Below are 219,756 nucleotides of genomic sequence, written 5' to 3' on the forward strand. Positions count from 1 at the left end.
ATATTCTGTTTACATAGCAGATTACGTTGGCCAAAAGCACGGGCGTCACTGCCTTCCGCGGTTGAACATTACAGCAATAATATTAAAGCATGCCCACTAGCAACATTTCCCTTATTTATTGTTTCCATAATCCTTGGCTCTTGGCACAGAAAGCTGACTGCGATAACAAGGGAGCTGCAGCTTTTACACATGATGCTGCAACCTGACTCGGATGAACCGTGCCAGTCCTCCCGTTTGAGGTCTGGCAGTGACGGGGCGGCCCTGGCTCTTTAAGGCCAGCAGCTGCCTGACTATATTAGTGAATCCTATGGCTGGATGAGTGGAGCCGCACGCCATGTTTTTTATGGTAACGTTGATGAACATCGGGCCACTGGTCATTTGGCCAACGTGCCAGATGGCCAGTCCAGGTCTGAACAAAGTATATGTTGCAAGCCTGATGTCCTAATGACCTGAGGACAAACAACAACGCCTCCGATGGCATCGATCAGTAACGTTAAATGCCAGAGGAGGAAAAGGAAATCTCCTTATCATTGGAGCACAGATCTCTCTGTTCCATGCACGAGACCATCATCTAGAGCTCCCAAACCCATCACCTCTATGCCACCAGGAAAGGTGGGACCATATTCACAGCCCAGCATGTGCTGACTCTGCATCTAAACCACTGTAAGATCAAAGCAAAAGATCCATTATTGCCGCAGCAGAAGCTCATTACATCCAAGTGGTAATGCCAGTAGTGCTGATGCTTGTTTTGTTGTCTGTTAGCACCTGCAATAAAAATATTTATGTATTGCCGCTTATATATATTAACCAATGTTGCTAAGTTTTAAACAAATATAATAATTAAAATTATGTGTCAGATATTGGTATTAGAAGTGAGAGAGCTCCTAAAGAATGCATCCTCAGTGCTGTTTCTTTCTTCCTCACTGTGAAAAGCGAAAAGACCCTTTAACGATGGCCTCCTTACTCTGCTTTGAGGTGAAGCGTAGTTTAATAAAAACTAATATTATGGTAACATGGTGAAATAGCTGATATTTGGTGCACTTAGAGTCAAAACATCTGTATCTGAGACACTTGGTCTGATAAATTATATGAGTAACAATATAAAACATTCTAAGTTTTAATGGCTGTTCCAGGTACACCCATGGCTTGACCACTTGTGTAAACATCTACGTATAGGATCAATACCCATCTTGTTCTCAGATATGTTTAACTCAAACTCTACACTATCAGTACCGCTAATAGATTTAAGGTCTTAGAGCCTATTAGGTATTTTGTGACTTAAGAATATCAGATACTCCCTTATCTTCTTATCTCACACAATGATTCACTTTGTACACGCTGATGTGGTTGCAAATGGGGAAATGTATGTGAGGGCTCTGATCTGTTGGTCTTCTGGTCATGTACCCTATCCTTTTACCGATTTTATCTTATTGAAGCAGAAGGAGTTCATTATCCTGACTTCCCCCTTCTATTGATTCTGCCATGAATACGGGAGAGTACTTTATCCTACTTGGGTGTCTTCAAAGGGACTCTGTCTTGAAGCTCACTTCTGAATCACATTCGATTCGACTTAAGAGCGGACCGGTCTTAGGACTTCCAGAAAGTCATTGAGTCACCACTCTTTGCATGGCTCGAGTTCTTTAATTGACCCCAATGGGTTTTATGGAGAGTAAGGCCACGTTGGACACACATTTTCTGTAATAAATGGCCCATGTTATCAAGTATATATTGTTTAGATTAATAGATCTCCAGGGCCGCCCTGTTTTTGCCTAGGCTCCCACCATTTTCCAGTCCATTATATTAACTCTTCAAGGTGTCACTCCTGTAAAAAAATAAATGCCTACCCGTCTTCCCCCAGGCCCCTGTTCCCTTTCCCCCCCCTGGGTCCTTCGTGTTTAAAACCACTTACCTTCTCCCCCCCTAGGAAAAGAACCCTCCATGTCCTGCCTGAGAAGGAAGAGACACTTTATTTCAAACTATTTCTTACCAAAATGCTGATGAAACCTCAAGGGCAATAATAAAAAGCGAGATTTATTGGGCTTGTTTTTCCATAAAAATGGCTTTTCTCCTTCATAAATAAATAGTCTCCTTAGAGCACAATGGAATTGGAGCGGTTTATCTCATTGTAGTGAAAGCCGCCTGTCTTTCTGCTCTGCCTAGAATATATCACTCAATGTCTCCTGGGTCCCGTCTGTTACCTCTCCTTCCACCCTCCCTTATTCACTATATTCCTTCATCTATCTCTCTGATCCTTTGTCTTCCACCTTTTAAATTCTATCCCATTTTACAGCTTTCCTCCTTATCGCTTTGTTATATTTCACACTGTATCGATTTCCCCTAGAAATTATCCAGAACCCCCCCCTCCCCACCCCTCCAACCACCTTGTTCAGGGTCTTACCAAATTTATAGCTCTCCCTGAGCATTGGGATCCATTACCCTCATAGATAAATCATGGATATAATACCCGTGTCTTAACGGCTGCAATAAAAATGCCTTCCGGCTTCTAACAAAGTCATTTACAGGTGAAATTTCTGGACGGCAAAAGCGAAACGTAAAAGGAGATTTAAATATTTCTTTTCGTACCGTTGCTCCTACAGCATCGACTATGGCGGCAACGAGTAAGAAAGCATTTAATGCTCAGATTATATTTTTATACTGATTAGTATAAATTAAAATTAAAGTGTTATGGTACCCTCAAGCTCCACAAACATTCTGATCTCCTAGAAAAAAAAAAGGAACATCAGGGGAGGAATAAGGGACACAAAGGGTTTGGGTCCCAAAGAGGGACTGTTGGCACGTGTGGTTTTATACAGGACCTGTATAATTTCGAAAGTCTGCTGGAAATAATGTCCAGCCTCTGAAATTAACGGAGGAGGAAGAGATACAAAATTCAGGTTCTGGTTGTCTTCTTCTGCAAATTTCCAAAGCAAATATTTTATTTGGACTTTTTTTCGGGAAAAGCCCCATTACTGCTAAATGTTTTAATTTGCAATTTTTGGTCCGGTGCTCAATATTCTGGTATTTAGAATGGATTTTCTCTGATTATGTTGAGATAGCGTTAATGGGATTACAAGAAGACAAGTCCCTCAGTTGGACAAAGCTTGACATTGAAGTGTTGCGAGCTGAATTTGTCCTCGGGGCAAAGTGCTCCATAAAAAAGGCATCAGCTCTCTGGAATCCTATAAGTGGTCCAAACAAGGACTGGTTTTGTTTTCTAAAGGCTTCTGGTTTTATTAGAGCGATGTCGGAATAAAAAAAGAGAGCGCAATAATAATGACAGAGTCGACTCCTCGGGCGGTGACAAGAACCAGCCGGGAACGAGGAGATGAGGGAATTCATACATCCATAGAACTTTGGTGGCTATACATCTCAACAATGAAAAGGAGTACCAGGTGTGATGGATTAATAACTCTAAGAAACTATAAGTAAGAATAAAGTCATGGAATTATAGTTTTTATATTATTCAGTATGTGTTATTATCATGGACTCTGTTACAATGGCGCCAGCTGATCATTCAGGACAGTTCTTTGGCTGATTAGACCGAGGGTTTCTATCATGCCGTGCGTAGTATGATGAACATCCCTCCAGATATTCCATAGTCACGTTTTTAAAGCAGGCTCCTTGTCGCAAAAGGTCCTGTTTATGCCTCACCAACGTTGGCCAGTCCAACCTACCTACCCACCGCCTTCCAAACCTTCCCAATGTCTTCAGCCCCGAAGACTTCTACCTTTCCCGATACTCAACAGGAAGAAGAACGAGGTAGGACTTGAGGAAAGTCCCCAGGTAGTTAGATGATAAGATGCGTGTGAAATAACTTACCGAGGTCTGAAGCAAGACTCGTCTTTTTAATGCAAACAAGACCCAAGGAAATACAGTTTTACGAAACCCGATCTTTTATTGATATGAAGCCCAGTCCAACGCAATTAGGGTTTTGATTAAAGTTGTATTGGACAATAAAAACATTTCACGATAACGTCCTTGTGATGTGAGGTCAGGCTGGAATAATCCTAATGTTCCATGTTGAACATATTTCTGAAACGGAAGAAACCTGCTTCGTATTAAGGGGCGCTTTGTTGTTTGCCTTCGCTTGTTTAGAAAATGAAAATTATAAACTCCCAACTTTGTTTAAAGCAAGGAAATGATTAACTGCCTTAAATCCTCGGGCGCTTTTATAGGCATTTGGTACAAATTCCAGAAAAACTGTATAAGAAACATTGACGTGTGGATAATAGGAAATATCTGATGCAGGTATTCAAGCCAATATATGAAGATTACCCGTGGGGTCTTAATCCCTCTGCTATATGTTACACACGAGACAAAACAAAGAATCTAAGTGATCAGTAACATATTTAATTATACATTATACAGGGCCAATTGGACCACCAGTTGGAGAACAACGATGAAATAACAATAGACCCTATGGTGGTCCACACAACAAGTCTTTAGGGCCACCATATGGACAAACTGTGAAGAAGATTGAAAAAGAGTGAAGAAGAAAGCATTGATCCATACACTTTCTAGCATCTCCAATAATATTATGTACAGAGCCCTTGACGGTGCGTTTTGGCAGTTGAAGCAAGCCGTAGACTAAAAAGATTAATTTGCCGGCTTTCTGGACATTATTAAAAATGTCCATTGGATATATCGAGTCAGCTGAGATCCATAGAAATGCCTTCTTTGCGCTACATCCGGCTTATATGCTCCGCCATGATATCTCCGAACCCCACACCTGTTCCCAACACCATCTGCTTGACATGTTCACTGTAATGAATGATGTAATTAAGTTGTACATTGCATTTTTTTTATGAGATGCATTTTTCATCCAAGAAAATATAAATGCCTTCGGAGCTGCCAAGAATATAAAGTATTTTAAAAGCAGTTGTCTAAAATTTGGTTATAATCCTATGTTTATCTTTCCTACCGTCGCTGGTGTGGTCAGAGTACTAGATTGCGGTGGGTCGATTTGAATGCCCCACGTGTGCCAAAAATTTTATATCAGATAACATTTCCATATATGGAGAGATGAGGTCATCTGGCAGCTCTTCTCCGTATCGGTAGTTTGCATCTCACATCTTTGTTAAACAATGCCTGTGTTTTATATTATAGCTATTTCTCGATTAATGATTAAGTGTCTTCAAAAACTATAAACCAGAGCAATAAATAAGAAATAAGCCCAAACCTGCTAAATACCATAAATGTCGCAGAATTCTAGAAAGATTTATAAGGGGTTACTTTAAATCAAAAACAAAATCACATACTGCAAATAAAGAAAGGCTTAACGATCCACAAGTATAACAAAGTATGATGACAACAAGACAGACGTCGTATGCAATAGGAGGAATGGACGTGGATAGTTTGGTACTCAACAGAGGCTTAACAAAGCTCCTTGAAGCCCCTGTGGTTAAGAAGGGTGCAGATCTCGTGGGGCCCTCAAGGTTCCTTTGTGCAAAAGCCTACCTATGACATTGGCACCAATGATATCTGTTCTCAATGACGAAAGAGCAATATAAGATCAAAAAAGGCTGGGAACCCCTTACATTGGTACTGGTTGTACCCTCCTGATGGTGATGCTGGATTGGCCCTCACCATTGAACTTTGTGAAATGCCACTGGACCCCACCAATGGTTTGATGACACTAACCTGGAGTGTGCCCACTTTACAGTCAGCTACATGAGTTCCAGCTGCCTTCTTCAACTCAGTAACTCGTGGTTTGGGGAATGGAACCCTTGTGTACCCTCTATGTGTCTAGAAATGATTTGAAGAGCAGTCCTTTCGCTTAAAAGTGCAGAGCTGGATAAGGATAAAAGAAAGCCATGATTTCAGAAAAATCCATTATGCAGAATCCCCAGTAGAAATTGCAATCAGACGTTAATTCACAAAAAAAGACATCTGCAATTAGCCCACTTAGATTAGTTGAGGGAATTGGAAACATGTAAGACTTCTTGGAATTGTGACAATGTTTTCGTGATTCAAGTTGACTGAGTGCTGAAACCCAATGGATCAGCAAATTGTATTGTAACTTAATTTCCTGCCCCCACTGTACCCTCATCGTCAATGTAACTCTATTGTCATCGGGTCACTCTACCATGACATCATAGATGCATCACCGATCTCCCCTTGTCTGCCTGGGCTGAGATAAATGGCGCTATTGTCTCAGTCCGCGGGCATATTTTAGCTACAAGTTCATAGTCGGGGCGGTGGCGTGTGACACTAACTTTTGTTATTTTGTGACATTTCCGCGGTGACACGGGTAAAATTGTTAGTTGTATTAGTATCCAGCGCCCGAAATCAGGCTCTTTTACCAAAAGTATGAGTTTATATATCTAAAACTACACTCACAAGTGAAAAATTATAAAACTATAACTAATACCACGCACATAACCCCGGCAGTTTTCTCTTCTAGCCATAAGTACCGAATATTCACCTCCGTGGGTGGAAGTTATTCTTCGCGCACAGGAGAATAACTTTTTTCAGCTTGGATTAATTTACTATGTTTTGGCAGCGATGAAATATTCATTTTGTACTTCACCTAAATGTAACCCTACCATTTTGAGCTTTTAATAATACTCCAGCGTTCCCCAAAAGCACAACTGTCAAAAACATTTCTAGGCATTAAGTAATAATCTAATAGGTGCAGGAGATATGGATGATTAATTCAGTGTGCGTGTTTCCAATTAAGATGCAAAAGTAGCGAGAGAGAGAGAGAGAGGTTGTAGGAGTCATTTTGACCGTTTAGAATGGAATAGGAACACGCGGAAACTTCAGTATCCCATGTATCCCCCAGTGTGTTAACCTGGATCATTAACATCTGTGCGGTATGTGTCAGAACACATTGTAGACACATTTAGCTGAAGAAAAACAAAATGAAGTCGGTTCACAGACATTAACGGGATAGAGGAACCACATCTCAAGTCACCTTATGGAATCCGAGTCTAGTAGACAAGTCTTTGATCTTCATAAACGTTGAACATTTGCACAAATTCCTCTTGGATTTCCTTTGGAAATTAAACTATTATGAATATTCTGTTGGATTCCAGCTTGTCGTTATTTGATACCATCTTAGTACAAAAATTACAAAAACCTGCAACTATGAGAAATAAACGCAGCGCAATTCCATAACCAACTATCACTACATACCTGAAAGCTCTTGTCTTGCACCATGTGCCACCAAAAGATCTTGGTCTAAACTTCTGATATCCGACCGAACTTCTCTCTTTGGAACAAAATTCAGTTTGAGACACAAATGATGGCCAATGTTCCAGCTCGTATTGAAACAGCGAGGCTCAGTCCTACGTGACACATGGTGTCACACACTGGGTAAGCAGGTTAGCGAGGGGCCTCGGTGCAGGGATAGCGTTGTCTGTTTGTACACCGCGATTCATGGTGCAAAGTAGACAGGCACAGCAGACAGAAGTGCGGGACTGGAACTGGCAAGGTTGATGCTGAAATAGAAGCCCACCGGCAGGGCACACGACTGGAAGCTCACTGGCAGAGCACAGGACTGGACATGCTGCTAGAAGCCCTCAGGCTGGGCACACGACAAGAAGCCCACTTGCAGGGCACACGACAAGAAGCCCACTTGCAGGGCACACGACAAGAAGCCCACTTGCAGGGCACACGACAAGAAGCCCACTCGCAGGGCTGAAGGCAGGAGCAATACAGAATCAGGAACAAAAAGGAAGCCAGGAATAATTCAGGAACAGGACCAGGGCAAAACAGTCCTATTACTACAATGCCAAGGCCCAGTTTGCAGGAAGCTACAGCCCTTTATACTGCAGGGCAGCAGGTAACGAGGCCAGGTGACACCAAAAGGAGGAGAGCAGAAACATAGGCAGAGCGGCCACTAGAGGCTGAACTAGGAACAGTCCAAAAACCTGAATGCACAATACAGGAGCCAGGAAACCAGGGCAGAATGTCACACATGGTTGCCCCAAATGGAGTGTGATGTCAGGGGGGAGAACACAGGTTGCCGATTGGAACTGACAAAATAGTTGGATGGAAATAGCTGAAGCTGGTCCTTGGAAATTGCATTTAAAACAAACAGATTACATTCTAGGAACCATAATGACCGTGGTGGCCTATGTTGACCTTGGGCTCCTGGCAAAGTCCCAGGTTGCCCGTTAGAAACAGCATCTCTCTTTGTAAACATTAACTCTAAACGAGGGCTCTCACCAGGCTGCCCGCTTAAACCCACAGCTAGCTACTGTCCACTTGTATGGGAATTCCATCTCCCGCACATCTACTTATCGTGTACAGTTTCACAGTATCCACTATTAAACCAGCTGACCTCGTAAACTTCTGTATGACCTCAACTTTTACAAACCGCAGCTGTCCTCACAGACTTTTATTGGAGGCCCTCTCACAGATATCATCTAAACGCATACATTAAATGCGAAGAGAAGCCTCCCTCGTGATCGGGAGAACCTAGCTAAACCTCTGCTGATGGTGAATTTATTGAGAGAAAGCCATCAAAGGTGAGGAACACAAGTTATTGCTTTATTTAAAAAGAGCTGTATGGGTCACTGCTCTACAGTATTGGTATTTTGACTGATTATGACCCGAGAGTTGGTGCCCAGAGCAGTAGAGAACCCTACCGTAACACGCGTCCCTCACACTACACATACTGGTGTAGAACATATCAGGTGGTCATTGCATTTTACTGTATGCCAGCCACAGCACTATCTCGCTTTGGCTCGTTTTATTTGATTATATTTAATGGAAGAGGACAATCTTCCAGGATGAGTTTGAAAGCATAGTTTGGGATGTGGCCTTCTACATTAAAACCTAATTCTTCTATCAGGAATTGGTCATCTAGACCAGGCCATTAACATTTATCCTTTTTTACAATTTTTATCTATCATTAAGCATTGGATTTTCATACAAATAATGTTTGGTTTATCATTTTTAGAAAAGTAGAACCCAAAGTTTACAAGGTTCCTCCAACTCAATTAGGACAAATATCCTAAAATGAAATTAAGATCGAATTGGACTTGAAATCGACTTCCAATAAACTATTAAATCGATGCGCCATCCACTTTTTAAACAAACCAATTTTGTCTCTTCTTTTCTTTTTGTAATTGTTTTATTTTTAGCTGAAAACCTTAATGGCTTTCTGTAGTTTCCTTTCTGAAAAGAGACTCTTTGTGTGTCAAGCCGTGTCCGATGTATGGTGCAGATCCTACACTGGGCACGCAGTACAAAAGGACTCCTTGAAAGCCCTCAAGACAAAGATCCTGAACCAAAGAAATATTTATGGGGAGGAATTCGCAAATTTGTATGTCTGTTGCCAAATGACCTTTGAGCAGAGACATAGAAAGATGCATTGATCTCTCATTTCCTATACAGAGCCGCGGCCCCCGTAATAAGCCCGGTTATTCTGTGTACCTTACGCCGCCCGAGTGCAATGCCCGATGCATCTGTGACCTTTGCCCTGGACAGTCATTCTTCATTTCCTCCAAAATTCTATTTATTCCATAAGCCCTGCACTCAACATTCCGCATTTGGAGTTCTTTTTTTTGGGGGGGGGTTTAATTAAAGGGGTTTAATGTTTGATTTGGTGCGTAAAATTTAGTTATATGGAGAGGTTATATGGAGTAATTGGGGGATTATGAGGAAGTGTTATATGGAGCAATAAGACGGGTAATAGGAAGGGGTTTTATGGAGCAATAGAGGGAGTTATAAGGAATGGTTATTTGGAGTAATATGATAAGTTATAGAGAGGGGTTATATGGAGTAATAGGAGGGGTTATAAGGAGGGGTTATATGGGGAAAAAGAGGGGTTATATGGAGTAATAGGAGGAGTTATATGGAGTAATAGGAGGGATTATATGGAGTAATAGGAGGAGTTATAGGGAGGAGTTATATGGAGTAATATGATGAGTTATAGGGAGGGGTTATATGGAGTAATAGGAGGGGTTATAGGGAGGAGTTATATGGAGTAATGGGAGGAGTTATAGGGAGGAGTTATATGGAGTAATAGGAGGAGTTATAGAGAGGGGTTATATGAGTAATAGGAGGGGTTATAGGGAGGGGTTATATGAAGTAAAAGGAGGAGTTATATGGTATAATAGGAGGGGTTATGGGGAGGGGTTATGGGGAGGGGTTATGGGGAGGGGTTATATGGAGTAATAGAAGGGATTATATGGAGTAATGGGAGGGGTTATATGGCGTAATAGGAGGAGTTGTAGGGAGGGGTTATATGGAGTCATAGGTGGTGTTATAGGAAAATATAGTTATATTTGATGGCACTATAGAAGTGACCAATGAAAATATTAAAGAAAAAAAGAGTGGAAAAGAGAATAATTTTAAAAATTAAAATATAAGTCTTTGACCGCAGAGAACCAAAAAAAAGAATAAAAAAAAAAGAATTGAGGACACAAAACAATCTTGGAGAATCACTCTCCGCGTTACGAAAGTTGTTGCTTTGATAACGTGGGGTAAAACTCCTTGGACTCTGATCCAATGCCAAAAGAAAGACTGTTGGTTTGATGGGGTTGGGGCAGAAAAGAAGCTGCACCGGGGCAGTAACGCCATACGACGCTGCGACGCAACACTGGAGGCGATATATGGTGCAGCTGAGCTTTGAACGGAGCATCGATGTGAGAAAGGAGGGTGGGGAACGTCGGAGCTCTGCTTGTATTCAGGAGGAAAGCAATTTAATGCTGACTTCAGAGCAAACACTTAAGATCCTGTGCGGGGAATAAATCTTTTGTCCTTTTATAAAGAGACATCTGGGTTTCCAGAGCAACAAAAACGTCAGAGACCAATCCATGCTATCCGGGACACAAACCCGCGCAAGCAGTTTGTACACTGCATGCATGTTAATGCGTAGAATTGGCCTCGTAAGCATGCAATCAGTGTATATACAGTTTGTTTATTAGTAGTACAGTTTTCTATATGTCTCAAATGAGATGTATATCAGGTTTCTCTTCCTCACTGATACGAGTTATTTGCGCAGGTCAGGCTGTCTCCCTGCTTGCATAGAAATTTAGTGATAGCTTTTCTTCAAAGAGATGCTAAGAATATAAAAAGTAAGACTTTTCATCTATGACATGAGATAAAACTCTTTATTCCCTTGTTTTTTCGTCTTGTACGCCCTCTGTGAAGTCTATAGACTGGTGATAATAATATATTCCCCTATAACATAATTGTACGTTAAGTGAGAGATGGACTGCTGGGTAGAGCACCAGGTGCAGTTCTTCTCCTGACCACAGGGGGAGACTCTTACGGAATGGATCTCTTTCTAAGGTGTCTTCCGGCATAGGCTTTGTAGGTAGTCTGTCTATTGTAATAAATGTTAGTGTACCCCGGGCAGGACTGTTGTGTGTGGGTCAAGTCTTGTTCTATATTATTGCGTTATTTTGCAACAAAAGTGTCTAACTTGACCCCAGACTATTCAATACTATACTTTAGATAGATAGAGATTATTTATTGTTTATTTTTTTATTATTATTATTATTATTTATTTATTTATATTATTTATTTTATAATTTGGGAAAAAAAATGATCCACTTAAAATTTTCATTCAACAAAATATTTGTAGGCAAAATATTTCATTTGAATCCCAAACTGCGCTTGTCACAGAAAATCAATCGCATCGTTTTATAGCCAGAATTGCTTTTGTCGATTTAGCGAAACAATTTATTTCAAAACTAATTTTGCAGAGAAAACCTGAATTCGAAAAAAAAAAACAGCCGGCCATGAATCTATATTGTTGTAATTTTTCATATTTTTTTTTTGCTTCTGTATATCCTTGGGTTTTTCATTTTCTCCTTCCGTATATCCCATCGTTATAAAGCCAGAATCCCCAGACGCTTAACAGTCAGAAGGCTGTGTGTTCGGTAAGAAGAGAGATTAGCGAGTCTGAAACTAAAATACATAATCAGATCTGTATCGTATCAAATCCTCATTTTACAGTTTCCAGCTAAAATAACAAGCCCAGTGGAGACCGAACGTGGCAGTTACTGACAATTTAACCCATTAAGCATGTCACCATGGTTTGATCACTTTCTCCCTAACCCTTTAACCAATTAAGCATGTCACTTTTAGCGGGACATTATTCTTCTAGATAGAAATTAACCAATTGTTGCCATTCAAATACAGAAACATAAAATTTGACGGAAGATAAGACCCATTTAGCTCACCTAGTCTGCCCGTTTCTCCTGATTGGATAACAACACTTCTTGTAATGACATCATTGTCTATGTCAGGCTTGAACTATACATTAACGACAAGCTCCAAAAAAGAAACCCATCTACTAAATTATAATCCAATAATATTAAATTTTTTACCTTGATAAGCAAAAAATGAGATAGACGCGCAGTAAATACAATACTAAACTTGCTCCAAAAAGAGAAGAAGGCTCCGTCCCACGCTTGGTAGCGAGGTTTATCTCCATTGCCAAATGTGCATCTAATATAAAACTACGTTATTTAAAACAGCAGCCAAAACGGCTTCGCTTGCCAGGGAATTCAGAGAATAAACCTTTTGTTGTGGCTGAAACCTCATTAATTATCTCGCAGGATGACCATGTGTCATCTCCAAAACACGTGAGATAGAACGTTCTCCTTAATGGGGTGTTTGTGTTGACCTGAAGATATTTAATCCATTGAAGACTCATCATCTATAATAGGCATAAAACAGTACTATTAGCACAACAGATGGCAAGGACAGGTCTAGCTTAACAATTTATGAGCTCGGTCATGATGTAAAGGCATTGTTTTACAACTTTTTTATATGAAGCTCTGTATATGAGCAAAAAAACATGATCTGGGATAGAGGACACTCCTTAATGATGAAGCAGCATAAAACTATGGGTTTTTTGGTTGGTCTCAGGTCGTTCAACCTCCAGCCTTCATTTGGGGAATGGTGATCTAAAGGTTCCTTGACATGTAGAACAGATCACCAGATGGAACAGTGGCAAAGTTTCTACATGGAGAAATAATATTCCACCAGACGGGATGACGGGATCCACTGCATGAGGACTTCATGTCCCCAGTTTGACCAGGAAATATTAACCCATTGCTTTCGAAGGCCTGAACTCAACATCTCCACAAGACAACACAAACCTATTTCTATAAAGTTAATAAAAAGCCACCGAGACATGTTTGCCCCCCACTGGTACATGGAACTACTTCGGAACTACTATTTTATCTTTCTGACTATGGTTTCAATGGTGGGGTCTAAATACTAGAATAAGAAAAAAAAAACTTTTAGACCTCCGTTTGTTTTATTTAATGTTGTGAGGTTTTCTTTTTAGGGATTTAATGTTTCTTTCGCCATGTGGTCTTTAAATATATCGTGCAGAAACACCTGTGCTAAGAAAGGATACGGCTTCAACTAACCAGGGCTATACTAAAAAAAACTAACATGTCAAATAGGTCAGCTTCCTTAAGTCATTAAATATGTGCCATAGTAATTAAGATATTTTTGGTCCCCACGGGACTAACTCTTTATCCCAATAAATGTGTAATTGTCATTAGGTCACTTCACTCGCCCGTCGGGCTGTACTTAGTGAGAGTGCAAGCTTTAGGACGTGGGGTTATACTTAAATTGTAATCGTTTAAAGGTGCGATCCGCATTCTAAATTTATAGCCTGGTTCACGAGTGTAAAGTTTATAATCTCGAAGGGGTTCCCAGACTGAGACCCACCTGTTTTATCTATTCAGTACAAGCTGCAGTTTTCATCGCAGAACATAAGCACTTAACAGTTCATGCTCACATCATAAATAAACAGAGCTGATCCCTAAATACCATTTGCCCCATGATACGTTCCCGCTGCTATTAGGTTCGTAAACTGCCATCTCTTATCATTTGTTTCAATGTAACTTTTTTTTTTTGTAGATGGAAACCCCCTATATAGAACGAGGCCGTGACGTCCGTGGGGCAACAGGGGCAGGTGCTTGAAGGTGAAGGGTGCACTTAAGCCCCCTGGGAGCAATGCCTTCCCTGCGCTTCTAGAAGAATGGCTGTGACCCCTGACCTTGCGGAGGCATCAAGATCCCTAACGGCTCCGCTATAGAGAATGGCTGTGAAATATGATGTCATCGAAGAACGTGCGTATAGACTGCTACGGCCATACATAATGCACATCGAGGGACCACTTCAGGGCTGATTTCCAACCTGCCGGAGCACAGGCCTCTTTGTTCTGTTTCTAAGCTGCGCCTGTCCATTAAGCCACGCATTACATTATATATGTAGATACGAAGCCATTAGGCATATAATTGTCATTAAGTCACTTTGTTCTGTGCGTAAGCTTTTAACTTGCCAAACATGAAAGTGGCATTAGCTACAGTAGCTACACAAAGACTTGTTCGCTGGCGTCTACGCACAGACCCTTTGCCTCTCTGGCCATTAGGCTGCTCTACTCCTACGCAGTCCGTGCCACCGGCCAGTAGAACATATTGTTGCCATTAGTTTAAATTGCGTTAACCCCGTTACTGCCTTCCATCTGGGCAGCGGCGGGGTTAAGCTCCCATGCCTCGTCCTGCTAATCTGAACATCTGCAAGTAGGAAGATTGTCCGTATTAAAGCCCTACGTTCCCAACGGCCTGTCTACAAAGTCTGCCACGAACATACGAGAAGCAGGCAGAGACGCACCTTGAATTGGTTACAGAGGTGCAGGTCATAGCCGTGTGCTGTGTCTTGAGAAGTGATCAAGGAGCACGGAAAACATCACCTTGTCTCCATTAGTCTCCCTAAAGACTCTGTTAGTCTCTCTTTTATCCATTTGCACAAGCAATTTTCTGCCTCCCTCCTGTCTCAGCATCTCAGAGCACACTATTCCTCCCTCCCCCCTCTCGTGCTGCGACTTTATCTCCTTCTCCTTTATTCTCTCTCCTTTCACTATCTGCTCCCTCCCGTCATTCCCTAAACCACAGTCCTTAGGACAAAGTGCTGTTGATAGCATCGTTCAGCTGAGCCCGTCGGATACATCCCATCCATCACTTATAAAGATCCTCTCTCTTAACACCCTCTTTCTAATCCACCTCCTCCGCTCACAGCCTCTCAACTGCCCAGGGCTCATCACCCTCCATCTCTTTCACTGTTCTTCTACTCCATTACTTGTTCACTCTAAAAACCTTTCCAAATTTAAGATTAAAATTAAAAAATTTATTCAAATGAATATAAAAATTCCACTAAGAATCTGCTCCCAGTCCTGGTAGAAACTCTAACCAACGGGATCTTTGCATGGCTTCCATGTAATATTTCGTCTATTACTCAATGGAGGACATCATGAAGTCCACTGCCTAGTGTCTGGTTTTGGGCTCTCCAGTCCTGTATTTCCTGTATATATCTTATGTATAGCTTAACTATTGTTCACTAAAGTCATCGGATAACCCAATAGTATCCCGAGAGGTCCAGACTGGCCACATGGAAAATACCTGGCTGGCTGCCGGCCAAAAGTGTCCCATATTTACGCAATCTGCCAGCACTTACATTATTTAGCCGGCCTTAAATCCCCAGTCCGGCCCTGCATTTTGGTATTTCGGCCGACCAAACACCATTTAGTCATAGGTGCCTAAAACGGAGATCTCATGCCAGTTGCTTTTATTACCACCCTCAAAAAAAGGCACAATCTGTCTTAAATCAAGGCTAGCCAACCGGTGTCCTGTGACCCCCAAATTCATCCTTGTTTTCACTGTCATCCCCGATGTTACCGTCACTTAACACCAGATCAGAATATCCAAAGCTCCCCACCACTTAAACATTTCCATATCAATTGTAGTTCGGCACGTTGTTTTTTTTTTCACTTCTCCACAAAATTAACCTTAAGTGTGTTTATAGAGAATTTTCATCTTTGTTTTTCTTTGGATAATTAGACTAATCGTATTAAAACAAACCACAGACACATTTTGGAGGACAGGAAATAAAATTTTCAATGGAATGCACTTAAACCGTGACCTTGAGGTATTTTGTTGCTTGATGTGGAGTCTTTTTACTGGTTTTTCCGTGGAAATTAATAAATCCCCCATTATTTGCCCAAAGGAACAGAAAGAATTACCTTAATTTGTAAGAAGAACACTTAATAGACCGGCTGAGAGTGATCGTGGCTTGTAATGCCGCGTAACTCTCCTTGTTGGCTTTTTAAGTAATTTGTCTAAAATTAGATGCATCTTCTGGTGTAAGAAGGGATCACGACCCCCGGTGACCCATCAGGAATTAACGTACATGTCACGATGTTAGGACACGAACTTTAAACTGGAAGTAGCCAGTGTTTGTTCTCAAGCTGATACCTTGTGTAGCGCTGGGGAATATGATAAATAATAATAATAATAATTCAGAAAACACCAAATGCCAAACGTCCTAAAAACAAATGAACGTTGGGACTAACACTCAACCCTCAAGTCAAGAGAACTCGCCTTTAACACTCTACTTGAGGACTCTATTCTGTCCCATTGGGGCTTAGCATTAGCCCAAATGGACAAAAAAATTGAATTGGTATTATTATAGCCATTTGCTCAGGAGCACCATGAGAGGTGCTTCAACATTGATGCCACCATCAGTCCATCACGAGAGGACAACCTTCAGCCAGCCTCTACTGGACTCCAAAAATGAATGGACCAAGTACGAAACCTCCACAATTATGTTTCAAGCACGTAGAAACCTGTTCATAAACTTATGGTGTGTCCTGCTCTACAGGCGAGAAGAAGCAAGAACATCTAGTCTATACCAGAACACATTCAGCTTTAGCTAAATATTGAAAAAAATATTCAATTCAAAGAAAATATTTAAAAAATTCTGCGTAATCGTAGCTATACTGAGCCTTCCTCTAAGACAAGGTGGGTCATAATAATGATGGCAACACGTTAGGAAGAACACTTCATGCCTATTCTATTAGCCGTGCAGCTAAATGAGTCCTTTTCTTCAAGATTCTACTAGAAGAAGCAGATCATCCCAAGCTGAAGGCACGCAGTAATGGTGTCATATTACTCAAAAAGACACTGAATGGCCTAAAGGCTTAAAAGATTAATGAATCCCAAAACATATAATAACACAGGGATATCAGGGAAGCCCCCTTTACATAAAGCGTATGTTGGGGAAGGTCGATTTAATGGTATATTTAAAATGAAGTGAGGCAAATCTTACTGATTACAGGATTGCTTTGGGCAAGATAAACAAAAGTTACGGTAACAATGAATAGACCATAGTTAATCAGAACAGACCAGTTTCTGCCTTCAGTGACTAGTGCGTTCCAATTATTCTTGGTCATCACCATGAGAGGAACACATTGAGCTGGGAGATCTTTATCAGCTTTACAAATCAAAGGAGCTCCTAGTGTTACCAGAAACCTTCTTTTGAGGGAGTCTGTCCTGGCTTCCAAGTGAAGGAACATAAGAGGTTTGAATATATGAGTCTCCAACAAGTAGAAGCTCATGGCATCAAGTGTTTTTTGTAGCCTCCAATGTTGACTCGAGCTAACATCTCTCTGGCGTTACATTGAGAAGTCCTGAAGGTGTTGGCCAAGACCTTCTCTGGCCTGCAGGTAGTTATGAGTTCATGGTGTCATAAAAGAAAGCCTCTGTCTAGACCACATGTGAAAGTAGTTTAAAGCATTCAGAACTCTCTCTTATCAGCAGCAGAATCATAAGATATAAATCTGAGTAGCCTCAATATGAGAGAGAAACATCTGATCATTTTGAGATATTCTTTGGTGTAGCGATCAGAGAAATATTCCACTAAATGGTTTCCTAAACTTTTAACGTCCTCATTAATTGTAATTCAGAACACAGCTCTTTTTCTCTTTCATTATGGATATAATTTATGACATTTCCATGAATATAATATCTGCCTTGTAGCTACAACCTGAAATGCCATTATTTTAGGTTCTCAGAGCTCGCCCGGTGTAAATTACGATCCTCAAATCACTTTGTTCTAGGCAGGCTGTCTTCTGCAGCGTGTTTCATTTGTGGTTTAATGATGGCAACATCATGGGTCTAGAATCCAGAAATTATCTTTATGCGAGACATAATTAAGCAAAGATCAATTCTATTTCTCCAAGGAGGACTAAAATGATCATAAACGAAGATTCGGAATTTTCCGTTGATTCTACGCACTTGCCGACGACCTCTTCGATGTACTTTCGTGGAGGGACAGTCCTGGGAGAAGACGTCTGGATAATTTCTAAATATGATTATTTAACGCAATGACAGGAGCCAGACCATATTATTACACATTCATTCATTCATTACTGCATGGAGAACCTTGTGATGGACTCTCAGGACGATATAAAGAAATACACGTACTTTGTAAATACAAAATAAAATACTTAGAGGTAGGAGACTCTCTTGTTGACCCATCATTGTGGTCTTTGTATCTACAAACCTTTTTATTGACTGTTTATTAAGGATGGATCCAAGAGGTCAAAAATCTGTTAAGTTGACAAAGAGACGCCTGTATTCTAAAATATTCATGTGATGGTTTGTGTTTTAAAAAGTTCTGACCGTGGAAGCAAATGGTTAAGAAAGTGACAGATGGCCATTGTCACATTGTGACCATATTGTCTCCCTGCGGAAAGATTAGACACAACAAACTTCCAAATCATAAATAGGACTTTTTTTTTTAAATAGTGTTAGCAGATGCCCGGATTGTTCCTCCAAAGATAAAGGAGGTTGGGGGTTTTATGTTGCATCCACAAGGATGGGAAGGGCGCAGTAATAAGACTGGGCTTTCAGACCTTACAAATAGAAGACGGATCTCCTGTGAAAGCCAGAAGCGGCTGTTCAGAAACCGAAGCCTTAAATATCAGTGCCTGTCACTGGATATCCTTAATGTGATAGCCTACAGAGCCGCTCATTCTGTCCGTCTCTCTCTCCGCACAATCTCTTTAATCTCTGTATAGGAAACCTGAGAGTTTCTGTAGAGAACAGAACAAACACGCATTACCTATTCTATGTATCAAGATTTGACAAATGGATATTTATGGATTTTTATCACTAAATTGGAACAGGAAAATATTCCCCGAGCGCTCCTCTGTATTAACATGGATTACTGCAATCTCAGTCGACGATGTCGAGACAAATGCTGAGACTGGCTTTAGCCATTTTTGTGTCTGATGTGGGCTAAGAACAGAGATGACACAGACTTTGTGGAGGAGCCACCCCAAGAGTCAACTCCAAGAAAAGCTGAAACAATCTGTGGTTCTATTAACTATTATGAGTCCACAATGGTGTCTAAACTTCAGTATGGGGTCAGGAATGGTTCCACGTTCAGTAAATTCGGCAGTGGTTGCAATGCAACTTGCTTTGTCTTTGGTTGTCTGGGGGAGATCTTTTAGTCTTGAGCTCCAGTGTTGGGGCATAAAAGCACAAAGGGGGCTGCTGGGGGGCACAAATACACATGGGTCAATACACAAGGGTGTGGGGGGAATACATTAAAATCAAAGGGGGAGGGCCTGGCTGGGGCATCAATACCCAAGGGGTGAAACACACAGAAAAAAAAACAGTGTGGAAAGCATTTTTATGCTTTGTGTAGATTAACCCATACTGATGCGGGTGTCAGTGTGGCAGAGCCCGTCCTGGTGTTTGTGTTGGTTGTCAATGTGACAGAGCCTGTCCCGGTGTGTGTGTGTGTGTGTGTGTGTGTGTTAGAGTGTCAGTGTGGTAGAGCCTGTCCTGGTGTGTGTGTGTGTGTGTGTGTGTTAGAGTGTCAGTGTGGCAGAGCCTGTCCTGGTGTGTGTTTGGGTGTCAGTGTGGCAGAGCCTGTCCTGGTGTGTGTTTGGGTGTCGCTGTAGCAGAGCCTGTCCTGGTGTGTGTGTGTGTTAGCGTGTCAGTGTGGCTGAGCCTGTCCTGGTGTGTGTGTTGGGGTGTCTTCATGTTGCAGAATGAATCCTGTTAGAGTGTATGTCCCTTCCACATAAATAGGACTAGATGAACCGAATGGATCTTATGGTTATTTGGTGGCTCTCCACATTAAAATGACAGTAGCACCGTAATGTATACCCCCCCACACACCACTTTCTTCGATTGCATAATGCAGGATGCTGATTCACAGGTTTCTGGCTTAAAAATGAAAATAATTAACTTTAAATGTATGTACATTCCATAAACATAAAACGACAAGAAAAAACATGTTGAACAACCAAAACTATGAATAATTGTTTGCTGCGGCTAAGAGATAATAATCAGCATTACATTCAAAACCTGCGTGGGGACAAAAATGATGGAGTTGGAAGAAAAATAAATATTTCTGTTAACTGTATTCCCATATTCAGATACAAACATATGGGCTGAAATGCCAGGTTTACAACATTTTTGATTTGGAAGTATTTTTTTCTTCTTCTCACAATCCACGAAACTTGCAACAGCTGCTTCCGAAACCAGACAAAAGAACATATTTGTCTATTTACTGCTTTAGTATCGGATGGTAAGGAGAGGGCACCCAATTAGGCCGTATTACTACAGAGTTCACAGGGCTGGCTCCTTCCTGCAGCCACATTCTGAAACTATTTGTCACGGTGTTTATACTCAGACGGTGGAAAATCCGCATATAGACTTAGGACAAGCCCAGATTTAATATGGGATACTGAATAACCAAATATCTATATCTGCCCGCCACCTGAACACAGAATGCACATTGATGTCATTTGTATGTTCTTTAGTATGCATTATTTAGCCTGCAAAAATAATAATAACTTAGGAGAAGCTGCAGCCCTAGAACTGCAGCATAATGCCTGCTCCATGGTGGATGGTGAACGGGTCCTCTGGCGGATCAGGCAAACGCCAGAGGCTGGATGTGCCCGGTTGCACACTATGTGATGATAAAAATAAAAGTTCCATGGCCACCCCACTATCCTCAGGCCGGCCCTGACAGCGAACACACGTTAACAAGTTGCCAGCTATAAATGGTTAATCCCACGGGCTGTGCATCACACAACAGTCATTAACGGTAAGTGTCCAGCACGGCGATCACCAGAGGATGGCGGCTTCTAGCCCAGGAGGCAGGTAAGGCTTTATCAGCTCCTTCTGGTAGTGTACATATGCACTGGCACACATGTTTACACTCTAACTCACATTATAATACACACTCACTCTAACATACATTATAATACACACTTACGTACTCATGCTAACACACACACTCATGCTGACACACACACTCATGCTAACACACTCATGCTAACACACACACTCATGCTAACACACTCATGCTAACACACTCCCTTTAACACACACACTCATGCTAACACACTAATGCTAACATACGTAGCTTCTCGCTCCCTACCTAATTCACTTACCCTCTCCCTCATACTTTTCTTCCCCTCACCCCTCTCTTCACCCCCTTACCTCCCCGGTAAACGTACCTACCCCTGCTGTGGCAGTATAAGAGAGAAACGTGTATCACCCGCCATACGCTCCTCGCCCGTGGAATTTGAGCTCACGCTGTGATTCCTGGTTAATGATTCCGTGGCGGGGGTCTAACAGGGGCGATACGTCTCATACCGGAAAATGATATGTGATATTTTTTCCGCTGTTAGTTCTCAATCCCTTGATTGATACGTTTTAATGTCAGCCTCTCCTGCCTTTACTATACTAATTACAGTGACATGTCTAAGGGGTCAATCATTCCACTAACCAGGCTGCGCTTGCGAGAGTGATTTGTTTATGGGATCAGTCCTCCCTGTGCCCAAACTATACTTAAAAAGTGTGACATATTTAAGGCTTCAGTCCCTGGGTAATCCAAACATCGCTAATGAAAGTGACATGTTTAAAGGGTCACTCCTTCCCCTAACCTAACTATACTAACGAGAGCGACATGTTTAGAGGGTCAGTCCCCATAAGCAACCTGATAGTTTCAAAATGCAATCAAGCAAAAAAAAAAAAAAAGACCAGCTTAACTCTTTCCATGCCAGACGTGAGCAGCACATAGCAAAACCAAACATGTCGACCACAGCAGGCACTTGAAGGGTTATTGAGTCATATGATGCTAAACACAGTATTATTGTGCAACTAATTTGCCGGGGGGTAAAAAATTGGGGCCAAAAAGTCAAAAATTTTCCCTCGTCCTGGTACGATCTGTGTTTGAATCCACTCGTTGCCAGGGGGAAAGGCAACCCCACAGCGCCGAAAGGGTTAATGAGGGCATCTGCGCCTCCAATCGGCAGCACGCAATACGTACGTAAGGTAGTTACCGCGGTAAAGCAAATCGCCTTCCTCTATCACCAAACCATATTTTCCTTGGCCGGTTCTCAGCCTCCGCTTTGAGTTAGCAGTTTAGGCAATTCACCCCTAATGGGTTAATAACGCACTCCTGCATTTCTTTTGTTCACACGTCTGCAGTTATAAAACCATATAATAAAATATTCAGGAGCAAGGGCCGCTGCGCGCACAGCGTTGTCAATAAAACCTGCAGAATCCTGTCTCTAAAGTGCATTAAGAGAGAATTATACTTATAGTTCCAACTTGTCCAACGCGAAAACTCTTACACCGGAGTCCCAGGCTTCTCCATTTGGCACGGGCCCTGTTTATAGCATTATGTTATTAATGCTGCTGTAGTGTTAAAACTCTGCTGATCGAGCAGCCCTGATCGCAGACGGGATATCGCTCCACGCACGGAGTCTCTCATCCCAGAGACGGAGCGCAAGGGACGCGACAGGTCCATTTCATAGCTGCCAAAAGTCTTGAGTGTGCGAGGACAGTGCAGGGGCCCTGCCAGCAACAAATAGAGTCGTTCTTAACTCTTGTAGAGGGGAGACAGGCCAAGTTCCCCGTCAGGCGTTAAAGGGACGTGCAAGCGACTCTATTGGTCTCCAGAGCAGGCGACCAATAGACTCACTCGCACGGCCCTTTAACTCCTGACGGTGCAACTTGGCCTGGGGAGACCATGGTCTCGCCATTCCAAGAGTTAAAGGTCCGTACAAGCGACTCTATTGGTCGTTCGTACAGACCTTTAACTCTTGGAGCGGGGAGACCAGTGGTCTCTCCCAGCCAAGTTGCGGCACCAGGATTTGCGGCACCAGTCTGTACGAGCGACTCTATTGGTCGCCAGCAGGGGGCTCGTATGCCATCAACCAATGAAGTACAGGTGTACTTCATTGGTTGATGGCAGAGGAGGCCCCTGCAGGCAACCAATAGAGTTGCTTGTACGGACATTTAAAATCATGGTGCCAAAGCTGCTGCATAGTGCGTACCGCGTTAACCCCGTATAAATAAGAAAAAAACGAACACGAAGAATGTACACGAATATTCGCCCGAACCGAACACAGGAACAGGCAAACATTCGTGGAATTCGAAGATTCTTTGGCGGGGAACAGCGGCTAAAAATCATGGCTGTCATGCAAAATCTGGGACTGTTGGGAAGTATAATATCTCACGTGTGCCAGATCCAGCCCTAGCGCCCAGCTTCCCCCCGTAAAAAAATATCTAAATCTCTCCAAAATAATTACACTGATTGGGCTTCTCTGCAAACCGGCTTGGATAACAAGTTTGCGCTGAATTCTCGGCGGTGTCCGACAGGCAAACTTCTCAGTGTTTCCCTAGTTAACACCTCATTAATTAAGAGCTCAAATTGCAGCCGGCAGATCTTATTTAAGTATGCGGTTACTCTTGAGGCCCGAAGTATGAGACCCCCGTCCCCGCTCCGTCTCACTACCTCTACACGCTCGTCCAACCTCTCCCCCCCCTCCAACAGAAAAAGGGTTAAGGATTTATGGCCAAACATCAGGTGTTTTGTGTAAGGAGATGCGAGGTCTTAGAAGTTTATTGGTAATTTAACTTTCAGGATTTTTGCTTTGCAGGCTGCCCTCTACGTCTCGTAAAGACCCCCTATTCACAGCCTGGATCTAATAAACATGAAAGCCTTTTTTCCCAGGACCCTGTAGTCTTCTACTCTTCTAGTCATTAATCCTAATTGTACCGCATTCTCCTAACGAACGACATAAAAGGACCATTTAATGCAAATTGAAAAAAGAGACTTTATTTTTTTTTTTGCGCGTGTTTTTAGTTTTCTTTACCCCAAAAAATCAGGTTTATCTAGAAATTAAAAAAAAAAAGTCTTAAAGTCCGAAGAATATCTTCAAGGGAAGAAAGTTCAAAAATGTTCTAAAAGGTAGATTTTTAATCTTGTTCTAGAAATTTAAAACTCTGTATTTAAATATGTAAGCATGGTGTAATAAGAGGGGGTATATGGAGTAATAGGAGGAGTTATAGGGAGTAATAGGAGGAGTTATAGGGAGGGGTTATATGGAGTAATAGGAGGAGTTATAGGGAGGGGTTATATGGAGTAATAGGAGGAGTTATAGGGAGGGGTTATTTGGAGTAATAGGAGGAGTTATAGGGAGGGGTTATATGGAGTAATAGGAGGAGTTAAAGGGAGGGGTTATATGGAGTAATAGGAGGGGTTATAGGGTGGGTTATATGCAGTAATAGGAGGAGGTAAAGGGAGGGGTTATATGGAGTAATAGGAGGAGTTATAGGGAGGGGTTATATGCAGTAATAGGAGGGGTTATATGGAGTAATAAGAGGGGGTAGATGGAGTAATAGGAGGAGTTATAGAGAAAGTTTATATGGAGTAATAGGAGGGATTATATGGAGTAATGGGAGGAGTTATAGGGAGGGGTTATATGGAGTAATAGGAGGAGTTATAGGGGTGGGTTATATGGAGTAATAGGAGGAGTTATAGGGAGGGTTATATGAGTAATGGGAGGAGTTATAGGGAGGGGTTATATGGAGTAATAGGAGGAGTTATAGGGGGGTTATATGGAGTAATAGGAGGAGTTATAGGGAGGGTTTATATGGAGTAATAGAAGGAGTTATAGGGAGGGGTTATATGGAAATTATGGAACGAATTATATGAGTAAAAAAATAATGTTTCATGTAATTTAAATAAATAACGAAATTTGGGGTCCATCTGTATATATATATATTTATTTATTTATATATATATACATACAACCATTAAGTGTCATTCTAAAAACATAAGTGTCCTTAGTTCACTCATCGGTTTATTAAGAAACTACAAGTGTTGGATTAAGTCAGTATCTCTGAATGTAATCCCATAATCCCTAAAATACTTGCCAGGATCTAGTGTAATTACCTTATTTGTTTTATTGGACATGTTTCAGAGAAAGACGGGATTCATTTCCAGAGCTGTAACTGACACCATAATGTATCATGGAGCACCTAGGCTGGGGTTGGTTGGTTGAATTCGGTGGGGATGTTTAGTCAACGTTTAGAAATCTTTTAATGTTCCATATGAAAAACCATGAGTTTGAAACACTGATAATGAAGAGTTTTTTTCGTAGCTACAGTCATTGCAGAATGGACAACCTGAACCCCTAAAATTAATGATGAATTTAGCATTAATCCAAGTCTGAAGGGATGACCCAACACTCATGGCAGACAGTAGGTTTCTCATTTATGTTGAGAACACCTTAAAGATTGTATAGGTGCCCATCTGGGCTTTGTTAACTAACCTGTAGGTTATTTTTGACCATCAAACCTCAAACATGAGGAATTTCTCATACTAGGATGGCTGAAAAACAAGTAGGCAAAAGACAACATGTTAGCATCTTCTTCAGTCCCACGTTGGACTCCACTATTAACTCTCAGGTCCACCATGAAACTAATCTTTTCATTGTCTAACAAAGACACAATGGATGGAATCCACCGTGCCGCTAATCATCATCCAAAGTTCTAGTATTGACCCTGTTCTTCGTTCTTCTTAACCTTTTGGGGCTAAACCCACGGATGATCCTACGATACGAACGGGTAACAATCAGGAATCTTTTGATCTGGCAAAGCACAGTTAAATGTATAACTTCCCTTTTCTTCTAGAAGAAAGTAAAACGGTCCAATTAAAAATACATCGAAAGCAAACCATTTAGGCGTATATACCGCTACATAAACATTTACAGAATGCTTGAACATAGAAAATATAAATATCTCCTAATCCTGGCAAATGGTCAATGTCTAACCTGCCAACGACAGCAGCAGATGGGGTAATCTAATCAACGTCCGATTTACTGCCTTAACATACCTTCAATTGCATTTCATTCTCATTATTTGTTCATGTTGCATTTCTTGTCCCTTCTTGTCTCGCATTATATTAGTCAAGCGATAATTAACCCCTTGAGGACAATGGGCGGTCCCTAAACCCATTGAAAACAATGCATTTTGAGCCCGTACATGTACGGGCCTTGTCATTAAGGGGTTAAAGTAGTCGGTCTCTAGCTGTAAGCTCCCGTTGTGCACGCAAAGAGACGCGAGGTCTCTCATTGAGTGAGGAAAATGAAAAAAAAAAAAAAATGAAATGATTTCATGAATAAAAAATTCTTGGTGCTAGGATTACCCCCAGCTTCGGTCCTGACATTCCGACTGGGACCTGCTATATCTCGGATAAAGATGGACTTTGAGATAAATGGACGTTAATTTCCTGAATGCGGCACGAGACGGGGATTATCATGGCTAAACCTAGATTTTAGTGATGGTTCCAGGATGTTGGGGAATTGTACGGTTATAAGCCCCTGACGCTGAATGCATTTTACCAAGAAGGACCAGGAAAGGTAAGCAGGTAGAGTAGGGGGGTTCACTGTTTCTCTGCTGTAGTGATGTCAAGATATTGGTCTACTACAAGCCTTTACTTTTGTAGTTTTACTTGCAGTACCTTACCAAGCCACTAGGGCGCCTCACGTAACAAAGACTCCAGGGCACATTCACACCTTGGCTGGGTCCTTCATGTACTCCATTTAGGAGATTTCTGCACATTCACTTTTAGGGGGATTTGTGGTGGGCATGACTGGCCTCTGAAGGCTGATATTTTACTTTGGGGTTGGCACCTAATACCAATTGGCAGAGCAGAGTGCTGCTGGCATGGGTTGAAAGGATGCTTCTGGGTTGACCTCAGCCACCCCATGCCATGCACAGTTACCCGGCTATTACCAGGCAGTTGGCTGTTACCATAACCATGTCAGCAACCTGGGGCCACTAAAATAGTCAGGGCCACGGGGTTTCCTATTTAAGTTATTGCGATAAAAGGAGAATCTCTAAAAAGAAAGACCGACTGGGTCCATAAAATATCTGGGCTCCAGGCACCCAATTTAAGAACAGCTGACCCAACCCCAAAAACGACCGAATTCTGTGTTTTTTACTACTTCTTCCAACCTTGGCAATAGCAGCATTCTGTCCGAACCAAGAAAAAAAAATTATATTTTCATAATTAACAGATTTAAGGCTTACTTGAGTGTTCTATGATAAATAGCCACCTCAACAAGAATTAGGCAGAAAATGAGACTTTATTTCACGTTTAGGTTTCATTGGTGATTTTATATCGGCCAAGCATTGGGACCGAGAGATATTTATGTAGCGAGTGTGTTTAATCATTATAGAATTATTTATGTAGCAATATTTAAGGCTAAGTGGTTTGCTTGTATCAGTTTATCGTTTTAATTGTCTTTAATGCACACATTTGCACACGGTGTATTTATTTTATATGTGATGCTAAAAGTCACGTTTGATATTTATTTATCGGTTCGTTGGCCTCGGGCGGAAAGCGCTCTGTCGGATCCCGGGGCTCTTCTAGGTTCTGTCTCTTGCCCCCTCCTCTCCTACCTCCCAGCACTCACTTAAAGGAGGCAGTATCTCAAGCAGCTGCCACCCTCCCGTGGGACACTCATCGAGTCCCCGCGCGCGGTGTAATTAGTGTCATTAGAGCAGGACACCGCGGGGAGAGGTGGCGTCAGTGAGCGAGACTCGGCTCGTACGCTCTGATAATCGAACACCGGGTTTGATGAATGAGAAGCCTGATAGGGAAGGGGAGGTTTATTCATTTGAATTAAAAAGGAACGCATGAAAGGCTGAAATTCTAATGCTGATACTTAGTCTTTTCTCTCCGCTTAATTAGGTAGCATTAACCCTTTTTCAGCAACACGCCAAAGGAGGATTAACCACAAGGCAACCGAAAATACTTCATGGTGGGGAGGGGAGGTCTGTAGTGGGAATCTTGAATACAATGAGGTGCGTTTTTGGGGAGAAGAAATTTATTTGGGAAGTTCCAGCAGGTTTCTCCTTCTCCTGGTACAAAAAAATATCAATTCTCCTTACGGCACCCTTTTCTCCATTCCCCTTGTCTCTCTGCTGATACATGGTACATAGTTACATAGTTACATAGGCTGAAAACAGACATGCATCTATCAAGTTCATCAAGAAGACCTAGTTTGTGGCTTTTTCCAATTTTGCAATGAACTAGGGGGAAAAAATCCTTCTTTACCCCAGAATGGCAGTCAGATCTCTCCTTGGACCAAGAAGCTGTTTCACCATAATTTAACTCACCCCACCTGCCACTGATTCAGAATCCATGAAAACGATATGTTGCATCCATCACTTTGCTCCTAGGGGAACCCACCCATATGCTATGCGTATGCATATAAGAACGCCTTCACTGCAGCATGAACACAGGATGATTTGCCTACCGAGGAGCATCAGCCGGAGATAGAGAACCAAAGAATCCAAAATGTTTGGGACCTCCTGGTGCTTTTTTGGTGTTCTACGTCCCTCAACTGTATTTACTTTTAAGGAAGGCGTGGTGTCCTATGCAATTCCTGGTGGCCTAGTAAGACATCTGCGACATCTGTGCCACAATCTCCAAGATCCTTCTCCCCGCAGGTCGACATGCCGAGTCCCTGTCCTACTGTCTGACCACCAGGGACAGGAGCCACAGGAGCTATGGTGTGTCCAGGTCACTCCAGTATCCCCTATAGTTAATACATATGGTTACCACCATTAAACAATGATGACATTTCTCTAAGTGCAGCTCCAGAACCTTAGAGATGAAACCAACCAACTTCCCAAAACTCATTAAAAAACAGTGACCGTTCCAAACCCATCTAAAGGAGCCATCCTATGACACGTATATGGATCCATACTGCGAGACCATCTTAATTATACCTATTCCTTATTTATAAACCTTTGACGGAGTCCTCAGAGCCGTGCCCTTTGCTGGCTCCCCGGCCCTCCTGGATAACTAAGTGCATCTGATCGTGGTGATCAGTGCCAGCTACAGGTAAAGTGTTAGGATCAGCTAGTTCAGCAGTCACTAAAAGGCTCATTAATTCCCACATTCAGCCATTGCAATCTCAGAGGTTCCGTTAAATATAGAATCCATTATCCCTGCATTAATGGACTTTTATACAAATGTACTCTGGCAGTAAAACGGCCATAATTGACCCTTTGGCTCCCTGACACAGATTAGGCATTGGACTCTTCCAAAGTAATATTCGTGAACCCTGTATGTATATATATATATATATATATATATATATATATATATATATATATATATATATATATATATATATATATATATATATATACTAAAATCCTGGGAATTTAAGGAAATTTCTTTTTTTCCTAAATTTATTTACACATTTAGGTATTTTATCAGCTTCTGGTCTTACAGTTTGGGACTATATGGAAGAAGACTTTTTTTTATATGGCATTAGTGTTAATTTTGATCAATATTTCCATGAAAGTGTATATTTTTCCACTCTGAACTCCTGTCTCTTACTGATTGTGGTCCTTGGAGGTTTAATATGTGAACTCGCACTTTCCACAATGTCTGATTTGCGGCTAATATTTCACATTCCGCGCCCACCCCCTTCTCTCCATCTCTCAATTCTACATCCTCATTCTAAAGCAAGAGTGTTTGGTTTCTATCTGAACAGATCGATCAATACGCTGACAGTTTCCTAACTCTATTGAAGGAAAAATTAAACTGATTGTGAGCAAAACCATATATATATATATATATATATATATATATATATATATGTATAGATATATATTTATATATATATATATATATATATATATATATATATATACATATATATATATATATATTTTTTATATATATATATATATTTTTTTTATATATATATATATATATATATATATATTTTTTTATATATATATATTTTTTTTTATATATATATATATACCCGAGGGTTAAAGCATTATCGGCAGGTCCCAATGGGGGCAAGATGGTCTAATTAAAAATGACATGTTTTAAATAATAAGTCAAATATACATAGACCAAAACTAATGTATTGATTGGACATTACAAGCTAATACTGAGAATAAAAATTAACTCTATTCCTTCTTGTAGTTTTTTGAAAAAATATGAAATATCTTACAGGAGCAGCTGCACAGACAGAGCCATTTCCAATATTGTCTATTTTGTTACAATATTTTGTTACAATTTTGTTACAGTGATACTTTCAGATTATATTGGGTCTGTATTTGTGGTACAGTGTTGATTTTAAACTTGTGTACACTGTTATGACAATATATATATATATATATATATATTTATATATATATATTATATTTATATATATATTTTGTGAGACATTATTTGGTATAATTTTCACAGTTTTTTTCGGGCGGTTAATTATCCTTTGTGTATAAATTATCATACCTAAAACTTCCGAGTTCATCATGAACACAGTACATAGCAGCATGTCCATGGAGAAAAAGAAGGTGGGTAGGTTGATGGAAATAATTAAGAACAATTCTAGCTATCTATTATAGTCTTATAAGATGATCTTTAATGGCCAAAAAGTAGGATACTGTAGAAAAAAAGCACCAAATAATTACAAGGTCACATCAGGCTTTTGTGGTTCTGTGGCCTCCTAAGAAGGTGATCGCTGTCTCCCGCATACATACGATCCACCAGAAACTTTATCATGCTTGGAAACATTCCGCATGGTCTGTGTGATGAAAGAAATCATCCCATTCATATCCACGGCCGCGCAGAGAATATCCTCTACTGGAGACCAGACAGGATTTTCCAGAACAGACGTGGTCTTCTGATCTGAGATCATTCCAAGATCGAACGGGAGATATTGCTTCCTAATTCCAATAATGCCTTCTCAGGTTCCCCTTTATGAGATCAGATGGATTTGCAGAAATTTGTTTCATGTGGCTTCAATCGGGGGGGAAATACCGCACTTCTCGAATATCTTTGAGTTGAAAAGGAGGTCCTTGACCCAAAACGTCTTGTTATATTATAACGTTTATTGCCTTATTAGCGTATTTGGAACCTTTTGATGTATAGGATGCATATGACTTTGGCGTTTGCATTATATTGCCAATTATAGACTCTTAACGGTGAATGCAACAATGTCTAGGAACAATGTGCCGGATCGTCACCTTGCAATGCTTCACTAGATGTCTTTCATGCAGCTTAAAATGATCCGGCGTAAAAACCTTCCAGAACTGATATTTAGAGTTTTGCAGCATATACGTTTTCTTTAAATCCCATTAGGGCAAAACCCACGTTCACTAAACCACGAATAATGAAACACAACTTTCCATCTAGCTGGACCTCGCCGGTGGCTAGCAATGTTCTCGATTTAGCTCTAGACTAAATCTGGCTCAAGTGGTTTATCTTTCACACCGCAGGACCTTTGGGCTAGCTGTGCTTGGTAAGACTTGATGAGCCGATGTGGACCCATTGCCTATATCAGCAATTTGGAAGAACCACACGTATTCTAAAGCTAAGTAGGACCCTCCATCAACATTGATGGTCCTCCTATACTTTGGGAAGCTTCTGTGCTGGATCCATGAGCTGATGTAGGGGTCAGCTCAATCCCTGCTTTCTCCAGCTTGCCCACCTTTGCTATTTCACAAGTGACAGTTGGCCATAATGTGTTTGAAGCAGCTATTCAAAGCATGGTGCTAACCCCAGATTGGGAAGATACTTCTATCTGCAACCGCTAACCTCAGCACAGCCACTGCACATCTGAGACAAAAACACTTATTTTAGCTCGAATTTTTGACTTAATAAAAATATATAATATATAAGGTTCAGCATTATAAAGAGAAGCCAGATACATAATTATATATATACAGATATAATTATATATATATATAGATATACAATATTCATCTATATATAAATGCTCTTATAACACTTATACAGTACAGCCACACAGGAAAACCATTGTGACATCATCATATACTTATACAAACACATATATATAGATATACATATATATACAAATATATACTGTACATATATATATTGTGTATATATATATATATATACTATATATACTATATGTATATATACTGTGTATATAGATAAATATAAAGGCTGTTACAACACTTATACAGTACAGCCATGCAGGGACAACCATTGTGACATCATCAGTGACATTTTCAGTGTGCAGCTGTCTACTGTGACATCATAGAACCTTCAGCATCACACTCCAAGAACAATCAGTGTCCACGCACAGTTACTCTGCTGTAGCACCGGAGTGCACATCACCTGTGTTTCCCCGCTGCTGTTAGGAGATTTTTCTTGGATTGAGAATTCTATTGCGTTGCTTATATAGCAAACAAAAAGACACAGACATTGTGTGGACTTTAACTGGAAGCTACTGCTGCGTCCCAGTACTTTCCTAGGATAATGGCGCATGCCTCGCTGTGGACTTCTTCACCTTTATGGGTGGTGGCCATTTTCTGCATCTTGTCTCCAGCGCAGAACTTTGAAATTACAGAAAAGGAGGACATCTACAGCGTTGTTCCCTGCCCTGCTTTTCTACTTTTTGATTCTGTTGCGTACCTGGCTGACATGACCTTTGAACTACCCTGCAATTGCAAACCGGATAACGTACACTCCGTGGTGTGGTACTACCAAAGGAACTTAGGTGCAAAGGACACGCGCATTCTTACGAGAATTTCGGCTACCGCCGTGGACGGCAAACGAGGACAGATTCAGTCCGTTGCCCATCTCTCGTACGATATAAAGATGTTCAACCTCATCGTCTTCCAGGCTCAGCCGGAAGAATCTGGACATTATATCTGCGGCACTCTGGATGGACAGTTCTTCTACGGCTACAACGTGGACATCCAGCCATCCAGGGACGCTCACATCACCTTTGCAGACAAGCATGAAAATCCACAGCCGGAGCTGAAGATGAAGGACTTCACGGCTTTCACGGCTTTGTGGGAATGGTCCAAGTGCGACCGCTGTGATGTGAGAGGAGAACAGAGGAGATTGGGAATGTGCTACCTTCAAAGCCCGTACATTTTCCCAAGGTACCGGGTGAGTAAGGCTGATGTGGCCCCCTGTGGCTCCGGAGCTGTACCAGCAAGATTCAAGCCCTACCTGGCCGACAGGAAAACTGAGATATTGATTAGGAGCTGTGAGACTCCTTGCTTCAAAGCAAAAAAGGGTTTCTTCGGGAAGCTGCAAAGCCTGATGCACAGCCTCTACAAACTGAAAAAGCACATTCCCTTTATCCCTAAGGCACCCACGCAGGTACATACACACGCTCTGGGGCAAAACCTAGTCCTTGCTTGTCCAGATGCCAAACCACATCATTCGGTAGCCTGGGACAAGGATAAAGAGCGTCTGTACCTTGCAGATTACCTAATTGGGCAAAAAGCGTCCATGCGGGTCTTTATTGACCATGGGAACCACCTGAACATTCATTCCGTCGAACGCGGTGACAAAGGCATCTACTACTGCTGGCTGGACGGTAAACTGAAGGCTGGATTCCGCCTTAATGTGGTGAGAGACCCGCTGAAGCAGCGCAAAATCACCGACCCGGACTCAATTTACGCCATGAAAACGATTGGCCTTACTGCCCTTGGCTGCTTTGGGCTCTTTGTGATTGTTCACTGCCTGAAGTGCATTTCCTACAACTTCAGATGCATCCCTTTCATGAACGATTAATTGTCTGGGGATGAAGAAGAAGACGCTGCCTTTCAGGGCCCTTCTACAAAATTGGGCCCTACCTACATTTCTACTAATCATAATGTACATAGTTTAGACATTAGATAAGTTTAGTAGATAAGTTAGCCTACAATAAAATATTTCGTTCTGTAATATTCAGCATCTGGTGCATTATATTCACATCATTGGGTGAGGCCAGGAGGATTGGAAATAGAGCTTAAGAGGTGATGAATTGAAAAATATGGGGGGGGGGGGAAATAAATGCTCACACTGAAAATGGGAGTTTATTGTTTAATATTTTACAAGATAACAAAAATGCTCTTCCCTGAACTTATTTTATATTTGAAAACATCTACCTTGCCTCCATCATGACCTCAGAACTGCGTATCCTATAGAAGATACATCGATGATACATTGTTGAGAATCTCACTCTTTTTCTTTACAGTAACAGCTGGGGCATCCAGGTGACCTCAGAGTTCGGTAATAATGATTTACTTGGATACGGTCATCCATGTAGAAGACTTAATTATTAGAACAAAACCCGTTTTTTAAAAGGTAGAGGTGAATAATTTCATTCTATATAATAGCGGCCGTTATAATTCATGGCTTGATTACAATCCTGAGCAACAACTTATGGAAATAAAAAGAAATTGTACGGATAATATTATTTTTGAAGAACAGGCGAAGAAAATGAGCAGTGAATTCCTTTTTTTAAGGTTATCGTCCGGCACCGGTTTCCCGGGCGTTCGAGGAGACAGCTAAACTTAAAAAAGGAGATCTCTTAAACCCAACTGCAGAGATAATTAATTTAAGGAGATAGCGCCATTAATGCTCAAATATGATAAATGCCGCAGTGATCTAAAAAAAAACAATAATGAGGCCACATTGGCCAAAATTATCGAAAGATAATGATTTCAAAACTAATTTCCGCACGAACCCCCCGGGGATAACTTTTGGAGGGTCGCCTAGTTTGGGTATAAATCTAGATTTGAGAAAAAAAACCATGATAGAGAGACATTCCTAAATTCTAACAAAGGCTTCCATCGATGTGGCAAATGTACATCTCGCCAAATAAGAGGAAGAAACGTTACTGACACCAGTTTGTTTACATCAAATATCGCTAAGAAAGAGAGTAAGATGAAGACATTTGATACATTGTCATATAAAAAATGGGGGAATACAGGGAAGGAGTGACAGAGCTAAAAAAGCTTAATCCCTGTGTTTCCTAAAGTGTAAATTAGTATAAAATACCTGCATTCTTAAAGGGTTAAACCTACATTATATACATATATATATATATATTGTGTGTATATATATATATATATATATATATATATAAATAGATACTGTGTATATAGATATATGTAAATGCTCTTATAACACTTAAACAGGACAGCCACACATGGAAAACCATTGTGACATCATCATATGCTTATGCAAATATATATATACTGTACATATATATATTGTGTATATATTTATATATAGATATATATACTATATATCTATCTATATATATATATGTATATATATATATATTGTGTGTATATATATACTGTGTATATAGATAAATATAAATGCTGTTACAACACTTATACAGTACAGCCATGCAGGGACTTCCATTGTGACATCATCAGTGACATTTTCAGTGTGCAGCTGTCTATTGTGACATCATAGAACCTTCAGCATCACACTCCAAGAACAATCCGTGTCCACGCACAGTTACTCTGCTGTAGCACCGGAGTGCACATCACCTGTGTTTCCCCGCTGCTGTTAGGAGATTTTTCTTGGATTGAGAATTCTATTGCGTTGCTTATATAGCAAACAAAAAGACACAGACATTGTGTGGACTTTTACTGGAAGCTACTGCTGCGTCCTACTACTTTCCTAGGATAATGGCGCATGCCTCGCTGTGGACTTCTTCACCTTTATGGTTGGTGGCCATTTTCTGCATCTTGTCTCCAGCGCAGAACTTTGAAATTACAGAAAAGGAGGACATCTACAGCGTTGTTCCCTGCCCTGCTTTTCTACTTTTTGATTCCGTTGCGTACCTGGCTGACATGACCTTTGAACTACCCTGCAATTGCAAACCGGATAACGTACACTCCGTGGTGTGGTACTACCAAAGGAACTTAGGTGCAAAGGACACCCGCATTCTTACGAGAATTTCGGCTACCGCCGTGGACGGCAAACGAGGACAGATTCAGTCCGTTGCCCATCTCTCGTACGATATAAAGATGTTCAACCTCATCGTCTTCCAGGCTCAGCCGGAAGAATCTGGACATTATATCTGCGGCACTCTGGATGGACAGTTCTTCTACGGCTACAACGTGGACATCCAGCCATCCAGGGACGCTCACATCACCTTTGCAGACAAGCATGCAAATCCACAGCCGGAGCTGAAGATGAAGGACTTCACGGCTTTCACGGCTTTGTGGGAATGGTCCAAGTGCGACCGCTGTGATGTGAGAGGAGAACAGAGGAGATTGGGAATGTGCTACCTTCAAAGCCCGTACATTTTCCCAAGGTACCGGGTGAGTAAGGCTGATGTGGCCCCCTGCGGCTCCGGAGCTGTACCAGCAAGATTCAAGCCCTACCTGGCCGACAGGAAAACCGAAATATTGATTAGGAGCTGTGAGACTCCTTGCTTCAAAGCAAAAAAGGGTTTCTTCGGGAAGCTGCAAAGCCTGATGCACAGCCTCTACAAACTGAAGAAGCACATTCCCTTTATCCCTAAGGCACCCACTCAGGTACATACACACGCTCTGGGGCAAAACCTAGTCCTTGCTTGTCCAGATGCCAAACCACATCATTCGGTAGCCTGGGACAAGGATAAAGAGCGCCTGTACCTTGCAGATTACCTGATTGGGCAAAAAGCGTCCATGCGGGTCTTTATTGACCATGGGAACCACCTGAACATTCATTCCGTCGAACGCGGTGACAAAGGCATCTACTACTGCTGGCTGGACGGTAAACTGAAGGCTGGATTCCGCCTTAATGTGGTGAGAGACCCGCTGAAACAGCGCAAAATCACCGACCCGGACTCAATTTACGCCATGAAAACGATTGGCCTTACTGCCCTTGGCTGTTTTGGGCTCTTTGTGATTGTTCACTGCCTGAAGTGCATTTCCTACAACTTCAGATGCATCCCTTTCATGAACGATTAATTGTCTGGGGATGAAGAAGAAGACGTTGCCTTTCAGGGCCCTTCTACAAAATTGGGCCCTACCTACATTTCTACTAATCATAATGTACATAGTTTAGACATTAGATAAGTTTAGTAGATAAGTTAGCCTACAATAAAATATTTCGTTCTGTAATATTCAGCATCTGGTGCATTATATTCACATCATTGGGTGAGGCCAGGAGGATTGGAAATAGAGCTTAAGAGGTGATGAATTGAAAAATATGGGGGGGGGGGAAATAAATGCTCACACTGAAAATGGGAGTTTATTGTTTAATATTTTACAAGATAACAAAAATGCTCTTCCCTGAACTTATTTTATATTTGAAAACATCTACCTTGCCTCCATCATGACCTCAGAACTGCGTATCCTATAGAAGATACATCGATGATACATTGTTGAGAATCTCACTCTTTTTCTTTACAGTAACAGCTGGGGCATCCAGGTGACCTCAGAGTTCGGTAATAATGATTCACTTGGATACGGTCATCCATGTAGAAGACTTAAGTATTAGAACAAAACCCGTTTTTAAAAAGGTAGAGGTGAATAATTTTATTCTATACAAACGCTTCCATCGATGTGGCAAATGTACATCTCGCCAAATAAGAGGAAGAAACGTTACTGACACCAGTTTGTTTACATCAAATATCGCTAAGAAAGAGAGAGAGCATAGAGAGACGTACAAGGAGAAACATGATCCACTGCTGACTTCCAGCACAGTTGCTTCTACATTACTGTAAGAATCCCCAGTGCCAAAATAATTCGCCCTACACAAGCAGCTCTTGAGTATTGGACCAAAATTAACACCAGAGCTTCCGGAATGGGGGTCTCGAAGGCTGTAGTGATTCGGTAGGTATCTTCTTTCTCCCAAGTAAAAGAACGTTTTGTGCTCTTCAAGGTTAGAGTCTCTTGGAGCAGGAGATGAAGACCATTTCAGCTTGGGCGCCAAGACATTGTGTGCCTGATATGAAACACGTTTGGTAATAAGTCAAACGTTTTCAGACAGCTTTATATCCTAAATCATGCAAGACAGTCAACTCTGTGCTATGTCCTCTGGATATATAATCCAATCTGTGAATGAGGGCCTTCTTCCATTTGCGAAATGTCCAGGAGATCCATCTAACGAACACAACTGCCTCGCAGAAACAGACAGGAGGTGGATACAGAGAAGGCTTTAATTATAATTATGCAGACCAAGCAAGTTAAAAAGGCTATTAAGTAATGCTTCTGGAACGAAACCTTAATGAGCCCACTCGCACAAAGATGAATTACCCTGTTGGGAAATCAGCCTCCATGGCACAGCATTAAAGTGATTTGAAGTTAGTTCCGTAACACGAGAAGATGGAACATTCACCTTAATGTATCCAGCGAGAGAAGTTGTGGACGTCCCAACACAGCGTAACCCTGCCTGATCCTGGTTTTAAGATTTATCCACATCTCTTCAACATCTGAATGAGGTCAACTCATCCCAACATATCTTCAGACACAAATAATTTACCCTAGGTTGTCCAGCCAGAGGCTGTAGGGGTCCTTCAAATAAGTTCTCACTCTGTTTGAGGAACAGACATTCATATAGTCTACTGGAAAAGCACGTCTTCGATCATCTTCCATCTTTCACGTGCCACTCCTGGTGTGTCTTCTCTCCTAAACTCTACGTGACGGATTCCACCAGCAGAATCCAAGATACAAAACTACGTATCTCAATGAATTATCTACAGGTTGTCGTGCCATTAGCTCTTCATAGGTCCTAGGAAGCTAGTTTGCTGGGTTAAGTACCATTTTACCTTATACCCCGTTTATCTAGGCATCATGTATGTCTTGGCCATGATTGCCGATGAAAAAACACTTTGGTTAGACATTCACGAGCCATAAAGAATTCGGGGAAAATGTTTTAGGTCACCAGCAAACGTCCAGTGAAGAAACACATGAAACTCAACCCAAGAGTTTCTTACTCCGTGACCATAGATTGTCTCATTTAACCAGACCTACCCTGCATTCTCTATGATATCAGACGGCTCCTTGTCCCTCGAAGATGCGTTCCCCCGGTATAATTGGCTTTAGATTGTCTGCTGTACCTTTGAACTCTTGTAAATATGCCAGAACCTTTCACTGGAAATTTCCCGACTCACTCACGCAATGCCAAGACTTGAAAGATTACATTAAAAATAAATGGTAGGATTTTGAACAATTTAGCAAAGTACATTTTATAGATAAGCAAACACCGCTGTTCTGGGAAGCATCTAAAATTGTTTTGAAAGGAAACATTCTATCTTTTGTCTCTTATAAAGGAAAGAAAATGTCTAGCGAGGATGTGGAAATCTGAATAACAAAACTCACAGAGTGAACTTTAGAACAAAAGGAGGACCTCAGACTCACCTTTATACCAACTCTCGGTGCTAAAAGCAAATATTTTTTCATTGTGTCAAACGGTACAAAATATTTAGAAAACCTCCCTAGGATGAGAAATGGGCTGGAATAAAACATGTTTCACAACCAAAACTGGATTTTTTTTTTTTAAAAAAGAGAAACAATGCAAACTAAAAAAATAACGAAATAAAGGAACAAGCCCTTATTTTATTTAATAATTATTTTTTTATGTAGTTTTTTATGTACAGTCGGACTGCCCACTCCATATTTTGGGACTCAAATCCCTGCCCCCCCTTTGACCCCCTTTCCTGCTCTTATGCCCCTCTTTCCTCTCCTGCCCCTCTTTTCTTGTAGCTTAGTCTGTTTGCTGGGTAGGAGGGTATCACAGGGTTCTACATTCCCAAAAGTCACAATAATGTATAGAAACAGCATGTTTTATAAAGTGTATAAATAAAATACATTCTTCGTCTTCCAAATGCCTGTATTTAGCCTTTTCCCCTGGCTATTTCTTCCACCGCACTCTCTTTAGCCATTTTAAATATTGTGGATATCCTTCATCCACATACATTCACCCATAGATGGGGACATGTTCTATGAGACATCCAGGGCTGGACTGGGGGCGACTGTGGCACTTTAAGGCCAGTGGCCTCCAAATGACATATCTCCATCTGCCGGGTTGGACACACACAGCGCACAGCATGCCGTCTAACATATCCAGCTAGTGGCCGCACGTTGCGTATCCCGATGTGCTATGAGAGAGGCAGATCAGGTAAGTATGGTGGTGCTACTGGCCAATGGCCCACTGGGCAAAGTCCAGTGTGACAGATGGCCAATCCAGCACTGCAGACAGCCATGTTGGCTTTGGGGAGCATGGGCTTCCCTCAAAAAGTCAATGAAGAGGTTGTCTCAACATTTGATATTGATTGGCCATGAATGAGGCATGCTAGAGATGATCACCAACCCAAATATAACTATATAATATAATATAATGAAAAATTACAAACTAATTTTAAGAACTTCGCATAAAGATGTTGTAAATCGGAGTAAGCTTCTTAAACAAGTGTGTTTTCCATCCACAGAGTACGTTTTATGTAACAGGCATCCTGCTGGTGGCCGAGCTTAGTAATCAGAAGACCATCTAAAGGATGAATGGAATGTGTGCAGAAGGTCTCTGCTGACGCTCTCCGGAGCCGAATATAATATTATATTTTGGTTGGATTAGATAATATATACATCACCCATGTGGAGTGTCTCTAGAACGCGGAGCCAAATATAATATGTGCAAGTCAACAGCGGGATTAACACAAACCCCTTCCCAATTCTAACCATATTAGAAAGCAGCACCTGTAAGGGGGACGAGGTTACGAAAACACATTTCCAAAAAAATAAAATAAAATATTGAAAGTAATGGACCAAGAAGGCATATTTATAGGAGAAACGCATTACAATCATAGTCCAAGGTTAAGTAATCAACACCAAACGATGGGAAAGCTAGATCGGGGGCCTTATACTATGTAGCCATGTATAAGTTCCATGAATTAAAAATATACACACAGCATGCGAAACGCAGAAGCAGACAAGTACATGAAACGCAAAGGGGTTGCATATATTTTTATTCCACCCCCCCCACGCCATGATTTAGCCTATATATTTATTTTTAGTACATAGTTCGGTTTAGTTATTTTTCTGCGGCTGAGGCTTCTTAAGGCTTTATCATCACATCATCAATCAAAAAGGTTGGAACGGTCACAATATTTAGAATAATAAGCAAAATGATCTATTAAAAATACTTATAAAATGTGCCTTTTCTTCAATAAGTGGAATTATTTGGTAGTATTTGATGAACTGGTTTGACGTTGATTGGTTGGTGTTCTGATCGTAGGCACTGTTATTGATCCTTCGTTTTAGTAAATGAATTGAGGAATTATGAAGATTGAGACAAAGTTTGACGTACGTAATACAAGAGAATGTAACTATGTCACTCAACTTCCTAAACACGTTTTAAAGAGTTAAATCATTATCTAAGTTAGACTTGTGCATTTGGATTTGTATATATTGCAAATTTACAGAATTTTGGAAAATTTGCATGAAGCCATGAAAACGAAGCACTCACACTCACACTCTCACTCACTCTCCTACACTAAATTTTTCCCTACGTTCTCTGCCGCATCTTTTTGTTCTTCATCATCTGTCTCCTGTATGTCAGCTTCTCTCTTTTATCTTCTATCATGGTCTGCATCTCCACGGACATAACCTGGCACAAACTTCTGCCAAAATAGCGCTGCTTCTGGTGACGTCCTCTCCCTCCATCCTCTAATTAGGGGAGAAGACATCAGAGAAAGCGCTCCAATTTTGGCAGAAGTTCGCCTTAGGGCAAAATGGTGGCGCTTTCGGTGATGTCCTCTCCCCGATTGGGATTGGTCAAGAAGATGTGGACGTGGTTGGCAGAAGCAGATGTGGTCCGCAGAGAATGTAGGGAAACATTTAGAGACCATGACAGAGTGAGTGAATGAGAGTGAATGAGGGCACAAAGCAACTAATTTCATTCCCAGTGACAGATTGGTGTAGAAACCCAGAGACTGAGGGTCAAACCTTGAGGGTTCCCAGGTATGCCGATGGGTTCTCTAGGCCTACACTGTGGGGGTGCATTTTGCTTGGCAGACACATCCCAATATTTGAAAGATACTGCAATTTGTAAGCTGTTTATATGTTTTATGTAGTATCAGTTTTAGAGCCAAAGAAACCGATGTGGACTCCAAAACTTGACCAAGTCCACCCCTTATTATTTTCCAAGAGTAAACCCTCACTAGCCAACTAGCCAAACGAACAGCTGGACATTCCTTTTCTAGACAATGGCAACAACATAATTTGATTTACTGGAAAGAATTTAATATAGTTAACCGGGCCATTTAGTACATTCATTTGTTATTTTATTATATATTTGTTCTTTCTCTGTTATTTCTTTTTCTTTTCTTCCTTGTTACTGGCTCAAACCCTGAGACTCTGACAATGAAACTGCAAAGATTTTGCAGTATTGTTTTTATTTAAAAGTAAAAAAAAAAAATTGGCAATAACCATTAAAGTGAAATGTCTGGCCCGGAGATGACACAATCTTGTTTTATTTAAATTACATTATCCGTGAGAAAAATCACTCCGACGTTATCAAAATATCTCAGCAATCCCTCTGCTTGGTGAATAATCTCCACGGGATAACAGGATTCGGAATGTTTTCTCACTCCGAGACAATATTGTAGAAGGTTCACTGGGAAAAAAAATATTTTTTATATTATAATTATAAGATATAATTATAATATATTATCAAGATTGTATTGTCTTAGTCCGTCAATTCTTGTCTTGTCAGACCCCTTGAATATATGTATTGTATTAAGCGCTGCGTAGATTGTTGGCGCTATATAAATAAAAGATAATAATAATAATAATAATAATTATACATGTCCTTTACTTTTTTATATATATTAATATTAATATTTATATATATTAATATTAATTATATTATATATATTATTTTTGTTAATGTGCTATGATAAATAAGCTGCTTCAGAAAATCAAATGCATGAAACTAATATTTTAATTTTGAAACTGGTGCAAAATACACAAAAAAAACCACCTTTTTCCCAAAAAACACTTTTATTTCTAAAAAAAACTCAGTTATATCCACAGGGACTTGAAATTCTGCAACCGACGCTGTGAAATGTACAACACTTTCTGCGCTAATTAATCTTAACGAGTAACATTTGGTAACAAAGTCACAGATTTAGTCCCGCGGGGCAATTCAAACCACCTACAAGGCAAACTTACTGCAAAGGTAATTATTTGCAAGCGGCGTAAAGGTTACAGGAGAGAGAGTTTGTAATTTAACCTCCATGGAGGAACAGGAACTACCAAATGAAATAAGATTCTCCCTTTGTGCTGCGATTTCCAAAGTTATAAGACACGGGGACCTGCGGGATGTTGAACACGAGCATCAGGTGGGACATTATATCACAGACTGACACGAGGAAACGCAAAGTCTCTCCTCTAGTGTATTAACCGCAATTAGTTCAAGCTGGGCTGTCTAATGAGATCTCATTTGCCTCCGTTACGGGGGTCCCAATCAATCATGTGGGGGGCAGAATCCATAGGAGGCACTTCCAGGAGAAATGTCATGCTGTAGTCCCACTGTATGTACATGTAAGGCCATAGTAAAGCTAGCTGGGTTGAAGGGAACGACGTTGATGTTCTTCAAGTAGGACCCTTGCCAACACGAATGGCCATAATAAGAACCAGGTTCTCGACCAGGTATGGTCCTACAGAAAATCGACCTTGTCCCAAATCCAAGGGGCAGCCATGTTTCTTATTTTTAATGTCTTTTCTAAATGCATTCAACCTTTTAAACCTTAACCCAAGGATTTGAAAGTAAATGAGTTGGTCAGAGAAACATAGAACTCAACAGCAGATAAGACCCATTCAGCCCCATCTAGTCCTTCTGTAAAGACTTAAACCATAATCAGTCGTTGGTCTCGTCTTAGATTCAAGAGCCGTACGCCCATCCCATGCATGTTTAAATCCTTCACTTTATCAACCTCTACCACTTCTGATGGGAGGCTGTTCTATGTATCTACCACTCCTTCTGTATAATAACACTCGTTTCTTTAACTTTACAGTTTGCTGCTATAATTCTTTTTCTACCTTAACATATGGGCGATGAATGAGGGGATACCAATTTCATTCTCTGCGACACAGTTGATGATACCAGAAAGCGAATGAATGCGTGATAGAGGTGGAAAGGTGAGCGCATATCCTAGAATTTCAGAATTGTTGAAGAAGAATAAATTGATGATTATTAAACCTTAGTTTAGTAGATCAGCGAAATACAAACGCGTAAGGCAGACATGCTTTTTGTTCAGTGGATCTTGAGGAAAATACAAAGGATTTCTGTTTCCAGGCGCATGAAAAGGGCACGACCTTTACCGGACTTTTCCCAGGTGGTAAATGTAAAATCAACCATTATACAGAAAAATTGTGCTAAATAGCAAATAAGGTCAAATAGCTATTCCCGCGAAGCCTCTTACATGAATTATTTATTATTTTTCCAATACATGGTAACAATAAAATATATAACACAACATACAGTAACTTGTTATATAAATATATATATATGTAACGCTTTGAAATCAACTACAGTGTTATTAAAGAACTGTCTGGGACCAATGTCCCCATCTACTAGACAAAATAAAAACGACTCGTTATTATGCTGCCTGTGATATACAATAGACTGGCTCAGTCTTAATCACCGTGTCAGACACTCTAATGAAAGTCTATGGATGAACTGACTTCATTAGCATTGCCATAATAAGCTGGCGGTTACTGTATACAGCACTGGGGAGTTATTACTGTATACAGCGCTGGGAGTTATTACTGTATACAGCGCTGGCGGTTATTGTATACAGCACTGGGGAGTTATTACTGTATACAGCGCTGGGAGTTATTACTGTATACAGCGCTGGTGGTTATTGTATACAGCACTGGGGAGTTATTACTGTATACAGCGCTGGGGAGTTATTACTGTATACAGCACTGGGGAGTTATTACTGTATACAGCGCTGGGGAGTTATTACTGTATACAGCACTGGGGAGTTATTACTGTATACAGCGCTGGGGAGTTATTACTGTATACAGCGCTGGGAGATATTACTGTATACAGCGCTGGCGGTTATTGTATACAGCACTGGGGAGTTATTACTGTATACAGCGCTGGGAGTTATTACTGTATACAGTGCTGGGGGTTATATTACTGTATACAGCTCTGGGGAGTTATTACTGTATACAGCTCTGGGGAGTTATCACTGTATACAGTGCTGGGAGATATTACTGTATACAGCGCTGGCGGTTATTGTATACAGCACTGGGGAGTTATTACTGTATACAGCACTGGGAGTTATCACTGTATACAGCGCTGGGGGTTATTACTGTATACAGTGCTGGGGTTATATTACTGTATACAGCTCTGGGGAGTTATTACTGTATACAGCTCTGGGGAGTTATCACTGTATACAGTGCTGGGAGATATTACTGTATACAGCTCTGGGGGGTTATTACTGTGTACAGCACTGGGAGTTATTACTGTATACAGCTCTGGGGGTTATTACTGTATACAGCTCTGGGGGTTATATTACTGTATACAGCACTGGGGGTTATTACTGTATACAGCACTGGGAGTTATCACTGTATACAGCGCTGGGGGTTATTACTGTTTACAGCACTGGGAGTTATCACTGTATACAGCGCTGGGGGTTATTACTGTTTACAGCACTGGGAGTTATTACTGTATACAGCGCTGGGGGTTATATTACTGTTTACAGCACTGGGAGTTATTACTGTATACAGCACTGGGGTTTTGTGCTCTTGAAGAAATATTCTTTACGTTTGCTTTTAATTGTGATAATAACTGAAGAACCAAAAACAAGTAAAATATGTTTTAGTATCTACAACAAATCTGTATCTCATGTCCAGAGAGCTGTCTGTGCCATCTGTAATAGTGAAGGTGGCAGCAGTAAGTCGCAGTAATATAGACAGCCCGAGGGATCATCACCGCTACATTTTATACCAATTGGGTTTTCTTTTTACTAAACCCTTAACTAGAGTTTATAAAATATTTCTAGTAGTTTATATGCAGTAATTAGTTACCAGTTTACTTAAAACATCTTTTTTCATGTTTGAAGTTGGCCCATCTCTGGGGCTGACTGTACAACGCACGCTCTGGCAGCCGTGAACAATAACTCTTTTATTGGAATTATGTTACAAAAAACAGTGGGATGTTCTGAAAAATGACTAATTAACTGTTAATGTTGAGAATGCATTATTCTATTGATCTCTGTGTCATACTTTGACCTATGTAGTCAACTGAACAGACACCGTCATCAGATGGGAAGCAAGGGAAATTCCATATTGTCCCGATTATATGCTGCACTTTCCCCCTAATTTAAATCTATAAGTTAGGGATGCGGCCTACAATCAGGGTTTAGATATTTTCAATGTCCCCCCTACTGTATCCGCAGACCGCTTATGTGCCCCTGTCTCCCTTCACGCGGCTCCACTTCTTCGCTTATATCTTCTTTCTTCTGTCTTCTTTCTTCCGTCTTCTGTCTTCCGCTTGTCCCCGTGTGGTAAGTCAGTGGAGTCAAGAGACTCAACAACACGGGTACAAGCAGAATACAATGGATAGGGAGACATTAATAGAGCATGAGTGAGTAAATTAGATAGAAAATACTGTTTTAGCTTTCTAGTAATGAATTTTTTTTCACTTTTTCTTCAAATTTACATCATACTTTACGGGGGCGACCTATAATCAGGACAATATGGTATTTACTAAGTGGTGATGAAACGGAGAACGTACAGAATGTCAGATGCCCCAGTAAGTAGTGGACCCTCCTTCAGGAGACGACTAACATATAATGTAACCGCTTTTGACTTATAAGGCTGTTCTAGTATTCTGTCTAAAATAGAACTGAAAGTCTTCCTTCCACCCGAACACCTGAACTGCTCTGTAACTAACCTGACTGTTTCACCAACCAACCATGCATGATGCCTCTGAGCAATAATCCTCAATGCACTCTTTCACCCCACGCATTCAGTCCCCAAGCTGTCCTGCCTACTCCACATAAATGAAATTACTCAAATTCCATCCGTTTCTCATCTCAACCACCCCAACCTTATTCTCATTGACGTACCTTTCACCAAATTGTCTTGCTGAATCCAAAAATGTTGCCACCAGCATTTTTTTCTTCGCCCATCCTTTCATACGTACTCCTCACCTTTGCTCAACCCTCAGCTAGTTTCCCATCTAATGACCTCAGGTGCAGCATTGAAATTCTTGTATGCCGCTCACAACGCTCCCAATGCTCTCTGTTCCAGGTAATCTATCTTCATATATTAATATAAACGGGTGACCATTTACTAGCAGTCACGTTAAACATGACCATGTCCTCCTGGCGCAAGAACCTAAGTGGATAGAGATATCCTTAGAATGCTCCGGTAGCAGGACGTCCACCGGGACTTCGCGCACCATTGTGGTCAGAAGAGAGTCCTAACAAGAACCATTACACAATTGTTTATTTGCCGAGGCCTCTTTTGTTGTGTGACCTTCTCTCCTTGTGGTAAACTTTATCATTTATTGTATTTCTACGTCATGGTGTCGATCACACGGCTGTAGGATGTCATACACGCACATTCTAATAGTTGGCCCGGACAGTACTTTTCACCTTCTGATTCTCCAAAAATATTAAAAACCCAATGTTTTAGTCTTAACGGGTTAAAAAACATCACTATCTACCCATAAAACACCAGTGACTGATTCAATTACGTCAATCCAATATACAGAAAATATGTCCAAATATGGTCATGTTAAACCCAATTTCGTAACATATTAAGATGGTTTATTGTCCATTCTGCTTGTCTGCTGCCGGAGTTATCAGGTAAAAGATGACTATGCTACGGCCTTTGGAAACATGCATTAAAAATAATTCCTACAAGACAAGTAGGATTTGCAGACAACCCACCAGGGTTTGGCCTTCAAATGAAATACAATTCTAAGAAGATAAGCGTAAGGTCAACCGCCTGTTTTATGAAGTAGCAAGTCAATGCCTCTCGATAATACTAAGGAGTAAGACAATCCTTTTGATGAAATACCCCAGCAGACAACCTGAGACAGACCTTCTTCCCAAAGGACTCTGGGAGAGAAATGTCTAAGCGGCTACATTTTAAATACAATCAGAGGGTTGAGTCGGAGACTTCTGTGTTTTTGTTTGCCTGCCTGTCAACTCAGCACAATCGTCTTCTTGTACGAGAGACATGAAAGGCTGGAAAAGATGAGGATAACTGGAGGGAGAGAAAGGGAGAGGCAGTTAGTATGTCGAGGGTGGGAAGAAACAGGAGAAGGCAGGAAATAACAGACTGGACGAGAGAAGCAAGACAAGGAGAAATAGTTAAATATAGAAAGAGAAACCTGATATTTGGTACTTAGCAGGAATACAAAGAACGAGGGAGATGTTCATACTGAAACAGGAAGAGAAGGATAGATCGGTGGGTGGATGGATGGATAGATACGCTATATGGACAAAAGTATTGGGACACCTGACCATTACACCATTAATATGTAGTTGGTCCCCTTTGCAGATATAACAGATTCCACCTTTCTGGGAAGGCTTTCTACAAGATTTTGGGAATTTTTGCCCGTTCATCCAGTAGAGCATTTGTGAGGACAGCCACTAATGTTGGACAAAAAGGCCCGGCTTGTAATCTCTGTTCCAGTTCATCCCAAAGGTGTTCGATGGGGTTGAGGTCAGGGCTCTCAGGTCAAGTTCTTCCACCCCAAACTCATCCAACCATGTCTTTATGGACCTTGCTGGGGCGCAGTCATGCTGGAATAGAAAAGGTCCTTCCCCAAACTGTTCCCACAAAGATAGAAGCATCGCATTGTCCAAAATGTCTTGGTATCCTGAAGAGGACATATAGTGTCATGCTACTGCTTCACGTCTATGTGAAAATGACCCTTAAACCTATTATACATATTAAGGTCATTAACAATGAGCAGAGACGTTCCTATCCCTTTTTATTAGTTCACTCCGGCTCATTGATTGTCCTCTATCTCGTTAAAAAGCTCTAGCTAATTTCCCTTCCATTCCTGTAAGTTCAAATAACGTCAAAGTAATTATTCAAGGAACCAAACATCCCCTTTAATATCCAAATCTTGTAAACCTCCCGTAGGATAACAATAGCTTCTGTCCTCATTCCCCGACTCGTTCCTCCCCATCCATGAACTTCTCATATCTTTGATAAAATACATCCTTAAACGGTTTTGTTTATTTTAAGAAATTCCGGGAGAATATTCTGCCGGTCCATCCCAGACAGGACAAATCCTACAAATGCAGATGTGCCATCGTCCCGGCTCCATAGTCTGACAGACACGGAGTGGTATTAACAAGATACGGTCTCGCTGAAAAGGTTTCTGTCTCGCTGACAACAAAATTAATAGGGAAACGCAAAGAAAAAATAAGCTAAAGCTGGTGTTCCCAACAAAGCATTGAGAAGAGACCCCAGAAGGTTACCAACGATGACTACCTGGGGGTCTCTGCCCTCTGCTATGGCTGCCTTTAGTCCTAATGAGTCCTACAGTAATTGTCAGGACTAAGCTATGATGTTGGACCCTTCTGAGGTCCTTCTGGTCATCATTGCTGGTTCTCTCCTCTCCCATCTGTCTCTTATCACCGATGTTCTGGACGCAACCAGCAGACAAACGGTTAAAGAAATACACTGACTTTATTGCACATTTTTTATGTATAGCAAATAAAATAACATTATTTGGATAGGAAATTCAATTATGTTCCTTCACGACCTGATGGCACGCACGCTACACGCAACCATCTTTACAGACGTCTCTAACGAGACCCCTAAAACCAAAAAAGGGTCTCTCTTTGGGCATTTGACATGCCGGGGTGGTATGTTACCAAGTTATGACGGCGTATAAAGGCTTTATGTGCATTATTAGAAGAAATAAATCATAGATACAGTTGGTTCCTTCCCCTCCTAATAAGATGAAAAGGGAGGACGGGGAGTTTTTACAGCAATAACAGAGCTCTGGGGTTAATTGTGAAAATCAATTCAGTGTCTGAACGTTGCAGAGAAGGAGGAGGGTATTGGGATGAGAAGATATATCATAGCTTGTGAAGAGGTCAGATGCACAGACAGAACTAAACACGATAAGAGCCATATATAATGCAGACAGGGCTGGAAATAGCCACGAGACCCTATTAAAGAAGATGCCATTACAGTTTGGGATATTATTTTAAGCTCATGGTCTTATTATTAATGGCTTATTTTATTATTTTCCAAGCAGCTATATATCTGCTTGGCACCCAATAAGACCCTGCGCTGGAATATCGAGGTACCACGAGTATTTACACCCCCCCCAAAAAAACAGGGAAATCAGCCATACCCCAACTAGGGTCCTTGGCACTGGGTCTGGACTGGCAGTTTGGAATGCCGGGCAAATGCCACCTGGATGGATACACACGGTCACACATGCAGGTTCGTCGTTTGGCAGCCGCTGGCCTTAAAGTGCCACCTTGGTCATCCCAGGTCCGGCCCCGCGTGGTGCTGTGAAGGCTCCTGTCTTCAGCCTGGAAAGCAATGATGCAGAACAGGGCAAATGTGCTCCCCTGGGACCCTGATTTGGTGAAAATTCTGCATAAAACGACCCATATGGTTAGACCTCTTTAAAATCTGAATCCAGATCAACTTTACTTTAACCCTTAAAGAGAGATTGAACCTGCTGCGATGCTCTGCAGACTCACCGGGAGCGACCCTGCTCCACACGGCGAGACCTGTGAAACCATCACAGCCTTTTAATTCCCGTAATTGCTTATCCGTCTCACAGCACAATATTACGGAGCGGTCTTTATAAATAATAATTACCTATTATAACCGTTCCCTTTTTTCTCGCCTGTTCATAAGAACGCTGAAATCATCACAGATTTCCCCATATTTAAAAAAAATCATTTTGTGAATGCCCTCGGGACAGTTTCCTTCTGCTTCGTGTCTTTCAACTTTAAATATCAATTTGTCGCTTTTAAGCCTTTTTGTAACGTCTAAGTCTCATTCCTCGGATACACCTACACGTATCGGCGGCAGGTTCGCTTCCCGGAACTTCACACCCACACCCAAAAAACGTTCTACTCAAAATGAATGCTACACAAAAACCCCGTGGCAGATGTGACGTTTCATTTGATTTTCTGGTTTATGCTCCGTAATACAAGGGTTTTTTATTCGGGTAACCACAGGGCCCAAAGACTTTCTGCCAAAGATGAAGCTGTGAATCAATACAATAATCCGGTGTTCCGGAAAGAAAGGAGAGCCACCGATGATGACCGGGAGTCAACACTACTAGAGTATGTACCTTGGGGGCTGCCCTAGGACCGACCCAGAGCAGCGTCCCTGGCCGCCTCCTCCGCGGTCGCCATCTTGAATGGATTACAAGTTGCTGTGTGGCTTTAAGACACGGTGGGCTATGATGTCATATCCCGGCGCAGCGTGTCTTCAAAGAGCCGCATGCCTTTTGATGCAGTCTATGGAGGCTGTGCTGAGCCGGCACGGCCTCCATAACATAAGTAGGCCGGTTGTGGAGATTTAAGAGCTCCTGGTTATCCGGCCCATTGTAGAGCGGGACACCAGGGGGACCTGGTTTAGTAGCAGGGAGCCTGCCACCCCCCAAACCTGTAGCCCAAGTCCTAGATACGTCACTGCTTGGTGTGTGTCTAGATCCGTCCTTTTTATACCTACATACAGGGTCAACTCTGGACCAAATCCATAATGCACATAAGGGACTTGTGGCAACCTGGAACCAACTAGCTGCTAACGATCGGTTCTCAAGGAGTGGAACCATCAGTTAAAACTCTATTTCTCACCCCAAAGCTGTTCCCACAGACCTAACAATTAACTTTCCACAAACCACAAGTACCTTAAAAGTGCTGAAGGAGAACGAGAAGAAGAAGAAGTCTATAAATAACAGGAGGAATATTTTCTTAATAATCCTTTTATCTAATTGAGGGTGCTGGGTGGGTAAGTGGCTTCCTTTATGTCTCTTACTCTTATAAATTAGCCTCTTTCCCCCCTTAATGATCTCATTCCCTCTTACGATGACTTCACGCTCCCCATAGTAAGTGCTGATGATATATCCAGAATTCTGGTTTCTAATTATTCTATGGGCTAAATGGATGAAACCCCCCAGTTATATCTTTCACGGTCGCTCACCCTCCATTCATCCCATTACACGGAGCATTTTCATTTCTTTTTTTTTGTTGAAAGAGAGTGCGTGGAGTTTTGCCAACGAACTGAGTATGAATCATTGTCATTTTTCTGGTTTCCAATCCGGAATGCTTTCTCAGCGTAATCATTATCTCTGTAAGGATGGAAGAAAAAAACCTAAAATCTTATTTTTCCTGCTTTGTAAAGACCACGGATGAAGTAAAACGTTCTCTACTGGTAGGTATGGCCAGCCCATGCTGTCCAGTATAAACTGGTTCTGAAATGGCCCCATAATGCACTGGTGCAGAACTCACGGTCCAGAAAGCAACGATACAGATGATGCTTATAAAATCCTTTGTAGTTACGAAGATCCGTTGCAAAGTTTACATTTTGGCTTAGCTGCCACGATCTGCCACGGTTGTGCCCCCCCCCGCCCTGTGCTGGGGTAATTTCCCAGCGAATGGTTAATGTAATCTCTTATGATATCTGTAGATCAGGCAGAAGCTGATTGGGTGAAAGGAGCTCTGCCATGCCAGGTCTGTGGCTATAGCACCGCTGTACCTGGAGCTCTTCGGGGGCGTTACTTTGTGGTGGGCAGGGCTTGCTTCACGCATGGCTAAACAGCTCTGTGGGTGGGGTTAATGATGAGAAGGAGGGGAAGTGGGTGTGGTTAAACTAACTCCCTGGGGGGGAAAAAGAGCTAAGTGACCCGGAGACCCAGAGAAGCAAACATAGATTGTAACAATATTGCAATAAAGTGAAAATTAGCAGAAAAAACAGAAATTATAAAAAAAATGACATTAATATTAGCAAACCAGACATTCAGGTACAGAAGGAGAAGAGGTCCCTCGTCTTGCGAGCTTACACTCCTACAGTACTCTCGATGGCTTTGGATGAACCCCTGAATACAGAAAAATCGTTACCGTGAGCAGGGAAGGTCACAGGGTCACCTTAAAACTTAACCACCATATTACTAAGATGCACAGAGCATAATGTTATTAATAATTAAGCAGCTTAATGTAAAGTGATCACATCGCAGACGTCCACGCGCTGACTTACAGCCGCGATAGAAAAAGCAGGCGGCTGTAACCGTACCCTGAGATGCAAAGCTGCAGGCAAATCATTCAAACGCAGTCAATTACAGAAATCAGGGGTAAAAAGAGAATTCTGGCGACTCGTCTGCCGTTCTTTTCATCAAAAGGCCTCAGACAGCTGAATCAAATAAGAGACGGAGCAGCCCTCAAAGAAAGAAGGAGAGAGGCAAAAAGAGAGCGCTGGAGATCAGCGATTCCCCCGAAGACGTTTTCTTGCGTTCCTGGGAGTTTGGTGCACATCTTGTATGCATCGGTGGGAAAAGACTGGAGAATCCGTAAATAAAGAGAGGAATCATCCAAATCAGTCAAATACATAAATATTTAATATTATAACAACAATCAAGCAGGGGCAGACTATGGTAGAAAAGCAGCTGAATGCAAGCCCTGGTGCTAACACAGCATGCAGCTGCGGGAATACAGCCATATACAGCGCTGGGGGTTATTACTGTATACAGCGCTGGGGGGTTATATTACTGTATACAGCACTGGGGGTTATATTACTGTATACAGCGCTGGGGGTTATATTACTGTATACAGCGCTGGGGGTTATATTACTGTATACAGCGCTGGGGGTTATATTACTGTATACAGCACTGGGGGTTATTACTGTATACAGCGCTGGGGGTTATATTACTGTATACAGCGCTGGGGTTATTACTGTATACAGCGCTGGGGGTTATTACTGTATACAGCGCTGGGGGTTATTACTGTATACAGCACTGGGGGTTATATTACTGTATACAGCGCTGGGGGTTATTACTGTATACAGCGCTGGGGGTTATATTACTGTATACAGCGCTGGGGTTATTACTGTATACAGCGCTGGGGGTTATTACTGTATACAGCGCTGGGGGTTATTACTGTATACAGCACTGGGGGTTATATTACTGTATACAGCGCTGGGGGCTATTACTGTATACAGCGCTGGGGGCTATTACTGTATACAGCGCTGGGGGTTATTACTGTATACAGCGCTGGGGGTTATATTACTGTATACAGCGCTGGGGGTTATATTACTGTATACAGCGCTGGGGTTATATTACTGTATACAGCGCTGGGGTTATTACTGTATACAGCGCTGGGGGCTATTACTGTATACAGCGCTGGGGGTATATTACTGTATACAGCGCTGGAGGTTATTATTGTATACAGCGCTGGGGGTTATATTACTATACAGCGCTGGGAGTATATTACTGTATACAGCGCTGGGGGTATATTTCTGTATACAACGCTGGGGGCTATTACTGTATACAGCGCTGGGGGTTATATTACTGTATACAGCGCTGGGGGCTATTACTGTATACAGCGCTGGGGGTTATATTACTGTATACAGCGCTGGGGGCTATTACTGTATACAGCGCTGGGGGTTATATTACTGTATACAGGGCTGGGGGTTATATTACTGTATACAGCGCTGGGGGTATATTATTGTATACAGCGCTGGGGGCTATTACTGTATACAGCGCTGGGGGTATATTACTGTATACAGCGCTGGGGGTTATATTACTGTATACAGCGCTGGGGGCTATTACTGTATACAGCGCTGGGGTTATATTACTGTATACAGCGCTGGGGGTATATTACTGTATACAGCGCTAGGGTTACATTACTGTATACAGCGCTGGGGGCTATTACTGTATACAGCGCTGGGGTTTATATTACTGTATACAGCGCTGGGGGTTATTATTGTATACAGGGCTGAGGGTATATTACTGTATACAGCGCTGGGGGTGGTAGGAACCCGTTTCTTCTCCCAAGTCAGAAAATTCTAATTAGCTCTAAAGAAAACTTACAGTCCTTCCCATTAGAAGCCGACTCCAAATCCCACGAAGCTTTGCCCCGAGGCTCAAAACCCTGCAAAGCTGGCACTCTACACCTGCAGTCAATCAACTATGAACCAAATCCCTTTAATCCAATAACAACTCTGGGTTTAATATCAAATAACCGAGAACGCATACGAAGCGACGAACACAAGAGTAGAACACGCACTTATGTACATATAGAATATATGTATGTATGTATTTTTATATGCATATGAAGGAGGGACTTCAGTGGTCTTCAGAAGGATCACATGTGAGATGTATGTAACATGTCATGGTTAGTATACATTGTTGCGCTGCCATGGATATTTGTCTGGATCCATGTATTGGAGATATTTGAAATAGTTGTGGGTTGTACCCCATGTGCGTCTGCCCGTGGACATATGTGTGATTTTATACACACGTGTGGCCTGTTACAAACAGCAGCTCTTGCGTGTCATCAAGAGGCAGGCAGGGAAATGATTGGGAATCTTATTATTGAGCGAGCTATAAACAGAAAGGCATAAATAAACAAAGGGGGGGTCGGAGGGGTAAATGGATGGAAGTAATTGGGAGGGGGAGGAGAGAAAGTGAAAAAAGAAAAAAAAAAGATTGTGAATTAACCCTTCATAGATGCGCTGGAAAATCTCCAGCAATCGAAGGGTTACAGCTGAGGCATCCGCATGCCCTCTTCAACAATTCAGAAATGATTTAAATGCACGCATTTGTTTCATTATCCTGGGACGTTAAAACGAAGGTGACTAAATATGTACAGCCTGGAGAGGAGAAAGGAGAGGGGATGCGATTTAGGGGGTTTATTTCAGAGGAGAAATGTTAGAAGAAGAGGTCATAATCTAAAACTGGAGAAAGAGAGGATTGGGTGGAATGTAAGGAAATTTTACTTTTCTGAAAAGGTGGTAGATAAGTAGAACAGCCTCCCAGCAGAAGTGGTAGAGGCTAATACAGTGAGGGTATTAAACATGCATGGGATAGACATACGGCTCCTGAATCTAAGACGAGACCAACGACTGATTAAGGTTTGAGTGTATATATATATCTTCATCATTCACTCCCCAGTTAGTAGTAAAGTAGACTCACTATTTAAACAAACTGTGCAAATCCCGTCCTTAAGGGCCGGATACAGAGTTTTCAGGCTAATCCGGAGCATATTCCGTAATTGTTCGCAATTTTAATTGAGCAGCTGGGTAGAAATCCTAATAATACCGCCGTAAATCCCAATCAAAAGAAAAATATCTAATCATTTTCTGCAAATTGTTCTCGAGAATAAAAAAAATACCTCCCAAGTACCTCTTTTTCCTCCCCGATGCCCCTTTTTCCCAGTAGGTCAGAATGTTTGCTGGGGATGAGGGTATCGCAGGGTTCTACAGCCCTAAATGTCACAATAATGTGTATAGAAACAACAGAATATTTGTTTATAAACTAAGTTGTGTAAATAAAATACAATGATGGGTATAAATAAATAAATAGTAAATCTCGTTAAATTGTTTTAAAAGGTGTCATATCACCATAGCAACCAACAGACTGGTGAAGCAGATGGGACCATTCCATTGGCTGTTATTGTGAAAACAAACTGGCGCATTCCGTGCAAATATATGCCACTAACTGTCAACTGCAACTCCCATCAAGCGCAGTTGTATACTGTTTATTTTTTTCTGTTTTTTTTCACTGCAGACGGCGAAACGTATTATTCCAGTGAAATGATCCTGCGCCGGCGTTGGTCATCAAGGTCCGCGAGATCGCACGTCCCGCACATGGAAGGAATTTATACCCGAGGAGGGCCGCTAGGTCTGTTTTTTTTCTATAATGGTTTGGTGACAGCTGAACAAGTAGTTCAGCCAAACAACCTTTCTAACATTATTTATATCCTGCAAATTTATGGACTTCAAGTCTCTTCAGAAAAAGAGAACAAAATATTACCGGTAGATAGCTACATATATTTGATTATTAATATTATTATTATTTGTATGTTTTTATTATTATTATTATTTGTATTTTATTACTATTTTTATAATAAGCATTAATGATAATTATAATAATAATTAGGTTGTAAGGTTTGAGAGCAGATGCATTCATATTGCTCCTTCTTTTATGCCTGTATATTTATCACTGTAATTCATCCCCAACAATCTAATGTAGGAACGTGGCCATCAAGACCAGACTGAAGCAGGATCCCCTACTGGTTATCAAGACCAGAATGAAGCAGGATCCCCTACAGGGTCATCAAGACCAGACTGAAGCAGGATCCCCTACTGGCCATCAAGACCAGACTGAAGCAGGATCCCCTACTGGCCATCAAGACCAGACTGAAGCAGGATCCCCTACTGACCATCAAGACCAGACTGAAGCAGGATCCCCTACTGGCCATCAAGACCAGACTGAAGCAGGATCCCCTACTGACCATCAAGACCAGACTGAAGCAGGATGCCCTACTGGCCATCAAGACCAGACTGAAGCAGGATCCCCTACTGGCCATCAAGACCAGACTGAAGCAGGATCTCCTACTGGTCATCAAGACCAGACTGAAGCAGGATCTCCTACTGGCCATCAAGACCAGACTGAAGCAGGATCCCCTACTGGCCATCAAGACCAGACTGAAGCAGGATCCCCTACTGACCATCAAGACCAGACTGAAGCAGGATGCCCTACTGGCCATCAAGACCAGACTGAAGCAGGATCCCCTGCTGACCATCAAGACCAGACTGAAGCAGGGTCCCCTACTGGCCATCAAGACCAGACTGAAGCAGGATCTCCTACTGGCCATCAAGACCAGACTGAAGCAGGATCCCCTACTGGCCATCAAGACCACACTGAAGAAGAATTCCCTACTGGGCATCAAGACCGGTCCCGAATCACGGTGGGACAGCGGGATAGGGTGGCGAAACAGGACTGTCCCACGCAAAGCCAGACAGTTGGGAGGCGTGGATGGGAGGATATGGATGAAGCGAGACTAATACAATGGCTCAGAGGACAATGAGAATGCGAGGTGGGAATGGAAAGATATGCGAGGCATAAGGAAAACCTCCGTGAGAACAGAACAATGGTTTGGAGAGCAGGGAGAACAGAGAGGGTGTGGGACGGGGAGAGAGGGTCGGTAAAATGAAGACAGATGTGGAGGGAGAGAGGGGATTAAAAGGCCCAATTAATGTGTCAGCGCCAGGGAGCTGCAGAGCGTTACATGCCGCAGCCCACGATATGCGGAACGCTCTGCGGATTAACCCTTCCAGCATGCCCAGTGCCCCCTTCCCAATCCCCGTCTTTAGGATAGGAAAAATTGTACCTTGACTGCCAGGATATATTATGTATTGTTCTCATTAAACACCAATTCCAGAATAAAAATCCGGCTCTCTGGGACCGAATGCCACAAGAATATTAAATTAGTCTTTTAATGAGGGAATTTTTAATGGGGGGGAACAATTACAACCCAATTAAAGATGGAGGGCAAAAGTTCAAGGCGACTCTAGTGAGTGCACCTCATTACAGCTTTAATGCCCCCGTCTTATTGTATCATCAGTACCCACAACTGCCCCCCGTCGAACTAATGGACCCCACATTCCCACCCTCCTGGCAGGCAGCTTCTATGAAACCAGCTGGGGTATTAGAGCTCCAAACTTTTAGCTTGTGTGCCAGATGATGGCTGTCTACATACACTTACATCGGAACGCTTTAAATGAGCGGACCCTTCGAAAATTAACCCTTCAATATCCCATAGCAAACCAAAATATTCTAATGATGGTCTTTTTGGGGACTATGACTTGTCAGGAGGTAAACGTGTTCTGAATTAAGCCACCTTTATTCAAGCAGGGATTGAAAAAGCACTGAGACCATACCCCAAACAGTCTCTTTTATTGTAATCCACCGGTTTCTATGACCTCCTTCTGCCTGGTCCTCCTTGATTCCACCGCTCTCTGTCCTCACTCCCTGTTGTCTCATCCCCCGAATCTCAGGGGCTGTCTCTACTAAACCTTATTGGGAAACACACGTGTTTGTAAAAAGCCCGTCTCTTTTACATACATAAGGAGTAAGCACATGCTTTTCCTTAAAGTTTCTTATCGGTGTCATGAGTTATGCTGTGTGACTGTCAAGAGATACACAAGAACAAGGGAGAACGAGAAGTGTGAAATAATGAAGGCGATATTGGGGGAAAATGTCTAAAATTGAAAACTAGATCAATATTATATATTATTATATATATAATTATATTATATATAAATTAAAATTATATATATATATATATATAATTTTAATTTATATATATATATATTTATATATAATTTATTTTATTTGTGTGTATATATATATATATATAATTTTATTTATAGATTTGATATATATATATATATATATCTATATATATGATTTTAATTATAGATTATATATATATCAGTACGTATATGTGAAAATATTTAACATTTTACACTGGAATAATGGTAATATTTTCCCTTGCTTCATTTATCAAACACTGACCATTTTCATCCTTTATTTATTGTAATGCCATTCAAATCTATTACACACCTTATTAAAATATATTTTAAAATAATATGAATAGGATACAGGAATTGTCAGTTTAATTGCCGTCCTCTACGATTTCACAGCTAAAAAGCTTTTTATGGCGATCCTTAGGGATTTATGGAGAATAAATGGGCCTGATTGTGGGCTTTAATAATGGATGTCATTTAGGAAACTGCGTCCAATCTCTAAAAGGGTCTCTTATATGGAACGAACCCTTTCACTGCCAAGAGATGGGTTATATTGGATGTGTGGAAAAAGAGGATTCGGTTACACAGAGCAATTATAGGAGGCAACAAGAGTATGGATGTGTTTGTAGAGTAATAGGAGAGGTTATAGGGGTAATAGGTGTTATGGGGGTAATAGGAGGGGTTAAAATGAGATGTTATATGGGGGTAATAGGCATTACTGGGCAATGTGTTGTATAGCGTGTAAGCGTGTGTTATAAAAACTCCCCAGAGAGAGTGTCACCCACCCATGTAGCCTATTGTTTTGGTGGGTTGCGAATGAGGAGACAAGCATGAGTGAGTGAATAAGGAATGAATGTGGAAGTAAAACCAATCTCCAAAATTACAGATTTCAGAGTATGGTGAGTTCCCAAAGGTAACATTATCGAAACAAGGAAAATGCGGAGTGACCCTCGTGAGCATTAAAAAGATAATAAAGAAACAAGGGAGGAGAGGAGTTTGTGCCGAATCAGCACCGGATCATTCTCCTCCGCTCTCGAGGCTGCACAAGGTGCTGGACCGTCGGCTCACCCAGCCATACCATTTACCATCTATACCATTAGTGGGCTCGGCATCGACGAGCGAGCCCTCGTGCTATTGGATTTTTACGCAGTGCTCCTGCTTTATAGCAGTGGATAGCAGGCAGCGAGTGAGCGAGTGATCGGTTTAATATAGTAAGGATTGGAAGTCCCCTGCGCGGTGAGGCTCAGTTAGTTACTAGTAGGGTTACAGCCGTTACATTTTTATAGGGGCCGTTTCCAGATGTGGCCAGCTGCACGGGTACGCAAGCTATGGGAATCCCATAAGGAATAAATAGAATTTAAGGGTGTGAGATATTTGGGGTGTGTGGTGTACAACTTCAAGTAGCACGGTTTTATTAAAATTTAATTAACTCCTCGCTTGCTAGCAGGGCTGGGCATGTGGCCGATCACAGTAATTTTTTCCTGTCAATGTTTCCGTATAACTGCCCTCTGTTTCTGGATAATATCTACTTGTCACATAACAAGCAGCTTCCAATTACTCCATATAACCCCTCCCTATAACTCCATATAACCCCTCCTATTACTCCATATAACCCCTCCCTATAACTCCATATAACCCCTCCTATTACTCCATATAACCCCACCCTATAACTCCATATAACCCCTCCTATTACTCCATATAACCCCTCCCTATAACTCCTCCAATTACTCCATATAATCCCTCTCTATTACTCCATAAACCCCTCTCTATAACTCCTCCAATTACTCCATATAACCCCTCCCTATAACCCCTCCTATTACTCTATATAACCCCTCCCTATTACTCTATATAACTCCTCCTATTAATCCATAGAACCCCTCCCTATAACTCCTCCATTTACTCCATATAACCCCTCCCTATAACCCCTCCCTATAACGCTTTATAACCCCTCCTATTACTCAATATAACCCCTCCTATTATGCCATATAACCCCTCCCTATAACTCCTCCTATTACCCCATATAACCCCTCCCTATAACTCCTCCTATTACTCCATATAACCCCTCCCCATAACCTCTCCTATTATCCAATTGAACCAGTGGCATAGATAGCTGAGTCGGCACAGCCTCCATAATTTACGCCTGTCCTACTTTTTGTATCCTTAAAAGGTAGAGCACCAGGAAGTGATGTCATATCCTGCCACTCAGCACTGGGGAGCACGGCAGGGGGGGGGTCCAGTTAGTGGCTCTGCTCCCTTTAATTCCTTGCACTGCTCCATATACGGTACTTTCCCTCTATAACCCCATTCCAATAATATAGTGCAATGATAATAATCATAATTTAGTTACAGATTTAAAAGATGTTCTATCAAGTGTAATATCTATTATCTAATAATTGTATATTGACATATACAGTACTATTAGTACATCCTGTACATTGACAGCCCCAGTAGTTACTCTATAAGTCCTTTTAAATAAATAAAACATCTTTATAAATAAATTATATATATATATATAGGGAAAAGGTGTACTGCAATATAGAATAATACCTATTTATTGGACTATATATAGTGTATATGTGTATGTGTGCTATTTACTCATTCCAATATACATCCCTTTAACCAACCTTACCCTTTTCCCATGTAATGCTGCCTATAAGCTCTATATTTAACCCCTTCCTTATTCTAAGTCAGTGTAAGGTGGGCTTTGGCACACAATAAGCTATTGATATCCCAGTCTGATGGAAGCCTGCGTTTCCTCTTCCCAGAACCCTCGTTCCCGAGCAGTCATACTCAGGATGCTTCACGATGATGGAAGGCAGAGTATAATACTGGTCCTCCTGCTCCTCGAGGGTCCCAAAATAATAAATGTGGAGGAAAAGAGGGACACGGGTCATTGGGATTCGTCTTCCTTCGGGTGAAGAGGCTTCAGGTTTCGTTATGACCACTGTTCCCTGAAAAATACCCCAAAGCCCTAGGCTACAAATTCCACGCAGCTATCCTTTCCATCCTACAAGACTGATTCCTCTCCAGAGACACCATCCTTTCCTTTCAGCGCTTTAACTCGTTCTGTGCCAAAGCAATCATTACATGCAAACATGAGAGAGACACAGCAAGCCCGATCGGGATTCCAGGGTCTTCACTCCACCCGTCCCACCTATAGAATTCTTACATTTCCATAGCATGCTTAATGTAATTCTCCTGCGTCCTTCTAGATCGTAATGGCAGATAAGACCTCCTAGAACAATGAAATGATCCACTCTTGGGAACTTTTGAATTCCTTAAGCGTGTTTGCCCCGAGCGCTTCACTTGGGAGGCTGCTCCGTGCGTCTCCCACTCTTCGGTAAAACTCTCTATTCAAAGTCCCATTGAGTCATCCGGTCTTCAACAATAAAGACTGAAGGATGGTTTCCACCATAACGTTATGAGATCATTTAGGCTTTAACGCCTTCTTACCCAGCGGGCATCATCTATCCCTCTCCACCCTTTTTATTGCCTCTCTCCTTGGGGTTTATTCACTAAATGGTAGGTTGTGGAGTAGCTTCAGAATTGTCTACATTCACTAGAAAGGGAAAAGCATAAGTTTCACGTGCGGACGCAGCAGACTTAACGTCATCGCAGATCATTGTTCAGTAAACCAGCCCTAGTCTATTGCATTCTTTCCAGCGGTCCCAGTTCTTACGAGACAGTCCTGATTTTCCCAGCTCTTCTGGTAAGGCGGGTGGCCACACATCAAGCCATATCGACTTCTAGCACCGGTCCCACCTAACTCTCTCGACCCTAATTGCCTTTTGCCTCCCCCCAACACATTACTTTTTAGTACCCATACCATTTTTTTATATTTGTAACAAATTCCAGTAAATATTTTTGCAGCTTTTCGATGGGTATAGAGGAGAAAAACTGGGGCTTCTGCCGATCACTTCAACTCTCCTCCATCCGACCAGAGAGCACCTCCACCCGGGAACCTCGCCAATGCCGGGATATTGACCAGGTTCCCTTTAATGCTCTCCTTCTCTTCAGTCCAGCTAGGAATGTAAGTATACTCCTCAGACGTGAGTGCGCTTGGGACGTCGGTGGGCAAGTGGCCTGCGCAGCACTGGGTGATGACCCCAAAATTGGTGACCTGCTATCTTTTTCAGCCTGTCTAATCTGGCTGGTTCTCCTGCTCTAAAGACTTAAGCCTTAATCAGTCGTTGGTCTCGTCTTAGATTCAGGAGCCATATGCCTATCCCATGCATGTTCTGGATTAGCCACTACCACCTCTGCTGGGAGACTGTTCCACTTATCTACCACCCTATCAGTAAAATCAAACTTCCTTAAATTCCATCTAAACCTCCGACCCCCTAGCCAGCAGTATGTGTTCCCAATTCTAAGAAACTGATGCTATCTCAGGGGGTACTTATTAGCTGCTAAAGTTCAAATGTTAATAAAAAAAACAATAAATGCAGATGTTTTTGGTGGCATTTGGTTGGTGAAAGGTTGAATCCGATGTAAGTGTGAGGTCTCGCCAGTGAAACATAAAGCGCATCGGAGCTGCTGATACTTCTTACAAATGCAAAATGCTTGGTTCTTCATCTAAACTTTTTCTTAGAACTTTCTCCTTTGTGTCATATAATTGCTCCTATAAAGCGTCTCCTTACAGGTTTTACAGAGTGTCTCCACACACCTTGTAGTCAGACGTTCACATATGTTATACACATGAGACCCCCTCTAACAACACGTGAAAAGTTCAAACGCCACACCATAGGATTCCCATTTCCTACATGTCAGCTACTATCTTGCATGTCTATAGCAGGGGTGGCCAAACGTGCCTAACTTAAGAGCCCCCAACGGTAGACTTCAGATATTAGAGAGCCGCACTCTCTCACTCTTATTCATGCTCTCTCACACTCTTACTCTCACACTCTTACTCATGCTCTCTCACCTATTCATGCTCTCTCACACTTTCACTCACTCTCTCACACTATATTTCACTTACTCTCACTCACTCTCTCACAGTCTCATTCACTTACTCATGCTCTCTCACACTGCCGTTCACTCTCTCACTCTTATTCATGCTCTCTCACACTCTTACTCCTGCTCTCTCACTTAAATATGCTCTCTCACACATTTACTCTCTCTCACGGATGCACTATCACACTCACTCATTCTCTCACACTCTTACTCACTCTTCCTCATGCCCCCGCTCATTCTCTTACTCTTTCTCATTCTCTCAAAAACTCTTACTCACACTTTCTCACTTACTCACGTACGCTCTCACTTTCTCACACTGATGCTCGTATTCTGACGCAGGAAAAACTACAAATCAGTGACCAATTTTGACATACCTGTCACGTCATGTAACGTACATCACCTGACCCCTATACAAATATGAATTCATCATCATCATATACACAAAACCTTAACGCTGACCGACGCTGCCTGTGGAGAAACTCTTTAACTCACTAATATACCTTCAGATTACAACGCATTTCAACAACCTTTTATTTTTTTCACGTGAAAGCCCACAGGGGGGGTAAAATTAAAAAAAAACAAGCCGGAGAACAAAGAACAAGAATTGATGGGGAGGAAAAAAAGCGCAACATCTTTCTTTTTTTTATATTAATAATGTGCAGTTAAGTGTTTTTAGGGCCGGGATCCAAACATTATTCCCTAAATCCAATCTTGACAACCAGTCTTTGCTTGTTGGAAGTGTTCTGTCTGTGGGAGGGAGGCGAGTTTGTGTCAGTGGGAAGGGGATATGGGAGGCGTTGCTGACGACTGTTTCTTTAGCTGTAGAGAGGACAGCTAAAGGGGACGGATTTCATTATAGAGAAGGGGATGGCTTCTTACTGCTCTAGGGGCAGGTGTTGCTGAATGCTACAGAGCTGCATTCTGTCTCAGGCTATCCGTCCTAAGCCATCAACTTCACAAGACCAGCCATGGAAGCCCCGCTGATTATCATCTTCAGCTGCCTGGTAAGCGCTTGCATTCCGAACCCGGGGGGTCTTGCTACATTGTAACTGTTCTAGAGTATGGTCCTCATTGGAGATGGAAAATCTAATGGCTACATTTTTTTTTTGGAGATTATTCTAAGGCAGAGGGATATTATAATAACCCCTATAATTACTGTCGTGCCATTCTAAACGATCCAAGTCGGGAGGGTCTTTGGAGCAATTTGACGAAATGTTTACGGATACTCTGATTTTAATGAGTTTTGTAGGTTGATCACATTTCATTGCTATTGTAAGCTCTCCCTGATGCATAAATCGCTTTCCTGCCCCGTTGACCCCCTATGGTTGCAACCTCTAGATTTCCTCATCTTGAAGCATTTTTCAGATGATGCTTTCCTTAGGCGGTTGATGAATGGAATGACTTGGCCAGATTGTAGGATTGTGCGTGTTTAGGGGAGAGAGGGGAGAGCTGACATTGTGGATGTTGCAGCACATCCAGGATCTGCAGTGTACTAGGGTTTGGTTTGTGTATCATGCAGTGGCGATAATTATCTTCCTATTACTGCGCATACAAAACCCAACATGCTCAGATTTCAGCAGGAGCTGCACAATGCGTGCCCTTCAATCTGAAATCTGCTCCCAAACCTTTCAAGGGCTCCCTCCTACCTCCCCGCCGTGGAAAAAAAAAAACCCATTAGTGGAAGACATCAATCGGACAATTGGTGCATGGGAACTGTCACTCTCTTCCTCTCTGTCTTTCCTAAGCTTCATCTCTTCAATTCTAGAGATGCGGTCAGTAATTGTCCCTTATCCTAAGTCCTAATAGGCGTCACTTGGGCTCCTTGGGTTCATTTTATTCCACATTAAATAATCAATGATATTTCTGCTGGTTCTGGACGACAAGTCCCATCATCCTTACTGATGATGGAAGCTATGTTCCACCAACAGCTGTGTAGGACTTAAATCCACTCCATCTCCATAAATGAGTTTATCTTCTTGTGACTTGAGTTCTTCCATCGGTTACTGGTATTGCAAACTCTTTTGGGACATAGATTACGAAACTATGGTTTATTCTAGTACACAAAGCCTTTTATGGGTACTTTTTTCAAGTAAGGCTTGTAAATTCTAGATTCCGTGTCCAAAAGTTTCATTGTGGAGCAGAATATGACTGTCTCCATCAGTGATGTTCTGTGGAGTTTGAAGGCGGCGAAGAATGTATTTTGCACATTATCGGACCTATTCTAGGTGGGCTTGTAACGTGATACAGAAAGTTCTGAATGGACTTGTAATTTGGGAGGGGATTTCTGGATGAGCTAGTACAAGGGTGTTTATCTAGAGGGGCTGGAATAGATAATGTGTTCTGAATAGATTTATTCCAAATGAAACTGTAACCTTGAATAGTCTGTCTGGATCCTCTGGCAAATGAGACCGTTACCTAGTGGGCTGGTAAGATTAAAAGGGTTCTAGATTGAGTTGGAACGTTGGACGGACGCTGCAGTTGTTTATACCTCATCATTTTCCTAGATGTTTTGCCCGAGAAATTTAAATGGATTGTGGGGTAATGAATGTTCCAAGTCTGTCGGTAAAATAGAAGTGTCGGTGTCCGGATGGCCAAGACATTGATTTGGTCTGAAGAGACTGAGTATGTTCTAGGCTACGGTTAGGTTTGGAGTAGAGTCCATGTGGGTGTTTTTTTTCTAATGAATATTAAAGTCAGTGGACTGTTATTCTAGATATTTGAAAATGGTAACGATTATTTTGGAAGTCGCTTAGGAGATTGAGTTAAATCATTTTATAATAATGTGAACAATCCAGAAAGTCCTGGAAAGGTCTAATCAAGGATAGATCATCTAGATCTTCCAAGTGGCTGCTCTGGGAAGATCTAGATGTTCTTAGCTGTCTAAAAATGTTCATAGGTATCTTGGCTGGATGGAAAGACAGACGTTCTGCGTTTATGTCTACAATATGAGATGATAGGGCATGGCCTTGATGATAGTGGGCACTTGTATGACTGTGGGTGCTTGCATGGTCTTATATGATGGCATAGGTTGATGTGGCTAATGAGGGTGGTCCAATTCTGTCTAAATGGGGTGGGAATGTAGTGTTTTGAGTCTATACATTATGGTGGTGCCTGATGGTCGGCAGTGATGGTCTATGGTCTGATGAACGATGCTGGAGTCTTGCTAGGTTTTCTTTTGGTGGGGTATCATTCTTTAAAGTCTCAGTAGGACACAGGAACCGGCATGGACCGTATGCTTTGCCATAAAGGGATTATATATTCATATTAACAAGATATAATTCTGTCCCTGGTTCTTTCTAGCGTTTCATAATTTTGTTAAGAAGCAGATCTTAAGATACATTATAATAATCGGTGTAAATTCTTAATGAAAATGAATACGCGCTTATAACATTTGGCAAGAACTACTGAAGACTGGTAACTTGTCACATTTTAACATGCCGACTAAATGCTCTTCATCCCGGTTTTGAGTTTCTCATCTTCGTATAGGAAGATAAATCCGTTCCCTAGACTTTCTGACATATGTACCCACTGATATCATTTTAAAGGTGCTGTTCCACTTAAAACATTACTTGCATGCTCTAGAATGCCAAACAAATCTGTCAGTTCATTCTTTCCTCTGAAGGTTAAATCCTGTAAAAAAAAAAAACTATGCAAACTTTTAAGAAGCTCTTTTGGTTTCTATGGCAACAACCCATAAGTGCCTGCTTTTGTTAGACATGGCAATTAACGGTCTTGCCAGAAATTATGAATGAGACAGGATTGTGCTTGATTAAAGCGTTATTCTTTGGAAGGGTTTGTGCGTTCATCAGGACTAGGAAGGATGTTCCTAATGATTTAGAAGATGGAACAGCACCTTTAATAGCATCTCGGAAAGATATTTTAGATATTCTAGATAAGCGGTTTCCGATCTTTCTATAAGGAACCCTTCATGATGTCATCCCCCCCCCCGGCATTTATGTTCTATACTGGGGCAACAAATAAAAAGGAAATTGGCCACGGAGTCCACCTAGACTTAGCCCACAGATCTCAACCCACAAACCTGGAACCACTGATTTGTTTAAGACTTTTTGAGTTATGGAAAATAGGGGATTGAAACTTTTTCTACGTTATTTTGAAGCAATTCTGTGATTGGGTCAGGGATGTTTCTGCGTATTTTTTTAAAAATTTACTTAAAAAGTGCACATTTTAAATAATATTTTGGGATTTACTGTTTAGAATAGCAATGTGTTGCCATTAGCGACGGATTTTCCTAGGAGAGTCTTAAGAGTGGTCCTGAGTCGGTGGGGTGGTCCGTCAGGAAAGGTTTATTTTGGGAACGCTTTGTGCTTTTTGGTCGATCTCCTTGCGCTGCTGATCACTCAGGTGAAAGACCAAATAACATAAAACCGCATTCCTAGCAGCTTCTAATTACTCCACCCAAGCCTCTCACAAACGTCAGTCCTGTCAAACGCGATGACGGGAAATTTAAAACACAAAACGGATTAAGCCGCACAGACACCTGCAGCGTGCCAAAGGCTGTGAGACGTTACGCAAATAAGCATGCAGGCCAATCGCGGCGACACAAGCAACACACAATGCGGACGCACCATTCTCGGGCGCACACCAACACACTCTTATCGGTATGGGCAAAGCTATCTATTTGCTTAACAACTTCGTATCACGTTTCCCATGATGCACTGGGTCTCACCAAGCTGCGGCTTGGTCGATGACCTACAGCCCGTGTGATACTTGGTCGGTCAGAGTCAAATGATCAGGAAAGACTAAGAACTTGGAGGAAAGAAGAAACAAGAGGTCGTAATCTAAAACTAGAGGTTCTGAGGCTTAGATTTAACGTAAAGATGTTTTACTACGAAGGTGGTAGATAAGTGGAACAGCCGCCCAGCAGAAGTGTCAGAGGCTAAAAAGAGCGAGAGAATTTGGCGAGGCACGGCTGAAATGTTCACTTGCAGCTAAAACAGACAAACATGTATTGACACACAGTACACACGTATGTATGAGAATGGGGTTGATCATCAGATCCAAAGTAAACATGCAGGCACAGGTGACCGGATCCTCTCCCCGAGGGGGGGGCGAGGGAGTCCGTGATTCATACACATACCATAGCATTCGGTGTGTGTCCATGTACCGTACGTACCCGTTTGTGTGTGTGCGTGTGTGTGTGCATTCATGTGTTTACATGCCTGCTTCTATTTCTCTCTATGTTTTTCCATATGCCTGCTCCTAGCAGGATTTATTCTGTATCCCGTGCTTGCGCATGCCCATGGGATCTGTGTCTGTGTATAGATGTTGTGTTTGGTGTGTATGTATACTTGCACGTGTGATTGGTATGTTTATCTTTGGAAGTATGTATATAGGAACATGGAATTTGACAGCAGATAAGTAAGAACCATAGTCGCCCGTTTCTCCTGCTGTAAAGACTCAGACCTTACTCAGCCGTTGGTCTTAGATTCAGGAGTCATATGCCGATCCCATGCGTGTTTAATCCCCCTCATGAATGTTACTAGATAGTAGGAAGAGCACGGAAAGGTTATACTTTGCCATGAGTCACTTTGTATATGTATCTTTGTGTGGATCTGGGTGTAGGTTGAGAGGGTAATACCCCTGCAGGGTGTGTGACGAGGAGGTCGTATGTACAGCACCCCAGGGCAGATACTGTTCAGCGGTCAGACCCGCTATCTGCATCTGCGGGGGTCTCACCACCACTTAGTGATGTCGCCCGGTGCGGACTGGAGAACAGCTGCTGGACATACGCAGTCCTTGGAGGAATGCAAACATTCCCTGGGAGGACCTGAAAAGGGATGGTCTACAAGAGAAAGCCCTGGAATATCATTAGATGTCTGAGAGTGCTGTGTGTGCCAAGGTAGCGAGACATTCTTAGAGCGTGAGCGCTGTCCTGAGCCTGTCCTGATAATCTGCAGTCATGGGGTCACTGTACATGAGATCCAAACCCACCTCTGTCTGGATCATCCAGGACCTTCCACTACATGAGAAGCAGACCCAACTGTGTCTGGATCATCCAGGCGATCTACAGCCAGGACTTTCCACTACATGAGATGCAGACCCAACGGTGTCCTGATGTATGATGTAATGCAACAGAACCTATTGACCTAAAACCCATACTTGGGTTTGACCCAGAGTCTCAAGTTGAAGCCTTGCTTCACCAGGTCTCCTGGTCGCTCTCCCCTTTTCTGGGGTAGGTCCCATAACTAACCATGCCCCACCGTCATGAAGATGGAGAGCTCCGGGAAACCCACCCAAGGTTCTTCTTCCCAGGTCGCCGGCAGTGCTGTGCCGCCAGTACCCAGCTGCAAAGTGTCTCAGGACATTTCTTAATCTTTGGCAACATAAGGATTAAAAATCGCTTTTACCGTAGTCTCTCCGACCCCTGATTTATTTAACTTTAGCTCTTTTTTTTACAGAGCTGTATATTTTTTTTAAATAGTTTTTCCACATAAATTCTAAGTCGCCTGTTCTAAAAATATCTTATCATAATAAATTCTCATTTTAATGAGTATTTTTTCAGTCGAGTACATCGTTTCAAAGTGAAAATTCTTAAACTTAGGACAAAACTTCGAATGTCCTCCACAAAATAAAGAAGCTCTTGGGGGGGGGGGCTCTCTGTAATGCGTATCTATAATGCTCCATACGATCTCCATATGATACCTTTTTATACCTCACACCATTAATCTATATGACCCCCACCCCTATAACCCTCTTATATCTCCATATAACCCTGTTTTATAGCTCCTGCTTCATATGACCTCTCCCTATAAACCGAACACGTGTCCCCTACATATAATTCAAGTGCTGGCGGCGTATTACACACAGATGGGATCACGCTCATGGATGGAGCTCCAACGGGAACACATTATATACTGAACATATATATATATACGCTGCTTGTTCACAAATTCAAGACCCTGTGATCTTCTGCGACGACTGGTCTTTGATCATGCCTATGGGGTTGGTTCACGTGGAAACATGTGCTTTTCATATCGGGCATCGGGAGCGGCGTGACCCCATGAAGCCTGGCTTGGAATCAAGACCTTCTTATATCTTAGGTTTTATTTATTTTCAAGGATCTCTCCTATAAAAAGCATATTTAAGGGAAAAATCTGCACCAAAACTAGATGAGGATGATGGATGTTTGGAGCGCAGCAGAAAGTTGGGGTACAGGAGGAAAGAACGTGGTGGGGACAACCATCAGAACCCCTTCAATTCATTCCAACCAAGCTCCTTCATTTTTTTTTGAGTTTCTAATTAAAGGTGCAGTTCTACTCCAGAAATATAAATTTTTCTCTCCGGTGTAAGCAAATAACTTTTTTTTTTCTCCAAAACGTATCTTTTAAAAAGCCTGTCCAAAAAAAAAGAAACTTTGAAATCCTAATCTCTCTGACATTCCAAAATGAAATGAATAAAGTAACAGACCGAATATCACCTGTGTTCAAACAGGTACTGAAAATATGATCCATCAGTAAGGAAAGCAGGGATCGTGTTAAGACCATCAAGATGCGTTGAGAATAGAAGGTCTCGTGAGTTTGGGGCAATAAAGGTTCGGACATTCACGCTAGGTCATTGTCAATGGTCCTTCAGGACTTGAGACTCAGGGTCATATGGTAAGGTTTTCTGAGTTTGTTTCTGTGGAATGCCCATTAGACTGCTATGTATACAATGAACGATGCTACTAATTATACGTCATCTTGGGATGAGGTTTGTGACGGCTGAAGTGATTTATGTAGTCTTGTGTTTATCAACACACTGGCCGATCTGTAACATGTGGTGACCTCAAAGACTAGCAAAGCTGGATTTACCTGCAACGCAGCCCCGGGCATGGAACAATAAACGGGTAAAAATACCTGCGTTTTGTACCAAACTTCTAAGAATTTAACTGAATTGACCTGGGAATTCAGTGATATATAATGTTCCAAGCATAAAAGTGCCTATGAGCTACAATGCATCTCACATAAAGTGAAGCCTGGTCTAATATTATTATAAAAGATGTCCTTTAGTGCAAAACATCCTCAAAAATGATAGTGGCTTATTTTTTTTCTGGAATTGTTACAAATTAGTGGGTTATTCTATGTAATATCTTCTCCAGATCAGTTAGGTTGAGATAATTCAATATTTTTCTTAAGCACATATGGAACACTTACAATACTATTGGGTTTGTTGTGGTTGAGGAACCCTGTCCTGGAAACCCAAGAGAGGGTACACATGTGGCGCGACAACCCATACCACTGAACTTCAAACATGGCCGACCTGGAACCCAACTCTTCTGGTTCCATAGGAGAACCTGGGCTAGACAAGCGCAGAGGTTGTGGTTAATCCCAGAAAATAAATTCTTGTCCCCGTTGGAAGCCCAGAAATTGAATATTCCTAATAATCCTAACTCGTGCACACGAAGCTATTTGAGGCAAACATTTTATTTATCTATTTTTTTTTTCTCATGGTAAAGAATGAATTCCAACGTAGAATATATCTGGTCAAGGATGATGAGAATTATGTCTAGTGTCTCACAGACGCTACGATCCATCCTACAATCTGGCTTCTTTCATTCCTCACCGTAATGTCAGTAGGGATTGGAGACAGACACGTCTGCTGCTCTTCTTACCCAGATGTTTATAGAATGGATCAACTTAATAGAAAAATGTTTTATACAAGAGTGGTTAGTATAACATTAGAATAGCTCCTTTTCAAGTTGCGAAAAAAAGGCCACTCCATACATCAAATAATTTACATTCTTACCATGGGAAGCCGTGTTCCTCACAAACGAGGTTCTTACCAACACAGCACCTCTGGAGAGATTTTCCAGAAGGGGATGACACACTAACAGATTTGGGTGATGTGGAGTGCGGTTGATTCATGGGAAAACATTACCCCAGGAAAAAATTCAGGACCTCTCCCAGCGATTCGGATTTCATTATCTGTTGGGGATAAAGATATTTGTAAAGCCTAGTTGAGATCCCAGAAGGTCCAGTGTTTTGACGCCAGGAATATGGGGAGGAAATGTGGATAGTCCTGTAGGGCGGCAGTATAAAGGCCAACACAACAACATCCACCATCTTGGCCCATTTTTTCTTTTATCTAGTATTTCCTTGAGGTGATGAAACCTCTTGTTCTTGCTCACCGTATTATTCCTCCTAAATGCCCCAGTTAGGAGAAACAGTCCATAGTTTGGATCCAAATCCCCCTGTCCCTCTTTCCTCCCTTGATGCCCCTCTTTTCTAGGAACTTGTTTGTTCAGTGTGAGGGCATCACAAGGTTCTACAGCCCTAAAGTTACAATAATGTGCATATAGACCTTCAGAAAATGTGGTACAAATACAGATATTGCTGCTCACTTGTGTTCCCGTTGGCATTGCAATGGGGATGTGTTGAAGGCTAATTGCATACATATTGTGGTTATCTTGGTTCTTTGTAGGCAGACAGAAATATACTATTGTTGATTGGTGGAACAGAATAAGAGAACACGGATAAAGGGTTAAACAAGGAAAAATGGGAGGTCAGGCTCAAGATAAATAAAAGCATATATTCAGGAGGATGAAACGCTTCGAAGAGAATTATAGAGAGGTTAAGGTAACAAAGATGATGGGTAGAGCGGTAAAGGAAGAGAAGGGGTCCATGAGATGAGGATAAGACGAAAGAAGAAAAAAGAGGGGAGTCCTGAAGAAGGATGCCATGGAATGGACATGGTGTTACAATACAGTGATGATAGACCACTCTTCCCACCAACAGTCCGTCATAATTATTTCCACAATCCAAACATATGGCCACTTCCACCAATGTCACCCAACTCCCATTTTTCTGCCTAAATTCAATATTTAAAGCATTCTAGTTTTTGCGGTGCTTGTAGATAGTAACCTATAGACACGGTCTTTTAGTCAATAGTAGGATTCCTTAACAAGCACCCTGTTGGGTAACTCTGTGAGTAATTTGGTGGCCCAGTTTGCCAGCATGGACTCACTCAGCAGAGTTAATGTACCATGTCTCTCCAACACTCACCAGCAGTGAAAGACTAACAGCTCAAGTCTTCATTGACTTAATTGCAGCACCTGGCTGGCTAAATGACCATTTGGGTTTGATGATATACTAACTGATTGTCATGAATGCATATGGTCTATGCCAACCATAATATGGCAGCCTAGTGTGTGTGTTCTGCATCCATTCACAGCCCCTTGTGGAAGTAAAAGGGGATGGAATAAGCCTCAGTAGTAAAAGAATAATTTCCATAGTTCAGGTTTTGCTATTTTTGGAGTTGGGACCACACTCTGTATTCTGGGGATTCTGCCAGGGTTCCATGTTTTCCTTTTGATAAATGCATATTTTTTTTTAGACTACGCAGGCATTTTGTTCCCTTTAAGTAAATCTGCTGCTTTATGCGTTTTTCCTCATATTCTATCTAGACTTACTATTTTCTACCGAGCACAGCTGCTTCTTCTCTTCTAATTGAGACAGCCATTGCTCGCTCTGTCCTTAATCTCATAACTTGACCTGTCTCCCACTGCTTTGCCAATTTCTCCCATGGGTTCCAGTGTTACCCTCCTGTCTCATCATCTCCCTCTCACTGTCTCACGGCCCGAGACTTTAGTCTCGTTCTATGAGATTCATCATAAGGTTTCTGTCAGTCTGTAGTGTCTTGGAACATAAGGTCCTGTTTATAATAAGCCATCTTGGGACAGAGCGCAAAAGGAACATTTTGTTGGTTCCCATGGTGATTACTCAAGCTTTTGCACTTTTCCCCAGGATTGCTTTTATTTTTGAGACATTATTTGTGTTCTTCCAACTCATGCAACACTGCATGCTTTTCATGATATCCCCAGATATCCGTTCACTGTAATTCAGACGTGCTAAATAAAAGAGCCATTTCTGGAGGAGACACGATGACTAGAATAAAGGAACTTTGTCTTAGATCCTTCCATTAATCCCTGACAGTCCCCATGTCTTTGGTGTTTCTATGTTTTGATGTCATTGTCTCCTCCATTTCATCCTTTATTTCATGTTGACATTTTAGAAATGTATCCCCTCGTCTTCACCTCATCTTTCCCAGTTTTTGGCATTGACCCCCTTACTGAAATAAGTTCTCTGCCACATGCCCCTATCAGAGCCACCTCCCAGTCTATCTCCTGCCCTTTTCGTCCAATACCTCTCCGTAATGTTAGTTTTTTTAACATTTTAACATTCAAAAACCTTTACTTTGCTCATTTTCATGTCTGATTGGGAACTTGTCTGTTTTAGAATGACTTGAACCCTTTGAGCACTAGAGTACTTTGCCATTAACCTCACTTCTCCAAACAAAGTCTGAAGCAACCTTTTGTTAACCTCGTATCATCTCGGAATTCTGCATCTCATCGTAGAATCTGGATTTGGACACACTGTGTTTTTCCCGTTTGTCTGCCTAACTCTTGACTTGTTGTTTCCCGTTCTAGGTCCTGCTTCACGCAGAGGACAAGGCCTGCCCGACCAATCAATACACAGACAGCGGGGAGTGCTGCCGAGCCTGTGGAGTGGGAGAGGGAGTGATACAACCATGTGGGGCAAACCAGACTGTTTGCGAGACCTGTCTTGACAGTATGTATAGATCTCACCATCCACTGGACTTCATATGCGCTAATTCCCGCATATAGTGATTTTCCTCATTATTGGCTGGTAATTTGAGAGTAGTAGGAGCAGAGGGGGGCGCGTGATGATAAGGAACCCGTGACTCACTCTGCTCCCTATGATGTGTCAGCATTTCTTAAGAAGAGTTACAATCAATATTTATTTAGGGTTATGCTGTTAATCCTGCACGGGGTTAATTAGGAGAAATGAAACCAGTGTGTAAAGCATTCTCCAAGGCATTCTGATCCATACCTTTTATAAATCAACAAGGTCAGGCTGGGAAAGGTGACCTTGAGTGTCCCCAAATCTCACTGCTTAGTGCTGAATTGCTTTTTACTCCATATAAGTCCTGACCATTACTCCTCCTATTACACCATATATCCCCTTCCTATAACTCCTCCTATTACACCATATATCCCCTTCCTATAACTCCTCCTATTACACCATATATCCCCTTCCTATAACTCCTCCTATTACACCATATATCCCCTTCCTATAACTCCTCCTATTACACCATATAACCCCTTCCTATAACGCCTCCTATTACACCATATATCCCCTTCCTATAACTCCTCCTATTACACCATATATCCCCTTCCTATAACTCCTCCTATTACACCATATATCCCCTTCCTATAACTCCTCCTATTACACCATATATCCCCTTCCTATAACTCCTCCTATTACACCATATAACCCCTTCCTATAACTCCTCCTATTACACCATATATCCCCTTCCTATAACTCTTGCTTTTACTCCATATTAACCCTTCCTATAATTCCACTTATTACTCTATATAAGCCCTCCCTTTAATTTCTCCCATTACTCCATATAACCAATCCCTATAACGCCTTGTATTACATATATCTCTTTTCTTTAATCCCTCCTAATACTCCATATAACCCCTCCTATTACTCCCTATAACCCCTCTTATTACTCCATATGGCTTTAAGTTCTCCTTATGCAGCCTTTATCCCCAAATGTTACCATTACTCCATATAGTAAATTCGGTCTCTATGATATCTCTCCTAACATCCTTTTGCTATAACTCCTTCTTTTGTTCCCTCAAGGAACTAAATGGGTTAACTCAGCAGCTGCTCCCCAGAATTGGGTCTGATTCTGCCCCCTCAGGGGGCCTCTCTTTATGTCCTTCACATCAAAATCTGGATTCCATCTGCCATAATGTAAACCTCGTTACTGCAAAATCAATGACACCCTCCCTCTGCCTGCTATGCCCTTGACTGTGACCTTGGGAGCAGAGATAATGTTCACTGTCATGAACCGGATTGTAGAATCATCTCTCATCTTCACATAATGTAACAAGTGAAAAGGAAGTGTCACTCGGTGGAAACAAGCCTTACACAATGTGGGGGCTTTGATGGAGAGAAAGTTCATCACTCAATAAAACATCTCAACTCATTGAGGACAGTCTCACTCATCGAGATTCCTTCCCGCTCACTGAAATCTATTCTTCGCTTCGAGTACTGAGAGGCTGTTCCATTTATCTACCACCTTCTCAGTAAAGTAAAGCTTCCTTACGTTACCTCTAAGCCTCTGACCCTCTGGTTTTAGATTACGACTTTTTTTTTACCACTTTGTGATGAAAAAAAGCCCAAAGTTCCCTTTTCTCCCTGCCACCTAGAGGACAGCGGAAAACATGTTCCAAAATGGAATTATGTAAAAACTAATCTCATTAAATCATTATGACTAAAGACAAATTTAATGCAATCAGAATGAAAGTACATTCATTTTAGCTGTAATTATCCTGTCAAGGGAAATTATAATAAAAGACGTAATGATGGAGAGACATGTAGGCTGTGCAGACCCACAGCCTTCAATATGAAAGATAAATTATATTTTGTGTACACATACTGATAAATATGGGGTATTTCTCCATAAAGATGGAGAGTGATGGAATTTAAATTTGCCTTGGATATACCCGAAATAGATGCAGCTCTGGTTGGGTCCCGTAACAGTCACGGTCCCTTCTGCTTAGTTGGAAATGTCCCAATGACTTTGGGCCTCCATGTCTCGACGTTCCGTTGAGCCGGTACGATGCTTTTGATTAGTGAATTATGTCACTTGGCATTTGTATTTTTCAAGAAAGCTGTTGCGTCCGAGCTGTAGCAACCCTTGGATATGTGAGGTCAAAGATCTACAAGGGATCTTGTTCTCTAGAGCTTAAGTAGTTGACTCCAATATCCTGCCTTCAGCTACTATTTCCTATGTATGTTGAGAGAAAGAGATCAAAAAAGCCATAAATGTGTAGCCAATAAGGCACCTTGGGGTCATAAAATAACAACAAACCTCCTTTTACCACCATCATTACAAGCCAACATTAAAAAAACAAAAAGAAGATGATAACCAGGCGTTCTGGCATGTCCATGTACCGGGTCCAGAACATGCTTAGTAATCACGTTTGGGCAGTCAATGTTAACAGGTTTCTGGGCTTCGTGTCTCAGAATTGGCACTGTGCAAATAGGTTAAATAATGCAACTTTGTCCCATGGTTGGAACTGTATGTTTCCTTCTCTTATAAACCCGATTGACGTAAAGTGAGGATATTTTTTTTTACCTATACAATTATAATTGTTACACTGTTTATGAGCTTGAACACAAATAAGTTAAATCATTCCCATTTTTCAAACCTATAATCTTCCCCAGCCAGTTGATCTTAAAAAGTGAATATGCAACCCATTCTGGTTCCATAAAGAAGCTGGATAACCAGATGGACATTTTTATACAACTAATCTCTCCACTATAGCATTCTGATATCAACTTCCCAACATTAACCCCTTAATGACAAAGCCCGTACATGTACAAGCTCAAAATGCATTGTTTTCAATGGGTTTAGGGACCGCCCATTGTCCTTAAGGGGTTAAAATTCATCGGCAAACTATTTCCAGTTCATTTTTTTTGGAACTTTTGCAAGTTTTTCTCATTGACATTGCACCCCAAACGCATAACCTGAAACTAATGTCTTTAGCTCCGCCATGTGTCATAAGTAACAAAATAACATTCCAACGCGAAAACGTAGGAGACAACCAGTTCTGGAGAGATCCGAGGAGTCATTGAAACACCTCCAGCTTTTTGCCAAGTCTTATGCACAGAATTGGCGTAAATTATGGTTATTTACAGGAATATATGAGGCCGAGTTCCGATTATAAAGAACAGAACAATTTAGAACCCAACTCAATCCAAGGTGTCACAAGTATAAAAAACCAATAAAGTAAGAGGAGGTCCATATCTCACCCCTATAGTGGCCCAGAGACCTTAAACTGTTGGAACATCCTTAGAGGATAGACAATGGCTATGGAATCATTTGTGCTACATGACTATCTTCGGAGTTTACAATCAAAACACTAATTCGCATTATTGAGTCCAAATCTATTCCCAAAACAAACTGTAGATCAAAGCTGGACCGAGTTGCAGATTATTTCTTTATGTTTTCTTCCAAAAGATTAACAAGCCAAACATTAGAACATCTTTAACTTCTAGTTCTGTTCCAGATGGAAGTAACAGCAGGGACAAAGAACACATTCACATAAAAAACAGCCAAAGTCTAAAACATTATGCTTTGAACACAGATGTAAGATATAATATGTAAGACATGTCGAGGGTCCGCCTTACAAGTTCCTTCTAAAAAGGAGCCTGTTTTATTTGTTATCCTACTGCCTGGCTGAGACTGGTCTACCAGTCCATCAGGGTCTACCATAAGGCATAGTTCTATCACTATGGTATGGGATCGATGAACCATAGTAGAACTTGTCCATCTTACTCCATGCTGGATTGATGGAGCGATCCAATTGTACCATCAGTGTAGAATGTGCCCACGAGCCCTCTAGAAATCTATATAGACCTCTTCATTTATGGCTCATCCCCAGGATCACTGAAAGTCCATCGTTAAAATTTATAGTGCCGCTGGACTGTAACATTAAAGTTTATGTTCTCTTTAAGAAGCCATGGTAATATTCTAAGACACTTGAGAAAGAAGGTTGTAGTTTTCAGGTTCCGGGGTTGCTCTGTCCAACATTTCACCACCAACTTCACTTACTGATCCTTCCTTTCACCTCAAATCCCTAAAATGTTCTTAATTAGACTTTCCATACTATCCTGGTATAGAGACACATATATATCTCTTTTGTAGGAACACCTCTATATACATTGTAAATTCTGAATATATATGATTGTCTAAATACTGCTGCGTGCGTCCAAGCGTCATGGTACTGGTGGTCTTGACGTTGATGAGATACCTTCCTAAATGAACAGGAATATTTTGACATTCATACCCTCCAGGCAAGGTTCCAACAGCCGTCTGCAGCTTTAGGTAATCTGGAGTGTGTAAAAGGCAAACTCGTACCCATCGCAGCCAGAATAAGGACTCGTGCTACTGACACGTTTATTACTCTGGATAAACCTGTTAAAGATCTGGATTCTTGACTGACATCTCAAACGTACTGCTTAAATGACAGGTAGTTTGAGTTCCACCGTTGGCTTAACTCCATTTCTTAATTATTTTTCCACTTCATATTAGCTGCGCGGTCGATAGTTACACAACCTACGGTGAAAAACTGTCAGGAATTGAATTATGTGTATAATTGAGACAAGTACAGTATTTCTGTGACTTCTAAAGTTATGTATGCAGTTAGCGTGTTATTTATAATAAGCGTTAAATTCCCGTCTGTTATTTCACCTATAGATTATTCAAGCCACTTTGCTAGCGGACATATACATTAAAATCTATTTTACCAGAAATATTGTAAAATATGACTTCCTAGCTCGCGTTGTTAAAATCTTTTACCCTGTGACTTCAAGTGCAACCTAACATTCTGTGACCAAACATTCCTGATGGCCATATTTCCAGTTTCACCAACAGCACCTATGTATAACGTCATACTACGGAATATATCCACAAATTTTTATCTAAAAAAACACCTTTTTGAGTTGAACAAAGCCAAAGGTCTAGGATATCCCTATATGCAGCTTTAATTCAGAAAGGAACACCACTAAATTAATTAGAGAAGGGGATGTTCTGATCCTCTATATGAGGAACATGAGACCACTCAAAACTGGGGAGCATACTTAAGCATGATTTCTGAGCTTGTTCTCTCCGTGTCTCTCTCTTCTCTCTCCTTCCCGTGGTATCATTAATGGGTGGTGGCGGGTCCGATGGGGGCACTAATGTCTGAAAATGGGTCGGGCATAAATGGGACTTGGCAACGAGATGCCATTTACCATTCCCAGGACTTCTCCATAAATGCGGCAATCCATTACCATACCCAGAATATTTATATATAAGGGTATTTACATAGGAATCACCCTTATGAGGTTAATTCGTAACCTTCTGTCTGCCTCTGCAGGTGTCACCTACTCGGACGTGAACAGTCACATTGAACCATGCAAGACCTGCACTGAGTGCTCGCCAAACAAGCGTATGCAAGCGCCATGCGTGGAGACAGACGACGCAGTTTGTGTTTGTGCATATGGATACTTTCTGAGCGAGGAGACGGGAGACTGTGAGCCTTGCCAGAGCTGCAAAAAAGGCAGGGGAATGATATTATCCTGCTCAACGTCCCAGGACACTGTGTGCGAGGAGTGCCCCGAATGGACTTACTCCGACGTAGACAATAACATGGATCCTTGCCTGCCATGTACCATCTGCGAAGATGGTGAGATAACACTGGAAGAGTGTACATTCACCTCTGACACTGTGTGCTACGGTGAGTATGGGAATCCCATTAATGGTCAAGATTTGGAAGGCACGGGAAATTTTTATTTCAAAGATGTTTCATTATACAGGGTTAACCCGGCCTTTCTTACAGGTGAAGCTCACCAGGGTTGGTGATCATAATATAAAGTGAAGATGGTGAGATTGGGTTGGTCCCACTTCAACTCAGTGACAGCGCACCAATTAATGAATAAAGCGCATCACTTTATTCAATAAATCCCCTAAAGCCACTGCACATTAGCAAACAGATATTACGTTTAAATAATTCACATGCCTTGGACATCCTCTTTGGTGGTGGGCTTTGGTTTAATGCCATGTAACAGCATAGCCTTCCTTGAAGCCAGACAAAGACCCACCTGTCCAGCTTTGATCAGAAGACAATCTGACCTTATGGTGATTCCATGGAACCATAATCATTTTTAATGGTATGAAGGCAGCTGGGATATGTAAGACAGGAACCTATACATTTCTATAGATAAAATGGCTGGCCATAGTACTTAACCTATATGACGTATATTAGTATAGGATTCACAGAAGCTCTAGCGCATATTAAAAAAAAACTTGTTCCCAAGTTGCGGAAAATGCATTATCGTTCCAGAAATGTTGGCTTGATTTTTATAGTTCTTGGTCTAAACCCCATTTCTAAATTGCCAAGACACAATCAACGAATAACACTTAGGATTGTGCAATTCTTCTTTTAAGCTTATGTTATGGGTCCCAGAAGAACGTTCATGGATGTATTTATGGCAAACCAAGAGTAGTGTTCCAGTGGGAGTTCCATAGAGGGGTATTTGGCATAATAGGGGGAGTTATGATGTGTAGTAAGAAGAGTTATGGAGAGGGACAATATGGCATAATGGGCGGAGTTATATGGACTAACAGGAGAGTTTATTGGGAGAAATTCTATGGAATAGGGAGGAGTTGTATGGCATAGTAACAGTGATAGGTCATACGGAGTAATAGGATGCGTTATGGGGATTATGTGGATTCACAGGATTAGGTATAGGCAGTACCTGTCATAAAGGATAACATGTATGAAGCAACAGAGAGATTATACTTTATGTGGTCAGATATAATAATATTTAAAGGGTGCACATCGACATGTATAGGGTATAAATACAGATTAATGTGCACACAAACATTTACAGACATTCTTCTCAAACCAACTCACGATCCTCCTGAGTGCCATCCAGCCGGTCCGTCAGTCCCTGTATCTCTGGGTGACTCAATGTGCCGACTGATCACAGTGACCTCATTGTGTGACACAGGGCTCAGGCAGGAAACAGCCCCCGGGCATTTTATAACACAATACGGGCATCTCTGTTCTGTTTAATTCCCCCCGCCAGAAGATATAAAAGGGATTTTTGGTAATAAATGAAATAGTCTGCATGAATCCAGAAAAGGATTTGGGGGACTAGCCTACCAGAAAAGGATGGATTTAGTTCTTTCCTGTGTCTGCCTCATAGACAAAATTATCTACATCTTACTGTGGACAACTGGAACGCAGACATGATGCTAAAGTCGCTCGAAAGTTGGTGTTTTTCCCTGAGATTGGATTTTAACCTTTTGAGTGCCACAAAACTAAACATGGCAGATGGAAAATATCATTAAAGTTCAAAGTATCACATTTCTGTTGCTTCTTTTTAATAACATTCTTCTTGTTCTTTCTCCCTGTCCGCTTAGACCCGAACCCTCGTGTCGCCTCAGTGACGCCTTATCTGCTGGAAACGGAAACGCCAATGTTGGGAAGCACGGTCTCGGGTCTGGAGTTAAGTAACACAACTCCTAGAAGCTCAGAGCCGGTCCACCCAAGTGGGGCAGCCGAGAACCTGATACCAGTCTACTGCTCCATCCTGGCAGCTGTTATTGCGGGGCTGGTAGCATTCATAGTCTTCAAAAGGTAAAGATCCTGAGAAAACACATGAAGTGTTTATTGACGACGAAGAAGTAAGCAGGGCTTTGTGAGGTTGCGAGATAAACCATAAAGTAAAAAATACTATAGAGCCTGTTGATCATTCCAAAAATAAAGCCTAAGAGAAGTCTCCAACTGAATCTGTCTCATCCAACTTGTCGTGTCTTAGTAGGTCTTCCATTAGGTTTGGTTCCTTTCTTATTGTGATCAGTATAGTAGTATAATAGTTTTGACCCCTGTAACATTTAAGTATAATGGTCTGGGATCATTACAGGATAACTTGCCATAGATACATAGAATTGTCTTCCAGATAAAACTATTACTGCTCTGACCTGCTAGTTAAACCTAGAACTCTTTTGTTGTCCAACTATTCCAACCTCGCCTCAACTTTAGTTTGACTTTCACGAATAGTTGCGGATCAGGTTGGCTTGGTCAAGTGGTTTCAACTACAGTCAGCCAACTTACCCGTCTAACTCAATTGACAACTTGAACTTTAACAAGCCTTCTCTTTCTCTTGTTTTTTGTTTTTTTAAGGTGGAACAGCTGTAAGAAGAACAAACAAGGAGGTAACAGCCACCCGGTGAATCAGACGCCATCTCCCGAAGGAGAGAAGCTGCACAGTGACAGCGGGATCTCTGTTAACAGCGACAGCACGGCAGAGCAACCTGCTGGACATACTCAGGGTAAGGGCCTGAGATCCTCTTCATAATCACCGTGTCCTCCATTATCCAGTAGTATAAAGCACTATTCTACACTGTGACATTGGACTGACCACTGAGGCGATTAAATATGCCACTGCCATCAGGTCCTTTTTGCCCCTCCACATGACTTTAATAATTATAAGAACGTCACTGTTCATAGATCAGTTTGATCCTACAGTTGACTGACTCTTGAAATTAAGTTAATTAAAATGTATTTAAAGGGCCATTAAATCAAAAGAAAAAAACTTCTTAGTAACTTCTTGGACCAGACTTGGAGGTCTCTGGCTGGAGAACTTGGCTACCAAGATGACCTGATAGTTAAGGCGAATAGCCTATAACCAAAGCCAGTAAGAAGCTACAAGCGCTTTCACTGCATAAATAAATAAATAAGCCACTGCGCAAAGCTCTATTAGATGTATAATGCTCTTTTACCTTCTATGTATTAATAATTCAGAAACTGAATCAGTGCCAGAACCGAGTTACATTCTAGGTCTTGTTTTAGCCTTGAGTTACAGAGCATAATAAATGCATTGTTAAGCAGAGTGCAACCAGCGCATTATGATGGAGTTTAATAGGACATAGGGAAAATAGAATGTCCTCTCTATCTTCTTCAGCTTGCGGACATTTCTGATTTACATGTCTGGAATGGACTTTTCGGAACTCAGTGGACTTGAGAACGTAGTAGATTCAGAGTATGGGCACAATTCAAGCTAGGGTGTATGTGAAGCAATATAAGGTTATGAATGAGAAATGTTATATCCAGGTTTAGGAAGTTGTTATATGGAGTAATAATTCTAATTATTATAATTATACATTTTCTATGGATCTATCATTTTAACCTCATGTTTCCTCTTCTCTTAGGTAAAAATGACCTCCATCTTTATAACAACCTTTCACCCCACAAACAAGAAGAGGTGGAAAAACTTCTTACTAGCTCCCTGGAGCAAACTTGGAAGTCTCTGGCTGGAGAACTTGGCTACCAAGATGACCTGATAGACTCATTCACTAAAGAAGAGTTCCCGGTACGAGCTCTGCTTAGCGATTGGTCCGGCAAGGACAGTGCTACGACTGACGCTCTGTATTCTGCCCTCCGCAAAATCCAACGGGAGGATATTGCCCAGGGCTTGTACAGCGACTCCACTGCTACCTCACCAGTGTGAGCAAGAAAGAAAGAGAAGTACTGGGACAGAAGGAAGATGTTCACGTTGAGTCCACCCGACAGAACATACCGCCCAAGAAGTGAAGGAAAGTTTGTCCCTTCTCCCCTGAAATCCCCCAACATCCCTTTTTACCCAGTATTAACGGTCAATCCGTCTGCACTGAAGCATTATTTTCAGTATTGTGGTGTGTAATCTTCTTCTCTATGGACCTCTTAAGTCCAGGATCTCCAGGTCTTCTCGCTAGGATGGACATTAAGACGTTGAGATAAGGAATCACGAACTGTGGATGTTGAAACATTCTTCTGAGAATTTGAAAGGTTCACTCCACCCCTCCCCCCCTTCCAAACCCTTTTATATTCTAGACTTTTTTCTTGTTTTTCAGAGGCCTCCACTGGTGACCCAACAAAAGTGTCTGCCACCCTTTGTAGCCTTGTTAAAAGGGAGTTTGTGTGCTGTGCTTAACAACAGGGTATAGTGACACTGAAACTGCCATGTTTTCAAGGTTGTGTCACACACGCACTTAAAAGGACTATACCACATTCAACCCAAAGATTGCGGCACCCTAAAGCTAGTATTACTGTCCATTCAATGTGTCACTCACAGATGCACAAACCGTTCCGAATACTCAGATAGCTATAAAACGCTTTCAGTGCCACAAACTGAGAGCTGGTAATATGCGTTCCGTCACATTCTTCCTCACCAAAAGTGTTCTTCTACCATAGCTACATTGTTACACGTGCCACGTCCACTCAGATACTATACGCACAATGAAAATGTATTTATTATGACGGTGTGTTAGACCTAGATGGTGGAAACCATGGTATTGAGGGAATTCCTCCCTTTTAAGCAGACATACCTGACATTTGTTTAAAAATTTAAAAGATTCAAATTTAATAATGAATTCCAGATTGAGGAGGCCACCAGGAGCCAGTCTTTACACCTGGCACCATCAAAATGACCAAGATGATGCTAATCATCTGACCCACGTGTCTGTAAAACATGTATTTGTTATGTAGTGAGTCTGGCCATTCTTTCTTAGAATTCCATAAGCAGTGTGGGCTGGTTGGATTTTATAATTGCTAATTCTACCCTTATTTTTTATCAAGATGGTAGATAATGTTTGGAGAACCCTGTGAGTATCGCGCTACCAATAATGATGTTATTGCATGCAAGCTGCGTTTCCACTGCGAACAACAACATACAGTATAATGAACCTTGTCAGGGTTAGGAGGAGAGGTCAAGATGAGAAAACCCTACAATTATCTTTAAAAACTTGCTGTAGTAGACTTTTACTGTGTTACTCATATACATATACACCTCATCATTTTAATATTTGCTTTAGATATTCTTAACCAATTCTTATGTGTTCATTTTGTTATTTTGCACCCATGAGTTGGTTAAGCCATTTCTAACTGGTACACCCAGCACCAATATAGCCATATGCAGAATATTACGCAAAAAAAAAAAAAAAAGATTGTATCACACACTAGGAAGTACAACATTTTAACTGAAGTGCCTAATATACAGGTCATATAGTCATCTGTCATCATATATTCCAATGTATCCAGATTTAGGACGCTTTTAAAATATTGATGATCTTAAACCAGCCACCGACAATTTAATAATCCTGACAACCGTAATACATCTTTAGCTGAAAAGCCACAAGTCTCAGATAAGCGCCAAATATTTTCATTTGTGGGCTACCGATACCTAAAATGGTTATGCCAAAGGCCATGGCCCCTTGATTCAATCCCTATAGAATGTCTGTGCCGGTAACACTGAGATTCCCATTAGACTATCCAAGCCATTGGACTCCATTTGGATAGCCTTGATATAGAGGGCGCAGATGTTTCATACACACATCTACAAGTTACCCATAAACGTTCACAATAAGATTGACCAAAAGATTAAAAATTGCAATTTCACGTACTATCTGCCACTAAAATGCTTGGCAGCATCCATATTGGCAGAGAATTAAAGTGACAGCCATCTTTATTACCTCCAACCTGTGAGATGCTCAGGGATTTAATGAACTTAAATCGCGTGATTTATGTACAAAGAGAAGGGACCTGACACTTGTGAGTTACGCTATGTTACAGGCGAATATTCTCATCACTGTGCGCATCGGATAATCTTATCAGCTCCTCACCTTCACCTATACTCTGCCGGTGACATTGTGCTTGTTGGTAAGAGATTGCTACTGACGTGGGAAAACTGAGTACGGCTTTCTTAAGCTTCCCTGGTTGGGATCGTAACACTAAAGAACATTTAAAAAAAGGGAATTGTAGAAAACTGATGATCTAAATGTTTTATATAATCTAACTATTCTTTATAACTTCTTCCAATAAGGCATTATGTAGCTCATTGTAACTTACCCCTGTAATTTCTCCTATTACGCAATAGCCCCCTATTAAACCTTATAACATCTCTCGATAACCCCTCCTATTACTCCCTATAACCCCTCCCTATTACTCCCTATAACTTCTCCTATTACTGGTTGTATATCGCTCTCCGATGTTCCACATACCCCTTTGCAGTGTTACAAGCGGTAACGAAACACTATAGGCGATACATCGTTGCCTCAAAATTCTAATGACCCCGATCTATTTTATTATTTTAAAGGGAAAAATCTTCTCAACAAAGCTTGTTTAACCACTAGAAAATCAAAGGTTTTTTAAGGTCAAATTTAATCTACAAGGGGTTAATCTATACCTTGAGGCTTCCATTAGCCCATTAGCTCCATTATAAAAAAAAATATTTTCAATCAAATTTTAAACTAAAATATGGGGGGTCATTTAGTTCCTCTTTATTAAAAGTTCTTATTTTTAAAGTTCTTAAATTTCAGATTAAAACCCAATAAAACAGAGACAAAACTTACCGTTAAAGTAAGATAACCTAAGCACTTAACAAGAGGTTACAATCATTCCCCCCCCAACGCAAGAGGTCAGAGGTGATGCGGCAGGCCTAGTTACCATTATTTAAATGAAAACGTGCCTTTATTTTAATATATCCGTTGTTTTTCTGTAACAAATCCTAATTGCAGCGTTTTTTGCTATTTTAAAAAAATATTTTTTTTAGAGCACTTTTTTATATAAATATAAAAAAATTACTGTTTTTTTTCTCTTTTGTTATTTGTGTTTTTTTAATGTTTGGTGATTTCTTACTTTTATTTTGTTAAAAAAAATTGTAAATATTTGATGTTTTTGTCTGTGATCGACATATAGATAATCCTGTCCTCCCTTGCGCAGTTCCGAGAAAAACCTTATGTAAAAAATAATTTGACTGACAAATACAACATGAACCTTATAATTATTACAGAAAAACCTGCCTTTGATGATTTGTTATATTCTGACTCAATTCTTTCCGCCTCCCGGTGTGATTTCATGCTTTTCAAGTCTTTGATAACTTCCCAGAGCTAAAATTAAGGTGAGAACAGATTCAAAATCAGAATAATTACACAAAAAAAAAACATGAATACATTGATTTCAAAGCGTCCCAGAATACATTTTTTTTCTGGATTAAAGGAAAACCGATGTATACATTTCTTACGTAACCTTAAGCAATCGGTGGTGCCATGTACCTCAGTGTCAGAGAGAATTGCAATTATTAGGCTTTTTATTGGGATTAATATGATTTATTGATCATGTCCCGCAGAGCCGTACAAAGGGTTAACAGGGCCTAAAAAAGTGTGTATAACATAATAATTATTATAAATTCAGGTCACCATCCTTTTCCTGAATGAAGCGTCCAAATAGTGGGCTGCCCTGTTCAAAAATGGCGATTCGAAAACCCAGTGATTTTTTTTTTGTTTGTTGTTATTGCAATGGAGGGAAAACTTAAAATAAAAATAAAGAAATAGCTACAAAGCCTTACCTGCCGCATTTTGTAGTGAATTCAAAATTTTGGTGAACATGTTTTTAACTGTCTTTCCTCAATACTGGCCGACATTGTGATACGCGTAAAAAACATGGCTGCAAGATAAGTGTCCCATAGCTATAGGCCTGTGGATAGTTCCAGAAGGAATAATAGTGAAAACCCTTAAGGGAGACACATAGTAAAAGTAACTATCTTTTCACAAACTTAAAATAAGCGCAATTCAAATTAGAAGTGTTGGTGTCTCCATGGCGATAGTGGAAGGGGTCAGTTACTGATCAGCATTTTCTAAAACGACGAATATTTAAAAAAAATTCCTTTTAACTTCATGGCACTGAGAACAAACACCAATTAGGGCAATTCTGTGAGAGGTCCGGTGTGCTGAGTGGGACGTGAGGCCTAGTGCAGTATCCATGGCAACCCAAACCAGGCCCAGCAAGGTAATCGGCACCCTTTGGAGGTAACCATGGCAACAAAAGAATGGGTCCTGCTGCTGGTCGAGGGTGTGTGTGGGGGGGGTCACTTAGGAACATGGCATGCTCTCCGTTTCCGTGTCATGTTCCTTCACATCTCAGCAGGCACCGCCAGGGCTCGGCTGTCACATTTGTTGATTACAGCCGGAGCCTGCATTGCTGGATTGCCAGTGTCTTCTGAAAGGGTTAAGCACGGGCTTGCTCAGACGTGGCTTTTTATAAAGCTCCGCGGGTTTATTATTTTACTTTATAGTAAGTAGACCCTTTCATGCTGGAAACTTATGAAAAATGCAGTCCAGCAGGATCCATTTTTTATAATAATCCTCTGTTCAACAGGAGCAGGTTTCAGCTAAACTAAAGAGACACGGCCAGGATTATATATAATATCATATACACATCGTAAATGACATTGCGGCGTCCAGTATGATCACGTTTAATGAAGTCGACTCTAACTGTTATTACTGATGATGTCACCCTCTTCAAGATATGAGTTAAACATCGAGATCGATAGCATTGTCACTACCTGATGAATCAATAGCCTTGAACGTTATTGTTCAAGTCGTTCGAGCGATACCAAAGTATATAATCACATATATTGAGTAGAGACACAGAAACCCCTTATTTTCACCCATAACAAAGCAAAGTGGAGAGTGAAAGTGGATGCAAATTGCCTGCTGATGCCATGATGGATACAAAGTTTCTGTAACATGATATTAAATGTCACACTTCTAAAATGGATTTTTTTTTGTTCCACGGGAATTTTCACAGGGAAAGTGCCATGTTTAACTGTTTTTGTTTTTCTTTTGGATATGGTACAAATTAAAATGTTAAAAAGGTTAAAATGTTGCGTCACCTCAACTGACAACAATCAACAGAAGCATCCTGGTGTCTCGGAGTGACTTCAGTATCCCTTAAGGACCCGTTCAGAATCGCACCCATGCATGGGTCCCCCAAGGCTAGGGTTGTGGGAGTGCCGCCTTGGAAGATTGGAGACTTGATGTCCACTGTGGCTCTACCACTTTTGGATCACCAATCAACCTTTTTTGTTCTTCACATCGACAGGTAGTGCGGAAAAGGAGAAGGGCACCTGATGACCATCATGGCCTTCCCATTATGTTTTTGGGGCTAGTGCACCTTTTTTTCATAGCGAAGCACTGACCTCGGGGCTTTAATAAAACAGTAAAAATTGATCCACTTGTGGAGAATGCCCTCTTCTTGAGCACATACACATTTGGTCAACTATGCCCCTAGTCAAGTGCCTGGTTAACCTGAAGTAGCCTAAATATTCACAAAACACCCCCCCCCCCAAAAAAAAAGTAATTAGTAGATTAGACCATCCAGAAAAACACAACAGGTCCTATAAATCCACGGGTAAACTCTTGAAAAGTTGTGCACTTGCTACAGTTTGTGATAAAAACTGTTCCTAATACATCTTAAGAACTACAGATCCCAGTAGAGGTTAAGTAGATCCGTCTCAGAGTCTTCAGCTCCTGGCACAATAGGGTCCACGAGGCATATCCCGGGTGGTCCGACTGTGTGGGATCACTTAATGGCCGAGAAATACAAAGTATGTGTTGAGAAGCACAGGCTGAATTCTCCCTGCATCTCACATCTGGCAAGAGATGGCTCCGTGCGGCAGAGAGCAGAGACAGGATTATGATGTTTTAAAAATCAGGTCGTTGACATTCTTTGGTGTTCACACCATATTCTAAGCAGAGTTTTACAATCTCTCTGCTGTGCTATGAGGATTTTATACCTTTGGCTACATGGGATAAAAAATTATATATAATTGCTCTGAATAATGCAGTTGCTCCTGTAGATATAAAGGGATTTCCTCTGGCCTCCTTACATAAATCGGCTGCCTGTTAAAGTTCCCATATGCACACCTTTCTTTAAAGTAAGTCTATAGGAGGTTATGTTCACACGTGGGAACAACCTATAAAAAGACCTAATTCATATTACCAACCTGCTTGGGTCTTCCCACCACTGGTCCAAGTCGGGCAAGGCATTCGGCCATCTCAGCTATGGGTATATCTTAACATATCCAAATCAGAAATTACACGATATAAGGTCTGGGAAGTCCGAGTCAACGTAGGATGAGTCGAACTCGGGAAAAATTCAAGGTCAGTGGTCATGAGCAAACAATAGAATGCCAAAAAAAACACCAACTCATTTAGGGTCACCAAAGAAATAGAAATGAAGGTCCATCAAGGGTCACAATCGACCTGAACATGTAATTCCAATTAAACCATGTTGCCAAAGCAACGGTGGAAGAATAGATCCTCCACCAAGCCATGGAAAACACATTTTATTCATCGGTACTTATATTTTAAGAATTTTGGGGCTGGAATGTATACTCAGAAGGAAACTATGACTCTGTCCAATGTATAAAATCAACAAGAAAATTAAGATCTACTTGTCAACACCTAGCGTTCAGAGGACAATGGAAGCAGGTGCCATTTCCAGTCCTACCGTATGGCACAGATCTTCAGATTATCTCGTCACCAGTAATGGTAATGTGAATTTACATCATGACGATATCGTTTCCGTGGTTTTGCTAGTAGGCCATGTAGCTGTAACATGAGATTACTTGTTAATATTTCCATAGATGAGTGGTAAAATCTCGGGTTATACAATGACTTTGTGAAGAACCGAGGAAGGTCAGGAATGTCCCCAGGCATGTCAATAATTCACCGTTGGACACGTGCGTATCACTGTCTGGGCTGTGATGGAACGCCCTGTCCACATAACCTGATTAAGAATGTGACAAGCTGTAATGATAAAAAAATGATGAGCCAATACAGTGCACGAGTTCAAAAATACATGAAAATCCAAATTGTTCCTTATAATGAAATCTTGTGGCTGTGATGTACTACGTTCCCCTAAGACGATGACATGGAGGAACGTCGAGCGGGGACCTGACCTCTGCACATGTAATAAAGAGTGATGCGTTTCTTCTGTCTGGTTTCATGGTTGTTTCCCACCCAAAGCAGTAAGCGGCGGTGGCGGCTCTGTGTACCCCCGGCTAATCAGCTCATTACTATGCATGCAGGTGAGGAATATTGCTTGCATTCATCATTCACATTCAGATGGGCTCCCAGAGTCACTTCAAGCTGCTTGTTCTAAGCAACAATGAGCCGAGTTAGACAGACGTCCGTTCTCTAAACAGCCCTTGTGCGGAAGATAAAAAAAAAACGTCCTGCCGCCAAGCATGTTCCATATTAATTTCACGGAAAAAAATATGTATACGTTATACATAAAGAGATCTATACGGCTTTAGAATGTACGTAATTAACATGCATGCATTAATCACAGAGGAGCCTGTTAAATAGTAGGACACAATGGGGGTGATTTCTAAAGAGTAAGGCGAGCACATCAGAAGAGCGATGCCTAAAACGGTGCTTATTGCTAAATTACATGCAATTATATGTGTAAAAGAAATGAACAGCCAGATCCAGGTGTGAAGCCACCACTTCGGATGCGGCCAAAACTTATACATTTGATGCATCGCTTTATATGGGGGGATCGCGCACCTCTTTTCTTCCCCCAATCTTTGTGGCAAAACCATTTCTACATAGGTGCAATATTCAATTTTGCAACACCCTCTCCTCCCCCCACACACACTTTGCCCTCACATCTTTAGAAATCCCCCCCGATGCGTCTTTTTTTCCCCTAAAGTCCGGCTTTGTTCATTCATGAGCCAAGGGGTTAAAATAATGCATGTTTAATATATATATGAAACTCTATACGATAAATGATTGAAGTATTGTGATCATTCCGGCAGTGGGGTGGGTGGGGGGACTCAGTTTAATATAAATATCACCATGGATACATGCTTTCTGTATTTGTGCCCGCAAGGGATATTCAAAGGTGCGTTTAATTGAATTTTTAATTCCTAACAAGCAACCCTTTATGATTTCCCAAAGGAGCATTATGACACAACGCTTACACATTTAATGCACGTTCTTTTCTAAATTGCTATGTCATCTGCAGTCATGTTTGCCAAAGGACAGAGGATACCAAATTTAGCAATAATGAGAATAATTACAAACTATTCGCCAAAAAGAAAGAGATGTATGGGTGGTAACATGTTAATTACAAACAATAAGAGTGACATCGTCCACAAATGCTTATGATGACATACCGCTGGCTTTTGATTCGGATAGCGGTGAATAAAGGAAGTGTAAGGCTGAACAAAATAATACCACTTTTAGATCTTTAGAGATCTGGCAATGTTTTAGCCAAGCCGCAAGTTAATGATAGGGAGTGGACCCAAGGTAGACCACCAGTAGTCCTCTCTGTGTTCTGGGGGAGTGGCTTTGGGAGAGGGTGGGGCTAGATGTCCATAGAAGCGGGGTTAGCCATGCATGGGATAGGGCCAGCCCTGGACAGTCCTAAGTGGGCAGGGTGTGGGCGTGGCTAAATTCTCCTGTGCTGCCTGGAGATCCAGGGACGCTGTACTCCACTGGAGACTCCGGATCAAACCCAGAGATTTTATTATAATGTAAATTACTAAACTCTTAGTACATTTGTTAGAGCTAAATGGATAAAAATATACATCTATTATACACATATTTCCAAGATAACAAAAATACTAAATTCCACACTTTATTTTATACTGAAATAATATCATTTTTAGCTGCGGCAAAAGCACGTTAAAGGAAGTTGTCTTCCTGGCTTTTTTTCACATTTTCTCTTCGTTACCTGTTGTGTCATCTGTGTATCAGGCCCGGACTGGCCACCTGGCACACTGGGCAAATGCCCGGAAGCCCAGCGGCTGACAGAGCCACACAACAACAGACATTAATAAATACGCTTAGAGCCACAGGTTCTAACTATAGAGCCAGCCTCGTAAAATACATGAGCTGATTATTGTCAGACTCTCGTCCTAGAATTATTTCTTTGGGAGTGGATTCGGGGGAACCCCAGGGATATCATAAATAGAGTTTAACAATGCTGTGTTGTGCGAATGCTTTCCAATGACTCAGACCATTTTCTGTACTTAATCATCATGCTTCTTAATGAATAGCGTTGTTTCTTGATGAGCGAGAATGAATTCTAATTACCGAGAAACCATCACAGTGATTTAGACTGCTAATGAACACGACAGCTTTCTTTGCCGCACCAAAGCAGATCGTGTTTCTACTATGTCATGTTACAACAGCGTAGTATCCGCCGAGGTGGCATGCCAAGGGTTTAACATGCCCGGCATATCCGTTCCCCAACAGCTGGACGCAACACGGCGTACACTTTATACTCCCCCACCCTAACCCCCAGGAAGCCCCCTTCCAAACTGCCTACCATGACAGGTGTCCATCATTCCAATATTATGATGTTGTGTGTTGTCTCTTTGTCGGCAGCTTTCTGTAGGCCGAGACACTTTGAATGTGTGACGGGCTCTTTAAATCCATGTGTACAGAAAGAGACAGACACCGAGATTATCACGGTCTGTTTTTTATTAGATTTTGGGAGGGAGTCATCCCTCAAAATCCTTTTACTTACCGAGGAGAGAGGGACATTTCCCAAAAAATGTAACGTGAACTTGGTATATGAAGTGTGGAAGGAAATATTCATCGTCTGCGCGAGCAGAAAACACTTTGGTAATGACATTTTAAATCCTCCATTTATAAGACCACCCTAAATGCCCCGTTATATTGATAAATGGATGCCTAAAAATAATAATTTCTACTTGCTAATGCTTCGCTCAAAACTGCTGATTTTGAAATATCATGAGCCATAAAATTAGACATTTTTTAAAAGTTTAAATCAGGAATCCTGTTTCCTGTTCCAGAATTCATTGTCCGCCTGCTTCTGGTGCTTTTTCAGATAACGACTTTTGAATTCTGGGTTTAAAAAGCTGGACTTGAATGAAAAAGGTTTGTCTGAATCTCTCTACCAATCTATTGTATCCAGAGAATTGCGGTTCGATACAAAACTCATTCATATTTATGGAATACCTGTCTTCTACAGATTCCTGGCCGAAATGTATATAGAATTCTTAAATCCTGCTAAGAAACCTGAAAATAAATATAACATTAAATAACTGTAAATATGCATGGAACGAACCTGTTAAAAGGACAGCCCTGTTCCGTTAAGACACAAGTTTCAACATTGTAAACCAAAGAGGAGAAAGATATGCTAAAAGGTAGCATATGTGGTTTATATCTGTAGAGACGTTACTCGGGGGGTCCAAAAGGGCCATCTGGGGACACAGTAGAGAACGAGGGGTTAATGAGCTCAGTGAATCTTTACAATTGGTTGTCGGGTGCGAGGTTTAAAAGTTTATTCATTTCATCTCAACCTATTCATTATGACGCGTTGACCCTGGCCAGCTTCTCCTGCAAGGGGGGCTGAGCTGACCCTACATAATGCAAGCTCCATTCAATGAGGTAAACATGGACATTTCCAAATGAGAAGCTCACTGAGGTTGGTCATGATGCGTTGTGAAGTTGAGGTGGGACCCTACATACTCACAGATGTATTTAGGGAATTATTCCCTAAAGGAGAAGTTTGCAGGAACGCTCACCAACTTCTCATGGTCAAGCTTCTCCTGCAAAAAAGGTGAACTGGTCCTGTAACTGCAAGGTTTATGACTTTTGACTATTTCTTGCCCATATGTGTTACTCAGAAGAATCAAAGTGAACTGTGTTGGCTCAGGGTGGTTCTCTTTTATTGAAGCTGGAAAGAAGACATTTGTAAAGTTGGAATACATTCCATGGATCATGCTGAAGAGAGACCACAGAATGCAAAGTCAGCTGCACAATAGTCTTACCAAAAGATTGCCTTCCTTCAGACAGATGTATTATTATTAATGTTGTTGTTCGTTAATTTAAGATGTAGCAAACATTATGTACATTCCGTTGCGTCTTGGAAAGGGAAAAAAGCTGTGACTGGTCTTTGAACATATTATGGTTTGTGATATCATCTTTACCACCATGACCAAACATGGACATGGTCCTCTAAACATGTGTTAGACACATCTCATTGTACTAAAATGTATGGGCTGCTACCAGAAAACAGAGCATCCATGTAATATTTAAATCTATTAGGTATAGCGTATTGCAGAATTCTGTATGTCCGAGCGGTGGTTAGCCCCAAGCACCCACCACCTGGCTCCATCTACTTTCTGTCATTTTGATCCTTACGTGTGGCTTCATCCATGACTTCCTGGTTTGGCTCCACCCCTTTCCAGTTCCTTTTGGGTCAGCATATGTGGTGGGTTCCAAGGCGTACGTCGGTCAAATCTTAACGCATGATGGCAATCTTCAGCCTGGAAGGAAAGCGGACGCTCAATGTCCACAATCCAGTCCTATCCAAAACATATTTACTGAAAGGCAATGTGTTAGAAAACCCATAGGACCACAGAAAGGATCCTGTCATCCTGCAAATGCCACCTAATGCCCCGACTACTTTAGATACCCCAGTGGCTATATGTGGAAACCCAGCTATTGAAATTGGTATATGTGCCCAATGCCAAGCTAAATGCAATAAAGCAGAAGCCAAAACACCACTGTTGGCTTGGTTGATAGTCTAGAAAATGTCATTAATTAACTGGACATGGCAGTGACGGTTAAGGAGGCTTGATTTTTGAATGACACCATTAAACAGGACAATTAAACTGGAGGGGGGCGCCATATTGGAGCATTTGAAAGATCCCAAGAACCCAAGTACCTACTGCATCACAGTACATTCTGCTTACCTAGTACAAGAAATTGTCTTCAAACAATTCCCCTTATAGCATGTGATCACCATCTGGCTTCAGAGTCCAATTAACCGATCCTTATTTATTGTTATACGCTTAGTGACCTCAAAACATGAGCATTCTATCTCTCCCTATGGTCTCGACGGACATGTCCCTTCCAGGCTCCAGCATAGGCTCCCAAATTCTACAGAAGCGTGTTATAATTCTAATACGGTGTCAGGGTGTTCCAGAGCGATATGAGTGAGATATCTTTATGCCTTTCAGATCTCACACACACTGCTGCCTTTATCGTTCCTCTAGGACGTGACACATGCTGTTGTGGGACCAGCTATTCCCCCGTTCAGTGTGTCAATATACAACCCTTGCCAAGGTGCTCAGGGATCATAAGAAGAGGAGGGGGGGACATCAAGCGGCGCTACACCCAGGATGCAATCTGCCTGCCATATGTGCAGCAGAAGGCACGCTCCAAAGCTGACTTCAGGGGGGGGGTCACATTCAGTCTATCGACATCCAAAATCCTACCGCACATCCCTCACCGCACAGATTCCCTTGGCAAACACAGAACATTCCGCCACCAAAATAACCCAGAACAGATTCGTTCGCCCTACTTCCGACGTCCCAAAAAAAAAAGAATGAAGAAAGATAGTGGCTTATTTATTGTGGAAAAGGGAGTTATAATTCATATGCTTCCCCAGGTGTGCGTGCTTTAAAGATTAGTCGGAGAGACTCACCTGTGCTTCAGATATCTTGGAAAACCTCCACTTTGATGATTAATTGAAAGCGTCCTTGGTTACAACTTAAAACAGCATGTTCGAGTTCAAAAACGAGATGAGAACACCCCACTTTGTGATATCTACACTGGTAATGTTTGGTGGTAATGAGGTCAACTCACTATTATGTTTGCAGATATCTCAATGAGGAGGACACTTGGTCTACGTCTAGAAGAAGTATGATCGCTTGCAAGTGTCCCTCTTAGACAGCCCCAGAAATGCTTGGACAAAAGGTGATATTCTAAAACCAGAGGGTCCGAGGCCCTCAAGTGTCCTTCCCAAGTGTCCTTCTTTGGTACCCAAGTCTATGGAGCCCACTTTCCTCCCCGATGTCTGTCTTGTCTAGGTATCATAGGGTTCTAAAAATTGTTGAGAGGTATGGTGTCCCTCTTGCCATTTTAATTGGTAGGCTACTCCACCTATCCACTAAGAAGTTGATGCTCCATGTTAATATAGTGAGGAATAATGGGAAACTTTATAGGGATGGGTTATATGGAGACGTAAAATTCCCATAGGGGTTTATATGGCAGACATACCCGTTTATCGCCCTCTGATATCACGTGGCTGCCATATGAAAAGTGTGAGAATGAAGTATTTGATAATATGCAGACCTTGTACATGAAAATATATATTCTTATATTCTCTACAAAACGGAAATACGTCCCCTTTCTCACAAATCTTCAAAGCCCTTACTACAAATAAACAAATATACCTTCCAGCTTTTCAACCCCATCTGGGAAGTATTACCCCACAACGGAGAAGTGGGGGGGGTGTAATGGAGGGGCCACATGGGGCATTTCCAAATATAGCATTTTGTATGCATTATGGACACTGTAGCCACTCATCAACTAATGGACTGTTTATGTGTTTGGAGCGTGGAACCGGAGTGGTTAATGTAACCAACATCTGTCCCCTGTCAGCCCCCCCACCTCACAGCCCCTCCGTCACCCTGTCACCTGCACACATCTGGCTGCTCCGGCGGTGAAGGGGTTGACGAGTCCAATAAAACTGTACTATAGTCAAATGAGGCTTTGGGGAGCGACGAGGAAGATTGAGGAGGAGATGGGAAAGTTTCATTAGGAAATGGGTTAAGCGTGCGGTGCGTGCTGAGCGGTGACAGCGTCAGGAAGCTGGCTGGCTGGCCGCAGATCCCATTTATCCATCGGGAGAAGCGGGAGAGCGTATATCGCTGCCGCCTCTAACTGATTATCATGACAAAAAAATGGCCAAAATATGGCATATACCGGTAACTCATATCCCATATATAACTCATGTCCTCCTGTTACTCCATATAACTCCTCCTGTTACTCCATATAACCCCTCCCTATACCTCCTCCTATTACTCCATATAACCCCTCCCTATAACTCCTCCTATTACTCCATATAACCCCTCCCTATAACTCCTCCTATTACTCCATATAACCCCTCCCAATAACTCCTCCTATTACTCCATATAACCCCTCCCTATAACTCCTCCTATTACTCCATATAACCCCTCCCTATAACTCCTCCTATTACTCATATAACCCCTCCCTATAACTCCTCCTATTACTCCATATAACCCCTCCCTATAACTCCTCCTATTACGCCATATAACCCCTCCCTATAACTCCTCTCATTACTCCATATAACCCCTCCCTATAACTCCTCCTATTACTCCATATAACCCCTCCCACTAACTCCTCCTATTACTCCATATAACCCCTCCCTATAACTCCTCCTATTACTCCATATAACCCCTCCCTATAACTCCTCCTATTACTCATATAACCCCTCCCTATAACTCCTCCCATTACTCCATATAACCCTCCATATAGCTTTTTCTACATCGTCAAATAATTATTTGAAACAAACTGATCCAACTGCGCTCGGGGTAAATGCCTTTAAAAACTGCCCCTCGGGGGGGCTCCTACTTTGAGGAAAAATCCCCGTTTGATGGGTAGGATAATAGAAATATTGCTGTGCGCCGTGCGGTATAACCGGGGGGGAGGAGATTTATGTCCCGCTAACTAAATGCACATTCAGAGAACATTCCTGACCCCTTTAAAAATAACGTTACAGAGCGGCATTCACCCCACTCGTCTTTTACCCCCCATTCCAGCCTCCGGACTTCAAAGAACTATTTCAGCAGCGGAGTCGTTGCCCCCTCTACAACCGCAGCCGATTCAATGCTTTGCAGATGAACGCTGTGTTTAACCCCTCCGGGTACCAAAAGAATAAAATAAAGTGATCGGGCAGGCAAAGAGTTAAACGCAGAACCGCAGAGCTCTCCATAACGCAGAACCGCAGAGCTCTCCATAACGCAGAGCTTTCCATAACGCAGAGCTTTCCATAACGCAGAGCTCTCCATAACGCAGGACCGCAGAGCTCTCCATAACGCAAGACCGCAGAGCTCTCCATAACGCAGAACCGCAGAGCTCTCCATAACGCAGGACCGCAGAGCTCTCCATAACGCAAGACCGCAGAGCTCTCCATAACGCAGAACCGCAGAGCTCTCCATAACGCAGGACCGCAGAGCTCTCCATAATGCAGAACCGCAGAGCTCTCCATAACGCAGAACCGCAGAGCGCTCCATAACGCAGAGCCGCAGAGCTCTCGATCAGCGCTGATTGCTGAAAATGTGTATATATTTGCCTTATAGCCCAGGGGCTTAAAACCCGCCGACCACAGCCTCTGTTTGCTTTCTTAATTTGCCTGGTGGGATTTCTGGCAAACTCCGTTTCAAAGCAGGGGAAGAAAAAACATGGCAATCACTTTCGACATATGCCTATGTATATACATACATCATAGCTGCCAACAATCCTGATTTGATGAAGAAAATCCTCACAGTAGGATTGGTGTCGGCTTTGAAAGTTATCGTCAAATTAAGGCATATATTTTATATTATTTTATATTAATATATACATATAAATATTACCGTTCAAAAGTTTGGGGTCATGGAGCTATTTTAGTGGAAAACAAGGACTTATGGCTGCAATATAATTGCAAAAAGGGGTTTTCTGACAATCAATTAGCCTTTTAAACTTAAACTTGGATCAGCGAACACAACTTGCCATTGGAACACAGGAGTGACGGGAGTGATAACGTGCCATTGGAACACGGGAGTGATGGGAGTGATAAAGGGCCATTGGAACACGGGAGTGATGGGAGTGATAAAGGGCCATTGGAACACGGGAGTGATGGGAGTGATAAAGGACCATTGGAACCCAGGAGTGATGGGAGTGATAAAGGGCCATTGGAACCCAGGAGTGATGGGAGTGATAAAGGGCCATTGGAACATGGGAGTGGTGGGAGTGAGAAAGGGCCATTGGAACACAGGAGTGATGGGAGTGATAAAGGGCCATTGGAACACAGGAGTGATGGGAGTGATAAAGGGCCATTGGAACACAGGAGTGATGGGAGTGGTAAAGGGCCAGTGGAACACAGGAGTGATGGGAGTGATAAAGGGCCATTGGAACACAGGAGTGATGGGAGTGATAAAGGGCCATTGGAACACAGGAGTGATGGGAGTGATAAAAGGCCCCTCTGTACGCCTATGAAGAGATTCCCAAAAATTAGCCGTTTCTAACTACAATAGTCATTTACAACATTAACCCCGTCTGCGCTGGGGGAAATGGCTAAATGGCCAAAAAAGTTATATGAACTTTTTTTTAAGACTGAACGCGTAATGGGGGGGGGGAAATGTAGCCATAAAAGAAACATAAACATGGGGAGGTGTGGATGGACCAGGAAAATTGGTTGACCTGTTTTTAAGCAGGTGACAGAGGAAAGGGGTGATGAGCAGTGATAGAAGAAAGGATAAGAGACGGAAGAGTGATGAAAAAGATTGATGAGGGGGTAAGGTTAACAAACAGATTAGGCAAAGTAGATAAATCCCAAGGCGCGCGGTAACCACGGCTCTGCTACGTTTCCCCCAAAAGCCTTTTGTATGGAATGTGAAGAATTCCTGGAAGGGACTCCCAAACGCGGTAATCATTTCCACGGCGTTCATTAAAAGCTGTCAAGAAATGGGCTCCGTAAGATCCTAATCCTGTGTTATTATAACCTGAAGACAATTCCGGCTATTTCCCAGGCAATAGCGTGAAAGAAAATAAACACAACCCACGAAACGGCCTTAAAAAGCTCTTAATCCGGATTTATTTACAAATTCACCCCAAAAATATATAAATCTTCCTTTTTTTCAGTAATCCTGAGACCTTATTAACCGTGTTAACAGATATGTAGAAGCTTAGAAGAGGTTAAAGTAAAGATAACACATCAGGGGGTGATTCTGATGCATAGTTTAAAAAGCAGGAGCATTCCACTCGTTGCTATGGTGATAAGACCACTTTTTCTGCCTCCTCTAGTATGTTAGCAGAGCCGTCATTTTATTCTTTCTGCTTGTGGTTTTTTTTAGCACAAAAATGTTTAAGATGCTTTTTTTTCTGTTTCTATGGCAATGGTCTATCAGTGCCTGCTTGTGTGTCACGTGACAATTAAGCATTCCCGGCAAAAAAAAAACTTATGAATGAAGCAAAACATTTAAGAAATATTTCGGAGAAAGGTCTGGGCTTTCGACAACACCGGGCAAGATGCTTCCGATGCGGCATTTAGTGAGCAACGTTTGATGGAACAGCATCTTTAACAGTCCAAGACCCCTGTAAATTCATGGAGGGGAAACAAAAGTGTCCTAATGTAAAACGAATATAAAAAATGTGAATGAATGAAGATGTTTTTTTTAGTATGTTTTTAATTAATTTCACTATTGTTAGAACAGACCTTCCAGCTTTTTATCACCCCGGGCATTTTTTCCCCCGGGTTGCAGCTTGTTACCTATGGGCAGCAGACAGGGGGCGCTAAAGATCATATCCCAAGGTGCATAGGACTGAGATCCAGGGCTTCTAGAAGACGTAGCCCACCCAGTATTACCTCCTTCTCCATGCCGCCGTCCTTACTACTATGCTTTGGAATATGATGACGTTGATGATGTCATACCCCGGGACCCCGGAGAATGCATACAAGCTCATAGTCAGACCCCCTGATGTCCTTATTCTCCAGGGGTAGAAGTTAAGAGGCATCATAGAGTAATAGGGATTCCTATAACACCGAAACAGCAAAACGATCAAATTTAATGGAAATGCACAATTTGGCTGAGATTAACGGGAAGGCGAGAAGCACCAAGTAATACCCATTCATCCCAGCGATCTGCATAAAAAGCAATCAGCCGGGTTATAAATAATCGCCTTGGCGGAATATACGAGATGGGGACGGAATGACAATAAAATAACCGATCTCTGGCAATCTGTGGATCCGACCGCTCGGAGAGATAAATGCCCCAATTATCCGGCGCCGTGGAATATTTTGGCGTTGTATATAAACGCGGAACATAAATAAAATGCAGGTGCCGCCTGCGCATCAACGGAATGGGAAAGCGTCGCTTAAACAGCCTTCGAAAGGGGAAAAGATAATAGGTCTAATGTTTCAAGGATCTGTCAGATAAATTAAATCTGCCTCGGCATCAATTTGCTGCGAAATCCTAATAAAGAGGTCATATATTAATAAAAAATATGTATTATTATCGCTGGGATCAGCAGCTGCGGTATTAGGTAAGTAAGCAGTTCTTAAAGCCTTATATATGGGGGGGGGTTCTAAGCTGCCGGGCTCCCCTGGGGCAAAAAGATCACGCCGGGGGTACCCTGTTGCCTACAGGGGTAAAAAAAGAAGGGGTGACTGCTCAGGATAAAGAGATATATAGGGGACCCTCCGGCAGAGGTTTATTATACAGGGTCCCACCGGAGCAGCTTGGAAGAATGATCCTCAGGCTGAGGTGCCGACATTAGGTACTACATAGCAGAGGATGTGTTCTGCTGCAGCTCTGAAGCTGCAGCTTCTCCGTAAGGTAAGTCTTTAGCCTGGGGCAGTGAATGATCCCTTTAAGTGGCATGTAGATCCCAGAAAACGAGTAGAATTGGGAATCTTCCCTCCCTTCTGTGATTAAGGAGCCACTTTCCTTCGGCAGTAGAGTATATTTGGGCCGCTATTACCTCCACGGGGTTAATATCTCGGGGGTAATAACAGAACTTTGCCTCGGGGTGACTCTAATAATCACATTTGTTAGCAGAATAGCAGCGGAGATTATTTCGGCTTGGAATGGGAAGTCGCTTGCCAAGTTTTATCAGCGCTTAAGTCTCCCGTTCTCCGATTTAATATGTTTTTCCTTAAAACGTCCTTCAGCTACTGCAAAACACTTCATAAAGGATTCTGTTTCTCTTCTCCGGCAAGTAATGACTTCCCGTCACACATCACACGGAGACGTCGGCTCTGGAACGAGAGCGGCGATGGAATAAATGTTTTGGGGGGCGCTTCGAGAACGGATTCCATTTGCGTTACCCGTATAAAGTCCAATGGGATGGAAAATCCCATAACGCACCCGCTTATCACGCTTACACTATGGTGTATGTCCCATTGTAAAACCGCTTATCACGCTTACACCACAGTATAATGCAACCCTATGGCCCCTCTAAGGACAGCGTATTTTCCATAGGGTCCCACGAGCATAGTCTCGAGAGCTTAAGGAAGTTAGAAGGAGAAAGATGTGTTTTGTTTACGCAATGTAATTGTTTACAAACAAACCTTCTGCTGTTTATAAACATTATTGTGGCTTTTATAGGGCTGTAGGACCCCGTGATAAACTCTTACTTCTTTTTTTTTATTTTACTGAGAGTGTGGTAGATACATGGATCAGCCTCCCGTCATTGGTGGTAGAGGCTAATACAGTGACGGAGTTTAGACATGTAAAGGTGTAAAGTTATCCTGAATCTGATTAATGTTTACAGCAGGAACAGCGGGCAGACTAAGCGGGCAAATGGGTTTTATCTGCTCCTAGAAAAGAGGGACATTGGGGAGGAACAAGGGACATGGCGGATCTGGTACTGTCAGGGACATTTGGAGGTATGGACAAGAGACGAGGGCCAGAACAGAGACACAAACATGGAAAGTTACAGCGTATGACAGTGTACCGGCGACCCGCAGAGCGTCGCTCATTAACTGAGATCATCAGAGCATCGCTTACCGGTGGAGAGCGGCGCGGTTTCAGGCCAGGAACCCGCAGAGCATCCCTCCCTGCCAAAAGCTGCGCTTCCTACACCTGTAAAGCGTCACTGCCAGGAACATCTGCAGAGCATCGCCTCTCGGAACGAACACCCAGGAAGGGGTTAATGCTGCATCTGATTAAGCAGATGTTTTCTATAAATAATAATAAAAAAAAAAACATAAAAGTAAGAGCGGAACCATAAAGCGTTGATATGTAATTCTAACCAGGCGCGGCGGAGTTAAGGGGGGGGCTAAAAGATGGGAGAAAGAGAGATGGGGGGAGTGAAGAGAAAGGGAGATGGGAAGGAGATAGAGCATGTAAAGCAAGGGTTAAATTAATCATGGTCGCAGGTAGAAGAGAGCTAAGATAAAGCCCATTGGGGATCTAGGGGGTCATATGAATGGTTAATCTAGAGGGTGCGTTTGGGGGGGGGTATAATAAATCATAGGGGTTGTAGGAGGGGCTTCCCAGCCCCTTAAATTCTATTATGGCTAGTAAAGGTGGCTAGCTCCACCCCTTTCACACGCCCCCTTTCCTGCCTCTTATAAGGAGCAGGCGAGCCAGCGCCCCGGGAGCCAACTCAGATCACTAAAATGTGATTGCATACAAAAGCAATAAAAGGAGCACAAAACGAGCCCAGACAGGGTGTAAACACCACCTAAAGGCCTTCTGACTCTTGACCCCGTAGCCTCCTTGTGTTTTAGCTGGCAATCCAGAATCTGGGTAAAAAATGGTTAAAAAAAATGGTTAAAAAAATAAACATTTTTTGGGGTGGAAAAACAAAAAAATGGGGATTCTAGAATTAAAAATAAATACATGTTATAAAACGTAACTTTACAGCCACTTTATTGTTCTAGAATTATGAGTCACTCTGTCCTCGGTCTCACGTAAAAAAAAAAAATACAAAAAAAATACATAATCACTTTACAGACAAAAAAATAAAACGAAAGGGATTATACTAAAAGTCAGAAAAAGAACCAATATCTGTAACGAATCTCCCAACGTATCCATGGAAATAACTGAGAAATATATAAATATCATAAAGGAAATGGGCTTTGTGCTGAATAATTTCCAAGATGTATATAGAAAAAGGGTGATCACATGACCCATATACTTTCTTAAATCCCCCAATAGGTTCTATCGCTTTGCTTCCCGAGCAGCTGATGGTTAAACTGGGAAAAGAAGGAAATTGGGATCCGTAAATTGTGTTTTTTTTAATTAGTGAGGAGAGAGCGAATGGAGAGAGAGGGGAGAGAGAGAAGAGAGAGGGGAGAGAGAGAAGAGAGTACGGGACAGGAAGAGGAGGTGTTAGAAGGTCAGCAATGATCGAGAAGGGATTCTTGGCCAAGACGTTGGCCCAGGAGAATTGGGATTAAAAGGAGAATGAGTCATAGATTGAGTGGGGGTTTAGTGCAGGGACCCCAACTCCCGCAGAACGTCTCTTCCTGCCAGGGACATCTGCAGAATGTATTTTGATTTTTCATTAACCCTTGCAGCTTTACAGACTTGTTGCACTTCTATGAGGATCAAGGACCTGCTGGAGATTCTTGGGCTGATGGTTTGAAGGGGTCTCCTGGCTGAGTGACTTCCACAATCTTTGTCACAGATACCTCGCCTAATGCCCGACTCCCTCCGACTCCAAAGAAATACAAATGAAATTGATACTTCTATCTAAAAAAAACCTCTGGATGCAATCTATAGGTATATAGGGTATTTCCAGAAAGTCCATCGGATACAGAGCATCGCCGCTGGATCCTTTCTTCATACATTAGTCTAGATTTGCTAATAAGCAGCAGTACAATTTTCCAGATTGAGCAATCATAAAGCAGCCTCCCTAGGGTTCTTGTTGCCTCTTGGCCGCGCAGACCTCCATAGTCTCTCTCCTTTGTCCTATGAGACCTTCAGAGTCAGATGACCTTGATATGACCTTCGTTCTCAATAAAGATTATACTTTTTTTTTCTGCTCATTTTTTTCTTTACTGGTGAGTTTTGGGGATCTACCAAAAGCTGAAATCCTTCAATCCCAAACTAACTTCACATTCATAAAAGAAGATTCAACTCTTCAGGAACCAGCTTCCAAAAGGACACCTTCATATACATCTTGGTTTTTTGTGGGACAGCCCCAATTTTCAGGCTCTGTCTCACTTTTAGGGCCAGTGAGGATCATGGACCGCTTTTGGGGTTCTCAGATCTCCATTTAAAGGCCCAGGGAACTGTGAAATCCACAGTGGCAGCACTGACCTCCAGCCCCTAGGTGATCACCGCCATGAGTAAACTCTTTGACTAAGATGGGCAGATGATCCCAAACCCACCTCCACTCCATCCTCATCCCACATTCGCTCCCACTCTTCCTCACTTCTATCTACACCCCCAAGAAAGATGTCCCAATGTCTATACCTTAAAAGTTGAGGAATATGTCTTTAAGTTTAGCTTTGGACTCCTGCCATACCAGCCAATAACCTAAATCATAATACTTAGCCCGTTAATGGAGAGTAATTATAGCCTCTCGCATACAACACCTATGATATATTTCCTAGTAACTGCTCTTCATGACCTTCACGCACGTTCAGCTTCACCAACAAAGCTCCAAACCGTCTTAGTTATTTCTCCATAAGTCTAACCCATTTTTCTTAATAAAAGCTGGAGAACAAAAAGAAAAGAATCCACCAATGTTTATGTTTCCTAACCAAGGTTCCGTAAATCTCCATAGTTTTTTTTTCCCCACTACCAGTTCAACTAACCTCAAAAACCACAACGACCCTGGAACAGATAGCTTCAAGCCGATCTCTGGAAAACTTTCAGGACGACCTTTAGGGTTTAACTCCGGACGTCTCTTCACCATTAATTCTAGAGAGACAGCAGGAAATAAGACAGGTTAATGCGAAGCTTAGGTGCAGGAAGAAGGGTTTTGGATTTCTAGAGAACGGTTGTTGGCTTTCCCACTTGGGTATAAACGTTGCCGTTGTGATGGATCGGTCCCAAGCCGAGGAAGTCGCTAGTGTTAATCTATACAGAATGGGGGGCTGGGAACACGCTAAGGAGTAGTAGATCATGTAGCGAAAGAGAGGAAATTAGAGACAGATTACCAAAGAGACCGGATTTCTTCCCGGAGAGGGAAATATCAATTCTGGATGCTTTCCCAAATTTATCCCGAAGATATAGGGCTGGCTTATACTTGGAAAGGTTCTCCGCGAAAGGTCGGTTCTTGAAGGAACGTGTGGGCTTTAGAAAACCAATTCATTTCATTTATCAATGTGTTATTCTTTTAACTCCTTGTATGCCTCTTTGGGATATACTGCTGTTGGGTGTTCAGCTGTACCTCTGCGATGCATTAACAATAGCTCAGCGGGCTTTGTGTGAACATATGTTGAATCTAGATATCAGATGTTTGTTAACGAGCGCCGTGTCACATACATGTTTCATTTCTAGTTCCTGATGTTCTCCCTGCTCTGCCAAACTTTTAGAACTCAATGCTGCTTTAGAAACATCATTCCTAAGAGCGTTGGATCCAGGAATAGTTATTTGATTCTAGAAAAATGTTTTTGTTTCGTTCATCATTTTTCAGGGGTTTGCTCAATTGTCACGTGACACCGAAGCCGACGGTGATATGTTGTCGTCATGGAAACTGGGGGGGGGAGCTGCTCAAAAGTTTGTGTATCGTTTTTATGTGATTAAAACTTCAAGGGGAAGAATGAAAAGACGTCAATGTTTTGTCTAAGTGGAGTAGAAACAAAGACTTTGATGGCGGATCAGATGTTATTCTGCTGATTCTAGAATTCAAAATAAGCTTAAAAACCTGGAATTCTAAATTTCCTATATCCTATCCTTTCTTCAAATTCTTTTTTAAGTGTTACTTTGTGTGTGTTCCTATCAGTAGTTGAGTATAATGAAATGGCTGAGATCATCTGCAGGTGACCACGAGCCTGCAAGCCAACTCTACCCTCAATAGGATATCAACAGCCAGAATAGAAGTGTAGGCGACAACATTTCAGCTTAAATGCAACACAAACTGGCCCGGTGTACTCAGGAACGCAAAGTGTTACAACGAAACACAGAATTTCTTCCATTATCCGGTTTCTTTATTGAAATGATTCCTATTTCCTACTCGATGCAGCATGACTGTAGATCCTCTCCATGTTCTCTCTGAAGGCCCCTCTCTTCACCAGAAAAGGCTTCATTTTTGCTAAATTCATTCATGTTTGTGAGCGCGTCTATCACAACACTCCTGTCTCTGCTCTCCTCCAAGCTGTCCGTCTTCCGCAGTCTTCCTCCGACGTGTGAGATTACGCAGAAGACAGCTAGCGCTTAAACTGTCTATGTGACAGTCAGTGGAAGCCGCTGCCGTATATTTAAGGCGGATTCATAAATTATAGTGACGGGCGAGTACAATGACACATCTGGACAGGACTTGCAGGATTTTTATTAGGAAGAACGGGGTATATCATAAAATATACTCATTAATGAGGGCACTTTCGACCGAACTCCAAGAAGTTCCGTAAGCCCTAAAATACAAGTTGAAGTTAGTGAGGTAGGGTCATTGGTTTAAGAAATATAACTCATTGGTTGGGGGTTGAGATGTAGGTATTTAGTGTTACGTCTTGTGATAACCCGGCCAGGTGGTGTGTTTTTAATGTTTTTATTGAAGGCAGGCTACGTTGGAGTATAACGTGTCCTTGTGGGTATTTCCTGCCCCTGTGACAAACATTCAATCTACATGAATAGGTGTGCGGGGAGCGGCCATCTTGCTTTCCTAATCAAGTTTTGTAAAGTTGGTAACGGACCAATATGACGGCCCCATTGAGATCATCAGCCCTTGGTTGTTGCCACCAGCTTTCCGTTTATGGTGTTCTTGTTCCCTTTTGCCCATTTCTCTCTTGCTCTTATTATGGCTTCTCTTGTGTCCTATCCCAGTTGGGCCCTTGAGACCCAATCCCCGTTACCAGCTGGGTAATCCACGTACGACATTTGAACTGGGGTCGCTTGATATTGTTTTGTGCCATATAAAACTCAGCGTGCGGAAAGTAGAGAAGAAAGTGTCAGGAATGACATCAAGGACCTGATGGAACTTTCAGAGGTCTACCGAGAAGATCTTGGGTTCCATGACAGACCATGTGACTCCAGATAACAGAAACGTCCCTCATCCAACACCCACTAGCCCCCGTGTACCCAGTAGACATGATATCTTCTAGACCATCTTCTCCGGCTTGTAATTATGACATTCATAGTCGTTCCAGCAGCCACCTCTGGGATGAAATGAATTCTCTGTACTTCACTGATGTTGTCAGATCTTTAACCGCGTTGCCTCTAAATCCAACTCTTTGAATAACAATATAACATCTGCTGTTCTCTCTTCCTCTGAGAGAGAAGATTTGGCATGAGAATCTGAATAATATCTCTCTCCAAACCTATTCCCAACCCCCTCCGCTCCCATCCATCTGGAGCCAAAAGCTTTATTTATCTCCAGACCCCTCCCCCAGGTAATTTTTTTAGCGCTGCTTCTGTTGTTGTACAAATATTTTCAGAGTGAATTTCGCTTCCAATTTTCTGGGTTTTTTTTTCGCAGGGCTCGTATGTTAATATCTGGAATTTATTCAGCAAAGCTTCCAGATAGCATACTAAACAGATTTCTTTTTATTTTATTTTTTTTTAGCTATTAGGCAGCAATATGGCATGCGTTCTAGATATCCCATGGCCTTTACTAGCTCTAGAACAGTGGTTCTAGATACACGTGCTTTCAAATGACAAAGTCAGATTAGATGTTTCCATCAACCACCAATGTGATGTTCAATTCTCCTGAAAATGCCAAATCAATTAAAGATAGATAAATCAGGTAATTATTTATACCCCATATGGATCCGTATGGACTGACGCTTGTAGGCAAGGATGGAGGAGCATGGACAAACATGAAGGACAGAGCTTTCATTAAACCATGCCATGTGTTCTTGCATGGTGGCCAGAAGAAAACGAGGTGGAGAATCCTGAGTTTGATCACCCAGTTGGCCGATGGGGTGCAGAGCTTGCTATCCAGCAGGTGGGTCTAGTTCGGCTCTTGTGTGACCAGGGAACTGGGGTCTGGCTTGACCAGTCTCCAGTTGAGACATCAAGAACCTGCTTCATGAGTATCGAACAATACGTAGCTCATCAATTCAAAGATCTGCCCAGTCTAGTCTCAAGGATTCTGCATCTGTTGTATGTTTTATTTTTTTATTTTCTGTCCATGTGCTGCCATGATCTCATTTGGAATGCACAAGACGGACCGCTTTGGAGATGTTAAACTGAGGAGTGACACTAGATGGCAGTAGAACCACACATGGGTTATAAAACGTTCTCTATGACGGCAAACGCTTTTCGTTCACGTCAAGAGACGGGTCAATACGTTAAAGGTTGAGTTTGCAGAGCAGTCATAGGGTGTAGTTACACCATCAATGAGGCGGTTATGAAATTAGCTTCAGGGGTGAGGAAGAGGTTAATAAGTTCTGGAAAATGTAGGTATCGGTTTCAGTTAAATGGCCCTCTTACAATTTGATTTGGTTTCGTTCTATGACTTTATACAAAACTAGAAGTGTCCGGGGAAAAATAGTCCATGTTTCAACCCTAGTAAGAAGATGGTCTCTGGTGGCCTTCTGTCACATCAAAGAAAGTTGAACCCGCCAGGGTGTAGCAGCAGAAAGTTCTTGAGGTGCTCAGGTATACTGTTGGTCTGCCGTTGTGTAGAGGGCAAGGTAGTCATTCTGCGCATCCAAGAAGTGGATATGGTTTTCCCCTTGGGGTCTATAAGAGATGTCGGTGAGGATCCAGTACTAGGGATGGATACTCAGACGCTCTCCAAAAGCAGGTTGCACAATTCTGTTATTGTAGAAGTAAACGTAGATATAGCCTCTTTTTAGTCTAGCAGGGCCAGGCCTGGGATAATGGGGCGCCAATGACGTAAGTGTGGCCAGGGGCCGGATATTTTTACGCTCATGTGGCATGCAGCCGGGCATATTCAGCCAGAGGCTTACAGCACCCGCTCTGCCGCTCCAGCACCATATGGAGCGACGTTGGCTAGTGGCCCACCAGGCATCTGCTCTGTGCGCCGAAGTCCGAGCCTCCAAATGACTACATTTTTCCGATGTTCCATTTTGAGAACGTTGAGAGTTCCCCCCCCCAAGCCTCTGTATCTGCTGTAGGAGGTAGGAGAGCGATAAAGAGCATCAGCCAGATGTTGTGTGTGAGAGAACTAAGCGGGACCTTATGGCGTGATATTATGTAGCCGTGAGCGTAGGTAGAAATATAGGCAGTGAGCGCATAGTAATGCATCCTTACCCTAATTGGCCACCATTTATCGTGTGATAAAAGCCACGCACTGAACTCTGAACTCCTGCCTGTTTCCCCAAATTATTTCCGCCGTTGCACGCTATTAGAGCAATCTGCCGGGCTCGGCGCTCGGCTTCCCTGATCGCATCCTGTCGCCGTCCTCTGTCGCTTCGCAGCGCGTGTTCAATCAGGTAACTAGTATGGAGTCCATCTGTGTCCGTGTGTCTGTTTTTAGTTACATGCAATTAGTCCTTTGGCTCCGCCATGTCACCACATCATACAATATCGCCATTTGAGATGTAGTGTGAGTGATTGTCTCTGTGATATGTGAGTGATTGTCTCTGTAAGGTTGTGTGTGTGATTGTGTTATCTACAGTATATGAAATTGGCGTGATTTGGCATAGGTGTGTAAGTCGTGGCTCTGATATGCCGTGTGAATGACAGTATTTCTTTGTAATGCGATAATTGTGAGTTATTGTCTGTTATATAGTGTGTGTGTGTGGGGGTGAATAATTGTCTCTGCCCTGTGTTGTGTGTGTGAGAGATTGATGGTCTCTGTCAAGTGGTGCGTGTGAATGATTGTTATATGGTGAGTCGGTGACCGTGAGTGATCTCCATGATGTGGTTTGGGTGATTTTCACTGTTTGCTGTGTGATATGCGACAACCAAGAAATGCTGGGACTGCCCTGTGAGAAGTACGGTTGGGGCCCCCAAGGTCATCGTACATAGACACACACAGCAACATACTTACACACACTAACACTCGCTAAAATACAATAGCATATTTTCACACACACGGCATGTGTGTCTGATTGTCTGTTATGCAGTATGTGTGTGTGATTGTCTGTTATGCAGTGTGTGTGATTGTCTGTTATGCGGTATGTGTGTTATTATCTGTTATGTGGTATGTGTGTGTGATTGTCTCTGTTATGCGGTATGTGTGTGTGATTGTCTCTGTTATGCGGTATGTGTGTGTGATTGTCTGTTATGTGGTATGTGTGTGTGATTGTCTCTGTTATGCGGTATGTGTGTGTGATTGTCTCTGTTATGCGGTATGTGTGTGTGATTGTCTCTGTTATGCAGTGTGTGTGTGTGATTGTCTGTTATGCAGTGTGTGTGATTGTCTGTTATGTGGTATGTGTGTGATTGTCTCTGTTATGCGGTATGTGTGTGATTGTCTGTTATGCAGTGTGTGTGATTGTCTGTTATGTGGTATGTGTGTGATTGTCTGTTATGCAGTGTGTGTGATTGTCTGTTATGTGGTATGTGTGTGATTGTCTGTTATGCAGTGTGTGTTTGTGATTGTCTGTTATGCGGTATGTGTGTGTGATTGTCTCTGTTATGCGGTATGTGTGTGTGATTGTCTCTGTTATGCAGTGTGTGTGTGTGATTGTCTCTGTTATGCAGTGTGTGTGTGATTGTCTCTGTTATGCAGTGTGTGTGATTGTCTCTGTTATGCGGTATGTGTGTGTGATTGTCTCTGTTATGCAGTGTGTGTGTGATTGTCTGTTATGCGGTATGTGTGTGTGATTGTCTGTTATGCGGTATGTGTGTGATTGTCTGTTATGCGGTATGTGTGTGTGATTGTCTGTTATGCGGTATGTGTGTGATTGTCTCTGTTATGCAGTATGTGTGTGTGATTGTCTCTGTTATGCAGTGTGTGTGTGTGATTGTATCTGTTATGCAGTGTGTGTGATTGTGTCTTTTTAATGTGTGCTAAATGTGTAAAAGCCCCTGGACACTGTCTGCTGGCAGTTCCTTCATTCAGAACCCCCCGGAACCTCCTTATAACAGACAGATTACCTTCTCCATACCACCCAAGCTGACATATTTCCTTCTGTGATATTTATGTGCAGGAATATAAAGACAGGCATGCAAGGTTACTTACAATTTATGTCTGCTGGGCCCGAAGACGCTCACACGGCTGTAGAAATGTTTGCCTGCGCTCTGAAATATCATCACCATGGATATCACCGTTCATTGCCCGGTTGTCATTTCTATGAATCGATTGTACGGCACACAATCCACAAAATTAATTTCATCTGATAAGCCCTGTGTGCTCTTAATTCTGGAATCTCTACAGCAATTATCCCCTTTTTAAATAGATTTTTTTGGGGGGTATAAATCAGAGATTATCGACTGCCTTTCTGTGCGGTAAAATTAAAAGTTTGATTGCCATTTAAAGCTGCCATCTACAGGTCCAAGGCTCCGGCAGACGCGGTGTGTGCCGGATGAAGTGTTAATCAAACGCTTAGCAGATTAGATTTTCCCGGGGGAAGAGATTGTGGAAGCCGCATTGTGATGCTCCTTGATATTAGACAAAGGTCCCTCTTGTTGGATCTTTGATACACGAGGACAATTTACCGTTCACAGTTCAAAATAATGAATACAGGCAGCTTTGTACTGTGCCGTTTTCACTGCAAAATGCTTTGAATTTATAAATTCGGGAGAAAATATAGAAAACAAAAAGAAAAATATTTCGCAATTATCAATTAACCTTGGCACTCAAACCAAGGGATTTTAAGAAGTTTGGCCAATGCCCGTTGTACAGCGCTGCGGAATATGATGGCGCTATATAAAACAATAAATCATTATATCACATAAAATATAATATTATTAATTATTAATATTATTCCAACATTTTCACAAATATTTTACAAATATTTTAGGTGTACATAGTAGCAATGCAACATTTCAGGCCGCTATTAGCATCCATCGGCAAGCTACGTATTTACTGCAAATGCATTGTGAGATTTTTTTTTTCTTAGTTTCTGAAGCTTTGGACAAACTTTGGACATTCCTGTGGTTTACAGAATAGTTAATTTGTTCTTTTTTTTATTTTTTATTTATTTATTTTTGAGGTTGCATTTTATTTTGCATTTAGTTTTATTCCCACTTTTTTAAAAGGTCTAACGATGCTGATGAGTTTCTACTTCCAGTTACATGGATTTTTATTCTTTTTATTCCCCAATACTTTTTTTATTTTTTTTATTATTTGGATTGGAATATTTTCCATCATGTCAAATCTCTCTTCCTATGGGCTGAAAATGATTAATTTATGATAAGGACAAAATATTATAGATTTCATCTGGAAGCCGGTAACAGCTGGTAACTTTACATGATTGTGTGAAAGGGAAAAAAAAATATACAAATAAATCTAAACAAAGAAGAAATATAAAATGTCTAGGATTGCTTACTGGATACATACTTTACCATCTGTCAGTATTGTAATAATCCAGACAACCAAAGCTGCAGTTCTGATAATGGCCACTTGATGGTGCTAGATTACCATGAATTCCCCTAGCTCTAATTTTTCACTGTTAAAAAATAAAATCCAAATAATCACCAATAAAAGGAAATATAACTCCTATCAATACATTCACTTACACCCAACAACTCCCCTCAATTTCAGAATACAAATTTCTGTAATGCTTGCAAGTGTTATATATATTATATTATCTACTCTCCTTTATTATTATTATTTTATTATTATTATTATTATTGTTATTATTTATTATTTACTAAATATACCCTTCCCTATAACCCCTTCTACTCCATATAACCTAACCTATTACTCATATAACTCCTTCCATTACTCATATAACTACTCCCTATAACTCCTCCTATTGCGCCATATAACCCTTCCTGTTTCTACATATAACTCCGCCTATTACTCAATATATGCCCTGGTAAAATACCTCCTAATAATGCAAAAATGTAACTGTAAGAAGTCACATAATTTAAAACTCAGCACGGTAAGAGTTAAAGGTGGAGAGGTTTTCATGTCTCCGCTCTGTGGCTTTAACCCCCGGGGGAACATGTGTTTGTGTCACCTGTGTCGCTGGATGTGTGCGGTGTCCCTGCGCCCCATGTGCATTTTGGTCCTGATGCAATTTTAGGAAACAAAGCATGGAGGTCCTCAGAGGATGCGAGGCAGTAACGCCACAGCCCAGAATGCATTGCAAGAAGATTTCTATTAATTACATTATGGGATAAACAAAAGGTTTTGATTAATTTCTGAATCAATCAGTCAAGCAAGCCTATGCGTACCCATACCATCCAAAAAAAAAAACATTAAAAAAAAATCAAAATCCCTTTCCTCCCCTGATTTCGCCCAGGTTGTTGGTGATCATTATTTCGCAATGTCCTACAGCCCTAAATGTTACAACAATGTTTACAGAAACAATGAAATCTAGTTCTAAATAAAGTTTTGTAAACAAAATACTTTATTCCTCCCCTGAATGCCTCACTTGGTTACATAGTATAAGTAGCTATCGATAAGTTACAAATGTTGACTAAATCCTGCAGGGCTAGTCAGGCCTAAAACGACACCCGCTAAAGATATGCGCCCTTAGGAATGGCGGAAGGTGTGCAACATTTCCTAATAATGATTTCATATATCCCCTTCCTATAACTCCTATTACCCCACCTAACCTCTCCTTTTAACTCCTCCTATTACCCCACATAACCCCTCCCTATAACTCCTCCCATTACTCATATAACCCCTCCCTATAACCCCTCCTATTACTCCATATAACCCCTCCCTATAACTCCTCCTATTACCCCATATAACCCCTCCCTATAACTCCTCCTATTACCCCATATAACTCCTATTAATCACTTTAACCCCTCCAAATAATCACAATATGCAATTTTTTTCTATTAACCCCCAACCCCTGCACACACATTTTAGGGTTAATAGGAAGCAGTGTTTCCTTATCCTTTGATTCTAACAGAAAAGCTTTGTCTCTAACCTTATCTATTGACCCAAGTGCTTCAGTGATAGACAGGGAGAGCAGTGAGAAAAGGGGGAGCAGAGGGAGAGAGAAGAAGAGAGAGGGAGGAAAAAAGGGGAAGTGATGGACAGTAAAAGTGAGAGGGTCAGAAGGGAGAGCAGTGTTTGATAGAGAGGAGTGGTGGGTGAGAGAGGGAAGAAAGTGAGACAGAAGAGGAGAGTGGGTTAGATAGAAGAAAAGACAGTGAGAGAGAAGATGAGAGGCAGCGAGACAAGAGAGAGAGTCAGAAGGGAGGAAAGTGAGTGTGATAGAAATGAGAGGTAGGTGAGAGAAGGGGAAGAAGGTGAGACAGAAGAGAGGAGTGGGTAAGATAGAAGAGGAGAGGGTGAGATAGAAGGGGAGAGGGTGAGATAAAAGAGGAGAGGGTGAGAGAGGAGGGGGAGTTTTTAGAAAGAAGAAGGGAGAGGGGGAGAGTCTGTATCTATGACTGAGTAAATATGAGAGAAAGAAGCAGAGTCTAGGTGTTTGGGAGAGAGACAGACAGGTAAAATGTATGAGAGGGGAAGAGAGAGTAAGAGTGGATAACATGAGAGAGAGAGGTTGATAAAGACTACCTGCAAAAGTGAGAAAGAGAGAGTGTCTGAGGGGAGGAGAGAAAGACAGGAGGGAGGGAGACACAAGGTCAGGGAGAGAGAGAGAGAGACAGAAATAGAAGGACACAAGGAAGGAAAAGAGGGTGGAACAAGGGGTAGGGGGTGAGAGACCCTAGAAGGTGGGAGAGAGACAGACAGAGAGTGGGGTAAGCCAATGGGAGCTGAGGAAGGAGAGAAAGGTGTGAGAGAGAGACGGGAGCAAAGGAGAGAGGCAGCAGGTGAAAAACGACAGCAGGGAGAGATCAGAAGGGAATGAAAGAGTGAATTAAAAAGCACAAGAGACAGTGGAGTGGAGAGAGGGTGACGGGGAGAATTACCCCAAAAACAAGACATAATAAAGGAGTGGTGAAAAAGAGATAGGGGGTAAGGAGTGAGAGGAAAGGGGGGGGAAGGAGGGGTGGGGTAGAGACAGTAGAAGGGGGAGTGAGAGAGGTGTAAGGGAGAAGGGCAAAGGAATGAGAGACAAGGAAAGAAGTGACGGCGGATCAGAGGCTGTGTGTGTGTAGGGAGCGCAGACACATGGATGCTGGGGGCAGGTGAGTGCGCTGCGGCCACCCCGGGCTCCTGAGCACCATGCAGCTCACACAATGCTGCTTCATCTTCCTGGTCCAGGGGAGCATCTATCTGGTGAGTGCAGGGATCCTGGGGGCTGTCTCTCTACCCTCTCCTACCCCTGTGTCTGTCTCTCTACCCTCTCCTACCCCTGTGTCTGTCTCTCTACCCTCTCCTACCCCTGTGTCTGTCTCTCTACCCTCTCCTACCCCCGTGTCTGTCTCTCTACCCTCTCCTACCCCTGTGTCTGTCTCTCTACCCTCTCCTACCCCTGTGTCTGTCTCTCTACCCTCTCCTACCCCCTGTGTCTGTCTCTCTACCCTCTCCTACCCCTGTGTCTGTCTCTCTACCCTCTCCTACCCCTGTGTCTGTCTCTCTACCCTCTCCTACCCCTGTGTCTGTGTCTCTACCCTCTCCTACCCCTGTGTCTGTCTCTCACCCTTCCCCACCCACCCCTCAGTCTGTCTCTCTCTCCCAGTCTGCAGCCCCCTGTCTCCCCCTCAGCCCCACATATTTCTGCCCTCACTCTCTTCTTACCCCTTGTCTCTCCCCCCCCCCCATCCCTTCTGTACCGTCACACCTGCTGCCTCTCTATTGTAGAATGCTAACTTAATATCCATCCGTCTATTGCTAACCTCTTATTATGATCACACTGGGCATTGGGGGGCAATAAAGCAAACTTAGATGTCTGGGGTAAATATCTTAGTGGATTTATTGGGAAATCTTAGCTTCAGCATCAATTTGCCCCCCCCCCAATAATCCCAGTGCTATTTTATGCTAAATACCTGTTGCTGGCTTTAGTCTGTCTGTATGATGTGATTCATAGGGCTGTATGAGATTACATAGAGATAGATCATAGATAGATGGATAGATAGACAGACAGACAGACATGGAGATAATACTCTGTTAGTTATGGATGTGTTTATTTGCTGTCTCCTGGTTATAGGGGGTCCCCCCTCCCCCCCCTGGAGTAGTGCTGTGACCCTAATTGCAATCTATTAGAGATGGGTGAGCAGTGCAGAGACCTAGTGGCAGGGAGAAGTCTGAAGGGTTAAATGTCAGTCCCACGAAGGAGCAGAGGGACCTCATGACAGCAACAGGTTAAATGGATTAAAGAGACGGTATCAAGGAGTAGATAATGGTGGATATATTATGTATGGTGATCTGATGGTGTGGTGAATGGAGACTATCAGGACAGGCTCAGGTAGCCCAGGGGTGGAATCTAGTGACCCACTGGCAGTATACTATCAGGACAGGCTCAGGTAGCCCAGGGGTGGAATCTAGTGACCCACTGGCAGTATACAGTATCAGGACAGGCTCAGTGCTGGGTATGTTTGGATGTACAGTGACCCCTTGGTGGCATATTATCGGGACTGGCTCAGACAGTGCTAAGTCTCTATCTAATGCACAATGACCCACTGGCCATATATTATCAGGACTGGCTCAGGCAGCTCTGGGTCTGTATCCAATATCCAATAACCCCCTGACTGTGGATTATCAGGACTGGCTGAGACAGCTCCAGCCTTGTCTGGCTGTATTATTTTATATTGTGTGAAATTGCACTTTTGTTTTAACAGCACTCATTCTTGAACCTGTTGTTTGTAAACATTGTGTAATTATCTCAATTATCTAAGTCATAAATGAATACAATATCTATATAAATGTCTATAAAAATGTATCTATAAATGTCTATATAATAGTGTATATATAAATGTTCTATCTAAATGTATATGTCTATATAAATGTATATAATGACTATATTAATGTCTATAAAATGTCTATATAAATATATATATATATATATATATATATATATACATAAATGTCTATATTAATATATATATATATATATATAAATGTCTATATATACATAAATGTCTATATTAATGTATATATATAAATGTCTATTAATATATATATATAAATAATGTCTATTTTAATGTATATATTAAATATTTAATATATATATATATATATATATATTTAATATATATATAAATAATGTCGATTTTAATGTATATATATATATATATGTCTATATTAATATATATATATATAAATGTCTATTAATATATATATAAATAATGTCTATTTTAATGTATATATATATAAATGACTATATTAATGTATATATATATATAAATGTCTATATTAATGTATATATAAATGACTATATTAATGTATATATATATATAAATGTCTATATTAATGTATATATAAATGTCTATATTAATGTATATATCGATGTATTGGCCAGATGTCTATTCCTTGTTACTTAACTCAATGGGTAGTTTCGTTGTTGTGTATCAGTATAGTAATTATGTTACCATTGAAGAATTTGAGCGCGTAGCCGTGTAGACTAATAAGATTTATTGTTCTGCTCCGTTGCCATATATCAGTGTCTAATTAATTGTGTATGGGTGTTCCTTTTTTTGCGTTCATTAATGTCCATCCAGCAGCATCACCGTTGTGTGTTTTTGTATAGTGTCTCACTATATAAAAGCTGGGCTGCGTTATTGTAATAACTTATCTCTCGTCGGCTGGCCTGAGTGTGATGAGAGTCAGAATCCAAGCAATTTATATTACCAGAGGTTGCGTATGCCTAGTAATGTTGTCCAAAGAGCGCGTTTGTATCACGGTGTGCTGTTGTGTGTTATATGTCACTTACATGGCAGTTGTGCGACTTTAATACCTTGTGCATCACTACTGTTGTGTATGTGTGTTGTGCTGCCTGCCAACTGACGGATACATGTCCGCTCTGTGTATGCAAAGGCTGTTGCTGGACTACAAATCCCATCATCCTCAGAGTTCACCCAGGCTGCCATTGACCTGCCCCATTACCTATGGGCCACCCCGGCACACTCTGTGACCCCGTGGCATTGTTGTGTGCATTGTTTGCCTCGGTTGTCTATCCCCTGCCAGCAGTATTTTATATAAATACGGGCTCTCGACCGTCGCCATAGTATTTTGTATAGTGTGTTGTTTGTGAGTGTGTCAGTTCCTTAGTGGTTATAATTGTAATTTATACAATTTGTTGTGTATTGTGTATCACTGTGTGCATTGTGTTGCGCTGTGTATGTAATGTTTCCTCTATGCACTGACGAGCTGTGTGTTATTGTGTGTCCGTGTGCAACGGTTGTGCGTCTGTTGTTCTTGGTCTATAAAACTCCCTCTGGGCGCAATTCATTTAGATGCCTTATTCCCCCTCCCTATCTCCATGGTTATCCCCATCCCTCGCTATTAACCCTTTCCCGCAATAGCAAAATGTAGCGAGCCTTCCGCCGTCACACGCTGCCCTCCACACCGCTAACCCACCCCACACCGGCGGCGGATGAAGAATTTGTGTGCGGTTCACGTTAGCGCCCGTGGGTTACCCGGATGATACCGGCGTTACCTATTGGCGAGGCGTTGCCGTAAAGCGGTTTCTGGAAGCGTGTTGGCTGAGCGTGTTGGGAGTTGTGGCTGATGTCGCGCCAGTGGTTGCTTTTTTTGGATTTTCTGCCGGTTTGGGGGGATTTTTTGGCCCTTTGTTTTGTGTGTCTGTAACGTGTATCTGACTTTTGTTTCATGGTCATGGGGTAAAGATTTATGTTTTAAAAAATATACAAAAACACTACAAATAACATTGGAGACAGACAGACAGACAGAGCTAGATAGATAGATAGACAGACAGACAGACAGACAGACAGACAGAGAGCTAGATAGATAGATAGATAGATAGATAGATAGATAGATAGATAGATAGATAGATAGATAGATAGAATAGATAGATGATAGATAGATAGATAGATAGATAGATAGATAGATAGATAGATAGATAGATAGATAGATAGATAGATAGAAAGATAGATAGATAGATAGATAGATGGATGGATGGATGGATGGATGGATGGATAGATAGATAGATAGATAGATAGATAGATAGATAGATGGACGGACAGATAGATAGATAGTTGGATGGATGGATGGATGGATGGATAGATAGATAGATAGATAGATAGATAGATAGATAGATAGATAGATAGATAGATAGAAAGAAAGATAGATAGATAGATAGATAGAAAGATAGATAGATAGATAGATAGATAGATAGATAGATAGATAGATAGATAGATAGATAGATAGATAGATAGATGGATGGATGGATGGATGGATAGATAGATAGATGGACGGACAGATAGATAGATAGTTGGATGGATGGATGGATGGATAGATAGATGGACGGACAGATAGATAGATAGATAGATAGATAGATAGATAGATAGATAGATAGATAGATAGATAGATAGATAGATAGATAGATAGATGGATGGATGGATGGATGGATAGATAGATAGATGGACGGACAGATAGATAGATAGTTGGATGGATGGATGGATGGATGGATGGATAGATAGATAGACAGACAGATAGATAGATAGATGGATAGAGAGATAGATGGATGGATAGATGGATAGATAGATGGATGGATGGATAGATAGATAGATAGATAGATAGATAGATAGATAGATAGATAGATAGATAGATAGATAGATAGATGGACGGACAGATAGATAGATAGTTGGATGGATGGATGGATGGATGGATGGATGGATAGATAGATAGACAGACAGATAGATAGATAGATGGATAGAGAGATAGATGGATGGATAGATGGATAGATAGATGGATGGATGGATAGATAGATAGATAGATAGATAGATAGATAGATAGATAGATAGATAGATAGATAGATAGATGGACGGATGGACGGACGGACAGATAGATGGATCTGTGGCATGGTGAGTGTCCTTTAATGTTATCCCCGTACCCGGCCTGGCTGTCGTGTGTGTTGTTGCTGCGTTGTTACACTGTGTCATACGTGTGCATGCGGGTTCAGGAAGTTCTCGTGTTCCGTTGTCATTAATGGATACTTATATAAGCGAGCCGTAAGAGGTGGATCTCCTTGACATTGTGATACCCGCGGGGTGTAGGTCAGGCGTCTGCACATTACTCAGCTCTCATTAAACTGGTTATAGTGATTTGTGCTCAGTATCACTAATTATCGGGCGCAGCATCTGCTACGGCTCGGGGTTTCAGGTGAGAGCATATCAATAAATGAAGGGAGAGGGGAGACGGAACGGAGAGGGGGGACAGATATGGAAAAGAAAACAAGATAAGAACAAGGGATGGAGGGAAGATCAGGAGGAGAGGGGAATAAATGTGAGATAGAAGAGCATCGTGCCAACAAACAGGAGAGAACTTGGCGCAGCCGTGTGAGAGGAGAGCGAAAAGATATAGGAATTGATTAGGTACAGGAATAAAGAGGTTTGTAGTCTACTTTTATCTACATGCTTTCTTAAGTACTGTTCTTCTCCCATGCAGGTCATCTGTGGCCAGGACGATTCCTCCAGTGACCCTGATGATGAAGATCAATCCGACACCAAACCTCACCCCAGATCTCGCATCCCAAGAAGAAAGTCCCCTTCCTCATCCCGATCTCGCAGCACCAGCCCATCCAACTCCACCATTCTTCAGCTTCTTTCCAATTCTCCTGAGATCTGGGATGTTCTCAGCAGCCTCTCTGAGCTGGGCCACAATCCAGAGCCACCACTTCCATCGAGGAGCAGGCGCCAATCGGTGTTGAGGTCCACTGGAAGAGCTAAGAAGGTCTTTGGTTGGGGGGACTTCTACTCTAATATCAAGACGGTGAAGCTTAACCTCCTTATTACGGGGAAGGTGGTGGACCATGGCAATGGGTCCTTCAGTGTCTACTTTCGTCACAATTCCACGGGTCAGGGTAACGTTTCTGTTAGCCTGGTTCCACCATCCAGAGTCCTTGACTTTGACATGGAGCAACAAATGTATGCAGAAGCAAAAGAATCCAAAATCTTTAACTGCAGGGTAGAGTTTGAAAAGGTGGACAAGGCCATTAAGACCGGATTATGTCCCCATGATCCGTCAAAGACCTGCCACCAGCAGCAAACTCACAGCCGGGTTGCTTGGACCTGCTCCCACCCCTTCAAGATTGTTTGTGTTTATGTCTCGTTTTACACCACCGACTACAGACTGGTGCAAAAGGTCTGTCCTGACTACAACTATCACAGCAGCTCTCCTTATTCGCCTTCTGGATGAAAAACTGGTACCAGATGGTTTCAGAAGTGGGATTGCCTAAGTGGCTCCACGTTTTGGGTCTATATTTCATGGACTTCCTGTGCCTTGGTCTGGTCCATCGTGATATCTGTGTATTTGTGGAAACGAGTAGCCTGATAACCGTGTAGGTGATGTGTGGGATATTATGTCCGATTCACAATAATAATATATGCAGTGATGTCCTAATTATGTTTTCACCGACGATCACCTGGCCATAACGTTAGCGGGAGTCTACGGGGCAGCCTGGACGTATGATTGAAGCCACCTGGATCTCCGCTCTCTCTTTCTTTGAAGGGCTAGGCTGTTAGGTATATTAGTATGTCTAGGCTAGCACCAAAATTGTTCAGTGGTTGAAAATGTGTGTTTTAGTTAAACTGGCAGCCGAGGGGTTAGTTAATAACGCAGGGGAGAAGCCTGTCAATGTGACTATGAGCACAGGAGGGTATGAAGGGTCCAGCGTCCTCCAAAGAGAAACATCAAGAACAATATCTATCCCTTCCTAAAAATTACTGGAAACACTCCTGACACCGTGAGGTTTTGCCCCTACATGCAAAGTATATGCAAATAATTAACCCTTACATATCATTAAATGCCTGGTTCTGACCTTTCAGTCTTCGTTGACACGAGGTCACCTTGCATCAAGATGAGACCCATCCACCGCGTCCCTGGCTTTACGCCTTAAGAAAGTCGCTGCCTCCTTTGCTCACTTAACACGCAGCTGCCACTTTGCACCTCAGCGGCCCTTTGACCTGTTAAAAGTGTCATCGCCATGTGGCCGCTTTACCTCCCTATGGAACCTACGTTGCAATAAAACGCAGTCCAGCCAAGATGGACCACGGATCTTCAGCGCTCAACGGCTGGTGGACTTCTTTTGGACAACATGTGGCAGATGGTCCCACCGGTCAAGCAGGTCTCCAAGCGGACAATCCTGCCTCTTTTTCTGAAATACTGTAATTGTTTTTTTGGGGTTTTTTTTCCAAAGATTACGTCCGACAACCCATTAACACCTTAACTGCCGGGTAAAAAGAACACACACACGTACTGAAGATCTGGGAGGCTGCTAATAAACACATTTTACTTTTAGTAGTTAAAAAGCATACACAAGTTGGGTGGTGGTCATATAATATTTTTGAGGTTCTGTGCCGTTATGGAAATTGTCTCTGTAGCCTTATTGCAAAAAAACAAAAAAAAACAAAAAACAAAAAACAAGATTTATCCGTCCAGAAATAATTAAAAATAATACTAATTTTGCTGATTATACATTATTTTATTGCCTTAAACCATAGACATGATATGTATAAACATGGAAGCGTGCCGGCGCATATATATATAAATATATTATGTACATAGATGTGGGTTTGTCTGTATATACCAAGATCAAAATACATCAATAATGTGAACACTTCTAGAGTATGTATACATCTCGTGCATATGTGTGCATGTGTGTGTATGTATATTTATATACGTGTGGACAGAATATGTATGCTGTATAGATTTTTGTGGCCGATAAAACCCTCACGTCTGTTCCTTTTCTGCCTTTTAAAAACCCGCTGAGACCTCAAAGCTTCTGGGTTCCTTGTGCTTCTTTTATGGTATCTGTGTGTCTCTCTCTCTGCAGTCTCTCTCTCTCCGCTGTCTCTCTCTCTCTCTCCGCTGTCTCTCTCTCTCTCTCGGTATAGGAGAGTGTGTGCGGTCCCAGTAGCTGTGCGTATTAATCACTAATTACCAGTCTGCATGATCCCAGCTCAGCATTTCTGATCTGATCCCAACAGCAGCTGTTCTGCCACAACACAACATCCATCTTCCCCCTCCCTTCTTACGTCTCCGTGTCCTCTCCTCCATCCTTTAGAACTTATACCTCCACCTCTTCCTCCGTTCCATCTCCTAATGCCCAGCCCCTCTAATGACATCGGGACTAGAACTCCCACAATCCTTCTTCCACTAGACCTCAAATTAGTACATCTTACCTTCTTACAAGATAAGCATCCTGATTGCATTCACTTAACCCTCAAAAAACACCACTTTTCGTTTTCTGTAACATCTTCTATTTCTTTGTCTTCTTCATTGTGTGTTTTTTGTGAGCCCTGCTTGTCAGTTTCTCTTTCATCTACCCTCCCTATCCACCAAATCCTCGACACCTTCACTCAAACCCAAATAAATGGATTTTTACCTCCATAATTGTCATCTTTCTGATTCCTCATTATCTCCAGCCATGATTGATCTATGACTCAATGGTTCAGACCCTAAGACTGAAGAACATGACAGAACTTGTGGGTCTTCTTCTAGAGCAACGAAGGAGCCACGTCGTTACCCATAGCCATGGGATCCAAATGGGTCAACGACATGTTTAGAGGTCCCGCCAAACATAGGATCCTACTGACATCTAGAACCGACTGATAACTCTAAAGACTTAATTAATGAATGAGAAGGTCATTTCTGATGAAGAACACATTTAATCAAAGCTGTCTATTGGATGAATGATGGAAAATCCTAAATAAAAAAGCGTTAAATCGGTGATGGATGGAATATAACCATGAGGTCCTTGTCCTATAGGTCCACCAAACGGTAGAACATCCCTCTCCTACACATGGCTAATTAGACATGACAATTACATTGTGAGGTCTATGGTGTGGTCCCATTCCAGATTAGGTCTCGCGTATGAAGAAGATAATCTAGAGACAGGGATATTTCTGGGAGATGGACTGTAGACGTGTCCTGTAGTAGGTCAAAGCGTTAATACCCAAGGTGATTAAACTAAACAGAAAGTCGTTAAGTGTAAACAAGCTCGGAGAATTTGCATCAAAGACTAATGAGCGTCCCAGGACAGATCGAAAGAGAAAATCTAATTAAAAACTCAAGTAATCACCGCTGGACAAACACTTGTTTGGCTTTAGAGGAAATTTCCACTTTACAGCACTTACAGCGCATGCAAAATTTACACCATGCCAGATAAATGAGGTTTCAAGTACCTCGTATTGTCCTTTTTAATTGAAATGGAAGATAAAATAAAATATGCCACCTTCCAATCTATACAGTAGGTTAATTAAGGCTCGGAATTATTGGACACGGCTGACGCGTGGATAGCGCTCATGAGTTGATCCATGGGGGAATCTAGGTTTTTAGGGAGAATGAGGGGGAAAAAAACTATTACAAGACGCGTGACTGAAACGATGTATTTCATTACTCGGAAACGTCCACTACTATGCTCTATGAGGGCCATCTTTTGGGTTCCAAGAAACAATGCCAAAGAAGACCTTTTAGATGTTACCTCTTGGGGCCTACAAACAAAGGGTTGGCTGAGGGACCATTTGCATTCAAGAGAGCCCTAAATATGGTAAGATTCTCTAAAAAAAAACCCCATATTTTCATAAAAAAACTTCTTGTGGAGATACCTACATCGTTCTCCTTTGTCCGACGAGGCTCTGAGAAGCTGCTCAACCTACTTATGCCGTAGCATCGCCTATGGGTTGGCCCACCGCCTGGCACCACCACGTCCAGTTAAGGCCACCTCTTCCCCACGTATACGTATAGGTGGGCTGTCGTCCCTGACATTCTCTACCACAAAAGAAACAGACCCTCGCGATGGCTCCTCCAGCTCTGCCTTGCCGCTAATGAGTTATGGATGGGGGGGGCTGGGGGGGATATGCCCTTTATATTAAAATAGAATTCATGGTTCTAATAACGACTGCGGCTTGACACGTTTATTTTATTCAGGGGCTACCAATATCACTTTTATTACTAGGAAAGCAGTTGAAGGGCTTATTAAATGCTATGGCGGGGGGGGGTATTTGGAAAAGATCATTTATCCAGAGTCACTAAAAACAGAAATAGTGTTTCTTTTCGCCGTTGGATAAAAAGTTTAATTTCTACAAGGAAAAAGCCTGTCAATCAACTGCTTTCCTGACATGCTTTCCAGCGCAAGCAGGCATGCAGACAGGAGGGCGGCCGCGATTCTACGCAGCAACGCCCCGGGGATCAGTGGGGATGTGGAACATGGGAGGGGGGGGTAGAGGGTTTCCCGCTCATCCCTTTTTTGCCCACCTAAAATAGAGCTGCTTTAGGGAGTTTGGGGTATTAGAAAATTAGTAAATTACTTATTAAGGTGGCCACCAGATAACACGGGTGTATTGACTTATGTTGGAGGGTGGCGCACTGAGCTTTTGCCGTCCTGTGTGTGTGTGTATATAGTATGTGTGTATATAGTGTGTGTGTGTGTATAGCATATGTGTGTGTATATAGTGTATATAGTGTATGTGTGTATATAGCGTATGTGTGTGTATATATGGTGTGTGCGTATAGTGTATATGTGTGTGTATATAGTGTAACTGTATATATATAGTGTATGTGTGTGTATATATCGTATGTGTGTGTATAGTGTATGTGTGTGTGTATATATCGTATGTGTGTATAGTGTATATGTGGGTGTATATAGTGTATGTGTGAGTGTGTGTGTATATAGTGTATATATATAGAGTGTGTGTGTGTATATGTTGTGTGTATATAGTGTATATATAGAGTATGTGTGTGTATGGCGTATGTGTGTGTGTATATAGAGTATGTGTGTGTGTATGGCGTATGTGTGTGTATGGTGTATGTGTTTGTATGGCGTATGTGTGTGTATATATGGTGTGTGTGTGTATATATGGTGTGTGTGTATATATATGGTGTGTATGTATAGTGTGTATGTGTGTGTTACACCCTGACAGCAGGCCTTTGTTGTGAAGTATGTGTGGATGATAATGCTCGGCGGTAGTGTTCATTAGACTTGACAGAGGTTAATATTTCTGACACGGAACGCGCTGGTTTTGTAAGGAAGCGGAGGAAGCGATCGTTCTGTGCGCCGCTCGTCAGTCTGCGGAGCCTCGGGCTCGTGTAAAGAGAGTCAAATTCCTTCCATCATCCAGCATTTGCAGTTTAAAACACTCTGCAATCTCTCCAGATTTACGCCGTCACAGTATATTATTATTATATTTTACTTATATAGCGCCAGCAGATTTTGTAGCGGTGTATAACGAAATAGAAGGTATTCATTGGCTGGTTTCTCGGACCTATAGTTGGCTATAGGCGAAGTTCTAGCAGGCGTCCTCTCCCGCTATAGCTGCTCCTCTCGGATGGTCCGACGGCTGTGATGCTATTGCGCTGTCTCTTGTAGCGACATCTAGTGGCTGAAGTGTGCAACTGCATCTACACAGCAACCCCTTAGCCTTTTATATATATGGAGACAAGCCTGGAATATCTTACCGTATAGGACAGTACGTTCAGCCAACTGGTTTCGATATATATATATATAATATTTTGTTTCAGTTCAGTTACTGGTGAAGTTTTACTTTACTGAGAGGGTGTGTAGACAAGTGGAACAGCCGCCCAGCAGAAGTGGTAGAGGTTAATAAAATAATGGAATTTACACATACCTCCCACGGGGATCCCATCCTCATTCCTGGCTCAAACTGTTCATTCTCTTTATTTATTCACCAAATATATTTGTATTTATGGACTCCGTACCATTTCTCGGCAGATTGCGCGCCTCCATCGTTGTCACCCGGTAACCGGCACACACATGGACGCCGACTGAATGTCATTAGCCTCAACGTTAATCCGTGTAGGATCATCTTACAGAGGACAATAGAGTCAGCGGCTGCCGGTGACCAAGTGGCATGCATATGTATTTATGAAAATCATGTTTTTTAATCAATAACTGGCCCAATTAAGTTTTCCTCCTCAAATACAAGATTGTAACCCAACGGCGCCAGCTCCAATTCATGTTGTGTTATGTAGGGTGGTCTTTTTTACCACCTAAAACATATTGGTCAGTATTTTAACAGTAAAAACCAATAGCCATTAAGGTCCCCCTTAAATCATAATGCACCTTACTTATAGATATTCCCCTCTGCCCCCCTAGATGTGCTTTATGCCCCCTAGAAATGCTACCCCCCCCCAGACTCACCAATGCACCCCCCTGGAAAAGAAAAAAAACACTGCATGTCCCGGGCCAATGGCAGCCAAGGAGGATTCAGATTGGCCGATGGGGGCTTGAGGTCACGTGTTACATCACGCTTTGTCACAAAACGATGTCATAGCTAAAGAGATGAGTAGCTCCCGTAATCTAAATTATAGAATTTCTTGATTTAAAAAAACATTACTTTTCTTTAAGGAGAACTCAACGCAGTGGAGACGATCCTCACCCAGTATGGAGCAATCGGGATGGAAAGGGAAATAACGTTCCCGTTTAGAGACCTTTCCCAAATTCGACCCACCGCTACCCAAACGCACGATAAGGCATATGATACGCGCCGCCTGAACACGCCACACGTAGAGATGGAGCTCCCAGTCTTCATAGGAGCTTCTGTTGGAGATGGAATCCCATCACCTAGGACAGGGGTGTCCAACCTGCGGCCCTCCGGCTGCTGCAGGACTACATCTCCCCTACTCCTTTGTCAGGTCCTTGGTTGAGATGAAATCATTAACACGGCGCGGGTGCTGATGTTACCAACGCATACGGTAACCGCGGCGCCAGCGACGAGAAGTCCTGAAGGCTGCTTGCTGTGCGCTGCTCTGTGCTGCCTGAATGGGAAACACGACATCCCTGGCGAGGGTCCATAGGCCAAGGTTTGTAACGTAACAATAATAGATGAGAGACCGCCTAAGGATTATCCCCGGCCACAGATCGCTCCCACCTCCTCGCAAACATGAATACAGCGGAATGAAACGGTTCTATGTAATGTAAAAGCAATGCGACCCGGCCGCCGCGGATAATACAGGATGGAGCAAACCCGCTTTACAGCGCGCATATCAAGGCCATGTTCTAAAGATACGGTTAACACTTTGAGGAAACAAAGCGGTGGCTTTGATCCATGATACAAACCTGTTTATCCTTTCAAAAGCATGTAAGTATGATTATATAAAGTGTGTTACATATTATTTTTATATATATATATATATATATATAACCACTTATATAAAATAAAAAAAACCACTAATATATATGTAGTGCTTTTATATATATATATATATATATATATATATGTAAATAGTTTTTTTTATTTATATATGTGTTTTTTAATGTATATATTTATTTGTGTTTTATTTATATATGTATAGTGTTTATTTATACATATTTGTGTTTATTAATGTATATATATATTTGTGTTTTTATTTATTTATATATGCGTATATAAAATACGTCATATCTTTCAAGACACGTTTTTATTGCATGAGCTTTTAGAAATCAACAAGTACGGACCTTTGCTGTCGCGAAACGGATCCCTCCTCCATCTCTTTGCCGTTTGTAAGAGAGCTCAAATAAAAATAAAAGTTAATTGTTAACAATATGAAATGGGTGAAAATAACGTATTTTCACCCAATTCTTAGGGTTATGTGTTAAAGTTGTCCTATTTATTGCAGCTGGGCGATTACCGCGCTCACCGATGTTACCCAGCTAGTCCATGCGCAGCTGGAAGAGTTTTTAGCGCTGAATCAAAGCAACAAAGAAATAATTATGACATGCAGATGAGAAATAAGACTGTACCCAAATGACATAAATAATATATATGTATATACATGCAAACAAGTCATTTTCCAGCCTGTGAGTTACTACATCAAGCAGACAGGTCAAAGTCATGGTTTTTTTTCTCTCCCCCCCCCCACTATACATAATATGGTGTGGATTTTGTAAATTTAGAAGGCGTCTCATAATACAATCAGAAACCCTGCGGAAGTTATACACACTGAAAATTAATACATATTAATATATTAAAAACTATTAATATATTAACGCGATTTCCTTCATATTCTGCTAGCCACGTGAGCGGAAAGGCTCTATGTAACAGTCATGTAACGGAGATTACATATCAGACCGCTGCTTCTCCATAGCAGTGAAAGAGTTAAACGAAATGGGTAAAAACATAGGTGGTGCAGAGTACAAAATATATATATTTTTATATTTCCAAAAATTCTAAATTAATCTACAACCTCTGAAATATGAGTGGCAGCCCCTCAAAACAGGGGAGAGTTTAAAAAAAAAAAAATAAATAAAAAGAAATGTCATGGCGGTGAGGATCCATAACAAAGCGGGTACATGATGATGGGAGGAAAAAAAAAGGGAAGCAGGTAGTTAGAATAAAACACATTTAAAACAATTTCAGAAGTGCATAAAAATCAGACACAAAAAGCAGAAAATAAAAATGGATCCCAGAGTAGATTAGGCCAGGCTGACACCTCCCGTACACACACACGTACACACACACACGCGCATTCATCACAATGTCCTTTTTTGTAGCACAAAATACAAAAGATGGTTACAATAAGCTCAACTATTTAATATCTAAATATGAACAAGGAGGTTCTTCCATCTGTAAACGTCTCTCTGGTCCTATAAATTAATGAGGAACGTCTGAGCCAGCAAATACGTCCTTGAATTCTGTAATCCTGCAGGAGGTGTAATATTCCAACTTTTCACCAGTAGAGAAGGAAGAAGTGGAGTCCATCCGTACGAAAGGTGAAATATAGGTGGCAGCACACGATGTAATGGTAGCGCCAACTGTACACGTACTCTCCAATTCCTTCTACAATGACCACCAGATGTCTCTTATGATGGGATGATGAATAACGAGTTGGAAGTGCTGCAGGATCTACATAGAGTTGTTTGAAGGAGCCAGAAAAAGACAACGGGCTGAAGCCTGGGAGCGGTAAGCTTCTGCAACCAGCCGTGGATGGGAACATCTGAGCCAGGAAACATGTCCATAAAATCCATAGTTCTGCAGGAGGTCTTATATTCCAACTTTTCTCTGGGATAGAAGGAAGAAGTCCATCCGTACGAAAGGTTAAATATAGGTGGCAGCACACGAAGCAGTGGTAGCGCCAACTGTACGTTTACTCTTCAATTCCTTCTTCTACAATGACCACCAGATGTCTCTTATGATGGGATGAAGAATCATGAGTGACTCCAGGATAAAGGTGGAAGGTCCTGCAGGATCTACTTAGGATTGGTTCAGACGTTTGCGTGGAGGACCCAGAAAAGTATAATAAACCGAAAACTGGAACTGATAGGCTTCTGCTACCGGTTGTGATTAGGTAAGTCTAAGTCAGGAAACATGTCCATAAAATTCATAGTTCTGCAGCAGGTCTTGTATTCCAACTTTTCTCCGGGATAGAAGGAAGAAGTCCATACGTACGAAAGGTGAAATATAGGTGGCAGCACACGATGTAATGGTAGCGCCAACTGTACGTGTACTCTCCAATTCCTTCTACAATGACCACCAGATGTCTCTTATGATGGGATGATGAATCATGAGTGACTCCAGGAGAAAGATGGAAGGTCCTGCAGGATCGTTCTAGGATTGGTTCAGACGTTTGCATGGAGGACCCAGAAAACGACAGTGAACTAAAAAACAGGAACTGGAAAGCTGTTGCTACCAGTTGTGATTAGGTAAGTCTAAGTCAGGAAATATGTCCATAAAATCCATAGTTCTGCAGGAGGTCTTGTATTCCAACTTTTCTCCGATATAGAAGGAAGAAGTCCATCCGTACTTAAGGTGAAACATAGGTGGCAGCACAAGATGTAATGGTAGCGCCAACTGCACGTTTACTCTCCAATTCCTTCTACAATGACCACCAGATGTCTCTTACGGTGGGATGAAGAATAATGATCAACTTCAGGAGAAAGATGGAAGGCCCTGCAGGAACTTCTTAGGATTGCTTCAGACGTTTGCGTGGAGGGCCCAGAAAAGGACACTGGGCTGAAGCCAGGGAGCGGTATGCTTCTGCTACCAGATGTGGATGGGAAACAACCATAGACTTCCACCCAGCTGTCTCCATAACGTCAGATGCATGGCTGAAAAGAGCAAAATAAAAAGGTTACCACTATGAAGAAGTCCAAGAAACAAGTAAAAAATATGGGGAAGGACCGACTTGGTCATCTATAAAAAGGGAACATTCTTCACAAGGTGAAAGGAGTAGTATATAGCATACATGCAGACAATGAGAATATACACTCGATCCCAAGACACTCACTAGTTGATAAAGTCCACAGCTTGGGTCTTCAGCTGGTCAGCGCTGTGTAAATCAGCCAGGATCAGGATCTCTGCTGCGTTCTCCACAGATAGGTTGCTGCAGAGAGCTTCCTCACACATCACTTTCAGGCGTTCCAGGGCATACTGCGGGTAGACAGGAATGTTAGCGAGTACAGAGATCTATACTAAAACCACCATGATAAAATACAAGAGGAATAGCGTTATCTCAGTAAAAGGTGCCTTTTGGACTAACAAAAAAAACAAACATTAAAAACACAGATTCGTGTCTTAACAGAGTTATAGTGAACCAGAGAGCAGCTTTAACCGGAATAAAAGGAAACTTTTTAAATGCCTCCCCCTACACATACCCCCCTCTCATCTTCAATAAAAAGATCCTGAACTGCATACCATCTAAAAACTGTCTCCTTTCTACAAGATTCCGTTGGTGAAGCAAACCCCGCACGGACCAGCTTGCCTGGCTGTCACCCGAAAGAAAAAGTTGTTGGGAACCAAACACTGGCTTTCCTCCCGCACTCACCTTATCGGCAGCCGCCAATAAGTCATCCGCCATCTTGTCCAGATTAGGTGCTTTGCCGGTGTAGATGAAGCACATCATTTCTTTGAACACATCAGGCTCCACGTCTTTTATCTCGACGCGGTTCTACAAATCAAAAAAAAAAAAAAAAACAGGTTTGCTTAGTTTTGACAGCAAAGGCACAGAACTTAAATTTCAGTAATAGCCCGGTAACTTATCAGCCCCGAGAATGTGAAACTTACTTTTTTACTCTCTTCCATCTCATGTTCAAACATAGCGCCAAACACAGGTGATCGGGCTGAGTGGGACAGAATACATTTAGTTAACTTCACATTAAACGTACCGTAACAGCAAGCTTTAGGCATTGATTCAACGACCTGCAAAGCAGTGGAAACGCTAGAAATAATTGTATATTTTTATTTATTTATTTATTTATTTATTTATTTATTTTAATCGCCACCAACCTGCCAGAATGGCTTTGTGCGCTTTAAACTCTTGACCAGCCACGCAGAGGCAGCAGTCGGTGAAACGGGAGTTTTCCCATAGTCCTCCGAGTTCGTCGGCCAGGCGGCATTCAGGAACTTTGACCATATTCATGGTGTTCTGGCCAGAGATGTTAACGGAATCCTGAACCACGCTGACCTAGGGGAGAACAAGAAGAAGGGGCGTTCAAGACATTTGTTTCAGGCCAGAACCAGGTGGGCACACTAAACAAACACATGGCACAAGCGATTTCATGCCAAGTAAATCTTGTAAAGGACTCCTTGTCCTACCTACCTCACAAAACAGTGTCAGTTTGTCATCGGGAAGTAAGCCGTTGGCCTCATCGAGCAGGAAGTCCCTACGGATGAATTTTTTGAAGCCCCAGTCCTTCCCCTGTACAAAGCGATAGGCGCGCTGACTCTCTGCAAACCAGAAACATAGGGAGTGCGTTGGAGGGAGGGCTTGATGAAAAGAAAAGGAAGAACACAGAAAAAAAAAATGGATACTTACCCATGGCTTTGGTTTCTTCGCCTTTGGCATTGAGAATAGAAAACTTGAATTTAGCTCGCACCTCACTCTTTGGGCAGCTAACCAGCAGCAGGTAGAGAGACAAGTAATCTTTACTTTCTTCATCAAGCCCCTTAGGGTTCACGCGAAGGCACCTGTCAGAAAGGGAGACATGAGTTAACCCAGTAACATGGATGAAGACTGCTGATAAACACATTCATAGATAATAAAATTAGCTCTATCACTTATTAGTCATTCAATGCCCTCCTTGCACACCTTCACAGCCATCGTTACAAGTCCTCACCATTTTAGTTTGTCATTGGCTCCGGATGAAAAGGTTGAGCTCTTTATAACTTCTCCCATTTCTTCACGGCAAAAGCTGAAGTTATTGATGGTCCACATATAAGAGAACTTCACGACTTTGATCTGGAGCAAAACAAAAGTTATGACTTCAAACAGATGTCCCAGGATAGCCATATTGTAAGACTGGGACGGTGGTTAAAGTCTTACTCTGCAGTCCTTCCCCATAAAAAAATGATTAGTTATGGTATCTCACCTGAGTGTAGCACCATGACTCTGCAACAGGGCCGGTGGTCATCTCCGCAGGGGGAGGAGGGCTCGGCATCCTGGCCATGATAGTATTGAGCCGCTGGAGGAGGTGGTGGGCTAAGAGGGAAACACACGTTAATAAACCAGACAGAAAACTGTTTCCAAGAAATACAAACACTCTTGAGTACCATAATATATCTTTTAGATGCATCTCACCTTCCTCTACTCCAATAATCCACCCTCCTACGTCCCTGCGGAGGCCCTGTTGCAGACGTCGCAGGCTTTGCGCTGTTAAAGACAGATAAATGATTATTATAAACACGTACATACGTGTAGACACGTTCAACATACAAAAGTATAAAGCTGCAGATGTATCATAAAATATCTTTTAGAAGCATCTTACCTTCCTCTGCCTCTAGAAGGACCCCCCCTGTTACGAGGTGGTCAATCTCCTCCTGGAGGCTGTTTCCTGTTACAGACAGAGAAATGATTATTATACGCGGGTACATACGTGTAAACATGTACAACGCAGAGCATACAGAAGTATACCGCTGCCGACATATCATAATATAGCCTTTAGATGCATCTCACCTTCTTGCAGGCCAATGGCCAGCACGCCCTGGTGTTGATGGCGGCGGCGGCCACGTCGGTGTCTGCGAGCTGTTACAGACAGATGAATGGTTATTACACATTGGTACATACATGTAAACATGTCCAACACAACGCATGCACAAGCCAGCCGCTGCCTATGTATCTGCACGTGTACATTAAAATCAGAGGCAACATGCTGGCTTAGGTCTGATGGGTTTACAAACGAAGATAACAGGAAGGAACAGCTTAAGAAGTTAGGTTATGACACGCTCTATACACTAAACACAAAAATACTTGCATTTGTACAAAACACACAATGAGTACTTGTTACCCCACAGTCAGTAAGAGCAACGCCCCCTTTCCAGCACAGGAAGTGTTCAATCCTTGTGTTAATCAGATGTCAGTTCCTGGTTGTAACCCCTCCCACCTAGGCTCCCAGGGGCCCCTAAATTAGAATAAGTGAACGATACCTGTTTTTTTTTTCCCCTGTGTGGTTCCGCCCCCTCCCACCAGCTGCTTAAAATCCCCGTAAAACACACACTGAGGGGGGCAACTCACTATATAGTAGAGTAGGAACGGGACACGGAGTTCACTATCCGGCAAAAGAGAAGCCTGCAGAGCCGCACTACGCACGCGCGACTCAAGACGTGGGTTTGAGAATGCGCACACGGGGGCATAGCTATACGAGTACGACCGCGGCGCATGCGCACCTAGCGTGAGTAACGTAAATTGCGTGAGCCAGCTTCAGTGGATTTAATGAGCATGCGCATGCCAGTACGTTTCCGCCTCAACGCCTCAAATATTTTTGCCCTAACGCTGTGCTTACGGATTCCGCTCTTCACACGCTGCAGCTCGGTTACTCTGACACCGAGAAACAAAATTCCGGCTCCATCTCCCTGTAGCCATAGTCATAAATTAAATACGCCTTTACGCACTCTACGTCAGCTTGCCGTTGTTTACTGCTGATTAAGAGCGCGTATAGTCTGGAGGTCGCTTGTGTACCGTCGCCCACCCGTCTTCCAATATGAGTTTAATAAATCCATAAGAAATTTTCATCTATTTTTATTATTAGGAAGGTTGCAAGTTTAATAATAACGGTCAAAGCAACGATGTAAACAACGTTAAGAAATCGTATTAAAATAGTAATGTACAACATTTGAACCCTAATATTAGCAATGTATACAATTTAAAAACAAGATTAACAATATACAAAATGAAAAAGAAATACTATTAGCATTATACAAAATTTAAAATTGACTAACAAGTTATACAATTTAATTAATAACCTTAATATTAACAATAAACATTTAAAAATAACAATACTAGCGACATACAAAACTGAATATTAACCCTAGCAATTTCTGCAGTTTGAAAATAGCCTGGATATTAACAATAATGCAACATTTTCAAATGACAATACTAACAACGGACAAAATTAAATATTAACCCTAAAAAGGGCTCGGTTTTTAATTGACATTTGTTGTTGACAAAAACGGTGGCCGGTTGAGACAATCGGTTAGTGGGATACGATACCCGCCGGTGAAACCGTCCAGGATAAATGATGACAACCTCCATGGCTAGGTGACAAGTTCTTTAAAGATCCAGAAATGGATACTTTGGCCCGATACGATAAATGCTATCTAGACGAGGAGCAAAATATTTGAACTTACCCATTTTTTCTTAAATAGTGTGGTACTCAGAACTGGAATATAGAGAAAAAAAAGATATGTTTTAACATTTAGCGGTTTACCTAATGTCAATATAATATAATATACATCAAGAATTGTTTGGGTGGGAACTCGTACATAGGTGACATGTTATCATACAGGTTGCAGGTTTTTATATCATATTTGTAGTTTTTATATTAATATATCTTAGGAGCTAAAAAAACCAGCCTTTACCTGCGTCTTTCTGTACCACGCTGTCATAATGGGGAGCCTCATGCTAGCCTCATGCTGATGTAGGGGTTCATCCGCTAAAGGGGAAGCTACATGGAGAAGAGAAATAACTGTTATTGTAATTATTTAGGTAAACGGTGCATGCTAGTTGAGTAGTTGAGTTGTACCCTGCAGCCATTCCCCGTTTCCTATTAAAACATGATTCATTATGGTATCTCACCATGTTTATAGTCATTTCTTTACTAATACTAAATTGTATTAAGATGAATCATTATGGTGTCCCACCTGCGTATAACACCACGACTCTGCAACAGGGCCGGTGCTCATCTCCGCAGGGGGAGGAGGGCTCGGCATTCTGGCCATGATGGTATTCAGCCGTTGGAGGAGGTCGTGGGCTTAGAGGGAAACACACGTTAATAAACCGGACAGAAAACCGTTTCCAAGAAACACAAACACCCTTGAGTACCATAATATATGTTTGAGATGCATTAATAACCTTGATATTAACAATAATACAACATTTTAAAATGACAATACTAACAATGGACAAAATTGAATATTAACCCCAAGGGCTCGGTTTTTAATTGACATTTGTTGTTGACTATGGTCAACACTCTCTGATTGTAGCCTACTCAAAGTTGGTCTAAAACGAGTCTGAAGGGATGGATACTATGCACAATGATCCTGTAGGCTTTGGGTAACTATACATACGTTAATAAACCTGACAAGCAATCCTTGGTCTGAAATGAAATAAATTAAATTAAAATGATTCATTATGGTGTCTCACCTGGGTGTAGCACCACGAATCTGCAACAGGGCCGGTGGTCATCTCCGCAGGGGGAGGAGGGCTCGGCATTCTGGCCATGATGTTGTTCAGCCGTTGGAAGAGGTGGTGGGCTAAGAGGGAAACACACGTTAATAAACCGGACAAAAAACAGTTTTCAAGAAACACAAACACCCTTGAGTACCATAATATATCTTAGATGCATCTCACCTTCCTCTACTCCGATGATCCACCCTCCTACGTCAAAATGACACTAAAGTTTAATAAATATGATCCATAAGAAATTTTCATCTATTTTTTATTATTATTACAGAGGAAGGTTGCAAGTTTAATAATAACGGTCAAAGCAACGATGTAAACAACGTTAAGAAATCGTATTAAAATAGTAATGTACAACATTTGAACCCTAATATTAGCAATGTATACAATTTAAAAACAAGATTAACAATATACAAAATGAAAAAGAAATGCTATTAGCATTATACAAAATTTAAAATTGACTAACAAGTTATACAATTTAATTAATAACCTTAATATTAACAATATACAACATTTAAAAATAACAATACTAGCGACATACAAAACTGAATATTAACCCTAGCAATCTTTATCTCTTTTCACCTTTCTTTCTGCTGTGTGCCTTTTTGTCTCTACCCCAGATGCTCTTTTTCAAAAGGAAATTCTTCTCCATAGCCCTTTTATTTTTATGTCAGATAATGCGATTGAGATGACATTTGCGCCAGTCGTTCTTCATATTCGGCTATGATAGCATGCCCTGGAGATCATTTTTAGTTCCCAAAAGCAACATCGGTCCGTGGAATTGGTAACCTAGATAAAAAATGATTCATTATGGTGTCCCACCTGGGTGTAACACCACGACTCTGCAACAGGGCCGGTGGTCATCTCCGCAGGGGGAGGAGGGCTCGGCATCCTGGCCATGATATCGTTTAGCCGCCGACTTTGATCTGGAGCAAAACAAAAGTTATGACTTCAAACAAATGTCCCGGGATAGCCATATTGTAAGACTGGGACCGTGGTTAAAGTCGTACTCTTCAGCCCTTCCCCATTTCCTATTAAAAAATGATTCATTATGGTGTCCCACCTGGGTATAGCACCACGACTCTGCAACAGGGCCGGTGGTCATCTCCGCAGGGGGAGGGATTCTGGCCATGATGTTATTCAGCCGCTGGAGGAGGTGGTGGGCTAAGAGGGAAACACACGTTAATAAACCAGACAAAAAACTGTTTCCAAGAAATACAAACACTCTTGAGTACCATAATATATCTTTTAGATGCATCTCACCTTCCTCTACTGCAATAATCCACCCTCCTACGTCCCTGCGGAGGCCCTGTTGCAGACGTCGCAGGCTTTGCGCTGTTAAAGACAGATAAATGATTATTATAAACACGTACATACGTGTAGACATGTCCAACATACAAAAGTATAAAGCTGCAGATGTATCATAAAATATCTTTTAGAAGCATCTTACCTAACTCCGCCTCTAGAAGGACCGCTCCTTCTCCAGTTAGGAGGTGGTCAATCTCCTCCTGGAGGCTGTTTCCTGTTACAGACAGAGAAATGATTATTATACGCAGGTACATACGTGTAAACATGTACAACGCACAGCATACAGAAGTATACCGCTGCCGACATATCATAATATAGCCTTTAGATGCATCTCACCTTCTTGTAGGCCAATGGCCAGCACGCCCTGGTGTTGATGGCGGCGGCCACGTCGATGTCTGCGAACTGTTACAGACAGATGAATGGTTATTATACATTGGTACATACATGTAAACATGTCCAACACAACGCATGGACAAGTCAGCCCTGGTGGCGGCGTGCTCTTCTGCGCCTGCGAGCTGTTGCAGACAGATGAAGGTCCACTGGCCGACAGCTCTTCTGTCCCTCAAGTTCTTCACGCTCTTTTATAATTTGTTTACTCTTATACTAGTCATATAAAAAATGGTGGGAAATCCCCTTGAAAGTTATTTTTTAAAGAGACATTTGTATTTTTGATGCTGGCTTGGTACCGTCCTCTGCTCAAAGAGGTCACTAATATTGTCTAAGGAATTTACTAGAAAAAGAATGTATTTTGCATACACAGGCCAAGTCGCATTTTCTTCTGGGTTGTAGAACACTTACGCTTAAACCCAGCAAACACCCCGGACTTAAGGAAAAGAGGGATAACAAGGGATGAAATATAGACGCCTGGGGGAGCGCTGTTTTTTTTCTTTATCTCTTTTCGCCTTTCTTTCTTCTGTGTGCCTTTTTGTCTCTACCCTAGATGCTCTTTTTCAAAAGCAAATTCCTCTCCACAGCCCTTTTATTTTTATGTCAGATAATGCGATTGAGATGACATTTGCGCCAGTCGTTCTTCATATTCGGCTATGATAGCATGCCCTGGAGATCATTTTTAGTTCCCAGAAGCAACATCAGTCCGTGGAATTGGTAATCCAGATAAATAGTTCTTTCTATGCTGAACTCTGATCATAGACACTGGATTCGTCCTATGGGCAAGAATCTGAAGCTTCCTTTGTGTTTATTCTCTACGGTCCTAACAAATTCTTTCTAAAACCTCAAAAATACGTCATTGTGTTCAGTTTAAGTCTAACCTAACAACTGTGCCATGAACTTGAGGTACGTTTTAAAATAAACGGATGGATACTATGCACAATGATCCAATGTAGGGTTTGGGTAACTATACATACGGTGGTTAAAGTCGTACTCTACAGCCCTTCCCCATTTCCTATTAAAAAATTATTCATTATGGTATCTCACCTGAGTATAGCACCACGACTCTGCAACAGGGCCGGTGGTCATCTCCGCAGGGGGAGGAGGGCTCGGCATCCTGGCCATGATGTTATTCAGCCGCTGGAGGAGGTGGTGGGCTAAGAGGGAAACACACGTTAATAAACCGGACAGAAAACAGTTTCCAAGAAATACAAACACTCTTGAGTACCATAATATATCTTTTAGATGCATCTCACCTTCCTCTACTCCAGTAATCCACCCTCCTACGTCCCTGCGGAGGCCCTATTGCAGACGTCGCAGGCTTTCCACCGTTAAAGACCGATTAATGATTATTATAAACACGTACATACGCGTAGACATGTACGCCATTTTATGTTGAATCAAACCAATGAGTTAGTGGAAGATGCTCAGGAATCCTACATAAAATTTGGGCCATCTGCTATTTTCTAAATGGTTCTGGGTCACCTTACTTGGAATGTCCGTGACTTTTCTACTGTGAGTGAGATTCGTAGCTTGTAGAGACCTTGGAGAAGATTCTTTAGGGGGGAAAGGTAGTTCATTTGCAGGTTTCATTGTCTCTAAAACCGCCGACACTTGCTTTATGCTGTGCTAATAGCATATAAACATCCTCATTTTTAGGAATTCTTGTTTTTTTCTCTAAAAGGTGTGGGTTTCAGTGTCTATTGAAAGTTTGCCTGGCTGTCTTTATCGCCATATAGCTAAGAACTAACTTCTAACTTGTAGAATTTCGTTAAGCTTTGCTCCTATCTCAATCCTCTTTGGCCAACTCCTATGGCTGGAAAACTCTTCGCCATGGTCCGGTCTTTCTCCACCAAATCCTACCCTCGCCTTTGCATCCCTTTTACCCCACATGTTACTCTCTGTGTTAAAATCATCAAGAGTACCGTTTCACCGGATCCGTTGCTAACCATTGTTTCCACATAGAAATATTAAAATAACCTAGAGGAGCCGAGATACCTGACACTAGGTCACTTCACTGTAGGATTTTATCACGTTTATCGTGTTGCTGTCCTTCAGATTAATTAACAGCAACAGCAAGTGATCACTTTCAAAGTTTCTTGCGTTTAGTCTCCATGGTTACAATGTCAGACCTGCAGTTTGCCACCATTGTACAGAGAGGTCTTTCCTTTCTATTCAGAAAACACAAAAATTTAGATATCAGTTATTTTTGCACGCCTATGGTCTCTATTTGAGGAATAGCTCCGGGGGACATTGAGTAAAATGTGGCCGCTTATAGAAGCTTTGGACCCATTGTGAGCCACCTGGCTGCACATTCCATGAGATCTGCATGCAGACATCCCAACCCGCGAAAATTCATTTCATGGAGGTGGCTTCACCGGCCACTGCGCCACAACCCCCCCCCAGCCACCAAACATGTATGAACAGGCACCAGAGTGTCCCCGGGTACCTGTGCCCTAGTACACCTCTGTGATAGCTGGGCTCTGGAGAAACCGGGAGAGCAGCTGACACAGCACGTGTCCTGGTCTCTGGGTCTTCAGCACAAAGAGCGACCCATCAGGACGCACCACAGAGGAGGACCAGAACACTGCTCCCCCCGAAAAACCGGATGACTCCCAGAACTTCTGGGAGAGTTGGGATGTCTGACAATGAGGTCTTCTATTTGACCCCAAGCTTCAGGGTATGATGTCATATCCCTGGGTAGTGACTCCTATCGGCAGTGACCCTACTTTGATCTGGATTGTTAGCCTCCTCTTTTGTATAAAAAATTAAACATGTCATAAAACCGTCATTAGTGCCTACATGGCTCTGCAAATTTAGCCTATAACCACTGTGGCCCAGTATAATCCCAGGTAGGACTGTGTCTTTAACCTGCACATTTTCGGTGTGATTTGCTTGTTCCCGACACAAACTCTTCAGTACGGGTAACCACAATTAGATTCTCCTGTGTGGGTCTGAACGTTCAGCTCCCTTTGTACATGGTACTGAAACCTCAACCTATTAGGACGTGCTCCTTCATGGCATTAACCTTTGAAACCTCCAAGTTTTGTATTGCCCATAGGTCACTTTACTGCCTGGCGTCACTGATCAACCCGTTGGAAAACGGTAAGGGTGATTGGCAATGACGTTCTATTTGTTTCATTATATGAACGCTCCATGGGTCGACGGTTCCAAATGTGTTTGTGTTCGCACTGTGCGCAGTAGAACCACATTCTAACCGGTCTAATCCTAAGAAGAAAAATACGGGCAATATTTGAAGCCTATTATGAGAGTCCCAGAGGTGAATGCGAGTTTATGGGTTAAATTATTTTATTAATCATCCAAAGGGCCGCAGGGCACCGGGAGCGCGGTACTCCGTCGATGATGCTAGTTTCCAGCCGAGCTCAAATCACTGACATATCTCATATATATGAAATTGGCGGTAAGTACGTGACAGCTGGGGAAATAGCAGAAATCCACACAGTTATATCCACGCAGCTGTGCGTACTACCCAAACATCCTATTTATATCACGCACCGAACATGGAGATTATGCACACAAAGACATTTACACAATCGCAAGCGCAACACTGTGTTTAAAATCAGATCAACGTGTTTGAATCCTTTGTTTTACATTTTATTTGTTTTTCTTTTTTTTGCTGCACTCCATGGACCTCAACCACAATCACAGGACCTGTTATGGTGACCCTCAGGGACGATACAAGGCCTACGTGGGGACAATATCTGTAAACCAAGACAGAAAGTGACCAGGGACAGGAACAGTTTCCTGAAAGATTATTTTACATTAAATGTAAGTAATATTTTTTTATAACTGGACATGGCCTAAAATAGGAAGGTGGTCCTTGAGCTCCAACCATTTCAAAAATACACCCCAGACAACAAAAGAAAAAAAGCTTATGTAGGGGAACTCGGCACACTTAAACCACGTGTGTAGGAGAACTCTATAGCCCTAACCATTTCTGTAAAGGAACTCAGCGTCCCTAAACCAAACCACTTCTGTGGTGAGAACTTGGCATCCCTAAATCACTTGTATATGGAACTCAACTTTTTGGCACGTAACATAAGCTGCATCTGGTGTGCTGCATGGTGTGCGTTGAAATGTTCAAACATTTTTAAGACATTATTGAGGAGTCTCCTTGTCTGATACAGAAATTCCCAGGTGTTTGTAGAACATTGTGAGACACTAATCTCCAGCAAGCAGTCCGACCGCCGAGAAAGGGGGACATCAGAGAAGATGGACAGAGGGATTTGACGCCCAAAGATGAACTTACCCTTCCTAAACAGAGGCACTTGGGAGAGATGGTTACATTTCTAATGACATGTTCTTTGTGAAGAACGATCTAGACACTCGAGAACACCTCTTGATGTTAGGACCTACTCATCTGCCCTCTTGTGTAGAAGACAATAGCTTTGAAGGAAGCCCACATCTCCTGGAAACATCTGCATAACAGCTTGTGAGGACCATTACTCAACGCGCCCTGCGTACCGCTATAAACATTATTTACATTTCCTGTGCAATTTCTATCGATTCCCTCTAAACAAAACATCAATTAACATCAATAATGAATCTTTCGCTAAACAGCTTAAACAGTTGTCTTTATTCTTCCGTTCTGCCGCTCCCGGGAACGAACCCGAGATGCCGTCATTCGTTCAGGAAGGGCCACCTTCAGCAACCGATCAGAGAGATTCAGTGTTTTGCTTCTTTGATAGATCAAATGCGATTATTTTATTTCTTTTTTTTTTCACAGGACGCACACACAAGCAAAGCGCTCACAGTTCATTAATCATGTTGCCAATTATCTCGGTAAACCGTTGAAGAAAATCATTTTTTTTCCCCGTCTTCGCTAAGTGGGACTGGCCCTTTCAACGCAGCTTGTTAATATTCCGCATCATCTCCTCCTTCTGATTATTTTCCTTCTCGTCTTTTTTTTTTTTTTTTTCTTTTCTTTTTTTTTAAATCTTCATTCTGCGTTTTTCAATTCGCTAAACCTAGGAGCGTAATTAGAAGCCGAACAGTTATTAAAATGGTAGTTTAGAGAGCGCGCGAGAGATTCTTATAATTGCATCCATCTCTCCAGAAAAATAGGCACAGCTTCAACCACCGCTAATTAAAGAATCCCTGGTCGTTAGGGAGGGATGAGGGAGACACAAAATCCTATTTAATTAGTTTTTTTTTTTTTTTTGTTGCCGTGTTGTAAACGTTGAAAAGAAACAGCAGAGAGATTTTGATGTTTTTATTTATTCTAGGCTATAAACTGATTCCCCCTTTTTATTTCTCTGGAGACCGAGGTGGTAGAAAGGTAATCAGAAAAATCTGTTTGTAGTTCAATTAGGGATTTTAGATTCCCAAAGCCCTTTTTTTTTTCTCCAGAACCTAAGTGTATTGTCACGTCTCCAGTTAAAGCATGTCATCTTAATGTTCTTGAGCGGGGGGGGGGACGAGGTGGGTCTCGAGCATGTTTTCTAGGCTTCCTTTTTTTATGGTTTTTGGGTACAATATAAGCATACAACTTTTTACATGAGCTGAACATGAGACTCTTGAAATTATGGCCCATCATGAAGATTCTACGTAGCGACCAATACCGGTCATCATGGAACCTTGACTTGTCATTATTTGAAGATACACTTAACTGAGTCACCTGCATTCAAGCAGGGATATCAACCATAACATGCTTGTAGCAAAAGCACCAACTGGGAGTCAAACCGCTCCGTAACGGCCATTGGGACTATTAAAGAGACGTAGGACTGTAGTTTCATCAAACCCCATGAAAATCTGGTCTTCCTTTACAGCTGTCCAGATATAGTCCCACCAGGTCACCGTTATATTATATATATTTTATATATATATAAATTATATATAATAAATTTTAATTATGTAGCCCCAACAATGTACGCGGCACTTCTTACAGTCCATACATACAAGCGTACGACAAACACTAGAACTGATAGATTGAGTAAAGAGGGCCCTGCTCTCGAGCTCGCAATCTAGATGGGGTGGGGTGTAGAAAAATAACATGTAGTGAAAGACGGGGGGATTGTTGTGACCGCCATGCCAGCCATATCCACATCACCAAGACATTCTGTACCAATTAACCAGCCAAGTATGACACCTGGCATTCCGTATCAGCGGGGATCTAATGTCACGGGTGTTGAAGATTGTGGGTCACCTGGAAGTTCAAAAGAATGATTTATATGTACCCCATGGCTGCTTCATTTGTATCTCGAGAGACGGTCTCATTGTAGATCATGAAGGTTGATCACAGAGCATCAATGCCTTCTAGTGGTCGATACTCTTAACTGACCAATGGCTGTGACCTGAATTACCAAATGACCCTACTTCACCTTTACCTGGCTGGGACCATCTCAAACGATATTAGCAAAATCTGCCACGTCCTTTCCCAGCTATTCCATCGTTGCGGTAATAACCATTAACAGCCTACTGGTTTACATCCTCATTTGAAATGTTGGGAGCAGAGAAGGAACCGTTAAGGAGTCCCATAGGATGTAGGAATAAGTATTGGACAATATAATATCTGATTTATGACAGATTCTTCATCAAAGCATAGCAGGTACATGGAATAATGGCCCCTTTTTATATTCGCGGAGCTGGTATTATGCTCTGTAACTATAGACTACAGACTCTTCAAGAACAGATCAATACAAGTATAACAATTCTCTTGGACCAATCAAGTGTGGCAAACCTCAGGGGAGACAAGCAATCAGACAGCTGGACTCTAATCCATAAAATAATTTAACTTCACGTGAATAGAAGTTTTGGCCAAAGACCATTCATGGATTCAGGACTATGTTCTCTAGCTCCGTTCCTGCACATGACTGGTGGCCGGTACCAATTAGAATAAAATCGAAATATTCCAATATCTGGTCCATGTCATTTCTACTATTTTTTTTTTTTACAGCTGTAACTAATATTATAATAAGAAGCACTTATCTAACGCTTTAACTCCATATTTCCTTAATGTCGTGGACTGGTTAAGTAGGCTAACTGGGTTCACAAGCATTTGCACCAGACGATGTTATAAAAATAATATATCTAAAAATAATATAACTAAAAATAATATATCAATGATGCTAACCCTAATCCTAGCCCCCAAACCTTAACCATAACTATATATATATATATATATATATATATATATAAATATATATATATATATATATACTGTAAGGTACTGTAATCTTACCTCTTGTTTCTGTAGAATTGTTATGTTATTTACTACTTGTTATATAAAACAATAAATAACAAAAATAAATATATATAATATATATATAATATTATAATATAATAATATATATGGTAATATATAGGGTATATATAATATATATAGAATTTATAATATTATAATATATATATAAAATATAGACAATATTATAATATAATAATATTATAATATATATATACATATATATATTATAATATATATATATATATATATTATAATATATATATATATATATATATTATAATATATATATATATATATATATTATAATATATATATATGTATAGTATATATAATATTATGTAAATACTATTATTATTTACACAGTTGCCTTTGCCTATATCGTTCAGCAGACTTTCCTGGGCTTCTCCTGTAATTATTCTTCATTGCCTGGACGGCTTCTAATACTTGTCTTCGTTGCATATTTAAGTTCGTTTGCATGCAGACTACCACTGATATAATGAATTACTTTTATGTCATAGTGTCACCTTTATTCTACTTATTGCAACTTTCACCGCATCAGCTTTCACCAAAGGGGAGGAATAATCGTTTCAATCCTGTGGCAGGACGTTAATGGGGCTGCCCACTGGCATACAGATAAGGAAGATTTCTAATCGATTTATTGTTCTTTGACCTGTTACATGAAGTGTGCCAAATTATAGAATGTACGTGTAGATGTATTACATTTACAATGCTGAACCACAAACTCCAGCATCAGGACCCAAAAAAAGGAAACTGTTTCAGAAAATAATGTTTCTAGAGCATTTCTCCCCAAAAAGAACATAGAACTTGTGTGGTTGTCATTAGTACTTTAATGGTATCTCCTTGGAGCGAAGCTCTAACTAAAGGTCTTCTTATATTGTCAGATGATGGTCTGTAGATGATGATCTGTAGAACTCCTTGGATGCCACCTTCCCTGACCTTGTCGTGTTATTAACTCCAGACTGATGCTGTCTGGAACATGAAGATTTTGCCTTTATGAACAATATTTACGTGAACAATTGACGATATTATAATGTATACCAGCAGTCTCGTAGAATCTAGCCCTTGTGCGTCTAATGCCCCCCTCCGCGCTGTCCTTCACGTGATCGAGAGGAAGGGACCCACAAGGTTAATTCTTGATCATTTTTATCCTGTTAACCCTGCACATTAAAAGGTTTCTTACTGCGAGGGCGAGAAAGTCTTCCAGCAGAAGTCCCAGAACCTAAACCTGCATGAAGTAAGGATAAGGCAAAGCCACGGACCAAGAAAAACGTGGACTTCTACAGCAGAATATAGAGGCAGGCCAGGCGGTCCATTAAAAAGTTAAGGCCAATAATAATAATGTTATCCGAGCAATGACGGGGACGGGAATCTATTCTAGATAAGCTGTCAGCCCTAATAGTCATTATCTCCTCCAAGAGCACCGACACCTATTTGGGTGATGGAGAGGTGGGTCGGCGGCCTTGGCCCATTCTTCTGAGTTGCCGCTTGGAAGGATATATGCAAATGTTACTGTTTGTTTTCTTGAGTCCATCCTAAGCACAGAGCTGATAGAACTGTCTGCCCGAGAGGTTAATATAATCCACGTGGGCATAATCAGCGAGAATTGCCTTAGTGCCTGCATGGCAATCATTCTGCATTTCCACCTAGATTATGTTCTGCTGGCTGTTACGACGCAACTACAGTTCAAGCCGATTTTACTTAATAAAATCCCCACATTATTGTCTAGCCGTGCGTCTTTTCTACCCCCCCCCTTTATTTTCTATGTCTACACTAAGCATGTCCATCTTTTAGATGACGGGCCTACAATCAGCAGTAGCGTACCTAGCGGGGGGCGGGGGGGGCGGTCCGCACCGGGTGCCGCTCATCAGGGGGTGCCAACTTGCCGGCACCCGGCACCCCTCCAGAGACGGACAGTAATGTCCGCCGCTGGAGGAGCAGGCTCGCAAGGGAGCGGTATCGGAGGTCTTTAACAGACCTCCGGCTCCCTTGAGTGATTTTAAGCCGGCTTAAAATCACTCAAGGGAGCCGGAGGTCTGTTAAAGACCTCCGATACCGCTCCCTCGCGATCCGCGCGGCAACTGCTGCTGAAGCAACACTGAAGCCGCGCCCACCTTCGTCCGTGCCCTCTGAACCGGAAGAAGACAGAAGAAGAGGAGCGAAGAGGAAGAAAAGGAGCTGACTGCTGCAAGAAGAAAAGAGGAAAGGTAGGAAATCATTCAGTGAGAGTGAGAGTGGATTGCTATGTGTGGATTGCTATGTGTGGATTGGTATGTGTGGATTGGTATGTGTGGAATCTGTGGATTGGTATGTGTGGAATCTGTGGATTGGTAAATGTGGAATCTGTGGATTGGTAAATGTGGATTGGTATGTGTGGAATCTGTGGGTTGGTATGTGTGGATTGGTAAATGTGGATTGGTATGTGTGGAATCTGGACTGGTATGTGTGGATTGGTAAATGTGGATTGGTATGTGTGGATTGGTAAATGTGGATTGGTATGTGTGGAATCTGGACTGGTATGTGTGGATTGGTAAATGTGGATTGGTATGTGTGGAATCTGTGGGCTGGTATGTGTGGATTGGTAAGTGTGGAATCTGTGGATTGGTATGTGTGGATTGGTAAATGTGGATTGGTATGTGTGGAATCTGTGGATTGGTATGTGTGGACTGGTATGTGTGGATTGGTAAGTGTGGATTTGTATGTGTGGAATCTGTGGATTGGTATGTGTGGAATCTGTGGACTGGTATGTGTGGAATCTGTGGACTGGTATGTGTGGATTGGTAAATGTGGATTGGTATGTGTGGAATCTGTGGACTGGTATGTGTGGAATCTGTGGATTGGTAAGTGCGGATTGGTATATGTGGAATCTGTGGATTGGTATGTGTGGATTGGTAAATGTGGATTGGTATGTGTGGAATCTGTGGAATGGTAAGTGTGGATTGGTAAATGTGTGAGAGTGATGGGTCTTATGCTGTACCATTTCCAATGTCTTTTTCATTATATAATTATGCTCTAAAGTACATCATAACTCCCATCACTCTATACTGTTCCATACAGTTCCATACAGCTGGGAGGCCTTGCACCCCCACCGCAGGACTCCTGAAAGGTAAGTGAACTTCAAAGGGGGGAGAGGGTAGATAGTTAGGAGGGGGTAGATAGGGAGAAGGGAGTGAGACGGGGGGATAGGGGGTAGATAGGGAGAAGGGAGTGAGAAGGGGTAGATAGGGCAGAAGGGGGTGAGAATGGGTAGGTAAGGAGAAAGGAGGGTAGCAAGAATATTGAAATAAAGAGTCAGAATAAGAGAGAGAAAATGAATGGATTAATGTGTGGATGAATTGTGTGAATGAGTGAGAATTAATGAATTTGTGAGAATGCATCAATGAATATGTGTAAATAATTTGTGTGAATGAAAGTGAATTAGTGAGTGACTGTAAAAGTGTTTGTGTTAATCATAGGTGTATAGTTGATTTGTCAAAAAGGCAAAGATGGTATAAGCAGGGTGTTTATGGGACAAAAATGGCACAGGCAGGGTGTTTATGGGACAAAGATAGCACAGGTAGTGTGTTCATGGGACAAAGATAGCGTACACTCTGCTGTTTGGGAACAATGCTGACTCATGCTGGGCTGTTTGGGGGCAAATATGGCACGTCCTATGTGTGTGTAATTTGGGTGCTGGTCAGGTTCTATGTGGGCAATGTGGATGCCGTTTTTTTTGGAGGGTTATTAAAGAAAGCACTATTATATGTTCAGTAAATGCTATTTATATGTGTTTATTTTACTTATAAGTTATTAATTTATTTTTTCAGATTTCTTGTTGTTTACAGTTGACATACAGTTTACAAATTGGTGCAATAAGTATTCTTGCCAACATAATTTTGTAGATGTCTTTACATTTGGGGGGGGGTGCCACTTACAGGATCCGCCCCGGGTGCCAAATACTCTAGGTACGCCCCTGACAATCAGTCCTAAAAAAATTAGCATAAAGCTGTGGGTTATATTCGGTACATAATTGCCACTCCAGTGCACGATAATTTTCTATATTTTATATATATAATAATATTTATAATATTTCTGACCCCCCCTCCCTCCATAGTGCTGGTATATCGTGTTCGGCAGGGAAGCTCTGGATGAGATACCTGTAATTAGCCTGATCGTATTGATTGTTAGTGATCCCTGGGGTGGCTAATTTTATGGGTAGAGAGAAATATTCCACCCATCGATCGTTATGTCACGGAATGACCTATAGGCTGAGCGTAGGTGAAAATGTCACCAGAGAGCATTCACTTGAGTTGTTTTAATCAAATGGCCACTAAATTAATGTTTTTCAGGTCACTTGTTTAAATAATAATAACAAATAAAAATAATAATAACAGGGGGTATTGTTGTTTCTCCCCTTGCAAACACCCACTAGAAGTGGCTCCGAGTGCATCATTTCTCATTGTTTAATACTGTTTACCGGGAATAACAAGAATTTAAGCAAACAATTGTCATCGCTTCCTTTCACAATGTATCTCATTTCCCCCGTGAAACTACATTTACATTTTAAATGTGCAAAAAAAATAAACAAGTTTGCGTAAAACGTGTCGGTAACGTGTAATATTGGTGTTAGTGTGTGTTTGCGCGGTGACATTGTAGGGAAACGCAGAATAGGAAGCCATCGTCTCTGTGATCCTAACCTCTGCTGCCTGGGCTTGTTATGTCTCTCGGGAAAGTTCCACACATAGCCAATTATTTCTTGTTTGCAAACAGTCCATATACAGTTTGATTTGCATTGGCTATCGGTGGATAATTGACGTTTCTATGGTAACCGGAGAAGGCTAATCTACATTTGATTGGATGTGATTTCATTTATTTTTTTTCAGCTCAGCAAAATGTGAAATAATTGAAATCTAATCTTAGAATGCAAAATGCGTTCAATATCACCTAATGCGGACCCCCTAACGTTTCAGGTTTTTGAGACCCCTTGTGTTGAAGGGCATGGCAAGAGGTGGGGAGGGGTATGGCTAGCCCCCAGAAGTGAATGGGACGGGGGGCTGCCTCGCCTGCCTAACCCAAATAGCCGACTCAAAGTAAGAGCTGCAGTGGAGATCTGCGCTCCACGGATTTTTAACTTCCATGAGATGTTCATCCCAAGACTCCAGGTCAAACCCAAAAAGTCCTGCCTGTAGCAATAAGAAGCTGACCAGGAGACTCCAGGTCAAACCCCAAAAGTCCTGCTTGAAGAAAGAAGAAGCTGACCCGGAGACTCCAAGTCAAACCCAACAAGTCTTGCTTGAAGAAAGAAGAAGCTGACTCTGAGACTCCAGGTCAAACCCAAAAAGTCCTGCCTGTAGCAATAAGAAGCTGACCAGGAGACTCCAGGTCAAACCCAAAAAGTCCTGCCTGTAGAAAGAAGAAGCTGACCTGGAGACTCCAAGTCAAACCCAAAAAGTCCTGCCTGTAGAAAGAAGAAGCTGACCTGGAGACTCCAGGTCAAACCCAAAAAGTCCTGATTGTCCTGATTGTAGAAAGAAGAAGCTGACTCTGAGGCTCCAGGTCAAACCCAAAAAGTCCTGCCTGTAGCAATAAGGAGCTGACCAGGAGACTCCAGGTCAAACCCAAAAAGTCCCAAATAAGACCAAAGTCAAATGGCATTATAAAATCTTTACCAGATAATTTAATTTAATAACATTATTATTATTATTCCAATAATAAACGAGTTATACAGAAACTGGGAAAAATGTTAATCTTAGTTGCCCACTGGATTGAATAAATTCTTTCGACAGACAGTGACACAAAATTCCTTTGGCTCCGCGAATCCACGTTCCGTCTCGAACGTTGCCAGCTCCATCTAACTTACTATATAACTATATAACACAGATATTAAAACCCAGTTATAACGTTCTGTCATTTATTAGTACGGCAAAAGAGGTTGAGTCAAATTAGCAGCAAAAATTGTCTTCTACGAAAGAAGGTCGCCGAGTGTTTAAATTTACACATCATTAAGAAAAAGCTAGAAATAAGAAAATTAATTAATTAAAAATATAATTAATCACTTGCTAAATATAAAAGACTCTTCGAGTTTAAATACCATACCTTTCAGGAAAAATAACAGCGGGTAATGTTAATTAAGTTTGTTAAATATATTTATTATATATTTTTTGTATTTTATTAGAACTATTATACTATTAATTGTTCATTAGAGGTTCATTTTTAGGACCTATTAACCCAGGATCAGATTGGCTACCTGGCAAAAAAAATTAAAAACAATTTTTATAGTTATTTATTGCTTTATTTAGCGTCACCATATTCCGCGGCACTGTCTTTATGACTATTAAATTATACACTTTCGGTATTGCCCTGTTTTCTAGTTTTTGCCCCATAATATAATGTTTTTTAGGCAGTTGTATATCAGCCATTTGTATGAGTTCTCTGAGCCCCGGTCTACTAAACACCCCGACTCCTTATCATACTGCCTGTGGGGAATAATGGCATGGCTCCGCCGTAATCAGGGGCGGAATAATAATGGGGCAATTACCCCGGGGCTCCTGGTGGCACTTGCTGGGGTATGATTTATGTATTTGTCTGCACAACACTTGGTGCATGAGGGCCGTCTCCGGCAGAAACACAGACAGACTCCATTTTGGAGACAGGATCAGCCAGTGACCACTATGACCAGGCCTGAGGTGGGCATAACACCTCTATAGGGTCTGCCAGCGGCAGGGAAGGGCTTGCCGGATGGGCCAGAAGGGGATTAGCTATTTAAGCGCAGCGGCGCTTGGGGTCCCCCTCTTTGTTCATTTAAAGCGGCAGAAGAAGAAGATTCCCGCCCTCTCAGCCGGTTCTTCCTGTTGCTGGTTTTTGTTACCTCATTTATTAGTTAATCTAATGTTAATTAATGTTTAACTTTGCGTGTGGGGTCCGGGGGTTGGAGATATCTTGAATGAAAGCACTTTGTGGGTTTTGGAGCCATCTATGGGATGGTTACGGTAGTCGTGGTAACAGCTTCCTACAGGTGGGGAGCAATAATGCTGATGCCGAGCCACCATTTTCAAGGGTTCCCCTCCATCGTGTGCTAAACCCTCGAGTTTACCCTCGATTTTCGGGTAGAAAAGTAAAACCTTGTGTTAGAGTTAATGCTTCAGAAAAACGGTTTGTGGGACACAATCCGTATTATGGTTTAGATTACACTTATTTTATGAAAGGTAAATGAAGACGCAATAAAAAGCACAATTCCAAAGTCAAGGCTCCGTCTCTGGCCCATTTATTCTGAGCTTATACGTATCCCCCAAAATGTTGCTCGGGTCTTCAGCTGATCTCAGTAGGGGTCGTGTGCCAACGGCCCAATGACAAAGGCTGGTGGGATAGTGAACGCTGCGCTAGAATACAGAACTAGGGTGTCAACACCTGGTCTCAAGGCTCCTAATCCTGCCACGTTTCAAGGTTTCTTTAAATAATATGCAATTATCCAATTAACACCATGCATCGCTGAGAAGGGCGCTATTATCCTGCGATCCCTACGCGGCTGAGACCCACGAGGACGCGTTTCACTCCACCGCTGCATGGCAACCCAACGAACGCCAGAAGGTGGCCCAAGAGACCTGGAACGTCCCACCACTGCCGACGGCCATGCAATGTTTTACTTACTTTTACTAAACTCTAATTGTGATTGGCTGCACTAGAATTCCGGGACTATTTTAGAATAGAAACATAGAATCTTACCGTTTTTCCTGCTGTAAAGACTCAAACCTTAGTCGTTGGTTTTGTTTTAAATTCAGGAGCCATATGTCTATCCCATGCATGCATTAACCTCTACCACTTTTGCTGGGAGGCTGTTCCACTTATATACCACCCTCTTAGTAAAGTAATACATGGCTAACTATTGCTTGTAATATTTTTTTTTTATTAATACACTTCATTTTTACATTTCTACACCCGTAAAGAGATCTCCAATCTAAAATGACTAGTAATTTGGCTAATTTGTTGATTTTACATTTTTTTTTAAAATTATTTTAAATGCAACCTTGTCATTTTCCAAGCCGCTGACATTCTAAAGCTGATACATTGTGTGAGTTATTATCGCAGTCACGCTCTGCCCACAATGCAATGACTCTAATTTGGATATGTTTAGCGTACGTTCCTCTTTGCCAAATGGCAGGGTGCTAGATGAGGCCTCGTACGATTACAAAGGAAGAACCGAGGTCTAGGGAATTACCGCAAGGAGAGCACGGCCATAGAGGTGCGGGGATGGAATTTTAACTCTACAGAGAGAAGCTGTTGTTTTATTGAAAGAAAATTGACGTGTTCCCCGTTGGGTCTTAATTACGGGTTCTTACGTCAGCTAGAGAGACCTGCGCTGAGAGACGGCGTTTCTATCAGAGAGGGTTGGGCTACCATCAGAGCTCAGGAACTTATGGCAACTGTGATCTAGAACCTAACGGAACAATAACCTCTTCATTGCAAGGGGGAAGTAAGTAGGCCTCGCGATCCAGTGCTGAAGCCATCTACTTACATTATTCTTTTCCTTATATAACATTTATCTATTATTGAGCCAACATGCTAAAAGACCTCAGAGGTCTCATCCCATATGAAGATGTTCTATGTTGACCCGAAAAGAGATATCAACTTCAAACAAAGACTCCATTAAGTAAAAAGGGAAAGAACACTCGATTACAGCTTCTTACAGGTTTGGCCATATGAGTATAAGGATTAGTATTTGGGATCATCTGGAATGTCAGGGTCAAATAACACTAAATAGCAAAGTGACCTATTGGGTGTCCAACTATGACCAGGAGGTCCTAGTAGTAGAGACCCAGGGTGGCTTCCGTGTTACTCATTGTGATCATTCTCAGTACATCTATTAACGTATATCAAATCTCCCTTAATCTACAGGTGTGTTACTAACGGGAGATGGTAGTCAGACGAGAACCCAAGCATCGGTGGTATTTTTCTACCCTTTCCCGAAGAAAATAACGTTTTGGGGTCTTGCCCTGCTGGTGGGGCTCCCAGAGACAATCTTGAGGTTAAGCATTTAAGCTCCAGGTGTCAGCGAGCAGTAAGTAAGAGAAATGCATTTAGGAAACGCGCCCATCAATCTAAAAACCACCAATACATTTTCTTTCCACTGTATTTGCAAAAACAGAAGCAACTCACCCAAATTAGACGTTCAAATGTATTTATTTGCATAAATTAGTGTAAAGCTTCCGAAACCGAGGAAACAGCCTTTGCCGGGGGGTGGGGGGGTGGCTGAGAAGGTCGATGCAAGAATATTCTAAGGCTGGAAGCAATTGTTTAAGATGCTTGGAATATGTAATACCTTTCTATGATATGTTCTTGGGTACCTGCTCTCCCTCCTCTGTCTACCTCTCCTTATATTTCCAAATCTGCCTCCCCCTCCACCCCTCCACCAGTGTCTCTCTGTCTCAGTCGGCTGTGGTTCTGTTGTATAATTTCTTTTTCTCTGGAGTCAGCGGCTGCTGATCGGATTTCTGTTCCCTTGTAAAGGTCGTGTGATTAATAGCAGCCAGCAGAGCTCCCCCTGTATCAGCTCCTTTTGCAACCTGGCAGACTGAGAATGAGTATTAATCTGCCAAATAGGCAGCCGCGTCCCTAGGGGGGAATAAAGGAATTGGGGACACGTGGGGCGAGCGGCAGATCTGTGCACTTTGTAACCGCTAACATGACACACCTTGTAGAAACTGACCCGGCCATCAATTCGATGTGTCGCTGTCATCAGGTCACGGTGATTCCACACTAGACTGACCCTGCTTAGCTTTGCACCTACACGGGATTGATACTTTCGTTATGTTATAGCTTGGGGGTCACGTTGCCCCTTTGCGGTTGTGGCCATTTACACACAGGGTTTCCCTTTATCCAAACCTGAATCACCCCTATGTGAGGTTTTAAAATAGTACAGAAGACTTCAAATCCTGGGAAACACGGCCCTTCTTCCATAGTGTTCATTGTCTCCGAAGCTTTAATGTCACGTATTGTGATTCCCCTATTGAGGAACAAGTTGTAACATTGCAGCCATCTTGGTGACTTCATTCATCAAGGTCACTTTCAACCTCAGACCATGGTGGGTACAATGCAAAGAGCATTGGAGACAACACCAAGTTCCTCAACTCATGAGTCGTGGACTTTCCCCGAGAGGAAACCCATCAGTTTTGGTGTCTATAGAGTCTAAGCAGAAGTTGCGGTCAAATATGAAACTGCAAATGAAGCTACTGGTCCCAATTCTTCAGAATAGAGTGATTCAGCTATAGCTTGCTTGCGAGACTGCCTTGTCTTCCATAGACAATTCCAACACATGGAAAGTTATACAGAGAACCTTTTCTTATGTTGACCACCGAGCTGGACCCAAGATTTGGTTAGGCTGGTGGATACCCAAAGAATTGGTTATCCATGGGTCTAATGGCCACCGCCGTGAGTACTGCTAGTGCATTTTGGTTTCCAAAAATCATAACAAGGTATAAGATGACCTGAAACATTGTTACACTAGAGCATATCAAGCAACATTCAAGAAAGAACATTCTGCTACAATATATGTAACGGTTACCGTCTTGTGAATTTCAAGTCATTTTAAGAGTCAGGCTGGATTTCAGACTCATGGTGTCCAAAGTTTGGCTTGGCAAGGGTGCATTTTCCATCCACCTGTGTAGGTACCTGTTCAATGCAGCAACCGCGTCCAACCGAGGAGGTGCACAAATGCCAAAAGTACAAAAATGAAATCTTCACCTACCCTTCGAGTCACGAAATCCTTGATTTAGCTTTAATACAGTGACCGATTGGTCTGGAACCCCCTGGGAAAGGTGCTTAAGATTCACTTTACCATCTCATTAATATTTCACCAATCTACCCCAAAGTCATGAGGGCAGTCAGTACGGCTCTTATGACAAATGTGAAATGCGCTTAAGGCCAGTCGGTAGCACATCTGAGGGATACCATAGAATATCGCTTGGTTTCATGACTAATGAGCAAGAACCGAAGGGTCATCAGAGGTTAGCAGGTACGCTTCTCGGGCTGAGGATTCCCAAGTCTCCATCAAGACCAACCGACCATTCCCTGGAAGTGATAAACGCCTCCTGGTGATCAGAGTCCCTCTTAACCAAGGATTTTAATCCGTCTCGTTAGCAGCTTGCAGGGAATAATTTGTGACCTTCCCGTGGGTAGTCGTTCCCCTTACGCTATTCCTATCAGAGAAGGCTTTGGATTCCCTCATGTGTCAGAGACTATTTCATACTTATCTCCTTGTCTTTGTGGTGGGGTTGAGGGTTATTTGGTAGAATGTTAAGGGACTGAGTCCTTTGGAAGGAGACAAACATTATATCCCGGCTTTGTGTTAACACATCCTAGGGAAAGCCACTTGGAAATGAAAGCCCTCGGAGCCGGATCGGTCTCGTGATAATTCGGGGGCAGCCCACGCTTGAATTCCTCTCGGGATGTACGGATATCCAAGACGCAAAGTGGGAAGCGTTTCCAATTTCTGCTGCTAAGGGTCTCCTAGATGCCTGGATCCATTAAACCACTTAGAGACTGAGAGGGTCCCCGAGAGGGTATTTAACCTCGACAAAGGCTGGATACGGGGGCTAATACCGAGCTCAAAGCTAATGTCATTTTAAATGCCCGGGTCTTCCGACGATCATAATAAAACAAGAAAGTTTCCCTGCTTCTTTTGCCATCTCCCTAATGCTTTGTTAATAGAACCGCTACATCATGTCTTGGAATTAATGGCCAATAAAGACAATCTTATTAACTTCAATTTTCCATTCAGATAACTGGGTACATTGCGCTGCCGAAAAACCTGAAAGAAGGATATCTTGCATTAAACGATAAGAAATCTTAGGGTTGAGCGCCCCCCCCTTCGTGCCACGCAGGAGCCTCATTAATGGTGTCCAGAGAGGGCTTCAAGCTGCTTAAGAGTCTCATTGGGTTGAAACGCAAAGCGGTCCCACGGATTCAGCTCCTTGGTAAGCGATATAGCCGTTAATAACGAGACTTGGGGTTCTTGGACATAGCGACGGGCGAAGCGATATATGGCCGGATAGTGTGACGGGGTCCCCAATATTGATGCCGCAGATGGGTGTTCCACCAGATGGGGGGTCAGATTGTTTAATTTTTTTTTGTAGAGAATCAGAGATCCAACGAAAAAGTCATTCCCAAAAAAATGTGACGTGGCCGTGCCTTTAATCTGTCACCGGATAGCCAATGCGGCCAGCAGAGGGGTAACATTTTAATCCCAGGAAGAACACTAAGTCAGTGCTGCTCATTGAACAAGTCCCAATATATCCGACAGAGAAAACGACACGAGACAGTAATGTGATTTAAGAGAGCAGAGCCATATTTAATCAACGTTATCAGCGGATTGGGAATAACGCCATTCCTGTCGGCTAATAATTCTGATTAAAAAGGGCATTCACCCCTAAATCACGGCAGCGCGTTGCCTTTTCTCAGCCGTCATTGTTCACAATGAGACATATCAATCATATAATACTAATTGGTGAGCAGCGGATAGCTCGTCTCTTTCTGTGTAATATTAATGGGACGCGCTGTGTTTCACTTAAAACCTGATTGTTTGAAGAGCTGTTCTGTGTAATGAACTTTATTCCTTCTCCTTACAAAGCATATCGTTATCTATAGCTGATTCTATACATTTCAGGATCTCCCCCCGACCACCCCATCATCCCTACTGCCTGCGAAAGCTGGACAAGTGCCCCCCAAAAAAACAGGACTGTCACAAGGAAACTGGGACAGTTCGTAGGTATGTAAGGGGAGATGACCTCGGAATCTACCCTGCTGGTTTACCCTACACCCCCTTCTGCTGGGAGGCGGTTCCACTTGTCTATGACCATCTCAGTTAAGTAAAACTTTCTTACATCTAATCCAGTTGAGTTTAGTATGTAGAAAACAAAAAGAGAATCTAAGGAGGGACTGTTCTTCCTGAACAGGGATACCTGGGAAGTATCCTTTTTGATATAGGTCCCTACACATGAATTCTAGACCTACATGCATCAGCACCAATTCTTGAATGAATCCGAGCACCTATATACTATCTATAAGTATAGAGAGATGTACGAGCATCTGATGTAAGAAAGAGACTCAGGGGACCTGATGTAACACGAGCATCACACACAGCTAAACGGATCCACTGCTGCATATAGGAAGGGATGCTATGGTTGGGTATACAATTTATGTACCATATATATATACACTTTACTACAGATCTCAGTAATATAGTTATAAGGAATAATAGTGTTTTTAGTTATAGGTCAACATGATGTCATAATACTGTGTTTCAGGTACCAGCAGATCTTCAAAATACACTAATAGTGTTTGTGTGTGTATATATATATATATATATATATATATATATATATATATATATATATATATATATATGCTCAATCTGGACTGTATACACACACACACATATATATATATATATGTACGTAATCTATATATAATGTGTGTATACAGTCCAGATTGAGTTTATTCAATATATATATATATATATATATATATATATATATATATATATATATTTAGCAGTACGAGCTCCGGTCCTGAGGAAGGCTCCGTGTTGTAGCCGAAACATTGACTTCTATTTACATATTTGTATTTTTTGCTGCCTTGACCGGAGAGTGCGCCTACATCATGAATCAATTATATATATATCTTTTATTTATAGAGCTCTAGCAATTTCCGCAGCACTTCTTGCAGTCGATGCATTCAAAGTTCCTGAAAGAACGTGTTTTCTTATTTTTCTTTGACTCACGCCGAAAGAATTCCCGGGCTGCGTCATCAGAACTTGAGTCATAGCTTCCCGAGAACGCAAACATAAAGATGTCGCCACTTATTGTTTTTTACTGCGTGGTGACTACAGAAGCTCCACAACGTAACACGAAAGGCAAAGGGTTCCTTTTATACACCTTTACCCCGCCCATATTTAGCAAGCCCCACCCTTTTTAAAGAAGCTCCTCCTTGCCCCACCCACCACACACCTTTTTCCCCCCTTGTGCCTTCCGCTAAATAGGACCTTCATCCCAGCCCTAGTCCCATGCTTTGTGTTGTTGTTGTGTTGCGTGTCCTTCTTTGTGCGTCTCGGCTGCGATGTTCTGCAGGACTCGAGGTTCTCTAACATCACGGTTATGAATTACCAGATGGACCAAAACACATTCGCTGCGCCTCGGGACTACGAGCTTTATAAATACGCAGCCAATGTCTCCGGGATAATTTATTACCCTTTTAAATGGTCACATAGGCAACGTTACCAATAAATCTTACGCTAAAAGCAAAGTTTGGGTTCAAAAACACTGGTTTTAGAATAATCGGTCTCCTCGATGTCTGTGGTACAGCCTGACACCTTCCTAACTTTTGGGAGTAAGACACAGTCTTAGTTTCATTATATAATAAAGGGGGGGGTAAATCACATACCAGCGGACCCCCACAGTAATCCGATCCATGTAGATCTAATTTTCCGCTTTGGACTGGGAGAGCCAAATTGCACCGTTTGTTACGTGAGCCAGGATAACTGCTGCCTAAGACCCGCGACGTATGTTCGTGGACATCACGTATGTTGACTTGGATGAAACTGTCTCCTATCCCTCTTTTTGCTGCGGGTCTATCTCTACATCTCCAGCCAGACCTCGGTATTAATGAGATCCAGCGGCCGGGGCTGGCGGCAGATGGGAAGCACCGCACAGCTGCTCCTCTCCGCTTTCATGTGTTCTGGGGGGAAGTCTGCGCAGGGACGGCTCTTCCAACTTTGAAGCCTCCGTTATGCAAATGGCACGACACAGATCCAGGCAGCGGGTTAGCGATTACTATGCTCGCTACGACATTCATCTGATCTTCTACTAAGAAAAGCCGCGGCCATAAAAAAAAAAAAAAGATGGTCTTAAGATAAATAATGCCACTTGGGGGTAGGTTTAAGACGTCAGCGATATCGTTATTCGTTTCTTACAGAAGAAAAGATTAAAGTTATTAAAATATAAAAACAAAATGGACAAAAAAAAAGTGTTTCGACATCTTTTAATATTCCCCCTCCCCACTCTGACTTAAAATTCCATGAATAAAATTAGTCCAAAACCCACATTTCTGGTAAAAAAAAAAAAACAGATTATTGAAGAACAGTGAATGAGGTCAGATCACGTCACTTAAAGAAGGCTCCTGGAATGAGGCGTCAGTGAGACGGCTTCTTGGATCCTTTTCCAAACCTGGCATCGAGTCCTAAACCTGCGCAAAACAAGAGCGAGCGGTGAGTACGGCAGGAAGAGAGTGGGCACAGAGCGTGAGCCGCGCGCTCCAGTACGATGAGTGTGCCTGTGGCTCATTGTAAGTGGCGCTGCCAAGCCCAGCTGGCAACACATCTGAGCGCGTCTCTCCCCCCGTGTCACTTAGCAACGCGGCTGTACCGTGGGTATAGGGTCAGTTCCCCCGGAGGGTACAGGGGCATGTTTAAAGGGTAAGTCACCTAATGATAAGGCAGAGAGATCATGCCCATGCCGGGGTGACCCGATGACGCCAGCAGCATTAGATTAAGGCATTATTCACTGCCATAGCTGTCACGCCGTCTAACGTCTTTACTAAACCGAGGCGGAAGGGGTTTTAATTAGAAAGTGTCGCAGCCGATCGCACATCCCAGGTAGGGGGGGCATGAAAATAAGCATTAGATACAATTCTATGGAGTGTAGATTATCCCTTCCACTGCAACACACATGCCATTCAAAGGGTTAATATTCTGTATTCAATCATCTACGATGATCCCATTCGGATAATCCTTCCCGGCTTGCTTACTTTCATTCTCTATGGGACCAGCTATGGTTAAAGTGATGATCATGCGCGGCTTTTACATCGAAGGGTATATCCGACATAAATCTCCATTCCTGTATCTATAAATAATCGCGGCATCCGCGGCACTTACCGAGAAACACCAGCATGGTCCCCATCCACTGCAGGCCGCTGATCGGGTTGGAGAATAATATAACCGAGGCCAAGATGGTGAAGAACTTCCGAGTGGTCGTAATGATAGAACACGTCAGGGGACCAAAATACACCACCGTCATAAAGATGAAGGTCTGAAGGAGAAAGGGAAAGAAAACGCCAAACAATTACAGATCCGTCACGCTTAAAAAACAAATATTCGCAGACGAGCGGATTTCCGAGCAAACAGCGATGATAAATTTCCCGTGCTGAAATCTACAAAGCCCCAAGGAACTTGGTCCTTCCACAGCAAAGGATTCTGGGAACCAATTTCTCCGCTCAGGTTAAAAACCAGGACATTTAAGTAGAGGCCCGGCGCTTAATACAACATAACTGCAAAAAGGGTTCTCTAAACGCTCAATTAGCCTTTTAAACTTAGATCAGCGAACACAACGTGCCACTGGAACACAGAAGTGATGAGAGTGACAGGAGTGATGAGAGTGACAGGAGTGATGAGAGTGACAGGAGTGATGAGAGTGACAGGAGTGATGAGAGTGATAAAGGGCCTCTGTACACCTATGAAGAGATTCCATTAAAAAAAAAAAAAAATCAGCCGTTTCCAGCTACATTAACCCCGTCTGTGCCGGATTTCTGCATTTTAGGTGGGGCCTCTAGTGCCTCCTTTCTTAAAATGCTAAATATAAAACAATGCTGCTTATTTTTGCTGAAAACATCAGTTTGCCTTTTTTCGGGATGTGTTTCCCGGTAAAGTAGGGGGGGAATCCTTCCCTCCCGGCCTTTTGTTCTCACTTCGGCAATTCTGCAGACACAAGCAGAGCTGCGGAGGAAAGGTTTACTCCAGAGAGCTCCTGCGAGTAATATATTCAAATGGAAAGCTGCAGGTGAAGCAATTCACAGATGTCTAAGACAAACATTCATTTAGCAAAATAAGCCAAGCATCTGATGCCGAGGATAATACTTCCATCCGAAGACGGGTGCAGCTCGTGACACCCCGTAATCAACTTAATGGGACTAAATACTTGGGGGGGTTAGTACACCATGACAAGTAGATCCCGACATCCATAGTAATCACTTCTAAGTGAATCAAACTAAAATAAGTGGCCATGAAATGTCACAATGAGGTCACAGCCAACTCATTTTACCTACCCTGTATTGATCAAAGCATACGCAGCTAGGCGGCGAATGGATCAATTTTCATGCTCTACTTACACGCTGTTAAATACATTAAGTGACAGGTTCCCTTTAAATCGCCGCGGTTTTGCAGGATTGGGAATCCTGCGCAGGCGCACTTACAGAGGCGCCCCCGGTCGAGGACAGGCTTTGCTTTGGCTCACCGTATGCAAGCCTGCGCTTGAAATGATTATAAAAACGTACCGGCCTCCTGCAGTCAGCAAGATTGCGTTTAAAGCAGAATGTTGCTCGTTGCTCACGTTAGCTGTGAAGTATGTCCATTTTAACCTAATCAGTGCCGTCGCAGGAAAGCTACTCATAATTACAGACCCCACAGCTTCCAGTTACAGACCCCACTCACCTGGCCCAGTGCACTGGTGAGGCTGAAGAGCAGAATGTTGTAGATGATACTCGGGTACCTTTCCGTGAAGCTCAGGAACTCCCAGACCTCCCCGGTGAACACAATACCTGCAAGAGAGCAGAGATTATTCGTAAGGGGTTTACAAAGAAATTGATAATCAGCCACTAATTTGTCTATATAAAATAATATTTTTTAATTTAAATATATATATATTTGTAGGTGGATTTTTGATTATAAGGATGTAAAAACATTTGCAGTGGATTTTTTCAGGTATCCTCTGTGGGCTTTCGTCAGAATAAAAAATAAATAAGAAGCAGCCCTACGGAATAAGGAATGGCATTTTCACTAAAATGGCATTTTCTCTAAATTTTGGCATTTCTAAAGGGCTGTATAGATTTTTGGATTTTAGATCATAGCGCCACCTGCTGGCGAGAGATAAAACCACAAGCTCTGTGCCCCCTGTCTCCGCTATGCCACAGGGCAGGGCACCTCAACCAGGGGCATTTCTATTTTTTGGGGAGCAACCCAAACAACCATCCTCACAGGGACAGACTGTTCCACAGCTTATTTGCCCACAGTTCTGTAATATACATATATAATATCGAATTGTTACGTTATTTACCAGTCGTACAGCACTGCGAAATATGATGGCGCTATATAGATCATTAAATATTTTTTATGGGAGAACAGGAAGGAACGGACTCTAGGGTTGTTGATGCTCCTGTCTCAGGGAACTTATAATTATCTAATGACCTAATATAAGACGGATGAGCATCATGGGAGTGATTGTTTACAGCAGACCAATTACAGCCCTCCCTTGTTATAACAGTTAATGGGGCCTTGTAGCGTTGGCTTGTATGTTACTGGCAGCCTCCTGTGTGCCTGTATGCGTTGAGAGGCATGCGCAAGAGTCGTGTTAATTACATTGACCTAAGCAAAGGGATTTATTCACTAAAAGGAACTCACAGTGCGAAGGACTGAGCTGGACAGCATATTGCATAATTCAATTGCTGATCATCACATCTATAAAATACACCTATGAAAGGTTTGACGCCACGTTTAGCAGAACGGTTAGTGACAATTCTTGGGAAGATCTGTGCCGTGTCCGGAAGAGGCTGGACGTTACCTGCTCCCAGGAATAAGCTGGACCACAGGTTGATGTGAAGCATCATCTGGTTGGAGCCCGTCTGGAAGTTTGCCCGCATATGATCCTGGGACACCCCCGTCAGTCCGTCCAACGTCAGAGACAGGAGCTAAACGAAAAGGGAGAAAAAAAAGGAAATTAATGAAACAAATGAGCTACAAATAACCCCAATGACTTGTTTAAGGAGGTCCAGGGACGCTGTATCCGTGGAGTATATGGGTTTTTAGAGTTAACAGAAACACTCCTTGAACAGCTTGAAGAACCCGCTCCACCAGAACGCAGCATGACCCGCAGAGAAGCTCGGTGATCTGGTTAAAGCCAAGACCCTTTACTCACCAGCAGGAATTCTCCATAACCAAAGAGGTGGTCATCACTGGTAGGATCAGCCTTCTTGGGCTTGTACATGAACAGCGCGACCCCCAGGACTATGAGGAGGACACACAGGTACTTGGTGAGAGGATATCTCTTTCTGAGGATGGTCACTCCAAGAAGCATGACTGAAAGAGAGAGCGGGAGAGGCAGTCAGTGAGCACGATATGGCTTCTTAACTCCACCATTTAAGAACTATTTCATCCTCTAAAGGAAATTCTGTATTTCTTGTCATACAACACTGGCTTAGCATTATGGGAGTAGCTGCTTCAACACAGCTGGCTAGCTACCCCTTTAGTGCAAGCTCCCTGCTAAACACAGCAAGACCACCTAAATAACATCTTAAAGCAACCCCCCGTTATTCTCTTACCTGGTATAGGTTTGCAGGACTTCCCCAAAACCTGGAAAATAAACATAAATCATTATAACAAGAACAGCAATCGGCTTCACTTAACCCTTTGGCCTCTGGCACTTGAAGAACTAGGGTTACGTCAGACAGGGCTGCTGTGAATGAGTGACCCTACCAAGAAGAGGGGCTTTAACAACGCAAACTGCATGATTAATTAATCAGTGCATTAATCATTGATGAGATAACATTTAAGTTAAAAGCTGTAAAAAATTAAATATTGTAAAATAAATCTGATCACTTGTGAGCACTGGGATTGAGTCAGATTAATAATCAGTGATCAGATAATTAGTTATGTGATATAAATGTAAAATTGCTATTATTAATATATATTTTTTACTGTATGACCCGGATGTAACTGACAGCAGCTGATCTGAAAGCACCTTTGGCTTCCATGTCAGGGCTGTTGAAGTTTTTAATTTTTTTTTGTTAAAAAAATTAAATTTTTTTTGACGGTGACTTGGTCCGACGGAAGGCAGCGATTGCGCTTATGGAGCAATCCCACAGCATAAACAGATTTGTACTCTGGTATAACGTATACCTCCTTTTTCAGGATTCTTGAAAAGAAAAAAAAAGCGGGTACATGTGCGTTTGATACCCAAGATTTTCTGCCCCTAAAAAAACAAGGGGTCCCATGCTTAGCTTTGCCCAGTGCCTCCTGGTTCACTAAACTCAAACAATTATTCAGGGGTTCCATTTGTAATATGCCCCCGCTCCGTGACACTCACCTGCGTGGGGTAGTTGACATACTGGAGTGCTGAGTTGCTGGACACCATGGCGCCCAGGTATGACAGGGAACAGGCCGCATAGAGCCAGCTCTGTGTGCGGTCAGCCTTCCCGGAATCAAAAAAGCTGATCACTGTAAAGAAAGCGGTAAATAGGTACATTATACGCCGGGAATATGCACTAACAGGTCTAACAGCAATATCAGGTTACAAGAGCAATGAAGAGAAGTTTTTAGGACTGTGACTGCTGTTCTCAATATATATATAATATCGTTATTGATTTTTTTGTCCAATTTTGGTGTGTTACTTACTTTTATTAAAACACACCAAAATTGGACAGAAAAATTCAAACTCAAATTCAATATTAATAAATAATAGATTGCTAAAAGCACACTCCTATCATTCCCAGGCAACCAGTACATGCTAAAACTTGGGCATGATAGGAGTGTGATTGCTGTTAACAATATATATATATATATATATATATATATATATATATATATATATATATATATATAATTAATTTTTTTGTCCAATTTTGCTGCGTTATTTTTTTTTTTTATTTATATAATTTCTTTTAAAGGTGGGGGGTCATTTTTGGTTTCGGCCAAGTGAATGCTGAATTTTCGGTTCCGGTGCATCCCTAGTTCCAATGTGTCCATCATCTAAATAACTCGACTCCATGAGCACAATTAACAGCTTACAATGTCAGCACAGCTTAACAGCAACGTGAATTGTGGCCAAACGATGACACAAATCCCTAATCTTTACGAGGCTAAAGAACAGGAAAAATAGTGATGTGGCTAATACACCACAGCCACGGGGAAAAAACGAAGTGATTTTAATAAAGCTGATAACACAGAATATTTAACAGGTGAAAGTGTTCAGTAGAACAGGTGAACAGAATCCTACATACACAGCAGACCAAAAAAAAGTAATACTTCATACTGAATGGCTTTAAAATACACTTACAAAATTTGGCAAATAAAGCATTTACAACGCACTGAACAAACACAAGCGACAGGGCAAAACGGAACTTCTCCTGCTTCTCCCCCTCTCCGTACGTCCCGCGTGTTCTGAAAGATAAAGACAGCGTGTCACGTTAGCACTGGGGTAAACATGCATATAGATGCCTTTCTGCATATATCACGAAACAGGCTATTTGCTTCTTGGGTTTCTACATCTTGTGATCTAAACGCCGAGGGCTGCAATAATGACGATGGAATAGTATACCGCCTTTGACATTATAGTGTTACTGTGCTGGTACAAGACGCCATAAGCTAAAATTAGAAGGGTATGGGGTACTGAGGTGGGTGAGAGATATTGGCAGGGCGTTAAGGACAGACATAGAACCGGGACCAAGTAAGGCTGGAGAGCTTGTATGAGAAAATATGTGAGGTTTCCATGGTAACGTGCAAATAAAATCCTTGACAGCTTAGCTTCCGTTATTAAATGTGTTCAGATTATTGATTTGATGTGAATATACATTTAAACACACATTATTATTCTGCTAAAATACACGGAATAAGTTAAAGTGCATCCCCAATACTAGAAGAAACAGAACTGATAGGATTAGCAGGTTAACTGCTGCCATGGATCATCTTGAGCAGCCTACATACAGCATACTATATAACGCGTGTATACATGGTGCCCATTAAACGTCTGCTGCAGTGGTCGCTTGCTTGGCCCTGTATTATGTATATTTAAACTTTCTGCTGAGGAACTTCCATTCGTTGGCCCTTCATAATAATTAGTGAAGTGAGAGTTAAAGTTCTGCCTTAGTGAATAAACCCCAATGGGGAGGAAAAGCTAATAATGCATGTGCTTTAATAAAGAAAACATGTTATCTACGGGTGCCTCAATAAGCCAAACTCCGCTGATTCGCAATCTCAATAAGAATGTGCAAAGAGCTATCCAGTGTACCGAAAAAGTGTGTGTGTGTAGGTGTCCATATGCCAGTGCGGTCTCCGTATTACTGTGTTTAGGGGTACCTGCCGCGTATAGGGTCACTCACATGGTCTCCTGTAAGATGCCGTAGTAGAAGTAACAGACAAACACTCCCAGGAAGCAGGCCAAGAGCCGGAGCCCCCCGGAGCTCAGCACCCTGCCTGTCTCCATCTCTCCTCCTGTCACCGGCACCTCCAGCCGCACATCTCGCTCCGCCGGGGACCTCATACACTCAAATCGCGACGACACCGCGAAAGGACCCCGGGCTGGGCTGCCCATGGCGCTGCCGGAAAGTAATAGACGTTAAACCCCTTCATCGGAGGCGATACCTTTGTGCTTATCGCTACCTGTACAGAGTTAGCCAATAGCTTGCATGGGGGACGGTATATGTTGCAATCATCGGTCCATGTCGCTCCTCTCTCTCTCTATGCACGCAGTGAGCCCGTGGTAGACATCTTGGTACACCCGTTTCTGATAGATATACACACGGCTACCCGGTTAGCATAGAGGGGCTGTTTTACTGGTTTTATAATTTATTCTATCCGATCGCTTTAACTGAATTTAGCGTTTTCTCCCATCTAATGCTGATCCGGGCTTCATATAAAATATGCCGCTTGTAAATCTTTAATATATACGAATTATTAATTCATTATTTTGTGCTTTATGTTTACTGGCAGATCTGTACCACTAGTGGGTTTGCAGCATTTATCTATCACTTTATTAATAATGTTCTGTGTTTTCTAAGATACTTTTCAACAATAATAATAAAAATGTTTATTTTTGCATCAGGCACTCCTTGGCCACCTATAGCTCAGTGTTCGGGATCTGGCCGCCGGCTGTCACCCGGTGTAGTGATGTAGCCTCATGTGGAGGCTGCTGATTGGCTGGCTGCCTGACGCGCATACACGTGGAATAAATCGCTGGGAGATCTGTTACAGTCTCAGTGATTCATCCTTGGGGAAAAGGAGACTTTCGCCTGAGATGTGATCGTGGAACCTCATTTACCACGAGCTACCTAAATTAACTAATATTTATTATTATAAAATTTCATTTATATATCGCGCCAACTATTTATGCAGCGGGCTGACTATAGACTCGATTATCTTTACAGAATATCGTTCTTACAATAATATTGCCTGTATTATTATTATTATTATTATTATTATCTTTTATTTATGTAGTGCAAACAATGTACGCAGCGCTTCTTACAATACATGTATTCAAGGGGTATGACAAGACTACAACCGGCCATTCGTGTGTTAAATAGACCTCTTTATGCTGGCAGTTGCCAGGACTACACGTCACAAACATGGATTTGTGGCTGTGTGTGATGAGAGTGTGCCCAACACAGCACCCAGGGCCGTTGAACAGCACAGTCACAATTGCGCATGTACAGAATCCCGCTGTTCTGCCAAGTGTCCCACTTTTTGGAACAGAGGTAGAGCTCGGCAGGACATCGGGATAGGGTGGCAAAATCGGGACTGTCCCACTGATACCCCTTTACCCTTCTGATGGCACTTACATTTGTTTTTTAATATTCCCATTGCCTAATAGGAATGGTTAATAATGACTTACCCTGTTCACCCGCTGATGGCCATTAAGTAGATGTTATTTATTATTATTTATTTATTATAATTTATTTGTATAAATTCTCTTCTTTTGATAGTTTATACAGGGATTATGTAGACGGGATCCTCGGGCCGGGGCAGAACAGGCAGGTCTCCAGCTGCGGTTAAATGACTCTGGTTCACCTTTGGCTCCCATGATGTTCTGCCAGCCAAACTGCAATAGCTGCTGTGCCCGAGGTCAGCTATTTCAGTCCTGCTAATAGTCTACTCATTGCTTTTAATTCAGGTTATTTTGTTGTTGCATGAATATTATGTTAAGGGGGTGAGATGCTATCGTACCTGATGTATCAGATTTGTTCAACATCAGGTATTACTCTTCAGTTATTTCTGCTCCCCATTATAAGTTTGATATTTGCAGTTGCTGGCAGGTTCATGGACCATACCATGCTTGGGAGGAGCACTTAGGGGATAAGATGAAGCTTGCAGGAGGATGGAGAGATTGGCTTGACTTTCAAAAACAAGGACATTTCTAAGTGACCCCAAACTTCTGAACGGTATGCGACAGAGGAAGGAATATCATAGAATGGGAGAGGAGAATGATGGAAATGGCGCCATGGAGGAGAGGGTTTGGGTTGTCTGAGAGTGTTAATGGAGAAGGTGGTACTTGGGGCAGGAAGGACCTAGTGGGTTCTATAAGAGGAAGGATGCTGTGAGAAGATATGGAGAGTGTGGAGGATGAGATAAATTTGGAAAACAGCAAGTTGTTTTGTGTGCCAAAGTGCCTGAAACCGTTCCAAAAGTCTGCGTGAATATAGCGGCCCCCGTAATGCCTCCCAAAATGATCAGTCACAAGAGAATTAAGGTCTTAGTAAAACTAGGAGCCTCTGCTCGCTGGACCACCTACCTTGGAGCCGTAGGGTCATTGCAGACGTCGGGGTTTGGAAACGCAGGCGTACCGCTCCCGTCTTTCTCCGCCGTCCCTTCCATGGCGCGTCTGCTGTCCCTGGTAGGATCTTCAAAACCGCTGCCTGCAAACAGACCGTAATTTGCGAAAACATCTTAATTACGGGGGGCCTACATTTCCGTACGAGCCAACCACGCGTCTGCCAGACCAGGAACAGAAAAGTAACCGTCTGTTAATTCTATCCAAAGAATAGCAGATCCCAAATCCGATTGGGAAACAAAGTTACAGAATACACAGCGTCCCGGGGGGGGGGGGGGTCACGGTTTTACCGATAAATAAACCGGTGGAAGTTTTGAGTGATTGCAACTTTTCAGGATGTTTACTCACCGCGCGCAGCCTGTCACAGGGAGTGATGTCGCTTTGCTCTGGCTGTACGGATTCGCGTCGATGTTAAGCCTTTCCGGCTCGCTGCATTCCCGAATTCCGTATCCACATAGTTCCAGGATTCACCCGGGGGTTACCTGCGCCAGAATATCACCTGCACCTCCACCCCCCCCCAGGCAGAGGACACAATGACATGAGAGATAAGAGGTGGAACGAGCCAAGATCAATTCACTTTGAAAACATGGAGCTATTGATAACAGACATGCGCAGTTTTTTTATGTTTTAGTCCCGTTTATTAGTTTACTTTATCGTCAGCTTTTAAGGAAAACGACTAACCTGCCAGGATCCTTTTGTGACAATCAGGAAGTCCGCGAGCACACGGATCGCGCATTTTCCGGTAAATCCCATTGGCAAACAGTCCAGCACCCTGGTTGCCATGGCAACGGCAGCCTGTCAGACAAAGTAGGGAGTTAATATTAGTAAGAGCGATCAGTTTGGGCTTTTTGCATTGCATACCTCCTGACTTCTACCCCGGTGAATTGGGACACTGAGGGGGAGGAGCTTGGGAGGTGGCCTGTCACTCAAACTGGCAGCGCTACTGGGCGTGTGCACAATTCTGCACATGTGCGGTATACATTCCATGACGTCCCAGACACCGGCGAATGAAATCAGCTCCCGGATCCCGCGGAGCTCTACCTTCTGTCCCCCGAGGAGGAGATGTAGAGCTCGGTGGTGCAGCGGGATAGAGTGGCAACATCGGGACTGTCCTGTGCAAAAGAGGGACAGTTGGGAGGCATGTTGCGTTTCTCAGAATTACTATGCGGATACATACAAAAGTTACGGCAGGGTAAATAAAACCGATTGGATCACAGACGCACGCCTTAGATGCTCAGGCTTTAATCAAGCGAACATAAGATGCATAACCACTAATTCACAAAGCCAGTCCCAACCTACTTCATTGTTATCTTCCCTTCAAGCCGGAGCCGGCGGCTTTTTAAACCGCGTGAATGCGGGGTAGATAACGCAGCACGCTATTGGCTGGATTCCAGCTGTCAGCCCCCCCAGAGTCCTCTCTATAAACCAATAGCTAATTCCGTATTCAAAACAGATTCCCCCTCCACACGAGTCGAGGCGGCTGACACTCTGGGGCATTCAACGCCCGTTCCAGGCTAATTAAGACAAAACCGGATATTAAAAAACAGCTAAAACAAAAGCTTATCTATTCCCCGCATAAATATCTCATCAGACTGCCGCTTACTCATTTTCACAAGACAAAAGTCTGTGTTAATTACTGCAAACAATGTAATTGGGTTCCTCTTTAACCCCTTATTCTCTTCTGGAAGGGTGGTGTATATTAAATAAAATAAGGGACTGAAGTTCATGTGACATTACATGTTATATGGTCATGTCTGCTAACGTGATGCTGACATGACACGTTGGCAGTATGTATAGATAAGGAAGCGATCGGCTTGGGAGGTTATACCTCACACATATTGCAGGGGGCTCCTGCAAACATTCTCTCACAGCTTTTAGAGATAGTGAAGAATTTAATTCCCTCACTCAGATACTCATTCATTCCCTCATTCACAGATACTCATTCATTCCCTCATTCACAGATACTCATTCATTCCCTCATTCAGATACTCATTCATAGATACTCATTCATTCCCTCATTCACAGATACTCATTCATTCCCTCATTCATAGATACTCATTCATTCCCTCATTCACAGATACTCATTCATTCCCTCATTCAGATACTCATTCATAGATACTCATTCATTCCCTCATTCACAGATACTCATTCATTCCCTCATTCACAGACACTCATTCATTCCCTCAATCACGCATACTCGTACCAGGTACTACAAAAGCATGATGCATGCTGGAGCTGAAGTGCCTAACATGCCTTCTCCGTTCTTGGAGAAGCACCGCCGGAAAACTTTTGGGTCATGGGAGCGGTGTTCTAAAACGCCCAACTCCTCGCCCACTTCCCTTAAGCAGCAGGGAGCAGCAGGGAGTCTCGCAACATTAGCGGGACTGCCCGCACCGTCAGCAGGATACCTGGGAATTACTTGACTCGCAGGACTGCCCTCTAACATCAGTAGGCGTTCCCGTTGACATTGCAGGACGGGGAGGAATGGACAGGGAGGGGGGGCGTGTCAGGACCCCACTACTGAAAGTTTTGGGTGTTGGCTTAGAGAACTGACGCCTCCCAGGGAGTCTCGGGGCAAAACCCAGAGTTCCCAGGTACGGTAAGCGGGACCCGCGGAGGGGCTCCGGAAGCTCCCAGGTATGGCTACTACTACGTCGACCCCCCGCCCCCGGGGCATATCTAAAGTTTACATAAGATCTAGAGACTCTTGAAACATTAAACCTTTAATAGCCCATGATGAAGATTAGATACACTTGAGTCACCTGCATTCAAGCAGGGATAACAACCATAACATATATATATATATATATATATATATATATATATATATATATATATAACCTATTTATACTAACTCTAGTGCAGATGCGTGATGTCGCAGAAAATATAAAGCTCCACAACAGGGACCCCATACAGCAGAGAAGACAGAAGGCAACCTGTTACTCATCAGCTCTGGTCGAACTACATTTCCCATGATGCTCGGGTGGCCATAGGGTCACCGGCAGGACGCCCCGCAGTGTTATAGGGAGTTGTAGTTTGATACAAGCTACAGGGCGGATGCCGCTAGACCAGTTCTGAAAGGGTTCTGAAGAAACCGATCCAAAGTTGTTACTGCTGCAGATGCTTATAGAAAAGAACCATTCAACGCAGCACGAGTCCGTTCCTCTGTAGCATAAGCGCATTTCGTGACCTCAACCAATGGTACGTATCACTACGCATGCGCACCCAGTTCGTCCATTCTACAATAGCTGCCGTAAGGTAAGCGGAGGCGCGCGAAGCGGAGCACTGTGGCCCGGCGCGAAAAGGGCGTGTCCAGGCGCGAGCTAGTCAGTCAGCCAGGGTCGCGCCTGCGCGCGAGGCTCCCGTTACCCGGAGACGGTGCCGGACGGAGCCCGCGCTGCGAAAATAGCGGAACCGGGCCCCCAAGAAGGGAGCGGCGAGGGTGGGCCGGAGCACCAAGCGATGCACCGGAGGAAGGTGAGAAGCGCGGGGAAACGTGGGAAGAAGGGGTAGCGGGGGGTAACCAAGCGGGCTACGGGTGTTCGCTTCGTATCACAGCGCTGGGCGCACACGGAGATGGTGGCGGAGACCTTTGCACGCGGCAGGGTGAAGCAAAGTTTATGTTTAATGCAATAAAACTCTCCAAATGTCAGAAACGCAATCAAAACAAGGCCTGCTGTCGGTGAGCCCACGGTGCCTCGTTATTGGGGGAATTCTGATCAATCTGAAAGCTGATTGGCTGGTGAGCACCAGATGTCGCTACTGATAGGATGCTTGCTTTGTCGCTCAGAGCTCGCGCCTTCAGCTTGTTGTGCCCCTCATTGATACACTGTGGCGCCAATAACTTCGCGCTCCCGCCCATTGGGCGTCAGTGATTGGCTACCGGGGTTATATATCGAATTATTAGCCTATTCTACTGTGGTGTTCATCGCGGTGGCCCCGCCCACGAGTTTAGCGATTGGCTGAAACGTCAGTCCGCATGCATGTTTGACTGTGTTATTCGCTATGCCTTGTATGGGCGTGGTGAAAACAAGCATGGAGATAACCTGTCCAGAGTGTGGTGATGCTATGGCTTCCTATGCTTTTCCTTGTATAGTAAACTTTATTAGTGTATTCGCTTCTTTTTCTTTCTGGCTTCCATTCCCTTCCAGCTCCCCTTACCTCACCTGAGGAACAGCAGCCTCACCCAAGTGTCTCTGTTTAGTAGAGGCATTCCCTCTTTTTGGACTTAGATGCTTGGCCCTCTTTTCTACAGCCCAAAAGGTCACAATAATGTACTAAAAACACATGGAAACAGGTTTATAAATCAACATCATGAAAATAATAATGTTCTACTTCCAACTTACAAAATTAGCCATCAGTAGGTTACACAGTGGCGTGAATCTCGGTAATGCGCCTCTCCCATGTCAGCTCTCTGATGCCCCCAAAACAAAGTTATCTGTGGTCAGGAACTTCAAATGTTGGTGGACTGGGGTATCTGTCCTTTAGAATGGGGTTCAAGGGTTCGTGATTTTTTTAACCTCTTAAAGACAATGGGCGGTCCCTAAACCCATTGAAAACAATGTATTTTGAGCCTGTACATGTACAGGCTTTGTCATTAAGGGGTTAAAATTATTACATGGATGACACGCTGTGGTATAGCCAAAAGCGTCACGGAAAGGTGCTAAAATTCTTTTAAGAAGCGTAGATATAATGTAAAAGAGGTTTTACTTAACTGGCATGGTGGTAGAAAAGTGAGACCTCCCAACAGAAGTGGTAGAGGGAATATAAATATGCGTGGGGTTGGCATATAGCTTCCAGGCAGCTGTGCTCCCGGCCTCTCCACAATTGTGGCAACGTAGGGGTATTTTCTTTGCCCATGACATACCTGCTACGTCACTGGTCCTGTAAGGACACTTTGGCATGACGTACCTGATGCATATCTGGTCGCAAATAGGGCAGTGGAAACAGGCAGACTAGTCATGCCGAATGGGTCTGATCTGTGAGCAGATTCTGTGTTTCTATGACGTTTGAATGAATGGCCCCATAAGCAACAATGACTTCCACAAGACTTGTGACGGGCCCGGGCTCTTCGTCTACCCCTGCTTCGCATGTGCTTTGGCTCGTTTTTAATCGGTGCTTACGGTGTGAATTTAGAAAGGAAAACAGGTTGGAGTGCCAAAAATGCTATTATAGAGATAATACAAGGGGGTTAAAATGTATTTTCACCTATATTTCTCTAGCCAATAGGCTAGCGCAGTGCACAGGTGGAAGTCACCCCCACCATGTGACGTCGGTCATTTCTGAGTGACAGGTGCGCTTTACATTTCCGAGTGCCCCCTCTTAGGGACGCAAGGGATTCTGCAAAAGCTGTTGGCTTTCTCATTTGCGAGCAGGCAATGTGTGGCTGTCGCCCGACGCACCGATGACTTTAAACCCTCTTTGAGATGTGGCTGCTGTGGATGAATATGAATCTCTCGGAAAGGACACATTGTCCCTCTTTCTGTCGTTGTGCGCAGGGTACCTGCTCTGGGAATGAGGCAGCCCGGGAATGAGACTTGGTTATGAAAAAACCAAAACCGTTTCTGACATTTCATCCAGCAGTAAGATGAAAAGCGGAGCGGGGAACGCCGAGGGTCTTAGAAGCTAGAACGTGTGCGTTTGAAACCTTCGTTTTTGGGTATTAAGAAGTCTCCAAAGGCAGGACCGTATTCTGCAGATCCGGAGGAACTGTTTGCTGTGTTAGAAATTTTCAACTCAGGATTTTGAAGCTTTAAACATATTTCTATGAAACACATCAGTGCCTCTGTCAACGTTATTTCCGGATTCCTGCAAAAGAAAAAAAAAAAAAGAATAATAAAATATATATTGTGTTAAATGCTAGTTTGGGGTACTTGAGAACATTTGAGTACTTGGGGGTAGCTGCAGGTTCATTTGCTGCACGAATTAAACGGCATGTGAAATATATATATAATCCGCGTGTACATAACATGTTCTGTTTTTTCTTTATTTTTTTTATTGATTTACACATTTGATTTGTGGTCCTCTGAGCGCTCTGGACAAATATGATCTCGGTGCTGTGTGAAGCTGTTATGCCCGGTTCAGTCCTAGCATCGAGCCCCGGTGTAATATTTCACTTTGACACAATGTAGGGGGCTAGAAAAAGCAGGCAGCCCTTTGGTTGTAAACGTCAGCTCCTTCTTAAAGTGTATCAAAGAGTTGGGTTTTCCGAGGCGCCCGCTGCTCTATTAACGCGTGTTTGTTGCACCGTAGAGGAATGCAGGAAGCAGTTCGGATGGGACAGAAGATTCTGATTTCTCTACAGACATGGAACACACAGACAGCTCAGAGAGTGACGGTAACTCCCGCGGTCCGGCGCGCATCACCCGCTCCACGGCCAGACTCAGCCAGAGCTCGCAGGGTGAGTGCCTTTCCACATAATGCATGCCGGGGGGGGGGGGTTGGTTCACGCTCTGATCCAGATGCTCGCTGGGATAAGTTGTGCCCGGAACATGTGTATTTGCCTCAAAGTGAAACATTGCAATAACCAGTAGTTTAAGTGTAAACACAAAATAAACATCGCAGCCGTTTCATGTTGTAAACGCTTGTGGTAGAGGAAAGAGTGCTACTAGTCACGTGTACCTAATCTTGCGTTTGTACTAACTGGTGTAAACATTTTTTAAAAATTAGAAACCCGTACCTTCCTTTCTCGTCTCATTTGTGAGTTTTCAGTGGTCTTTAACATTGTCTCCCTGACTTCGCTGTTTGTTAAGGACCATCCGCAGTAAGCATCTCTTGCATGATAGTGTAGAGACCGCTCACCCCTTCATTAAGATCCATGGAATCCCGCAGACTCTTGGCTTAGTGAATAGACCTCTTAGCAGGTATCCGCAAATCCTAGGAGCGAAGCAGCCGTGGCTTTTGTGCTGTTTTATTGCTATTGATTTGTGCATCTCCGAAATGAGTGAAATGGATTCCGTTATGTTGGTCATCGAATATCGCCGTGGCTTCCTTGACCGTTCTAGAGCCGCGTGTAGTGCAAAGCTCCGGAACCGTGTCTGCAACTTGGTGGCTCCGGAAACTACCGTGTCTCTTAAGCTTTTAGGCTGGACTCTTTCTTGGTGTCTTATTTTGCAGGTATAAATGATTCTCTAATTTAGAGAGCCCACAGAACACCCTGCCAGTCCCGTTGTCCCAGGTTGATGCTTTCATGCATGCGTCTGGACAGTATCAAGCCGAGCGCCGTATAGGCAATCGACGCCTGTGCCTTGGAAATGAATGGTCACGAGTCGCTGAGCTTTGATCTTCCCGTAGGAGATGTTTGTGTGAATCCATCCAATAAACATCATCCGTATGTGGATATTTGTTCGAGGGACTGAGAGAAGATCTTTATAATAGATCAGCTGTTTGGGATGGCCGGGTGTGCGGCTGTCTCATGGTGGAGGTGGCATTTTCTTCAGCTGAGGGGGGCTTAAATTACATTTCAACTGAATCGCTGGAATCTTGGGCGGCGTTTGGGATGCTGACTTGTTCTCCGGTGCGAGTGATGCGAGTGCCGGGTATTTGAGGCGATTGCCGATGCTCTGTATTTATTGAGGGCTGCCTTTTTCTGGAGATAAATGTGCAGCAGTTTGTATAAAAAGCCTTTTTTTTTTCCCCCAGTCTAAGACAACATAGATTTTCCGGTACTCTGCTTATTGCTATCGCAGACTGCTTGTATTTATTGTGTAGATAACGGGTATATTCCTGAGTGGTTTGGAACAGCCTCGGTTATTAGTTTGTAGGATGTCGGGTGAAACCTCCGCACTCCGCCGATCGCCCGCAGGGTTTATTATACCTTTTAAGAGTGATTATAATGCGCAGAACGACTTCTTTGTGTGGAATAGATGGTTATCGGTGCTATAAAGTAATGTGCTAGCGGATTCCAAGCTGTCCGGCGGTATAAATCACGTACATAAAATATAACCAATTACCGGATAAGATACACGGAGGAGTAAATGTTACGGCGTTCGCATGCATTGCTCTCCGGATTACAGAGGGCAACGGGCGTTATGTACGGCGATATCATCTGTTTCAGAGAAGTAACATGCATGTAAAATAACCCAATTAACTCTTTTATGCAATGTTTTTTGGAACGAGCGTAGTTTAATCACAAACGTTAACTCTGAAGTCTGAAAATATTATCCTATTAACGCTAAGAACCCCCTTACCCTTATCACCGCTGGTAAAGGCGCCGTACGCTAACCCGTATACACGTTCTCCTGCATGGCGGTCGCTTTAGCGGATGCTAGGACGACGCTTTCGCCCTGACTTGTGGCCGCGGAGCGCTGCTACGGCTTTGACGGCAGGCCACCAATGTGTCGGCGAGTGAAACTGTGGTTTGTATTAAACCAGATTCCAGCCCGGTCGGCAATCTGCAATCGTTTGGTGCAGAGGAGCCGGCCTACTCCACTCGGAGGGTGACCCGCAGCCAGCAGCAGCCCACCCCCGTGACTCCGAAAAAATACCCACTCCGACAGACCCGCTCATCGGGATCGGAAACGGAGCAAGCCGTGGACTTTTGTGACAGAGGTACGGGGGTGCCGCCGAGCTTCCGAAAAAAGCTGCCGGACACGCTCTCTCTCGTCATAGTAGATGCACGCTGGCTGTCTGTTTAGCTGTAGAGTAGAGCTTTCTCTGTGTGCTTAGCATTGCAACTTGCTGGGGGGTAAAAGCTAAGTCTGCTGTCCTCTTCTCTCCGCAGACGGTAAAAACGCAGATCACGACGAGTCGCCTCCTCGAACCCCGACCGGGAACGCTCCGTCGTCCGAATCCGACATAGACATTTCCAGCCCCAATGCGTCTCACGACGAGAGTCTAGCCAAGGACATGTCTCTAAAAGACTCCGGGAGCGACCTCTCCCACCGACCCAAACGCAGACGATTCCACGAGAGCTACAATTTTAACATGAAGTGTCCCACGCCTGGCTGCAACTCGCTAGGTAGCGTTTCGTTTAATAACCGGCTCAGAAAACACTGTTTCCCTTCCTAAGTAAGGCAGTCGGGAATTGAATGGCGGAGCCCTTGCTGAGCCGAGATTGAAAGTGAAGTCGTTTCGATCGATGTACGCTCCAGTAGCGTTTACTAAAGCCTAGCCTTTTAGAGATCCTTCGATACGGAAGCTCGGAGACATTCATGTTAATGAGCGATTCTTGCAGGTTTCTCCCCTAGTCCCTTCCTAAAACCCGTAGGCAGGTCCTCTGCCGGTGGTCAAAGTTGGCACATAGGACGTCGCCAAAGGGCAAATATTCCGGGACTGGTTTACTAAACCACAGATCGCTCGGTTGATTCGGTCGCTAGGAATCTGTTTAATGGTGAAAAGGCTATGTCTACAGAATTTAACCTCTTACTGTTTCACTAGGTCACCTTACAGGGAAGCACGAGAGGCACTTCTCAATTTCAGGCTGCCCCCTTTACCACAACCTCTCGGCAGACGAGTGCAAGGTAACTCAGAACCTCCCTGTGAGTACAAGTCAAAGAAGCTAACTTTTTTTTTCTTACTGACCTTCCCGACCTGCAGAGGTTTTCTCCACCTAGCCGTGGTGTCTTATCTTCTGAACTATCGAATTTCAGGTAAGGGCACAGAGCCGTGACAAACAGGTAGAAGACAGGATGCTTTCGCACCGGCAGGACGAGAACAACAGGCATGCCACGAGACACCAGGTGAGTGCGATCTGCGGGAAATGTCAGGTAAACGCTCTTCCCCCCCTTCATCTTTGTCCCCGCAGTTGACCTCAGAGAAGAAAGGAGACCGAGGCAAATCTTTATTCAGCAGAGACAAATATCAAAATAAGTTGCCCTCAAATCACCGTCGTCTCTAACTCTAGCGGGAAGCGTATAAGCCACGTAATGACGGGAAGCGTATAAGCCACGTAATGACAGGAAGCGTATAAGCCACGTAATGACGCCGTAAGGTGCTTGTATTTTCCAGGCTCCCACAGAACGACAGCTGAGATACAAAGAGAAAGTGACAGAGCTGCGAAAAAAGAGGAACTCTGGTTTGGCAAAAGAACAGAAAGAGAAGTATATGGTATGGTAACAAAACGGACTGATTGATTGAGGCTGACCGTCCATAAAATAAATGGCTGTAATAGTGATCTGATGGTGACCAGTGGCCTGTCTGCTCTAACGGGCATGGTGTCCAAGCTCTGGCAACTAAAACCGCCATGTCTTTGCCGTCATGCTATTACGAGCTATCGGATATAAAAAATAACTAATATTAAGTGATCACGCAATAGTCCTTTAATAGTCCTTTAAAGCGGTATGCGGTTCTATATCTTGTAAGGCCCAACGTGAAGTTCTTGGCGCGAGGCCATCTTTCTCCTTATGCCTTCCCTTTGCCAGTCCTGTCTTCCCTCCCAGGTTCGTGGAGACGCGTGTTGTTTTATGATGTGCAGCGATAAAACATTTCAGGCCAATAAAAAAAAAAATAATAGGCGTTGCGGCACCTAGAATAAAATGACTTGCTAGTTACCTTAGTTATGAGACTAATGCCTCTCTTCCTTTGCAGGACCAAGACACACAGGCCCAGGGCCCCAGAAAAAGCTTACGAAAAAAGGCCATAGAAGTACTCATGCATTTTAGTATTTTCATTTTCCGTACTAAAAGCAGTAGCTCTATTCCATGTAACTCATTTGGTAGCGCGCTTCTAAACTGGATGAGACTTCTCCAGACAAACATTCTTCATTATCAAAGCATTTTTAGCTATTGGGCTAGTTTTAGGAGGGCATAAAGCATGTGTCTGCCGTGTGCCCGAGCTCCGACGCCTTTCACCCAGGTGGGCTTCTCACCGGTCCTTCCTTTTTGTTTTCAGGAGCACAGACAGACTTACGGAAACACACGGGAACCGCTTCTCGAGAACCTCACGAGCGAGTATGACCTGGAGCTCTTCCGGAGGGCGCAGGCACGAGCCTCCGAAGACCTGGTAAGAAAATGCCCGTTTATTAAGTCATTTACAAGCTCATACACAAGTCATCGCTACAGGGGGGACGGAAATCATCTATTAATGTCTTTCCCAGCCTTGTATCCATGGATTACTTATGGGAAGGAACAGGGGAGGGCTGGCAGCCTAAGGCCTGGGGGGCAAGTCAAGTGAAGTGGCTCCGCCCCCTCGCACTCACCTTTCACCCCTCACGCTGCCCCCATCACTATGCGGCCATCAGACTGTTGGAAAACTGATCTAAACGGCTGCTGGGTGCTGATGCCGCTGGCCGGAGCTACTTTAATCCTTTTTTTATTTATTTAATATGCCGGATCGGCTTGCCATATTAAAAATAAATAAAGTATTAAAGTAGCGCCGGCCGGCAGCATCAGCGGCCGTTTAGATTCGATTTCCGGCAGTCTGATGGCCGCATAGTGATGGGAGCAGCGTGAGGGGTGAAAGGTGAGTGCGAGGGGGCGGAGCTTTAACCCCTCACGCTGCTCCCATCACTTGGTGGCCATCGCATACGGCCGCTGGGTGCTGATGCCGCCGCCGGCTGGCGCTGCTTTAATACTATTTTTTTTTTTTTTCATTTAATAGCCGATCCGGCTTGCCATATTACATTAAAAAAAAAAAAGTATTAAAGTAGCGGCGGCATCAGCGGCGGCATCAGCACCCAGCGGCCGTTTAGATTAGATTTCGGGTGGCCTGGGGGGCCTGGGAAGGAACCTAAATGAATATTCAAATTTTTGACTGCTCGAGGTGAACCTAATCGCACTGTAATGATCCTTTAAATTCTGCGACTTCCTGACCGTTTAAGACATTTTTCTTTGTTTTGTTATAAACACAAGGGCTACAGAGCTTTATTTTTTTTTAGTATTATTTGGTCATAGGGATATATACATTAATTCAGCGTCTTGCTATAAAAGGACCTTCTCTTCTCTGTGGCAGGAAATGGTTCTTATCGAACGGAAATAGAACCAAAAATACGTAAATTGCGGATGTCTGCGCATACACGATACATCAGTGTTACATAAAACAAAACAGGATAGTAAAATGTCTAAAAGCGGGCTCTTTTACTTATATTGTGAAACCTGCATGTAATGTAGGGATGATTTCTGTCTAAAACGTTGTTTTAATCATGCCTGTCCTCTTCTAGGAGAAGCTTCGTCTCCAGGGTCAAATCACGGAAGGAAGCAACATGATTAAAACGATCATTTTTGGCCGCTATGAGCTGGACACTTGGTATCACTCGCCTTATCCGGAAGAGTATGCCCGCCTGGGTCGCCTCTACATGTGTGAATTCTGCCTCAAGTACATGAAGAGTCAAACGATCCTGCGCAGGCACATGGTGAGCGGCTACCATCTGCCCGCACCTCCAAAAGGCCACAATGGCCGGTGGCAATGTGTGAGATCTAGTTAAAAGTGGTGAAGCGGACCATGCGAACGTCAACATATATTACATCCACATCTAGCTGTGTGACTGGGTCGGTCTATAGGGGCTTCATCTAAAGTCTCCATTTGATGCTGGCCGGCGCCAAACTAGAACCAACTCGAAGCGCCCGCCATTTTGTTTTTGTGGCTTCCTTCCCAGCAAGCCTCTATAGACTTACCTCAATCGCATTTAACCCTTTTAACAGTGAATTGTATTAACTTGACCCGTCGCCTGCTTTTCTTCTGTAGGCCAAATGCGTATGGAAGCATCCTCCGGGCGATGAGATTTATCGCAAAGGATCTATTTCCGTGTTTGAAGTGGATGGAAAGAAAAACAAGGTAATGCCGCAGAATCTCTAAATCTTCCCCCCCCTGCTTTCTCCGTTTATCTAGAGACGCGTGTATCGCTTCATGCGCAGAACCTTCACCTGCTTTAACCCGTGTCTGCCGCTTTCAGATTTACTGCCAAAACCTGTGCCTTCTAGCAAAGCTTTTCCTGGATCACAAAACGCTCTACTACGACGTGGAACCTTTTCTCTTCTACGTCATGACCGAGGCGGACAACACCGGCTGCCACCTCATTGGCTACTTTTCCAAGGTATTTTGACTGTTGGCAAAATCCATACAAGACACCAATGCCCATAACGTACCGCGCCGCTGTAAAGCAAAATGTCGCCGGTCGGTTCTGCAGGAAGGAATACTTAATATCTCACAAGATATTGACTACATTTCTTTTTAAAATTGCGACGTTTGGGTCTGACATTTATAGTTCTTACCTGTCCGATAGATAAGGCGTGGATGAAACATCTCGTCGCTCGGATCCTCCAGTTACCAGGCTACCAAAAACTCGGCCCGTGTGTGTTTTTACATTGTGTGCTAATCCTCAGGGGGGGAAAAAAAGACAAATGATCATTATGTAAATTAATTCAGTGATTACATTCATTTTTTATTCACAATACATTTTTTCCGCTTATTCCCTTATTTCAGCGTGAAAGTATAATGTATTTTCTCTTTTCCTCTTTCAGGAGAAAAACTCCTTCCTGAACTACAATGTATCGTGTATCCTGACAATGCCGCAGTACATGAGGCAGGGTTTTGGAAAGATGCTCATAGATTTCAGTAAGTCTCTTCTTTTGGGTCTATCTGGTGCTATTTTGCTTTGTTAGTAACAGAGTAGTCCTTCTTCATGGTTGTTTCCTTACGTACGTCCTTGCTTCATCAGAGCTGGATTGATTTTGCAGAAGGGAAGACGCATGGCTTTGCTGTCCCTGGTTGAGCGTAATATGCATAATGCCATGTTGAAGTTGTCATAGCTTCCTCGTAGTATCTCAAGGGAAGCAATACTTCCAGATCTTGATCATGGAGGATGGTAAAAAAAAAAAAAAAGTGTACATTAAATAACTTTAGTAAACTATCCCAAGCCATCGAGAGAGGAGGAAACGCCTCGGTTACATGTTCTCATGTCTTTTGCAGGCTACTTACTCTCAAAGGTGGAGGAGAAGGTTGGTTCTCCAGAGCGTCCCCTCTCTGATCTTGGGCTCATCAGCTACCGCAGTTACTGGAAGGAGGTCCTCCTGCGCTATCTTCATACCTTCCAGGGCAAGGAGATCTCCATCAAAGGTGAATAGTAACATCATAAACAAATCCTGACGGCTCTCTGGCAATCGGTATTTGCATTGTGACCGTATGTAATCCATATGTGACTGTTGGGCCGTGCTGGGCGTCCGTTGGCAGCGTGGGGAGAAATCTTCCGTGTCGCTGAGCCTGGTGGGTGGTAGGATTTGAATGACTCGATATGACGGGGTTCGTCTTCACTCGCGCTCCAGTGGAATGACAGCTATCGTTTAATAAAGCTGTGTTTAATAATAATAATGATCGCCTTGTGTTTCAGAAATAAGCCAAGAGACGGCGGTGAACCCGGTGGACATTGTTAGCACGCTCCAGGCCTTGCAAATGCTGAAATACTGGAAGGGAAAGCATCTGGTACTAAAGAGACAGGTAACTGCATACCGGGCTTCGGAGAAATATTATGGAACACAAAATATCTAAAAATGGGGTTTAATATATAAAAAACAATGTTTTTGCAAAGTCAGATGGGCACCAAGACTAATGTTTGTAGCTTTACCCCCCCCCGCTAAATATGGCTAAAAAAGCATCATATGAGCATTAAATAACACGTTTAAAGTGTGTGCAGGTAGATACAGAAGAGATTAACCAGCAGAAATATACCGTGTATCCCTCTCGCAGGATCTGATCGATGAATGGGCAGCTAAGGAAGCAAAGAGAGCCAACAGCAATAAGATTATGGACCCAAGCTGCCTAAAATGGACACCCCCCAAAGGAACTTAAGCCCGGTTTCTCTCCGCGGGCTCCCGTCTTCTCCGTATACTTCCTGGCTGGGCCTGGACCGTCCGGCGCCCGCCGCGTAGCAAGTGTTTGCACGGCCCGTGTGACGATGATCGCCTTCTCTCTCTCGGGATGTTGCACCCGCGCTTTCTCCTGGTGCACCGCACCACGCCGGACCCCCGCGTCTGCTTCTTCTTCTTCTACGGCCCCGATTCTTCCCGGTAGCTGCGTGACGTGCTGTAGTTCTAGCGATATGCAAAGTTACACGAAGGCTTCCTAACCTACATCGCTCGCTGTGCTAACGGATGCCGTTTGCTGTTATCATGGGGGGGGGGGCTGTATTGCTTCATGTCTGTGCGTGGGGGGGGTTCGAAGTGTCTTAAACATTTGACACCGGGGACTTAACTCTTTCAGTGGCTGCAGGAGAAACGGAAATAAGAATGTACAGTTTTTTTTTGTTTTTTTTCCCCCCCCTCCTGTATCGAGAACATCTTAGTTTTAATTCATCGGAAATAAAAAGTAGGGGTGCCGTTGCTGGATGGAGACGGGTGTCGATGCTTTCTCACATACATCTGTCTGTCTGTCTCTATATGTCGAGATAAGAACTGTCTGGGCTGTATGAACTCACGCCGCCTTTCCTTAGATCTCTTCCTACTTTTGCACCATGTAGTTGGCTTAGAAGCTCTGCAGGTAAAGTAGTTACTCGAACGTCACGCCGATGGCCGTTCGTGGCCCAAAAAGTTCATTGTTAAAATGTGGGAATCCCTCATGAAAACCGTGCTTTCCTGCGCTCTTTAACCTGTTGATTGTACGACGTTGCCGTCCCGGTTCAAAGCGTGAGAATCGCTTCACTCTGCTCCTGAAACGGCGGTCAGGCGTCTGGGTTACTGTGTTCCGAGAACACCATTTTATTTGAAACGTTATTAGCCTGACCCTTGGATGGAGGAGATTATTAATCTATCTGAGATTGTATGTCTGATAAGATTATTCTGTTTTATATGGAGCGGATTTTATGGTTCACAACAGGGTTGAATGGGGCAATTGTTTGATGTCAGCTGTCCAACCACCTTTTATCATGTCCGTCGTTCGAGGCGGTTGCTGCTGTTCTAGAATATATATATATTACTGTTCATGTGAAGTCATTGCCTGGAAGTGCTTTTTAATGGCAGATCTGTAATATTTGGGTCTGGGTTTTTTTTACAGCACTCGCTGGGCTTTGATAATCGGGGTGGATGATTTATTCGGAGACTTGTGTCACGTTCATAGTTGTCAGACAGAGAGGATTTTTGGTAGTGATGATCGGGGAGGATGAGGGGACGAGTGTCGGAAGATACTCCTGTATGGTTAGTTGCTTTACTCTTGGGAGTGTAGTTTGCTGTAAGGCTTTATTCCTCATAACCAACGAGCTCTACAGCGTAAATGTAACGGCGCGGTCCTGACTTCCGTGATGGTCCATGAGGAGGGTCCGTGCTGCCGTCTATGTTAAGGGCCTAAGCGCATCTCATCCTATAAACCTGGGAACGAAGCCCGTCCCTTAAGTGTCGCTGCCTTATCCGAGGAAGCTGTAGGATGTTAATTATATCCGATTTCTGTTTTTCAAAGAAAAACCTGTAGCGGCTCTCACGAAATGAAAAACGAATAAAATCAGCGGGGTGTTTATGCCGACGGCTCCATGATAAACCAAAGTTCTGTACGTGCCGTGGGAAGCCTGAAGACCCTTCCCGGTCGCTCCGGCACAAAAGCCCTTAAGAGGAGCTGCCACCTTCCGTGTGATACCCGGTACTGATTTATAAAGAAAGATGCACTATATTTTTCCTTTTGCTTCTGCTTAAAACAAAGTTCTTTAGTGATCTGTTTGAGAGCCATTGCTGTATTTAGTGGAGTCTCGTTGGCGAGGGGCTAGAAACGTTGGGGTCCGGGCATCTTCTTGCCCGTCCTGTGCCATCTCTAGCGCTGGGCAATAACTTTATATCTCAGCCCTCGTAGCCTACAGGCGTGCAAACAATACAGTGATTATTCACTCGACCCAGTGCTTTTTGGGGAACCTCTGGCTTTTTTTTGGTGGTCCTTGAGGAACCCCCGTAAAGAACAACAGAGACGGCCTCTTCTGTATAGATCTGTTAAAGGGTTAAACCTGCTTACAGCTCTGTCCCCCAGCTGGAAGACCCCCCAGTAACTTGCCCTTTCCGCTCGCGCTTCCTTCAATCTTATCGATTGTAGCAGGGAAGAAGTAATTTCTATCGATGGAAAAGGAGCGCTTTGTGCGTTGCTAGGAGCTCCGTAAATGTTAAACACTCGCTTCGGCCTTTCCAGAGCAGATCCCCTGGGCGCCGGAACAATGTGTAATTAACAAGATTATAGTCTTCATTAAGGAATGCTTAATACGGTCCTGCGCGGTAACCGGGTACTTAACATCAATAGCCCTTCAGATACACCGTTCTTTTTATTCCCATCGCTCCTCAGGCGAAGGACTTTAAGGAGCGGAGTGAAAAGCGTGTCAAGCGGGCGGTGTGTGAGGACCAACGACGTTAAATCTCACTGCTTTAGAGTCATAAACACTAGAGATACGGCGAGGTTCTAAGTTGTCACTTCAGATTTCCGATCTTCGAGCGGATGACAGCTTTGGTGTAATTGTACGCTGATAACCCCCGAACGTTAATTAGACGAGCTGTCAGTCGTCGGCGACGCATGGCCAGGCCGATGCGCTGAAACACGCGGCCGCAGCATATGGAACTGTCACGCAATCAGCGGCGACGATGACAGAGAAACGTGATGGAGCTACGGGTGACGGGGTTTACTTTTTAATTTTCTTTAAAAGCTGACATGTTTTTACAACTAAAGTTCTTGTTATCACAATAAGGGCGCCTTTATTTTTATTTATATAACTGATGTATTTATATTTGGATGCGAAGCCAAAAAATGAGTATGCGCAGCAATTTTAACTGAATGATATGATCGGCCCCGGTAAAGCACGTTGGACGGCGGGGTTGTTGACCCTCGTCTCACGTGATACCGGTTCATCCTCGTGATTTACAGAGAACGCGTGTATTGATCTGTTACTCGGTTAAGGAATTGGTAATTATGCGAGATGATTCCGAGAACGTGCGCTACTATTGGACAGCGTGAACTATAAGCATTGGGGCTTATTCACTAAACAGTTGCAGTCAGATAAAAAGTAATAATAATCTCACGTTGTGCAGAGAGCGTTTCTTTTGCTGTTCATCTTGGGTCTGCTAAATAAATCTGTGTAATGAGGTTTTCTAATTGGGATAAGAATTTTATACTGCTGTTCAAAAGTTTGGGGTCGCTGAGCTGTTTTCAGAGAAAAGGACATTTCTGGCTGTAACATAATTTGTAAAAGGGTTTCTAACCATCAATTAGCCTTTTAAACTTGGATCAGTGAACCCAACGTGCCATTGGAACCCAGGAGTGATGGGAGTGATAAAGGGCCATTGGAACACAGGAGTGATGGGAGTGATAAAGGGCCATTGGAACACAGGGGTGATGGGAGTGATAAAGGGCCATTGGAACACAGGGGTGATGGGAGTGATAAAGGGCCATTGGAACACAGGAGTGATGGGAGTGATAAAGGGCCATTGGAACCCAGGAGTGATGGGAGTGATAAAGGGCCATTGGAAGACAGGAGTGATGGGAGTGATAAAGGGCCATTGGAACACAGGAGTGATGGGAGTGATAAAGGGCCATTGGAACACAGGAGTGATGGGAGTGATAAAGAGCCTCTGTACGCCTATGAAGAAATTCCATTAAAAATCAACCGTTTGCGGCTACAATAGTCATGTAGAGCATTAACCCCGTCTGCGCTGGATTTCTGATCCATTTCCTGTCTTTTTATTGGGCAAAATCTGCGTCTCTTTCAAAAACAAGGGACCCCAAACTTTTGAACAGTAGCGTGTCCGCGTGTTAGAAACCCGCTTTGCCGCCTTCGCTCTCTCTTCGGAGGAGGATGACGTCTCTGAGTTTCTCTGCACATTTTTGGGAAGCTTGTAGGTTCTTGGAAGGTTGGTAGAAGGGAGAAGACTTCTGCACCGGAAGTTTTGCTCCAGATTTTCATTTCCCAAACTGTCCCTCGCTTTTAAACCAAATGTCTCCGTAAAAAAGTTAAAAGGCAGCGACTACAGATGGTTTTTGTAAGTGAATGTAGTTATTTTACAAACTAAAACGTGATCGTTCTCTTTTGATGCTTCTGCCTCTCAGATTCGACCGTGTGATTAAAACGAATATAATAAAACCGCAAAAACAGAGCCAATCTGGTGCGAAAAACAAACAAAAAAAAAAACCTATTGACTCACCTCTTCGTTATTTGCCCCAAAACGGCTTTCTACAGTTGCTCAACAGCGTCGTAAAACGGTGGACCTTGATAAAAGGTGGTGGGCTGGCATTAGAGGACCGCGTCGCCAGGGAGCCGCTTACTTTGCAGCGAACTTCTTTTATGAATGATTTGCACTGGATGCTTAGTTTGTATTTAATATTTTTTTTTTGTGTCCGCCATAGACTGTTGTTGTGAGTCGCCTTTCTGTTAAATGCCGACCGGTGTCTTGCCTACCTAATAAAGCATGCACTGTTACTTCAAATGGCCGAATGTGTGCGTTTTTATGTACGTTAGAAAAAAATTAAAAATCCTTTTCACGCTAGGAGGTTTATTCACTAAAGAGGAGGGCTGGCAGGGGAGTTACAGTTTCAACCCGCTGAGTTAACCATGCGTTATAAAGCACTTTTTATTTAGCAATGGCTCAGGTGGCCCTGCACAATGTATAGTTCAGTATCGTTGAGGTGGCTTATTTGGAGCCAAATTCTTTTTGGTTTCTTTTTACAGAATAAAATATTTACGTTTTTGTGAATTGGCGGGATTTTAACCCCTTAATGACAAAGGCCGGTTTTCAATGGGTTAAGGGACTGCCCATTGTCCTTAAGGGGTTAATGGGCGACTAGGATAACCCTTTCCGGGAAAGAGCCGTCTCCCAGTTTTTTTTTTCTTGGCTGCGGCTCCCGTATCCAGTAAATTGCTGCCGAGGGTTGTGAGAAGCTGGATTGCGGTGGCTTATTCACGTCGGCGTCTCCCTCTCGGGTCAAGGTCAGGCGAAGCAGGTGCCTTCGGCGTTCAGCGGACGGCGATAACCTTCAGGAGAGGCGCAGGTTTTCTCGGGTTTCTCGGAATATTCCCAGGAGCTCCGTGAGGTGTTAGAGTACCTTAAACCACCGGCGTGTCTATACTTAGAGGTGCGAACAAGCCTCTGGAATGATCTCCGCTGGTTAAAAGATATACTGTCGTAAGCCATTAGTCGTGGCTTGGGAGCCTGCGCGTTGTGAGGATCGTTTAACTTAATCTATATGGCCTGATGCGGCCTCCTAGTGGTATATAAAGAAATCCAGAAACAAGCCTATATAATATAGATATAGATATTAGATATAGACACGGATATATAATATAGATATTAGATGTATGTATGTATGTATGTATGTATGTGTGTGTGTATGGTTGCCGGACATTCCTAATGCCTGCAGATTCTCGAGGCAATCATTATTTTAAAACCTCCTTATTCAGAGGACTTTGAAATGATTATTTTTTAAGTGGCTACTCGCATGCCCTCGCCATCGAATCGTATGTGCCTTATGAGCCCTTTCCATTATAAAACAGATTAAAGAGATAGCAGGATGGACAAGAGAGGGGATGCAATGCAGGAGGTTATAGCGAGGACATTTGAAATATAGAATTCGCTGCGTTAGTCTCTACCACTTCTGCGGGGAGGCTGTTCCATTTAGCTAAGGGTGCAACTATGGACATAAGTAGAGAACCGGGAAAGACAAGGCTGTGACGTAGATCATTTACCCAAACCCCGGTAATTCGGGAAGGTAGGGATCCATCGATGTATTCTGCAGTAAGGCCGGTGAACATTAGGTGGCGCCGTAGCCTTGTTGTTGAAAGTGATATGTCTGAAAGCTTTTTATTGACGGAGCTGAAGTTATTTTCATTCATGTCTTGTCTTTTAGTTGGGCGAAGTGAGTGTTCTTCTGTAAATCAACAGAGGGACGCCATGAAAGGCTCGCGTTATAATACAGGACAGCGCCGAACTGAGGCTAAATAACTGGGATTGAAAGCAACGCAGCCCACAAATTAAATGATTGCATGTTCTTTGCTATTAAAGAAAATAGGTCGGGGGCCGACAGGCGTCTGCATGCGATCCTTGGCCGGTCTAGGCCTGATACAGAGAAAAATGTCAGTCCAATGTCACTGCTTTAGGCTCCGTTTCACCAAAAAGCTTTGCCGACCCCCCAAATTCTCTAAAACAAGTTCTATGCTTTGTACCGACCGATCGTAACGCGTGAATCTGGGGCCGTTTTCGGACGTTTATCTATATTAATGGAATTCTGACGTACGGGATAGTCTTACCCAACAGACCGCCGTCTCCGGGACCCTTCGCTCCCCGTTGGGACCGGCCATCCTTTTCCAGCTTCTGTAATCAATTACACGGCTCCCGTGCCGCCGGGACAGATAATTCCCGTGGATTTAGTGACTGCTCAGAAATCCTCCATAAAATGTAAGTGCTTGTTTGCCCTTCACTATATTTTACGATCGTGTTCACTCTCCATAGGGGCCGCATCTTGAAATGATTCAGTTTATAAAACATGTTACTTTTTACGGCCTGAGCTGACCATTGCATCACAACCCTTTATTTTTGGCGTCCTTTTTGTCCCCCCATCCTGGTCTCCAGTGGAAGGACTGGCGCTGAGATATAGACATATCTTGTGGTATCGTCTCTTCCTACTCTTACTCTTATTCTGACGTTGACTTAGTATTAGTTTAGCTATTTATCCAAAATATTGGACAAGGATCTGTGTTTTTACTGTATGCATCAAGATCGTGTAATAACGGCAATTATTATTTTTAGCGGCCAAATCTCTGAAATAAAATAAACCCAAATGTCAGCCTTCAAGTAAAAGAACATGGAAACCAGCCTGGAGGAACAGTTGAGGATGGAATATTTAGCCTAACGGGGAATTGCTTATCTCGCAGCTTTCGACTACATTCATTTATTTAAACAAACTATGGTCTATTACAAAATAGAGGTCTGTTTCACTTTTAGATAGCTGAGATTTGTGAAAAAAAAAAAAAAAAAAGTCGCCATATCTGATCAATTTCCAGTCCTGATGTTCTCTCCCTTCTCCTCACCCAACCCTTGCAAAGGCTGCCGTAACCAATCAACAACTATCAGCAACTTAACAACAGTGCAGGGATAACTTAATTGGGAGGGATAGTCATGGAGCTCCTGAGAACAGAAAGTTAGTGGGACACTGAGAGAGAGGGATCGGTTTGATGGCCATGAGATGGGAGATATTTTCCTTCGGTAGGAGAGGTTGTATGGCAACATTTATGTATAATAGAACATTGCCAACCAGGCCAACGCTGTTCATCAAGTCCTTGATTTCAGTCAAGAGATTCAGGAAGACCCTCAAGACTGTACAGGCCTACACCAGTGGATAGACACGTCCCACCACGGAGAGAAGAGATATCAGGAGAACTTTGTGGGTCTAGGCCACCACCACTCTTCTTCTCCGAGGACTGAGCCGCTAAACTGTGCCGGCTGATCGTAACTCTGTTGATAACGCTTAACGGGACTGGAATTTGGCTACGTGGGCTGCTGCCCACCTCTTAAAAACATCTCAGTACTCGTGTCCCACCACATAATGTGTTTGGTTTGAGGACACAGTATGGCTGTAGACTGCCGCACCGCGGGTCGTGCTGTTACGGGCGTTGTGACCGTATAATGTTACTTCTGTTTCAAGCGTTTCATTCCAAGGAGAGACGGCAGAAGGTCACAATCGGCCCACGCCGTCCACAAGTTCCTGCTTTCACAATTCACGTACTGTATCGACGAGAGGCTCCTATACATTTTTCCTGGAAATCGGTTATATGAAAGTACGCGAGAGCTTCACCAGAATCGTTAACGAACATCGTCGGGGGGGAATAAATCTGTCTTTGATAGAATTCTCTGAACATCGAGGACTTCGTAGGGTTAAGCGAATGAAACCGATTTAGCCCTTGCTTCTTCTTTACCTCTCCAGAGAAAACCAACCCTTTAATTATTGGTATTTTTAGCCTCTCCAAACCATCCCTGAATCTTGGCCACGGTTTGGGGCTTTGGGTAAGCGTGAGTGGGTGACAGGAAGCTGGAGATGAGAGCGCTCCGACCAAAAGGCGCGTGTCCATATGTAGGGATGAGAGGAGGAGGAGAAAGGAAGAAAAAAAGAAATGAGAGAGTGGGCTGGGGGAAAAAAACAGCCGAGATGGAAATAACTATGGGGGATATTTTTACATCGGCAAAAGGAACTACAACCCCACATTTTTTAACGCTATTTTTCCACGTTCTTCAGAAATGACCCCGTTAGACCCACCTGGGGAAGAATAACTTTCTGCGTGATCGTCGTGATATCATCTCATAAATGATAAATCATCAGTTCATGAATGTACGGCTTGATGTTACTCAGGACGACGTCAGTGCTGGTGAGCATGAGGTGACGTTGGCCAGCGGGTTGGAATCCCTGCTTGAATACAGGTGAATTCAGTCAAAATGACATTACCTTCTGACACGTCATGGCCTCCATGAGGACTAGACCTGAAACAACGAATCGATAAAATCGATAATAATCGATAACGGGAATCGTTGTCGACGATTTCCGTTATCGATTAATCGAGTGATCGATTCGTCGTTGGAGCGATCGGCTCCTTTCACTTACCTCCGCCGGCGTTCCCACCGTTTCTGTTGCAGAGCTCTGTAGTGTCCGTCTGCTTGAAGTTACGTAATGACGGATGTGACGCGCGTGAACGATGAAGATTTGAATAAAGTTTGGCGGTTGAACGTTGTAAGTGGAACGATTCGGTAGCGGAGGTACGTACGGAGAGAGAGAGAGAGAGAGAGAGAGAGAGAGAGAGAGAGAGAGAGAGAGAGAGAGAGAGAGAGAGAGAATGAGAGAGAGAGAGAGAGAGAATGAGAGAGAGAATGAGAGAAAGAATGAGAAAGAATGAGAATATGATTGCCGGGTGGGAAACTGATGGGGCAGAGTGTGGGTGGGTGCAGGGCATTTCATTAAATTATTAAATATTTTTTATCCGATTAATCGAAAAAATAATCGTTAGTTGCAGCCCTAATGAGGACCATTAATTAACCAGTCCTTTGCCAATAAGACCACCGCTAAAATATTCTGATGACAGCCGTGCCCCCTTTATCTTAACATTTTTCCCAGTTGCAAATCCATGGAGGAATCCAGCAGATCTACCCCCCTATATATATTTGCCCCTTCAGCCAAACACGTCTCCATGTTACCCGTGTACATGTGTGGTATACTCACTCGTGTGACAGTCCCAGGGTGTCCAACGAGACCTCCCAACACACATGGGCCCAAAGGACACCCAGTGATGAAATCGCACAATTCTGGAGCTGCTGCTTCTCCTAAAGGTAAGCGGCCCTTTTATGTTATGTGCTAAAGAACGCAACATTTTAATACGCATTTGTCTCTTTAAACAGTTAAGAATTGAAGAGTCTCGGGGTTGGATCATTTAAAAGCTGTCCAGCATAAAAAGGATCAGTGATGGGCACCCCGGGCTCAATAACGCCCGATATATATGAATGTACGATATATATATATATTGTTATATAGACTACAAATATCAGGTTGTCCATTGCCCTGGCTGGAAGGAGGCAGCTCAGAGGGCGTCTGTCTGTCTGTCTGTCTGCTCCACAGATAGGGCATTTTAATGTGAATAGTAAAACGTCAGATAGTGAAACACAGATGGTTTTAGTTAGATGGGGTGGAAGAAATAAATATCTGTAAGAGAGGAAGCCGAGTCCTGATGTTTCATCAAAGCCAGAAAGGAGCCTTAACATAACTATAAGACTGAAACAATAATAATAATAATAATAAATAATAATAATAAAAATATTGTGATTAGAGTTGTTGTGCAGAGAGGTCCTATAGGACATAATAATAATAATATTATATGATATGGAGTAATGGGAGGAGTTATATGGAGTAATAGGAGGAGTTATAGGGAGGGGTTATTGGGAGTAATAGGAGGGGTTATAGGGAGGAGTTATTGGGAGTAATAGGAAGAGTTAAAGGGAGGTTTTTTTATATAGAGTAGTAGGGGAGATTTGGAGAAGTGAAGATTTTCTTCCCCTGAAGAATAATTATTTCTGTTTGTTTAGCCACAAAAGCCGGTGATTTTGTGAACGCAGGCGACTTCTCGCATGATTAAAGAATAAAAGCACCGTGTACAGGCGGCAGGCCGTGGCTTTCCCAGAGCTCAAGCCATTCATTTCAACTTTTCTTTTATTTCTGTGGGGTCCTATGCTGCAGACCACCCATACATTTTTAAACATTTCCCTTATGGAAACTTTTATCAGTCGAAATAAACATAACATTTATTTTGTGATCAATAATAAGTACTTTAATGATATCATAATACATGTACAGGAAAAATAACCCTATAACTCCTCCTATTACTCCCTATAACCCCTCCCTATAACTCCTCCTATTACTCCATATAACCCCTCCTATTACTCCTTATAACCCCTCCTTTTACTTGATAAACCCCCTTCTCTATAAATCATCTATCACTCCATATAATGTCTTCTTATAATTACCCCACATTTGCCCTCCTATTAAATAACTGTATCATTCGTTATCTCGCTTTTCATTCCTCTACAAAACTTCCTCTGTGTGAATCCCATTCAGAAGTAACGTATTATAATAACAGCGTTAAAATAACAGCGCATTTCTCTTCCCTCGTTAACATCGCTGGTCCCACATTACAGAGACATCTTTTCATCAGCGGTGGCTGGAATTCCACGATGGTGTCTGAAACCGTCACAGCGTCTGTAGGGTTGTCTGAGTATGCATGGATTACCCCCCTAAAGGCAGTATTGTCTTGTTTGGGGTGGGCTCTGGAGCCAGGTGAGGAGTGGAGGGGGCGGCATTATCCCAAAATCACCAGTCTAACCACAGCTTCCCTTACTGGGGCAAGTCTAGACGGAATATCTGTAGTCGCTGAAGCAATAGGGACTAACTTGAAATTAACCCTATATCGCCAAGGATAATCCAGAGGCAATGCTTTGTATCTCAAGTGCTTTGAAGTTCCTTCATTTAAGGGGATGATCCCGTGCATGGCCATGAGGGTTGAGGACATGCTTCCATGCCACTGATTCCGGTAACTGTTACTTGACGTGCATGCGATAGGAGTTCTATTTTCTATCATTTTGAGTTGTGATTATTCATACAAAGCCTGGGAAAAGCCAGGAGGCATTGGCCAAAAACTGGTGATGAGACCAAGATAGTCCACGTCTAACGTTCAGCCTCATACGGAAGTTGGGTTACATCTCAGCAAAATGTTATTTTTCCTATAGTAACAGTAATTTAAGTTAAAATAGAGAAAAGTCTATCAAGATCTAGACTAGGAGGACACATTCCAGGAATAACATTTGGTCATCTAATTAATTGTGGTAACATATTAAGTGTCTTTAATACAGTCATACGTTATATCGACCATTAAACCTAAATGTCTACAAAAAGTCGGGAAAAGTAGTATGCACAAAGTAGGAGGCAACTGGCCAAACAACAGGAGCACGTTTTATGAGTTAATGTAGTGACTTATTGACAATGATTTAATATTTTTTTGAGTAAGGCTCCTCATTTTTCTTTGTCTTTACATCTTTGTTATTTCCTCTTCGTATCTGTCGCTTGTCTTCTTCCTTCTACACATCATCTCCTCCCGTCGTTGTCTCATTCAACCCCGGTCTTTGATGTCCTTTCCTTTAGGGACACATCAAACAGTCTGCTTGCTTCACATAAAGGGTAATTGCAGTGCTTGTTTTGAAGGTCTCATTAAACCTGCAATGATTTCTAGTCCCCCTAACCAGACTCATAACATATAACTTCCAGGCCCAAGCTTAACTTCTCTGCCCTAGGGCCACCAAAGATCACGTGTGGAACAACACTACCCATGCATTCCTAACTGCTTGCTAATATGGTATATTTATAGTTCCAGGAACATGATGGGTTATTTTGATGGACCAACAAGTTATGGCGAATGACCACATCATAAAAAGAATATTGGAGAAGAAAAGGCTACGGGCTAAATGTGTCTACAACCATCCAATCTGAAGTCTGGTAGAGGCACATCCAACCATGGTCCAAGCCAACCTCAAAGAACCGCAAATACCTGCAAATTTTATGTTCTTTCAAGGTTCTTCACCAAAACGGTCACTTCCTATGATACAAATAATCATTTAGCGGGGAAAGGGAAGGTCGACATGCCATAACTTGCTTTTGTCTTCTTTTGGATCAAAAAGCAGATAGGATGCGTCGAAGGGTTGAACTTGATGGACCTAGATCTTTTTTTTTTTAACCTGAATAAATTACTATGCATGGTGGGGTATTGTGTTAAACTCTTATTCACACATCTTTAGTTGTTTAAGTAACAAAACTAAATTGAAATTTGTTCACACACCGTTTTGTGAGGTTCTTTACGATTTCAGAGCTTTGAAGGCACCTGTCGCACCTGTGTCACCTACACCAAACCCTTTATAGCAATCAATGGATAATAAGTAGCTGCTTATATAGAGCGCTAGCAGTAATTTGTAAGATATTTTTATTAATGAGAAGATGATACGCAGGTTGAGGTTTTTCGGTTGTTACATTAAAAAGTAATCTCTAAAATTTTATCTTAACAAACAGAATATTCCTGAATAGGTACTTTCATCAACAATGACGAAGCCAAGGTTTCATTAACTGTAAAACTCTTAATATGTTTTGTTTTATTAAGATATTTTTTAAATTAAATTTAAAAATGTTTCTAAATCATTTCCAATTTTCCACATTACCGAATATTCCCAAAATACTTATTCTTATATATTCCACATTATAATTCAGAATAAAACTCTCTAAACCCATTTTTTTTCTTGATTTCAGAAGATATACGGTTAGTCTCGGTTAAGTTGATGATGTGTGCTGGTTTAACATAAAATCCTTTAAAATGTTTTTCCTATAAAAATTCACTTTTACCATTTAAAATAAGATTAAATACTATTAAATATGTTTGAGTGTATACATGCCTGATGTTAATTTACTAAAACGTTATATAAAAAATATATATAAATGATTATTTTAGCCAAGACGTATACATGACCTTATTTCTTGATATGTTTGATGATTATGTCCTCCATCTGATGTTCATGAAGCAGTTGCGTCAGACAATATTCTATTTACTAAACATACATGACGTGCAGGGTCCCATATGAGCTATAAAAAAAAGCGTTATAAACACGTTATAATACCGTGATTTCATTTGGTCTGAATCTTACTCCGTGCTGAACTCGGGATAATCCATGGTTTTATTGACGTAAACTCATTTGAAGAATAAATTCTCATCTCTGGAAGATACATCAATATTGGACTCCAGAATGTTTAATATCACTCATATTACATCTGTTACCTGGGGAGGAAGATACATCATATCGGATATCAATTCTATACACACACAGGTGGTTTTTTTCAGGATTTAGCAATATGTTCTAATAATAAATCCCGGTGCACTGAGAATAATCGTGAAATTATATTATGAAAATATAAAAAAAAATAATAAAAATATTATTTAAAATATACAAAGTATTATTGTTTTTTTTGCAGAATTTTTTATCCCAACAATTTTATGTACAGTTCCATGTCAGATAATGATTATTTTTAATGCTATTAGATGTAACGTAAGGAAGTTTTACATTGCTGGGCTGGTGGTAGATAAGTGGAACAGCCTCTCTACAGAACGGTAAAGGTTAATACGGTGGGGGGGGGGACTTAAACTTGCATGGGGGGGGCATATGGCTCCTGAACCCAAGACGAGGCCAACGACTGATTAAGGTTACTAAGTGGGCCAAATGGGTCTGATCTGCCACCAAATTCTATGTTTCTATGATATCATGCACTTATATTATGCTTTAAGCCCAGAGTGTCGTTGGCTAGGGAAGGGTTAATATCTGTACCCAGACTCCCTCGTGTCTGTTTAGCAGTCACCAACATGCCAGGTCTCGTTGTGGCCTGGCAAGGACATTGCTGTACGCCTGAAGGATGGGGAGGAGTGTACCGGGGTGGGAGAGGGAGAGGGAGAGGGAGGAAAGGAGGTGTGGGGGGTGCACCGCACTGTTTGTTCACTACCGTATTGCGGTTACGGGGAGAGAGACTGCGGGTCTGGGAGAGCTCTTTGCATTACGGTTTTTTTTTCGTCTGCTGTCAGACAGGAGTTTCCCAGATACGTTAGACCTGGACCTGTCTTTAAAAGACCGCGGAGACACGAGTACTTCCATCTTACATCAACGGAACGGTTCCAGTACTGGTGTATAACCCTCAGGCTCTCCAAATACGAACCTTCTAATGCCCCATCTCAAAAAAATCCAATGGTGGATGGTGGAAACCAGATGATTAATAACAAATGGTCCTTGTGAAAACCACGACTGGTCTGGAGGTAAAGGTGAACGAACACACCTGTATTTAAGCAGGGAATTCAGCGGTGATGTAGCTATGGGAAAAGCACCAATATGGATGCTCAAGTATCATTAGATCCAGAGTTGAATACAATGAAGTCAGCTTCAGACTGTGTTACCCCGAGAGTCTACCCATTCACCCCAAGATAAGAACCCAGAGAGTCTGCCCATTCCCCCCCGAGATAAGAACCCAGAGACACGGGGGCAAACACTCATGCAGGAAAAGCAGCTTTTATGCAAACTCACAGTTTAGCGAATACACCCCAGATATCGAGCCAAGTGGATGAAGCAGACCAGACTTTACATGTAATGTTTTAAATGAATATTTTCAATTAATATTTTAAATAAATATATTTATTTAGTCCCTGTTTTCAAACCAGGAGCCGGTTTCTCTCTAGATCCTAATGTACTGCGACTCTCAAATCCCCAGCCATCGCGTCGCCCTGCCAGATGCCCGGAGAGACCGACAGAGGCCGGCGAGCTTCCAGATGGCTCCGTGTGAGATTGTGCAGGTGAGGAGTTCTGTCAGGGGCTGGCGTGCTAAGCGCGAAGAAACAAAGATGCTTTGTTTCTACCCACAGTGGGATGATGCAAGATGGAGCCTGGGGAGCAACCAAGAACACACCGGCACATTCACCTACCACGTCCACGCTCTAAACCCCAACGCGCTTTCCTTCTAACCCTCCACGAACCAGCTGATAAACAAAACCAGCAACCTGATTATTGTCATAAATATTAATATTTTACAGTTTCTTGATCCAAGGGGAAATCCAATTGCCTTTTGGAGTCAAGAAGGAGCCCCCCCTCTTGCTTCACAGATACAGGGAAAAAAAGAAAGAAGTAGAAGACAAGCGTCTTACATTGAGATGTTCGCTTTGGGAAACGTGCCAGTGAGCAGAGACGCTTGCCAACAGCGTATATGCCGGTATTGTCCATATGAACTTTAGGATTCCCGCTGTCGGAATCGGACAGATACATCCCTCATGGGGGGTTTGAAACGTGTTTATTTTTGTCCTGAAACATACAAAAAGTCACACTGGCACATGTAACGTTCCAGGCAGCGTGCGTCATCCAAATACTCATTGAAGGGAATCAATTAATCAGGATGGCTCTTATGGAATTCCCACAATGACTAATTAAATAATTCCATTCCATCGCCAGGGATGCAACAGGCAACACAGCAAATGAAATATACAGTATCTGGAGGAGAAGAGACTAGTGGTGTTATTACCATGGCAACCAATGGAACGGTCCAATAAACCAGAACAGTTAACCTTAAGTCGTCTTTGGTCTGTGTTTGGGTCTCATATTTAGGATAGAGTTATCCCTGTCCCAGGCATGTTTAAATTCCTTCACCGTATTAACCTTTAAAGACCACTGTATGACCTAATAGGACAACTTTGCGTCAGGGTAAAAAATGAAGTTATCAAAGAGCACTCAATGAAATTGGGGAAACCACATATTATTAACTCTTTCTCAATGTGCTCTCCATGGTTTTGGTACCTAAAATATGGGATTATATCAGAGAAGAGATCCATTAAAAAGTATCCATGATGATATTTACTCAAGGGCGGACCTCTATTGTCTCCAACTTTGGGTTAGGTGGACCAAGGTCTACCAACCCCTGGGAGTTGTTACTCTGAAAGTAAGGAGCCCCGGCACTTACCGTGGATAATTTTAAGTAATTGGAGGGATTTGAAGGGAGAGGATTTAAAGCCTAATAGTACGAGTTGTCGGGAGGGATATTATGTAGCAGCCAGAGATGTCATGGTTTGCATGTTGCAACACCAGCTTGTCATGTTTGGCACGGGATGGAAACGCTGGGATGAGAGCAGATCTGGCCTGTAGCATCCAGCCCCAGGCCCTGACACATCTCAAAGATTTTTTTTCCTGATCAAAGCCAGACCTACACTTTAGCTTCCACGGTAAATTCGTGCCTCTCCCCTTGTCAGTGGTTTAATGGGACGTGGTAACCGAATCTTCCCAGCCCAGCAGGCAGCAGGACGATTGACAAGTGACAGTTAGGGAGTGGTTCGGTGGTCGGGGTCGGCCGGCCGGCCGGCCGGTCGGAAAACTTCTGTCACTAAAAACAAAACAAGCCACGGAATTCTCGGTGTGGAAACAGGTTTAGAGAATGGCCAAGGAGTGGGAGGCCCAAGGAGTATGATGGCGGATGAAACTCAAGCTTGAATATTTAATAGACTGCAGCAGACACAACAACGGTCCTTGTCAGGAGATCAGGAGATGTTTTTTGAGGACCGTTATCGTGGGACAAGCAACGTACATTCACCACGAGAAGTGTCTACTTGTGGCCTTCTCTAGGAACGTTGTTGAGACACCTACTAATGATGTATTGGACGGGGTAGGAGGTCATGCATGTGCGTTTTGACCTGGCATCCCATGTGTCCCTGTTTAGGAGGGCCGGACCTTTTCTGGGACCCAAATCCCTCTTTCCTCCCCTGATGCCCCTCTTTTCTAGGAGCTCGGAATGTTTGCAGGGGTGTCACAGGGTTCTACAGCCTTAAAAGCCCAAATAATGTGCATAGAAATGGCAGAAAAGGGGTTAACATATTATACTGTGAAAGTTATATACATTATCCAACCTTTACCTCCATCCCCACCAACAAATATGTCACTGTCCGGTCGTTACAAATGCCGCAAGGTATTGGAATATAAGCTCACCTATCCCAAATGGCTCCCCAAATTGGTTAACCGCGGTCCCACCTGGCCCCCTGGCACGGTATGGGGGGATGGAGAGGGACCTTTGGCCATCTCATTCATTGGCCAATACTTTTTTCTTTACTCGGGTGGCTTTTCCATGAGCGTCAGCAGTTTTGCCTCCATGCAGGACAGAAGAAGACAGCCCCCCCCCCTTTTCTACATTAAATGACATTAAAAAGCTGAGGGTTCAAGGAGAAGCAAAAACAGCCAAAGTTTGTTTCCAACACAACACCCCGCGCTATAAAGTTATTTTTGGGCAATATTAGAGCGATATATATAGGAAAGGGTGAAAAAAAACCAAGAATTTGGGATTAATCCTATAATTTCTGACTTCATATGTAACATTATTTTTATTGGCTGAGGTTAAGAACGCGGAGCGGAATGGACAGCGTGGGGTGAAATTAATTAAATTTCTAGCCGTGTTTGCTGATTTTGGCAGAAAACGGGGATGGGTGGGCTATGTGTCTCTGATAAAAGCAGATCAGGACTATGACGCAATCAGCACCCGAAGCCATGTATGAAACAAATTCCTTATAACGGGGGGCGAAAACATGTATGTTTAAATATAGATGAGACCCACTGATTTTGATGATTTGGTTCTTTTCCACCGAAACGCACCTTCCACGTTATTGGCCAAATTATTAATTAAACATCTATATACTCCTTAAAATGTCTTATGTTTTGTGAAAAAAAATAAAAATAAACATGAAATATATATGTATCTAAAATAATAATTGTATATATAAATATATATAAAACAATAATAATAATATATATAAATATATAAAATAATAATATATAAATATATAAAATAATAATATATTTAAATATATAAAATAATAATAATATATATATATAAATATATAAAATAATAATAATAATAATATATAAATATATAAAATAATAATATATATAAATATATATAAAATAATAATACTAATAAAAATAAAAATCATATATATATATATATATAAAAAATAATAATAATAATAATATATATATAAATATATAAAATAATAATAATAATAATATATATAAATATATATAAAATAATAATACTAATAAAAATAAAAATCATATACATATATATATATATATATATATATATAAAATAATAATAATAATATATATATTAGCATATTCTTCATTGTGTTCAGCAGGTGGAGCTGTAATTCAGATTTAGATGATTATTATGCTTTCAGGTCGTTATAAATGATGGTAATAGGGATTGGTTTCATAAATCGTTTTTTATATAGCGAGTCCGTATGTCCTTTACATCACCAAAGCATTACATTTTGGATGAAAGGCGGCGAGTAAAGCAAAGGTGGGATTCCGCGCGAGATAATGATGGTGGGAAGATCTTGATCCTTGCAGACATGAAACGTGGTGACGCTCTATCCATGGAACGGCAAGGTTTCCCATCCCACGAAAATGTAATGATTACGTTTAATGAACCAGGTTAAAGCGGATACCCCGTGTTCCCAAGCTCAGGATACTTATTAAACCTATACAATGTATAAATGCTATAAATTTACCATAATCCCGTTTTATGTCTAAACCAGTGGGGGCAAGAATACAACAGAACGGAGAGATCTGTATAGGCAAGGCTTAAACCTTTTCCACCAATGCTGTCGAAATCTTTGCGGACGTGAAATAGTCCTTCGCTTCAGAATCCGACTTGCAGCTACAAGGCATCAAGGTCTTTAGGCAGCACGCGGACCTTGACTGGATCCTTTATGGGCTCCCCTGTGGATCATTGTCTAGGTCTGCTCATTGAACTATAGGTTGCCAGTGACCCCCCCTTAGAGATATACCCCCAGGCTGCTATTCTGTATGGGGCACTATTTTTAAGGCAATCCTTGCTAAATACACAGAATATTAATAAAGTGAACCAACAGCGCTTGGGCAAGCTCTGCAGGTGTAATACCGGCCACCAGGCGGCCGACGTTCAATCCCAAACAGCCCGGGCCAATCAAAATCCACCTTGACGTGTCCTAAAATTTTAATAGTAGGGGCCACTCTCTCGTGCAATTATTTTTCTACCAATACCGCATTTCTGAATACGGTGGAAATGTAATTATTAGTTAATTAGCCGTCGCACTATTTTTAACCAATGAAAATATTGCAATATTTTCTAAAACGTAACATAATAGAGTAAAAATCTCCAATTCAACCTCAATTGACCCAAGGTGCCCTGTATCGCCACCACTGTGTTAATGCCTGCTGAGGGTTATGAGAGTTGCAGTTCAGAAACACCCATAAAGCTACTACCTCTGCATTGTGAGATTGTGATTGGCGCACAACAATCGCTAGTAACGGATTGGTCGATGTTTTAGTCCTCAATAAACAAGGGGTACCAAAGCAAACATCCACTTTAAAGAAACATTTTTCATTGTTTCGAAACCTTCACTTGGCTCAGTTCCCAGGCTGTTACTATGGAAACCACAACCTGTATTTGATCTGCAGTTTATAAACACGGGTTGAATACCAAACACACCGACATACAGCTCATAGACCTAGAATCCCCGTAGCGCCTCTGCTTGAATTGCGCCCGCTCAGTACCCTGCGTATCACGCTAACACCTCCGGGACGCGCCGCCCGATGAAACGCCTCCCCAGACCAGCGGTTTCCACATGGGAAAAGTCACCGTACCTGTCAGAACTACTCCCAGCCCGAATTTAGGGATCAATATGGATTATTACGTTTAATTGTTTAATTAAGGATAATTTTTTTGCTTCTATCCGAGTGATGCTCCAGATTAAACCCATCCTAATGCTTGATCGAGGTACCGCTTTTATGTGTAATATACTTACTCACCCCTCTATGTATCCATAGCTATATGGCGGCTGCTGACTCACATATATATATATTGGTATTTCAAAATATATATATATATATATATATATATATATATATATATATATATATATACATATATATATATATATATATATATACATATATATATATATATATATATATACATATATATATATATATATATATATATATATATATATACAGTATATCGAGAGAGAGGGCCGGACGCTGACAGCGCTGCACAATAACTCGATCTCTTGCTCCAGTGGGTGCTGCAGTGTGCGGCTGCTGGATATAGGGTATGGGTGCGCTCTATGCGAGTATACATGAATGGCTTACGTCATCAGCAGATGACATTCATACTTGTTACAGGCCATGGTCAGTGATGGTCTGGCTGGTATGGTGGCTCGTGGTGCGCAAGTATAAGGGTTTAAGCCCAAGATGCCTGCTGGGTTTATGCCTTTGGGGATTCCAGTGGTTTCATCGGACCGCCGGTGGTCTCAGTGACTGAGGAGCCGCTACGCCTGTGCCAGCCAGTTGTTTCGCACGTTTGGAGTGGTTGATGCAAGGTTTATGTTGGGTTAAAACGGTGGCTCCTGGTTGCCGATGACAAAACTACCCTACAGGAGGTATGGGCAGGTACGCGGTGGCCTTGGTGTCTTCCTTCACGTTGGCGTCTTCCATTATCAGAGGCGCTAGCGTTCCTTACCTTCAGAAATTGTGAAATCTCCCTATGTGTTCTCCTTATACCAGCACCCAGCACCCATTTCTTCTATCCTTTTTCCTCCCCACCCCCACCCCCCTGTTCCCTTCGCATAAGCTGTGTGAGGTTGAAGGGAATTTAAAACACCCCCGGGGGAGATTTGTTCACAAGCTGGCAGCGCTGACATTTCTTTTCAAATGCCAAAGATGTACCTGTTCTTCCAGCCTCCCGTGCCCCAAGGATTTTTTTAGGAGAGGTAGGTCTCACGCCCATTTCATGCTGGTCCAGGCTCCAGCGGAATGCGATCTGTCTGGCTTCTAAACGGTTCGAGTCACAGGAAAGAATGTTCTTTAGCAAGCCTACAAACTTCAGGTCAACAACAACTACTGGAAGGTACTTCATGCAGGACGTTCTCCTACCGGTGGCTTCCAAAACCCAAAGCCTCCTCCATGAAAACCTAACATAACCTTTGTAAACGTATATGGCATTATACTTTAAATTGGCCGAAAAATCAAAATGGGGGGGTATAATTTAAATAAAAACTATTTTTATAATAAATACAAATATATCTAAAAAATATAAAATAAATAATCTGATATTATTTTTAATATCATAAATAAAATCAAAGGGGGGTTTATATTCCTGCAATTCCCGGATTGGGGGTGAAGGCTGGCGGCCGTCAGGTAACGGCTAGCGGCCACACATTGCAGATTATACCACTGATGGCATTTAAAGGGGAAAAAAAATAATGATTTTTAAATATAATATACATTAAGATTTAAGGTTTTAAGGAAAAAATAGGGGGGGGGAGTCTCAATGAGGACTAATCACCATTAAAAAAATTATAATTGATAATTTTAAAATAATTTTACATTTTTTAATTTCAACGTATATCTAAAGGTCCTTGTGTTGGAGCACGTTAATGGCATGGGTATACTTATTGGTAAAAAACTGAAATAAATACATGCATTAATAAATAAAAATAACCAAAAATTAATTTTTCAATATAATTTCATTCCTCATAGAATCACCATGAATAATTTGTTTTAAATTTGGAGCTAAATGGATGAATTGTTCATAGAATCCGCGAGGCGAATGGACGGATTAAAGATCGCAATTAAGCTCCTAATCTTTTTTATATTTTTTTCTTTATTTTTTTTAATTTTTTTGTGAAGGACGAAATCTGGTTTTCCGCCTTTTCCAATTTTAAATAAAAATTCTAAATCATTTTAAATTTTTTAAAATTTTTTTAAAAAACATTTAAAAAGTTCCAGGACCTTTTGTATGTATTGGGGAGGATTTTTTTTTTTTTAGATCTAAGAGTAAAGACAAATGGGTCGACCATGTTAAATGAACTTAATAGAGAACAGGCTTCGAGCCGAACTCAGTACCAATAACTCCGCCACCTGTGAATTATTTGCTAATCATCTATAATTGGTTCAATTTGTTAGCGGTATCCCCGGGACCATTACGACAACGGAACGAAGCATGGAAATAATTTCCAACATGTGTGACTTTCCATTTTTCTCACCTCCTGTAACAAAAATAAACCTCCCCCCCCAATCGTTTTGCTCTGCTTTTAGTGCTGTCCCACTCATTCTGCTGAATTTAACATTTTACACCAAAATATAATATTGGAAACAACACTTCTGGTACTTCTTTAATCGGGTAAAAAATTGCCTTATTTATAATTTTTCTGGGAATACTTAATTGTCATGTGACAAAGAACGCAAGCACTGATAGGCTGCTGCTATAAAACTCAAAAAGCATCAACTTTTTCAGTGCTATTTTGTGTAAATTAAACCTTAAGAAGAAGGAATAAAATTACAAGTGGTTCTTAAGTTTATTTACCAGCATTAATGGAATGGCACTAATATCTTCTCGATGGCTTTCCCTTTGATCTTAAGTCTCCTTTTTATTGTCCTTCACATACAACCTCTATGAGTATTGTATATTTTTTTATTATTATTATTTATTTTATTATTTTATTTATTTTATTATTATTTTATTATTATTATTTTATTATTTATTTTATTATTATTTTATTATTATTATTTTATTATTTATTTTATTATTATTTTATTATTTATTTTATTATTATTTTATTATTTATTTTATTATTATTTATTTTATTATTGTTTATTTTATTATTTATTGTTTTATGCCAATGATCCAATCTTTCCCTCTATCACATAAATATATGTCTTAATATTTAATATTAGAAAAATTATTCTAGTTTTTTTTTTTTTTTTTACTATTTGTTTTCCTTTAAGTTAACAATAGAAGGTATAGAATTGGAAAGTTCTGCTCATATGACAGTAATTCCACCTGCCAAGGACCCTGAAGGCTTTGACAACTGACCTTAGGTCACCACATTCCTTAAATAGCCACAATTTTCTTTGACACCAGAAGATGGCAGGTTAAAATGGCCCAAATATAGCTCAAACACTTTGACCCTCTAAATAATTTTATGGCGAGCCCCAACATCGTGTAGAACAAACTTGCCTCCAGTGAAGGACACATCCAACAGGAGTTTGTTGATGTTTGAGGTTGGAGTAATGGGATATTGAGTAGGAAGAGATAGGAGAAGGAGACTCTTATGGTTGTGGGGAAAGCTAAAAGCGAATGTATGTAAGATGTAAATATTTTTATTGGAGCACTGAATACAGCTTTGTACAGAATTTTTACCAAAAAAAAAAGCATAAATCTGCTGGTTCTAAATGGAAAGGGCCGGGTCCGGACTGGGGATAACTAGGTGACCATAGCGGCCACCAAATGACATGGTACTAGACATGATACTAGACCATATAGCACACCACCCAGATCTGGTGACCATGGAAGAGTATCGAGTGGAAGCTGAGGTTGTGAGTATCGAGTGGAGGCTGGGGTTGTGAGTGTCGAGCGGAGGCTAAGCTGGTGAGTGTTCCAATGAACTGGCCGAGTTAACCCTTTAAATTAAATGAACCTGTTCTTCTTCCAGCTCTGTCTCTTTGTGAATACCTCCTATAGAATGATGTAGTTCCCTTCCAATAATCTTCTCCATCCTTGGTTTTTGTCCCTACCCTGCGCCCTATTAGTTGTATTTGCCATCTTTAAGACATGTTTTCGCAAAGCACACCCTCCGTTTAGCACCATTCAGGTGGGACACACATTGTCTGCTTAAAACATTTTTTTAAGGAAAATACATATATTTTTTTCTTTGCTCGCGCGGGGGCCGGAATCTGTGCTGCATTCGGAACGCGTCCCTTAATTATTGATGATATCACTTCTAATCCACATCAAGTGGCCAATTTTTGCTCAAGTGGAGCACCACCTAATCCTTTGAAACTAAAACCCTAAAGATTAAAAGGATCAACTGAGACGTTCCAGACATGACAGTCATCCTAATGTTTGAAAATTGGGGGGGATTTAAGGGATGGACTGGCAAAAATAAGTCGTCGTTCGGCGTTCAAGCATTTTCAAAGGCTGAGTTACTTAATCTTGGGAATCGGTCTCGGGGAGAGATTATAAAGAGACACAAGAAATGATGCTGCAGGTAGATAAGATAGGGAGGGGTTATATGGGGCAATAGGAGGAGTTATAGGGAGGGGGTTATATAGGGCAATAGGTGGCGTTATAGGGAGTGGTTGAATAGGGCAACAGGAGGCATTATAGGGATGCAATATATTGGGCAATAGGAGGTGTTATAAGGACGAGCTATATAGAGTAATAGGGGGTGTTATAGGGAGATGCTATATGGGGCAATAGTTGAAGGGAGACATTATTTAGAATAACAGGAGGGCTTTTATGGATGTTTTTTTATTGCTTCCCTTTAAAAGCAAATATTTTGTTGCCATGTGCACAGAGCTTTCTATGGTATTCAAGTCAACGCACAGTAAAGGCTTTAATTAGCCTAAATGCACCTAGAATAGAATGGGTTAACTGAGAATTTCTTTCCTGTGTCGAAAAACCGGTCATACCCGATGAGTAGGTTCTGTGCCGAATGACCAAGGAATTCCAAAGGTTACTCAGCGCTCACCTTGGGCTGGATGCGTGGGATGAGTGGACATTCCATACATGGTCTCTACGACCATCAAATCCACCCACAGAAACTCCTCAACGGGGTCATTAACAAAAATAATCAAAAGACATTAAAAAAACATGTTTTCCAATACTCAGGGATACTGAACACACCACATAACTGAATATTTAGGATGGTTTTGAGGTTGAAGCATCACATTTGTCCTATACAATCGCTGGTGGACCACGGCTTCTCAAGTTCCTCTGTAAGAAAAATGGATATAGTCATATTGACTCACAAGATTTGTTGAGCCAACATAGCAAAATATGTAGTCACATCAGCTCTGTGGACCTCAAAGGTCTTTTCTACAGAAGAAAAGACCTCTGAAGCTCTGAAATTTTAAGCGACCCTCCCTTTTTTATGTTGGCCCAATAAAGGATATCAACTTCAACTAAAGACTACAATTTCCTATATGCATACACACATACACATAGTTATAGGGTCAGCTCAACCTACACATTCTCCTCTGATCTGGCTACATTGTGGGTGGAGAGACCAGACCACTTAAAACATGTGGGATCTGTGGTCAGAACATGTAAGCCCTTCTTGGTGGTCCCCCAAGAGCGCTAACCCAAGGTTCTATTAACCGGATCCTAAATTACAGAGTATCACAGCTGCCTGAAGATAAAAAAACACAAATTCTTTGTGCTGCAAGGATGAAAACATTCTTTATGTACTTTAAAACCTATATTCTTAGAACACATGTTTAGCGTGTAGTAAATTCCGAGTACTGAGTACGGTATCGAGCATTTAATGTAAACAACGTTGAACGTCTGATAGAAGACCAGATACTGCCTGTCCCTGTTCTGATAGTCAGGGCTATGCGTGCAGAAACCCTTAAATTCAGGGTCAAAGGATGAAGACCTCATCGATGGTGTCCCCATTGACGGATTGTCCCCATTGGGTATGTCCTAAGTATGTCCTAAGGAGCTGGCCATCAGAGCTGCTCCAGAGGAAGATTAGGTGCGGCCTGTCCCTGTTCTGAGGCAATGCATGCAGGAACCCTTAAATTCAGGGTCAAAGGATGAAGACCTCATCGATGGTGTCCCCATTGATGGATTGTCCCCATTGGGCTCCAGAGGAAGATCAGGGGCTGCAGGGCTGGATATGCCAGGACGTGGGCTACCTGAGTGTAAAAACGTAGCATATCCAGCCATCATCTACACCTACATCATCAGGTGTCCACAAGTGCCGCCTCATCACCACCATACCTTCTTCGGGTCTCCATGCCACTTCTCCAGGTGGCAGGAACAGCATTCTGATATGCCCCACTCCCTGCCCATTTCCCCCTTAAACAGCGACGTGTCCCACAACGCCTGTCCGCACCCCACAAGGTCGGCTCCAAGTAGCCGGGGCCATGAAGTTCCCAGGTATGGTCATTGCCAGTTCGGCCCTGGACGTTGGTATACCTGGTAGTGTCAGGCTTTTTACCCTAGTCTCACAGGTTCAATTCCTGCTTGAATACAGGTGACTTACTTCAGAATATCTCGTACACAGCAAGAGCAAAGCATTTACCTCCAACCAGCTTCAGGGATAGCTCGCTTGCGATTTCCAAGGGGTGTAAGAACCTGCCATTGGCACTAAACTAAAGATCGATAAATATATATATATATACCGTACATATATAAAATGTTGGGTGTTCCGCCCCAGTGTTTGTAAATGAGTGCAGAATCCCTATAATTTGGGTTTAAGATTTCTTGGTCCATTATGCGGTTAGTTTGGTGAATTCTTTTACATATTACAGGTGTACCTGGTGAAAGTGCCGGCTCATACGAGATAAGGAATGGGTAGGGTACTAATCTCAGCGCGATTATCAGCTTTAGTGCTCATTAAGCTTTAAAGGCTTTGCATACAAAAACATTGGCCGCGCATGTCATCGGAGACACATAGCCGAAGGAATGTTTTTTTTCTTCAGACTATTAGACTTTTTCTTTTCCACTTTTTCCTGGATTTTTTAAAAATCTTTTATGGAATCTCCCAACATATGTAAACATGATATGTCACAGCCCATATGCATTTCGAACCCTGTTGATGAAGCCAGCATAGGCACACCGGGTGTTTGTGTGGTGGGCCGCTGGCGGACAACTCTCCATGCTCCCTCCATGTTCACCCACCCAGATCGGGTGCTGCGTGGCACCTTCTCCCCTCTTAGTAGCAGAATTATAGTGTGTTGAAGGTCAGGCCAATATGTAGTCACTGTTCCCCAAGAATTTTGGGGTTTCCTACATCACTGAGACAGACCGTGAAAACATTGTTATCGTCATACTAAACATATATGTTCCTTGGCACGTGGCCAGTCACATGGGGCTTTGCCAGTTCCATGGTTTCTCCTTGTTACAGGTCCCTCAAGGAGCTTCCATCTCTGTGTCCATTTGGGCTGAACAAAAAATGACCGGGCGTTTTTGGATCTAAACATGGAAATAACAATGGAGGTAAAACCAGTGTATAGCTGGAGAGAGGGAGATAGGAACAGCCAAAGTCCCACGAGTAGCATATGGTTGTGCGTCTACCACAGCTGCTGCGGGTACGGTCTGGGAATTGCGAGATAAGTGTTTATTTATAAACAGGTAATGACGGCGTATCTGGTGAACATGCACTCATGTTGCTTATTTACTAAAATGATGACGAGGTCGAGAGGTTACTCTGAAGCTTAACAAAGAATTCTGCTTCCCTACCGTAAATGTATCTCTATTGGATCATAACATATGAGCCACGAAGCATTGTGACATCACAGGTACCTTTATTCACGGTATCAGTCCATTATTAATTCATTCATTCTCAGTTTTTGGAGACGTTTGGGTCTTCATGAGGTTGAAAATTAAAATTAAAAGGTTCCACATATTTGACGTGTTGATTTCATCTTGAAGCCTCCTGTCCTAGACAAGGAATTTGGGGCCACCCTTGTAGTGCATCCGACAAATGGAATGTCCCTTGGTCTCCAGCCAGCTCTTGCTTAACGTTGTACACACAGGTCTGGCTCCACCATAGAAACAATGCGCATGTGTATGTATCTTCCCTCGGGCTCTACCAACCTTCTACTGCATGAAATATGCATCTTTAATTCACTTGCCAAATATGTAACCTGTTTTAAGTGCCGCCTAGCAAATGGGTGGTGAGTAAGTTACAGTGGAACTACGTTCGTGTTTATAAAATCGATAGAACTAGGAGCAGTAATGGCTTTGTTGGGGTTCTAGAGTCCCTCAAAATGTGTGAAGGGAACCCATAACGTACATGTGCACAACAGCTGCCTGTTAGAGCTTCACATGTGTAACGGGCATCCATAAAGGAGGTGGAGAGGAGATGTTCTGGGACTTGAGGGCCCCTGTGATGTATGAATGATCCACAGGTTTTCCAGGTGGACTTGTGTCATGCACCTCTAGTTGCCATTGGTAAGGGACATCCGAGGGTTCTTGAGCATCTACTCAACATATTTAGGAATGTCCCAGGGTGGGCCATGCAGAGTGGGGGATTGGCTTTGTGAAGGGACAGGACTAGCCGTTTCTTGCCCCATACTCTTAATGAGCATGGCCAAAAGGTGCTATCCTGCCCGGAGAAGGATGAAACCGACGGAGAGACCCAGGGAAGCAGGGCTTTAAACGGAGACCTTGGGTCAAACCTGGAGATTTCGTAGGTATGTTTCACCATTATTGTAGTAAAGTTTTATTTACGCAATTGAACTTATAAACCCATTTTCTTAGTTTCATGTAGAACCCTCTGATACCCTCATACTCAGCAAACATTCTGAGCTCCTAGAAAAGAGGGGCATCGGGGGAGGAAAGGGGGGAGCGGGATCTGGATCCAAAGAGAAGATATGCCCCGAAGCTGTTTGCAGTAGTAGTTATTTTAGACAGCATTTCATCAAAGATAATTGTTTCACATCATGTCATGGATATTTGTACAAAAAGCCTGGCTAACCTTCAGATCTCATTTTATCCTTTGCCATCATTTTGTTTGCTTAGTTGAGATCTTCCCATTATTAGTAAAATAATTAAGTGGGGTTTTACCTGCTTGTCTGGTAGGCCTCGGCTTTATTGTTAGCGCTTCATATGGCAAACAAATCATTTGAAGTGTCTTTTGTGATAACACCGCTTCCAAAGTGTTGGGTAAACAGGGGAACAACCATCACATAATGCGGTGTTTATACATCGCATAACAAGGTGTGTTGTCACAAAGCGACACTTGACATAAAAGATGTCATAGATGACACGGTCTGAAGATGGTAGGCAGTTCTCTACGATGCATTGCTAGGTAGCAGGTCAAGTAGTCTGCGTTACGTAGCGCTACAACAACAGTGGTTGGAAATTAACCATATCATTAAAGCAGAAACTCTATAAAATTGGTAATAAGACATAAAATCTATTAAAAGATGAATATAGCGTATGAGAGGAACATACCACTCAAGTGTCTCTTTTTAGAAGAACATTCTCTCTTTGGGGTGTAGGTTCCCCCTGCCCATTTTTTCCTCCGCTGATGCCCCTCTTATCTAGGAGCTCAGAACACTTGCTGGGTATGAGGGTATCAGAGGGTTCTGCAGCCCTAAAAGCGCCGTATAATCTAAATATTTATATAAAATAAAATGTTCTTCAGAATACATTAATGTCATAAACAAGTATCATCAAGAGGTCACAGAGTCACATACAATGTCACAGTAAACCCCTGTCCACTAGCCGCGTCTTTCGACACTGGGCTTTAGCTATCCAGACAATATACATGGATGGTACCATATGTGTGTAGCCAAATATTTCGCTGTTTGGTGGGGGAGATAGGTTGGCCTTCAAGACTTCGGTGGTTCCCCTCTCCGGACAGGACCAAGAATACTGAGCAAGGTAGGGATTGCATTTGCCGTCGGGACCCTGTTATCTATTGTGGCTCTTTGAGAAAGATTCCACCAAAGATTTTTTCACTGGAAGCACTTCAAAAATAATACAATAGAAACTGGCTTTCATGAGTCGGAGCTGGGGCTGAGCTGGACCCACCACATGAGGTGGGTCCATGAGGTCCAAATGAATAAACAGGAGGAAAGATTTGTACCGCTCTTCACTGCAATAGCAAATCCTCCTAACCTTGGAGAGTACAGAACTCTAGATGCAGGAGTCGGTTGCGGTGACCAAGACTGGAGAGATAACGTCATTTAAGATGGGGAAACAATATCGTATTTCTTTTTAAGGACAAAAATGTAGAACGAGCCTTAGAGTACATCTATCCATCAAACTAAACGTATTTTATCTCAGTGTACAATGTGACATATATTCTCCCCGAGGGATCTTCCCAAACCCTGCTTTCTCTGAGGTCCCCTTCTGTCCCTCCCTGTCCCCACCGGCTCCCCGGAGTCCCTCCATTTCTGACTCCGTGGAGAGAAGTCTCTGTATTTGTTATGACAGATGCTGGAACACAAAGCATTGACTCTGTGTGTATTGTGAAGGTGAGAAAAGGGGTAACTTAATCTCAGCCCAGCTGCGTTCTCACCCAGAGAATTCCCCTAGAACCTTCATTTTAAGGACTCTCAACGCTACCGTACAGAGTCACGCAACATGTTGTTGTGCAAAGGAGAGAAAAGCGATGAGTATTAAGTCAATAAACATGAGATATATCAGTATTTCCTCCCTCAGTTGTAATAATATTAACTGTGGCGAATCATTCACATCTCCTCTTATTACTTCATATAGCCCCTCCCTCTACCTCCTCCTAATACTCCATATAACTCCTCCTATTACTCCATGTAAGCTCCACAACTCTTCCTTTTACTCCTCCATATGACCCCTATCACCGCACCTGGGAACTGCACAGGCCAGGCTACTTGGAGCCCTCCTGCTTTGGATGGAGTGGCTTATTAAGAGGTCCGGGTTAGCTACATAACTGGGCAGGATTAGTAGTGTGAGGGGTGTGGCTATCCCTAGATAGGCTAAAACCGTATAGGAGTGGGCGTGTCTAAACGGCACTGCCGCGACTCGAAGACAAAGCACCTTAACCTGGAAAACCAGCAAAGCGGTGTCTCACCCAGAGAGTTCCCGGGTATGCCTGGGTATAACTCCCACTATTACCCTATATAACCCCCTCCTATTACTCCACATAACCCCTCCCTAGAACTTCTCCTACTAATTCATATAACCCCTCCTGTTACTCCATATAACCCGTCCCATTACTCCCTATAACCCATCCCATTACTCCTTATAACCCGTCCCATTACTCCCTATAACCCGTCCCATTACTCCCTATAACCCGTCCCATTACTCCCTATAACCCGTCCCATTACTCCCTATAACCCATCCCATTACTCCTTATAACCCCTCCCATTACTCCCTATAACCCGTCACATTACTCCCTATAACCCCTCCCATTACTCCCTATAACCCATCCTAGTACTCCCTATAACCCATCCTTTTACTCCATATAACCCGTCCCATTACTCCATATAACCCGTCCCATTACTCCATTCCTCTGCAACTTAAAAAAAAGATATTACGGTGAGATCTTATTTGTAATATTTTGGAGTTTTTTGATAGGTCGTACATTTTTGCGCTTGTGCTTGAATTTTTACGGGTTCCCGCTTCATACTCCTAAATATGTTGTGAAAAAAATAAGATGCTAAGTAAAAATCAGCATTACAAGTATTAACAAAAAATGCCAGATCTCATTTATTTAATTTAAGTAAATGTAATAACCAAACATTAAGCGGGCAAAATACGATATTAATGTGTTTGCATCTGAAATATATATATTTTTTTCTGTAGCGTCCCTTTTATTTTACAGGAAAAGGGTCTCTTTAAAGTTACTGTACATTTATGAACGCACACTCCATAAATCCATAAATTGACCTAAATTCATAAATATTTTGCCCTTAAATATGAAGCCCTTCGAGTGCTCCTATTTTTT

The 219,756-nt window shown here is 42.3% G+C and overlaps 7 protein-coding genes across 21 annotated transcripts; 5 read left to right on the forward strand and 2 right to left on the reverse strand.

The window, feature by feature from the left end:
• The first annotated feature begins 32,406 nt into the window (after positions 1 to 32,406).
• Positions 32,407 to 33,678, forward strand: LOC128470906 (Ig-like V-type domain-containing protein FAM187A). Its single transcript, XM_053452761.1, has one exon. The coding sequence runs from the start codon at positions 32,407 to 32,409 to the stop codon at positions 33,676 to 33,678; it is 1,272 nt and encodes a 423-aa protein (XP_053308736.1).
• Positions 33,679 to 35,573: 1,895 nt separating this feature from the next.
• Positions 35,574 to 36,845, forward strand: LOC128470907 (Ig-like V-type domain-containing protein FAM187A). The gene has a single exon (XM_053452762.1). The coding sequence runs from the start codon at positions 35,574 to 35,576 to the stop codon at positions 36,843 to 36,845; it is 1,272 nt and encodes a 423-aa protein (XP_053308737.1).
• Positions 36,846 to 64,959: 28,114 nt separating this feature from the next.
• On the forward strand, positions 64,960 to 198,567 carry NGFR (nerve growth factor receptor). 2 transcript variants are annotated; one of them, XR_008346143.1, is made up of 7 exons: positions 64,960 to 65,095; positions 75,517 to 75,658; positions 81,049 to 81,408; positions 83,100 to 83,316; positions 83,863 to 84,011; positions 84,891 to 87,555; positions 198,522 to 198,567. XR_008346143.1 is itself a non-coding variant. In XM_053454085.1 (6 exons), exons 1-6 carry the CDS (start codon positions 65,060 to 65,062, stop codon positions 85,187 to 85,189), a joined length of 1,203 nt encoding a protein of 400 aa, XP_053310060.1. In that variant the 5' UTR covers positions 64,960 to 65,059; the 3' UTR covers positions 85,190 to 87,776. The 2 variants fall into 2 exon arrangements, 1 of the variants encoding a protein (XP_053310060.1); XM_053454085.1 differs by lacking the exon at positions 198,522 to 198,567 and having other exon boundaries at positions 84,891 to 87,776.
• On the forward strand, positions 118,131 to 126,626 carry NXPH3 (neurexophilin 3). The gene is made up of 2 exons (XM_053454090.1): positions 118,131 to 118,391; positions 123,681 to 126,626. Exons 1-2 carry the CDS (start codon positions 118,338 to 118,340, stop codon positions 124,428 to 124,430), a joined length of 804 nt encoding a protein of 267 aa, XP_053310065.1. The 5' UTR covers positions 118,131 to 118,337; the 3' UTR covers positions 124,431 to 126,626.
• On the reverse strand, positions 133,853 to 142,686 carry SPOP (speckle type BTB/POZ protein). Of its 3 annotated transcripts, XM_053454087.1 has the most exons (13): positions 137,679 to 137,774; positions 137,121 to 137,189; positions 136,933 to 136,998; positions 136,746 to 136,817; positions 136,537 to 136,646; positions 136,285 to 136,406; positions 135,984 to 136,135; positions 135,768 to 135,895; positions 135,455 to 135,632; positions 135,233 to 135,288; positions 134,994 to 135,116; positions 134,457 to 134,599; positions 133,853 to 134,277 (listed from the first exon to the last, which is right to left on the reverse strand). In XM_053454087.1, exons 5-13 carry the CDS (start codon positions 136,612 to 136,614, stop codon positions 134,133 to 134,135), a joined length of 1,125 nt encoding a protein of 374 aa, XP_053310062.1. In that variant the 5' UTR covers positions 136,615 to 136,646; positions 136,746 to 136,817; positions 136,933 to 136,998; positions 137,121 to 137,189; positions 137,679 to 137,774; the 3' UTR covers positions 133,853 to 134,132. The 3 variants fall into 3 exon arrangements, with proteins under 3 accessions (XP_053310062.1, XP_053310063.1, XP_053310064.1); XM_053454088.1 differs by lacking the exons at positions 136,537 to 136,646; positions 136,746 to 136,817; positions 136,933 to 136,998; positions 137,121 to 137,189; positions 137,679 to 137,774 and adding an exon at positions 142,584 to 142,686; XM_053454089.1 differs by lacking the exons at positions 136,537 to 136,646; positions 136,746 to 136,817; positions 136,933 to 136,998; positions 137,121 to 137,189; positions 137,679 to 137,774 and adding an exon at positions 139,806 to 139,886.
• On the reverse strand, positions 163,753 to 173,371 carry SLC35B1 (solute carrier family 35 member B1). The gene is made up of 10 exons (XM_053454086.1): positions 173,274 to 173,371; positions 170,869 to 171,084; positions 169,827 to 169,930; positions 168,858 to 168,988; positions 168,094 to 168,124; positions 167,691 to 167,851; positions 167,337 to 167,463; positions 166,211 to 166,317; positions 164,660 to 164,813; positions 163,753 to 163,971 (listed from the first exon to the last, which is right to left on the reverse strand). The coding sequence occupies exons 1-10, from the start codon at positions 173,354 to 173,356 to the stop codon at positions 163,919 to 163,921; spliced, it is 1,167 nt and encodes a 388-aa protein (XP_053310061.1). The 5' UTR covers positions 173,357 to 173,371; the 3' UTR covers positions 163,753 to 163,918.
• KAT7 (lysine acetyltransferase 7) lies at positions 176,326 to 188,631 on the forward strand. 12 transcript variants are annotated; one of them, XM_053454078.1, is made up of 17 exons: positions 176,330 to 176,513; positions 178,811 to 178,971; positions 179,565 to 179,712; positions 181,686 to 181,862; positions 182,035 to 182,271; positions 182,691 to 182,791; positions 182,903 to 182,992; positions 183,261 to 183,359; positions 183,840 to 183,896; positions 184,143 to 184,253; positions 185,410 to 185,601; positions 185,934 to 186,023; positions 186,142 to 186,282; positions 186,710 to 186,803; positions 187,158 to 187,304; positions 187,576 to 187,682; positions 187,932 to 188,631. In XM_053454078.1, exons 3-17 carry the CDS (start codon positions 179,619 to 179,621, stop codon positions 188,031 to 188,033), a joined length of 1,839 nt encoding a protein of 612 aa, XP_053310053.1. In that variant the 5' UTR covers positions 176,330 to 176,513; positions 178,811 to 178,971; positions 179,565 to 179,618; the 3' UTR covers positions 188,034 to 188,631. The 12 variants fall into 12 exon arrangements, with proteins under 12 accessions (XP_053310048.1, XP_053310053.1, XP_053310055.1 ...); XM_053454077.1 differs by lacking the exon at positions 176,330 to 176,513 and adding an exon at positions 176,603 to 176,789; XM_053454079.1 differs by lacking the exon at positions 176,330 to 176,513 and adding an exon at positions 176,603 to 176,789 and having other exon boundaries at positions 178,811 to 178,946.
• Positions 198,568 to 219,756: the final 21,189 nt, after the last annotated feature.

This window comes from Spea bombifrons, chromosome 13 (genome assembly GCF_027358695.1).
Source record: "Spea bombifrons isolate aSpeBom1 chromosome 13, aSpeBom1.2.pri, whole genome shotgun sequence".
Lineage (NCBI taxonomy): Eukaryota > Metazoa > Chordata > Amphibia > Anura > Pelobatidae > Spea > Spea bombifrons.

What these genes read in the sequence shown, in the direction of transcription:
- SPOP (XM_053454088.1), bottom strand. Translation starts at nt 142,661, where the DNA reads ATGGCCAGGATGCCGAGCCCTCCTCCCCCTGCGGAGATGACCACCGGC. An exon ending in AGTCGTGGTGCTATACTCAG is followed by an intron (nt 136,407 to 142,583) that starts GTGAGATACCAT and finishes GTTTTGCTCCAG; the next exon opens with ATCAAAGTCGTGAAGTTCTC. An exon ending in CGAAGAAACCAAAGCCATGG is followed by an intron (nt 135,896 to 135,983) that starts GTAAGTATCCAT and finishes TCTGGTTTGCAG; the next exon opens with AGAGTCAGCGCGCCTATCGC.
- SLC35B1 (XM_053454086.1), bottom strand. Translation starts at nt 173,356, where the DNA reads ATGGAAGGGACGGCGGAGAAAGACGGGAGCGGTACGCCTGCGTTTCCA. An exon ending in GGCATCTTACAGGAGACCAT is followed by an intron (nt 169,931 to 170,868) that starts GTGAGTGACCCT and finishes TTTATCTTTCAG; the next exon opens with AACACGCGGGACGTACGGAG. An exon ending in GTCCTGCAAACCTATACCAG is followed by an intron (nt 167,852 to 168,093) that starts GTAAGAGAATAA and finishes TCTCTCTTTCAG; the next exon opens with TCATGCTTCTTGGAGTGACC.
- NGFR (XM_053454085.1), top strand. Translation starts at nt 65,060, where the DNA reads ATGGAAGCCCCGCTGATTATCATCTTCAGCTGCCTG. An exon ending in TTGCGAGACCTGTCTTGACA is followed by an intron (nt 75,659 to 81,048) that starts GTATGTATAGAT and finishes CTGCCTCTGCAG; the next exon opens with GTGTCACCTACTCGGACGTG. An exon ending in CTCTGACACTGTGTGCTACG is followed by an intron (nt 81,409 to 83,099) that starts GTGAGTATGGGA and finishes CTGTCCGCTTAG; the next exon opens with ACCCGAACCCTCGTGTCGCC.
- LOC128470907 (XM_053452762.1), top strand. Translation starts at nt 35,574, where the DNA reads ATGGCGCATGCCTCGCTGTGGACTTCTTCACCTTTATGGTTGGTGGCC.
- NXPH3 (XM_053454090.1), top strand. Translation starts at nt 118,338, where the DNA reads ATGCAGCTCACACAATGCTGCTTCATCTTCCTGGTCCAGGGGAGCATC. An exon ending in TCCAGGGGAGCATCTATCTG is followed by an intron (nt 118,392 to 123,680) that starts GTGAGTGCAGGG and finishes TCTCCCATGCAG; the next exon opens with GTCATCTGTGGCCAGGACGA.
- LOC128470906 (XM_053452761.1), top strand. Translation starts at nt 32,407, where the DNA reads ATGGCGCATGCCTCGCTGTGGACTTCTTCACCTTTATGGGTGGTGGCC.
- KAT7 (XM_053454072.1), top strand. An exon ending in GCCTGGCTGCAACTCGCTAG is followed by an intron (nt 182,272 to 182,690) that starts GTAGCGTTTCGT and finishes CTGTTTCACTAG; the next exon opens with GTCACCTTACAGGGAAGCAC. An exon ending in CGATCCTGCGCAGGCACATG is followed by an intron (nt 185,602 to 185,933) that starts GTGAGCGGCTAC and finishes TTTCTTCTGTAG; the next exon opens with GCCAAATGCGTATGGAAGCA.